This window comes from Glycine soja, chromosome 11 (assembly GCF_004193775.1).
Source record: "Glycine soja cultivar W05 chromosome 11, ASM419377v2, whole genome shotgun sequence".
NCBI classification, from domain to species: Eukaryota; Viridiplantae; Streptophyta; class Magnoliopsida; order Fabales; family Fabaceae; genus Glycine; species Glycine soja.
This window is the reverse complement of record NC_041012.1, coordinates 44,984,676-45,257,108: the sequence shown is the minus strand read 5'-3', so window position 1 is coordinate 45,257,108 and position 272,433 is coordinate 44,984,676. Positions and strand designations below refer to the sequence as shown.

The following is a 272,433-nucleotide window of genomic DNA, read 5'->3' as shown; positions in this document are numbered from 1 at the left end:
TTTTCTGCAAATCATCTTTAATCCATACATTTTTTAATATTATGTTTTTTTTATTTTCTTTTAATATACTTTATGCTTTAACGACTTGAATTCAATATGATTTTGTTTATCAATTATTTTTGGATTTGTACATTACGTATACAAAATTTTATAAATTTCTTTTTTTAGTTAGTATTTCACTAGGTTTTAAAATAATTAATTAATCAAAGACGTCTTTAAGCAGGCTTTTAAATAAGCTCGTGGGCCAAGCCAGACTTTTATATAAGTCGAGCCGAACCTTAAAAAAAAGTCTATGACAGGTAATGAGTCAAACTCAAACCTTACGTATTCAACTCAGGCCGAGCTCAAACCTAATAAAGCTTAGTTTGGTTTGACTTATTTCCACCCCTAATCTCAAAGACTCAAACTCTTATAAGTGCAATTAATGTCACAGTTTAATATAAGTGTTTATTACATTTTATCACTCTAGTAAAATCAGTATTGACTTAAATGTCGAATGTTAAAGTGTTTGATATAGGTACTCATCACATATCTATAGTATTTTAAGCACATTGAACTACATCGTTATTCATACACATTAAAGTTTAATTCTCAATCAACAAGAAACATATCACTCGCAACAGTCAAGGATTTGATCAAAGTTAGAAGTCCTAGAATTTGACACCTTAAAGGGATTTGAAGTTAGTTTTAAAATGTCTTAGTTAAATAAATTAAAGTGTAGTGGTAAAATAATTAAGCATTTAGGTAATATATCAATAACAAAAATATTATAAAAAATAATAAATAATTTTTTCGTCTTAATGTGACAAATACTTTAAAATTAATCGAGTAATATGTTAAAAAATATATTGTCAATGAAAAGGAAAATAATAAGGCGCTACAATTATACATCTATTTATTTAATAATATGTATTATGTATCTAAATAATATAAAATCTATTTAACAATTATACTTTTCTTATTTTCTCAATTAAAAATAAGAAGAAAAAATCTTCATTTAAATAATAAAACAAAACTAATTTCGTTTTTTTATTTGTTTTTCCTGCATCCGAACAATATATTGATAACAAAAATGCATCCTTTTGTTTCATTAATCGTTATATCTTTTCTCTCATTTAAAAATTTCATGGCATGTTTGCAAGTATGTGTAAGAAGAAGTGTAGACTAGAATATTGTTTATTGACTATTGTTAGACGTCGTAACACCATTCTTCTATTTTTAGTATTATTTGAAAAAGTTACTAAATAATAGTATAAAATTATTAGTTGAATTATTAAATAGAAAGTCATGTTTATATAAATTTTTTGTTTTTGATTAATTTAATTTAGTCAATAGTTAATGATATATTTATAAGAGTGTATTAAAAAGTGTGGTGTTAATATTGTTTTAGAATACTATATTTTTCATAAAAAATTATTTTGAAACTATTATATATTTAAATTTTATCATTTATATTTAATTTCAGTTCTTAAAAATGTTAAAGTGCATGTGGTAATATTCATATGTTAGAAAAAAAAAACTGCTGCTATTGTTATTAAATTTTACAGTCCTGTCACCTGTCTACCAAAAAAAAAAAATTACAGTCCTTTTTTTTAGCAAATTTTTTACAGTCCTATACGCACTCGTACCTAACACAAATTTAAAGGACTAGTTAGGTTATATATGTTTAAAAAATTTAGAAAAAATATTTTACCAAATTTAAAAAGACAATACTAAAAAGATTATACGACTACACCTACGTAAATAGTATTTTAGTTGTCTTTTCCATTTTTTTTAAAGGAAACCTGACTTTGAATATTTGATAGCTTGGCAGTGGAAGTTAAATACTTTAGAACAAGAAGATTTGAAGTTGAAAATCGAAAAAGACAAGTGGAAGTTATAAACATATACACCTTTCAATTATTTCAGTTTAATATCTTTCTTAGAGGAGCTAAATATAAAAATTAAAATATAGGTTTATTTACATTTTGAATCTCAAATTAGGGGGGTCTAATTTTTTTAGTTCTCAAAATAAAATCTTGCATTTCTTATTCCCTTATATTCGAAAAATGATTTTTTAGTACGTCTTTCTGCTAGAATTCGAGGGACCAAAAAATATATTTTTTAACTTGAGGGAGGAATTAAAAAGAACATCTTTTTGAATTTGTGGTACTAAAAAAATTAAATTTTATTTGGAGAACTAAAAAAATAGACCTTGAGAGACTAAAAAATAATTAGGCATAAAATATGTATTTAAAATTTAATATCTCAAATACAACCAATATGTAACTAAGAGATTTATAATGATTTTTTGTTTTTACATGCTCATGTCTAAAAGAAAAACTTTTTTTTATTTGTTTGTCTATTTAAAATTTTAAATATTATTATTATTATTTTAATTTTGTCTTTAACTATCACTACCTAATTTTTAAATAGTTTAAATATTTATCGTTTCAAACTGAACAAAGACAAGTTCAATCCATGAAAGATTATTTACTTTAACTGAAAATGCTAGTTGAAGACCCTTGATGACAATTGGGTTGAAGTCCATGACAAGACCTAGTTACAATGTGAATTTGATACCCCTAATTAATTAGTGCATTCGAACATATACTTCAATGGGAGTAAATTAATAATATGTTACCCTCAAATAGGTAAAAAAAAAATCAACGAGGAGCTTTGGGCCATGCACAATCCACTTTAGTTCATCTTAGAATATCCTTATAAATTCCTGTAAAAAAAATCCTTAAAAATAAGTCATCTTAGCATGTCAACTACACATTTATGACATTTATTGTCATACTACTGACTAATTAAAATAGAACACTACTAAAAATTTTACTAACTTGAGGGTTGTAGTATTTTTCTTGGTAGTCTAAATTTTAACTATTGATCTCAAATTTGATGGAAAGAAAAATCTCTCACCCGAGTATCTCAAAAGCTCAATTAAAACTATTAATTATATTTTCGCCATCTTATTAAACTTTTAATATATCAGAAATTGATAATAACAAAAAAAAATTATTAAAGATTCAAAACAAAAGTCAAATATAATCAAGTACCTCAAAATTTTAAGCCTAAAAAAAATTCAAATGAAAGATAAAAACAAAAGAAAAACAAAAAACTGAAAATTTTCATTTTGATTTCTTAATTTTTTTACTTTTAAAATTTTAACCAAATATAAATTGAATTCTAAAGTTGTTCTTGACCTCATCCTAGCACGTGTGTGCAAAGGGGTAAAGCTAGCCCTTTTCTTTGGAATGAATAAAATATAAAGATGAAAATATACATTTAAAAATAATATATTAAATAAAGCAATAAGTAAGAAATAAAAAAACTGATTTATATTGAATATAAATTATAGAATAAAGCATTTCATTGTAAGTCATAGTGTGCTATAGCACCATTTTAGAACTGAGATAGTCTTTTTTTAATTTATTTTTTAATCAAGTGACATTTTTATTTAAAAAAATAAGAGGATATAAAAATTATATGTGTTTACTTAGGGAAAAGTAAATAAATAATCATAAAAAATTATTTTCTATCCAAATATTTATCTAAATACTCATTTTTTAAGATAGAAATTAGCTTTAATTTAGAACATGATTTTTCAACGCATTTATTTTTATTAAGAAGGGAAATTGGTAATGTTTAATATAAATAATTAATTGTGTTTTTTACTTAAATAATTAATTAGTTTATGGTTTAAAACATGTTGGAATTAGGGTTTTTAGTTAAAATGATGCATTTTCCATGTAAAAAGTGATGAAAATGTATTATATCTATATAAAATATTATACGAATGCACTAAGTGTTATAGCATTATACAGAATTTGTCATGATATGGCTCATTGGCTCTCATTTCAACACCATCAAAATAAGAAAGCAATAGTAAGGACTGATCAATACATTGCTAGTTTCCTTTTTAGTAATAGAATTTCACTTAATGTTGCTTGATAAAAAAAAGTATCAACTTGATGATTGAGGTGTTTCGAAACTATGGTCCTCATTTAAGTTGAAAAGATAATTAAGTACTCTTACAAAGATAAAAAAGATAAGTAGTTTGAGATGGTATTAAGAGATTTTTTTTTTTTTTTGCCAGTTCTATGAGTAATATGTGAAATACACATCAAAAGAAAAGAAAGGGAGAGATAAAATATTAAGGTATGTTTAGAACAATTGTGAAAATTATACTATTTTAATAATCGATTATTCTTATAATCAATTATAATTATAACAAATTTTTGTTTGGAAAATTTTGTTGAAAAGTGTTTGAAAATAAATAATTTTTTTTGGATGCAACAAAAAATCATTTTTTACATAATAAAATAGTATAAAAACAGCTGAAACAAAAAATAGGCTCTTAGAAAATAATCATAAGTTACAAATTTTCAGTTTCATAAAAAACAATTTTTTTTCTAAATTTACGTTAAGATTCCAAACATCAAGCTTATTTTCTAAATAATCAGCTGAAATTTTAGATTATAAATTATCCCTAACATGATCTAATCGAGATAGTACAAAGAGTGGAAGTCTCACTTTCTAAGTTGAGTGTTATAATTTATAATATCGAGGTATATTTTATTGATATAAATCGAAGTATTAAATTAAACTGCAATTTAATTTGATTATTTGAATAGATATTTAATTTATTTCAATTCAAAGTAACTTACATTAGATCAAATATTTATTGTTTTCAAATATATTATTGATGCATAAAATATTTTTAAATAGCACGATTTTATCTAATTTTTTTAATTTTATCTTTATTCTAATTATGTTACATATTTTTCTTAATAAATAGATAATTTATTTAGCAATTAGTTTATTTCTATATTAATTAAATAAACAAATAAAAAATTATAAAGAGCTGAATTTGCTTATTTAACTTAAGAGCATACTGCACTCACTCCTAAACTTTTTTCGAATTATATAATATATTTTTTGTTCATACAATGATCTCTGTATGTTTGGAAACATTATAATGATACCTCTTGTATGTTATATTAGCATCCCTTGAATATTATATTGATATTTCTTTATGTGTTACATTAACATCTCCTATAAGGAAGATTATTATAATGATTAAAAAAATAAGAAAAAATAGTATAATTTATTCTTTAAGGTACTCATAAGATTTGATCTTTCTATATTTAAACCAATTAAAGGCTTTATGCATTTTTATTAGTATTGCAATTACATTGCTTCTTAGTTCTTATAGCTAGATAGTTTCATTAATTATCTCATAAAATAATGTAAAAGGATGAAGAGTTAGAACTTTTAACCTATTATTTTAGAAATAGTTAGAAATGACTTAGTCTATCCAGATCCTACGGACATCCACTAAAATATCTTTTTAAGAGAAAAAATATTTACTTACATGGGTGTGTATACACATTTCTTTTTCTCCAAATCTTGGAGAATACAAGCTAATTAGTTTTATTATATATTTTTTTTAATAAATCTTGGAGAGCATTATCATCACATATCCAAATTTAATTAGTATTTTTGTTAAACGATTATAACATTAATTTTAAGAATTATTATGTTAGATAATTATTTTTGTAAAATTATTTATTTATAACTTGAATTTAGACGAAACAATATTTATTTGTTTCTGATATTATATATGAATATTTTTAATATTATATTATCTAAATTTAAGAATGTATTTTGAATTTTTGGTAATTATTTTAATTAATTTTTATTGATTTATTAACTTTATATATAAATAAAATATGGGCCATAAATATGAATATGAGTATACAAGTATTCAATAGATATAAGAATAAAAATTAAAATTATTATTCACACGGATAAGAAATCGGATACAAATATTTTTTTTAAATGTGGATACAAATACGATATTATTCTAGTCAATCCTACCCATTTTTATCCTAGGATAGCCTCACTTGTATTCCCATGGTGGCTTTGTGCGGTAGATGCATTCATTATTCTAAGTTTCCAAACACAACTTAATGATTATTATTCTAATGCCCAATGCAAAGGATAATCACGACAAGTTTGGCAATGCCAGAGAATCTTTACTGGTCAAAAGTGAAAGGGGTGGACTCTGATACTTGAATTCGGATTAATATATATTTTTATGAGCATATGATAGTGTTTATGTCAGCTCTTAAGGACGAGAGCTTATTTAAGTGATTATTTTTACAGTTTTGTTGTACGGCTGAAACTGAAAAAAGGGTCTGTCACCGAAGTGGCTGCTTCTTCCATCTTGTGTACATTGACAAACTTAACCAATCTTCCTAACTAAGGCAAATGCTATCCTTAGACCTTAGTCGCGGATCGCTGGATTGCATTCTTTAATTTATTATTCCTTCCCAAGTAGCTATATTAGAAATATTAAGCCTTATCATGGGGACCAATGAATTTACTGTATAAAATTGTTTCATTTTAATCGATATTTTTTGAGTGTGAATTTCAAATACACAATTATATAAATGTGTCAAAGAACACAAGATTTCCTAATTCATTAAATTACAAATAAACCCTGTTTGTGATACATGATTATCTCTGACCCCCAAAAAAGCATTTTATTACTCAGTAATTTTATTCAATTTAAATAAGATAGTTTTTCGTAAAAATATCTATGATCTCCCTAAAAAAATATAAATACCTGTCTAACGTTGTTTGGCCGCACTTGGGTAACCAAAGAATTATTATAGCTGAAAATAATCTGAAATATCATGATATCAATGTCTATCAAAACTTTCTGTCTAAAGAAATCTTTTGCCATCAATGTTGTCAAGGAATCCTTTGATGTCATGTACACTATAATATTCAGATAAAGGTTGGAATCTTTTATTCTCTTGCATCAACACTGAATGAAAAAAAAAACTTAATTATGAATGCTTATAATTTTTCTTTGTGGAGGAAGGAAATCATATGGTCATCTCGACTCAAGATCATCACATATCATATCTTCAAAATATTTTTTTAGTAATATTGTTAGGCTTTTATTATTATGAAATATTAATTGTTAGATTATTAATTTTTGTTAACGGAACGAATGAAACATGTAACATTTCTCTTTTTTAGTTTTTTTAAACTTCAGTCAATCTTATATCTTCACTAATGCTGTTAGATTTTTTTTTGTTGAATTATATTATTAGGTTAATTTGAATGAAAATGTATTTGAACGATTTCTTAAATAACATTTTGAATTTAAATTTTGTGAATAAAAAATATAACCAAAAGGAGAGATTTTATTTTTAGTGAAGATTAAACATTAAAAATCAGTGAATACTCCAACTTATGAAATGATTAAAAAAATTATAACCAACTTGTAAATAAATATTTATTTATAGAAATTAAATTCGAGATTTTTTTAATAATGTTGGATTTTATGAGTTAAATTAATCATCATTACTAATGCTTATGGCTTAGAACCTTGTTACAAAACCAATTACCACCTGATTTTATTTCTATCCAAAGAAAACAGTTATAATGCAAGTATCAATACATGCATGAGCATGTTGTTCCCGAATAACCCATAACCCATTAAATTACAATGACTAAGAGGACTCGTAATTTATTATATCATTTTTTTAGAAGTTAGTTGATTTTGGTGATGTTTAATGTATATTTGAATTGATTTAATTTTGAAAAAAAAATATTTTACAGCTTCATAGGATTTTTTCTGAAAAAAAGAATATTCTCATAATTAATCTTCTCAGGCATGTTCCAAATATCACCTGACCTTCGTTGTCTATATTTTAGGTCTTGTTTGGTTGTTGAGGAAAGAAATAAAAATATATGAAAAGTTTTAAAATTTTGACATAAATTCCACATCTTTTTATATTATTTTAATTTCATTTTTTTCTTTTCTTTATGTTCTATCAAACGTACATGCTATTTTTCTGCCCACAATGTCGGCATAGTGTTTTCAATCTCCAGTTCATAAAAAAGAGTAGACGTGCTAACATACTTTAAAAATATTGAAAAAACATATATTAAAAGTTTAATTACATTGAAATCAGGTGAAAATATATTAATCATTTTAATATATTTTTTATTTTTTATTCTTTAATTAAGAGTAACTGTTTTTTTTTTGTGTGTGTAGACCCATGTTGTATTTATATTTGGAGAAACTATCTATTTATATTCAATGAAAAAAATTCTTAAACCAACGCCAATCATCAAATGAAATTAATCTACAACCAAAATAAGTTAGGAAATATTATAATCTTTGTTTGACCTAGGGAAAAAAGTTAATTTATCTGATGTTAAATATTTATTAATTTTGTTGATAAGTATTTTTTTGCCAAAAAATCTAGTTGACCATTTTAATAGAAAAATTTCTTCAATTATATTTAAAAAACTTAAATCCAAAATCCTATTTAAGAGTATTCAACTCTTACATACAAAATCTAAAATGTTATTTAAAAGAATTCAACTCCTAATTACATACAAAATGTCTTCAAGTAAATACTTTCTGAGACACAAACGAAAACATTAGATCCCCATTTACATATATACTTGAAAACCACAACAGTATACCAATCATATCTTGAAATTAATGAGTATTGTTGAAGACAACTTGAAGAGCAATATAGTAATTTCATATTGGTCATGGTCAAAAGCCGAAAGCAAAGAAAGGGTTGGGCCAAAAAGTCATTGAGATGCAACACGAGGCAAAGAGCAAAGCAGGCATTATTTTATTTTGTGTGGTGCAAGTGTGAGTGGGAGATTAAGCTGTCAGCACACGTGCCATGGCAGTGAGTCGGTGCATCGTTTCTCATTAACAACAACGTAGCGCACGAATTGCGGGGTTTCACCACCCATCCCCACCACGCGCTCCAGTTTCACGTTCCAGAGATGGAGCCACGTGGACAATCCTGCAGGGTTTCTGAAACTCGCACTCGTTTACACTGGGTGATTATTACACGCGCCTTGCCCTCGCGCGTGACTCTGAGAAATAGTCATAATTTATATTATACTTTGCTTCAATCGATCAGTCTCTCCTATGTTCACTCTTTTTATTTTATTTAATAGTGTTGCTTAAGATATTTACATTTTGAAACAAAACAAATTGTTCTTTGACAGGAATAGGATATTTTATAAAATAAATCACCAGTCTCAGTTTCGAGATTCTGATGTGAGCAAAGTGAGTATGAGCCAAAGTTTAATGTATAATATTCCTGAACTAAATCTTCTCGGATTTTCATTTATATCTTGTCTTTAAGTTAGCTTCTATATGGGACAAAATCAGCAACTCATGCATAAGCATTAACTATGCATTAGCTCACAACATCAATTTCGCTAAATCTTTCTTTTTGTGTGTTTTAAGTCTAGTCAAAATTCTTGAATTTCGCGGTTGGCTCAAAATTCAAATAGTGGATTAAGTGGATTATATGTCCGGTTTGTCCTTTCCAAAGTTTCAGACTAGAAAGAAAAAAACTACAGTACTGTAGTACAATTTATGTTTAAATTGTAATTTAAATTTTCGTGAGAAATTAAAGATGCTATCAAATTAAAAAACTACTTTTAATTTTTATACTTTGTCAATGTAAAAAATTTACATTCTCTATCAATTAAAAATCATGATAAATATAATTTTTAAAATAATTATTGTTAAAGTGAAAAGAAAGTGATTAAACGACTTTAGTTTAGAAAACTTTTACAATGTCATGATATAAATTATTTACTCAAATAAAAATATTGACAGAAATGTATTTATTGACTTAAACAACTGCATTGAGTTAAATAATTAGATCAACCAGAGTTAGTTGTACCAAAAAAACAAAAGTTAATAATAAATTGTTAAGTTCGAAATTTGATTTTGAAATTTTATCAATACGTTACATAAATATTGCTGTAAAGTTATTATTAAGACTTAATTATTGTGTGCATTGATTTTAAATTAGATAGTCCTTTATCACTTAAAATTTTTTTTTATCAAGAGAGTTTAATTAAACATAACACAGAAATTGTTATAAATTTTTTAATATTATATTCGATTCCCACTCATCAAAAGATAAATGAGATACATCGTCGTTGTTTTTTAATAGACAAACTCTTTGCTCCGATATAAATTTTAAACTATTCCTAAATATTATCGGTCCTTTAAGTTGAGATTTTTTAACTTTTATAAAATGCATAAAAAATACCCATATCCTGCTTAAGAGTGTGTTTTTTAACTGTTTTAGTATATTCCAAAAAAAAAAAGACCAATATCTTTCTTTTGTAGTGTTAGACACCGTTTTTGTGTTTTAATTTATGATATTAGTATATTATATTAATTTGAACTAAAAAAACTAATATAAGCTTTGTTTTAACAAAATAGTGTGATATATATAATGATAGTAAATAAAAAAAATATTTAATTGAATGCAGTGATAACCTAAATTGTTTTACACTAATCTAGTATAGCGAGATTGTTATCTTCTTTTTAATAATATTTTGAAATTTATATCTACGATAAATTTTAATTATAATTTTTTAAAAAGTGTGGAGGAGAAATTTCACCGTCCAAGGAAATCCAAGAGAATGCTTTTGGTAGGAATTAAGCTAGAGAACTTGTTTTGGAATATAGTGTATGCCTGACTTAAAAAGTAATTGATGAGAGATCAGTACCTCTCTCTGAGAAGCTTTATTTAATTGTTGCTTTGAAAAGCCAATTCTTAGGTAAGGAAAGGATGGAAATGGTTAAAATTTAATCAATCTGCATGGAAACGCTGTGTCGGCAGCACTAGCTACCTAGCTATGGCAACTATACATATTCATGTAATTATGGCCCTGATAATAATTGCATTCCTAATTATGCTTGGAATAATCTTTTACTACTGTTTTTAGGGAGACATTAATGAGCCAATTGCCGCATAAATAGACCCTTTGTAATGTTACTTTCTCTTCATAAATTGTCCATGTTAAATAGTTCCGACTTCTTGACTTTTCCAATATTCTTTAAATCAAATTTTGATTAACTGTTTTAACGTAAAAAATAAAACCTTGTAAAAAATAAACGTAAAAAACAAAACACTCAAATAAAGAATAATGTTTTAGAGTTGAGTTTTTCATCCGATAATTTACACTATTTTTTTTCATTTCCTTTACAAGTGTTTTATAAGTTGCTTAAAATTAAGTAATATTGTTTAACAAATTTTTATTATTGGAATAGATAACTTCACAGCAAATTACTTGAGTTATTTATATAAATAATTATTACTTAATTAATTTTTATTAATTAAAAAATCATTTTTCAATTAAAAAATTTAATGTGACTCAAGTTAAATATTTATTCTAACAATTTTAGTATTTGAGTTAATTTTTTTGTAAAATTTTCAAATCTATATAGTATTATAGGATTCAAAATTTTTAGATAAATAATTAATTTAAAGAATCATGCATTATAGATGTTATTAATTAACTATCAAATTATTAATTACCTCAATTTTCGTCACTCCTCTCATTCTCCTTCTCTCTATTTGTTCATTTTATTGTATAATTTATTGTACGAATAACATTTTTCATTCTTTAATATTATATTAAAGGTTATTATAACCTAATCCTAAATGGCACATAAAGATTTTTATTTAATGTAAGAACAAAAATAATACCAAAAAGATTTATAATAACTAGTGCACATTATTCAATCAACCTAAGTCATATTATATATATATATATATATATATATATATATATATATATATATATATATATATAAATGTAAGTAACAGTAACACACCTATTTCCGATATATTTTTTTATTTATTAAAATTTATCAAAAATTATAAAGTTATGTGAATTTCACTTTTTATTTAATAAATTCATTTGTAATTTTTTAATTTTAAATATTTTTTATTAATATAAAGAATGTGTTAAGTATTCCTCAATATTTTATACATAATTGTAAGGAGTATATGATTAGCATTTGATACCGTAATAATGTAGTAAAATTATATATAAAGACCAACTGAGGTTGACGACTTGTAGTAAGGGTTCTTGTCCCCTTAAAAAGAGATTGGGACTTGGGAGTTAATTGATTTTATGTTATTGTGAACCTAATTCAAAATATTTTTAGAGTATTACGCTAGCTTGTGAAAGCCAAAAAAAAAAAAAAAAAGTATATACTTCTTCCTCCGTCCCATAATAAGTCGTAAAATATTTATTATTTTAAATTTTCAATATAAAATTATTTATTTATTTTTATTTATACTCTTTATAATATCAATGATAAGGGTAACTTTGTCAAATTATTATTTTTATCTATTTATTAGTTTTCTTTGTTCTATGTACGTAAAAACTTATGACGAAAAATACGGGCTGGAAAAAGTATATAAAGTGTAAATATAAAAAAAAAAACAAATCTATAAACATATATAAATATGCATAATATTATTTAAATTTTTATTATAACTTGCTTATACTCTATATCTTCGAAATAGAGTATTAAGGTAGGTTTATTAGAACAATTTAAAATAAATGAAGAGATAAAAAAATATTCAACCTCACAAAGCTTAAAAAATTAATATTTATTTTAATTTGAACTTAATACTTTATTTAGGAACTTAAAACACTTAATAACGAAGAAGATTGTAAAAAAAAAAAACTCAAATTAAAGTTAGTGCTAATCCAAAAATGAATATACTTGCTACAAGTGGGATTTGACTCTTTGACTTGCTTAATCGCCTAAGTTTTGCATTTCAACGTACTTCCATTTTGGGTTGAAGCGGAAAGAATAAAAGTTGGCTCATCCGTGTTGTCGAGCTTCGATTTCCTAATAATGCATTACCACTAAAAATTGACTGACAATTTCAATGCTTAAATAATGCCACTTTATTGCACGAGTACAACGCACGCCTAGCACGTTATTAAATGTTTAATTGTTTTTACATAAAAAAAAAAAAAATTGGTCCAAAGTTGTCTTTATATACTATTTAAATTTGAACTACTCAATAAAGAAACACAAACACAAATAACTATTTATTGTTTTTACCTAATAAGTACACTATAGTTGGCTTTTTTACATTAAAATTCGTGGAGCTAATTTTCCATCTATACTTGCATTTTTTTAATGAAAATAGAAAAGTAAATAAACTTAATCATTGAAAAAATAAAATTACGTTTAGGATGTGAAAGTTATCCGTCTGTTCCTAAACACGTTTAAAGACACATTGGATGTGATTTTTCTCATTTTCACTAAAGCAAATAGTTATTGTTTCCAGATTTTGAGCTCTTGAACATTCGTGATAAATTAAACCATGTTACCAAATCATTTCTTAACACATTATGTAATTATTAATTTTTTAAAATCTCATTCAAGATGAGGAACTAAACACCGTATATTAGTGTGTTGCTTGTGCGTTGAAGAAAGCTAATACAACCTAGCTGCTTGCTTCTACATCTTTTTTTTTTTAATGGATTTGACATGAAAAATGACCAAAACGTGGGTTCTTAAATCGAAACCAAACACATTGTATTATATTATTATGTTACTTGTTACGAAAATGGTTCTCCTCTACCTAAAGAGCTAATACATAATTGGTCAAACTTTTGACTAAAAACAATTTATATATTTTCTAGGTCAATACTATAGTGAAGATACTTTGTCTGAGACCAGTGCATGTGAATCACAAAATTCTCATCTACCTCGTGAAACCTAGCTAGCTAGAGAGATCAGTGAATTCTTTTTCTCTAATTGCTAGCATAAAGCATTCCTCTAACTGTTTTACGTACCCAATTCGGTATGTGATAACTTTCGTATTTTCTTGACCAAAAAAAATATGTCCTCATTAACATTTTTTATAGCAGGGTTTTTTATTTTATTTTAATTTAACCTTTTTCTTGACCAATTATAGTCCCGTCAATAAGCGACTGGAGTCTGGAATATGGAATTTCCGGTAAGTGGGCTTTACCAAAAACCAGACTCATCCGACCCTCACTACTAATAATAAAGAGACTCATATACCCTCACTTTATTATGTTACGTAGATAAATGGAACAGTTTGTTTAAGCTATAATAGGCGCCAATCATGTGAATATTATATTTTACGTAGAAAAATAATTTGTATGTTTCTACTAATATTACATGTATTTATATTTTTAACATTTTATATATTTATTACATATTAAAAAGATTATAACGTATTTTAATAATTATATAAAAATAAACATGTATCTTATATAACTATAGATCGACATGATAAAATACTAGAGATAAAATAAAACACAAGAACTAATTGAAACTATTCAAAATAAATTTCGTGATGAATATATTTAGAATGACGTGGGTATGGAGTGATATTAACCAAATTTCAAATGTTGTTAGCCGAAAGAAAGTCAAATTAATTTAGGATAGCAATTCAAAGTCCAACCAAATTTGAACTATTCATTCATTAATCAACATATATACCCTATTTTCCACACCGAATACAGATATGAATTTTCTTTCTTCACGCATGCATGCCAGCCAGAGATTGTGCTGTTTATATATGCATGCATGGTTGTGATAAGGTATGCAACCAGCTTGAATGCATGCTTGATGACCATATTGAACCAACACACTGTTTGATAATCATTTAAATCTGGAATCGGTTATGATTTTATTCTTGGGTGAAAACGTGCATGAGAACTGATTGCTGAATTATTGATGCAAAACTTTTACACCCTTCTTCGTGTGTATATGAGACTTATTTTTAGTCGAGAGGATGCATGCATGTATACAAGAGTCCAACAGGAACACCACTCTATAGAGTGTAACACGGTCACCATATTCCATGAGAACGTGTCGCAAACTCGCAATGGATTTTATTACACACAAAACTAGTGGTTTCGAATTTTTGTCAAGTGTGAGAGTCTGAAATTTATATTTCAGTATGTAAAAAGAAGTAAAAATATTTTCATAGACCAATCGCTCACTAATGAGTACAATATCTTCAAAATTAAAGTAGCATATTTCCATGGCATAATAAGCTATTAATATGTTTTTTTTCCCAAAAAGTGAGTTTTTCACCAACTATAATAGTATAATCCCCTAAAATTTGTCCCTTTTTTATGCATTTACCTCGGTGAACTCGAGTAACCCCATTTCTATGTGTTTTTTTTTTTTTAGAACTTTCAAATATAAATAGGGAATTGAAACACAAAATATTCACTTCCTCTAGTTGTTATGGGAAAAATTTAGGGGTGTTTGGAGGGTGGTTTGAATCGGTTTTGATCAAATTTAAGATCCAACTCAATCAAATTTGATCGGTTTGGTTTGGTTTGGTTTGATTTTCACAATTTTTTTTAATCCAAATCAACCCAATCCATTTATGAACGATTTGATTCGATTCGGTCCAATGGATTACCCATTTAAATTTGATCTTTTTTTTTTCTTAGAACTACTACTTTATATCATGATTCTTCCAAATATCCAATACTATTAGCACAATATCATCATATGTCTAAAAGTAGTAAAATTGATTCATTTAGTACCATTAACATAATATTCTTAAATAGACTAATACAAATTAAAATAGAATATTCTTCAACGAGATTTATTGTAATAGTTTGAAATACAATTATTTTCTACAAACTAATTTCTTGCAACCAGATTTGCTACAACCACATTTGTTGTAACTAGATTTGTTGAAATGAATGAACAAAATATGATCCATTAATATTATAAACATGGTAGAAAATATAAATATGAAAAAATGTGAAACAAATAATAATGTACCTAAAAGTAATACCTTAAGAAGTTGCAACACTAGTAGTCCCAATATTCGTAGTATTTAAAGTCAAACCAAACAACTTTAAAAATTTAAGCAAAACCCTATTAGCACAAAAATTAATTGACATTTTATATAAATATAAAAAATAAAATAAGAAATTACACACCTGATTCAATCTTTTTCGCTTCATTTATTTCAACTTGCAAGTCATTAACATTTTGCTTAATAGATCTAAGCCAATTTTTGGCACAAATGAGAGTTTCAACAGTAGTAGAACTCAAGGAACTACGAAATGAATTTAGAATTCTACCTCATGTACTAAATGTAGACTCAGATGACACAGTAGATACATGAATAACCAATATATTTATAGTCATACATGAAAAAAATATAATATCTGAATGCTATCAATTTTCACTAATTCAAAATGTCAAACTCAGCGTGATCATCTTCAACATCATCCTCCAAATACCTATCTAATTCATTTTTTTGCACCTCGCCCTGTTTTTTCTTCATTTTCATTCTTAATTCATCATCCCAGTCATCAATCTTATCTTCAACATCATCCTCCAAATACCTATCTAATTCATTTTTTTGCACCTCGCCCTGTTTTTTCTTCATTTTCATTCTTAATTCATCATCCCAGTCATCAACCTTATCACCTTTGTCATCATTATGTTGTGAGGCCATGTTTGAAGTCAATGTACTAGAATTGACTGAATTACTACTAGAATAAGAAATGTGATGCTCTATTACACATTGTTAAATTAGTTTATGAATGCGATCTTTCAATTTTTTCATCATGTCCATGTTGTTCTCAACACCAAACATACAATTAAAACAAAAATTGAATGTACTTACATTTATAACGAGGATTGAGAAAAACAACAAGAAGCAAAAGGTAGTTAATTCCATCACTTTCCCAATATTTGTTAAACTTTAACTGCATATTTGTTGTCATCCTTTGTATCACTAAGTCATCATTATGCCTCCACTCATTTAGTGATGTTTGAATACTAACCCGCTTCTTAAAAAAAGTGTTAGCAGTAACATGCAATGACCCAGAAAAAGAAAGAGTTGCATCATAGAAAGTCTACAAAAAGCTAACAAAAACACAAACACATTGCCAATCAATCTCTTTGGGACATCCTTCCCCTTCACTAAATATGAGATTTAACTCATATGCAGCCTCAACATACTCATAGCGATAAAATGCATGCTCATATTTTTCAGCAATATCTAACATCAAATAAGTAGATTTTCACTTAGTTGGTACATCAAGTATTAACATGACCTTAATGGATATACTTACTTCTTTAGCACACATCTTAAAACTTGAAAATCTACTTGAAGAAGACTTCACAAACTTACATGCAACTCTTATTTCTCTAATGGATAGGTCAATTTCTTTCAATCCATCACTAACAATTAAATTCAAAATATGAGCAGAACATCGCATATGCATGCACTCTTCATTCAACAAAGTATGCCCATTCCAAACACTCAATGCTCTAGCTAAATATGAAATAGCCAAGATATTAGCATTTGCATTATCCATTGTTACACAACAAACTTTTGAAATTCCTCATTCTTTTAAATAATTTTCTAGGGTTATCCCTATGGTTTCACCTTTATGGTCAGAAATAAAACAAAATTTCAATTTTTTTTATTCAACTCTCACCCTTCATCAATGTAATGAGCTGCCAGACACATGTGATTCATATTTTGAATTGGCGTCCAAGTATCTGTAGTAAGTGAAGCCATTTGTTTATTTGCAAACAACATATGCTTCAACTTATCCTTTTCATCATTAAACACATGCATGCAATATCTAGCAATAATGACACGATAAAGAATTTTAAATTTAGGTTGAGCATCTTCCATGAACTTTCTAAACCCTTCATTTTCAACAAACTTAAAGGCAAGTTCATAAATAATTATCATCTTTGAAAGTGCTATTAGAGTTTGCTCTTGATTAAAATCAACAAATTTTATACTAACTTTATTAGGGTCACTCTCACTATCACTTCCAAAAACAATTGTCTTTTGCTTTTTATCAACCTGCATGTGTGAATTTTTCTTACATTGTTGAAACACATGTCTTCTCAAGTTAGAGGTTTCATAGATAGAACTAGCTGCTACATATGATGCATTACAGTACTTACAATAAGCTATACCATCTTCCATCTTAATAAAATGTTCCCAAACACTAGAAGTTGTCTAGTAGTTTTTTTTTTCTTACCTCTACTTGTGCAGATTTAGGTTGTTGTCCTTGCCCTTGTTGTGGTGGAGTTTTATGTCCTTATGGTTGTAAAAGAGCTTTTATCCCTTGTTATGATGGACTTTGAGTATGACATGGAGATGGAGTGCTAATTGGTGGAATTGGAGATGAATCATTAACACTCCATGTACCACTTTTTTTTTTTCAATTGTCTCATTTGAAAATTCTAAAAAACTTTACATAATAAAAAAATAGAAGTGAAAGTAACATGAACCTGTGGTGGTATTAGGAAGAAAATGAATAGCAAAAGCAACATAAATTAACAACTCTTGACATGCACTTGAAATATTGATTATATTACTTTGTTATTTCAAAAAATTAAAAATGTAATATTGTAGTTTACAAAATTGTAGTAAATTTTCAATAGAGTAATCAAAAGATAAAAGACTCAATTACCTAGTACTTATTTTCTAAAAATTATTAGCAAATGATATAACTGAGCTGAGTATATACCTTTGTGAGGGATCGTATAAAATGTTTCCTATCTTTTTGAGAGTATATACCTTTGTAAAAAATTAACTTTACTATGCATACAACAAGTTAATAATCTATTAATTTTGCATCTATCAATCAAAAAGTTGTGTTATTTATAAAAATAACTCGTTTACCATTATGTTTCCCTAAAAAAAATCATTCACCACTTTATATATTTATCTCTTTTCATTGCATCATTTATTTTATATCATATGCTTCTTCTTTTTTTCTCTTGATTGTATAACTTATTGTATGAGTTATCAATAACATTTCTATTTATTAAATGGTGGGAAATGATCTTTAGTTTAAAAACATGTTAAATTATGTCAAGTTAAGAAAAAAAAAGGACAACAAAAATGTTTGCTTGCTAATGAAAGAGAAGTCAAAAATCAAAGTTGAAGTAAAGGCACATTAGCTAAACTAGAGTTCCAACTTATAAATGTATGCTATCAATGCCAAGTTGACAATATATATATGTGTGTGTGTGTGCGCAATTGTATTATATGCCATTAAAAAATATGAATAACACTATATAATAGAAGCTACAATTGTAGTATATGCCATTAAAAAATGAGCATTGTTACATGAATGTGTTCCATGGGTTCTAATTTAGTTCAGATCAAGATGGGAAGGTATTAACAACTTCACGAACAACAACTTGTTTTGCTCCTCCATCACCTCCTCATCCTTGCCTGCACTCCCTTGTTTTACTCCCCCATCGCCTCAAACAATGGCTTCACAAACAGCACATGGTCCCCATCATCAAGAACAATTGCTTCAAATACTACGCGATGAGGACACCATAGTGTCATAGTAGGCTTCACGGACGACGGAGTCAGCATCCTTGAGGCAGCGAATGATGATCTTAGTGAGATGGGCCATCGCGGTGACAAAGTGCGTGACGCAGAGGCAAAGTGCGTCCCACTTGATGGCATGCTTGGGATCGATGGCAGCTTCAGAGTGTGCGGTGAGGAGGAGAGCACGTTCCACTTGACAATGGGCTTGGGGTTAGTTGCGACATCATAAAGACATTGAGAATTATTAGCAAATGATATTGATATAACTGAGCAAATTATATACCTCTATTCGTGGATCTACGAAAATGCAGACTTAGGGCGACGAGGTTGTGTAGTGGCGCGGTGGCATGATATCGCTCTATCAAGACCACGCGGCTACCGACAAGTATGAAAGGGAAACTTTGTAACCCTAGAATAAAAGGACAGAAGAGGAAGAAAGGAAGCAACGCGTTCTTGGCTTCTTGCGGTGACGAGGTGAATTTATCCCCTAACTTATTAAATTGTTACTATTTTATTAAAAACACTAAAGGAAATAATGCATTACCACACCTTCTTTGATTGTCAAATTATTTTTTTAGTTTTTAATATATATAATTTATATTTTAATTACGAGTTCACAAATCGGTTAAACGGGTTAATGAATCTATAAATCTAAACTCGTGATTCAATTCGTACATGAACGATTTTGATTGATTTGGTTCAGTTTTAATCCAAATACATAAATAATCAAACCCAAATTGTTCAGATCAGTTTGGATCAGTTCGGATTTGTGAGTGACCTGTACCCGTGAATACCCCTAAAAAAATTATAAAAGTAAATCATGATTCTTATAAAGTTATTTTAATAAATCATTTGGAAAAAATTATTAAAACGAATTTTTTAAACTTATTTCAATAAATGTTATAGTTAAACTTATGATATTAATTCTTGTGATAAAATTTATTAAATAAACATTTGATTAAATTATTTATTTAATGATGTTATTAAAATATATAATAATATTTTATTTGTTTAGTCACCCTAATTTAAATAGTCTAAGCCTTTAAGTTCATCTTTGAATAAAATTTTCTATATATATTTATAAGAGAAGAGAATAAAAAAATAAATAAATAAAATTTCTCTTATGAGCTAAAATCAATTTATGTAATTAAATTATTATAGAAATTATCTCATTTACATAAGTTAATTTTAACTTAGGAGAAAATTATATTTTATTTTAATTTCTTGTTTTAATCTTCCACAAACACTTCTAGACAAATTTATCCACATATCCAACTCTACCACTACTATACACGTTGGTGGCTTCCACTTAAAATTTGTCCTTCTATTCACTTATATAAAAGCCCTTGTTTTTTCAAAAAACATATTAATTTAATCTATGAACCTATCAAAATTATCGTAGATATTATATCATTTGGCTAGTTGATAATTACAAATTGTGGACCATGCTCGTAAGGCATCCTATGCGGCCTTAAAGCTGGTCCATGTTTCACCTTTCAGCAAATGCAAAGATTTATTGAAATATTTTTGGTCAGTAAAGATATTGATATATCTTTTTTTTTTTTAAAGATTTTTGGTCCTGAATTGAAGACATCCTGTCTTTACTATTCAGGAGCATCTTTATTCTTCATATCCAGTTAATGGACCTTGGAGCCCGGCCTAATTATTGATGTATCACCAAACCAAGCAATCCCCTGTGGACCAAGAAAAAACAAAAACAAGCAATCCTCCAAAATAAGAGGGCTTTACTAGGTGCACTACCCATATTCTTTGTGCACTCAACATTAAAACAAATTTTTAAAAATATCCTTAAGTGTTTTTTATTTTTATGAATTATGTAATTCGTATTACTGATACGAATCACGTAATCCATATGATACGGATTAAATGATCCATAAGTGTTTTTTTAATTTATTAATAAATGAATTTTTGATAGTAAATATTTTTTTATTTATAAAAAAATATACAGATTAAATAAATATATTTTGTAGTTTTTGTTTTTGGGCTTTTGGAATGTTTTTTTAGAATCCAAATGTGTCCATAAAAAAAAGACTAGAAAATGTTGATGTCGTTTTCTATAGACAGCTGGACAAATAATCATAATGATGTATATGATTTCTTGCAGCTGTGTTAAAATAATGTTAAATTGTTACTAGACGTGATCTTTTTTACTTCAAAAAAAAAAAAAAGAAGACATGATTTTTTTCAGTTGTTGTTTTGTACATAGGCAATAGGGATTTGAAAAAAGCAATGAAATTTAAAAATAAAGTTTGCAATTCCTTTTTATATCACGTAAAAGGTGTAACAACTGGGTACGAAAATCTGTCAAAAAAAAAAAAACTGGGTAGGAAAAGAAAAATGTGTAACTCCTTATATCAATTACAACTTATTCCTATTGGCACCTGATTCAAAATTCTTGTTATATTAGGTGTAGTAAACGCCGTTACCACAGAGAAAGTAATTTCCAAACCACAGAAATTTACCAACACTAGCGAATGCCATATGAGATAATAATTTGATCTTTTATGAAGCACAAAGAGTTAAGGAATGTCACGTAATAGTAAGATCAACATAATAATTGTAGCTATCTCAGAGATGACTATTTTTTTTTTAAGGAATAAAATGAAAACCTATTCCTTTTACACATACTAAAAGCATACTTAAACCAATAATATTTTATAAGAAGAAAACATGGCGCAGTAGAGATTAAATATAACAGAAAGAGCTAGTCTTTGGTAATTAGTGAATCAACATTCAAATTATCATTGGGAGATATTTTCACGTTTGGTATCCAACAATAGACTAGGTGAGATTTTTATATTTTCTATCCAATTGTACTTCACACAAGATAGAAGATACATACCTATTTGAAAAAAAAAATAAAAAAAAATATTGGAAAACATGTTTCTATAAGTGAAATTGTGTATGTTATGTGTGTATTAATTCACTTTAGAACCAAGTCATATACGAAATCAATTTTAAATAAAGCAAATTTATATATTTTTTACTTCAAACTTGACCACTTGAATCTTTTAATATTTCTATTACTAAATAAATCCCTAAATTTACTCTTACAAAAAAATGGTGACTAAATTAATCTATAAAACCAAATTTACAGTGCCATAACTATTTATCTATTTTTGTAAAAATAAAAACTATTTATCTATCTATTTTATATTTATATGCTGATGCAAAAAAAATCTATTTATATAAGTAAGGTTGAGCTCTAGTTTAAGCCTCTATTCTTCCTAAACATTGACAATTATATACAAATTAATCAGAATCCAATCACACACACACACAAAAGAAGAGATACTATATGATAGACATCGGAATGTCCATGTGAGGTGGTGGAGTGTGTGTGAGAGGTGAGTAGGTTGATGAAAACACCATTGATGGGTGAGGGAATCTACTCTACTTCTACTTATATCATTCTACAATTAAAAGAGATAAATGCAACAATTCTGATAATTTATTCCTCACTCAATGCAATTACAAGGATATGTATAAGCAGAACACCTACATTGCTAACAGAATTCTAACAATAATTAATATTCTAGAATCTACTTTGATATTTATTCTAACAACCAAAGGGGTCTATTTGCAAACAACATAATGTTCCATTTTTCTTATTTCTTAGCTACTGAAGTGATCCTCTTGGCATATGGGATGGATTGTAACAATACTGTCCCACCGAAAAGAAGTAATATTGATGGATGTTACTATTTGCACCTCCATTATCTACTTCTGCACCCCCTTCATCTCTTCTTTTCTAAAATTACCCTTGCTGGAAATTTAATGCTGGACTTTAGTTTCCAAGCAAAATATGTTTCCTTTATCTTTACCTTTTCCTTCTTCGCACGCCTCCTTTAATCTATCATGAAAAAACACCAACAAGTAACACCATGAGGTCATAGCACCATCGAACCAAATTGTCTTTGGCTATGCCTTCATTGACTTTGCATTTGATCCCTTTCTCTCGTACTCTCTATTCCTCTACCAACTTGAATCTCTGAGACATTGACCATCTCCCTCGAATCCCCAACCTCTATCTCACCCCCCCTCCCCCCAACACACTTTCTTGCAAGTCCCTTGGCATCACCATCGTAGCCACTAATTTGCTTGGTTCTTCCTTCAAGTTTACTTAGCAAACCACCTTCACCACCTATGACTCAACGCCAACAATGCATGCCCTTTGTTGGTATTTGCTTCTCCTTTAACACTACGGGATGCATCACACACTAGAATTGTAAGGAGATAATTGAAGAATCATATTCTGATGATTCCAAGGGAGGTGAATAGTTCAAGATGCGATTGAAATCTCCATCATCATCACACTATGCTAGGACCAAAGGACCCCATCATTAGGGTTGAATTGGATGAAGGGTTTTGGTGAATAAGGGCCTAACAATGCTATAAGAGGGTATGAGAGGGTGAAGTTTTGAGCTTTGGAACCACTTTGACAAATAGAAAAAGAAGCATGAGATTAAGGAAGGAAAAAAGAATATAAAATGTGCTCAATTGGATGAATCCGAACAAAGGGTAGGAGGAGGGGGTGTGCATGAGTGACTGCCAATCTGCAGGTTTGCAAAAGAGAGTAGAGATGGGTTAAAATATATGAGGGTATTTTTGTAATAAAATAACAACAAAGGGGTGCAAACGTAAAAATGGGGCACATTTAGCAATTTCCTTTATCATTTATGATGTAAAGAAAAATAATTGGGCTGAAAAAGTAAAAAACGCTTGTGGAATGGACACCATTATGTGCACTGAGTCAAATTACTGGTACATCCAGCGATTTCACAATTTTTCCATTTTGTCCTTTCATGAAAAGATACGGATCAACTAATCCGTAAGCCTCATACGGATTTATGAGATCCACGGATTAGCCCAATCCATAAGTTTTATTTTATTTTATTTTTAAAAAATGTGTTAAAAATTAATGATTTAAGCAGGAATTAAATCTGTGACTTTTAGGTTATCAGCACAACGTTCTAACCCATTGGACTAATAGGATAATTATGTCATAAAATAAATAATGTTGTTATATATAACACTAAATTTTTTTATGTATATTTAATGTGCATGTAAATTTAAATAATAAATTTTATGACAATTAATTTTGATATAACTCATACGAATTATTTAATTCGTCTATTTTTTATAAATAAAAAATATTTACTATTAAAAAAATAATTTATTAACATATTAAAAAATATATTTTTGATTTTTTAAAAAAAAAACTTACGAATCACGTAATCCATACAAATTAACTTATATGAATTATGTGATCCGTATGAATCATACAAATTAATTCATATGGATTATATAATCCGTATGAGTCATACGGATTATATAATCCATATGAATTAATTCGTATGGTTCATAGGATCACGTAATTTGTAAGTATTTTTTTTTATAATTTTTTTCAAAAATATGTTGCTGGATCGCTGGGTGCACCCAGCAGTGCTCTCGCGGAATTGGATGGATTTGGTCCAACAAGGAAGTGTGATATATTAGAACTTGATTGGATGAGGCCTAAGGTAGTGGGTGGTAGCTGGCACAAATATTTGGAGTAGACACGTGTTTTGTTGTGATGGGTGCTAGGCTTTTTGCAATAAAAAAATTTGGACGGTGTAGATTGAAACTGAAGTGGTTTTGCAAACCCTTAAACTGTCACTAACCCGAATCGTATTCATTTCACGGGTCACGAAGTTTGAATCTAATTCGAATGCCACATTCTGCTGTTGCCAAATCTCGATGTGGGTGTTGCGGTTTCGCTTTCCTTTTTTTTTTTTAATTTCTCTGCGAACGAAATCTCAGTGTCATTCGCGCATTCCATTTTGTTGTAGAGTCAATTTTGCATCCTAACTTCCACCTAACAATTATTGCACTGCTCCACCGAGCTCTCACATGCTTTGCTTTCAGTCCACAGCTTCACTGCATCGTGCCTCTTTTTTTCAATTGTTGTTTATTAAGCTTTGATTTGTTGATTCATTCGTTTAGAATTTGAGTTGAGGCTGAATTGGGGTTGTGCAATTGTGTATAAAGTTTTTTTTTTTATTTGATTAATTCGCTTTGATGCTTACAAATTAAAGTTGCTGTTTTGAAATATGATATTTTTGAATGTGGAAGTTTGGTTTTGATTTTATTTTAATTGGTGGAATTTGGAGAATGTGGGGAGATTTGAGATTTGTGATTTTCACTATTTACATCTCTGAGTTGTGCTCTTTGGTTTTTCAGGTGCATGTGGTTTAGTCTGTGTATGAGGCTTTGAGTACTTGCTGCTGAGAGAATGGCTGATGTGGCAGGTCTAGTTGAGGCCTCAGGATCGAGATTCAGTTCATTGGAGCTTATTGGACAGGGATCATTCGGAGATGTCTATAAAGCGTAGGTGTTAGTTTTAGGACTGGTTTATTGAGCCTTGCAGAGTCAAACTAACTTTGCACATTGAGTTTAAATCATAGCAGTAATTGTATATGCACATTGCTTGTTCATTGGGTTAATGAATAGTTCTATTGTAGGGCTTTCTTTCCTGTTGTTTCTGCAGGTGGAATAATGTTGAGGATTGTTTTGTTAATAAAAATTCTTAAACTTGTTTTTTAGATGCTCATTTGATATCATATGATTCTAAAATGCGTGAAATTTGTGATTTGATGCTAGTGTGAATAAAAAACTTCGTATCCCATTGCCCAGAGGCTCTTCGCTATGCGAAGGTATGGGGGAGGGATATTGTACGCAGCCTTACCCTTGCATATGCAAAGAGACTGTTTCCGGATTCGAACCCATGACCAACAAGTCACCAAGGCACAACTTTACCGCTGCACCAGAGCTCGCCCTCTGATGCTAGTGTGAATAAAGAGCCATTAATGTATGCAAACATTTGACAAACATCACTATAGAATGGACTGGATGGAATTTTTGGATAATAGTTTATATTGAAAAAAAAATGTATACAATGGTATCTTATCAAGGATAGTTTAAATTCTTTCTCCAGAATTTGGGAAATAAGCATAAAGATTAGCCATAGTAGAGGGACCGAAAGTAAAATTTAGCCTCTTTTTTAAGAGCAAGTGTCTAATTGCATTTGTTTGTTACTTAAAAAGAAGTAGATCATGTGCATCTTTGTTTTTTGATAATTGATAAATGGTGTTAAATATTACTATAAACACAGCAACAATGACCTAAGTTTTTACTATTAGATGAGGTTGGCTACATGAATCAGACAATGCCATTGTGCTCTGTATAAAACTAATTCTTTACTCGGGCTATTTAATCTTAGATACTTTTTAATTGTTTCACTTCGAGTCTTTCTTTGTCTATCTTTACCCTATTAATTGGGCTATCCTCCATTTGATTAACTCTTATAATTGAAGATTTTATTAATCTTCTGGTAATATGTCCAAACCATGTTACACTCTAACATACATTTTTACCAACTTTTCCTCTATATTGCCATTTCAAATTTCTCCATAATACGTGATTTCCTGATTTTTTTTCTTTCTATATAATATTAAATCCAACACAGCATTTTCATCTATTCTACTATTATGCTCTTGTTGGCATTTTATCATCGAACATATAGTATCATAAAGTATTGCTTGTCTTATGGCTATACGGTAAAGCTTTCCTTTTAGCTTAAGCGGCATGTGTCTACAACAAGTAAATCTTGAAGCATTCATCTGTTTCAATGTCTCTATTGCTTTGTATGATAGATGTAGGACACCTAAACTGTATTACTTGTGATATGGTATGATTCCCAAAGTTCACCTCCAAGCCTATGCTAGAGCACGTCTTGCTGAATTTTCATTTCATGTACTTCGTTTTTGTTTCTACTTAAATGGAAACTTTGTGATTTTTCTCTATAACTCTAGTTTACTATTTATTTCCTCTCTTGACTCTTCCGCCTGAACTATATCATGTGCAAAAAAACATGTATTTGGGGCACTGGATCCTGGATATGTTGGGTATGAATGTCTAAACCAGGAAGATCCAAGGGTTCAAAGTTGACCCTTGGTGTAAACTTATAGAACACACTCATAGATGGTCTATCCATGTAATGTTACAAATATTGGACAAAGCTTAATGATGGCTATCTATTGCCTACCACTATTCTCTTCTTTGATCTAGGCCTGTCTCTGTCTATGTAAAAATTTGCAACAAAGCACAAAATAGACTTATAGTTTAAAGAGAAGGATGTATGTCCTTTTCAGATCAGTTTCACTTCTTAACTTTTCCATTATAATAGCAATTCTTATATTGGATTTTCATTTTCATTTTCTTTTTGTGTTTGTTTGTGTTTGTTTAGAATTTGAAGTTGTATGTATAATCTAGAGCATGTCACACTGTGCATGAAATATATAATTAGAAAATTCATAGCTGGCTTCCTAAAATGACGAGTCTAGTTCCAAGAGAGCTACACCTTGCTGGCAGATATAGGTGGTCAAGCATGTATGTGTGCGTGCTTTTGTTCTTATTGGTAGGTAGTAGTTAATAGTTGTGTTTAACTAACTATTTTTTTAATGGACATGACCAGGTTATTGAAACTAAAATTCATAGTCTGAAGATGATCATTGAAAATTCTTATGTGTTATTTATTTGAGCTCTATTTGAGCTCTTTGTATAGCGAAGAGCCTCCGGGCAATGGGATACGAAGTTTTTTATTTGGTTTGGTTACAATCTGTGAGAATAGAATTTTACTGTCAAGGATCGAAGAAAATTTCTACTTTAGCAAGTTTGTGGATATTGTTCATATAATCAAGAGAAAAAAATAATAATAAACGAATACATCTGAGGAACTTCCACAAGATTATTTGTTTTTGGTTGTCAGTTATCATTGTAACATAAAATAAAATTATAAATTGACATGGTCTAAAAAACTAGTTATTGTTCTCTGAACGTCTTTTATTTACTGTCCTAAGTTAGACACTCAGACATGAACAATGAGTTGTTTGTTTCTTTGTTGTACTATCTTATTTCCAGATTTGACAGGGAGCTCAACAAACTAGTCGCCATCAAAGTAATTGACTTAGAAGAATCGTAAGTCTGTTGTCCCCCTTCTGTTATTTCCTAGAATGCTTTAATTCTTGGAACTACTGTATTGGACATATTAGGGCTGCTAACCAATTTTATAGCAATGAGAATCCTAAAATATGTTGAAAAGCACATTTCATTACATCATAAAAGATTGCCTGTCTATTAGAATTTTGGGACATAACACTGTAAAAATATCATTTTCTCCTTTTTCTTTCAATCCTTGATAAGCTCTTTGTACTAGGGGAGGGCGAAGTCTGAAGTCAGGTTGACCATTCCAGTTCACTTAATTCTGTTGAAGATTTTGGTAGAAATAATACTAATAGAGGAATATTTGGTAGATGAGTTTTCTCTCCCGCCATATTTCTGACAATTGAATATGGATAGGACCCAGGACAAAAGAATGAAAAGTGTGGAGACAAAGCAGGTGGTTTGTGTTAGGTGGTTAAGAGTAGTTAGTTACATAATTGTTCAAGTGATTAGGTTAAATGGACGGACAAGAGTGGAAGGAGATTTCATTCTCAACAATAGTTAGTATTAAGAAAACTGAGCATTAGCTCAACTGTAGAATGGGAAACCCCTGGATGCAGTATTAACATCATATTTTTGCTGTGTTGTGCTCTTAATCTATATGCATTTATTCCTCAATACTTCCTAATTGGTCTTTCCTTTCTTTTTGTCACTTCACAGAGAGGATGAAATTGACGATATCCAGAAGGTATAATCCTGTAGATTACTTGTACTTGATATTTGCTGTACCCAACTTTTTAATTTTGATTTTGTTTAATATTTTCAGGAAATTTCTGTTCTGTCCCAATGTCGATGTCCATACATTACTGAATATTATGGTTCCTATCTCAATCAAACTAAACTTTGGATAATAATGGAATACATGGCTGGTGGTTCGGTTGCTGATCTAGTAGGTTACTTCTGTTTGCTTGCTTCTATATGTTAAGTGCTCGAAAATTGAAATGGATGTTTGTCAGAAATCATCCTTTAGCGAGACTTACCCTGCTTATCCTTGAACTGTCTGATATATTTTTGACTTTCTTATAATTATTTTTTTATCAAGACAAAGAAGATTACAAAGAGCTAGGAGGATAAGAGACCATCCTTTTAAAAAAATGCTAAAAAAAGAGAATGAAATGCTTGTTAGAGAGCAGCCAAGAGAAAAAATAGTTACTTGAATTCTTGGTGTGTAATTTCTGATAAGAGAAAATAGTTACAAGCATTTTTAAAGTATAAACATTCAGCTTATCGCAGAGTGTCCTAGGGGAAATGCTAATGGTTGAGTACTCAATACTCCATCTTTAGACTCCAATCGACCAAAGAACTGATATGCATAAAACTGGATTATAATATTGTATTAGTTATAATTCTTGTATGTTTATAATATAACCCTTGTTATAATAGGAGAAACAGAGGAATAATTGACTGAAAACTGTGTGCTTGAATCAAAGATTATGTGCCTATAAACTGCTATTATTAATAAATCAGAACATTATATTTTGATTTTGAGGGCGAGCCCTGGTGCAGCGGTAAAGTTGTGCCTTGGTGACTTGTTGGTCATGGGTTCGAATCCGGAAACAGCCTCTTTGCATATGCAAGGGTAAGGCTGCGTACAATATCCCTCCCCCATACCTTCGCATAGCGAAGAGCCTCTGGGCAATGGGGTACGAAGTTTTATTATATTTTGATTTTCAACAACCTTGTTATCGTCTATGGCAACAGAATTTGTGGATTAATGCTGGTTGATTTAGTTGTATGACTTTAGATGCTTATAATTTTTTTCTTATATCTTCCTTCTCTTTTGTTATTTTTTTTCCATTGGTTGTTCTAGGAAGATTTTTTATCCTTCTTTGTACTTTCCCTGTTATTAATTTTCTATCATTATATTTTGAATGGCCAGTTTTTGTGTGCCACTATTTATCATATTTATGTCTGTTAACATTTCCAATATGGTTGTATGCCTTGTTTGTTGTATCTTTTTCTATGGTGTTAATTCTGGTTTTGCTTCTGTAGATCCAATCGGGTCCTCCCCTTGATGAAATGTCAATTGCTTGCATTCTACGTGACTTGCTGCATGCTGTTGATTATCTACATAGTGAAGGAAAAATTCATAGAGACATTAAAGGTATCAGAAGCAACCCCATTGCCATTGAATTTTTCGTACTTTGAAACTTCTTTTCTCTTGTCTATATGTAGTTTTGTAGTCATGGAATTTTCTTTTTTGTTTTTACATTAGCTTTGTAATTGACAGCATTTACATGTTAATTATACAGCTGCAAACATTTTATTGTCTGAGAATGGTGATGTAAAGGTATGTTATATTCTGACAGGTTATATCCAATTTGTTTATTTTATGATTTCATTGAAAAATGATGCATGTAATAATTTGAGATGCGGACTTGCATACATGTGGAATGTCACCAGGTTGCAGATTTTGGTGTTTCTGCTCAATTGACAAGGACTATATCAAGGAGAAAGGTAAACATATTTCATTGAAGTTAATTGAAAGTGGATGGGTTATTGATATAGTATTTTTTTTCATTACATTTAGAGTAAAAGTTATGTCTGTTATTTTATGATTGATCATCTCAATCGTAAGTTCTTAACCTCCTTTCAAGAGAACAAAATTGTTCTTTTTTTCAGTTAGACTCCCAAAGTGAAGGAAACATGGTGCAGAATATTTTGTGTCTACTCCTGATGTAATATGAGTTGGGCAAACTGAATCTTGAATTTCTGTTTTTTTCTTGTATAGGCTGTAATTTTCTGTGGTAGTCCTTACCGCATTTAATACTTTGTGCAATTAAAAAATCACTTGGAGTTCTAAATTAGTACTCTACAGCTCTTCATCTTTGACTGGATACATATTTTTTTTTTTATATCATAACAGACATTTGTAGGAACACCATTCTGGATGGCACCTGAGGTTATTCAGAATACTGATGGATATAATGAGAAGGTTGTAATATATTTAGTCTAAATCTCTTTTGTTATGTTTCTCTTTGGTTCTGTTTTTTCACCTTTATTTTTAGTTTGTTAGTCATTGTTTTTCTTAGAATCATCACTGGAGTAATCTGTTTTTGCAGGCAGATATCTGGTCTCTGGGAATCACTGCAATTGAGATGGCAAAGGGGGAGCCTCCACTTGCTGATCTTCACCCAATGAGAGTGCTTTTCATTATACCCCGAGAGAATCCTCCACAGGTTGAGTTCTTCAGTATCAAACAAGTCAATCTTTCAAGTTTTGAACCATTTTATGTAAATTGAGTTTTTCAAAGTTCAAACAGAGATATTATTTTTTCCAGCATAACGTAGTTAACATTTAATCTCATTTTCTTCAGCTAGATGATCATTTTTCTCGTCCATTGAAAGAATTTGTTTCTTTGTGCTTAAAGAAGGTTCCTGCTGAGGCAAGTGTCTATGCTTTTCATACACTTATTATTATTTCATTTTCTTTAGTTCTCTTGGCATAGTTGCAGTTCTTATATATTGTTAATGAAAAGGTTCTGCTTTATGATTCAAATAGAGTCAAATGCTCACTTTATGGATTGTATGAGAATCCGTGCGGTATTCCTTTTTACACTTAATATGCTTTTCTAGAACATTTATTTTTTAGCGGGAAAAGGTAATAATAAGAAATATTGGACGTAGGATATGCTAATTTGCATCCTAATTTAGTAATAATTGGGATAACAGAATTATTTGTTTATTTCCTGTTGAAATTTGTAGCTGTCAACTTGATATGATATATTATTTAGTTTTCCCTAATTAGAAGCTTTTTAGACTAGCTTGGAGTGGAACTGGTGAAGTTGATCTCTCTGTCAGGCTCTTAATTCCCCTCCTTTTAATGGATTCAATTCCAGAGGCCAAGTGCTAAGGAACTTCTCAAGGACCGTTTTATTCGGAATGCTAGGAAGAGTTCAAAGCTTTCAGAAAGAATAAGGTGTGAATCATTGATAAAGGTCTTGCTATATTTTATATATGTAATTCTACCTATTTTTGCTTTTGGCTATTAATTCCCCCCCCCTCTTGTTCTTCCATTTCATTCTTTCTCAAAAAATTTACTTCTGAAACCCTTTTGCTGGGCAACTTTAGCCATCAGAAAATTGAAAATTACAAGTATTATTCCCCAGCTTGTGGTTGACATGATCATGCCTTGTGGCTTCATTATAGGGAGCGTCCAAAGTACCAAATAAAGGAAGATGAGGAGACACCCAGAAATGGTCCAAGTGGGATGGGGGAGGCATCAGGTACTGTAAAGGTGGCAAGAGATTCAAGAGGTGAAGAAAATAATCGACCCAGGTAGGTTATGATTGTTGGCTACTATTTTTATTTTATATATATTGAATTTTTTATGGACAGTTTCTAATTTGCAGTGATCAGGGTAAAACCCTGAAAAGTGCTGGATGGGACTTCAGCATTGGTGGATCACAGGGTACTGGAACCTTCCGTAATGTTTCTCGACCACCGCAGTTTAGAGATAAGAAAACTGAAGTTTCACATAATCAGCTTACCCAACGAAAAGCTCCAGAGAGGGGCTATCAAGGGGTATCTGTCAATAGAAGTGCACTTAATGAGTCACTTGAAAGTTCCTTTGGAAGAGATCTTAGAGTTCCCCACCATGATGAGCATCTGGATAATCATCTTGAAGATGTAATTGATTCTGTGTTTCCGTCTTTGTCAAAGAAGTTAACTAAATCAGTTGAATTATATATTTTGCAGCCACATCTCCAAAAAGGATCCTTTGAATGTTTTTGGTATTTATAAAACATTGGATATATGATTAAGAGAAAAAGGGTTATACACTGTTTTACAATATCATCCAATCACAACCTACCATGTATGGTAAGATTGTTGACTTTTATGGTAATTATTTTAAAAGTCATATCAACAGTGATTTATGATTAGATGACGGTGTAAAATTAAGTGCATGACCATTAAACTCTGTGATTAATGCTTAACCATTTTACTCTAAATAATTACCCGCTGAGCTTTTAGATACTTTGAGCTGAAACTGATTTCTGTACAGCTGATGTTGCTACCCATTTAGCATACACAAACAACAATTATATAGTCTCTACTCTCAAGTGGTGTAATTATTTAGAGAGCTCACCTCATTAATCTTATTTGAAAAAATTGTCAACTATGAAGTAAAGATGGAATTACTATGAACTTATTGAATATTCATTTTGAACAACCTGGACTGCCTTGATTTTCTGAAATCATCAATTTGCAGGATGAATTATCTGGGAATGGATCAGGAACTGTTGTTATTCGATCTCCAAAAGGATCAAGGTCATCTGCATTTCGTGACCAGAGCTCTCTGGTATTGTTCAAGCTGTGTTACTTTGATAAGAAACTTATTAGTTCTTACAGCTGTTCTGTAAAGTCACAAACTGAGAATTTTGATTAACTGTAGTCTAGCAGCAGCTATGCTTCTTTTGAAGATGCTTCTTCAAGTGGAACTGTTGTCTTACGTGGCCAGCATGATGAGTCTGATTCTCCACAGACACCAAGGTCTCGATTGGGACTTAATGACAGAAATTCAAATGCCTCAATGGAAGATAGTGCAGCAAATCTTGCTGAGGTACCATTTCTCTGGGGTATAACTTGTAAATTTCTCTTGCATGTTGATCAATTTAGCACAAGATGAGCATCCCCCCTTCTTGTGTATAGATTTGGTTCCATGATGCTGTTGATTTATTTGTAGAAGTGTAGAACAGTATTTTATGATTTTCCCTTGCTATATTCTTAAACCATTTCCTAAGTACCCGTGTCGAAAATTTTTCACTTTATGTTCATTTATAATTTATTATTAGATTTGACATGTTTGTGATTACTTCAGATTGATATTGCTTATAAACAGCATTTTCCTGCCTGTTTGTCTCCGTAGGCAAAGGCTGCTATCCTGAGGAAATCGAATGCTCGAGAGAGACTTGCCCGGGGAAAAATCAACAATGATAGACAGGAAAGCAAAAGAGATCAAAAGGCTAGTAGCTCTGATTCTTCAAGGTACATTCATAGCAAAGAGCTGGTAATTTTTTTGTTGCTGAAGTAAAGATGTGAACCTACATTCTTTGGGAATTTTTTTTTTCAGACCGCATGGTGAATATGATGCACACAAGAGCATGTTAAGATCACATCATGCTAGTGATGGCGAAGAAAGTGCTAAAATAATGTCATCGTCGGTGCCGTTATCTGTTTTACTTATTCCTTCATTAAAAGAGGTAAATTCTTACATATATTTTATCCATAATATTTCTAAGCAGCGTGTTAGTGTAAAATTATATTATGACTTCCTTTCATTCTAAATAGAGAGCTCCTCTAGATTCCATAATTTAAATTGTTTCATATGTTTATTATTCAGTTTTGAGTATGACTCACGAGCTATACTGACTATTTATTGAAAATTATTATTAGGTTTAATTATGTTTTAAGTCCCTGAATTTTACAGTAAATCAATTTTTGGTTCCTCAAATTGAAAAAAAAAATCATTTCTCTTAAATTTCAAAAAACACATTTTTAGTCATTGGAGCCAAATGACGTTAATGGAAGTGCTGAAAAGTAGTTTTGTGACGTGTCCACTTCCGAGCACATGCCACCACTTCTGTTAACTTCGTCCAGCTCCAGGAACTAAAAATGTATTTTTGGGAATTTGAGGGACTAAAATGATTTGTTTTTAGGAGACCAAAAAGGGATTTACCCCAAATTTCAATGACTAAAAACATAATTAAGCCTTATTACTATTAATCACCTACATTATAAAAACAGAATGAAGTTAAAAAAGAATATATGTGAAGAAACTTCTATGGTATTTTATTTTCTTTGGGGGGGACTGGGGTGGCGGAAAAGTGAGGATGATTGGACACTATGAAAACTCTGTTTGATAAGATGGAAGTTTTGCATGCTTTTGGCAACTTACCGCGTGAATAGATTTTTTTGTTCTTCTTGGTTTTTGTTATGTTTTGTGTTTGTTATGTAGGCCATTGCTGATGATCCAGAACTCATGAGGGCAGTTATCAATTCTTTAATAAACATGGAGGGTACAAAACCTAAATCCTGTGATGTTTTTGTCAAAAAGTTGCTTCAGCGATTGGCAAGGTTTGCCTTCCACTCAAGTTCTTTAGAAAAACCAAAAATGGAAAATATATGTATCTCATTCTCTTGTATGTGCAGTTCAAAGGAAGATTCATTGAAGGACATGCAGGGACTGGCAGGCCAACTATTCAGCAAGAACAAGTCAGCTGAAGAAACCCAAAATGCGGAGGCTGATAACAGGAAGAAACAACAAAACAAGGAACATAATTCAAATAGCAATTTAAGCCCACTAGCAAGATTTCTTCTCTCAAGGTTTATGGAAGTTATCATTTTCCCAGTGAATAACTTTATTCAAAGTAGTAGTGTAGTACTAGTTATGAATGGTGCACTTTTTCCTAGCCTTGCTAGTGAAATAAAGAGCATGACTCTCTCATTCCCTCCTTTTATTCACATTTTATGGCAATTGAATATGCTTGTGAATAATCTCTGGTTCTTTGTTTAACAGATGGCAGGGCCAAACCTCACGGGATCTAAACCCATCTTGAGCAGAGTTTGAAGTTACAAGATACCAATTTGTGTGTTGTCTCTATTTATGCCTTTTTTTTTCTCTCAATTAATTGTACATATATTATTGTAAGAAATTGTTTTTCTATGTTCTATTATTATTATTATTATTATTATTATTATTATTATTATTATTATTATTATTATTATTATTATTAAATTTACTTTTTCTTTTAATTATTTTTTTCTCATAGTGATGGCGACAGTAATGCTGTATGAGGGTTTTCTCAGTTACATGCAATTTGTAACAAAATCTACATTGATTTGTATTTTCTGATAGTTCTCTCTGCAAAGTGGGATAATAAGCCAATTTACGAATTATCTTTTTCTTGCATTGTTTATCATTTTATGTCTTGTGATTTGTGAAAGTTCAATTTTGAATGGTATTTTATTTACTCCACCGCTTCATTGTAGCAGCAATTTCACCTATTGGAAAGACTTGCAAATTATCTAAATACAGTCAAACAAATGAGAACTCAGTCATTTAAAGAAGAAAACCTCAACGTACTAGTAAAACATTTGTGATCACTTTCAATCCAGCTTATTTAGACCATCATAGTTTTTTTTTTCTTCTGAAATTAGAAAAATATTCCTATTTGCAAACGGATGCTAACTATTATTTTGCACTTCAACCCTCAGGATATCCTTTAATCCTTCTAGAGTAATTAAGTAATTTTAGAGGACAAAACAGTAAGTACGAAATCATAACAACTGTATTGATTAAAGAATTCCAAGTTGTCATAATCTATTTTCTAAGTACATATTTTTTTTTTGAAGTACATAAATTTAATTACAACTTGTCATAATCTATTTTATAAGTACATAAATTTATGAGAATCTCAATTATTTTTTTAGTATAATTATAATTACACCATAACCACATCCAAATTCGATCAGGACAAAAAAAATTAATAACACTTGACCTATCACATAGAAATTGGTCAAGTTTATGGACTAGATGGTGGTTCGAACAACCTAATAATTTCTATTCGACAAGATGGTGGTAAAATATAGTACACAGTAGAAAATACAATTCCAGCATGTGACATGTTATGTAGAATAAACGGTCCCAGCAACACAGATGAAAGATTCTACTTGGATGGTGTGAATAAAACGTTTGACTTAACACTTTTCAAATCACTGTGACTTCACTTGTGTTGTGGCAATTCCCATACACTGGCAACCATAACTTTGCTACAACAAATTTCTTTTATTTTCTCCATCTCTGTGTGTTTAACTTGAAGGTGCGGTGCTCGCTATTCATTATCATGTCTATTCAGCATCATCTCAGGAAGATATGGAGGTTATAAAAGCTAGGAAGAGTTCAACTTTTGAAATGGCTGACTTTGGGTAGGTTAATGTCTATGTTGAAGAACCAAAGAGAAAGCTGGAAGTTGTTCTGCAACGACCCTACGTAGACTTGTTACTTGTTAGAGACTTAGAGTTCTTGTCTTATGCATGCAACCACATTAAATATTCGTTCTGAGAGAGAGAGAGAGCTTTGCCATTATAATGATCCTAAACTATTTGAGTAAGATTGTTTTTCACAGAATATACCTGTGCCAATAAAAAAGAGAGTTGTTGTGCAATCTAAGTTAAAAGGCAATATTGTTTCATCTTTTTTTCCCTTTATACTTATTCCATGAGAATATGATTTCATCAGAATTCGTGAGGGTTGTTCTGAAAATTATTTTTTAAGAAAGTATAAATAATTTATGTATTCCACCTGAAAATTTGTTCTTCAACAATATTAGAAGTACTTTGATTCATTCAAAACATCTTTTCTTCATGTTAGATATTTCATTTTAGTTAAATAGCAGTGTTATTACTGTTATTCATGTATTATAAATTTATGCTTAACAAGTTTGATGTGTGGTTCTGCGTGTCTCGGACGTGGGGGAGGGAAAATCAGCACTCATGATTTGAGTTAAAAGAAGTGGTGAGACTACCTTGGTTGGTTGCTTTTAGACAGATTCAACTTGTGATGAATTTATGTTAAGACACTTCACCTAAGAATATCTGTGGACAGATTCAATTTGTCAAAACCCATAACACTAGAAAAAAATTTCAGTTTTTCATATATAAAGCTCAAGTAGTCTTGGCAGGTCTGCACTAAGTCACTTGAACAAAACAGTTCAATATTTCAATGACTGTCAAATTAACAAGTACATTATGCTTAATCAATTCTTAGTAGCAGAAAAACACTTTCTGCATCAGGCTTGTTTAACATATGCAAACACTGACATAAACCCTTGACCAACTTGATGCACCAAGAAGAGCAATGAAGAAAAGGATAGATGAAATGAGACGAAATGCAGCATCATAATTTCAAATATTTAGTATCTACCATAGCTTGCCAAATCAAATCCAAAAGAAACAATCATAATTTAATAACCGCCCTTATCAAAAATAGATCACTAGTGAACAAAAGGATAAAGGGATAGAGCAAGGGACACTAGTGCATCTGTTGTCATCTAAAATGAATTTGTGTGCTGTAAGTTTTGGAGAGTATATTACTACAGCAATGGTTCTTTGACTTATTTACGAGGCTTGAATGAAACCTCCTCTCCTCCTTGTTTAATTCAAACTAATGATTAAAAGTATGTTCCCTTTCACACATTTTACGTTTGATTCATATCTAGAAGGCATCTAAGATGAAGATTGAACAATGGACTTCTCTACTTACTAGAAACCTGGGCCAATATTGCTGTTGCAGATAGATAACTTATTGGAAAATAAATATATGCAGTGAACACAACTGAAACACGTGGAAACATGCGTGAAAAATCAAAGTCAAGTGGTTCTGGCACAAAGCAGTGTGAAGAGTCTTTATTATTATTATATCAATACAACAACGTGAACCAGTTCAGGGACATTTATCTGCTACGTAAATTTTGTGTAGCAGGAAAAACCTGTTGCTTCACTTTAGGACTTGTTCAGTGTTCACACTTAAAATACATAAAGCAAATACAAAGAGAACTCCTAGGAACATGACACATAAATATAAGAAAGTTGTTCCCGGCCTGTAATTTGATGACTTTGTAGGTTCACTCAGCATAAGGAACAGGTATTCTCTGCGTGTCAGGGCCAGCTACCATATCATCCCAAAGCAAATCCGAAAGTAACATTGTTAATTCTCCAACCCTTCCTGCCAAACATATATAATTGAATAAATAAAAAAGAACAAAGTGGGAAAAAGAGAGACTCGACCATAATATATATACACGAACATGTATAGGAGATGTATCTAGTGAGTGTAAGAGGTGAGAAGAATAAATTTTGGCCATATAATCATACATATACAGTCAAGATTATTTTAATTGATTTTAATATTAACCATTCATTTTAGTTATATGGTTGAAATTTACTCCTCTCGTGCTCTCATCTGATACATTGCAATATGTGTGTAATGTGTGTGTTTTGTTTGAGAGTAAGATGAGTAAATCCTTATTACTATAAATAGTTAAGATTAAAACAAAAAAGTCTTATAATTTTCTTGAAGTAGTCCCATAAGGCTTTAATTAGTCTTTAGTATTGATGATTCATGTATTGATTTGCTCTTCTCATTCTCATACAACATGAATTATGACAAAACCGCCTATCGTAAATGTTCATATGCATCAATAATGAGAACAAAGTAAGCAAGGTTAAGGCTTCAGCCTACATACCATACAAAAGCAGATTGATATCAGATCACTACTGTTAGTCTGTTATTAACTTACCATTACCAATGGGTTGATCATCCCACACGATGATAGGCAGCAGAGGAAGCGTGCTTCCTACATACAACATTTCTGCAGCAGCTTTAGCTTCTTCCACAGTTAGTTTTTTAGTTGCCACACCTTTCAGAAGCCCTTGATCAACCAACTTGGATGCCAATTCAAGGAGCCTTTTTGCAGTGCAACCATGTAGGATGTTATCAAAAGGAGGCATGACAAGTTCCTTGTCTTGAGTTATGAAAGCAACATTCACATTTGGACCTTCAGCAATATAACCTTCCTCATCAACCCATATGGAAGAAGATGCTCCTTTTTCTTCAGCTTCCATTACTGAAAGGACATTTGGAAGATAATTCACATTTTTGGCTGTGGCAAATAGAGGAGGCTTCATTGGTATGCTGGAAGTAATGACTTTAACTCCCTCTTTGCATTGGGAAAGTTCTTGGTCAATGACTACTGCATAGAATGCAGATGTTGGACATCCTGTTGATGATAGCAAGAAATCTCCAGGACCTGCACTCGGCCAGTATCTTAGAGTTCCCTTCTTGCATTTTGATGCTGCCGTTAGTTGTATTAGAATGCTGCGAAGCGCTGACCGAGAAAAGGGAGACGATATCTTTGCTTTGGAGGCTGAACTTAGGAATCTGTCAAGGTGAACATCCAACTCATAGAGGTATCTGGAGAGGACAAACAATATAAGCACCAAAATCAGAGAAAAATGGGTTCAAACGCAAAAAAAAAAAAAAAAAAAGAGAGAAGAAGAAGAAAAATTTAGAAAATTCAAAGTAAGAGGACTATTAGCAGCATACTCTCTATGGCACTCTGTCCTATTGGTTAAAATTTATAGAAAATTACAAAATTATGAGAGAGACTCGTTAAAAAAAATGAGACTTACAAAATTTTGTGATTTTCAATAAATTTTAACCAATAAAAGAGAATGTGTTCAAAAGGATGTGTTCCATAGTGCCTTGCTAGTTGCTAGCATTTCTCTTCAAAGTAAAGCCCAATGCTTTGTTACATACATGCATATCAAAGTATAGAGTTGTACAGAGTAAACCAAAAAATTGGCATTACCTACCCATCTAGAATGTGACACCCTCTATCCTTACAATTATAACTAACTAATTAAATAAATTATAAAAAAATTTAATTAAAAGATTATAAACACATAATAATAAAAGAAGGAAAAAAAACATGCAAATTTAATTAATAATTTTTCTTTTTAAACACATTTAATTTAATCAATTCAAAAGGATAAAGGTTCACATCCACTTAGTGAAAACATAATAGAATATTATTTTTTTTAATAAAAGATAAGATTATCCCGGCTCAAAACAAGGCCGTCCACTCTAAATAAATAATAAAAAGAAACTAAAGTAGAAAAGTATAACACAATTATATCATTCAGTAAATCATAATCTCTATCACAGACTAAGTCTCTCCATCTCTAGCATGTGACTCATCATATGAAGGCTCACCTGAAACAAAGTGGCAATCAGCCCAAACACAAACACACACCGGGAGTGAGTTATCACATTCGTATATAATAAAACATTAGAACATGTGAAACATATAATACTTAAAGCTGAATTTATATAAATAACATTACTGCACAAAATTGCACACATTATTCACACCCATTCAAGTTTACACACTCCATAAAATAACATCAACCACAATTGTTAACTCAATGAAATTCAAACACAAGCGTTATGCAACAATTATACTAAGACTCAAGCCTATATGCAATGTGGTACCATGTCAGTGAAAAAATAACACTAGGGCGTTTAGGAGTACATGACAAAGCACACCACACAATGGGTATACTCGGTCACTCTCACTAAGTAACATCATAAGGTGACCAGTCAGGGTTACTCTGTTTTGCGAGAATGCCCCAACCACATGGGATCAACATGGGCTTAAAGGAGCACTCAAACCGAGTATCTTTACCCCCAAGGCCTAGACTCCGAAGAATCCGTTTGGGTCTCACCTTCCTGATTCAGGTCCAACCCCTAAAATATTTTTTTTTATTTGCACGCAAACACTGTTTATGAGTTATATAATACCCACGACCTTACTCTTATATTTCAAACATATTTAACAAATTGCGCTATAGTTTAACCCTTCAGGATCCTAACTAGGAATCCTACAATTTTCTTTAACACTGCGCATAAAAGTTCTCTCAAGGTACACACTGGTCGGGTTACTGTATAACTCATAACTCACATGACAAGTAATATCACTACAAATATCAATCACACACTCATTCACAACCATGTTTCATGTCTACAGTTTAACATTTCACACTCTAACTAATTACAAAATATACTCAACAATTAAATAACAATGTATCATAATAATAATAACATACAATATTTAACTTCAAGGCTTATAAACAAGTAACTATAAAATACACATAATATATATATATATATATATATATATATATATATATATATATATATATATAAGTATATTATATTCGAAATATATATTAACGTAAACGTAAACGTACATATTATATATAACATATAAAAAGTATTAAATATATATTAATATAAAGTAATCACAATAATATCAAATATATTATTAAGTAAATACAAATTATATATAACAATAAAATATATACTCATTGATTTCTATGAACAACATGTATACCTATATTTTAAATATATTTTAACTAAGTTGTCAACATCAAGAAAATGCCTAATTACAATGTGAATACAACTTTAGTTAATTTCTTTAAATGATTTTAGCCAATTCAATTATTCAACAATCCCTACACCTATGAATTTCATGACAAGAAATCACGCACGTGAAATAAAATATACAGTTTGTAAAAAAAAATAGTATCAATATAGATGTACACGTATACACTGCGGTGTAAAAATAATTATCTGGACACAATATACATTAGCACAGGAACAAGATTGAAAGGCCAACATATCTGGTATAAACAAAATCACCACCACACAATTTTTATGCTAATTATAAAGAATTCTAATTCCTAAGGTACACACCTAACACAGAAACGCATCAATCCTACAACAAACTCGCAACAGAACACATCAATTCTACAACAAACTCGCAACAGAACACCATTTGGTTCATCAAACACACTCAATCCGCGATTAAACATGAAAACATAATTAAATTCATAAACACCCCAAAATAACCCAAAAAATAATCCTCTAGGGATCCCTACACATGTTCATTCTAATCTCCAAGCGTGAGTAACTCATCCCTTACCTCGAGGTAGTCGCTTAAATGTTCTCTGTTAGCAATGGTGACGTCTCTGGTGCTCTCTAGAGCTCCTCCTCTGATTGCCCTGTTAGGGTTTTTGTGCGACAGAAAAGAAAAAAGGAACAGAATGTGTTTTCCAAAAAACTGCTCTAGGTTAACATTTGGCTTATATAGTGGGAATTTATGACCTAATATTTTTTATTTTATTTTTTCTTATTTATTTATGTATTAATTTATTATTTTCTTATTTACTTATTAAAGTTACGGTTGTTACATAGAACAATAGCTGTATCAAACACACCATGCCCTCTATGCACCATGTGATCATCGATGGGGATTATGGATCACGTATGATACCTCCATAAATACTAGAATACATAGCTGGGTATGGTGGTTTCTCCACTGAACTCCATTTTTCATGAAGCTTTTCAAGCAACTGAACAATGCAACCCGAGTGAAAATTGCAAAGCTTAGTGGATAATACAAAACTTTATGAAATTAATGATGCCAAGCCAAAAAGTAGACAGTATCCAAATATATTTTCAGCTCTCTCTCTCTCTCTCTCTTTACTCTCAATCATCCAAAGCATGTTCAATTATTATGCAAATCCTTGTGGATTGAAAAAGAAAATTCAGAAAAATCTTTGCTCCTTCTCTCTTTCTTACTAATCTGGCTTGCCAATTCCAATTGTGAAATAATAAGCTTTGGTTTGTTTCACAATTCACACACAGAGATTACGAACAATTTAATTCTGATAATCTATTAATTTGTGGAGTTACTTGAAGAAATTAAGATGATATATAAATAAAGAGAGGCTTAAAAATTTCACCTCGGATGATGAAGAGAACACATGAACTATAAATTCACCATCATTTTCAGCCTCTGGGATACCCCAAGAAATAAAAATAAGTAAAAAATCAAAGAGAAGAAATAACAGCATTACATTACATATTAATTCAATTGAAAGCTAAATTGCTGAAGCACCAATAAAGTTTTAATATTTCAATGGGATCACATAAACTGAAGGTAACCCAGAACTGAAACTCACCAGGGGACTTCTGAGTGGGGTTCCCCATGTTGAAAGAAGAAAGTCAAAAAATAGTAATTAAGGAGCGTGTAGGAAACTAACAAGTATATATTTGAAATTGAAGCAGTGGAAGGAATGGTGGAGATGATATTAATAATTATTAATTAATAATAACAAGAACACAACAACATCAGATAGAGAAATTTTTACTGTTTGTTTGTTTGTTTGTTTTCTTGTTCTTTTGTTTGAGACGGATTGAACTCTTTGTTGTGTCTGCTTCTTCAGTTATTCCAGTGAAGTGTTTGTGTAATTAAAGTAGTGATGATGGACGTGACATCTATGTGAAACCTTCATCCAGTAGTGGGGTTCCCCATGTTGAGAGAAGAAAGTCAAAAAATAGTAATTAAGGAGTGTGTAGGAAACTAACAAGTATATATTTGGAATTGAAGCAGTGGAAGGAATGGTGGAGATGATATTAATAATTATTAATTAATAATAACAAGAACACAACAACATCAGATAGAGAAATTTTTACTGTTTGTTTGTTTTCTAGTTCTTTTGTTTGAGACGGATTGAACTCTTTGTTGTGTCTGCTTCTTCAGTTGCTCCAGTGAAGTGTTTATGTAATTAAAGTAGTGATGGACGTGGCATCTATGTGAAACCATCATCCAGTAGTGGATGTTGTTAATGTTTTGTGGAGAAAAAAATATATCTTTCACAAGAAAGAATCTCTCCAATAGCAAACTTACCTAATATTTCCTGCTCATCAGTCATCACCATCTTCTTTATTGATTTTTTTTTTGTTCTTACTTTTAATTTCTTTCAAACTAATAATTAAATCAGTTCTTGAAAAATATAATATTAACAATAAAATCCTATTTTAATTCTTGAAAAATGTATTTTTTATTTACTTAATCTTAGAAGATTTTTTTTAATTAATTGAATTCTTAAAAAATTCTTATTATCCTTCCATCTATTTATGTTTTGGAAAATGCAAGACTTAGTAATTAGACATTAACCTAGCAAAATCAAGAGAGTTTTTCTTCTATGTCTAACTTAAACTGGATATTAAATGGTGATGAAAAAAAATAATTAAAAAAGATATCATAGCAAAATTTAACATCGAAAACTTTTTAATGTAACAAGAAAAAAATTTGCAGAACTTAATCTAGAAAATAATCTCCATTACATAGTAAGACAGTACAAAATTAACTTTCAAATAATACTTATGATCGAGTTATTTTTTTTTAAATCATGTTTCATTGTCTCAATTAGCTTGTTGATTCTTAATTTAAGATTATATATCTTCTTCCCTAGGTCTCCATATGCAAAAATGTGGTTTTGACATAAAATTATTTAATCTTCATTCCAAATCTGTTCTTGGATTTCTTTTTATTTATAATTATTAGGAAATAAATAAATTTTCTTAGATAAGAATCGTTCTTAAGCCAACACTTGAACTGTTCAAGACAAAGATAAAGGGGTTGAAATTATTTTAAGATGAATATTATATAAAAACTGTCTTAGAAGAGGTACATTCTAAGACGATTGTTATATAAAAATCGTCTTAGAATGTGTCTATTTTAAGACGGTTCTTATATAACAACCATCTTAGAATATGTCTCTTTTTAATCATTCTAAGATAATTCTTATCTAAGAATTATCTTAAAAGAGACATATTTTAAAACGATTTTTATATAACAATCGTCTTAAAAGATACATATTTTTAAAGACGGTTTTTTCAATAATCGTCATAGTACATAAATTACTTTTATCGTTGTTGGCGTCAAAAATGGTTTCATGATCGTCTTTAAATGTACATTAGAACCATCGTTAAAATTCGATTTTCTAGTAGTGAGATATACTTGGGAACACTCTAATAAAGGACATCTTCACTTTTTTAATACTTGTTTAGATTGTCATTTCGGTAACTCCAACTTTCGTTTGCAAAAGCAAACCTTTCATGACTGCCATGGAGGTGCATTGAGCTTTGTTTTGTCATAATTCAAATGGCAATGCAAATATGCTCCTTTCTTGTAGTTTAATTATATCACCATGATTCTAATTCTATTACCAAGACTTCAAGTTGCCTTCAAACTTCAATGTATATACCTATTTTTTAAGGGTCATCTTTCTTAAGTAAGTAGCTCTTTCATATCATATGTTTGACTCTTATGTAAAAAAGTTATTTTTTCTTCTATGGCTCTAATGAATTCATTTTTTTTTTTGTCTTTTTAACTTCTTTTCTGGTAAAAAGAAGAAGATTTGTACATAAAACTTTGAGGTTCACCATTATTTACTGGGTAGAGTTACATAATATTCTAAAAATCATCTAATAAATGGCGGTCCAAGTGTTAAAGAGTTAAAGATCATCTCAACTCATCAAGTTGTGTTTATTATTCCAAGGCATTGTTTAATTGTCCATTTAATGAGAAATATGAGGTGTGGTCTAAGTTTTTGTCTAAGAAGAAGCATTATGGCTTAGCAAATTTTCTCTCCCTGAATTAAAGTCTAGAATAGGATTTGGAAAGTTTTTATAATAAAATTTTAAAATTATTTAATATACTTCATTAAAATATAAATAAATTTACCTGGAAAAAAAAAAGCCAATTTCTCTAACTTTTTCCATTATTATTGAAATAATATCAGAATATTTAATAGTTAAATTATTAAAGTTTAAATAAGGAATTTACTTAAAAAATATAAGGACTTATTGAATGTTTAAAAAAAACTCTAAAAATTACTTATAAAATAACTCAAATTCTCCCCTTTTATATAGAAAGACGACACAGTGACACACACATCAGACATTCTATCTTTTACAAGTGGCACTGCTTAGCTGTCTACCTTTCTTCCGTTGCCGGCCAGTGTCCAAACTCCAAAACCTTATTGCCCCTTTTCTTAAATTATTGTGCCAATCATTTCGTTTGGTGAACAACTATTGTCTTACTATAAATTTTACATTTTACCATATTTCAATTGAAAAATAGAAAGGTTGAGATACATCTAATTTTAATTTTTTGTTTGTATAAATAATTATAAAATGTTATCTTTATTTTCACTGCGTTTTATGTTTTCAAGTAAAAATGAAAATAAAATAATAATTCTGTAATTATTTAAAGAAAGTAAAATATTTTCTTATATCAAACAAGAATTTATTTATTTTCTTTTTCTATAAAATGGTAAATTAATAAATTTAAACAAATTACTTCAGTTAGTTTTTTTTTTCGTATGTGCTAAACCCATTTCGTGTTGTGTACTGAATACAATTATGATTTTCTATTTCAGACTCATCTTGGGATATTGATGAATGTTAGTACATAACAATACAACAAAAATAGAAAAATGTTAAATTATATATACATGCCAAAAAACATTGGTGTCATCTTAAACAAGTTTAGAAATATTTTAGCGTTTAATTTTAGCTGTTGTATTATAACCAACACGTTTATTTTTATATTATTATATAATTATAAGTGTGAGTTTTGATATATTAAAAAAAACAAACTTTTAATGACGTAATAATACCTTGTTTAATTTATACTATAAAATGGCAATCATATTCCAGTGGAAATCATCTAAAAGATGGTGTAATTTAAACTTAAAAATTTGTTTGGAGATCAAGTATGTATCACTTCAACCAAACATTAAAAATATGTTTTTTAAATAGATTAATATAAGAAAATTTTTACAAATTAATTTATGCATAACATAATTTTAACTTATAAAAAAATAATTTTATATTATTTTATTCTCCTATAAATGTTCATGAAAAACAATATCCACACATACTCAAAAAATTTATCCAAACATATCATAATAAGGATAAACATAAAAATAAGCATGTTCTAAACATAAGCAATAGATTTGTGTGTGACCATATCTTTAGTGTGTCAATAGATTGACATGTAAATTCTGTACTTTTCAACTTATATCTTATACCTCTTATTTTATTTGTGTGAATAAAAATATCTCAAAATGACTTATGACTTAGAACCTCTCTTTCCCACTATGGAACTTCCTTCTCCATCATGGATAACCTGCATCGACCAACAACTCCCTTTATCACCACTGTGCCTCCCTCAATCATCGCACCACTACGCCTCCACCAACACATTTATATATTTGATTTCATAACGTAAACCTAAAGGGAACGTGAAACACTCATTTTTATTTCAGAATAATTTTGGGGTTTTATTCATCTTTTTTTAGTCCCTTGAAATAATAAATTGACACTTGATGGTTTTTAATTGTCATAAATTAATTTTTATCTGGTTAAAATATATTTTTCATTCTCATAAATATAAAAATGTTTGAAATTTATTCTTATAAAAAATTTAATATGTTTTTTGTCCTCACAAAATTAAAATGTATAATTTTTTGTCCAAACATAAGTTTGGATAAATTCGAACCTAAGATAATGACTTTTTACATTGGTTATACAAATAACCAATGTAAATGTGATGTTTTTTATATTGATTATACATATAATTGATGTAAAATGTGATTTTTTTACGTTAGTTGTGCATATAATTGATGTAAAAAACCATGCACATAGTTTCAATGTTTGAACCTTACTCTGAGTCAAAAACAACATATTTAATTTTTTGAAAATGAAAAATATACTAAAAATTTTACAAAGATGAATTCTGAATATTTTTATATTTATGAAGATAAAAAATATATTTTAATATTTTTATTTTTTAGCTGCTTGAATTTGTATTTTAAAACTATTACAAAGTGCTAAAAACAGTCACAAAGTGTTAATTTATAATGTCAAGGACTAAAAATAATATGTCAACATTTCTGGACTAGAAAAAAAATTTAAAATTTTAGGAACTAAAAAAGCGTATCTCTAAATTTAGAGACTAAACTAGTAATTAAGCTTATTTTTGGATCACTCTATTCTGGAAGGTAATTTTTACCTTCCAGAATAGCTTGTCTAGAATTATTTTGGAACAATTATTTTTTTTACCTTTCCAAATGAGAATTCCTTATGAAATGGCTATTTTTATCCATACATAAAATGGGAGGTGAAGCCCGTAAATTACTGTGTCACAGAAGACCTGACTCAAACCCAATTTTCATCCTGCAACCCGTAAATCAAAGCCCGGCCCATATAACATTATGACCTGTCATCACAGTCCACACACATCTCAAAAGAACTAGATACTGCATCAACTGGGACCTCACCACATTGCTATTTGTCCCGGCCACTAACCAAGACTCTTAGTACCCCACCATTTATCACTCTAAGATCTGGATGATTATAGTTTTAAGAGGTGTATAAAATTCATTGACATTAATTTTGTTTGTTTTCCTTTGGATCAATTTTAATTGAGTGAAATTATGACATATAGAAATATTAAAATTCAAATTAGGTGCAGTGGTAAGTAGTAAGTACTTTTAAAGGAAATATATTGAAATCTGAGAAAAGATATTTTGTTAAGGTACGTACTAGTGTTTTGATACAGAAATTTAAATTTGACATTCAATTGTTTTAGTCTTTTTTTTTTGTCAAACTATTTTATTTGGATAAATCAATTTACTTAAAATCGCATTAATCAATATTTTAAATGTAATTATAAATAATCAAACATGAATTTAAACACGTAATTCATTGGATGTCACTTATAAGACGTTCAAAACACAATTTTTTAGTCACTTGATTTTTGAAAAATAATTTTAAGTTGTGCTTTTGATAACAATTTCAAAAACAGAAAAATAAAAAGAAAACCTAATTAACAATTCCTTACCAACATTTTTTTTTCTTTCTAAAACTGTCTAATTTATACACGAAAGACAAGATCATCCCATCACAGGGGCTAGGGGTAGTACTACTTTTATTTATATAATATAACTAACTATAACTACTAAAATCCCGTTTCATAGTTCACCACAAGGGTAAAAAATGGTGGGGGAGAAAAAAAAAAGATTGAACTATAGTACATCAATAAAGTAAAAATCTCAAAGAAATTATGTGTCAAGTTAAGGAGGAGGAAACAAAGCCAAACAATATAAGAATAAAAAATGGACCAGAGGCCAAGTACCAAGTACAAAGCCACCTCTGTTTTTGAAGGTCATGATTCCCTTGTGTTTGTATAAGTTCCAAACCCAAGCTTTTGGCGTTTGGCCTTTAGCACATGCATGTTATTCTTCCTTGCCTTATATTTCAGAGCCATCACAAGGTGGAGACTAAAACATTGGAAAGCAGTGAGAGAGAGAGAGAGAGACTATGAGACCTCAAATAATTGTGAAGAAAGTGTCCAAAAAACCGAAAACCAAAAGGATTATTATATTATAGTATTATTGTTGTGTACTAAGCTACTGAAGTAGGGTACACCGCGTGCCATGCCATTTCCATGCACACGCAGCTGGCGTAACACTTTCTTTGTCCATAACCGACTCTAACAACAACAACAAACAAACAAACCCCATAACTGGTGAAAAATATATACTCATTGCATTCCTCACCAATCATGCACAGGATCACACACACCATACATACCCCCATTTCAATTTTCAACCTTAATGTACCTCAAAGTCCAATTTCATCATCACCATCATTATGATGATCATCCTCCTATTCCCTTGGCTAGCCCTATAAGTGCATAGGCATCATCATGATTATTGTTGGTTGGTGGTGCCATTGCTGCACCGATGGTTAGAAACTGATGAGAACCATGTTTGATTCGTTGTTGGGAAATAAGAAGCCACTGCCTCAGTTTTGAAAGCTACGCAACGTAAAAACAAAAATAGCCCTTCATTAATTGATCTTCCAAGGAGGAGAAAAAATGTTAAAATGGAATGTAATATAAGTTGTGTTCTGTTTAGAGTACTTCTAAAATATGAATTAATAGAATAAGTGGCTGTTTAGTTTCACTTAGATTTTTCATAATCACGTTGAAATATTAATTAGCGTAATTTTAGATAAATTTTCTCATATTTTATTTCATGCCAATAAATTAATTTTAAATTAAAATAATTTTAGATAAGTTTTATGTCAGATAAAAAAATTATATTAAATTTTATTATTAACTTATTTTACAATAAAATATTCAAACATAAATCACAATATTATAACTCATAACTTTAAAATCAACTTTAATAAAAAATTACACCAATAATCATCAATGTTCGCTACAATTCTCTGCTTAGCATCTACCCGATTCAGTCTTTTAAGGTACAATTAATCATTGTTAATTATTTTAATAATTCATGATATTATTAACTATTTGTGGGACATGTTAAAAGTAGTTAAATATCATGAGATTACTAAATATCAGTTAATTTTGTGTTGAAGTTATTAAGCTGTGGATATTGCGAGGAGAATTCCAAACAGTACGGCATTTCGTACTCTGAATCAATATGACAGCAAAATGTGTTTCTTGTGAGATGTTATCCACTTAGCCAGTTGGGTAGGCGAACGAGAAAAGATAAAAATATACAAACAAAATGGACTTCATCATCTTCACTTTGAATTAAAAAGCAATTTTGACCTCTTAAATACTTTTTCACTTTTAACTACTTTTACTACCTGATTACTAACAATCACGCAGTTAGAGACAACATAAGTTATGGCAATGACATATATACCTTGTTCCCAACAACATTAATTGAATATTGATTTGCCATGCTAATGCCACACGCCCCATTTTTTCAATGTGCCTTTTTATGTAACTTTCCATTTTCATGCTATTTGGCTGGCATCATCTGCTTCACCCACACACACTTGCAATAATTTTAGATGTTACAATCTTCACAATAGGACAATGGAGAGGGGGCCAGGGTAAACTTTCATGTTTGAATGGATGGAGGATTATGTATGAAGAGGCTTCAAGATATTGTTAGCTATGATCTCAAGGGTCCCCCCTTCACTACCTTGCCAAATAAATATATAAATAAATTTAATTTTAAAAAATAAAATTAAAGTTACAATGCTAATTAGAGGTGCATTAAATTTGTCCCTCCCACAAGTAGGACGTGTATAGCTATAGACTATATAGTACTCACCAAGTCCAAAATTAGACTCAGAACCCCCACGTGAAAATGAATACACTCCTCACGCCATCCCTGTGTACCTCACCCTCTACAACTACCTATTAAATGTAACAAAAACACAAAATAACGATAAAACATTTCTCCTTGGAAAAAGCAAGCTAATGAGAAAGGGAGGAATATAATTTTTCAAAACTCATAAAAGATAATGGATCTTTTTGTTTAAACTTTTTTTTACAAAAAAATAAACATAGGTATTTTTAAAAAAATGTTTTTTTCTAATAAACAAATAAAATTTATTTCTCAAAATAAGTAAAAAGTAATTTTTTTAAACAAAAACAATCTAGACAAACACACTAAAAGAATATTAAAAAATTACTTATTTTATTAAAATAAATATTTTTAAAAAATTAAACAAACCCATCCCACATTATATTTCCAGATTCATATTCTCATAGTGAGTTTTTAATCCATGAAACATACACGTTTAAAAAAAATACAAATTTAAAAACTTATCGGAATCAAAGTAAAAGTAAAACTGAGGGGCATTGTAGTTTAGCATGAGTGTATAGTAAGTGGTGGTAATTTCTGAAGAAGGTCCACCGTATACCATTTTATTCCGTTACAATAAATAATCTGAATTTGTGTTCCGGGACTTACGTGAAAAACAATCATCAATGTCGGTTCATCATTGCACATCATAAGAGTTGTTGGCATGTATGGAAAACCAACAGCCAGCCATAGCAACTTCTGGGATTGTCTCGGCTTCAACATACATAACGCACGTTTTATGAAATGAAAAAGTATTCCATTACGTCACAAAAAACTACACGATTCTATATATATAATTTGGCACTTATGAGATTATATTGTCTTATTTACGCTTTATCAATGAAAGTGAAAAGCAGTGCAATGCAATGAAAGATTAAAAAAAAAATAAGTATGTATGCTTGTAAGGGCTGAAAGAAATTAAGATTATTTTTGTATAAAAAATAACCGAATTAATATTTTTTTTGGATAAAATGACAATTTTATTATTGATTAAATTATTTTTCTCACTTTTCTAACTACTCTAGTTCTAATATTTCATCTTATACACTCTTTCATCTTAACAAATTATCCTTATTTTCTACTCTTTTTCACCTGGATTTTTCCATTTATTTTTATTCCTCATACTTTTATTTATTTCTTTACCTCTCTGTCAAACACAATGTTAAGGGAAGTGATATTTTGCCTTTAAAAAAAATAAAGTACTATTTTCAATTCAATTTCATAAATTGAGATTATCAACTTTTTCCAAAATTACTTGGGTGATTATCAGTTCGGAATAATCTTAGAGTGTGTTTAAATGAGAAAATTTAAAATTTTAAAAAATTTTAAATACTTCAATTGAAATTCTTTTATTTTTAAAATTGTGTTTGGATAAAAAAAATTAAAATTGTGAAGGTGAAAGAAAATGAATACAAAGAGAAGAGAATATATGGCTGGTGTGATTCCAACGAGAAGAATATTGATGCAGCATGAAAAATCGCAAGAGAACCGTGACACAACGGCGTACACCACCACACCCAATCACAACATTCAGTCAACGGCGCAAGGCATGACTCAGGCCCTCAGCGCCAGCAAGCACCTCCGCCGCGTGATGGATAGCGACGACTGCTCCCGTGACTGGTGGGCGTAGTTTTACTTGTCTCCTTACACCCACACTCGATCAATGCTCTATGAGCTTAAAGGTGATGTTTCTTGAAGAAAAGAATCATCAGCATGAGGGAAGAGTAGCGAGTTAAAGGAAATACATGAACGTTTTAGAAGACTCTTCTATCAAGAAGAAAATTTTAATTTTTCACATTTTAGAAAAAAATTAAAATTCCACATTTTTAATTATTTAAAATTCTAAAAATTTAAATTTTTCATAAAAAATTCAAACAATGAATTTTAAATTACAAAAATTTTAAATTCTAAAATGTATATTTTACAAAACGCATATAACACTTGAAATTCCCACTTAAAGTTGACATAAATAAATGGGACCTTGGCATCATAGGACGAACTCGCGTTTCTTGTTAATGGTTGATCGGAAATGGAATCTTGGCAAGAAATTGCTTTAATGGAATCTTGTGTGAAATCTGAGTTTAATTAGGACTGTAATAATTTTTTTTATGTACCGCGTTTGTTGAAGGTGCATTTATATTTTTTATGCGCATTCAGATTAATTTATTTTATTGTCCTTTTCACTTAAAATTGACTTGAGTTTAATTTTCGTGTTAAGTATAAATTTTATATTATAAATCAATTAAAAATTATCATAATATACTTTTAAACTAATTACTATAAAAGTTAATAATTTTACTATAAGACCCTCTATATATAATTGGATAATAGTGTAAGAGGATTATCTATAGTTAGTCTATTTAAATTTATTTTTTATTTATTATATTCACGAAAATATGAATGATACACATGCGGGAAACATATACATAATTTTTTTTATAAAAAAAAAATCTTTCTTGGCATTTTTAGCACAATATCGTGTAGTAATGATTTAGAAGGAAAATTACTAAAGATGACTTGGATATAACTATACGTACTAACTAGATGGTGATCACAGACACTATCCTTTCCCATTATTTACAAGGTATCGTACACTAAAATATACACATCATTAAATGTACTTAAAAAATAAGTTATTTGGCCATTATTATATAGTAATAAAATACGAAGCACGTGTGGTGAAGTGCATATAGAGTCAATAACAAGTCAATGTCCGGATGAATTTAACTGTTTCCTCGGTAGCAATCAATCAAATTATTGTTATCAACAATGGCTGGTCGATTGAGTTATATCAATACAGAGATTATCTAGTACTATTAGTTAAATTATTGAGTGTGGGGTACATCATGTTACGCAGGGACAGGGATGCCGTATAAGCCAAAAGATCTTTAACCAACACAATTCCTTCAATAACTATGCTTATTATCAATGAAATAAGGCGTAGTAAGTTTATTCTTGATAATGAAAATTTTAATTGTTGGTGGTTTTAGTAAATGCTGAACAAAATTCTCACCTATAGTCGTTCACAAATTAAACTCAACCATTTTGCCCTCTGGATAAAGCAACTAGATCATTGATTACATTTCTTCCAGGTTCTTATCCTGACAATTTGTCATCATTGATGTAAGGCTTCTTTATCTTTTTTGTTTCGTTTTTACATTTAATCCTATTCAAAACATTGTAAAAAGCTGAATATAGACACCTTAAATTTTAAACCATTGTCTGCCACTTTGTATGGACCTTTTTTTTTGTCATTCTAATGAGCGAGTTTCAACATCAAGATTTACAATTAGATTTCTTTAACATAGATCGATTTCATCAATAGACAGGTCTTGTTTCCTTAATTTCTTTTATTTGCAAATATTAATTATAATATTGTTAGTTTTATTAGTGAGAGATTTAAATTCATAATCTTTTTTCTTTCTCATTCTCATTTTACTATTAAATCAATTTTATATCTCTCATTATCTCATTAAATGTCTCTTTTTTTTTAAAGTTTTTATGTATTGATTTTACAAATAAAAATCTTTATAAAGTATATGAAGAACACATTCTCTGACACATGATTGTCTTTTATTGGTTGAAAACTAATTAAAAATAAGTAAAAATATTATTAAATAACACGTGAGATCCTTAATATTTTTTGTAACTTTCAAATAATTTCAACTAACTAATGTTTCTGTCCTTGATAATATTTTAATAATGTTTTAAGAATATTTTTATGCACAATATTTCACAATTCTTTTTATCATTTTCAACATATTAAATTTCAACCGGAATGGACCACTCAGAAAAAACAAGAATTGGCCAAAGAATAGATTAATTAGTTATATGGGGGTTTGCTGAACTCCAAGATCGATGTTTTGGATTTTAATAAGATATTTCATACGTTTTTTTTAATTGTTTGGCTTAAAATATTTTATCTGGTTACAAAAAACACTTTATATTTCAACCAGTAATTGGCTCGCTTATATACCATGCTCATTTTATTTGTTATTGCAAAACTTATTGAAGATATAATAATTCTCTTTTTCCCCAAGTGGCTAATTTCTTTGATCCATGTCCTTCCAAATTTCAATTTACAACTCAAGTGACTGTGTGCACTGTGCTATATGCTTTTATTGTAAAATTTCAATTTCAGATTCAACCTGATTTAAAAAGAAGGACTACCACTTTTTTGGAACTTTCACTTAGAAAAAGAAATCTCCGGATTGTCATTGGGATGTGAACCCACAAGTTAGATAACCCATGTCATCCAGAAAAGTTCCTAAAGAATAAAAACAACTCATTTCTCACATGGTCAAATCATTATGTTTAAAATTTTATTCAATAATAACTAAATCAATCTGATGTCTGAAAATTAGTTTTGGAGTTTCATACATGTCCTGAGAATACTGAGGTAAGATATTTAAAAGTGTTCTCTGAATAAAATTAACGTGTGTAATGTTTAGATATCTTAAAGTGTAATGTTGTTCTCTGATTAAAATATTAAAATTTAACTTCAAGAAACTGAATATTAATACCTAAGTACGTTATCGTATTTTTAGGAATTATACTACATTTTTAATACATCTCTATCATTCTTGTGTTATTTGTGAGCTTTTCCTATGCATATAAAAAAACCACTATACTTCTTAATATTTTTCCAATTTTTGATTTTGCTTTTGACGAGTTTCAAGTACATAAAACCAAAACTACTTGTAATCCACGAGGATCTAAAATCTATAACAACGTTGGAATCGTATCTAGCTCTATCGAACAAGATCCTGCACTAGTACCCTGTCAATATCTAAGCATTTAGTTTAAGAGCCACCACGTCTGAAAACGGAAACATTTGCAAAGACATAAATCCTAACGGTCCATAGTTGAAAGCTCTAACACATAAAAAAGCAAAGATTTCTGTAGACATAACAGACCATAAATGAAATACATACATACATAGCTCAAACACGACAACCCCACAGGATCTGATACTCTTAAATATTGAGCATTTACTTTGAAGATCCACACGTCAGACATTGCAAACACTTCCAAAGACATAAATTCTAAGTGTACCATAGCTCAAACACAATACCAAAACTAACCTTACATCAAACTAACCCTAGACGGCTAGTAATAAAAAACAAAAAACAACCAAAGTAGATTGTTCAACCCTCATACAAGGCCATTAAGGAAAACATCACACATAATCAACAGCAGCACACAAACCAAGTACTAGTACTATAGTACAAGCCACATTAGGCAATAAAGAAAACATAACACATAACACATAACAAAATGTGACATAATCAAAGTCTAAAAGTCTAATCCAAGTAGTCAACTCTGGACAAAATCAACAAAAGCTGAATTAGTAGCTCCACATGCAATCAAGCTCCGACACTCCCAGTGGCATGTTGGAAACACCATCTATCAGCCTCTGCTCCTCCGGCACCGGCCAACTGAGAAAGTCGCCGGAACCGCCGCCGGAGAAGGGCGGTGCAGCCGTGGAAAAGACGAAAGGGAACTGAAGGTTGTCTTGTAGTGACCTCAAACTTGGAAAAGCAGAAAAATCAACGTTCCTCTGAAACCTGGCAAAAGGGTCGGTTGCAAGAGGCTGAGAAGGTGAAAGGTCAAAGCCTGCATTGTTGAAGTTGTTGGGGGAGACAACAGCAGTTGTTGCTGCAGCTATTGTGGAGAAACAGGACACGTGCTCCTTTTTGGTGATGCTGTCATAGGAACCATTGTGACGGTCGGTGAAGTTAGCTGTGTTGGTGTAGGGTGAAGTGTCTAGAAGAGGTGGAAGGAAAACTGAGGAGGGTGAACTTGGTTCATGGATAAGAGAGGTGGTGCTGTTCATTCTTGTCTTCTTGGAGTTACTAGAAGCAGACATGACGGAGCCTCCATTGTTGGTGGCGGTGTTACTCTTCTGAAACACACGTGATATGACCCACTCATCCTTCATTTAATCACAACCATTTTTTATGTTAGTGAAAGTGTACCATATCAACGACTATAATAATAAGCATTATAAGTCATAACTGCTTGTACCAATCAATTTTTTTCCCTAACAAGAAAGATGTGTTAGAATCTTGTAAACCTATATAATCACGATGTGATTAACTTTTGGTTGTGGTCCCTCATCATGCAAACATGTATTAAAAAAACCACAAAAAATTAAGAAACGTTTATGAGCCTCTGGGTATTGACCGGTGGTCTAAGTTAGCAAAAAGACACTTGTTGAGAGGAGATTGAGCTAAAACGAACAAGGGGAAGATTACTTATGGAAGGGGAACAAAATCTTAATCGAGAAACAGGTTATTGAAAGGGGAAAATCATCTCGACATTGGCAAACGCAACCTACTTATAGAAGGCTAAAGGGGAAAGCAGATTCCACCTAACTTTATTTCACTGCAAATTTGGAGGGTGTAAAAAAAACGGCTCTTAATGGGTTAAAAAGTTCACATGGTTCAATGCTATGTGAGAGTAGAGAAAAAAGTAAGGAAACATAGAAAGAAGATAGCAAGATGAATTAATGAAGGAACCAAATGAAAATGATAGTACTAACTTTGGAGTTGCGAGAAAGGTAGTGGTAAGCAAATTTGCCTTCAAGGCGATACTCATGCATGACCCAGTTGCTTTTCTCTCCCTTTGGAGCTCTACCACGGTAGAAAACTAAGGTTTTCTTCATCCCCACCAAAGAACAAGTTTTTGAGCTATAAATCTCTCTATCTTTCCCAGTCGCTTTCCAGTAACCAGCTTCAGTAGCCCTATTGGTTCTTAACCCAGTTGGGTACTTCCTGTCACGTAAGCTGAAGAAGTACCACTCTTTCTCTCCCATCTTAGCTTTCTCTGCCAAAAACAAACAACCACAAAGGTTACGTTAGGTGGAAAATCCAAACTTCTTTGTACTACCACTATAGCAAGTAATGAATGAAATATTAATAGCCAAAGATAAGAAAGAAAAAAAGAAAGGGCGTTGAAAGTGCTTAATTTTACCAGGAAGCTCCCATGGCTCACTCTTGTTGAGGTCAACTTCAGCTATGGCTCTACCAGTGAAGGTGCTGTCAAGAACCTTCTTGAGAAGGTAGTAAGTTATGAGCTCCTCATCTGTAGGGTGGAACCGAAAACCAGGTGGCAAGTGAGCTTCAGTGTGGTCCAAGTGGTGGTAGGAAGAGTTGTCCATTGGAGAGAAAAAAATAAGGAACACTTACAAAAGAGAGAGATGAAAAGTGAGGGAGAATTTAATTTAAGTAGAAGGAGAATATTGGATACTAATAACACTACTTCATGGCTTTTATATAGGAGGAAATGAGAGGCATGGCATGGGGAAGGGGTTCATAGAAGCAAAATAGTGAAAGAAGGTTTTAAGTGGTTAAAGATTTGGTTAGGGATTGTCACTTTCAATTTTTTTTTCTTCACCTTGGTGGGTTAAAGATTTTGTTAGGGATTGGGGATGAGGGTGTGTGGTTTATAAGGGGTGTTCTCATGGGGATTTGATGAATCGGGTGGCAGAAAGAAAAAGGTGAAATAATAAGGTATGATATGGCTGGAAAAATCTGTGTTTTCTCTGCACTATCCTCTTCTGATAGCTCTCTCTACTCTCTGACAGGTTACTCATCATGATCCACATAGCTAGAGGGAGAAAGCAGGAAAGAGAAAGAGAGAGAGGGTGATGTACGAGGGAGTGGCGATTGAGTATGCGTGCGTGCGTGAGGAAATGTGCAGGTATTCCTTTGTCAGTGAAGAAATTGTAAGAAAGGGAACAGAAAGTGTGTTCATGAGAGATAATAGTAGTATTGCAACTAGCAAGAAAATAATAAAAAGATGAAAAAAAAGGGGAAAACTTTGAAACAGAAAAATGAATAGAGATAGGAAAAAAGGGGAAAACAAGTATTTTTTTGTTAAAAAAAAAAGGAATAGCAAAATAGAATGCGAGATTTTTCACCATGTTATATGTATCGATAAAGCTGTTGCATATCTTCTCTGTCAGCACAGTACTAAAATTGTACAATCAGAAGCACCAACCATGTTTATTACACGCCAACTTCCTCACTTTTTATTTATGTATTACTTGGTACTCTCTTGCTTCACCACTCTCAATTTCACCCACTCTATTAAAATTTATTATATTCTTTTTACGGTTGTGATCACTGATTATTAGTATTTTTTGTTCACGCCTAATTTCGTTTGTTATTGCATTTGGTTTCTAACAACTCACAGGAGAATTCTATAATTTTAGTTATGCTTTCACGAAATCCACTCTCTGGTAATAATGTTTGCAAGGTATTTTTGGTCCCAGATAATTTTATTATAAATATTAAGATATATTTTTTAACATTATTTTATATGGGAAGTTACAGGCTTACAGCCACCTTTGCTGATGATGTACTGTGACATACAGTTAGTGACATATACAAGACAAATAATAAATAAAAAATAAATAAATCTCCTCTTAAGCTAGGAAAAACTGAGACTACACAATAAATTGTTTTTTCCTTTTAGCCGTAGGGGTGTCATGGGATTTTCCTGCTTCGTTTTCCCATCATATTATAGGCATCTCCTAACCTTTATTGGTATCCGTTGTGAAAATTAATTTTTAGGTTTAAAAAGGTTTTTTTTCTCTCAGCTTTTTCTGATCATACTTCTTTTCTTTGGTGAAAAAAAAATCATTTTTCACTGTAAAATCTAGAATCATGTGGGTTGGAGATTCATATTCCAAAAGAGAAATGCTCAGTAACTCTGATTTACCATGATAGTTAGCAGGATTTTGCATGACATATCAATGGGGGGTGATTGATACATTTAACTGTTCTATCATAATCATAGCTAGCGGAAAATTTATTTGCTTGAAAGAAAATACCTACTTCTTTTTACCAGAGTACACATAATTTTCAATAACCATCATTTATACATGACATATCAAAAATAGAAAAGAGAAAAGGAAGCAAAACTGAGAGAACAGAGAGAGTCTTGTACAATTGAGAATACAACCAAAACTAGAGAATTATTACTGTTATATACTACAATCTAATCACAAGAGGGTATCAATATCATGACATGTCAAAGCAACAGCTTTTAATACCATAACACATTTGGCGACCTGATGACCATTCACAGAACAAAACAAATGTTACTGAATGTGGGTATTGTGCAACTGATAGAGGAAAAAGCGAGGCAGAAAGCAAGGGCATAAATAGCTGAAGATCGGTTCATTGATTTTACACCCACAGGGGCCAATCACCAAAGACATTGGATATAATGTCTCACTTTTTGAGACGCCCTTTTCTTTTTCTTTCCTCCACAAATATTAGCCCAAGCAAAAATAATGTTTGTGGGGAACAAACTGAGACATAGATTGTAAAGCTGAAAATGGTGATGGATTGTATTGATTTTGCCCTCTTACACAACAAGCTGAAAGAATCCATGAAAAGTGAAAAAGGAGCAAAAGAGTGTTATCATGCTATGATATGTTTCATACTTTCTTTAATGTTCACGTTTTCTAAACTTTTATTGAACTAATCATATGGGTTAATTAGCAACCTTTGATTAAATCTAAAAACATTGTGTGATTTTGAATTAAGGAAATGATTAATTGAAAACATGAATGACCCCACTCAGCCATCACATCCATCCATCCAATCTAATCCATCACTATCAAAGCAACAAGGGAGGGGAAGGTGATGCTAGGTGGGTGTGAGCGATTGATGCCATGGGAATTTGACACATCATGCTCGGATTTTGAGAACACAGCGCCAACTTCACAGGCTTTACATCAAATCAAATCATCTCTTCAATCTGCATGCTGAGGTCTTTCTCTCCACCCCAACCCACCCCTTCTCTCTCACACACAATTTCCATCATTGGGCCATTTCTGCACTACCCAACTTCCCAATGTTACAACCATGCCTTTTTTACATTTAATTTCATTATTATATTAAAAAAAAAAACCACTTGCAAAATGTATACAACTAATGAACTAAAGCACCCACCATGAAACCACTTTCTTCTAATAATAATAGTTCCAAAAAAAGGCATAAAATCCCCCCCACAATTTACTCTCAGGTCTCACCAACCTTCCAAGTGGCAACCTTTATGGCTTGCAACATACGGTTCCTCATGTTAAGTCCCTCTCCTGTTACCTTCGAAATCAGGACCGGATCCGGGTCCACTCCACCCAACTCCAGAACCCGAAAAAACTATATTTTTTATGTTTAATAAAGCTCCAAGCCTTTTAATTGAATAAACATGTTCGTATTGGGTGGAAAATAAAAATAAAAACCTTGAGATGAAAAACTTGACAGTGAAAGGTGGCAAGACAACACAGAAACTCATTGCAGATGGAGACACACTCCTTGTTTGTGATTGATATTGATTTTGATGGATATGGACATGGACTGAACCGGCCGGTCCAAGTCCAACAAAGCAGTGAACCCGGGTGTGATGTCTGCTTCAGATGTAGACAAACGGTGCCGGTTGACTTTTTATAAGGTGAAAATATAAAAGGTAAGGTTAAAAAGGGGTCTCATAAGTGTTGCTGTTCATGTTGCTGTGTTGTGTTCTTTTTTATTATTATTTTCTTAAAAAAAGAAGAGAAAAGAGAGTGAAAGAAGACAACATGGCGCGTGAACCGAGAGAGATTGCAGATCGCGCGTGACGACAAAGCTTAGGTCATCCCCGCCGCCCTCCGGCTACGGCGTCAGGGTGCAGGGCTCATTCTTTATTTGTTTTTCTGTTTATGGCTACCAATAATAGTGAGAAGTAGTAATAGTAGTATTAAATATTAAATATTAATCGAATTTATTGGTGTTAAAATTTATAAAAAAAAATGAACCTTTTAAGAATTAGAGCTGTCATTAGAAAAAATAGTATTATTTTTTTCAAAAGTTAAAATAGGCCAATTCTTTAAATATTTTGTGAGAAAAAAATTATATACTCGTAATGGTAAAAATATTAACATATATATCTAATCATAATTTATAATATATGATAAATTTATTAATTTTTAAAAATTATCTTTAATTGATTCAAGATAATTTATTATTAGATTAAATGATAGTATAAAATAATCTTATATTATTAATATATAGACGTTAAACTCATAATTTAAAAAGAATAATAATTTTTTATTTTATTATCTTATGCATGTTGTAATGGGGTTTCAAAAAATGTGAATAATAATTAATTTAAATTATATTCAATAAAATTAATTAAAAATTAGCTGTAGTTAAAACTTGAAAATTAATTTATTAAATTATAAATGTTTAATAAATCTAGTTCTAACTGAAAAATATAAAATAACATGAATAATAATTTAAAAAGTTAATAAAATATTAAATAAATATTTTAAAGGATAAAAAAGAAATAAAATATAAAAAAACAAAATTTTAAAGTCAACAATTCAAAAAGCACTAAATACAATTTAAAAAACTTATTTACAGACTCACTAAATACTTTTTTTAGCTAATAAAAAATATTTAAAACTAGTTAAAATAATTTGTGAAGCCTAACCTTAATATTTTAACTTGCGTTTAATTAATGGTCTCCAATTTAAATATTTTAGAGTTTAATAAACATAAAGTGAATAAACTTAATACATTAAGTGTATGAATTAATTTGTATAAATTTGTTTCGGTTTAATTAATAATATTTAGTTTGAGTTACGAGTATATAACTTTTTTAAATAGTTGTTATTTGTTTGACTTTGGATTTTTTATATGATTTTTCGTGTTAAAGTTGTGGCTGTTAGTTCTAATTTCTGCATCAAAGGCTCTTTGAACGTGAAAGTTTTGAGTAGGGGACATGGTTTCAAACACAATGTTAGAAGTAGAATTTGAGTCCGCGGGTTACTTAAAATAAATTTTGAGTTTGAGTTTTATTAATAAAAAAATAATTAAAAGCAATTAGCTAGGTTTTTTTAAACAAAGATTCAAGCAAATCTCTTCAAATAAAAAGTAGTACTACTCATTGTCTCTATTAAAAAATTAAAAAATGGTTAAATATGTCAGTTTGTGTTTTGAATCGCTTTATATTGATGTTACATGTAGTTTTAGTCCCTTTTTTTTTTAACTAAACTTGCATTAAAATTTAATAAAAAAAAGTATCATGTGATATGTAATAATTTCACTATATATGAACCGAATTAGTGTGATCTTTAATTAATGTAATTTCAGGTGGCGTAGTAAGATAAATAAAGAGAGTAACACGAGCATTTTTAATAAAAAAAAATTAAATGAATTTCCTAAATTATTTTTTTATGATTTCCACATGGTCATATTACTATTAAAAAAAGCATATATAATTTTACTATAATATAAAAAACTTTTAAAAAAATCTCATATTTTTATGTATTTTTTTCACTTATTTATAGTATTTAATTATAGTAGTATTTAGTGTTATTACGGGACAAATAAATATTATTTTATATTAATAAAAAAAACAATTTTTTACAAAAAATATAAATTTTATTTTTAAGAAATTTTATCCTTTACATAAATTTACTCTAATACAAAGAAAATAAAAGAAATAATTTCTTTACGAAATTTCCGATTAGAGATGCTTTAAAAATAATAATGTGGAAGTGTTAGATTGGATGGGATTGGTAATTGGTATGTGGCCATTTTGCGCCGTTTGATTAATTGATTGGGTGGCTAACGTGTACGGAGTAGCAGCATCAACTTCTCGTGTGTCGGTCGACCATGACTCACTCTGTTCCTACAACACACTGCACTGTTTCTTTGTGTCAAAACTCATTATTATATTACTAAAGAGTTTGCTTAAATTTTTAATAAGTAATTTTAAAACAATTATTATTTAATAAATAAATAGAATTTATTTATCAAAATAATTAGAAAATTATTTTTTAAGTAAAAATAGTTTAAACAAACAAATAAAATAATATATAATTGGTTATTTTATTAAAATAAATAATTTTTTTAACAAATGGGTCATTTTTCTTGTTTAAGGTATAATATAGAACATCTTAACTTTTAATACTAAGTTCTATTGTCTATATTTCGTCTTTCTTACCATTTTAAATATTCTGTTATTCTACATGTTGAAAATATTTCAAAGATTAAAATGAGGTTTTAGAAAACTACTTAAGATTAAAAAAAAAACATATTTTAAACCCTACAACATGTCAAGTAATAATTATTTTAAACCCTAAAAGTAGTAAAGTACAGTCCCTTCCAACATGTACTGTGCAAAATAAAATTGTACTTTAGAAAATATAAATCTAAAACACCTCAAGTAATAATATATATATATATATATATATTATGTTTAATGATTATCACGGGAATTGAACGGTATTGTCATATACAATCTTGCTTCAACAAGTACTGTACAAAGTAAATTGTACTTTAAAAATAAAGTTTCACCAATCAGCATAATAACAGAGAAAAAATTAATTGATACTATTCTATAAAGTTTCAACATAATACTGACAACAGTTGATGACATTTTTCATCTTGTCTCCTGACTTTTAAAACCCTACTTTTTATTAAATATTTTGCAGATAAAATTTTTCATCTTTTCATCTTTTTTTAATAAAATCTATTTTTTTAAGTAGCTGTAAAATTGTGTTGCAAAATTCTTATAGGTCTAAAGGTGTCAAAATTGGCTAGGTTGGCCAACGATCCAAATCCATCCGATAAATTGAATTTGAACTTTATTGGATGAATTCATTATAATTTATAACCTATGTAGGCCTTTTTATCATCTGGTTTAATCACTGATTTGTTTCTATATTTTTTTTATTTGTACAGTCCTTATAATTTTAAAATAATTTTTTAATTTTTTATAATTTACATTTTAATTTTTTTTAATTCCTGTAATTTGAATAATTTTTTTAATTTTTATAATTTATATTTTAATTTTTTTTAATCCTTATAGTTTAAAAGTAATTTTTTTAGTTCTTATATTTTATATTTTAATTTTATTTAAATTTTTATCATCAAAATATAAGTAATATTATCAATTACAATTAACTATAAAAATATTAGTAAATAATTCATAACTAATTTATCGTAAGATAATTTATAATAAAAAATAGTTGATAATTTATAATGTAGTTAATTATATATATATATATATATATATATATATATATATATATAAAAGCTAAAAAAATCACTTTCAAACAATAGAAACTAAAAGAGAATTAAAATACAAATTATAAGAATTAAAAAAATTATTTTAATCTATAAAAACTAAAATAAAATTTTTAAATCTAAATTATAAGAATTAAAAAATTATTTTCAAATTGTAAAAACTAAAATATATAAATCATAAAATTATAAAATTATAAGAACCAAAATAAATAATTTAACCTTATAACTGGATTAATCATGTACTCGTACTAATATGATAGGAGATGCGTTTAAGGCTAATATTGGTTGAAATGGCGATAATAATTTTTGTACGGACGAAAATGAGCTCTCATTATTTGTTATATGATTGACAGCATAATTAACTTTGTATTAGGTTGGGACCATTTTATATGATTGCAACTAAATAAATAAATAAAAAGTCATGACTGCCCATACATTTCTCTCTCATTCACATGATTGGATATAAACACTTAAAAGGTATAATGGTACTTTTATAATATTATTTTTATTTTATTTCTCAAATATTTTTCTTAAATCAAACAATAAAACATATTATTTGATTTTTATTTTATTTTTTATTTTAAAATAATTTTTATCTACTTTATTTCTCTCTTCTAACTTAAACATAACATGATTAATTAACTAGTGGAAAGGGGTATTCTCAACCTGATGATAGTCAAATAGTCTAATTTTACTTTCATCCTTTTACCAAAAATTGCCTGAATAAATATTATGTGTACAAGGTCCGAATACACCTCAAATGCCAAGCAATCAAGATGCTGAACGAGTGGTTCTCGACATCATCTTAAGGGCAAATAAAATCTATATATTTAATTGCTATATATTTTAATTATATAAAAAAGAAACATATATCTTATATAATACACAGATTAAATATTATTTTATGTAAATTAATCTTGAAACTGTATTATTAAGGATATATATTTAAAACTTAACAAGGAAATAATTTTTAGAATTTGGAACAGTAATAAGGGTTATACCCCTTTCCCGATAAAAAAAAGAAAGACGCAGTAAGGCATAAATATACAAATTTAGTATAATAATAAAATTTAAAAGATTACTAAAGAATTGTAGAAAATTAGGAAAAATATATTTTAAATAGACTTTCATTTTTTCATCTTTCATTACCAATATAGTATAAAAAAAATATATTATCATCTATTCATAATTATTATATATGAAAATTTTAACTTTTAGAATAATTATTTTAAAATTTATATTGGTTTTTTTTATAAATTTGTATTGGTTTTTTTATATCGGTTATACATATAACCAATGTAAAAAATACAACATTTTACATTTGTTATATGCATAACCCATTAAACATAATAAAAAAGCATTATATATATATAACCAATATAAAAAATAATTAATAAAGGTTTGGATTTATCCTAACCTACATTTGTGCTAAAAAATTATATATTTCACATTTGTGAGGACAAAAAATATACTAAAAATTTTGTAGAGATAAATTTTGAACATTTTCATGAAAACCAAAAACATATTTTAACAAAAAAAAAACAAATATTGGTTGGGTATCCATTTAAATTTGGTATTTCTCATTTGGACCTCCTATTTTTGCTAAGTACACTTGTATACCCCCTTTCTACCTCTTACTTGGGTTTGGGTATACTTAGTAAAACTGGGGGTTGTAAGTAGCAAGTGCCTTTAAATTTTGAATAGGCCTCCAACCAAGTATTTCGTCACTCACAAGATTCCTCGTTGTAATGGAATCAAACAAAGTATTCCGTATGTACAGCCCATATTTATGTTTCAAAAGTTTCTGGACTGGGCCTCTTTACTTTAAAAAAAAAATCAGCACCTTTTTAATAAGACTAGTAATTTTGTAAAGTTAGTATTTTTCTTATTATGTTATACTACGAAATTCATCAATTTTAAATAAACTTTTTTGTTTATAAAAAGTTATATTAATTAGTTATATTTAAGAAGATATTTCATTTATAAGAGCTGAAAGAAATTCATATTCAATTTTCACCCTATATAAAATTTTCTTAGCCAATGACAGTGTGTAAGCGATATTAATATGTAAATCAATCAATTGAAAGACATGTAATTTCTAACCTAAGATCAACAAAATTTGATATTTTATTTTAATAATTTCTTTTATATAATTGAAAATAGCATAGCCTAAATTCACTCCAACTAATGTTGATTCTTTTGATCAAGCACATCATATTCATTTATTCCATTATTTTATACATCAAGAATAATTAATAAATAAATAAAATAAATAAAATTAATCTTATTTTTAACATTACATTAAAAATTAACACAACACTTGTTTTGAAACTATCTTATTTTAAATACCGTATTTATTTTAGAAAAGAGGAGTATTTTCCTAACATGTCTTTATTAATAACAAGAAAAAATAAGCCTAGGACATGCTTCCTGTATTGTGTAAAACTTAATTCATACAAATTTATTTTCTATTTTTATTTTAAAATTTTTAAAATACGTATCAATAAGAAAATACTTTCAGGTGCTACAGTACTTTTATTTTTCAGAAAAAAATAAAAACATTGATTTTTGTTTTTAGTTTTGAGCTTGTTTTGTAAAATATTTTTTAAATTTTAAGTTATTTTTATTTTCTATTTTCTTTTTGAAAATGAAAATTAAAAGAAAAAAACTCATATCTAGCGTTATCATTTTTAATTTGATTTTAAATGAAATGGGATGAGTATATTCCAGTAAAAAAAAATCTCACTTTGGAATCTAAGCAAATCTGTTATATGTTAATAATAAAGACTGTGTTAGCACTGAGGAGTGAAAATTTTGATCCTTGCCCCGTGTTTACCTTTACCTTTCGGAGAGAAATGGCGACAGCAACAGGATTGTTTTTCCAGGGTTGAGTGTCTCGGCTGTTTTATCACTGTAGGTTTCTTTTGCAAACTATTTATCGGGTCTGTTTCTATTTGCATTGTGCCAAAGGTAGGGGCACAATTCAACGGGTAGATGACATGTGGCATTGAGATGTTGTGCCAACAATTTTGCGCAATGGATTGTTACACTTGCAATGATGCAATCACTTTTGATCAGACTTTTGACAGCGTGTGTACTTAACCAGCTTTGCGTAATGGGTTGTTACACTTGCAGTTGTTGGTGTTTCTGCGTTAAATGTGACAAATTCGTTATTATCATGTGAAAATAATATAACTATCAATGAATCAAAAGTTCAAAAATTTGCAACAAATTTAGATGAAGATTCTGACGATGATGTTTATATGATATCTAATTCATATGAAGAAGGTATATTTAATCATCAATATCTTCCTCCTCATCCAACGAGTCCTCAACATATGAATTGGATATCATATAATCATCATCGTCAGAATCTTCATCTAAATTTGTTGTAAATCTTTGAATTTTTTATTCATTGACAGTTATATTATTCCCATGTGATAATAGCGAATTTGTCACATTCAATGCAGAAGCACCGACACTCCAAGTGTAGCGACCCATTGTGCAAAGCTGGTTAAGTATACACACTGTCAAAAGTGGTTGCACCAGTGCAAGTGTAGCAACCCATTGTGCACAAAGCTGTTGGCGCAACAGTTCAATGTCACATGTCATCTTCTCATTGAATTGCGCTCCTGCCTTTGGTTCAATGCAAATAAAAACAGACCCCCTAATAAATAATTTGAAAACAGTCTCCTTTTAGTAAATAGTTTACAAAAGAAGCCTACAGTGGTGCTTGCCTGAGTGTTTCTGGTGGTAAAAGAAATTCACTCTTCAACTTCAATCACACCCCTTTTTCTTCCACTCTTCTTCCCTCAAATTTCAGTTCCTTCTCCTCTTTCTCACCCAATGGTGTTTTCTCCAGAACTAATGTAAATGTAAACATCCATAAACCCTTTTGATCATTAGCTTAGCATCAAACTGAAATGGTGGGGATGATTGATTATGTATATAGGTTGCTTGTCAACGACACGTGCTCCTGTTGTTTGTGTATGGCCCAAAGAAAGGCTTCAAGAAGCAGCAGTAAGGAAAAGGTAGCTACTAGATTGCCTAGCACCCCCATTTCTACAGAGTTCAATTTTTATGTGTGTGATTGGATCAATTGCCATTCATACATGTTATTGCTACCTATTGCTGCATTTTTATTTATTTACCCATTGTTTTTCCCTTTCTTCAATACCATACCAGAAAGAACTTCTTAGTAGTGAATTTGTCATGCCCTATGTGTGTGTTTGGATGAGTATTTGTAAGATTGATTTTGATTAAAATAGATTTTGAAATGAAGTGATGTGCTTGAATGTTTTTATCTGGAACACTTAGGGTGAAGTTTTCAACTTATAGCAAAAGTTACTTTTTTTTTTATCTGTAAGAACTGAACACATTGCTGAACTGAGTTAATCCCAAATCCCCTCGGTATAGCAAAAGTTACTTTATATCACTTTTAGTCAAACTGAGATTTAGAGGAAAAATCAAGTTTACTCATAATAGCTAAATATCTATCTATTAGCATGTTTGGTTCCACATCTTGGATGAGATTTTCCACATCTCGAATGTAATTTTAAGAAGCTAATAGTTATACAGTGTGTCTCGATACTTGATAAAGTGCGTATATCAGAAAAATTGCATCAGACTGACAAAAAGGATGCAGAAGTGTAAAATCTTAACAAAATGAGAATCCAAACATGCAGAGAGCTTCCACATCTCAAATGTGATTTCTTCCTTTCCAACGGGTTTCTAAACACTTATATCTTAACTAACTAAAATCAAGTTTGACAGAAGACAATCAATTCTGATATTTCCCATCATAAAAAATCAAACACCCATGGTTTTTCTTCAATTTTATTTTATTTTCACATTTTGTTTCTTCACTAATTGTTTGTGTTGATCTGGATAACAAAGTTAGATTATTGTTGTTGCCATAGAATAAGATCATCAGGGTTGTCTCAACGGCTGGGACTGGATTCTTTTATGCCATGAGGAAAAGCAGGAAGATGGACAAGCTTGAGCTGAAGAAATATGATCCAAAGGTAAAGCGCCATGTTGTGTTCAGAGAATCCAAATAAATTAAGTATTCTTTGATGAATCAGGTTTAGACTATCAGCTGCTCCAGTTGTAATATCATCGCTGATTCATTGATTTTATTTCTAAACAAGAATATATAAATATTGATAGTCAATTTAATCTCGTTATGTTATTCACTTCAATTCATTTGAGCTTCTTTCTGCCTCTTAGTTGCTATCATTGTGTGTGTATGCAGTGTCTTTGTGTTGGAGTGTCTATATTGTTTCAACTTTCGAGTGTTTGTGTTAGAGTGTGTGCTTTATATATTATAACTATCCAAATTTAAAAATTCTAAAATTAAACCAATTATATGTGGTTCCAACTTCCAACGAAACTCAAGCTGCTAAGCTGAACTACATAGTTGAAGGAAACATTGTCAATCTGTTTTCCAATTGGACCAACATTGTAAGACCTCAAAGATTAGTTGTCTCCTCTTAGATTTTTCCTAGTTTTGGTGCTCTCTCCCTTCAACTCAATGCTCATGGAATTTACAAGTTTCTCCATCCTGAGCTCTCTGACACCATTCACTTTTTCAAAGCGATCATGAATCATGATGGTATATAAAGCCTGTATGGTCCAAATATGGATGGAGACATGTAATATCAATTAAGTTTTTTGTTTCAAAAGCAATCCAAATTAAACAACTCTGGTCACCTCTACCATGTCCCTCCCTTTATTAGTGGTGATATTAAAAATTTGTGGTTATAAGTAATCTTGATTATGATATTGGCATATTTGTGTTTGCAAATTATGATATTGCATAACTGTTTTGCCCAGAAATATTAATTGTTCTCTATAGATATTGTTTCGGGTATAAATATAATCGCATTAAATGGGTAATTTAGTGCTATGATGCTACTCTCTTACTCTTTTCTTTTACAAAGTTTTGTGGGAAATAAGTGGACTAATCTAAAATGATTTCATTTTCAAAATGGAATCAACTCAATGTAAATCTCATTGTTTAAGTGGATTAACTTTTTATTATCGATTCACATCAGACTAAAATTACTCTTACTCGTGTCTATGCATGTTCTTTTAGAAATGAAAGAGAATTGTACTTCACCGCTACATGTAGGCTAAAATAGACCCAGCAACTACATTACCTAGGCATAAGTGGCATGTGTTTGGACCACTGTTTTTAATGCGCATATATTGATAGAGAGATAGAAAGGAGAGAAAAGAAAAACTTAAATTATTTTGAATAATGTTCAAAATGAGCAAATCAATTTTTACATGAATACATTGAGTCTTATATAGTTAAACTTGTAACTAATTTGTAACTAACTAAACTAATAATCAACTAAACTAATTTATATCTCTAATATCCTCTGCAAGCTGGAAGGTGTTGAAAACCTTTCAACTTGGAGAAGATAATATATCAACATCAAAGGAAATAAAAAAAAAAGTTTGAAAACTTGGAATATAGTCAAACATGCTGAAAATACATTGGCTAAAACAGAAACTTCTAGAAATCTTTGACCCACTTCAGCTTTCTCAATCTTCTTCCAAGAGTCCAAAGCAAGCATCAAAACTTAATCATAAAGCGAAATCAACAACAAGACCATTTGGCAGAAGTTCAAACCATTAATCCATGAAACTATCAAAGTTTAACCACCAAGCAGAAACTATACCTCAGAGTTTAACCACTTGGCAAAAGCAACGAAAGTTTACCATCAAGAGTAGAAGCAAAACAACAATTCAATGCTTAACCATCCATGGCAAAAACTTAAACAATTATTAATCACCATGGACAGAAGCTTACATCAACAAAATAGAAGAATCATAAAATTTGTCTTCAATGAGAACTTTTCACAAACACTTTGTGAACCAACAACAACCAAGGTTTAACCATTCATGACAAAAGCTAAAAGAATACTTAACCACTATGGATAGAAGCTCAAAATCATCAAATCAAGCCTAAAAGGCTAAAAACAATAAGTCAAAGTCTTCAAAATCTCCAAAAACATTTAATCAAACAATTTGTAGGCAAACTGAAAGAATCCGTATCTGATCCATTCCACGACATATTTTCAAATTCAAGGTCATCATCTTCCTTATTACCAGTGGGTGCTTCAATCACGCTAAGAGCATACCTTTGTACCTTTGTAGCTTCACTATGGATAGAAGCTCAAAATCATCAAATCAAGCCTAAAAGGCTAAAAACAATAAGTCAAAGTCTTCAAAATCTCCAAAAACATTTAATCAAACAATTTGTAGGCAAACTGAAAGAATCCGTATCTGATCCATTCCACGACATATTTTCAAATTCAAGGTCATCATCTTCCTTATTACTAGTGGGTGCTTCAATCACGCTAAGAGCATACCTTTGTAGCTTCACTTCAATACCATTTGTAAGAACCAGCCAATGCTATCCACCTAGCATTTTCCAATTCTCCAACAAAGCCATGAAAGAATTCAGCACAAAGTACATTAACAAGCTGAATTGATCTTCGAGCCCAACAAGGAAGTAGAAGACTAGACTGGAAGAAATGGAGATGAGAAAAAGAAATGGGATGTTGAACAAGTGTTGTGCAAGTAAAAAAAAAAAAACTAATTGTGCCCCTCACTTATATATTCTAAATTGACTTTATATGTGACTTGAGTTTTTTTCTAACATATACCCTAAAATTTTCATGTCCAATTCGAGAATAACGCATAAAGCTATGGAAAGTAATTTTAAATGGATCAAATGTTTTGACTTTTAAGACATGTAACCAAATATGCATAATATATCTAATTTACTCAGATGACTTTTGGGATCATAACTATCAAACTTCGTAAGGATAAATTAGTCAATAGGTCCTTGGGCTATTTGTGAATTTTTAAATAGGTCTCTAAATTAATTTTTTTTAATTAGATCCTTGATCGTGGAAAAAATTAATTGAATTTCTAATATATGATTTAATTAAATTATTATAAATTTAATAATTTTTATATACATGACAATTTATAATTAGGTAATAACATAAAATAAATATTTACATTACCATTGTATTCTAGTTAAATTCTAAAATCTTTATCTCATCTTCTGGAGTCGCATAATTGATAGTAAATATTTTAAATTAATTATTAATGATATCAAGAATCAAGTAAGAGATCTTCAAAAAGAAGAAATCGACTGAGAGAAAGAAATACCCTGGCTAAGTTAGTTAACATTACAATAAGTTAAAGCATATTTAAGAGAGGAGATTTACTCATTTGTTTTACTTATCATAACATAGATATATACTTATCATACGTGACATTGGTTTTTAAAATTAGAAATAGAGAAGGAGTAATTTACTCATTCAAATAATACCAACTTTATTTTGTACAATTAGCATTTAAAATATGGAAGATTTGCTAATGCGTTGGGATAAGGAGTAAAGGATCCGAAATAATCTCATTTTAAGCAATTGGGAGTAGAACTTTGTAACTTAAACTTGTAGAGTAATTCTCTAAGTAGACATTCACTAAAAGTATCATCAGCATGTGATTGGCATCATATATTTGGTAGTGTTGGAGATGCTTCCTTAATCTCTCTCTCTCTTTTCTTTTCTTTTTCTCTCCAAGAAATATATCAAAGGTTTAATCTCCTGCTAAACGAGTTATCTTCTAGCTAGCCTTAATTAAGTGGTTACACATATGTTGTAGATAAATGTAGCCGTTTATCAATTATTATTTGATTAATAAATGGTAAAATCGTGTGAAGGTATGTTAACGGGGGACGCACAAATCATGACAATTTATGAGAAAATGATTTCGTGCATTTAGTATGACTAACTAAAAAACAAGTTACAATAAATCCATGACAATAATCTAATTCCTAATTGTTTCAAAATATAGAACTTATGTTGTAGCTACGCCGATAAGATCATTCTCCCGATGCCGGAAACGTTGTCTAAATAAATGAAATAAGCCGATCTAAATATCATTATCGTCTTAAATTCGGAGGTTCTTTGTCACATCGACCGTTAAAATTGGATTTAGAAACAAAATAAATATAATTATTATTCTTTTAAAATTAATACATATGGGTTACTCATCACGACTCTTCCCATTAATAATATTTGGATTTGGGTTACTCACAACTCTTGCTGCTAAATTTAGCAACATATCAATTTCAATTATTTATATTTGATTACGTAGATTGCAATCTAGTTAATTATAACTACACAAAATAGACCCAGAAGACTGAGACCGATAGCAACTCTCTCTATTTAAGGAAGAATTAGAAGAAATCAGAATTTCTATATAAATCGCTATCCATTTTCACTTCTAGATATAAGTTCAATTGAAAGTTTTTATATAAATTTCGATCCATGCAACACTACTTTGCTCTAGGCTTAGATGACAAATAAACTTAGCTTTTTTCTGAACTTACTATTCATATGTTTCTCAACATTGTCTATCGAGTTTTGGTTTGTGACAATTTTAATTTTTCAGCATTGTCTATCCATTCAACAAGTTTGTGAAGGACGGAATTTTGTAAAAATTATGGAAAATGTCTGGAATGCATGGATTATATGTGAATTCAAGAAAGAAAAAAAAAGCACACCATTTGATCTTATTAGAGTATGCTTAGCTTTTTTTTTAGGGTTAATATTTTATCTTTAAACTTCAAATTTATGAATAGTAAAAGTTGATGAACTTTTTTTCAATTACCAATTTTATATATTCTATTGTCATATAACAAATATTAATTGATGAAATAACAATTGATTGTTAGTGGTGACAGATCTTCTTTTTCTCTCGCAACCATGACCTAATTTGTTTGTGTTAGATGAGATGTCTTTTAATAAGATCAAATAAAAATATGAGATATATCTAAAATTACCTCTTTTTATTTAGTTCAAACTCAATACCACTAATCACAATATTATACTTTACTGTATTAATAAAATATGAAATTCTACATAATTACGGACGAAAAAAAAACCCTTAAGTAGCTATCTATTTTATTGATGTCATTCACATCTTATTATTACAATGTGAAATTAAAATAAAAAAAATCATAAATAATACCACCAAAGTGAAAATTATGAACAACAATATAGGAATTTAAAATGGGATAAGAATTCTTCAAAATTCTAAAATAATATAGGAATTAAAAATGAGATAAGAGTTCCTTTAAGAATCTAAAATAATATAGGTATTAAAGATAGGATAAGAATTCTTTAAGATTCTAAGATAACGTAGGGATTAAAATGGGATAAGAGTTCATTAAGATTCTAAAATAAGAATAATATATTCTTTTGATTTTAAATGTTTTAATTTTTTTAATTAAAATAATAATTGCAAATATTTTTGAATTTGATATTTAAATATTTTATAAAATTTTAATAATTTTTTTAAAAAATTATGACATTAAATACTAATAAAATAATAAATATATTTTTTAAAAAAATTATTAAATAATAATTGGTTGGAGGTTAATTATATATTTAAATAATTATGAAAAAAACTCAGTCATCTTTTAATCAAATCCTAGATTCATCTACGACTATACTCCTTCAAATTGCCTCACAAGATAGTCACATGTAACTTTTAAGAGTAAAGTGTGTTATTTCTCATTTATTTAGATCAAGTGATATCATATTATTAAAAGCATAGTTATGAGCTTTCTGTTTCTAAACAGATAAACATTTTTAGTTATTTGACCCTTTTTATTTAATTAACACATTTTAATTAGTTTTAATTTTTAATATTTTACCATTATTTTCCTAACGTTAACATGTTATTTACACCAATTTTACCTACAGTGTTATTTTCAAATTGAGTCAGAGACAACATTTTTTCACTTCTTCTCTTTTGTTACTTTTTTTTCCCCTAGATTTAGTTTTTAAACTTGTTAGGTTTGTTGTCACACTTTGACAGATAAAATTTTGTTGTATTTTACGCTATGAGGCTTGCATGGGATACATAAATTATTTAGGGTAATCCATGTGCATTCCTTGGGAAAAAATGTGTTTAGGTTATCGGCTTCACTCAACGTCTATGACTTACTCTCTATGTTTCTAAACTCTTGTTTTATAGCTATTTTAAAAAATTTAAATAAAATAAAATTTCAAAAATTACAAAAAACTCATTTTATTATAATAATAATTATTAAATAAACAAAAAAAATTAATATAATTTTTATCTTTTTATTTTATATTTGGAAGAAGTAAGAGCACAAGTGGTTGGTCCAACCACATGCATACACACTTTTTCTTTTTGTTGCACTACTGTGTTAACCTTTACCTTGTCCCAATGACAACTTTCTCTACAACTCTTAGCATTTGTATACCTCAAAGTTTTTTCAAAGTAACTTTTAAAGTATAGCATTTATTCTCTTAATTATCAATTAAAATTTGTTATTTATAATATTTTTTAATTTAATATTTATATCTTTAATTATTTAATTTATAGTTTCTATAACTATTTATTGTTCTCTATGTTTATTTGTTTATTTACACTGTATAATTTATACTCTATTTCATATAAATATTTTCCCTTTTCAATAAAATATATAACTTAATTATATACTGGTAAATGGAAATCACAAACTTAATATGTAAAATCATGGGTTAGTTTGCTTAAATTTATTTTTTAAAATAAATATTTTTTAATAAAATAAGTATATATGTTTATTTAAAACTGTTTTCACTTAAAAATAAATAGTTTTTTATTTTGTAAGAAGTAAATTTTGAGCTAGTTTGTTTTGGTTTGTTTAAATTTAAAAACAACAGCTTTAAAATACACACTTCTTAAAAAATTGTTTTTTAATAAGCAAATATAATTTGTTTCTTAAAATAAATAGAAAATAATTTTTTAAAAAATTTACCCCTAACATACCAAGAAAATAAAAAACTATGTGTTTTATTAAAATAAATATTTTTTTAAAAAAATAAATTTAAACAACGCACCCGTATCTAAAAAAAACTTAATCAAATAGATCAATCATCGTCAATAAACTATACTCACGTTAAGCTATTAAATTTCGAAATTTTACAAACTATTAACATTAAACTATAATTTTACTTTTACATAACTATCAATTTTTTAAAAAAAATCCTCTATAGTCTATAATTTATAGTTTTCAACCTACGAGTATTCGCATTCTTTTGACCATGTCAGGTCCACTAGATGTTACTCTTGCCCAAAGTCATGGCACTTTCATGGTTTTCTGGTCTCTTTCCATGAAACTATTAATTAATGAAAACATTATAGGACATTGTAGAATAAATTTATAGATATAATAATGAGTTATATACATACATACATAATCAATTTAAATTTAATTAATTGTTAGTATAACAAAATTTAATATTTTGATATCAAATAATATTATGTTATTTTATTTAAAATATTTAATATTATATATAATTTAAATTTATTAAATGATATGATTTTATAATGATACAAAATAACAAAGACTTACTGATAATATATTAAAATGAAATTTAGAAATAATTATATATTTCATTTATATTATTGTGTTATTTGAAAATCAAATGAATATACTAAAATAAAGTGTTTTTAAAATTGAACTTGTTTAAAAACCATCACATTTCAACTGAAATTCGAAACCCGTGTGAAAAATAATAAATAAGTGATAAGTTATACTAACAAGTAACAACACATACTTCTTCATATTGATTTTATAAGTAAACAATAAAATAATATAATAATAATATTATCTTAAAATTGGTTTTTAACAAAATTTCTAGCTTTTCTTCGCTTGAAATAACCATATATATTTATACTTTCTACTCATGAAAAGAACGAAAGGAAGGGGAAAAAATAGTATAATAATAGTAATATTATATTATATAATAATTAATAGTATCTGTGGTGGAAGGAAAAAGAAGGACGGCAGTACATGATGATCTTTTTGGATGGTGCCGTGTCTCCCGCCAGGGATCCAAGGCACCACGTGTCACCATTTCAGGCATTTTTTTCTCAGCCGTCCGATCAGATCTGACGGATTCAAACACGTTCGTTGTTCACGCGTCGAGCATGCCGACAAATGTCTCCGTAACAATCGTCACACTCTCAACCTCAACCACTGAGTAACGCCGTTACTTAACTTGACCGTTCCGTTAAAGCGAGACAGGGACAGGGAAACGTCGTTAGTGGGGGGAAAACAAAACGCCGCCTCTTCGGTAGTTGTTTTGTCAGGTCCACGTGTCAAGGCGTGGAGACAGCAACGTGGCCCCCTCGCAATTTTAATGTTTATGGTGGGCCCCGCCACCACGCTCGCTCTCTAATCGCGGCTGGGGCGGCGCGGCGCTTTATAGAAGAGTGGGTGCACCACGTAACACAGTGCAGTCAACCAACCTCGTTGACCGCGCCAAAAATGTTTTCCCAAGGTGGTTCTTTTTTTTTTTTTGTTCCACCACCACCCACGTGTGGGGAGCGTTCGAACACGCGCTTCTTCTGATAGTACTAGAGTGTGTGGACCACTTTTTTGCTACACATGTAACCGCTTTTCATTTTTTATGTTTTTTCCCTGTCTCGGTTTAGCTCTCGCTGTCATATTTTAATGGAGGACCTCTTATCTCTGCCACTTTTTCTCCTTATGAATTTGTTATTGAAAATTCATAAAAAATGGAAATTTCTGTTAATTCATTTCATTCTGCAAAAATTTCAGATAAGTACGTGTCGATTATTTTTACTTATTTAGGATTTTGGTGTGTAGTAATAATTAATGAAAATCTGTTCTTTATTTAAAGTATTTTAACAGATCAATGTTTCTTTGATTTTCATTCTTCAAATTTATAAAATCATTGTTTTAGTATCTTTTGTCCTATACAGTATTTGTTAACTGTTTAATAAAAAGTCAAGAAAATATTTCTCTTAATATCCATCTAGTGTTTGAATATCATGTTAGACTGTTAGTATACGATACTTTCATCAATTTTTTTTTGTCAATTCTTAAAATAAATACTGCATATAAAAAAAATATTATGAAGGAAGAGAAATTTTTAAAAATTATTAGAATAAAAAAATCCACTTATTTTATATATAATAATAGTAATTTGAATTTTATAGAGAAAAATAAGTAATAAATAAAAGCTAAAGTCAAAATTTCCTCATTTTATACTACTACAGAAGAAAATCAAGGTAAGTAAAGAAGAAGAAAAAAACAATCTTGGCAAGTAATGCAAAAGAAAACAATAAAGACGCAAGGTTCGTGTAAGGGAAGCCACATTGAGTGGGAAACACGCGCGTGAGGAGCGTAACATTAAAGACGCACGCCCACGGTGTGGTTTCTCTCTCTCTCCATAGAGGGCTATAAAACCAGTCCAACACGCTTGTTCCCCCTCAGACATTGTCTCAATCCCACACGCTTCTTACTCCTCTCATAACTTTTCTGCTCCCCGTTGAGAAAGATTTGAATCCAAAGGAAAAATAACGCTAATGGCTCCAAGAGACAGCCGAGCCACCGCGCTCATTGGGCCCGGCCCAAGCCTATCACCGGCCCACAAAGAGATCCGCTACAGAGGCGTCAGGAAACGCCCCTGGGGCCGCTACGCCGCCGAGATCCGCGATCCCGGCAAGAAAACCCGCGTCTGGCTCGGCACTTTCGACACCGCCGAGGAAGCCGCGCGCGCCTACGACACCGCCGCGCGTGAGTTTCGTGGCGCCAAGGCCAAGACCAATTTCCCGACACCCTCGGAACTCATCCTTAACAACAACAACATAAACGCTCGTAGTCCCAGCCAGACCAGCACCCTCGACTCATCCTCTCCCCCGCCACCGCCACCGCTAGACCTTACCCTCACCCCTCTCTCCTCCGCTGTCTTCCCGGTGGCGCGTCCTGTTCTATTCTTCGACGCATTCGCGCGTGCGGACACCATGGTCGCCGTCTCGCGCCGCGAGACCTGCGGCTTCGAACGCCCCGCCGCCGATTTCCGCCGCGGCGACTCCGACTCTGATTATAACCGCCGCATACTCCTGGATCTTGACCTGAACGTGCCTCCTCTCCCGGAGGTTGCCTGATTCATGCAGGGAGTTCTGTTTTTTCGCAATTATTGTTTTTTTGGTTTTTTAAGCATCTGGGAGGTACTACTACGCATTTTTTTGACGAAAGTGCCCTCGAGGGAGCAGCAAAGTGAGTAGTGGATGACATGATGCTCGGATTTGTTGACCATTTTGTGATGATGAAGATATATAACCGGCACGTTATGTAAATACACGTTATAACCGAAAGCAAACGTGCTTTTGCTTGGTTGCTTTTTTTTTTTGCAACTGAGGACTCTTATTCAGAGTATCTCATGGTTGTTTCTGCAATTTCTCAAAATATATAAATATTCCAATTTCCATCATGTGTTATTATTAATCTTTAGGTTTCTCATTTTCTCTCTATCTTTTAGCTTCTATTTGTTTGTGTTAGGTTTTGCGCGCAAGAAACATCGGTATCCCTAACGTTATCCATTTAGAGTTTTGCCATATTTGTGCGTTTTCCGATTAATCTAACCGCTGTTGGATTTGGTTGGTTGAGATCTGACAGACATGTCGCCGGCATTGTTGCGCGTTTGATTAGGTTTTTGTGGTGGGGCCTCTTCCTCTCTCCACATATTACTTGATTGGTTTGTTCTTTATCCCTATGCTAGACATTTGGCTAGGCAAGCGTTGCTATTAACCCTATACTGAAATTAAAATACTTTCACCTAAAAAATTAAAATGACAAAAGGAAACAACTTTGTATTGTTTCGTGGTGTCACCGTGGGCCCCACTTGGTTGCAATTTTTTAATAACTGAAAGCAAAACTGAACTAGTGAGAGTTAAGTCAGGTTTAAGTGGTTTTACGTTGCAATTGAATTACGAATAAACTAGACAATGTTTTAAAGATAGGGTCGATTCTAAATTTTTACTCTGTGTAACCAGTGAATCTGATTCGATTTATTAAAGCATTATTTGAGAGAGAGAGAAAAGGGGTTTTTCAGGTTGATGATGAGTAGCGTGGGTACTAGATAAGATGAGAGGGTGTCCTCGTGATTCGCGTTGCGGCGCGGATCTCAATGGCTATGAGTGCGAGTGGAAGGGACGCATTCATTCGTTTGTTATTTTGGTTCACTATTCTTGTGCTTCGTGGAGGGTAATATTTATTTATTTATTGTAATCAAGTTTGGGATTTAATTAACTAATATTTTATTGCAGCGCAGGCGGCACCGACGGCGAAAACGCTGCGTAGAAAGGGAGAGCGAATCAGAAGCGGGGGAGTGGGGCCCACGTGGGGCATTCTGTGTTGACTATGTGGCTGTCGGAGTTCATGTTGTCTTCACGTGATGTTTCTGCGCCCCCATCTTTCTTGTGTCTCCACCTTTTCCCACTCTTTCTTTCTTCTTCGCCTTTTCCAACTCTGTGATGCCTCATTTTTTTAACAACTTTTTTAAATTATAAAAATCAATCCCCATTGGTTCAATAATGAAAGAATAACATCTTGCCAACGGAGTAACAATCAATCAATTTTTTATTTGCAAATATGATTTTGCTGGCTGCCTAAAATTTGTCCAGGTGCATTCTTTTAAATAATACTCCCCCGTTTTTTTTTTTATTTATTTATAGAAATACTCCCCCATTGTTCTTTATAAGACATTAAAAATATATTTTACATTAGTTGTGATTTTAGAAAACAAATAAAACATTAACTATATTTTGTTATGGAGTGTCCTTAACAGGAGTAGTTGTCATTGTATAATAATAATAATAAATCTAATTAATTAAAAAAATAAAAGACATATTAAAAAATCATAATATTTTTTATGAAATTTAAAATATTAATTGTATTTGTTAATACTTGTATCAAAATCTTAAACTATCTTATAAAATTGAATAGAGAGAGTATACTACTCCAAACTTAAATTTAATTAAAATTAATCAATTTTTATGTTAATTAAACAAATCGGTTTATATCGTTAATTTTACTATTTGCATTTAAGAAATTTTTTTCTTCTAAATTAGTAACTTTCATTAAAATCTGATTTTAATAATAAAAAAAATGACACATTAAAAATAGAATCTCAAATAATAAAACAATATTTTTTTAGATAATATTATTAAAAACAATGAAAGTATATAATTTTAGTCATACAAATCAAACACAAACAAATATAAGGAGATATAAAATGATAATTCACCTAATTGCTCAACTAAACAACTAGTTAAACTCGTTGGTTAAGAAGTCTATATTTTATTTTTTCTTTAAATGATTAAAATAAGATTCAACTAAGTTTTTTCTTTACAATTTTTGTTCGAGCTCTATTTTGAAAATATAAACCCTGATTTTTTTGTCCAAAGTCCAAACCTCAAATTGGTATGTATTTTATCTTTCATTTTGATGAATTGAGCTCTAGATTTAACATACTCCATTAAGCTACCATAAAAAACATTTTAATTAATTAAAAAAATATTAAAAACGTTTATTAAACATTAGATTAAAATAAAAAAATTAAAATAGAAAAACCGAAATCCTACATCAGAAATTAAAGAAAATAAAATTACAATTTAGTGCTCTATACTTCAAAAAGCCCTATTGAATGAAGAAGCTAAACGTTTATGCATTTACTAATTCCTAATGCATCACGCGTTGATGTTGTAACAGGAATAATAGACAATTCAATTCATTGATAAATTTTCACATACTTTTTTAATACATACTCTTTAATAGAATAAAATTATTGTAATTCTCATTCGTGATGTGTAACAGTGAGAGACAAGAAAAAACGTAAGGCAAAATATTAATAATGATGTTTTTCTTATTCGATTGAAATAGAAATAAAAGACAGAGAGAAAATTTTATTTTAAAAACAACAATTTAAATATGGCTCTCCTGTTTTTTATTTTTCAATTTAATTTTTATCTCTATTTCTTCAGTTCCTTTCCTATAAACTAAGAACGTTGATATTTGGTACGAATTATTTACATTTTACACATAAAATGAGAAGAAAGCTTAATGGGGAATGTTTATCCTTTGTTTTCATTATTGTCAAATATTGATTTAAAAATAAAAAATATAATTTGAATAAAATCATCATTCGGGTAAAAATGACGAAAAGTGTTTTTATACTGAACAATATTTCTCTTAAACTAAATAGACAGTAAAGGAGGTGGATTTTATTCTTATTTCATGACAATCACCGACAAAAATGATATACAGAATATAAAAAATATTAAATATGTATTTTAAAACAATCATTACAAAACTCAACAAAACTTATCAGTTTTTTTTTTAAAGAGGGAATCATACATGAGAATATATTGAATGACATATAAATGAATTTAAATTATTGAAAAGAATGTGAGCATGGAATTGAATGACATAAAAGAAAAAATAAATATTGAAATTATTTTTTGAGGCTAACCTTTTCAAATGGAGTCTCATAATCTCTTCGCAATATTCTTGGGAAATACACACACATATATAAAAGCGATAGAAGCATTGTTGTTCATATGTTATTGGGTATCTTAACTACTTGGTTGTCGATAAAAGTCGATTTAATGAAATTGTCAGAATTTTAAAAAAGAGCATATGCTATTCAACTAATCAAGTATGAATGAACGGATATCAGTTATCTATTTAATTAATTGTCACAAAATATAGGTACAATATTTTAAGTGTTCTTTTTATTAAAATTAAAATTTTAGTTGCAGAAACTTGTACAATGAAAGTCAACATTAAAATTTAATATAAGTTCTTAAAGTTAAAGTTCAGTTTTAATTAAATAAGCAGCACAACAAAATAAATACCAAAACTAATCTTACTGAGTATATGTTTGGTTTTTATTTTCAAAAAAAAAATTGTTTTTTAAAAATACAATTAAACAGGGTGTTCAGACAACGGGTAGACAGTGGTGTAAGCCTACAAGTTACAAAGAAAAATTAAATTAATAGATTTTAAATGAACATTTGATCGCTGAATAGTATAAAATTTTGTATAAAACAAATTAATTTTAAAATAAAGAACTGATGAAAGAACGAAACATGTCCTTTTTTCCCCATAAATTAACAAGATAAAGAGACTATAAGATCCTTTGACATTGTTTAACAGGTTTATAATTTATATCCATTTATCACTAATCGTTATAGAGGAGGACCCATTTCTAAGAATATAATGACAATGTAACTCGTGTTGTGTTCTTAACGGCTTAACCTTTGAGATGTAATTATTTAATTAGACTATACAATTAAATTGTGTCGTGTCCTTAACCCATTTCATGTATCAGTTAAACAAATAATACCAATCGTACAAGCGATTCAACATTGTGCACAAACTTATGCTCAAATCTATAATTAGACTCAACTATATTTACTTGAACACCATTTTAAATAATATTTAATTAATAATTTATTTTAAGTTCCATTAATTATTTTTCCTACACTTATTTACACTTTGCATTTAAGACTTCATATCTAATTTTTATATTTTACTCCATACATAAATTTTTTTTATGCTCTAGTCATTAAATCTATTTAATTTGCAATGCTTCTATGCTGCAAGTCTCTTTACATCTTCTTTATTTTTTATTTATTTTCACTCATTCATTATATTTACAATCAAGGAAGGAGAGTAAACACTAGAGAGATTTATACTTATGGGTCATGAGTAATCATATAAGTGAACTTGACATCATATTTTAATCCAAAACCTTAAGTTCAATTTTATGGATTTTGTCTTTACTTATATGATGCTCAATATTCTCATTCTTACACAATATCAAACTTCACCTCACACTTGTATTCTAACAATCTCTCCCTCAAGTCTGAGTCTCATTCACATGGTAGTCCGAGACACCTCACCTGGACCCATCACAAAGAAGACTTTCGATACAAAGGATCTCCAGACCTAGGATCCACCGTCGTTATCTTACCCTCTGAACCGGTCACTAAGTCAAACCATCGTCTCTAATATCAAATGTTGTGCAACCGAGGGGGTAAACACTTAAAATATTTACACTTAAAAGATTTACACCAATGAGCCTCGAGCAACTACATAAGTGAACTTGACAGTACAATCTAACTGAAAACCTTAAGACTCAGATTTATGGGTCTATTGTCTTTACTTATACGGTGCTCAACATTTTCATTCCTACACGATATGCGACTTCACTTCACACTTATATTCCAAGAATCTCCCCCGCAAGTGTGAGTAGAGGTGTCAATTTGGACGCGTAAACAAGGATCCCCACAGGGACTATCTTGTATGGGACCCTACAGACGGGGATTTTTCCCCTATGGGGACAGGGATAAATATTCTTTCAAGGGCATGGCGGGGATGAGGATCACCCCCCCTCCCTCATCGTAGGGTCCTGCCCTGAGGAAATTACATAATTCCCTTATATTAATTGTTATTTTATATTTTAAATATTGTAGGATTGTTGAAAATATTGCAAAAAAATATTTGTAGTTTTAACTATTTGTATTGTTATTGAACATTATGCTTGTATTATTTCAAATTAAACTTGTTGTCCATGTTTGTTTATTTGAGTTTAACAATATATGGATTATTTGAGTTTGAGTATTATGTTGTGAGGCTTTTTAAGTCTTTTTTAAATTTACTTGTATTAGAATTTAAAATTAATATTTTTTTTTATAAAATTTCAAGGTCCACGAGAACGGGGATAGTGGAAAAAAAATCCCCCATGATAGAAATCGAGGATGGGGATGAGGGGTTACTTGGGGGGCGAGGGAGTACTCCCCGCCCCACCCCATTGACATCCCTAAGTATGAGTTTCATCTATATGGTAGCTTTCTCCTCAAGTGGAAGTCATTATCATTTACGAGTATTTTCATGGTGACCATTAGTCTACGTGCTCTAGATACTTGCACCGACGAGACACGCCACTCCATCAATGGGACATGCCGCTTGGACCCACTATTAGGAAAACTTTCGACACAAGGAATCTCCAGGCCTAGAATCCACCACCGTCATCTTACTCATCCGAGTCGATCACCAAGTCAAACAATAAACTCTTATATCAATTGTTTTGCAACGGAAGAGGTAAACAATGAAGAGATTTGCACCAATGGGTATTGTGAAACCACATAAGTGAATCAAACACCACACTTTAATCTAAAATTTTGAAACTCAAGTTTGTGAGTGTTGCCTTCACTTGCTCAACATTTTCATTCATATACGATGTAAGATTTCACCTCACACTTGTATTCCAACACAATCACTCCTTTTTTTTTCTCGTTACCAAATAGGAGTATAATTTTTCCTCCTAATCACATTTTTTTAGCTACAAAATTTAAATATGAAACCTTAAAAAATTAGTATCTAACTCCACTAATGCCAACATGTTGGTCCATACATGATTTACTATTTAATGATATTGTGTAAGACTACTATTAATAAAAATATTATTTATTCTTTAGAGGCTTAAAACTTAAATGTATTGTTGTTGTTAAAACATTTTTTACTATTAAAGAGTCATCATCTGAAATCAGCTAAGCAACTTCATCTCAGCATACTCTGCATGTGGTGTCACTACCAACCTCATCTTCTTGTCATTCAAAATATTCTCTAGCTGCTTGCTAAACATAATGCAATGCATGAAGACTCTTTCTTTGTTTGGAATGTTTACCTACTACAATTAGAGCCTTTTTTTTACCAACAAAATGAGTTTGACTCATTAGGATCTAGTTTCTTCTTTCTATTTTGTCTTTTCTTTTTCTTCTATATATAAAAAACTATTAAAGACTCATTTTTGTTCTTGTGGAAATGTAACAAGTTTGATTCTTAAATCAATTGCATAAAATACTCGTTTAATTTAACTATGTAGTTAAATATAAGCAACTCATCAAAAAATTCTTTTTGACAATGAAAAGCAAAGTATGCCAATATATAAATTTTTAATTCAAAATAAGTTAGCCATGAAGTGTCCTTTCAAACAAAGATGCTTTATATATAGGACAAAATGTATGCAATAGTTCACCATAGTTAAATATTTATTTTTCCCCATAAAGATAAAACCTTATTGTTCCCCGAATAACCTATTGCCCACTGCCACTAATCAGCCTGCGCTCCTAATTTATGTTGGTAGTGATGCTGGGAATTCCCCACTTCTTAATCTGCCAATTAGCCTTTCAAACTATACAAAAAATAAAATAAAATAAAGTTTTGCAATATTATTATTTGCACCTTAAAGCAGCAGAGGTTATTTAAAAAATTGAACCACATTGGTGACCTTTCAAAAATAAAATCAGAAAAATTGGATATTAGTATATTACTTTAGTATTATATGGCATCCTATGCAGCCGGCATATTCACGCCGCCTAAAGCAATAACCAGTAGTATACTTAGTTACAGAACAAATCCCAAATTCTTCGAATCTAAACATGTTTAAATAAATAGTTAAATTTATATATAAAAACATTTATACAAATGAAAAGTACGAGATGAAGATTATAAAGAGGAAAAAACACACAAGTCTAAAGTGAGTAAACAGTAACAGGAATATTTATTAGATTAGGTTGCTGTGATGCATTCAATAATCTAACTTAAATTAATTGAAGTTACGTGGGTTGGATTGTTACATTAATTTATTTTACTTGTCTTTTAAAACAATCAAGATTAATATTCATTTTGATTCCTAAGACGATGACAAAATAATCAAGATAAAAAATATTAAATTTAATCATTAATGTTTAAAAAATACAATTGATTTTGATTCTATGAGCCAATCAAACTCACCCAAACATCCTAAAAAAAAAATCATACTAAATCTATGTGATTTAATGCATGAATTTGATTATTACACTCGCATTCGTTGAATCAGTTTTAACAATCAAATCAAACTCATCCTTAACGAGAGGAAATGAATTTATTTTACTATTACTTTGGTGTTTAGATCTTAATTCTTCAATAAAAGTTATTAATATTTATTTTTAAAAAATAAACGGTAAAAAGAAAGAAAGAAAAAAAAAACAGAAAAAGATCTGGAAGAGTCGAAGAAGGGCCAATCCGGCCCCACCAGTCCACCACAACTAAAGTAAATTTATGTAATTAATATTGAAATAAAATGGTTTTGTCGGGGTTTGAAAGAAAGAAAGAATTGAGGGGTCCAGGTGTCACGTGGGAAACGCTCTGGTGGATGGAGGCGCGGCGGCCGCTGTAGGTGTGGGTCCCAGAGATTCCTGTATCTAATCACGCACGCAGAGGCAGTCACAAACCATATAATCTCACTCTCACTAACGATGATTTATTATAAATATTAATAAATTTGAAATTTCAATTTAACGAAAATTAAAATATTTATGTTGTCTCCTTTTTTTCTCTTTCATATAAATAAATAGATAGGTTATAGTATTTTTTTTCTCAAAAAGCATTTAAAAATTCCAAACCGAGTTTTCTATGAATTGCATATATTTTAAAGTTATTATATTTACCTTACTAGCTTCTCAGTTTTGTTATCTTTCTCACCATTTCCATAATTTCTTTTCATTATTCTTTTAGAATTTGGATAGAGGATTCTAACTGAGGAAAGTAATTTATCAGAGAATTTGAATTTTTCTAATTTAGAATTCATTGTTTGGATATTTTTTATGAAAAATTTAAAATTTTGAATTTTTAAAACAGAATTTTAAACAATTAAAAATCTGAAATTTTAATTTTCTTCTAAAAAGTGAAAAATTGAAATTCTCTTCTTACAGTCTTCTTCAAGAAACACAGCTCCTAAAATATCGATCGGGCGTGAGCATAGAGAAACACATATAATTAACACACCAACCATATTTTTTCTTTTTCTTAGGCATGACAACGGGGCCCGAACCCGTGGGGCCCGCCCCAGACCCGCCCCGATTTTGACGGGGAAAATCCGAGTTGACCGGGGTCGGGGTCAGGGTCGGGTTTTCCCCGATAGCCAAATTCGGGTTCGGGGTCGAGGATGAGATTCTCAATACCCGCCCCGAACTTGTATCCGAACCCGCCCCGCTAATTATTAATATATATAACACATTGAAATATGAAATTATTAGATTAAATTTTATGTTAGTGTTGAATTGAATTTTATGTTTTATTTAAAAACATATTTTTTATTTTATGAAAAATTATATTTTTTAATAAAATTTTATAAAAATGTCGGAGGCGACGCGGGGCGGGAAAAACCCGACCCCGATCGGGGACAAGGATGGGGTGTAAATACACACCCCCGTCGATTTTGGGGGCGGGGGTGGGGAGGGAAATGGGGAGTCGGGGGCGGGGGTGGGGTAAACAAAACCCGACCCCGACCCGCCCCGTTGCCATGCCTACTTTTTCTCATCCTCATAATTTTAATTTTTTTTATCCAAACACAATTTTTTTTAAAATAAAAGAATTTCAATTAAAATATTTAAAATTATTAAAATTTTCCTTTTACCTATATACTTGGATTCTAATTCTAGATTTAACTTTTGCCTATATTGTGAACATTTTAATGATTGTGTTAAAAATATATGTGGGTATTTTGGAATGAGAAGGACAAGGGCGAATGATTAGGAGACGCGTGGAGGGGAATCACATGGGAATGTGGTGCTAGACTAGAGAGACAGGAAGACGTGGTTGACGAGGGCAAAGAGAAGGGTGGCATGGCATGGCACGTGGTGTCGGATAAATCCATTTAGATTAAGAGGTTGTTAGGGTGGCATGGCATGACATGTCTGACCACTGTGGGCTGTCATGTGACTCCAAACCCAACTTGAACCAAACTGCACAACCCAAAAATTCTTACTCCACCGGGATCCACCCCCATCATCAACTCAAGCTTATTATGTCTTCATAATAATATAAGGAGAACGTCAATTAGTGTTTTCAAAATTTCTTTTAGTTTAAAGTATAATTATTTTTTTTGTTGGGAGGTGAAAATTGTGGTGTACATAATAATATAATATCGATTAAAGGTATGTTTGAATTTTAGACATCAAAGTTGTAAAAATACATTTGAGAGAGTAAAATAAATTTGAAATCATGTTTAATTACCTTTGAAAATATAATTGAGAATAATTTTTGCCTGAAAAAATAATTTGATAAAATTAAAACTTAATATATATATATTTTTGTAAATTCAGTTTACAAATTTAAGTTTTATTCAAAATTAAAATTAAGTTTGTTAATTTGAATCCAAACATATATTAATAAATGAATCTTCCTATAGTTTGTAGTTTTTTTTTTTAAAGTCCTATCATTTATAGTTGTAAATGTATGTAATAGTTATAGTTATGTAGGAATGATGTGGACAGGGTTTAATTGATATGCAAATATGCAATGGAGGTAGAAAAAGTAGAAGGTTCTAGCTAATGGGTTGTCAAATTCAAATTGAGGAACACAAAAAAAGCTTGGGAAGCATCACCCAACGGGACAAGTTAGGGAGGGACCAAGATGGATGCTATTACTATGCCATCACTTTCACAAGTTTGGTTCATTTTCTTTGGAACACGCCTTTGTTGTAAAACTACGATTTAATTTTTTCAAGTGTACCATACCACTAGTAACAATTCACGGGACAGAATTTAATTTATAGTGGGCATCGTCTTATATGCCATAAGTATTGTGATTAGTAGAAGACAGAAGCAACGTTGAGCTATCTTTTTCACGTGTTGTGTAGTAGGTTGAGGGAAGAGAATAATAAGCACGCAATGCAAGAAAGTGTTAATTGATGGATTTGTTCAGAGATAGTAAGATGTTTTTGGAGTTTGTGGGCGCCGACTGTGCCACCTGGGAACAAACTCTTGCACAATAATTTAAAACTTTACGAAAACCTAAAAGTATTTTGTAGAATAAAATGGAGTGAATGAATTGAAATGAAAACTTGAAAAGAGTAATAATTAATGACCTAACTAAATATATCCCTTGAGGAACACGAGAAGCCTTTATATATATATATATATAACTAATAAAACTGTACAAGAGCAAGCGTGGCTGCTGCATACTGCGATATTGCATAAACAAAGGGAATAATAGTATTCGAACGTAAAAGAAGAAAAATAATATGGATTCTATGGGCGCAGGGCATAATTAATTATTGTTTTTAAAATTCTTATTTTTAATTAAAACATACTTATGTGTTTATTCTTTATCTGTTTTTTTTATAAAAAATATATACTAAATATTTAGAACAAAAAACAAACATGTATTTGTTATCTTTGTTTTTAATTTCTGATTTATTTTATGGAATTTATACTCTTCAAATTATCACCATATTATAATTTTCCGTCCACTCAATTGTCAATTTTTATAGGTAAATAAAAAACACAAATTTAGTACCTATAAGCGAGCTATTATTTACGTCTTTGGTGAATCAAAGTAAACAAAAATTCAAAATTAATATTTTTTAAAGAAAAACTAATCAGAAAATTAGAACAAGATAAACTGCCAAATTGGAAAGTTTCAGTTAGTTCAAGATAGAAGTCATTTTTGGTATAAAAAAATGTTTTTCAAGTTTTTGAGCCTTAGAGAAACCCACTACACAACCAACAACACATTGTTTTCCCTTAAACATTGGTTTGCTATTTCCACCCAGTTTTTGCCGATTGAACTACATATCTGTTGTACAATATACACAACAAAAATGCATTTAAGTTTTTATAATTATTTTTTTTCATATTTATTATCCCTTTTACGTAATTGTTTTTTTAATTTCTGTATTAAATCATACTAATATTTTCATAATTTCTTGTCCATTTTTTAAAATTATTTTAACTTGAAATATAATTAAATAATTATAAATATCATTAAAATAATTTTTAAAAAGTAAAATATTAATAATATTTTTTTGAATTAAAAATTTCGCATAATTATATTTTAATTTTCGGTATTTTAAAAGTTTCAGTCAAATATTTAACATATATTTATAAAATTTTCATATAATACATGACATTTGGCGAATTTGAAACTTCATGAACAGGTATTTAATCTGACCTGACCTGAACCTCATTTAATTTTATTGTTTCAAATTATTGGCAACCCAAAGATTTTGATGAGACAATAACTACACAATTTATTATATACAACTACTTTTTGTTCAAATTTAATTCTTTTTCATCTTTGAATTTATACAAAAAAAAAAATTGTTGATACTATGGATAGAAAATAACAATTGTTAGTTTAATACTAATAAAATGAATTTCAATAATTTTATAATTGACTATTACAACTATTACAATCTTAACAATTGCTAAATCTCAATATATTTTATTTATCAGAAAAAAAAGAAATCCAAAACCATGATGCAAACACGATACACCTCAATCGACGGCCAATAAACCTTATCCGTTTATCCCTTTGCTTCAATTCAAAGAATTAATGAGTCATCGGCTACTTCCAATAAACAAATATATCATCATCGTTAGTAAAACACTGCTACAAAGTTAATAGACGTAAGACGAGTGTCCTAACCAAAATAATTATTAACACTAATCATGATCATAAAAAATTATGACTATTATTTTTTTTTTTTTACTAAGATAACTTTGATTTGAGTCAATTCTAACTAAATCTAGTAGTATCATTGGATCGTATGAATGAGATAATATGTTATTTTTGGGTTGTAGCAAAGATATAGATTAATTTCTTTCGAAGTGTAAAAATCACCAAAGTATGTTTTACTCTCTCTGTCAATATGCTTTTGATTCGATTTTAACTAACACCCATCATGGTGGAAGCTATGCGTAAATCCAAAAAAATGGGACAATTTTACATAAACTCATGTATATAACATGTCATAAAAAACACAGAAATCCAACTATCTATCAACTCTCAAACTTGTTGGATGAGGTTATATTCTAACATGAGTTCATCCTTGCACACCAAAAAATAAATTATGACCTATTATTTAATTTAGTACCATGAATTAATATTATATATTTTTGTTAAAATAAGAATTTCTGGGAGCAGGAACACCAACACGTGTCTGTTTGAACAGCTAGTGTCCATTGACAGTGCCATTGCTATTGTTGTTTCTCTTTCCATCTACCGCTATGAGCAACTCAACAAAGAGACTGTGGTTACATCAAAACAAAGCAAAGCAAAGAAAGAAGAAAGAAAATGGGGAGAATCTTTGTGGTGGAGCTTGAGGGCAGGTCTTATAGATGCAAGTTCTGCAGAACTCACTTGGCCCTTGCAGATGATCTCATCTCCAGGGTAGGTACCTTACTTATGTATGCTTTTGTTCTGTCAAGGCTTTTTTGTTTTTGTACATTGTTGTTGGAGGAAATGTTTGTGAATGGAGAATAGGACTCTTTTGGACATTAGTTTTCTGTTTTGAGAAAACAATTCATCATTTTATGGACATTTTCATAGGTTGAAATATGAACAGTTGAACACCACTTGCCACATTCAACGGTAGCCATAGGTTTTGCCTTGGCTAAAGATGGAACCAAGGATCGTAATTGAGTTGAAGTTGTTGTTAATATGACAAATTTGTGTTGGTAGTTTTGTTAGTTAAATTAGAGAACTCATGCAATTTTGAAACCAATCAATGGCAACAATGTATTTGGACTTTGGAGTTGTTGGATGGTTATTTCCTTATTGGATTTTTTTCTGTCTAGTGTACTTTCCTTATTATATTGTGTTTCTTACTCGACCTGCTTGCTAAGTGTGTACAACTTTCAGAACTCAGGATTTCTAGTAGCTCTACAGTAATTTTGGATCTTAGTTATCCTTTATGAGCACTCTTCGCTATTCTCTTTCCACCATGTAAGCATTCCCATTTGCATCCCGTACGTCCACTGAAGAATTGAAAAAGAATGTCAAACTTATACTAGCTTATTGATAGCAATACCAACATCACCTACCAGGCCCATAAGGACACATAGCAAGCCCACTTACTTGGCAGATTTCACATAGAAGATTCAAGAACCAAGCACGTGCGAAATTCATTCGTTAGGAGATATTTCAATTCTGTTAATTGTGCTATTGCTCTGTATCTTTCTGCTATGATAGCTAACCAATTCTGTTATGGAGTTGCACTAGGATAGCCTTTAAATACCATTTAGTAATAAGAATAATACACACAGCAATTTTTCAGTCATTTCTTATCTTGAGGAGTTTTCCTTGTTCTCGAATACAAAGCACATTACTGCTTCTTTTCCTTATCACCTTCAGGGACCTTAACACTCATCTGATGAATAAGAAAGCCTTTGGATTGAGTTGGGATAGCATACTTGCTTATCTATTCTTACTATAAAAGAATTTTCATTGGCTACATTGACAACAAATCTTAATGGAATATGTGGTTGGTTGCATCAGTCCTTGATATTATTCACTTCAGTCCAATTCAGCGATATATTGGGGATCAAATTTTGTAATGGGAAGATAATTGGACTGTGATAATGCGTATGTAGTTCTTCCATCAATGATGTACTTTGTAAGGTAGTCTTAAGTAAGGGGGCCTACTCTGTCCGCGTGATGGGTTTAAAAATTCATTATCCTTCAGCTAGTATGCTGCATCAAACTATAACCAAAGGAATATATGCTAGAGGTTCATGTTAGGTTTCAGTATGAACTTACAACATGTCGTTTTGCCTCTTGACTGCTTTCTTGCATGATTGCTTTTAATACCTTGTATCCATCTTATTCTGTGGTGGTGTCTTTCCATGACATTCATAACTTCATATTTCTATAGAGTAAATATATAGCTGACATATAGTGCATGAGGTGGGTCTAAAGATGAAAGGAAAGATGTATTACTTATAAATATTTGCATAATGTCTGTATATTGATTTTGCTTGCTTTTTGCCAATACAATGCTCCAAGTCTCCTACTGCTTTTCTGGACTGTTAAATTACTTCTCATATTAATCTTCTATTACCCTTCTTTCAGGCCTTTCATTGCCGGAGGGGGAAAGCATACCTATTCAATAATGCGTGAGTCCATTTCTGTTTTTTTGGATAATCCATTAGTGACTAAGAAATTAAAGTTCATGATAGTGTTGTATCATGTATGATGAGATGCATACCTGAGGCTCATGTTTTTAATGTATTCATGTTTCTAGATGAAAGTTGGATGTAACATATTTTGCTACTACCAACAAACTGGAAAATATGATGATCATGTTCTGCAACAGTAAAACCTCTATGAAAATTGCCTTCTGTTATACACCAAGAGCACTGAATTGTTTTTGTAGTCTTTTTTTTTTTTACTAAAATGAATCCTTCACCATCTTTTCATAGCACTAGCTGAATTAAAGTGGAATGGATTTGCATCTTTTCATAGCAATTTAATATTGAGGCTTTTTGGCAGAAACTAAAATCAGGATAGTATTCGACTATAAGAAATGGAGCTCAGCTTCTTATAGAAGAGAGAATTTCTCTGAAATCAACAGTAGAAACAATCGATGACCTCAAAATGTGCTGAAACCAGTCACAGAGGAATGGAGAAAACTGACAAAATGAGAAGAGGAGCAAGAAAAAAATAGACACTAAGGCCTAATGCATATTCTTCCTGGCCATAGCCATCCCGGCATCCCCTCTATGATATCCCCCATCATTAAACTTATGCTTTGACATTTATAAACCTTCTTGTTGTTTGCACATTAAGTAAATAAAAGTTAGGGAATTGTTTGGTTTGCCATTATTAGTCGAAAATATCACTAGACCTGAATAATCTATACTGTTGTGTGCCTGTGATCCAGCGTGAACTTCACAATTGGAACACCAGAAGAAAGGATGATGCTTTCAGGATTACATACTGTCGCAGATATTTTTTGCTGTTGCTGCGGTCAAATAATTGGCTGGAAATATGTTAGCCTTCTCTCTTACCCTCTGGATTTCATGTAATCAGGAATCAATGTTACAGATGAAATCTCTTAGATTGTTTTATGCTGGACTAGTGATCCAGAATTGTTTAAAATATGTATTCCGTATCAACCCTCATTCTTTAGTTCAAGTTAGTTAACTTTCCACACAAATTTTTGATATTTACTATTCTTTCTCAGGAATCTGCACACGAGAAGAGCCAAAAGTATAAAGAAGGGAAGTTTGTTCTTGAAAGGTATTATGTATTTTCCTATTGGCTATTGTGTATTGGTTAAGGAAATTTAGTTGCATTTTTTCCATCAGTGTTTATACTAATTATGTATATCCTTTGTGTCAATACAATAGAGGAAGGATTGTTGATGAAGTTGATTTCTCCACTGAGTTCTACATCGATAGTCATGCCAGCATGAGTGATGCTGAAGAACCTTAAAACATGCGGGCTGGCCTTGTTGGATCATGAGAAAGAATGCACTGCTTCTGTATACGAACAATAATAATGGTGACCCATGAAAATGTTCAGAATTAATAGTTTATTTTGGTTTTGTTTTATTAGTATTATATATATATATATATATATATATATATATATATATTATATGTGGTATATGAAAATGAGAGTTGCCAATAGTGTGTATATTGTGGGGAAAGATAGAGATGAAACGGTAGTCTCAGATTTGCTGCAAAACATATGGAAAGAACTTGGCTGTTAACTTGGTGTCTAATTGTCTATATAGGACCTCTTCAACGCTGGAGGCAGCAATCATGTTTGAACGTTTAGAACACCTTATCTTGTGCTTGGATTAGAAGTAAAACAGAAAATAAAAAAGAAGGATGAAAGTAAAAGAGAAATACATAAAATATGTTCTAGAAATGAGATGCCCATAATTCATAAATGATTTTTCTTTAAAAAAAAAATCTATATAACCTTTTAGGTTTTGCATCTCTTCCATGAAGACATGGGAGTTGATGAGTCATGGCAGCCATTGTGATTGCTAGATTGTAACTTAATAGCTAAAAACACTTTATGAATAATCTAGTAGTGATTTTGTTATCAAAACTTAGAAATATTTCTTGAACTCTTCAATAGCTTTAGTGTTTGATTAAGTTAAAAAGATTGATAACATTTTAAAAATGTATTATTAAAAAGTATTTTGCTAGCATATTTTTCTTGATGATAATAACATAAAAGTTTAATTACAATTTTAGTACCCCTGTTATACATAACTTACAATTTTGGTCTTTGAATTATATCCATTCAAATTTATGTCCTATTTTTTTTATTGTTGCAATCAAATCCTTTCCTCATTTTTTCTTTATTTAAAACTCTTAAATTTTCAAATGTATTAAAAATCTCTACAACTAAACCATTTAAAACTCTCTTTCGATTAAAGACAAATGTTATGGTGCAAATAACTTGGATGAAACAGTGCTCAAATATGAGTGCATAATTTCTATTCAATTTCATAATTACTCAAGCCTAATTGAGGTCCATAAGTCTATCTCATCTAAGCTAATAAGAGTCAATGTCATTCCCACCTCAACATTTGTTACCCCCAACCAACCGAGGTACTTACGAAGTATGTATTTGGTTTAGAGTAAACATAATTTTAAATGCATTCAAAAAAAAAATGTCTCTTGTTACTTTGAGTTAAAAGGACGCTGTAAGGGGCCTAAGATAATCTAATCATCTTAGGTTTATCCACACCCTTCTTCCTCCCAAAATAGATATGAATAATTTTAGGTAGGAATGAAGAGACCGACAGAGACATTAATAGTTGTCTCATGTAGCTTTTCCACCTAATCCTCACCACCCATGCTTACATACACTTGAAAAGAACTCTCTTTTCACATGTTTGTTCTCTCACATACATTATAACTCTATTGGACCATTTACTTGGGAAAAAATGTAAATTATATTAAACCCAAAATGATACAATAATAAACAGAGTATACCCCGCAGTTAAAGAAAATAAAAAATCTCCCTAATACAAGAAGACTTATATCAAGATGCTAAAGCAAATGCAACATATGCACTTGTCTAGGGCCTCAAAGTGCTTGTAAAGTTGATAATCATCGTTCATGCTTAATTTTAAACATTTTCACTATCACCTGACTGCAAGTAAGCTCTTATACCGGCATCCACTTGCTCAACATCCTAGAATTTGTGTGAAACAACTTGTTATAATATTAATTTGAATCGAATATTGATCAAGTTCACAAGTTAAATCAAATGTTTACTCCTAAAAAGGTCTATGTATGAAGAAGATAAAAAAAGAAGAAAATAATTCCAAATGAAAGATGTCAACTATAGTTATATAAAAACTATCAAACTACCATTTTAACATTGATAACATTTTATACAACACGAACTCACTTTTTTTTCCCTCTCTCTTGTTTGTGCTTTGCACTTAGCACAAGTAATGTTCTAGTCAACAGTCAGATAAAATCTATCCTGCCATTGATACGTGTCGGCCAAATAATTTTTAATTTTTTTTATTCATTGAATTTTTTTTTTCTTCTCTGTTTCCCCTTAAAAAATCGTGCATTTGCTTGGGGACCAATGCTAGTGTTCTATACTTTTATAAAAATTATCTGACCACAATTTTAACATTAATAGGTGTCAACATTTATACAATATGGATCCACTATTTTTTTCCTCTATTATGCACATGTACTGTTCTAGTTTTTTCTTTTTCTTTTTATTATAAAAGAATAACGAAACTGTCATAATATGAATTGTATGAGAAGTAGTCATGAAAAATTTATGTGTGGCAATTAGTATATGCTAAAATTTAGGTTTATTGCGGTCACATGAATTTAACTTTACCTTAAATAAATAAAAAAACAATAACTTCACCAAAAAAAATTAAGCTTAAGATGTACGTGAAACTCAAAACTTAATTAAATTAAATATGGAAATTAATCCTATCCAAAGCTATGCTCCGCAATTTAAAAATGAAAATTAATCCTATCCAAAGCTATGCACCGCAATTTTTGTAATTTTTTTAAAAAAACTGCAAAGCAGTTGATATTTTTTTATCATTAAAGTAGTTGTTGTTTGATAATACTGCTCAATACTCAATTTTCTTAACTGAAAGGATTGACGTTCGCTATATTTATAAGAGTAAGAATAATTTATTTAGTAAAAAACTTTATATTTAATTAATCACCGTGTGTAAAAAAAATTTGAACTGATGACCGCAAACACACTACAAAGGTATCGGGGATCTCTGAACTAAAAAAAATTACTCAATTTCCTTAACTTTTACATCATTAAAAAAAAAAGATTTAAATGATATAACGATGAAGATTCCCATAAAAAAAGATAAATACGATGAAGATGAATCTTCCCACATAAAGCGAGAAAAACCATTTGGCGCAAGAGTTGGTTAACCTCAAAGGGGCGTAAATTGGCCGTGTTGTTGCCATTGAGAAAAAGAGAGATTGGCCAATTGCGTTTGTTCGTTAGAAAAAAGCATACATTTTTCTCACACCCTTTTGCTTTTTCTACATTTCCCTTTCGTAAATTCGTCTTCTACTACTCACACCTCTCTTTTCTCTCCCACTTTTTCTTCCTCCTCAATTTCTCCGTTTTTTTTTCTTTTTCTTTGAAGGTTTCGTTTTGCAGGTCGCTTAATGGAGAAATCCTCCTCTTCGCTCAAGAAGAAACGTTCTAAGAAATTATCAAAGGTATTCTCATCTTTCTTCTTCTTCTTCTTCTTATTATTATTTGAATTTTAGGGTATTTAATTTTTAGTTTCAGATTTTTTCTAAGGCAATCTCATTAATTTTGATTTTAGGAAAAATAAACAAATGTTATGTTTTAGTTATTGCTTGTGTTTGTGAACTGAAATTTGCCATTTTTTGTGTGTGAATCATGTACCTAAACTGACTAGGATGCTTTTTTTTTTTGTGGGGTCCTAGGTTTTTTTTCCTTTTTCATTGTAAATGTGATGATTATTTATATACAATTTGGGTTTTTGAGTTTTCCAACCGGAGCGTATGTAGTTTGTTGAGTTGATTGATTTAACAGGGTGTGCATTTTCCTGATTTTGTCATCACTAATGTAAAGTCATCTTGATTTTATGTCTAATTTGATGGTTTAGGTCAAGGCAAGCAGTACAATTAAGAAGAGTAGGAAAAGTAAATCCAAGAAGGTTCGCCGCCGGGAGGTCTCTCTTTCGAGTTCTGACTATGAGGATTCAAAAAAATTGGACACATTGGCTTCCTCTAGTTCTGAAGATAGCTACAGAAGAAAAAGGGATAGGTCTCGCACAAGAATAGAAGTGAAAGGTCTTAAGAGGAAGGCTTGGGGACGATCTTACAGCAGTGACAGCAGTGAGGACTCGCATTATGCTAGGAAGAGAAAAAAGGCGAAGAGGCAAAATGAGCGTGATCAGGTGAGGAAGAAATCCTCCCAGAAGAAAAAGATCAAGAGAGACACGCGTGTTGATTTGATGAGGAGCAGCACGTCACGTACCTGCTCAGCATGTCAGGATGGGAGTGCTAGCAGTGATGACTGTCAATATAAGAGCCACAGGGGAAGATCGGAAAGAAAAGAGAAAGACAGAAGAAAGTTGAGAGGAAGCAGTGGAAGTAAGAAGAGTAGTAGATACAGGGCGAGAAGTTGTTCTCCGTGCAGTATTGAAAATAGTTATGAAGTGACCGAGGAGAAATATGCAGGTGAGAACAATTCCAGATGGTTACGATCAGTTATTACTGTTACAAAAGAGGCGGAAGAATATGGGGAATTGTGTAGAAATGAAAATAAGGACGAGATTGATGATGATCATGATTACCCTTGTAGAAGTAGTGACAGTAATGATGGGGGCACAAAGACAGAGTTGGATCATCATACACTTGCATCAGAAGAGAAATTGGGAATTGAGGAAGAGGCGGGAGATATGAACGCTGATCTTAACTTCACAGAGCCCAAATTCAGAGACAGGAGCTACAATGACAGCAGTAACCTTAAAGCTTATAGTGGTGAGACAACTGAATCTATGAAGGAAACAAGTGAGACTTCTGGTGCTAATGTGAATGATGATGACCTGGAGTCAATTCTAAGACAAAGAGCATTGGAAAATCTAAGAAAATTTCGTGAAATTCAGTCTAGTGCAAAAGCTCCTGATCAGAAAAATAAAATTGTTAGCCAGGTGAAGCAACCAATTACAGATAAACATGAACTGGTTCAAGGTAAGTCTGTTGTCAATGATGCAACTGTAGGAAAAAAATTTGATAAGCAAACCCCTGGAGAAGAAACTAATTTGCCTATTGGGAGGAGAAATTTAATTGCTTGTCCAAGAAACAATGAAAGGATTTTAAACATGGATAAAGATGTATCTGGTTCTGCTAAGTGTCATCCGGTCAATGCACCAGAGAAGGGGATTGATTCAGACAATCCTAGCAGAACAATTACTGAATCCACTAATTACAACAATACTATCAATTTAGAATTGATCAAACAAACACAAAAATCTCGGGGTGATTCACTTCAAACATCTACTTCACACGAAGCCGCCAATGCGAAGTTACTGGTGACTGAGGGTGATGTAGAAAGCAATGCAGCTAAGACTCCTCATGCTGCAATCCAGAGTGTTAATAACAATGTCGGAGATGTTGATGTTTCATCAGTAAAGAATAAAACAGGCAAATTGCTAGATGAATCCAACCAGGGCTCCCAGTTTGAGAAGAAAACAATGAATGTGATGCGGGGTGGTGAAATGGTACAGGTGAGTGTGGTAAACTTTCCAATATTCTGAATAATACTCTGACATAATGATGGCCCTAAAATATGGTATTTAGTCCTTTCCTTTACTTGTCCTTTTTTATTACTAGTATTTTGTGAATGTGCAGGTTAGCTACAAGGTCTATATCCCTAATAAAGTCCCTGCTTTGGCTAGAAGGCAACTTAAGCGATGATCTTCTATCTGCTCTTCTGGTGAAGAAAGGGCTTTTTCGACGTTTTGTTCGTCTTTGTTTGACTCTTGAAAATGGTAGAGACATGTGCAAGAAAGTACAGAGATGAAGAGATTATTGGTTGATTCATCCGTGTGTGAACTCTAAGAACTGCGTCAATTTCTCTATTAGCTATATTTTATTTTTAGGTAACATTGTATTCGTAGATTATTTGAATGTGGTCTGTCACAATAATACTAATGCAGCCTTTGCAACATGAAGACGACCTTTATTATTTCTTTTTGGTGGAGCATGAAAGACCTTATCTATGTTTGCTCTGTCAGATGATATATTGTGCGTTTTTAATCATTCTATTTGAAGAAAACAATCACTTCTTTTTTAGAACTCTTGAAATCAGTTTATTTGGAGGAAATAATCACTTATGTTTTGCAACTTTTAAAGCATAAACAATTATTTTCCTCCAAATATGGTACGAGGCTGACTTGGACTTTCCAAACCTCATTTGGGCACAACTAATAGCCCATGTACCCTAGTAACTGAAAGTGGATGCATCAATAATTTCTTAAAATGAATAGATGAATGAATTTAAAAAGTTTGTTTGCAATATTCTAGCATTGACTATTTTCAGCAATAAGAATTTCTCATTTAACAGCAATCTCAAATAATTTGCACATAAAATCCAAACATATTTTTTAGTTTGACAAATACTAACCAGTGCTCTATGGAATTGGTCAGGGAAATACAATGAATTTTTTTTTATTGAAATGCATAAAAAAATATTCATGAGTTTTTTACGTTCTCATTCTCATATTATTGTTTTTTATTTTCTTAACTAAACAATGTCCTTTTTAGCTTTTATTCTATTAATATTATCCTTAAAATGTATTTATGCTATTTATTTGATAATTAAAAAATCTTTATATATTTCTATAAAAAAAATCTGACCGAGAGCATAGGATAGGAAGTTAGGAAGAAAAACTTGGTTGGCGCAGACAAGGAAGAAACCTAAGCGGAAGCCGAAGAGCAAACAAATTTAACAGACACGGCGTGTGTGTCTGTTTTAGGGAACACGGCGATGGTGTTCTCTTCGAACCCCTTATCCCTGAGCGTCCCCGAACCCGCCTTCGAGTCATGGCTCCGCGACACCGGCTTCCTCGAAGTCCTCGACCACCGCACCTCCTCCTCCGCCGCAGCCGCCTCCCCCGCTCCCTCCTCCGCCGCCTCCACCCTCTTCTCCCGCCTCTTGACCTTCCTCTCCCTCTTCACCCTCAACGCCTTCGCCAAGCTCGCCGCCGATGACTTCGCCGCCGACACCCCCTCCTGGTCCCGCTCCTTCTTCGCCTTCTCCGATTCCTACTCCTTCCCTTCCTCCCCCTCACAGGCGCGATTGAGAGTTCAGGAAAACGTGAAACGCTACGCCCGCAACTACGCCTATTTGTTCATTGTTTTCTTCGCCTGCACTCTGTACGCCCTCGCTATTGCCTCTCTATTCTTTGTTAATTTGAAGGTGTTTCGGTTGAATTCGAGAATCTATGCTGTGTTTTAGTCATATAAGGCTCTTGAATTTGGGAATTTTCATCGTGTTTGGATAAACTTCTCTGTAAATAGTTATAGAAAGTAGAATGAGTTGATTGTCTCCCTGAGTTAAATTTAGGTTATACACTTGATTTTCATTTTCGTTCTGTTTGAATGAACTTCTTTATAAACTTATAGGAGAAGAAAATAAAAAATGAAATAAACTTCTGTGATAAGCTCAAATTAGCTTATGTATAAGTTAAAATATTCTTTTGAAGAAACTAATATGAGAGAACTTCTGAAGATTAGCTTATGCATAAGCTAGTTTTGGCTTATCGGAGAAGTTTATTGTTTTGGTTGAATTGGAGAATCTATAATGTGTTTAGTGAAATAAGACTCTTCTATTTGTGAATTTGTTGTGTTTGAATAAATTTCTCTACAACCAGGGGTGTTTAGCTCAATTGGTTGAGCAGGTGCGTGAGTGTTGTAAATCCCCTGCTATCGTTTTTGATTCCTACGGATTAAATACATCAGTTTCTCTAGAAATATGCATAAGCCAATTTTAGTCCATGGGAGTTCATTGTACTTTACCCTTCTTATTTTCTTCTTTTGTAAGTGTTTAGAGAGAAGTTTATCCACACATAGTCTTGATGTGGTTCTTGCTTAATGAATTTATAAGGAATAAATGTGTTTATTGTCGTGCTTTGGTGTAACTGTGTGTTTTGGTTACTATGGTTGCAGGTATAAGATGCCGGTTGCTCTTGTCGGGTTGGTATTGTGTTTGGCATTGTGGGATTTCTTCAAGTTTTGTAGCCACAGATGGGGATTGGAGCAGTATCCCTTGACGCGCCAGATTTTGATTCGTGTTGTGCAATGTGGTGAGCAATTGTTTCCTATAGGAGAGATTTTGTTTTTCTTTCTTTTTAGTACTTAGACCATCAATTGTCTTTTTATTGGGACAAAAGTTACACGCGGTTTCTTAAATGTTTCTGGTGTTGTTTTTCAATCTGAATTGAAGTTCTTAAATATTTTTGGTGCCGTTTTGTAATCAAATTTGAAGTTTTACCTAGGTAATCTACATAATATAGGTTTTTTATTGAGATAGAACTTATATCAGTTATATGTAGTTTCCTAAGTGAGAAGGGAGAAGGAAATCAACCAGGCTCTTCGTTTTTCTTTGTTTTTTAATACTTAGATATCAACTGGTTTTTTATTAGGACAAATGCTTTAAATGCTTTTGGTGTTATTTTTCTATTAGAATTGAACTTTCACCCAGGCAAACTTCATAAATAGGTTTGCATTAAAGATCAGTATAGGTTATTGAGGTAAAACTCCAATTTTGATTGAAAAACATCACCATAAACACTTAAAAAACTGCATCTAAGTTTTATCCTTTTTATTAGATTTACTTAAAAAACAAAATGGTTATTGTTGATTTTGCTATAGTTTTGTTGGGCATTGATAACATCCCACATGCATGTGTTGCCCGGACTTTGCTTAAGCTGCGGATTTACTGAATGCATAATCTTTCATCCCCGCCAATTAAAAAAGAAGAAATTCACTCACCTTCCTGTACATGAATGCAAATTTTTAAATCTGTTATGTATTTGGCTGCATAATTTTACAGAGAGATGTCTTCTACTTAGCTGATGTGGTAGGGGATGTCTTGTTCTTTTATAGCACATTGCTTATGGACGCTGGAAAAACATCTCTTTATTTGATCTTCATAAGGTTAATTGGAACTTTTGTTTCTCAATCTCATCTCTTGCAGCAACTGCGGTTATTCTAATCTTTTCCAATGTTCAAATGGCTCTCTTTTGTGCCATATGCGTCAGCTATGTAGGTAAGTCTTTCTACTTATGTACTTTTATTCTTACCTTGTTGTTTTGCTTCAACGGCGGGTTCTTAGGTTAAAAAATTCTATGTAGGAATGATACTTCATGCTGGATTTCGAAAGTTGACCCCTGTAAAGCAACCTTCAGTGAGCAGAGGTAGGTAGTTGACTAATCAATGAAACTGTGGTGAACGCTTTGTCCAGCACATCTTACTTCGGTGATTCAAGGGCCTTTGTTATAGAAGATTCCTGTGCTTACAATGTAGAGTTTAAGGGACAGGACTTTGGTACAGAAGATTGAGCAATGTACAAAAGGGTGGATTATATACTTGTGGATTAACATTGATCAATTGTTTAGAATAAATTCTTTGAATTGTTACATATATCAATTATTGAGATTATTAATTTATTCATAGCACTTGACTAGTTGATGCAATTGTAATTGAGTTTTTGTTTTGGGTGACTCATAATGGGTTAGGCGCCATCATGTAGTGCTCGTTGAGAGGTTTTTTATCTGATGTGAATATAAAAATGGTTTTCCATCATACAATTTTATCAGGTATGTGTAAACCCCTAATCATCAAGGAGAGGATAGTCATTCTCACATTGCCTATTGTTTCCCTATTTCCTAACTATGATTGAACAAATATGGGCCCTTCTTTGTTGCTCAGGACACAATTTTAATCTTAATTCATGATGCTTACACTGTAGAATATAAGTGACTGGACTTTTGGTACAGAAGCTTGGGCAATGTAAAAAGGTTGAATTATTTATTTGTAAATTAACATTATTACTTACGGAAACTATTAATTTGATCGCAGAACTTCTGTTAGTTGATGCAATTATAATTGAGCTTTTGTTTTAAATGGTTCGTAATGGGTCAGGCGCCATTCGGTAGTGCACATTGAGAGGTTCTTACTGTCATATAATAATGTTACATTTACCGGCATAGTAAATCATGCATATATTAAATATCAACCATTGATTTTGTTCATTAATAATTAAAATTATTTACTTCATTCTTGTTTTTCTTAGAGAAATTAAATTCCACGTATGATGAACTCTTTAAGCTAAAAAGAGAAAATAAATAGTTTATTTATTTATTTTTATTATAAAACTATTAAGTTGTATGTTGGTCCCCCTTACTTTTTATGTTGGGTCTATTCTTGGTAAATAAGATTAATCTTTAACTTAATGAATTAGAATTAGAGGACATTCGCATGAAAAAAAAAATCTACCAAGACAACATCAACACCCTAGAAAAGAATAAATGGGCATTTTGAGCTGGAACGTGTTCACATTGGAAAGCATTTTCATGACACAAGTTGACCAAAGCTTGCACACAACTTAATCATGAATATAAGCTGGAGCAACCTATAAATAATGACAATAGCACAGCAGTAATATACTTGCATGTGGAAAAACCTATAAATAATGACAATGTTACCTGTAGCATTTTAAAAAAATAAATAGTAATTTTTATGTGATTGGATTCAAGGCCAACAGGAAAAGCTATAATACTAAATAGCATGCTTCATCTCAACAATAAATACAAGTTATGGTTGGTGAAGAATAACTACAATATGTAATATCCACCTGTTCAATCGAAACTTCCATTATACTTCCACACATCATCGCATCTTACATTTTTGACCCCATTGAGGGACTGACAATGGTGGATATATTCTTTGGTGTTTACCTTTATTCTCACGAGTCAATGAGTCATCATTATTCTTTGATAGTGCAACCAACAACTATCATGTGGCTGTCATCATTATTCTTTGATAGTGCTAATCTCCATTTAAATTCAATAGAAAAGTCATCTTCAACTTCTGGGAATTCATTCTTGAGGAGCTATAGAAAACTTAATCACATAGTTATTGTCTAGTACATATAAATCCTAGAGCTCTGCTTTACTGAATGAAGCTGCAAATTTCATACAAGACATAACTCATTAGAGAGTAGAATCAGCAATTAAATCACTATGGGAGAAAGTAAGTGTAGGCCACTTGGATTCTTGATAGGGCTACCCTTTGCTGTTCTTTCCTTGGTGTTATCTGTGGTAGGTGCTGTTATTTGGATCATTGGGTAAGTTAAATTAGCCCCTCCATTATATTTCAAGTTATTTAAGTCCTACATTTTTGTTGTACGTATTTGTTAAAAGAGGGTTCGGACTTGGCACTTGTTGAACTGTTAATAATAAGTGTTAAATTGACATGTTGACAGGTCTATGTTGAGCTGCTTGTGCCCTTGTTGCATCTGTTTCTCAGGGCTTGCCAATTGCGCCGTTGGCCTTGTGAAACTTCCAGTGAAAGTCATTCGGTGGTTTACTCATCAGATACCTTGCTGATCAACTGCTAATGGATTTCCAAGTTTTAAAATTGATGTATCATGTAAACACTTTTTTGTATTATTATCAATGAAGTTTGAAATTTCCAACTTTGCAAAAATAAAATAAAATTGTGTACAATGGTTGTATTAATTTTTATTTTTTTTTGAAAGGGTTGTATGAAGATTTGAACATATGACTTTATACGTGATTCTACTCAATCCCTACTACTAGGTTGATCTTAGTAGTTAAAAAAATATTATATTACTTAGATTTTTTTTCTTTTTACCATAATATTAATGCGAAGAGTATTATCTGTTTTTCTGATTATTAATTTTTACTAAAAAAAATCTGGTTAGTTATATCTTTGATGAAATCTCCCTTCATTAATGCTATGTTAGTTTCTTTGATATTTAAAATCAAATATTTTATATATTTTATTATTAAAGCTTGAAAAGAGTTAATTTCAATTATAAAAAATCATGCATAAATTATCAATATTATCTTAATTAATTTTAATCTTAATTACATATTTAAATTATACAGTTAAAATTTGTTTCTAGTGCACTCTCGTCTTTTACTTGATATTAATTTGACACAATATAATATTTCAAACTGATGGAATAAGAAACATTTAAATTTATGTATGTATTACTTTAGGGATAAAGATGAATGGACATCTCATGTTATTAGACATCTTGAAAGAGAAAAAAAATATATAAACGCAAATATGATTTGATAAAGACGAGAACAATAATAATAAAAAATAAAAAAGTGTTCGTATTTAGGATATATGAGTGTTCATATATGATTACTTTACTTAAATTAAGACCCATTCATTAGTTTTGAACTATTGGATGGCCTCAATCGGGTGAAGGAGTTGAAACTTTACGACATTTGCAACACAAATCAAATCATTATCACTCAAGCATAGTATGGCATGCAACATTAGAGCGAGTACGAGGCTTCACCAAGGAATCTTCCAAACGTTCTCCAACAACGTTAAAACCTCAACCCCACGGTTCGTGCATTCGTGTCCAGCCACGTTCATCCAGAACCTTCTCAAGTTCCGAAGAGACAAACCCACAGAACAGTTGTATCGAGCTCTCGACCAGTGCGGGTTCGACCTCAACCACGACCTCGTTCTCGACGTGCTGCGACGACACCGTTCCGATTGGCGACCCGCGCACGTGTTCTTCAACTGGGCCTCCAAGACCACCACCGGGTACCAGCCCAGTTCCGATGTCTGCAACGAGATCGTTGACATCCTTGGCAAAATGCAGCGCTTTCAGGAACTGCACCAAGTGCTCGACGAAATGTCCAAGAGAGAGGAACTCCTCGATGAAGCCGTGTTCGCCACCCTGGTTCGTAGGTTCGTGGGTGCTCATAAAGTGGATGAAGCAATTCAGCTATTCTACAGAAGGAAGGAGTTTGGGTTGGAGTTAAATTCGGAGGCTTTTCGCACTCTCTTGATGTGGCTGTGCAGGTACAAGCACGTGGAAGACGCAGAAGCTTTGTTTCACAATTCGGTGAAGAAGGGTTTGAGGTTTAATCCTGCACACTACAAAAAATTAATGTATTAGTGATTAAATTTAGTGATAAAAGTTGCTTTTTCTGACTGGGTTTAATTAATTATTTGGTCCCTATGCTTGTTGTGTCTACTTTTCATTTTAATCCTGTATTTAAAAACTCAATCTTTTAGCCTCCATACAAGCAACATTTTATGTTTTAATTAATCCTTCTACCTCTATTTTGTGTGAGTCTTATCTTACACCGCCAGAAAACTAACAACAGGATTAACACAAAAAAATTTGCTCGTACAGGTCTAAAATGTAGAGTTTTTAGATATAGGGACTAAACTGAAAAATTGGCACAGATATAAGGACCGAATGATTAATTAAATCTTCTAACTAATATTGAGGTGACAAAAATTTTGCTAATAATTTTTATAAAATTATGTATAAATTGTTTTATCACGAACTTTAATGGTTCTTGTAGGGCTGATATAAAGATGTGGAACGTGATCCTGAATGGTTGGTGTGTTTTGGGGAACTCGCATGAGGCAAAGAGGGTGTGGAGAGACATAGTGGCTTCTCCATGCAAGCCTGATATATTTACCTATGCCACCTTCATCAAGGCATTGACCAAGAAAGGGAAACTTGGGACGGCACTGAAGTTGTTCCGTGGCATGTGGGACAAGGGTGGTAAACCGGATGTTGTGATATGCAACTGCATCATTGATGCTCTTTGTTTCAAGAAGAGGATTCCTGAGGCCTTGGAGATTTTCTGTGATATGAGTGAGCGAGGTTGTGAACCGAATGTTGCTACTTACAATTCACTTATTAAGTACATGTGCAAGATACAGCGGATGGAGAAGGTTTATGAGCTGGTGGATGAGATGGAGAGGAAGAAGGGGAGTTGCTTGCCTAATGCTGTTACATATTGTTACTTGCTCAAGAGCTTGAAGGAGCCGGGGGAGGTTTGCAGGGTTTTGGAGAGGATGGAGAGAAATGGATGTGGCATGAATGATGATGTTTATAACATGGTGTTGAGGTTGTACATGAAATGGGATGATGGGGATGGAGTTAGAAAAACATGGGAAGAAATGGAGAGGAATGGATGGGGACCAGATAGGAGATCATATACCATCATGATTCATGAAAACTTTGAGAAAGGGAGAGTAAAGGATGCCGTGCGTTATTTAGAGGAGATGATATCTAAGGGAATGGTGCCAGAGCCAAGGACGGAGAAGCTAGTAAGTTCCATGAACATTCGGTTGAAGGGGAGGTCAGAAAAACAGGAAGATGTTGAAGGGGGGACAACTAGTCTTTGAGCCTTGAGGTCTTGGAATTTGGTCCAATTGGAATGTTTGGACAATGTGTCCTTAGGCTTTGTAGTTCGGTTTGGTTGTAATCAACTTAGAAGTATGTTCACCTTGGTTGTAAAGCCTTAAACCAAAACCATTATATCAAGTTTTGTAGAATGGTGAGAGGCAGGTTTAGAATCTCTAGTGGAATGCCAATTGGCAGTAGTGTGTCACTCATGTAAATTGGCATTAGCGGGTACCAGTTCTGCAGAGATTTCAGACCTGTTGAGCTTTTGGAAGGAAATATGGTTATGGAAATGAGTAAAAACACTCGCTCCAGCAGAAACTAATGTTACTCAGACAGGATTGTTAATGGTAATTAGTAAACTGCAAGTTAATGTCCTTTTTATGGGTATAGCTAGAACCTCAAGCATAGTTAGCAACTTAGCGTTACTGATATGCATACGTATATATAAACTAAGTAAATACAACAGAGTAACTTTCAAATTTCACTAGTAATTGCTATATTGCTTCTCTATCACAGGTGAAATCCTTGAAGTGATTGATCGAGCTCTTTGTTATAAATAAAATGTTTTTAGTTGTGCAATTAATATCGAAACTATCCAAGGGAATACATACAATGTGACATAGATCACTTTGACATCTAAGGCTTCATTCAAGCTATCAGTTCAGCCAATTTAGCTACATGCTCTACTCAATCAAATGGCTCTAGGATTGAAGACATATCTACTCTAATAATATGTCAAAAGTTGGGCAGATTTTCCTTTTTCTTCTCTGCTAGTCAAGGATGTTAGGCACGTGTTCGATCGACTTTCTAAGCTATAAAGTTAGAGCTGTCAAAACGGGTCAGTTCGGCTCACGTGGGCTGGCCCGCAACGGGTTGAACTAAAAGTGGGCTAGCCCAGCTTGGCCCACTTTTGTGTGTGTTAACAAAATGTCAACCCGGTCCGGCCCACCACGAGTTGGTAGATTATGCGAATTGACCCACTTTTTTGTCTTTTTTTTTTTGTAAAAAAAAAAATTATTCCAAACAACTTAAAATAAAATTCAATATAAAAATCAAACTAAATCAAATACAAACATTCAATATTAAAGTGATTGAAGTCTTCAAAATAAACCTTCAACATTAAGATAATTGAAATTTAAATGTTATCAAAAATAAACTTCTAAACTATTGAAATTAAACATTAGAGTCATGAACTGTGAAATTTAGAATAACTTTCTCTTTTTTCTCAACATCACCATTACAAAAATAAAAAATAAACAATATCATTAATAAGTCAAATAAATAAAACAACACACATTATTGTTATGATTATTTTAAGAATAATTATTGTTATGTTTTTACCCATTACTTCATATTATTATGTGGGTGAAAAATTATATAAATGTGAAATTTACTCATATTATTGTTATGATTATTTTAAGAGCAATTATTATGATTATATGCTATAAAACTATACTCATATCTTTAATGATTTCAAAGTTAAGTTAATTATTTTATATTTTACTCTTTTTACTTATTTAAATATTAGTAAATATGAACTATACAAGTTAGAAGAAAATATATGATAAGTTACTTTAATAAATCATAATATTTGATATATTATATTTTATGATGATAACCCCATGAAAAGATTGATCATCAATGTGTTTAATTTTAAAAGATATTCATAATATTTACAAATTTCATTAATAATGAATTATTTATAATAAATCATAAAAAAATTTATTTTATAAATATTTTATAATGTAAAAATTTAATGAATTTAAATTTAAATAATTATAAATTTATATTTACTATTTTCTTTTTAATTTATACACATAAGAAACAAATCATGAAAATTTTCAATAGACTTAAATATGTTTGAAGATAATACATACTTAATTAATAATAATAATAATAATAAAATAAAAAAATAATTTCTTAACAATTATAAATTTATAATAATAAAAAAATAAAATAATATATTATTTAAATTTGGTGGATTGACGGGCTGGTCCACCAACCCACGAATTGAACCTATTTAACCCATGGATTAAATGGATCGGATTGAAAAATTGTCGGTATTAATTGTTTTTTAAAAAAATGAGTCCGACCCACTTCTAACCCGCAGTAGACCGGACTGACCCATGATCCGAAACTCATTTTTACGACTCTATATAAAGTATAAACCAATGTACAAGCGAAAACTAATGCATGTTAGGAAACTTGTATTGCTGTATTGCATTTTATAAACTAAGCTTCAATATGTTTAACTTCTTAAACTAAACTATTAATTTGATCATTGATAGATTTGTTTGATATTAGTTTAATATTTTAAATATTTATCATATTAAATTCTTGAATCTATGAAAAAGTATAAAACTAATCCTTATTTTATAATAAAATATTACATATTTTATAAATCACTCTACCACACTGAAAAAAAAAAAAGGTAGAATCTTTTAAAAAAGAAAAATAGAAAAAACATGTAATGGTCATAACTCATGACCTCAAAGGACAAAATTATGTGTTTGGCGAACTTGAATTCATTGGCTTGTGTGGCTTTCTCCCTCCAAAAAACTCCCCTCTTTTCCGTCGGAGAATGGCGTCATCTTCACAAAGCCGCTGTGTCAGCGGCAGCGCCGCCTCACGACTGAGGAACGCAGCTTCCACCTTCTGCTCCGACTCACAGCCTCTCCTTGCCGTAACTAATTTTTCACCCTTTCCCTTTTCTTCACTGCTTCCCATTGCTCATCACTCATTTTCTAGGTTTTCTTTTAGGATATCCGAAAAACCGTGCTTATGATGAAGGACATCGCAGTTCAATTGGAGAAAGACAACCTCCCTGACAAGGTTATTATTAAATTTCTTTGTGTTTGATGATATCAAAATGAATTAGAGTGAAAAGTGAAGATGAATATCGTTTCAGGCGAAGGAACTGGAAGATGCGGTTATTGAGTTAGTAGGGCTATCTGAGCTCAGTGTGCAATTTTCATCAGCGGTTCAAGCTTTTGCTAACGCATACCAGCCTAAGGAAGAGGTTTTGCAATGCTAACACCTTTTTTAATTTGTAGGTTTAATACATCAGTAGCTCCTGAACATTTTGTGATTTTTAATCTAAAAAATCTTAGGGTCCTGCTAACCAGTGCCCTCAGGGCATGCATTGGTTATGGAGTTAAAAAGAGAAAATATTTATTGTGGAAATCATAGGAGAATAAGCCATGTGGAGCGCATCTTAGTAAAAACCTTTCTCCTTTTAGTTCTTTAACTAATGTCCTAAAGGCACTGCTTAGCATTTGCCAAAATCTTATAATTGGGTTCTTGATCTTCTATATGTTTTGTAATTGTATTCCTAGACTTAGTTTATGGTGGCTTGAAATTGCTAGAAAAATAATATTTTGCAGTGGCTTTACTGACTCCAGGAATCAAATTACAAAAATTGTAGAAGATCCAGGACCTTACAATGTTTTTAGTTTAATGATCTAATTAAAAATTCCCAAATAGTTTTGAGACCTACTGATGTATTAAACCTTATTTGTATTTTATGTTATCACTCATCATTTGAAAACTAACTATCTTGTTCATGTCCCAATTGCAGTTCACTAATTTTAACACGTTGTTTGAGGATGAGCTTTCCAGGTTTAAGGCCAACCAATCTTCAGATGTTCCTAAAAATCCTGTAGTACGCCAATTTAAGGAAGCTGTGTGGGTATGCTGCTTGATTTTACTATGTTGATGAAATTATCTATTGTGTTTATTTTCTTATTTTTGGTTAGTACTCAGTGAACTTCCCTATTTTTTATAGTATACTATCGTTTCTTGTCAAATGTCTTGTTCAAACTAAGGGTAGTGGTAATTGACTTTTCAAGTAGGCACTGATTTGCGCTTTGCACTATCTAGTAGTATGCATGCCACTTTGTAATATGATGCTTTCTTGATCCTGTTTAAAAGAACAGTTTTTTATGTAACTTCTGTAATAATATCATATTAATGTGTACTGATATTATTTTTATAAGTTCCTTCTGCAAGAGTGTTGTTAACTGGATTCCTGTAACCAATCTAATGTGTTTGCTGTTTATCTGGGACCTTAGAATGTTCATCATGCGGGGCAGCCAATGCCAGGCGAAGAGCAGGAGGATATTGTAATGACCAGTATCCAGTCCAACATTTTGAATATTACCTGTCCATTGAGTGGAAAACCTGTTACTGAGCTTGCAGAACCAGTTCGCAGGTAACATTAATCACTCTTTTTATTTTAGTAGGTTGAGTTATACCTTTTCTGTTTTATTTTTTAATTAAAATTTACATACTTTGATTGAATTATTTTTCCTTCCCAACTTTATTTCTTGGCATATATGTAAATTTGCAACGTATGCATGTCAGCGTGTGTAGTCATTCACTTGCTACGCAGAATAGGTAAATGGAAAAAACAATCCTAGGTATGGGGTGAAAAAATTGATTGCAAAAAGTACCATGTTTGGTAATTCTAGATTTAATATGTATTTTTTATTTTGTTTAGCACCAATTTTTCAGAAAATTCTTGCTGGAATGATAAATTCAAGCATGCCAAGCCAACTTTCTGGGTGGATTATGGGGTGTTAGTGTTATTATAGTCTGTGCTGCTGATTTATCTAGGAGATAAGATACAGCATGATGTTTTAAGGTCCTTCACCTCCCTTCTCTGATGGCAGGGATGTGAATGGGTTGGCTTGGTTGAAGGCTGAAGACACATGCAAATCAATGAGAAAGATGCCTGTATCTGTCTTGTAATCCATTTGGCTGTGTTTTTCTCAGCTGTGGCCTGAGCCAAAATAAATTATTTATATATCATAAAAAGAAAAACAATAATTTATCATTGTTATTTTTGTATTTGTCTGGGTGTAGTGTACTCGTGTAAATGGATGAAATACATGCATCCATACCCATGCCCGAATAACCTGCATCAATGGACCATATGCACTGATACCTGCACTGAACTTGGGTCAATTGGTCAGTTAACAATAGTGGGTCTAAATGAGTAGAGCTACTTGTAAATCATTTGACCTTGACTTGTTAAATGCTCAACCAAATTTGTTTGATTGACTAAGCAAACAAGCTTGAGCTTAAATCTAAACTCAGTTATTCAAATGAGATAAGCTCAGGCTTTATATGTTTGATAAAAGCTCACAAACAACTTGTGTTTGTGTATGTGTATATTCTATACAAAAGATTGTCATTTTAAATGAGAAAATGTATGTATACTAATAATAATAATTTATTTATTGTTATTACTTAGTAAATTGTTATCTTATTGATTTATTACTGTCTACTATTTACGCAACGCTACTTTTCAAAGAGTTTCTTTACTCTCTTCAACTTCTAGCATAAAGATATGTACTCAACTAAATGCTAAATTAATAAACATAGAAAGAATACATTGGAGAAAATTTGAGGTAGGAAAAGAAAATTATTGTTAGAATTTAGAATATGTTGAATAGTAACTGTCATGTTGAATGTTTTAGGACTGAAAGTTAGCAGTTACATATTATTAAATATGCGTAATAGGGGAATAGAGGGATATGTGTGTATTGTTTTCTAGTAATTTGTGCTGAGAATTCATCTCTGTAGGAGTTGAGTCTATGACTATAGGACAGAAAATTCTGTTGTATTTTGTGTGATTTAGTATTACTTTTATCCAATATATCAATTGGTGTTCTATCATCACCACCTGCATTGCTCATTTACAGTTGAGAGCCATGGTAAAAAGCTATGATATCAATTGATAAGAACCTTGGGAGAACTACACCACGAAAGCTAGCTGTTGTAGTTGGAGAGACTGAGAGTCTAAGACCTTATAAACTCCACATTAAATCCTAAGCATCCAATGTGAGACTCAAGTAGTCAAGTTGCATACCTTGCTGTTGGATCCTCACACCTGTCCCACTCAAAACTACCCATTCTTCTCAATATTCTATTTTTCTTTTCCATCTCTTCCAGCCTCCCTTCCTTGTCTGCACACCATAGAAAACTAGTTCTTTACAGTAAGAGTTATGTATTTGCACTAAAATGCATGTTCTTTGGAAGATCTGGTGAGTGGATTCAAGTATTATTGATATATTATGTATGTTACTCATGTTTCTCTTTTATTGATGCAGCATGGAGTGCAGGCACATTTATGAAAAGAAAGTAATAATGCAATATTTGAAGTCAAAGCAACATCAATGCCCAATTTCAGGTAGATCATTGTTGTCTGACAACCTTTACATTAATCCTATGCCACCATTGCGTTTCTCTTTAACCAAATCTTGGTGTCAGGTTGCCCAAAGATATTGCAGGCAGATAAGCTGGTGCAAGATCCGTTGTTAATGATTGAGATTGAGGAAATGCGCAAAATGAATAGAGAAACTGAGGTAGAAGATTATACCATGCTTAATGAAGATTAGTGATTGTTCAAACCAACTGCTGATAGGTTTTATCTGTAAATTCGAGTAGTTTCTTCTGTTACATACTCGTCAATATTTTTGGCTGTCTACGTTTGATTTCAGGACAATTGTAATTTCCCATTAGGCGTGCCAGACTGGTTAGTTAAAGTGGTTTCAATTTGCAAATTTGCGACATTTGCACACATATCAGTGAAGTTTCTATGATGGATGCATGTTCCATAATTTATCTCATTGCTCAATCATGCAGCCTGATGCTCCATGCTTTGCCTGTTATCTTTTGTATATTATTGTGTTCCTACTTCCTATCTTCTGATACTTTGTTAAAAAAGGGGTGACCCAGTGCAGAAGGCTCTCAATAGTGGGGGTTAAGAATTCAATTTGTAACTTCTAAGAAAGCAACCTTGCCATCTTGCTAAAGCTTGTACAAAATAGAGAGAAATTATTACTTCCTCCGTCTCATGATAAATGTTTTCTAAGAAGAAAAAATGAGTCTTAATAATTGTTATTTTAGTTTTTTTAATGTAATATTAACAATAAAGTTAGTTTTATAAAGTTATTATTATTATTTTCTTTCATTTATATATTATTTTTTCTTGATCTTAATAAAAAAATCTAGGAGAAACTTATTATGGGATGTAGAGAGTATTTTTCTTCTATATATATTGATATTTTGACTTTTTTTCTCCCACTAAAACTTTAATATTTTTATAAATTCAATATTATTAATTATTCCTTCGAGTCCTTTTTATAAGAATCCTTTTTATAAGAAGCAAGTGATAATATAAAATATACACCCATTTATTTTTTACAAAAAGGATTGGAGGGGGAGTAATTAATTTTACCTATACCTCTAGTTAAACAATGACTTCAATAGTAATTTATTGAGTAAACTATTGTGAAATTGTTGAAATAAATTTTTGAAATTTAAATTATAGTAGTGCCTCAATTTAGAAAAATGTCAAATAAATTATTGAAGTTGAAATTTGTTAGTTACTTTAGTCTTTAATGTTAGCTTTAAGTTATAAATTTTTTGAAATTGAAATTTGCTACTTGCTTCAGTCTTTAATATTAGCTTTGTTAGTGATTATATACAACTTCTATGTTTATCTCAAAATCTAATTCGATTAGTTATTATGCCTAAAATAAACAAGAACATGAACTGATCACATAATCTTTGACAACAAGATATTATTAGGTCACTAAAATGACAATATCTAGTGTTATGGACCTTATTTCTAGGTGAGACCAAAACCATTGGTTAGTTAACATAAACGGTTATATTTCTTATGAAAACATCTCTAAGGTTGGTTTGCATTCCATGGGGTATGCACGGTTGTGCAGTACAAAGCACAATTGTGTTTCATTTCTGAAATGTTATTCTTGTTTTGAAACAGGGTCGTACATAACTTTGTCTAAAATATTGTTCCAATTTTTCTTATGCATGACCATACTTTACATGTAGCATAGTCATGCTTCTTGAATATTTATAAATCAAATTCTTTATGCATAGTCGTGCCTATGTGAAGTAGGATTGTTCTTACTAAAGGTGCACTACACAAATTCATTATGCATGGTTGTGTTTAGGTTAAGCATGATTGTTCTTAATGATGCATGCCTTTGCTTCATGATGTAGGCACATGCTTTACAGTGTTAGTCCAGAACATTCTAATTCTACAATTGATTTAACTCACTAATTCCTTGCCTATTATCAAGAACATATCAAATAATTAATGTACAACACACTTAGGCAAACAATACCTTTCAATCGCAAGAACCCCAAAAAGGGCAAATCATAAGAACAACCAAACTATCAATTTATCATCTAAAAAAATCAAATACTTCAAGGTATTCACAACCTGTCCAATAGCATCAAACATAAAAATAACTAATTTGGGGTCTAGTGTCAACCCATTTGCCGATGACCAATGTCATAACCACGAGCAAGAGTTTTCACTTATCCTTACCTCAAAATAAGCTTTTCACAATAAGGGATGCGAGCAACATCAACAGTTCCATAATCTTTCTCACTCCTTAGCTCATGACTCCAAAAACAACTCATTTTCTCCCCCATCTCTCTAACTTACATTTGGTAGCACATGAGTGGGTTTGGTCTCTAGTTGGGCCTCAATTGCTCTCTAGAGTTTTATCATCATCAACAACAACAACAAAATAACATTAAATATCACCCAACAACAACGATGCCGATGAGTGGACGGCGATGGTGTATTCAAGATTTTTTAGTGCTTAGTTGTATAAAAAAGACTTACACACACTTTTTCAAGAATCTACAACCAATCAATATATCATTTATATTTACCTTGCATTTTTTTATCACTTTCAATTACCTCTATTGTCTTTTATCTTTGTAAATTTACTTTTGTTTAACCTTCAATACTAAGCACTCTTCGAAATAACTTAGGAGCCTACAACTGAAAAAAGAGATACTCTTTTTAGAGTCAATTTATTAATTCATTTGAAAGTCATTGAGAACAATTAGCTGGCCATTTAGCTAAATTTTTCCATGAGACAACAACTATATAAACTCCTTAATTACAATGATGAAGATTTGTTTCCTTTCGTGTACGTATGGAAAAAATTGGATTAATAATGTTTTTAATTTTAATTTTTTAAAAACTTGGACTTTGTTTCTGACTTGATTTTGATTCCAACATTTTTTAATTACTCAAAATTTGGTCTCTATGTAAAAGAAAAAGTGTTAATTTTTGGAACTAAAGCTAGAATATTTCCAACAAAAAAAATGCAAAATCTGTTATTTTGAAAAGTCAAAAATATTTTTTTTTCGAAGACTAAATAACATCATTAATGAAAAAAATATAAAACATTAATTTACAGTCGAAATTGATATTCAAAATATTATAGTTATAAATAAATTTTGTATATTATTGAGTAATTTTAACTTTAAATAATATCTTAAAAATATAAATTAAATTTCTTTGATAAAAATATTATTAAAATTATAAAAGTATGCATATATAGTTTAAGTAAATTTTAAAAATATAAATAAAAATAAAGAATATTATCTATTATTCATAAAAAAGGAATAAATAAGAAAATAAAATTATTTTCAAGATAAAAGTTATCCAAACATCACACACTCAACTGTAAAATGTTAAGTATAGAAACGTGTTGGTTCTAAGTTTAACTTATTTTGCAAGAATGGATAGCATCCCAATCTCAATTGCCAAACTGTCATTCGTTGGAGGCCAGTGGTCATCTAACTCCTTTTCATCAATTTTAGGTCTATCCAGTGATAAATAAGAGTTTTATGAAGAAAGTTTTGGCTTTTAATTTCTCACCCTCTATAGTGCTAAGTACATACCAAACCCACCACCACCCTCAATTACTTATAATTAGAAATTGATATCAATGTATTACTATTGACAATTATAATCTAAAAACAAAAAAATTACGATAAATACAAAAAAACAGAGAGAAATACTACTCACCAGAGCACAGTAGTCCCCACTTAAAGCATCCAATACCCAAATATTTAAATTTTTAAAGAGCCGTTGTCCTTTCAAAATCTCAACATTTCATGCAACATGCATAACCCCCCGATACCCTCCCAATTTGCTCTTATATTTGGGTCATGCAAACTTTGATATTGGCGGCAACATTGTGTGGGGAAAAAAGAAATTATTAGAAAATTTGGCCAAAATACACCATTGGCACCTATTCCAACTCCTTCATCAAGCGCGTGTATCACACCAGCATTCACTTCGACACAAATCAACGGTTCTAGTTTCTTTCATCCACCCCAACCATCACGTGAATATCACGCAATCCACTCGCGCGTGGACAAAAAGATACAAATATCAGAGCAAAAACCCTCTTATTTTTCACTCTCACACGCCCTAGTATAGCCACTGCACAGTAATCAAATTTCAGAGCGAAAAGCACTGAAAAACGAAGGGTCTCAGGAAACCCCAAAACCCAGAAACCCAATCTTCACTGAAAAATGGAAAACACCCTTTAATCGAACCAAAAACCCAATCGAAGAAGATGCGACACCTATTCGATTTCTAGGGTTTCGGTTTCTCTCCCACCTTGGACCAACCAGGGCAGCGCTGCAACGGCGACGCTTTTCTTCCGAATCAGAGCACATTCGAACACCCAATTGGACGGAGAAGACAATCGGAGAATGCCCATTTGCTAGTTTTTGAGAGGGCCAAAAAAGTTTTTCATTTTTTCTTTTTCAATTTTTGTGCATTTTCACATATTTTTCTCTCTCTATTTTTGTCGTGTGGTGATTCTTCCGCTTTCTGGTCATGCGATCATCGCCGTCTTCATTGGGTTCGTCGTCTCGATCAGGTTCGCGGCTTCGGAAGAAGCACAAGAGGTTGGATGCAATATGTGAGGAAGAGTACAGTCGAAACCATGGTGAGTTGAATGAGGATAATGAGGATAATGGGGATTTGAACCCTGATGCTGGGGTTCGTCGAAGCTCCCGGGTTCGCCGTGCCCCAATGCTGCTCGACGCTTCTCCAGCTCCGCCGAAGAAAAGGAGGAAAGTGGGGAAGGGTGGAATTGGTCGTATTGTGGAGGGTGCTAGGAGATTAGGGCGGGAAAATAAAGGTTCTGGTGGGGCTTGGAGTTCTAGGTTGAGATCAAGAGTTGGCAATGTAGGTGTTAGGGTGAAGGAGGAGAGGGAATCGCCTCGTGGGAAGAGGAAGCTTTTTGAGGGTGTGGTTGGAAGGAGGGGTGTTGAGGAGGTTGGTGGGAAAGAGGAGTTGGGAGGTTTGATGCCGAAAGTGGTTAAGTCGAAGAGACCGGGGAGGATTAAAGCCACAAAGCATGAGGAAGGGCATGAAGAGGATGTGTCTGATGGGAGTTTGGAGGAGAGTAAGAGTCAGGAAGTGGAGATTATGTTGAGCAGTGGTGAGGAGAGTGATTCTGATCCGGAAACCAAATTGTCTGGAGGGGATTGCATGGATGATTCAGATGGAAATGCCTCTCCTGTGATAGGGAATGAGGAGGGGAATCCAATGGATGATTCGGATGGAGATGTCGCTCCTATGATAGGGAATGAGGAGGGGGATCAGATGGATGATTTTGATGGAAATGACCCTCTGATGGTAGGGAACAAGAAGAACTTATGCAACGATTTGCAAATAGATGAATGTGATGGCAACGCTGAATCGTCTCCAATGGAGCATGTAGTTAAAGTGGATGATCAGTTAGAGAGTGTGAAGGAAAGCAAAAATGTAGGTGATGTAGCTGAACAGGTAGATAATGAAGGATCTGTTGGTAAGGAGGTTGACGTCAATGAAAATGTCTTGAAAGATGCAAATGATGGTAAGGAGGATGATGCTGATGAAAATGTCTTGAAAGGTGCAAATGTTGGGAGGTCGGATGAGTTGAAACATGCTTCAATTGACAAGCGTGGTCACCAGCGTATCAAAGAGGGAAGGCGGTGTGGTTTGTGTGGTGGAGGGAGCGATGGTAAGCCTCCGAAAAGGTTAGCTCAGGATAATGGTGAAAGTGAGAATGAAGCTTATAGCGGGTCATCATCTTCAGAGGAGACTAATTATGATATCTGGGATGGTTTTGATGATGAACCTGGTTGGCTTGGGCGTCTCTTGGGTCCTATTAATGATCACTGTGGTATTGCTAGAATATGGGTTCATCTGCACTGTGCTGTATGGAGTCCAGAGGTGCGGTTTTAATTTTGTAGTTTCTGAAACATGGTTTGCATCATGAAACTCTGCATATTGTGAGCTTGAGGTTTATGTATGACTTTAGAGAATAACATTGCAGACTTGTTGATCACACTGACATTTTAATTTTAATACCTACTAAAAGCTCTGTTTGGTAGTAAAAGTCTTGCTCTGGTAATTGTTAATGAAGCAAAATAAGTTCTAAACTGCTAATAACTAATACATCTTAAGTTCTTAAACGTCCCCCTTTTTTTTCCCATTGGAATATAACTTACATAAGGGATAAAAGACAACCATTTGCTTTTACAGTTCTTGACCTTGGATGTAGATTAAACACTTGATGCAAGGTAAGATGCTTTGGTGTGTTTGAAAACCCGTTACAGCTCAGTTGAATGGAGACTTCCCACTTTCCAATGCACAAACTCAGAAGGAAGGGGCTTGTTGGAAACAAACACACACTGAAGATCCATTGTTTCTTTAAACTTAAACTGTTTATAAACTTCTTTTCTTTAATTCTGTGTGCACCATTTCAATTTTTGTCATCTGTCCCAAATTCCAAATGAACATATAGACCTTTTTTTGGACCTGAAAATATAGATGCTATGTTAAGCCTTTTTAGTAAAATATGCATGCTGTATAATTAATATTGTCCATAGTAATCAGCAGACATTGCCAACTCCTGAACCAAAATGGTTGTGTTCCCCCCTGGGCTCTTTGTTAAATTTTATCAACTTAATAGTTTTGTTGCTTAGAGTTGACATTCAAATTGTCTTTCTATTTGTAGCTTAGTCAAATTTTATGTTAAAAGTAAATATTTCTTGTGACAAACTTTTTGCAGGTTTATTTTGCTAACTTTGGATGCTTAAAAAATGCGAGAGCTGCACTTTTCCGAGGAAGAGCATTGAAGTGCACGCGTTGTGGGAGGCGAGGGGCAACCACTGGTTGTCGCGTTGATCGTTGTCCAAGAACTTATCACTTGGTTGGTTATGAGTTTTCTTGTTAAGAATAACATTCACAAATATTTTGAACTCCCTTTATTTTGCTACTGCAAGCAAGAAAAGCATTCTTTTATACCAACCATAACCAAAACTAACACTATCTGGGTTTTGCAGCCTTGTGCAAGAGCAAGTGGTTGCATCTTTGATCATCGCAAATTTCTTATAGCTTGCACAGATCATCGGCATCTCTTCCAACCACGTGGCAATAAATATTTAGCCCGGATAAAGAAGTTGAAGGCTAGGAAAATAATGTGGGAGATAAGGAAGCGATCAAATGAAGCTTGCAGAAAAGATATTGGAGATGAAGAGAGATGGTTGGAAAATTGTGGAGAGGATGAAGAATTTTTGAAACGTGAGAACAAGAGGCTTCATCGTGATTTATTGAGAATAGCCCCAGTGTACATTGGGGGTTCAGATTCTGCCAGTGAAAATTCATTTCAGGGATGGGAATCTGTTGCTGGGCTTAAAGATGTCATCCGTTGTATGAAAGAAGTTGTTATTTTACCTCTCCTATATCCTGACCTCTTTGATAATTTAGGGCTTACACCTCCAAGAGGTGTTCTTTTGCATGGGCATCCTGGAACGGGGAAAACTTTGGTGGTCCGGGCATTGATAGGTGCATGTTCCCGTGGTGATAAGCGGATTGCATATTTTGCCCGTAAAGGTGCAGATTGCTTGGGGAAGTATGTTGGTGATGCTGAGCGTCAACTAAGACTATTATTTCAGGTTGCTGAGAAATGTCAACCTTCTATAATATTCTTTGATGAAATAGATGGGTTGGCACCCCGCCGCACTAGGCAGCAAGATCAGACACACAGTTCTGTTGTGTCAACATTGCTTGCTCTTATGGATGGTTTGAAATCAAGGGGTTCAGTTGTGGTAATAGGTGCAACAAACCGTCCTGAAGCTGTTGACCCAGCACTTAGGCGCCCCGGTAGATTTGATCGAGAAATTTATTTTCCATTACCAACAATTGAGGACAGAGCTTCCATTCTCTCACTTCACACCCAGAAGTGGCCAAAACCAATTACCGGGTCCTTGCTTGAGTGGATTGCAAGAAAAACACCTGGATTTGCTGGTGCTGATCTCCAGGCTCTTTGTACCCAAGCGGCGATGAATGCGTTGAAGAGGAATTTCCCTTTGCAAGAAGTCCTGTCTTTAGCTGCTGAAGAAAAACATTCTGGTTCTAAGCACATTCCTCTTCCATCCTTTGCAGTGGAGGAGAGGGATTGGTTAGAGGCTTTTTTTTCTTCCCCACTACCTTGCTCCCGGAGAGATGCTGGAAATGCTGCTAATGATGCAGTATGCTCCCCTCTTCCCATCCAACTTATTCCTTGTTTATTGCAGCCATTATGCACTCTTCTTGTATCTCTTTATCTTGATGAACGATTATGGTTACCACTTTCCATACTGAAAGCTGCAACAGTGATAAAGGATGTCATGATTTCAGCTCTAGACAAAAAGCAAAAGCCTTCTGATCGCTGGTGGTTGCACATGGATGATTTTCTTCAAGAAACAAACATTGTTTATGAGTTAAAGAGAAAGCTTACTTGTTCTGGCATTTTATCTGCCAACGACGGCAATGCTGGTTCTTGTGAAACTGAGGATGATGCCAATAATAACAGCTTGAAGTTAGAATCCTCCACAAGGAACCATCCTGGCATGCGTAGTGGTTTATTTGCATTGACCAACAAATCAGGATTTCGGATATTAATATCTGGAAATTCACGATCTGGCCCGAGGCATCTTGCTTCTTGCCTTCTTCACTGCTTTATTGGTAATATTGAAATACAGAAGATTGATATGGCAACTATTTTACAAGAAGGGCATGGAGAAGTGGTGCAAGGGATTGGTCAGATACTAAGTATGTCTCTCTTTTCTAGTGTTTGACTGGTAATGCTGATTTTTGTACTTTTGGAATCACTGTTTTGGGTTAACTAAATATGCTAATTAACAAAAACTCTGGAGATCAAATAAGCTGTCACCATTTGTTCATTGTTGCTGAGGTTATACTTATGACTTAGGCTTGCAAAGATAATGCTTTTTTTTCTTCCTAGCCGCTGAAAGGTGCCAAGTGTGAGAGAGGAGTTGAATTTGTTGCTCTATACAAAATATTGATGCTCAACTATTTTCATAATTGTAGCAACTTATAGATATAGATCTGATACTCACTGTTAGTTTCTATGTGGCAGTGAAATGTGCTAGCAGGCAATCTTGCATAGTATTCTTGCCAAGAATTGATTTATGGGCTGTGGAAAAACATTTCCAAATTGCTGAAAGGACTGATTCGTGTTTAATGATGGGCAAGTCGTGTTTCACACGAAACCAAGTTGTTGAGAAGGAAAATGAGATTAGTACTGAGAAAAACTCAACTGAGATGATCAAAGGCCAAGCCAACACAAAGGCTTCCTATGCCTGGATGTCATTTATTGAGCAGGTGGAATCCATTGATGTATCCACATCCTTGATGATTCTGGTATGAATACTTTTTTGCTTTTAATAATTAAGCCTTTATACCATTGGTTCCTAGGTTTTTGCTCCTTTTTTTAAAGTTGAATGTTGATTTATGTTACTTCACTAATTTCTTAATTGCTATTTTAGAATATATTAATACAATTTCATATTCATATTGAGTAATTCTTATGGCTTTTAACATTAAGATACAGTTGTTTGAGCAGCAACATTGTCTGGCAAAATGATACTCCTTGGTCAATTTTTTTTTTAATCTCTCAATTATCCTTGGTTTTTGCAAGAATAGGTCATTCATTGTAGTATTGGCTAGACATTTAATAATATTTTATATTGGTTAGTAGATCCTTATATTTGTTTTTCATTTGTGGCAGGCTACTTCAGAAGTTCCCTATACAGAACTTCCGCACAAAGTAAGGGAATTCTTTAAGAGTTATCAATCTAAAGATGGCCGGTCAACTCCTTTGGAGCAGACAATTCCTCGATTCTCTGTGCAGATTGATGAGAATTTTGATCATGACATGGTGATCAATCTATCCGCACTAGAGCTATTGAGAAATGTAGTTGAGCAGCTGGTTCAATTGATTCATCAGAGATCTCATGTTCATATGGGTTCCCAAAAGGGCAGAAGTTATGAATCAATTGAAGTTTCTAAAGATAAGGTATGTCAAAGAAAAGAAGATGGACCAGCTAATGATAAGAAGAGTGAAATCCAACTTGAATCCTTTACAAAAGTTCCACCAACACCCAACAGCAAGTCACTGAAGGGAAAGTCGACCCTGTTGTTAGCAATATCCACATTTGGCTATCAAATTCTTTTATACCCACATTTTGCTGAACTTTGTTGGGTCACTTCAAAACTCGATGAAGGTCCTTGTGCTGATGTAAGTGGACCTTGGAGGGGCTGGCCTTTCAATTCTTGTATAGTTCGTCCTAATAATTCACAAGACAAGGTGGCAGTATCTTGTAGTTCTGGTGGCACCAAAAGTAGGGAAGCATCTGGTCTAGTCAGAGGCTTGATTGCTGTTGGTTTATCAGCTTACAGAGGTGTTTATAAATCAGTTAGGGAAGTTTCCCTTGATGTAAGGAAGGTTCTCGAGATCTTAATTGAGAAAATCAATACCAAAATTCAAGTGGGGAAAGATAGATATCAATATTTTCGTATTTTGTCACAAGTGGCTTATTTAGAAGACATGGTCAACAACTGGGCTTATTCATTGCTAAGGTATTACCGCTTTTCCTTTAATATGCACAGTTGTTTAATTACTATATATATATATATTTTGTGGACTTGGTCTCTAACAGTAATTCTTTCCATTTTAGTCTGGAGCAGGATTCCCCTGAGCATAAAACAAAGGTTATACCAGAAAGTGGTGGGCCATTAAACAGTCATCTCACGCGGGAAAATCACCAAACTGAAGATGAGGACTGTCATTTAGTTGTTCCTGTGGATGGTAATGATTTGGAGACATTGGAGGGAAGTCACAAGGAAATTCCTTCTGAAACAACTGGATATCTTGCCTCTGATGACAACAATGATAATGTAGAGATTATTGATTGTGATGATGGAAATGCTAGTTCTGAAGGATCTCTACAGAACCATTCCTTTCCAGATAATAAGAATATCAACAACACTACTGCTGCAAGCCAACCACTTTATCCATCCACAAGTCTGGAGAATGGGACATTATTTGGACAATCTGAACCTGTAACTGCTGGAAATAATGAAGAGATGGATGGAGAACTAGAGATTTCAGAAGACTTGAAGAAATCCACGTGCACTCACCCTGTGGTCCCTTTTCAAAATGGACTTCACACTGCTTGTGATCCAGAGACACAGAATGTCGAGATTGGTAACTTAATTACCATCTCTGATCAGCCTTTTAGCTTGTCCGCGGTAGAGACTGCTACTAAATCAAGTGATGGTAAATCTGATAAACAGGAGAATGCTACAGATAACAATGTCTCTTCAAGTAATGGCAGTGGCCCTGCTGAATCTGGGGTTATTTGCTTGTATCAATGTTGCCCTGCATGCCTCCACAGTCTCCATCACTTGACAAAGAAAATACTTGTTGAAAAATGGGGTTTAAACAGTGAGCAGTGGACGGCAGAAGATGTCCATGATGCTGTTGCATCATTATCTGTGGATCTTATTTCAGCAGTTAGAAAATGCTCTATGCCTCAAGATTTCATTGATTCATCAAATAAAATCTCAAGAAATGAAAAGCATGGAACATCTCTCGACTGTTTGAAGCTGAGAACGTGTAATAATGGAAACCAAGGCAAGGATGTTGTGCCAGCTGAATGTTTTTCTCACGCAGCAAGCCAACATGCAACTGCAATGGAAGATATGGCACTGAATGAAGAATCGACGAAGCTTGATCTTAAATTTGTTTTCAGAGATGGTGTACTAGTTCATATGGACCCAGATAAGGATGTCAAAGTTCACTGTAAATTTGAGAATTTGTGCCTTTGTTCTTTAAGAGAGTTGATAGTAATGAAAAAGCGCCCTTTTGATTAGGCTATATTGTTTCATAGCTTGGAGTGCTTAGCAATTTTTTGGTGCTGATGCGGCATTTGTATATAACTTTTTCTGAGATTGAAATATAGTTCTGACCAGGAAAGTCCGAAGTTTCAAGTTTCAAGTGCTTCCATCATCAAAATATATTTTTCTTATAGTAATACTCAAGAAATAAATGCATTAATAGATGTCTAGTTGTATTGCCACTGTACACTGTAGTTAATAATCTATGCAAGGATATTTTAGTCAAATACAATTATTTCATCATAGGAATTAGTACAATCAATTGTTGTTTTTAAGATTTCTGCATTACTTTAAATACAAATAAAATGAAATGAGACAAAGTATTTTTTTTTCTTTCTAAATGACATTGATAACTAGAACCTGTGTTATCATGTATATAATAGGCCTTGAGCCTTGTTTAAAACTTCACTTTTTTTATACTATAAATTGTAAATTAGAATTTCTAATTTGGAAGTCAATTTTTTACTCTTTATTTTCTTAATTAGATACTTTTAATATATTTTTTTAGAGGTGTATTTTACATATGATAGAAAATAGTCAAAAATGTCTCTAAATTATTTTAAACCACCCTTTAAAATTTATTTGTATACTTGATTTTTTTTAATATGCTTATTATTTAGTTCAATTTAAAAATAATCTTACATCAATTTAACTTCTAATTATAAATTTAAAATGATATAATTTATGTATTTAAAATCTATTTATTTATTATAAATTATAATTATAATTATAGTTATATATGAACAAATATTTCTGCTATGCACTAAGCAGATTAAATACCAATTACTAAATTATCATTTATCAATTAATGTCAATCCTGCATGCTATACCGTTTCATTGCATGGTGTTTTTATTCTTTCAAAATGTTTAAAAAGAACATTCTTTCCGATTCAAAGGTTTACGGGAGAGGTGGGGACTGGGGAGATCAGAGATGTTGTTTAAAGATTAAATCCTAAACGCATTCATATTGATAATGTATTTGTCTGCTTTTAGCAAATAAAAAATAAAATGATTATGGGCTGCAAGAATTGTGTAACCTGGGAGTGGCTGGCTAAGTTTCTCCACGTTGTTGGCATAAAGCAGTTATTGATCTCTGACTTCCTAGCAGCTTCTGTTCATTATTATAGAGCACAAAAAGTCTTGTTTCATTGCACTCTATGCAGCCTCTACTTATGGCTATGACAAGGAGGTGGGTGGGAGCCTTTGATGCCAAGTCAGCAACTTTGACAATGTGGAGCATGTATTGATAGTACTAGACTTGCACACATCAACATACACTCACTTTCTTTCTATCTCATTTTTATTTTATCTCTTCTCATATTTTTTCATCAAATCACTTATTGTACTTATCATTTTCTTTTTCTATATTTTTTTCTTTCTTTTTTCTTCATACATCTCTCATTCCTCCACCTCAATCCATCCTATTTTAGATAGGACGATTAACATTTTTTTTATATGGATGAAACAAAGAGCAATGGATATAGAAGAAAATAATATTATATTTTAGAATTTTTTTATCATTTGATGAATTTTAATATAAAGGAAAAGAACAATTTCAGTAGGTCCTACATCAGAAGGTGTTTCTTTCCAAATTGGAAAGAAAAGGAAAAAATGATGGTTCAATACAGTTAAAAGATATAAATACTCTTGTTTATATCACTTCTAGTTGATTATTTAGAATATCAATTTTATTTTACACGCGTTTTTTTTTATTTTTTATTTTTAATTTCTACACAATTAAACAAAACAAAAGAAGAATAAATTATCTCTTTCATTTTACTTTTTACTCTTTTTTCTTCCTTTCAATTTTTTTTTTTTCTAAACTAAACATCTTTAATATATCTCCACACGGGAAGTATGCAAGTAGCTGTACATTATGATAATTTTGAAACAATATATACAGTAATTAATTCAACTTACAAATAACAAATCCTAAGTTTCTAACTAACTTAAGTGATTCTGAAATGTAAACAATTCTTTAACTAATTAAGCTAACAAATTATTTTTAAAGGGGAGGGATCGATAAATAACTTACCAATAACAGATCCTAATGTATCCGATCGACTAGTTGAATCGAGAATTGATCAGATGACTCAAAAAAACCAAAATATCTTAAAATCGATAGAAATCAATCAAATTGATATAAAACCGGTTAAAATTGATGTTGAACCGGTGCAGAGGACCAGAGTTGAACTAGTCTTTTTAATTTTTTTTAAATGATTTAATCTAAAATATTTTTAAAATAAATAAAAATATCTTCTTAAATATTTCATATAAATATCATTTATTTTCTTAACTATTATTAGTTTTTATCTTATAAAACATATAATTTAATCATTTATACTAATTTATAATTTTAAATACTAATCTTTTAATTATATATTATTTTATTACTTAAAATATTATATAATATTAAAAATATAAAACCGATTCAATCACGGTTGAACAATTGAATCTTGAACCAGTAATTTCACCAATTCAATTGCCCGTCTAGTTTTAAAAACATTTTCCATGATACACAGTAATATGAAACTTCAATTCAGTCATTCTCTTCTGCATTGTCAATTGGTTTTCTATTTTTTTTTTTTTAATTTCCCCCTTTCTCTAATGGACATTGGCAATTGATCTTCTTGGTAAGGCATAACCATTTTTCTTTACACATGCGACAAATTGTTGTAGACCTGATGGAATGAAAGGCTTATAATCTTTTCAATTTAAGCTAATGAATCCATTTGTGCAACGTGTCTATTGCTTGTATTTCTGGTTTTCTTCTGTGGAGAAAATGTGTGTCCCTTGAATCTGTTAGAAGGTTAGATATAAAGATTAGAGTGGTTTAGAAATGTCCAAGTGCCTGAGTTGGGTGTTATGTCATGTAGTATAAAGATTTGCGGGGACCAAAATGTAATGCTCCTCTTTGCTGCAAATGAATGAAGATTATCGTTTAAAATGATTGGTATTAACTTACATTAGCATTGACCTATAGGTTCATCTAGTCATCCAGCTAGAAGAAAATTAGTAACTTAGCCAAGAAATCTTCTTCCAAGATTATTCATCTAGTCATCCAGCTAAAATGATTGGTATTAACTTACATTAGCATCTATAGTAAAATCACAATACCAACAAATCTTGCCTTAAAAAAAAATACCAACAGATTTTTTGAAGTAAAGAGTTTTTAGTTTTCAAGAGTTTTTGCTTTAGTATGCTACTTTCATTTTCATTAGTGCATTTTCACTAATTACTATTGACATGTTTGGTTTGGGGTGAATCTTCAAAATCACATCAAAATGAAAAAAAAAATGACAGTAATGACTTGACACGGAAATTTAATGGATTTTCACTTGATGCATTTCCACTCCATACACACATTTTACAAAGATTACATTATTTTTTAAGAATTTACAAAAAAACCAAAATTTTATTCATCATTTTATTTGCGAATCAAACTCAATAATTGAAACTAGCCAATTAATTTAATAGTAATTTTTACCTAATCAGAAGAAACTTACAAATATAGCTAAAATTGGTCGAGATTCTAGAGTTGTTATTCGATAGGTTAACAACATTTACAACAAAATGCCAACAAAAAACAAACATTTACAACAAAATAATTCGGAGTTTTTGGCATCTTCCTTAACTGTACCATCAGCCTAGATTCAATTAAATAATTGGTTTCATTCCTTAACCAAACTGAACTAAATCAATACTTAAATTCAATTTCATCAGTTTGCTTTAATTTTTTAAACGCTCATAATATTTAGACAGCTAAGAACATTGGTGGTGTGAATTGTGATAGTGGAACACAGCAAAAGTCATAAAAACCCTATACACATGAGAAAGGAATGAAGGCATTCTGCAACTGCATGCTAAGAACTACTATAAATATAATTATTCAATTTTGATCATATAATAATTTTAAAAAATATCTATTCTCAAAGAAAATAACATGATAATTAAACCTTCTCACACCATATATAATCAAACTATTTGTTGTAATAGTCAAACAAACTACCAAACACAATGATTAATTTAACTTGTTTTGTGATGTAAAGTGGCTGCATAAACAAAAACCGCATCACATGGGAATGTGCTGGCATGACAAAGCCAATCCCAAAAAAATCGTCCCTGCCTATTATTTTTTTGTTGTGGAGCTTAATTGCCGCATGGCCCCACTTGGCCTCTATGCACTCATCCATCTCATAAGTATTATTTTCACTGCATGAAATGCCTTAGGGAAAATCCATTTCTGTATTAAATAACACTTTGTTTTTCTGGACAGTAAGCTCATTATGGCTAAACAATAATATAAGGACATCTTAAAGAACATGCTGTCATATCTCACATGGCTTATCTAGAAAGCTCAGCTTGAGCATTTTTTAATAGTCAAATCTTTGGCCTATGTGTGTACAACATTCATTTAATTTGTAATCAGAATTCAATGAAAATAGATTCAAAAGCCTCCATATAAATTCAGAACACATGAAGGGGTGACAAAGTTGGAAAAGTGGAAAACTCATGGAGCCTATTGGAAACTCTTATGAGTCTTCTTTTTCCAAAGATGAAAAAGTGGAAGCTGCAGATCTTCTTCTGGAGGAGTGCTGGTTCTTTGATAACTTATTAAAGATAACACCAAGGATGACAAGGTGTCACTCTGAGCCTTACCCTTCTTCCACTGGCCTAATCAGCCCCCCAGATTTTTTGGTGAAGGACTCAAACTCAAACTCATCATCACCAAGTAAACCACTAAACAATGGTGCTATTGTCCATCCTAAGATCCAGAGAGCACCATACATGCCACCATTGAGACTGAGAGAAGAAGAAGAAGACCAAAAAGGAAGCAGTTCTACAAGAAGCAAATTGGTGCACCAACCAACAGATCCTGTTGTGTCTCATGCAGCAAGTAAACCTCATTGTGCACAAATGAAAGGACGTCATAACAGTGATTGCGTTAGAAGGAAAAGCAAACTTCTTAGAACACCATCTTTGCCTCCATCCATAGGGAGAGATGAAAAGTTGCAAGTATATGATACTAGACCTGGCAGATTCCACAAGCAACCATCAACACCTACGCAAATTGACATTCTGCCCCCCAGGCAAACCTCTAAGGTACTTCAATCATCTGATTTTGTAAGATATTTAAGTAATAGACACATGTTTCATTTATATTTTAAATGCATAAGATTCTGTCCCTAGTAAGACTTTATGATTGCTTTTATTGTGGCCGTCGCCCAGAATAGCACCAATTAAAGCATGGCCAAAAACCCAAAAGTTTTTGGCAAAGCAAAATCATATAATTAGAAAAGGACAGGCAGCATTTGCTGCTACAATGATACTTTTTAAGAAAAGCCAATAGCCATTTAGAAAGTAAAGTTTTAAGACATATATATTCTTCCAAATTCAGATTGATTTGAATGTTTTGAAGTTAACTACTCAGTCCTCACATTTTCTCATTTGTGTTATTTTGGCTATGCATGACAGTCTTGTAGCATTCCAAGATGTAGACCAGCCAGAAAGACTGAGGTTGAAAGCTTCAACAAAGAGGGTATTATGGAGATGAGGCGCAGGTACTTGAATCAGAAAACAATGAGAAGAAGCCTAAGTGATCTTGAATTTGAAGAAGTTCAGGGGTTCAAGGATTTGGGGTTCTCATTTGAGAAAGAAACCTTAAGTCCAAGTTTAGCTAGCATACTGCCTGGTTTGCAAGAGAAAAAAAGAGATGAGACAGAGGAAGATAAGGCAGCAAGGAGACCATACTTATCAGAGGCATGGTTGGTACAAAGTTGTGCTCCTGCAATTCCAAATTGGACTTCTCACAAGTCTTCAGGTGACATGAAAGTGCAAATCAAGTTTTGGGCTAGAGCAGTGGCTTCAAACGTACACCTGAAATGCTGAGAAAAAGCCATTGATTGCATTCAAGTGTCATAATCACACTTTACTGATCAATTCTTTGTAAAAATTGTCTAAGAATAGACAAAATAATAATGATAATAATAGTAATTCTTGGTATTTGCTCTGCTATTATAAGTCATTTAATTAATCATCTATGCTCTCTCTGTATAAGCATATACTGATTATCAAAAACAATCTACCCATTTATAATATATAAATCCTGAAGCTCGAGTAACTTTCACAACTAATCACAACTACACTGATCTTTTCTTGTCGCATAAGCATTTTGATTGTTATGTCACAACTGGTTCAATACTTCAATTCCTTATTTTTTTTCTTAACCAGTTTATACCTACATTAATAAAACTTTTTTTTTTAGTTTCTAAAATGAGTAAGATGTCACTGGTCAGTGGTTACCTTCTATAAAATAACTATTAGTTACTCAAAATAATGAGTCATTTTTATATAAAAAATTACCATATTAGCTTGTAAATATTTAGTTAACAATACTGTAGAAAGAAAAATCAAAAGTTGATATGTTACAAGTAACACATCGAAAAATGACCTATGAGGGTATATGGATGGATACAACACAACAAGTCAACAACATAAACAGCAGAGCCTTATCCCACTCGATGGACACAACACAAACTTCTTTAAATTCTAAACCCCTCTCCAAATATAATGTGGTTTGCCTTGTTTTTATTATTTGCTCCTTGGTTTGGAACTTCATAATTTAATGATCTCCTTTTATTTCTTGCCTACTAAAATACATATTAAACAAATTCTTGTGTATATATATTTTCTCTATCATTACTAGACTTAGTATTATTCTGGAAATTCTGTTTTCAAACTAACTGTAGAATTCTTCTGTGAGATTTAAGGTTTTGACATTAGTTTATTTACCCTCGGGAAAACATTAAGCTGAAAGTGATTATACATAATGTATGCATGGTTTAATATGTGATGTATTACTATGCTCAAGTGAGATGAAATATGAGATTTATTTTAAGAATTCAAGATTTTTTTTTCTTAATTGCATATTTTTTCACCCAAATATTTACTGTCCAATTTTTATAACAAAGTGCTTACATGTTCCAAAAATAATATTGGTTTTATTACTAACAAAAAAATATATGAAAATAATAATAATAAAATATGCAAAAATTAAAAACATTATGATAAAAATATGTGAAAAAACTACAGAATGTGCGAAATAATAATAGCTTAGTTTTTTTTTTTATTCTTGTAAAAAACGTTGTTGTTTTTTTCATTTAACACTAAAAATTTCAAAATGTGCGAAATAATACTAGTTTAAGTTTTTTTATTTTTCATTTAACACTAAAAGGGAAAACGAAAAATCGTTTAACTGCGTGATCAATGGATATGGCCATATGGGGAAATTCGCTTTTGACACCAAAAGCCAAACAAACTCGAGAAGGTATCTTAGTCTTAGTGGTAGCATAAACAGCAACAACAGAAGCACCATTATCATCCCTGAAGCTGGGAACAGCACTCCTCAAAATAATCAAATCACTGCCATATACTATATATCAGATGTTGCACTCTCAGTGCCACCACCACCACCTTCTCTTCCCATTCACACTCACACACCACAAAGTTAAACCCCCTCTCTCCATTCTCCCACCTCTTCTTCACCACAAACCCACCATTCTCCACTCTGTTTCGGCTTCAGCCATTCCTCCATGGCTCGCACAACTCGCCGATGCAGCAGCAGACATTGACTTTGAGACAGAAGGAGAGGGCCCTGTTGAACTTCCATTCTCTTCCACTCCTTCCATTTTCGCCACCGCCGACGACCCTTCTCCCATCCAAGTCGCTTCCAGTGTTCTCCTCACCGGCGCCGTCTCCGTCTTCCTCTTCCGCTCCCTCCGCCGCAGGGCTCAACGTGTCAAACAATCAGTAACCACACTCTTCTCTCTTGTTTTTTTCTTCATTCCAAGATTATCTGAAAGAAAAAAATTATACTTTTTGAAGGTTGTTTTGTTATTCATAACATAATTGCCACTTGGGTTTCAATTTGACTTAGGATTATGTGCCATGCTAAGTTTCTGTGTATTTTCGTTTAAAAAAAACTGTAAAAATGTCAATTTTGACTTATAAAGTGGTTACTGGGAAAATTAATAACGTATCATATAGTCTATGATACTATTGTAAAGTGCATTTCAACTAAATTCTAGATGTTGGCGATCTTAGATTGACTAGTGATATGGCCAAAATAGTTTATATAGGTGGGAGGCAATCCTAACTTCACAAGTTAGCTTTTGGGTTGAGTCAAAGCCTAACAGAGTCTATCCTAATTGTTGTTGTTGGGCTATCAGGCCGTTATTGAACCATCCTACAGTTGTTCAATCTTACAAATTTCATATTCAAGAGATGTTTAGTCTTCAGTGTGAGGGAGGTGTTGGAGATCTGATATGACCAAAATAGTGTATACAAGTGGGGGGTAACCCTCACTCCATGAGTTAGTTTTTTGAGTTGATTTGGGCTCAAGCTCAAATTCTAAGACTAGAAAAAAAAAATTAAAGGTTATTTGATTGTGTATAATTGTCACTATTTGTGTTTTGCTGCTTTTGGCATTTTCAATTTGTCTGTAGGATAATGTGTGTAGTTACCCTTTTCTTTATAAATGTTTTGGTGAGAAATGATTTCGAAGAATGGATTTTTGGCTTTAAAAAATGAAATTGGATGTATTGGGTTGATTTTGTTGTTATGCTGTTCACATTAAGTTTTGCTGTGATTTTACTTATTTGTGCTGTTATGATGCAGTCTATGTATTCATTGAAATAGGTTTTGTGGTTTTAGCAATTCAGGTCTTCAGGAGAGAAGTCAATAAAGGAAGAAGCATTGGATAGCTTGAAAGCTATGGGGTCGGGTTCAGTGAAGGCTAAGGAGGATTCAGCTTCACCTGGTTAGGCATTGCTTGGGGGAATATCTGCTGGAGTTATTGCTCTTATTCTCTATAAGTTTGCCACTACCATTGAGGCAGGTCTAAACCGACAGACAATTTCAGATAACTTCTCTGTATGTCTCGTCTCCTGTCCTTCTTTAATCTGTATTTATTCTTTTTTGTTGCACGGCATGTTATTTGGAATTAGAAAATTCCGTTTCTTTTATTAATTTAACCAAATAAAAAGGTCAGAGTTTGAACACTATGTCATTTATATTGTATATTTGAAGTTAGTTTTTCCTTGTCTTAGAATCTCGCGATTCGATACAAATTATGATTCAAGATTCAAAAATGAGCTTTGCCATTCACGATTTGAATCTTGATTTGATATCATTAGTAGGTCGGACAGCTAGGAATAGGAATCTTTGTCAATTAATCTTCTTAACTGTGATGATGGTAAAATTATAATGGAAGTGTGTTTCATCTCTTAATATATTTTTTTCCTGGTTACTAGGCTTAATTATTCTGAACAATTTTTCCTTGGGTGGCTTATCATTCTTTCTTTAGTTAAATTTTAAAATTGAGACTCCAAAACACTTGTTGTAAAAAGATAGAAAAGTAATCATTTCAGATGAAGAAACAAAGAGTAGCTTTGGTAACATGAATCCATCTGTCCAAGGAATGTGCATGTACTTTGATTGGTGTCATTTCCTTCAAGCAGAAGTCTTCAAACATGTGGGGTTGTGTTTCTTTCACAAATTTCTTCCTAGGACATATTTGATTGAAATGATTATCTTAAAACTGCTTATGTTTTACCCTCTAGTATTTTGGTTGAAAAATATGTGTATGTTAAATCATTGCTGCCTGGTGTAGTGACACAGTTTGATTGAAGTTTGCAACATTGTTTAACTTACATGGATATTTAATGATGATTTGTATTACTTCATAGTTATTCTGTATAATTGATGAGCCTACTGAATATACCTCAAGTCATAGCTGCTCCGTGTATTGACAGTTTTATTGAAGTTTTCAGCATTGCTTTCATTTACATGGGTATTTTATGTTGATCTGTATTAGATCATGGTCATATCGAATACTGAACTGTGGTGATCGGAATATTCAATTTTACTGAAGTTTAATCATTGGAGATTAGTAAGGCAATTCATTCCCAGGTTGAAACTAGAGATTGTGCTAAATATGTATGAATCTAGTAGAGAAAATGACAACAGAACAGATGTTCAAGTTCTTGATGCTTTGTAATTGTATGCTTTTCAGGTCCGCCAGATAACCATTACCATAAGGTAGCTTCAATCTCTTTTTTCTATCCGGGCCTTGCTGTTCTTTTTTCAAAGCACCTGACCTGACAACTATATGACAATTTTTCACAGGACAATAGTGAATGGCTTGACCTACCTTGCAACATTTGTTTTTGGCCTGAATTCCCTTGGTTTATTCCTTTATTCTGGCCAGCTTGCCCTCAAATTCATCATGGGAAATTCAACTGAAAAGGAAACTGAAAGTAAAAGCACCGATCAGCCAAATTTATCAAATTCATCCATTGAGAGTTCCACAGATAAGACTGAATTGAGCAGCAGGAAGGAAGAACAAAGTTCAAATGATGCACAATAGTTATTAGGTGTAAATATAGTGAAGTTAAAATGGAGGTCAGTAAATTTTGTCCACATGTAAAATTAACATATCCTTTCTCTTTTGGGAGTAATGTAGGTGGCACATTCAATGCTGTTACTAGTCTTAATAATGAATTTTTTTTTTTTTAAGTTTATGGAAGCTCTATTCTCATGTCCCCTATTTTACCCTTTCCGTTTGGCATAATTTTGTCAGTTTTGTTTTGATAGGGAGAAGCTGAGGACTTGTTTGCAGTTACTCAATCCATTCAATGAAACATCAATTAAGTTTACAAATTCCAATTGCTGCATTTACATTTTTGTGGCCTTCACCAAAAATTTGTGTTTTATTATCATCGGTTATTTGAGACGAAGAGCAAGGTGCATACCCCTAGTCTATCCTTTGCCACTACTGGTATTTTGCCTTATAAGTGTAATGGCGCACTGCATTCTAGCCATTTTGCTGATTCTCCTTTGCCACCAATTCAAGTTACACAAATCCTTCAAATTGGAACCTTAAAACTATCCCCTGCAATGCAGTTTTGCAGTCTTAGATCCTTGGATTTGGGCTTAGCTTGCCTATAAACTAACTCAAAAGCTGAGGGTGTTTCTTACTTCTATACACGCGACAGATCACTGTGTTCGGATCTAAGGCATGTCTTGACCCCCAAGTTGTATGGTAATATCTTAATTAAACTAAGAACTCCATCACCTCTAACTCTACCTTGAACCTCTAGTAAATGGCTACTAAGACCAGCTTGTAGTGAACTTGGAATATCAGCTTTGAGTACATTTAGTTAGAGATGTTTGTGTGTTTGTACATAATTGTACATGCAATAATTAGAGTTAGGTAAGTTCTCAGACACAACTCTGCTGCATGTTAGTAGCTCAACCCACATGGACATAAACATCATATAGCTACGTGGAAACAAGAAATTGAAGAATTTTACTTATTTACTTTTGTGATCGATGTTATTTAGATTAATGACGCCATTGGTAATTGGGACAAAAAAACTCATTCTCTCTTCCTCCAAAAGTAATAAAGAGTACACAAAGAGCTTATATTAATTATTCAATCTTATATAAAGAATCAAAATCATATTCTAGCAAAATATTTTTTTTTAACTATTCATATAATATTCAATAGACAAGATTTATTTCTCAAACTTATATTCTCATTTGATGTACTCTTGTATACTTTTTCTTTCTTCTGAATACTCTTGTATAAGACAAGTATCGAGATTTTCCTAAAGAAAAATATACAAGTTATGTGCCTTTTAAAATTATTAAGTTGTCATTAAATAACTTTTAATGACTCCATTTTTCTACGAAATAAACTGATTATATATTCAACATTTCTACCTTTGACTCTCAAATGAAAATATTGTAGTTCTCTTCGAACATATATTACAAATGGGGCTTTCGCGAGGCCTCCCTTCATTATTGGTTCTGCTATCCATGTGCAAACTATCACTTTGTGGGTGCCAGAATGTCTATCTCCCATTCCCTACACCATTTCCAATCTGTTCAAAAAGTTTACAGCAAAAACACTTTATGATAACAGCTTCCATGGTGTTTTTCTCTGTTCGTCCTTTTTCAACTCAAGATTCCTAATCAGTCCTACCCTTTTTCCAGATAATAAAGCAACTACGATCATGAAACTTTTTAAGCAAGAATCAAACATCTGGTTGTCGATGTCTCAACCGTGGTTTTACACCTCATGCTCCATCTTCACAATTAAGGATTTAAACATGCTTCTGAACACTTCTCATTCATATTAACGCATAAAAATAAATAAATAGTAAAGGTAGCTACATGATTTACTTTTGTTTCGTGCTGTGGGGTTCAACAATTTACTGAAGTTGGCACATGCAAGTATATATGTGTGTGTGAAAACAAAGTTGAAAATTACATCTTGAAACCAACATGGTGTGTAATACTTAGCGTAATACTTAGCAGAATTGTGACATTCTCTATTCTAACATGCATATAAATAAATAAAACATATAAAAATATAGATAAACAAATTTATGGGTAAAAAGTTCACATTCACTTCGCTATTATCAAATAAAACTTATTAAAAGCATATTCGGCTCAGAACAAGGCCGTCAAAGTTTACAAAAAAAATTTTGTTAAAGCATTGCGGTAAAATAAAATAAAATAACATCATGCAATTAAAATAAAAATTTATTCCCAATGTCACATCTTATCAGAGCATTGTGTCACAACGTTCTCTAGCACGAGGTTCTTTAAAGTCATATACTTAGTCATCTGCTCCAACAACACAAGGTTCGAGATAATTACAGAATCCAAACACAAATAGTACACAAGGAGTGAGTTATCACATTTCTAAAAAAGCAAATAAACAAAGATGTAATCAAAATAAATTACGAAAATATTTATAACATAACTCAACTTAATACAATCCACGTCACTTCACCACTTTATCATTTAAAAATCATTTTTCAATCACTAATCACATTACACATGAATCACACACTTGAGTCAAGACGTAATAACACTCATCAATTTCATAATAGACAATTAGCAAGTGTTATGCAACAATTATACTAAGACTCAAGCCTATATGCAATGTGGTAGCATGTCAATGAAAAATTAACTTAGAACGCTTAGGAGTACATAACGAGACACACCACACAATGATATGTCAAATCACTCTCACTAAGTAAAATCATAAACTGACCAGTCAGAGTCACTCTGTTTTGCGAGAATGTTCCAACCATATGGAATCAACATAGGCTTAGAGGAACACTCAATTGAGTATCTTTACCCCCAAGACCTAGACTCCGAGGAATCCATTAGGGCCTCACCTTTCTGATTTAGGTCCAATCCTTAAAATAATTTTTGCACGCAGACACTGCTCATGAACTATACAATACCCACGACCTCACACTCGTGTTTCAAACACGCTTAACACGTTGTGCTACAATTTAACACTTTAGGTTCCTAACTAGGAATCCTACACTTTCCCATTAATACTACGCATAAACATTTTTCTCAAGGTAAACATCTATCGATTATTGTATAATTCAAAATTCACAATACAAGTATTGTCACATCAAATGTTAATCACACACTTATTCACAACCAAATTTCATGTTCACAATTTTAACATATCACAACGTCACAATCTACCATCACATGTTTACATGTATCTCACAAATCAACGCATGTTTAACTTTACACTTATACTCAATCCCAATAACAATGTTATGATTTCAAAGCAGTATGTTATCTCGCAATTCATCACATATTTAATTTATCACTTAGGCACAATTTTAATCTCAATATAACAATTTATCATGCCAATCTAGCAAATATTGTCCAAAATACAAAAAAATTATACAAAAATGCTTCTCACAACATGGGGAGTAAAACCCCTCAAACAATTCCACACAATCATATCAAAATCAATGAATCAAAATCCTAGGTTAAAAACACGAAAACACTAAGAGCACTGAATTTTATCAACCAATTCGTATCAGAAAATTAATTGGTCTGTCAAACACAATAATATTGTATTTATAATCATAAAGGAAAAATTATAATTAAAAAAACATCTCAAAATAAATCTCTATTTGATTTCCTAATGATCTCTACACGTGTTCATTCTAAACCCAATTGCGATAAACTTATCCCTTATCTCTAAGCGGGGCTCACCTATGTAGTCTGAAAGTGATAGCAACGTCTCTAGCATTTTCCTAAGATTCCTCAAGTTTTTCCTCTGTTTGCCCAGTTAGAATTTTCAAGCGTTACTGTCAATGTGCGAGACTAATTTCTCTCTACAAAAATATTATTTCGCAAATCCCAACGGTAAGAATGTGAGAAAATGGGTTACGAAGGTGGTGTATGCGAAAAAGTGAAAGCTTATTGTTTGGAACATTTCTTCCACCACATACACTATCTTGAAAATCCTAACGGTGGGTGTGTGTGAAAATAAATTTCAAACCAAATTTTACAATGATCCAACGGTTAACGAATCTGGGATCGTCGTTTTACTATGACATGCTTGAATGTATGTGAAAAAAAAAAGAGGGTTTTGGGGAGAGGGAAGGGAAAACGAATTTGAGAGAAAGAGAGAGCGTAGAGACGTATAATCAGTTTGGAAACTGACCCACTATGTCTCTATTTATAGCTAGGGTACTCTCAACATATTATTTACTCTATTTTTCTTTATTTTTATTATTTTATAAAATAGAACTCTATTTTATTTCCTATCAAATAAATAAATAAAATATTATTTTTATTTTCCTTCAAACCATTATTTTAATTAATAAAATTATTTCTCCTTATTTATTTAATTATAAAACCCTCATCATTTTTTCTAAAACTCTATTTATTTATAAATAAAAATCATTTTTAATTTATTTAAAAAAATAGGTGTTACACATATCATCATGCGATTTTTCTTTTGTGAATTTGTGGGAAAAACCCACACAACACTAGAAATCCTCCGGGAATGTGACAGCAATTACATTTGTAACATCCCAATTTTTCGTAAATAAATTTAAAAAACTTTTTAGTATAAATAAATAAATAAATAAATATAGAGCAAATAATAGGCTGAGTACCCTAGGTATAAATAGTTATGTTAAGTCAGCTGCCTCCTTTTGGCCTCATTTTCGTTTTTTCCCTTCTCCACTCAAAACCCTTTCTTTTTCCCGCAGCCCACCAAACCAGTCTCAGAAAAACGACGATCTCGAACCCGTTCACCGTTGGATCGTCGTGAAATTTGAGTATCATGTTCGCAACCCAATTACGAACATTCTCACCGTTGGGAATTTCAAAATAATATATGAGCTTAGAGGAAAACCCTTCGCATTGTAGCATTTTAATTTCCCGCATAAACCCAAAAACTGTCTCGGTAAAACTACGATCCCGGTTTCGTTAGCCGTTGGATTTCCATGAAATTCGGATATGTTGTTCGAAATTCAATTCCTCACACTTCCACCGTTGGGATATGTGAAATAATATTCGTGGAGGGAGAAAAATTAATCGCATGAAGACAGTACAAGTGGAGGTTTCAATCTCCTCTCCGTCTCTCTGACGTTTGAGAATTCTATCGGAATAGTCGGAAGAATAATTGAAAGAATTTCAGGGAACCGCTAGAGATGTTGCTATCACTTGCTGAAGACACGTGAGTCCGCTCAGAGGTAAGGGATGAGTTATTCACAATTGGGAACTAGTGAGAACATGTGTAGGGATCCTTAGAGATATCAATTGGAATGGGTTTTTGAGTGTTTTTGCAATTTCATTTTATCCTTATAATTATTACAGTAAATTATATATGTTTGACAGACCAATTGTTGTGAAATTGATATGTTATTATGTTGAGTGTGAACCCTATAAATTGAGTATTTTTTCTAATTAATATGAATTGATAAAATAAAGTAAGAAGAAATTTAGAGAGAGATATTGATTTTGTATTTTCTCTTTTTCTTGCTGTTTAGGTTTTTATATATAAATTAAAAAAAATTAATACCATAATTGAAACTGACCAAAGTGTTCATATAATTATTTAAAATTTGTGCATTGAAAGCTTACTTTGAAATTTGTGATTTAATATGATGTATGATAGTTTATATATATAGAGGTAGTTATTTATATTAATAATTTATGTAAATAATATTGTAGAGTGTTATAGTATGATTCCAAAAATTATTAAGTGTTGGAGTTTGAGAATATTATGGTTAAATTTTATGAACATGTGTATGTTGTACCTTATGAATATCATTGGGCATGTTATGAGACGGTTGATGTGAGGTTATGAGATGTTAAAGTGTGGACATGATATTCGATTGAGAATAAGTGGATGTGTTAACATTTGATGTTACATTAATTATATCGTGAGCTATGAATTATACAATAACCCGACCAGTGTTTATGCGCAGTGTTAAAGAGAAAGTGTAGGTTCCTAGTTAGGAACCAGTGTTAAATTGTAGCGCAATTGTGTTAAACATGTTTGAAACATGAGTATGAGGTCGTGGTATTGTATAATTCATGAGCAGTGCTTATAAATGAAATATGTGATGAATTGTGGAATGATATGTTGCCTTGAGATTATAATATTGTTATTGAGATTGAGTAAAAGTGTAAAGTAGAACAGGTGTTGAATTGTGAGATATGTGAAAACATGTGATGGTGGATTGTGACATTATGAGATGTGAAATTGTGAATGAGTTTTGGTTGTGAATAAGTGTGTGATTAACTCTTGATGTGACATTATTTGTGTTGTAAGCTGTGAATTGTACAATAACCCGATCAGTGTTATCTTGAGAAAAGTGTAAATGCGCAGTGTTAAAGAGAAAGTGTAGGTTTCCTATTTAGGAACCAGTGTTAAAGAGAAAGTGTAGGTTCCTATTTAGGAACCAGTGTTAAATTGTAGCGCAATATGTTGTATGTGCTTAAGACACGAGTGTGAGGTCGTGGGTATTATATAATTCACTAGCAGTGTCTGTGTGCTAAAATGATTTTAGGGGTTGGACCTGAATCAGGAGGGAGAGGCCCTGACGGACTCTTCGGAGTGTAGGCCTTGGGGGTCACCGGGTTTGAGTCTCTTTTAAGCCTATGCTGATCCCATATGGTTGGGACATTCTCGCAAAACATCGTGACCCTGACTGGTCTCCCTATGATCTTACTTAGTGAGAGTGACCTGACAAACCCATTGTGTGGTGTGTCTTGTTATGTACTCCTAAGCGCCCCAGGGTGGTTTTTCACTGACATGGTACCACATTGCATATAGGCTTGAGTCTTAGCATAACTGTCTCATGCGCTTGCTAATTATTTATTATGAAATTAATGTGTTATTATGTCTTGATCAGAGAATGTGATTTTTGTGTAATGTGATTGATGATTGAAAAGTGTGATTGATGGATGAAAAGTGAATTTTGAATGACGAAGTGGTAAAGTTACGTGAGCTATGTTTAAGCAAGTGGTATCTCATTTATATAATATGTATACTTGATTGTCTTGTTTCTCTATTAGTTAGGAATGTGATAACTCACTCCCTGTGTGTGGTTGTGTTTGGATCCAGTGATGATCTTGAACTTGTGTTCGGGGGAGCAGAAAATAGGTGGATGACTATGAAGAATCACATGCTAGAGGACACGGGAACACAACGCTCTGATAGGATGTGACATTAGGATATAAGTTCTATATTAATTGTATGAAGCTTAGACGACCTTGTTGAGTCGAGAATACTTTATTATTTATTTGAACAAATTTGAATATGATGTAAAAGAAAAATGAATGTGAACCTTTTTCCCCTTTGAAAGACTTATAAAAAAAATGTTTTAAAAATACTTTTAATTAATATTTGAATTTTTTATTCCTTATTAGTATATATGAGAGGGGTAGAAGGTGTCACAACATTAGCCAAAACCACATAAAGAATAAAAACATGAATAACATCAAAAACTCTAATCCAATGACCAAGAGTCTGAGCATATTATCTTTTAAGTATGTGGTCAAGAGTTCAAATTTTAGACCAATTTGTATGAAATAAGATTTGATCAGAGAGATACATCCTTTAAATAAATTTCAATATTTCATTAGTATTTCAAGTAAATTAATTGAATATCAACTATCGAACTTAAAACATAGTGAGGTGAAGGAGACGCTGCCTCAAAGACTGTGAATCCAAGGATTAATTAAATGAATGAGCATGATTTGTTTCCTTCTCGGCTTTTCTTTCTTGTCTTTGGCTTTGTCCTTACCTATTGCAAAGAAAGAGGGGAAAAGCTTGCAAGATAATCATACTATAGTTTTTGCTGTCTTGGGAATTGACTATGCTTCGAAGTCTATAATTGATTGACTGAGGAAACGCTTTGAAATTCTGAAAATCTATTGCAAAGGAATGGGAAAACAATGCAATGGGAAAGACAAAACGCTAACTTTACAGCTTATCCTCAGCATAGTTGCTTTCAAGCTCAAGCTGTATCACACATAATTATCTCAAAATCATTCAAGATTATGAGCGCGGACAAATCAAACACGTAACACACTTTAACAAACCAAATGCTTGCTTTGCTAAAAGATCAAAAAGACTCGTTACTAGGATTTTATAAAGTCCATTAATAATGTTTGTCTTTACTAGCATATATTCATAGTAGAAGTCCTATTGTAAAACCATTGATTAAAGAAGTACGCATAAAATAATAATATTCTGTAAGATAAAACCTACACTATTCACTGTTTTTCCAATCGGTTAGATTATGTCTTAATGATTTACGCAGGTTATCTGCGCCAAAATTTTACTTAAAAGAGAAATTGCTGTTCTGAAAATTTTCACATTTTTTATATAGTATAATGAGAATCAATATTAAATCCTCGTGCATATAACCCAACCTCACCACTAAATCAACAAAATATGGATAACAATTTATTTGAAATTGTTTTCACTTAATCAAAAGTCTCAAATTTATGTTTAGGATATATCATTGTGTTAAATATTAAAAAAAAAAACTTTACTCCACGTAACTATCTTATCCAGAACAAAATTACCCCAACAGAGTAATAACAAAAACAAAAAAAAAAATCCCACCACTAGCTTATTATGAATCAGAAATTTTCTACATGATTCATAAGCTTCACTCTTTTCCATATTGGTTCACGTTGCCTTTTAACCATTAAATACAACTTCAATCAAGAAGTAGTCCAACTACTGTTTTTTTTTTTACCCTCAACCTTGATATACATATTTATATAATAAAATATATAGAAATATAAAATTTCATAAATTATTTTTTTATAATAAACATAAATAAGCTCATGTAGATAAAATATTCATATTCACATTAATCACAAAATTAAAAACTTATTAAATAAGAGTATAAAAACATTTTTGGCCTAAAACAAGATCTTTCAATTTTTTACAAAAGAAAATAAGTTAAGCAACGTAATAATATAAGGTAACATGTTCAAAACATTATGTAAATAATATAAAAATTTATATCCCAATGCCTCATCTTATCAAAGCATTGTGTTCCAGTATCCTTTAACATGATGTTCTCCATAACCATCCACCTAACAATCTGCTCTCACGAACTTAAAGTTCAAGATCATTATAGGATCCAAACATAAACAACATACAAGAAGTGAGTTATCACATTCTTAACTAATAGAGAGAAACAAAATAACATAGATATGTATATCATATAAATGAAATACAACGTACTTCAACACAACTCACGTCATTCAACCGCTTATCGCGTAACATCACATCTCAACACTACACGTCTCACACATTTTCACATCATTCACATACTCAAGGATTAAAACACAATATCACTCAACCAATCAATTTTGATCAATACACAAGCATTATGCAACAAATATACTAAGACTCAATCTTATATGCAATGTGGTACCATGTTAGTGAAAAACCTTGTCAGGTGCCCAGAGTACATGACAAGACAAACCACGTACTGGTAAGTCAAGTCAAGTCACTCTCACTAGATAAAATCATAGAGAGACCAGTCAGGGTGACTCTGTTTTGTGAGAATACTCCAATCATATGGGATCAATATAGACTTCAAGGAATATTCAAACCAAGTGTATTTACCCTCAAGACTTATACTTCGAAGAATCCGTCAAGGTCTCTCCCTCTTGATTCAGGTTTAATCCAAAAAATATTTTAACATGTAGACTCTATCTATGAACTGTACAAAACACACGACTCTTCAATTGTTCTCAAAATAATTTTAACTTGTCGCACCTCAAAGTAATTAAACTCGTCGGATTCCCACAATGGATGTCATCATAATACTTGTCGCGCATTAACTCATTGTCCTTAAAGGGTCTTACAATTCATAACTTAGAACTCAAAACACACAACATCTTAATACACACGTGTGATCTCAATTTAATACATACTTAACTTGTCACTTACACATAGTTCATCACACTTCCATAATCTCAAGATAACATGTTATCACACCTCATGTATTATATACATGTCACACAATAATAATATTAATATGTTATGTTCATATGATTAAATTTCTCAAACAATTTCACATAATCATATTAAAATCAAAAGAAATCAAAATCATAAGTAAAAAATATGAAAATATCAAGAACACTCAATTTTATTATAAAGGAAGAATTATAATTCAATAAATATCTCAAAATAAACCTCAATCTAATCCTCTAAAGATCTCTACACATATTCATTCTAACCTCAATTGCAATAAATTCATCTCTTACCTCAAACTCACGTGTATAGTCCATAGCATCATCTCTAACAATTTTCTAAGATTCTTAAGTTTTTCCTCTAATTGTTCTAGTATAATTTCTCAGCATTAGAGAAAAGACAAGAAAAGAAAAATTAGAGCCTCAATTTTACCATTTATGTACAAAAAACATTTCTTCCTCCACAGACATTATTTCACAAATCCCAACGATAAGAATATGCGAAAATTAATTTCAAATCTGATGTTCAAATTTCACGATAGTCCAACAATTATCAAGCCCAAATTCATAAAGATGTATCATAAAATCTAATATATTTTTATTTATAATTAAGACACTCTCAACATATTATTTATTCTTTTTTTTATAAAAATAAATTTTATTATACTCCATATCTAATAAATAAATAAAATATTTTCTTATTTTATAAGAACATATACTTATTTTATTTACCTTAAAACTATTATTTTAATTAATAAAATTATTTCTTATTTATTTAATTATAAAAACCTTATTATTTTTCTAAAAGTCTATTTATTTTTAAATATATTTTTTAAAAATTTATTTTACGAAAAGAAAAAAAAAATGAGGTGTTACATGTTTTATTGGTTTCCTAAGTTTCAATTCTCAACCTATGTTTCAATTCCTCATTGCCCTTTACGCATACTTTCCTCCGGCTTCTAACCACCAAACTGTAACCGCTCATGAAGACTTTATAATGACTATAACACAACTGAATAACAGAGCAGTTATTTAAAACGATGAACGACCATTGACCAAATTCCACAAGAATTCCAACCTAATTATGGCATCAGACAACCAAACACAACAACCTTAACAAAATGCCCCACTAACTTTTATTTATATACCCTTCAGAAATCACGCCTATACTTCAAGCCTCCAACCACTACGAATTCAACCCAAACGGCAAGTAGGGACTTCCATTATCTCCTACATAATAGGACCCCAACTAAGAAATATACCAACCATTACAAGAGTAAATACCACTACATTCACTAATGGTGTAAAAATCATAGTACCAAATTAGCTAATAATGCAGAAATTAAACTCTTATTATAAATTCACTAACGAGTAATAATGGAGCCCAAAACAAATAGCATCACTAAAACTATTTATACAAAGGATTACATTCTAATAACAGCAAAATAGTATACTCAATAAGCCTAACTTACCAAAGCTGCCCAAAGTTTAGCGATAATAATCTACACATAATACATAACAACAATTGATTATTCTGTCAATTAATTAAAGAAAATAAGGAAAATTTGAGATTTCGAGAAAAGGAAAGAAAAAAATCAAAATCAGAACCCAATACCAGCCGGCGCGCCGACTCCAAGCTGAGCCGCGGGTGGGTGCGGCTCGAGCTTCCTGTTGTTCCAGAAACAAGCCTCCGGCGCGAGCTTAGCCGAGGACCGCATCGGCTCTGACTTGCAGCGCGTGAGCACAAACGGCTCGTACCCGTTACCCGATTTGGACCCCATCAGCTTCTGCTCAATCATCGCCGCCATCGACACCCCGGCGCCGCCTCTCGCCGCCGGGAACGAGCACGACGACCGCGGTGGCTGCATCATCGGCTTCGGTTTTGGCTTGGACTTTGCAAGCGTTTCTGCGGCGACCCTGTTGCCGCCGCCTGCGGCGGTTCTCTCCGGCAGCCACCGTATGAAGTCGGTGCTGCACACCCACGTTTCCTTAGACACCTCCATCGACAGCTTCGGCTCGCACATCATCAGCAACAAACACTCCGGCAACGCTTCTCTGTCTCTCTCTTCGCGCTTTGACCCGTTTTCTCGCTCCATTGACTCCGGATCCGAGTTTGGTTCTCGGGTCGGGCCTGGTTGCTGAGGTTGTTCCTTCGGTTCGATCACTTTCTCTTCTTCCTCCTCCGTTGACCCTTCTGAAGTTTCCACCGTTACTGGTTCTGTTTCTGCCTCTGCTCCGTCGTTTTCTTTTTCTGAAGCTGCGAAGGTTTCTGGGGTGGAAGAAAGTTCCGAGCTTTCGTTGTTTTCTCTCTCTTCTTTACCCTCTTCGAGATTAGCCTCTTTTTCTTCGGTTTTGAGGTTCTCTAGATCTGAATAAGCTTCTGGGTGAGTTAAAGTTTCACCTTCTTCAATGGCATTTCCTCCATTTGCTGCTTCTTCTTCATCAACCTTTTCTTCCTCTTTTACTACTTCAGTAAATACTTGGCTTTCTAGATTTTCTCTGCTTACAATTTCATAGCTTTCTTTCCCATCTTGTTCTTCTTCATCATTTTCAGTGGCTACAACAGCAGTTTCTGTTTCTCTCTCACAAATGCTATCTTCTATGGCTTCTCTTTCAACTTGCTCTAGTGCTTCTTCTTGTTGTTCATCTTTCATTTTGTGGTGTTGCTCTTTGTCATCCTCTTGCTCTTCCTCCTCATCTCCACTTTCTTCTTCATCATCTTGTTGTTCTTCTTGACATTTGTCTTTGTGAACAGGAGATTCCCAAAACCGGTTAGCCAAAGCAGCCATTTTGACCGGATCAGATCTGCACCTCATCAACAAAAGAGCATTCTTGGGAGGAATACATATGCTAACTCTAGCCTGCTCTTCCTCCTCTCCAACCAACTCCTCATGCTTCTTCTCTTGCTCCTCTCCCACCACCAAATCAACATCAATGTCCTCAAACACATGCCTCCTCTGACTATGACTCCTCACACTCCTCTCTCTCCCACTCACCTCCATCTCCTCCTCCATCACAAGCTCAATCCCCCTCCCCTTCCCATCCCCATCTTGCAAAGCCACCAACCACCTTCCAACATTATTATTATTATTGTTATTATTATTATTATTATTCCCACATGAACCCTCTCTCATCATCATCCCATGTCCTCCTCCTTCCACTCCACCACCTTTCTCCTCCTTTTCAGTTGACATGCAAGAAGACCTACAAGGAAAAAAACAACTAAACTCCCTCAACGCCTCACATATAGTCAAAGGAAGATGCACCCATCTTTGGTTATTCCTATGCTTCAAACAGTTCTGGTGATGCTGAAACCCTTGGCTGTTCTGTCTAGTGAGATCTGGATTCAGATTTGCACTAGCAATATTAGCATTAGCATTAACACCAACTTGTTGTTCACCCTTCCTGAAGCTAGCTTCACCTCGTCTCTTGGACCTTGCCCTCATCTTCTTCCCTTGCTTCTTGGTCTTCACCCTCACCTGGCCAATGCAAGTGACTTTGGGAGAAGAAGGTTCAGGATTCTCAAAGCCACACCCTCTTCTCTTGCCACCACCACCGGTTGGGAACATTGGAGAGGCTTGACCACCTCCACCACCCTTGATGCTGCCATTGCTCTTGAGCCTCCTGCTGAGGGAGGAAGAGAGGGAAATCTGAGGAGGGTCTCTGCTGCGGCTTGGGCTGAGAATGGACTTGGATGAGAGCTTCATGGATGAAGAGGACAAACGGGAAGTGAAGCAAACAAACAACTCGCTTGTGCTGCGATGGGGTCTCTCTCTATCTGTTTCCATTTTTTGAGAGTTGCTGCCAAGTCATGGCATGGCCATTGAGTGACACAAGAGGTAGTGTTGTTCTAAGCAAAGCACACAGTCAATAAATGAAAGAGCTAAGCTAATAGTATGTGTACTTACTATCTTTGCTTGGTTGTGAGGTGTGGTGAACTATTATCCTCTACTACTATGTGTGAGAGAGAGATGATAAGAAACAAAGTGTTTAATGGAAGATGACGAAATGCTGTTTGTCTTTATCAAAATGTAACCCAGTGTGGCTGGATTGTAGGGTAGGCTCTTGTTGCCAACTCGTGCCTTTTTTTTCTTTAGGCAAAATTATAAATTTGATTTTAGTTTTGAATTTGATTCTTCGGTAATTTAGTTTATAAATTTGATTTTTTTATTTTAAAAAATCGTGTAATATTAATTTTTTGGGTCATAATTAGACGTTAACTGTCAATAAGTGATGTTTAGCGTCACATGTTATATAATAATGACTGTCACATGTCATGTTTTTTATTGATCAATGAAAATAAAAATTCATTTCATCTTTTATAGAATTGACATCTAATCAGAATCAAAACATATGACCATCATCATTCAATAAGAATGTTACATGTGACACTAAACCTCACTTTATACCCTAGGGATCAACATTGTACGATTTTAAAAAATAGAGGGACCAAATTTATAAATTAAATTATTGGGAAACCAAATTTAAAACTGAAAATAAATTAGGGAACCAAAAATACAATTTTACATTTATTTCTCATATATTAAACTACGTAAATAAAGATTAATTCAATAGCTGATAGGAAAATCTGATTGATAAATGATTTTTATAAACACTCATTGTTATGGATTATTACTGTACATTTATATATTTTAAGTTTTGAAATAACTTGTCTAAATATTCAATTTATAAAAAAGAATTAACAATATTAAAATTTGTCATGTAAAACTATCAACACTGATTATTACTTTCATTTGTAATACAAATGTTATCACATTATCACGGAACTAAACCTAAGCCATATTGTGGGACAGTGTTTGGATAACACATAATATTAATTCTACCATACAAAATTATGATAATACCATAAAAAAGTAAAAATGACTATTTGTTACTTTACTTTTTTATTATGAAAGATTTATTTTTCTCACTACGAAGCCATTTCAAGCACATCATAAGTCCCTCCTCATTGGTTTACTAGTGATTTTTTCTTAGATGACAATAATATTTTTCTTTCGATGAGGAGAATCTTAGAAGCACTTGATATTATTGGAGAATTGAGATAGTGTGATATGAATCATGGTATTTGGTCAAGCGGGGTTGGGGGGGCTGGATCTTGGATGATACTTGTTATTAGTTAAGTACTCAAGTCTCAAGGTTCGTCTCCGTGTTCAGCATAAAAGGGAAAAAAAATCATCTGCGTGCACGAGACATTTGGCAGATCAACAACTTTGGTAAAGACAGAAAGTAGTGAGGAAAGAATAGAAAAAGAAAGGTGGTGTGAGTGGAAAAGAAATTTGATAGGGAAATAAATAAATAAAAAATAAATAAGGTGTTATATTCTTGAAAAACACCAATAAAGGTGATTTTGGGCGTATATCATGAACATTGAATTGAAAACTATTAGACATTTAAGTAAAATCAATACTATTATTTTAGATAATGATAGTTGAGATTTCTAAAATTATATAGCTTTTTGGCTTGATAAAAATCTATGTCAAAACACTAGTGGACTACCAAATAATGGTACGAAAATCTTAACCAACAACTAGCAACCATAACAACTAATAAAACTTGCAAAACAAAACCTACCCAACGGCTATTTAAGAGGGAAAAAAAAAAAAAAGGCCACCTAACGGTACTATATTTGTCAAGATCAGCAGCATTCTTAGCCACATTGAATTTGATGGAAATCTCTCAAATAATTTGATTAGCTTGTTGCTTGTATTCTTAATTCGCAATTAATGCTTACAGACTAAAAGTGTGATGAGTGATAGAATAAAATAATTGAATATTTTTTGGGAAAATGTTCCGAGAGAAAAGAAAAAAAAAATACTACTATAAAAAAATATAATAAAAATTTCGTACCCCATTGTCCAGAAGTTCTTCGCTATGCGAAGGTATGAGGGAGGGGTATGAAGGAGGGATGTTGTTCGCAGCCTTACCCTTGCATATGCAAAGAGGCTGTTTTCGGATTTGAACCCATGACCAACAAGTCACCAAGGCACAAGTTTATATAAAAAAATATAATGTGATAAAAAAAAATTGCCAATTGCACAAACGCCCTATTGGGGTGTCTAAAAAGTATTATTCTATTTTTTATGGTTTTCTTTAATACAAAACTATTGAATATCAAGTGCTTAACATGCAATCTTATTTCTCATGTAATGTGTATTCTACAATAATGGACTTTATTCTAATTCTAGATAATAATATATAATGTTGTTTGTCGCAGGTGGCCTCATGGGAAATGGTTGGAATCAAGGACAACACCAAGATGAACATATACATAGACACGTATAATATGCATATGTGATCCAATTTGAGATGTAAAAATCTGAAAAAAGATGTATTCTAATAGGTAGCAGGCAGTAAAATATATATTATATAGTGTGTGTGCAGGAACGTGGCCAGATCATAGCTAGAATAAGGGAAAATGAGGGACAAAGTTATATGGTCCTGGGAATATCAAATGCTCATCATGCCACTTCCACAGAATTCATGTGTCCATCCGTGTGGTGTGAAATGAGAAGTGCAGTATTACCATTTGTAACTTTTTAAGTGTAAAATATAATAATAATAACCAACGGTGTACGTACTGTGTATGTGTACTACAGTGACTGTCTGTAACAAATGCTTGCTTTTTCGGCTTTCCCCACCCACCTCTCTGCTCTCAGTTTTCACAGTACTTCTCACCACACTCTATTATCATTCTTTGTTCTTTTCTTGGCTGATGAAATATATCTAATGAATAGTTTTACATAAAACCTTTTTCTTTTAATGAGATGATAGGGAAAAAAAATACCCTTACATTATCAAACTGAATGTTTATAACATATTCAAAAGATTCTTATGTAAATCAAAATTGCAAATAATTTTATCTTGTTACCATTACTCAATTGTTCCTTTGACGTGAAAGTATTTCTTCTTCAAGAAGAGTTACTAAACAAGATCTTATGCATGTTTGGATTGTTGCTTTAGCAACTTCAAACTCTGTTCTAAAAAAGATGTAATCCTTGGTTATTTCTGCGGTAGGGGTGCATCAGGATTTTGTGCTATCACAATTCAAACATGCATATGCTCTTGGTAGTGTCATGGATAATCAAATTTCCACTATAAAAAAATTACTTTGGATCCTTATCTAATATTTGATGAATATTAGTACATAGAACTATATTTGAAACCAATCCACAATCGTCTCAAAATGGTAAAATGTATATGAAACGGTATTATATTTCAGATATTATTAACTTTGTTGTTAATTATGATGTTTTACAATGTGAAAGGTAAATAAAAAAAAAAAGAGTAAGTTATTAAGGGGATCCAAGAACAGAACATGCTAAAAATAGTTTTGAAATTAAAAAAAAAATGATGGTTGGGAGTGGCAGTTAGGAAATAAAAAGGGAAAAGAAGGGTGGTTGTGAAAGACATCACATGGGAAGGGGGAAGAGAGGAATAGGATAGGGACGAGGTGAAAAGAACAAAGAAGAAGGTGCAGCGCACGTGACTACACTCTCAAAGCTTCGCAATTTCATGCCTCCAATCATCGTGGTTGCTACCCAATCATACTCAACATTTACTTTCCTTTCACCACACGCGCCTTACTATGCTATTTTACTACTACAAAATATAAATCTACAATTCTTTCATGTTATACCAATGAGATATACTTTGATTTGATTGAGCAAAATACTTACGTGAATGTTTCTAATTTTTACGAATAAAAAAAATATAATTTTTTCGTGTTAATGTATATCTCCTAATTTTACCATTCTGCACACTAACTGATGGGAGATTAATCTAATCTAATTAAATATTTCAAATTTATATCATAATATAATCCTCATTTTTCTGATCGCGACTCTCCCTAAACTAACATGGCATTGACACTGACGAGATAAGAAAAAAAAGAAACACATATCGAATTGAATTCTCCTATTGCTTTTTAATTTTTCAATTTCTCACTGAAATTTGAACAGTGACTCTTACCAAATTGCCTATGAGAATGGAAGACATGTGATTAGCACCATCAAAATGATGAATGAATCAGCCACAAATTTTCAAATGTTTTGCATGGGGTGGGGTGGGGGTGGTGTTTGCAAAGAAATTGTTAATATTTATATATATTTGTTAGTGATTGAAGCTATGCAGATAAAATATGAAAGTAAGATAAGTTGTATTAATGCTAAATTATAAAAGTTTAATTTTTATATACTTTTAATATAGATTTATATACTATCAACAGATAAAAAATTACATTATATATTATTTTTAAATTAATTACTTTAAAAGTCAATAATTTTAACATGCATTATAATTTATTATTAGATGAAAATACAGAAAAAAAAACCGTAATCAATGTATAAGGACTTACCAATTGATGTAACCAGTTTTGTAAAATAATTAATATTTTTCATTTCATAAACAAGAATAATAAAAAAATGTTATTCGTTTCGAAATATTCATTGAACAAAATAATTTGAACATCACCATGTTTTGATTGGAATAAAGAAATATGGACCTAAGAATTTAAAGGTATAGTTGGCCAAGAAAAAAAGATATAAACGTATGAGAAAGAGAAGTGTGCAGGCGCACGCGCATGAAAAGGAGAGTAGAAGCAGGATTCTGAAACAAGCATAGGGACCCATTTGCGAAGGACTGTGCCGTTTACTATGCTTCCCACGGAAATCATAGAAATCTGCGCACATGTAACGCGTGGCAGAGAAAAGGATTGATTGCCTTTGTCAAAATATATTATCAAAACTAGTCTTAGGTTTATTTGAGATAATAAAAAAGATTGGTATAAAATATTTTTATAGTAGTATTAAATATCTTAAAACCATTAAGTATTTTTTAATGATTAAGAATATTTAAAAATATATGAAATGTTTTATTTCACATTATCATAACCCCAAAGTAAAAAAAAATAAAAAATCTTAAACATAATAAGGCGCGGTAAGGTATCACCAAGCTAATAGAATTATGTTAATCATTTGCTTTCCACATAATGCACACAAACTAGCACAACTAGACCCAAATTAATTTGAAAATGAGAAATGTTAAAAAATACAGTAATTTTTTATAAGATTTTAAAAAATAATTAAAATATATTTTTCGTCTATATAAATAGTAAAATATTTAAAATTTATTCTGTAATATATTTTTCATTCTTACATATGAATTTTTATACCTATTATACATATAACCAATATAATATGATTTTTTTATATCAATTATATATATTGTGGTATTTTTTTTATATCATTGTATATATAACTAATGTAAAAAAAATCATAAACATGAGTTTGGATGTTGGAACCTTATCCCGAACTAAAAAAATAACATTTTAATTTTATGAGAACAAAAAATTTATAAAAAAAATTAAAATAAAGAATTTCAAAAGAAGAAAATCATATTTTAACATTAAAACATCATACGTTATACTTTGATAGTAGTAATTATTATTTTTTAATCGATACTGTTATGACATTCATTAGTTGGACCCTTGATTAAATTTTAGTGTGAAGTCATATTGCTGAACACTCTTTAAACATCTCAACTCAAGTCACATGCAATAAGAGAAAGCATTTAATACGAATAGGTTTAGAGGTGTGGTCCAGCTACATGGAAACCCACTCAAAGAGAGAAGCACGCACAACACACTTCGTATGATCCTAACTTCAAAGTTGAATAATAACCAAATTAATAAGTGGGTCAAGGTTACTTCAAAAGAAGGAGTTTGACCACACATTTACACATCTTGACAAAACTGATAGTACTAAGAACGCATTATGGAAAGGCGTCTATGAAAAGCAGATAGTGCAATAATAAGTATATTTTTATGGACTTACATTGTTGAGCACTTTAACTTTGTCTGGCATTTTGGGTTTTTCTGCGTGAGGCCCTGTTGAGGTAAAGCCAATGCCGTAAAGCGATCAATGAGGCTTTTTAAGGTACCTTTACATTTTTTTTTTCTAAACGATGATAACTACTGAGTTGATTAGTGGAATACAATACAAGAAAAACAAGAAAAGGGATGGAGATCTAATTTAATGCTACAAAGTACAAAATAATTGTTTTTCCTTCCATCCTTTTCTTTCCACCCAGCTGGTTTGGTGACCACTGCTAGGGCTTGTCAAAGTGTCTATGCAGTCCATGTTAGATTGTGTCCCACCAGACCGTAAATAATTGAATAGTTGTATCCAAGTGAGGTTACAAGTTTTAATTTATTAACATATGAATCATGTATGCCACACGTGATCAAGAACGAAAGATAGTGTTTTCGTAACAGTTCAAATAATTAAAAAGTAAGCAGACAAATGGCGCCCGATAATGTTCCTAAGATCTGGCCATTTCAACAACAAATGATGCCTACCTCTCAGCTCCCAAGTAGCACAATAGGTTAATACAATGAACAAGCTTTCTGCTAATAATTCAGCAATGTTCTCTTTTGATGTCACAATTCAAGAGAACATGAATTGGCTATTGATAGTGAGTACAATTGACACATGGGGGTTATGAAGGTATAACGTCAATATCATCACCTTCCACTACACAAGTGGACATGACTAAAACTAGAACAGTTGTAAAGGTAAAGAAAGGACATGTGTCACACAAACTTCTCAATCAATTTACAGATTTTTATGACCGGATGTTCTTATTCTGAATCAAGATTTACAACAAGTTCCACTTTCTATAGAGTGAAAACCCAGAAAAAGCACCTATCAATCTCTCAGTAAAATGTGGAATAATCCATTGCAAAAAGAACTCAAGAATTGAAAAAAAAAAAAAAAACTAGTTTAACCAACTATGTGATCAGCTTCAGGCGTCAATCAATTTCCAGTACTACTTTACCTGGAATGAGCTTCTTGTCTTTTGCCTCGTGAGCTTCTTTTACTTGTGCTATGGGAAACGTTTTATACACAGGTATCTTCATCTTCCCAGCTTCACATAGTTTTCGAATCTCAGTTAAACCCTCTAAGTCATCCCTCATGTATGTCCATGAGTATTCTGTATCACAAGAAAAGAAGGGGATTTGGCTTCACATTCTTGTAAAAACTTTCACAGGGCATTTGCCAGCATGGGTTAAAACAAGAAGCAAGTAAACACCACCCTCGGTTTCTAACTTATGAAGGAACCAAGGTACAAAATTATAATTATGATCAACAGGGAATGCCATGCACAGAAGTAATTATAAAGAAAGATTGAGTGAGCAACTGTTAAATCATCAAATAAATGTGTTTTTAACTTTTTCTACAAGGAAGCTGGGGATGCGACACAGGATTTGATTTCAGCATATCTTCAATCTTGCTCCATTTAATTAACAAGCAGCAAAAAGCTTGATATCAATCTCACAGGCGACAATTGACTATCTTCTCATAGATCCCTATTTTTGCCAAAAAAAATGCAAAGATATCATTTATGAATACCTGATATCTGGAAACACCTGAAGCTAAAAGGTTTCACAAAGGCTTAATCTGGTTATCCCATATACATTATAATTCAGATGCATCTTTAAGTTGTATGATACACAGTTGGAGTAATTCAGATGCATCTTTAAGGCTTAGTTGGGTTATGTCTATCAGTTACCAATCTTGTTTCTTTGCTGAAAGTTTAATTCTAAGATGTGTAATTGTACAACGCTGAAGATTATTGCAGCTTGCGTAGTATAGGCTTTTGCCTAAACAGGAATACTAGAATCAGAGTATGAAGAAATCACAGCAGAACCCATTTTCACAATTTTTCTAATTCTTTCATTCAGTTGGGTTCAGCTCCAAATTTTATCAATGCTTTAGAAATTTAGAGTTCTACTTAAAAACTTTTCCTCCAAGGTGAGATAGGGGGCAGGAGAAAATTTCCTGTGACACTTTCTTAGATTAAACACAAGCATTATGTCAATCAGCACAGCAGAACCCATTATTTCTAACTGTTACAATACCAGTTCTATCAATGTCAAACAGAAGATAGAATTTACAAAGGAATTAAGTGACATACTTGAAGGTGTCAAAGAAAAATAACATGTGATAGTCTGGAAATTTCTACCTATTCCATGAGAAAATCGGTATAGAAGCTGCTTTTTCAATAAAACAGCTGTAGCTGCTGGAAGCCCAATAATCAGTCCATATCTATCAGACAATGATGCTGCCTCACCCTTCAATGAAATAGAAAAAATAGAAGATTGAAGCAAAGATGTTGTTTTTTAAAGAAAAACATCTAAAAGGTCATTCTGGCAATGAACTGAGTACATCTGCAAGTGTGATAAAGATGAAAAGTTGATAAACTTTCATATCCTACCTGAAGTGTCATGTAGTGTCCACCCCGTTTTAGAAAATTAATGCCCATCCGTTCTGTCTCTGGCATACCAATAGTGTCCAAAACAGCATCAAACTTTCCCTTTATAGCCAATTCAACATCCTGTCAATCCAGAATGAAGTTACAAGACAGGTCAGATCTTATGCAAGATGCACTAGAATAAAGCATAAGCTTAAAGACCAATTGTCTTTGAATTTCAGTAAATTTTTATTCAGGGGATGATTGTACTATTCCATCAACTTACTGGATGATTATAATATAGGGTTATTAGCTTTGGTACTATATTATTTCTAATTTTATATTGAGTTAGAAGTATTCCACTAATTTTCGTATATCTAGGTCTTGGGTTGCACGTGGGATTGGGGTTTATGTTAATCAGGTCTTATTGGCTCATATTTTAATCCTTAAATTTTACTTATTGGTAGTATTAGGGAGTCTCAATCCTTGTGGGATTAGGATTTATTTTCATTTCTTGGAGAATAAGTTAAATTAGGATAATGACTTAGTTGTTATTGCTGTTCTATATAAATGTAATTGAACAATTAAAACTAAATAGATAAATTTATTTAGATTATTAAACCCCAATTGCCATTCCCATGTCCTCACTTATCTGCATATTATAATTATTTTCATTATCTTCCCAATTACTATAAATTTTATTTTAAGAAAAAAATAATTCATTTTACCAATGAACACACATTTGCCACATTCATCAAAAGCCAACTATCAACTCTTTTAAAATGTCTGTTTTATCAAAGGCTAACCAGTATGTTATGCATAGTTGTTTGAAAAACATCAATAGCAATGTTCGTCATAATTGAAATATTTGAACAATTGACAGGAAAAGTGACACAAAGAAGATTCCACACCACCTCAGCAATATAATCAACAGCCTGCTCTGCACCAGCAGCTAACAATCTGTCTACGCTTTGACTTCCACAAGTAGTTACAACAGAGCAACCAGCAGCTACTGCAAACTGAACTGCAGACAACCCTACTGCTCCTCCACCTCCTACTACTAATATCCTTTGTCTGTTTGAGATAAGCTAAAGTATATAAGTGAGTGGAACGAGAGCTTTTAGCAAGCTGAACATATAGTGGGAGACAAAAATACAAAAAATGAAAATTCTAAATGAACAGAAAATATATATGCAAAAATCAATTTTCACCAATAGAAAGCATAATCTCATCAATATAAACATACCCCTCGCTTATTCTAGCAGTACTTTTTAGAGCACGCCAAGCTGTCAATGCAGCAAAAGGAATGGCACTTGCTTCCTACAAGATTAAAAGGAAAAAAGAAAAAAAAAAGTTAAAAGAATGGCTCAAATAAGTAAACAGGGGGAAAAAATATGGTCGATTGTAGATGTAGAAACCACTAATTATTTTGAAACAAGTAAATTATAAGTGTGATGGTAAAATCAATGAATGTATTGGACATAAACAGGCAAAGATTATTGTTATACCTAAATAATTTTTCACATATATGTAGTAATCCAAAATATTGCATGATCTATAGTAAGGTTCATCCCACCTAATGCACACTTCTAAACATTTCCATCTAGCAACAGATCTCAAAATAATGATGTTCCTCCAAGTACTGGCAGATACATAATGAAAATCTAATTACTGCTATGAATTAATCACTGTAAATTAAATCCCTCACTATTGCAGAACCTGTGCATCATATTGACTGCAACAATACAGCTCTGTACTCCAACATATTTCACTTCTGTATTGACCATTGGTTGCTCTTCTTTAATCAATGAGAGTTTCATTTCCCTAGTCTACCCAGTCCCAAGATAATGGCACAAGAAAGGTACATATACAATCATCACAAAGAGAGCAAGATCCTACACTGCAACTCATTCAAAGCACATTTTCATGGTTTGGTGTCATTTACTTAGACTAATCCTGACAACAGATTTATTCATCAAATCAAGAAGTTAGAAACAGCTGGCCTAAAAAGGATGAAGAAAATATAGAGCACACACAGAACTGAAATGGAACAGAAACATCATGTTCCATCCTGCTCTCCATGGTTCCACCATTATAATTAGAACCAACATATACTACTTTGTATATCACCATGTCTAGTTCTGTTCTATTTTCAAAATGCGCAATGCAAACATATAATAAAATTTGAATCCAAGTCTTGTGTGCCATTTTAACAAGTCTACTACATGCAATCACGCACTCAAAGTTACGCATACACCAAGGATCATCAGAGCAACAAATATGAAATTCAATAGACCTAATTAATGAGTAACCACGAAACTACAACATACCACATGAGTAAGTGAATCTGGTTTCGGAGTAACCTCCTCTTCGGAGAGAATCGCGTAATCTGCGTAAGTGCCTCTCACGGCAGTGGGATGCAGAGCCCCGAAAACCTGCTCTCCCACACTCACCAACCTCACCTTATCTCCGACCGCCGCAACCTCGCCGCTGACGTCACGCCCCAAAATGATAGGCAACAGCCGCTCGAAAATGGAACGCCCGTAGCCAGCACGCATCTGAAACAAGCAAACAATCAGCTCAAGAAAATTTCAAAACGGTTAACCGAATTCTCGAAAAAGTTCACGAAATTTTCAAAAGAGGTCAAGGAATTATCGAAACGGTTCAAGAAAAGCAATGCAACAGTTCAAGAAATTTTCAAAAACAACTAACTTACTCGGGTGTCCAAGGGGTTGACGGAGACGGCGCGCGCACGAACGAGGACATCGTGCGACTTGAGCGGAGGGACTGGCACGTGCGAGCGAAGCTGGAGGAGGTGAGGCCCGCCGAAAGAGGGGAGAAGAACGGCTCTGCAATCGGACACGTAGGATTTGAGACGGTGGTAAGTGAAAGCAGAGGGCGTGATTCGTGTGAAGTCGCGATTGCTTGGGATTCTCATCTTTTTCAACTTTAGGTGAATGCGATTTTCAGAGTATTAGGGTTTAGGGTTTGTTGGAGAGTGGAATTTGACGAGTGTGCTTGCATGAGAAAGAAGGGGGAAGTGGAACGTGTCTGTGTTTTGGCCCGCAGAGATGATGGCTGTGTTTCGTTGCGTTTAGACAACGTTACTGTTAATGACACCCACGCTTACGGGTGGAAATAGATCAAAGTCTAATCTACTACGAATTTTTGAAGCCTGGTTTTGTCTATAGTGTATTAAAGACTTCTATTTTAACTCGACCTGACCTTTTTAAGAGTCGTCTGACCTGATAGTCTTCTTAAAAACATTCTTCACAATAAATATTTAATATTTCATAGAATAAGAATGTAGTAGGAAAGTTAAAGAAAAATGAAAGTTGATAAAAATAATGAGGAATATAAAACAACACATGACTCACACCTTAAAGTCTTACTTGATTATAGGAATAACATAAATGTGTAATCAAAGTCTTATAATTTAAAAAAAAAATAATTGTATCCAAAAAATAATATATATATATATATATATATATATATATATATATATATATATATGTTAGTCTATCAGGCTTATAAGGTTTTTTATAAGTCTAAGCCTGATTTATTTAATTTAATAGGCTTTTAAAAAAGTCTGAACCTAACCTTTTAATTAAATATGTCCGTTCAGGTAAGGCTTTATGTAGGCCAGGTCGTAGGTCCCTGTCGGCCGGCCTGACCTATTTCCATCCCCACGCTAAATACTTGGAGAAATGATGTGTTGCAATAACTGTTAAGACAATTATTTCACTCTTCTCTAAAAAAAAAAAAGACAATTATTTCACCTCTATTAATTCAGTTATTACTGTTTTTGGTAGGTTTAATAATTAAGTTAGTTATACCTGATAAAAAAAATCAAGTTAGTTATAGTTTAATGGCTTCTTCAACTTATTTATAACTCTCTCTAGATATTTATTATTTTTTTATGGATAAGAATAAAAAAGATAAATATTAGAAGATTTATAATAATCCTCTCTAACTACGCATTAGTGGCCATTGTATCTTATTGTTAAAAGAATGTTAAGTATAAAAAAAAATATCCTTGAAAAATTCGTAAGAAACACATTAGTCTTACAATTAAACTACAAATAAGTTGTAGGGTTTAGGGTTTGTTGGAGAGTGGAATTTGACGAGTGTGCTTGCATGGGAAAGAAGGGGGAAGTGGAACGTGTCTGTGTTTTGGTCTGCAGAGATGATGGTTACGTTTCGTTGCGTTTAGATGATGTTATTGTTAATGGTACCCACGCTTAGGGGTGGGAATAGGCCAGGTTAGGCTTTGAAAGGTCTGAGCCTAGCCTACGATGAATTTTTGAGGCCTGAGTCTCGCCTATAGCCTATCAAAGACTTTTATTTTGGCTTGGCCTGACCTTTTTAAAAATCTGACCTGACCTGATAGTTTTCTTAAAAGCATTCTTCACAATAAATATTTAATATTTCATGGAGTAAGAACGTAATAGAAAGGTTAAAGAAAAACGAAAGTCAATAAAAATAATGGGGAATATAAAAGAGCACATAACTCACACCTAAATTATAATTAAAATCTTACTTGATTATAGGAATAACATAAATGTGGAATCAAAGTCTTATAATTTAAAAAAAAAATTAATTGTATCCAAAAAATAATATATATATATATAGGTCAGCCTATCAGGGTTATAAGACTTTTTGATAAGTCTAAGTCTGTTCTATTTAATTTAATAGGCTTTTAAAAAAGCCTCCGCCTAACCTTTTAATTAAATAGGTCAGTTCAGGTCAGACTTTATGTAGGTCAGGTCGTAAGCCGACCTGACGTATTTTCATGCCCACACTAAATACTTAGAGAAATGATGTGTTGCAATAACGTTGTTAAAAAATAAATTAACTTAACTGTTAAGACAATTATTTCACTCTTCTGTGAAAAAAAAAGGACAATTATTTCACCTCTATTAATTTCAGTTATTACTGTTTTTGGTAGGTTTAATAAGTAAGTTAGTTATATCTGATAAAAAAAATCAAGTTAGTTATAGTTTAATGGCTTCTTCAACTTATTTATAACTCTCTCTATATATTCATTATTTTTTTTTATCGATAAGAATTAAAAAGATAAATATTAGAAGATTTATAATAATCCACTCTAACTACGCATTAGTGACTATTGTATCTTATTGTTACAAGAATGTTAAGTATAAAAAAAAAGTATCCTTGAAAAATTCGTAAGAAACGCATTAGTCTTACAATTAAACTACAAAAAATTTCAAATATAGAAACTAAGCAAAGTATGAAAAAAATTGGCATTCCTCGTTCAATTTATGGAAGTTCTTCGAAAGCAGAAATTTATCATCAAGTAGTATTTTTCTAGTGTAAACAGGCAGAAAATAATTTATGTAGAAGCTTCTGACGTTAAAATGGAAAAGTATGCATTCTGCTCCTTTTGTGATTCGGTGTAGTAGACTGGTAGTGACCCTCATACCATGATGTTCCATCATCCATGGTTAACTAATCTTACTTTGTTGGGAGCAAATGATAAGTATTTTATACAATGGAACATAAAATGGGAGGATCATATTAAATTAAATACCTTTATCCGAGTTGAGAATGAAAGTACCATTTCAATTTTGAAGTATCTAACGCAAATGATGTCTAGGTAGTCGTTTACAAAACATTTTAGAAGTGTCTACTCTTCTATATGCTTAATAAACAGTTGGTTAGTTGTAAACTACATAAACTTTGTTTTGAGATTTGCCAAAAAGGTGCATGTGAGATCTTTGAAAACATGAAGGAACTTATAAAATTTTTACAGTAAGGCTATTTAAATGCAACTACCGCATTAGTTTGAGTAGACATTTTTAAAATTGATTTTGAAAGCAATTAATTTTAATTAAAATTGATTTAAAAGTTAAGTTATGTTTGGAAATTTTTATTCTGAAATCAGGTTAATAATCAAATTCAATGAAGTTACCTAATTCTAAATATGCCTTTTAACTCAGTGCCAAGATGTGTTTTAAATGAAATTTTCACATTAAATGTATGAAAAACGCAGGTCTATTTTATGGCTTCTACTTGACCTAAATTAAATGACATTTTATATCAAATCAAAACATGCATTCAATCAGTTTTAAATTTAGAATCAATTCCATAACATTAAACCAAGCATGTTTTATTTGTATCAAAAATCACATTGCCTGATATTTCCAAGTTATTTTAGATAATCCAATGAAAATCCTAACTTAATCGATTGGATAGAAGCATCTCGATAGAAAATAAATTATGAGTCACGATAAAAACTTCTCTAACCCCGAACCTGTTCTCTAAAACAAGAAATAATGATGCATACACTCTTCATTTAATTTGAAGTGAATATCCTTTACTCACTAAAACTGAAAATCCTACTTGGAGAGAAAGAGCAAACCAGAACAAGAGTGTGTGAGCTACCGCAAAAATATTGATCTTATGACAGAAAAAACTGTTTCTTTTACTTGCATTTCGAATTCTAATTTAAGCAATGCAATAACCATTGTAGGAGAGGTTCCCTGATCAAATTTCAACATGGTTGGCATTTGAAACGTCTTCATTCTTCTGTTTCTTTTTTTGCTTTGATTTCCTTTGCTTCTGTTTCAACCGAAATTGATCTTTTATGTTCTTCTCCCATTCTTTTCTATTTCTTTGGTAAAGCAGCATTGCAGCACGAGCATCTTCTACCTGAAACAATATGGATATGTTAGACTTCTGATACTATGTTTTACAGATTCAGCTATAAGAATGGCAACTTCAAGTTCTTCAAGCTAGTGCATTTTTTAGACTACAAAAGACAATTTCCATTTACCCAACACACTAATAGTTTTATTAGCCAAGTGATCAAATAAAAGAAAACGAGGGAGACCAAAAAGGTAGATAGACTAACTGGACAGTGCTCTCCTGTTTGGATGTTAACACCAAGATGTTCGGCAGCAAGATGCCGCAGTGCTCTCCTGCTACTTGACCGGCTTAAACCCAAAGGCAAATTTATTAGACCGAATTACAGGAACATTTGGAATGTAAAATTAAAAAACAAATAGGTAGAAGAAGCAGTAAGGTGACAGCACTTTAAAAATGGTCGGTATTCGGAGGTATCCCGTATATCCTTTCTGGGATGACTTAATAATAATGCCTGCAAAAGTACAGTCTAATTCTTAGTTTTAAACACCAAAGGCTGATAAGAAAAATAAACACGCAGATCAAGAAAATGAAAGAAAACAACCACTCAAATGCAGACCTTAAGATCATTGGACAAGGCATGACCAACAAGGATCCTTCCATTGATCAACTCTGCCACTTTCTTCTGAGCAGCCCAAAAATCCTTTGCTATAAATTTTATCATCGTGTTGAAATGTATTAGTTTATTAGCACAAGAATCACAATGGTAATTAGTGATTATAGAAATGGTTAGGAAAAATCCTGATCCTCATAGTTATAATAAGCTATTACGGCTGCTGTTAATAATTGAGAGTTGAGACATGCTAATAGTTGAGCACCTGAACCTTAACTACCAATACTAGCATAGACATAACTCCTTTAGAACTGCTTATTAAATTAAACTATACATCAAATATTTGAATTATGTTTAGATTGAGCATAATGGACTATTCAATGCTATGACTGGAGCATTTTCCACACTCTAAATCTTACCAGATAAGCTAGATCACTACTAGTTTAAGGTATACGGGACAGCTCTCGAAAGTTTTGTGCTAGCGGCATCATTAGAACCAAGTAAAACACTAAACACATGCTTTGGCAAAGACACTGAAGAACTTCAATCAAAGATAAAGAAAAAAGAAAAATCAAGAGGCTCTTGAAAAATGTCCAAACTTATCAGTAAAAGTAAGATGACATGCAAAAATTTGAAACTCAAAGCTACAATTGTCCATAGAAGTCAATTTATATTTCATAGCTAACAATCCCCCCTGACTAACAATATAAAAGCCAAAACATTCTCTCATACTCCATGATGCATGCAAGAGTTCAATAAATTGTGACTGCTAGAAATTTTAAACTTTCAAGGAATACAACGAAAATAGTGTTTCAACACAAAAGCTGAAATATGATATAACTCATTCTAAAATTAATTTTGGAATTTTTAGGTTCCAATGCTTTCAATTATAATTTAGAATTGTACACAAAAGAATATCAAAGAACCTTTTCTAAGATCTCGAGGTCTTATGCCGCTAATTTTAGTCCGGAAGTCAACAACTCGCTCAATTGGCCGGACAAACTCGTCATAAATAACATTTCCCCACTTATTGACCTGTCATCAACTGAACCAATATTAGAAATAAAAGATTTAACAAGGCAAGGAGATGAAGATATTAATGATAATTATAACAATTATTTATGCCAAAGAAATTTGGAAATCAACGTGAAAATATAATTCTACTATTTAGAACTAGGACCACTTGAGTCAAAGTTATGATTTCTTACACTAATAGAGTTAGGACTGATTTTCTTCACATATATACAGGATGTTCTAGGGGCTTATTTATGATGTAGGAAAAATAGTCCCACAAAAAAATCAGATTTTTATAATGTTATCAAGCATGGGTTCTGCATTGCTTGGATAAATTTACAGTAGTACCATAGTTGTTAATAGTGCACTTTCATAGAGTCAAATAACGCTTATCGAACACTTGCACATAAACATGTTCATATAAGGTGATAAAATACAAGAAACAAGTTCTTAAGAGCATTTTTAGTGGAAGAACCCATTTGGGTTCTTGGATCACTTTTTGTGGGTCTCATGATACCACATAGGATGCAAGAATTTTTTGCTCTAGTGGTAGAACCCAATTTGAGTTCTTGAATTTTACTTGGTCAGCCAAAAAAAAAAAAAAGAAACAAAACCTCTTTTTTATCTCAAATGGCATTAAAAAAACAATATTTTTAGAAAAAAGTGGAGTACTTGAGAGTTCTTTCCCTTGGAACCCAACCTCCTGCATAGAGAACTCTTGAACAAGAATAGTAGTAGATCTGGTGGATAGGGGTTCTTGAGCTCTCAAGAACCCAGCTCAAGAACCCCTATTAAAGATGCTCTTATGGTCTATCTCCAAACAATATTTAATCTTTTTTTTTCTTTTGGGTTTCTCACAAGGTGCCCCCACACCCTTTGGGTGTGTGAATTAATATCCACTTAAGAGTCTGATACCATAGCCCTGACTGTTTGGTACGTGGGATTTCAAAATCTAGCACTGCAGGTGATGTCCACTCATTTGAAGCATACACCAATTCAGGAACACCTCATGATTAAACAACACACAATCAACTGATCAAGTATATTGGGACTGAAGAACTGGAATGCAATACTATTCCAGGCCACAGGCAATAAAAATTAAACCAGATTAGGACGAGAAGGAAAAAGAGTGTAAATGATCAGTTAATATCCGCCAATCAGACATTCTTTGTCGTGATATGAACTCATCAATGTAGTAACAAGGGGAAAAAAGTTTCTAAAGATAATAATCACAAGATGGAGAGGATCAAATTAATACCAGTGTTACTCTTCCAAGAGCACTTTTGTTCCCTTGACCTACGCCTACCATTTCACAATCCATGGCCACTGCATCTGTCAAACTGCCAAATGGTTAATAAGTTAAAGGATAGTGAACTACAAAAAGAATAGAAAGCTTCAAAATAACATAACATTCCTAGATAAAATGAATACATACAATCCAAGAAAAAACATGTTCTAGCTCAAAACGATATTAAAGTATTAAACCAGCAATAGCAGTGTAAACTCTTATTCAGTTATTCCTGTAGATGCAGTACAAATTCACACAACACAAAACAATAGTATAAGACAAGCCTTCATCCCTAAACTACATAGTAACACAAAAAAATCACTGAAGCCACCTTGAATCGTCATTTATAGGAGCAAGAGGATTAATCTGACAATCGTTGGGTTCATCATCTGGTCTCTCTTTACGTTTCCCTGTCAAAAAAAAAAAAGGTCACACACAGCTGCATTATTTCAAGGCTTCACCACTTACATCCACCACATAAAACAACGCACCCCCAGAAGAAAAAAAATCAAATTTTTTACCCAATATTGATTCTGGGGTGTCTTCATCAGAATTTTTGAAGGTCCTTGAAGCCTTGGAGCCATTCGGCTTCAGCTTCTGCACAATACCAAACACAAATAAATAGATGTAGAAACATGAGGTTTGGAAAACAAGGAAGAAGAAGAAGAATAGAGAAGGCACTTCTTGAAGTTGAACCCAATTGGGGCTCAACAGAGTTGGCTTCGGTTTCTTCATGTGTTCGCCGCAAGTGTGTATTCTGCGCGCTTCTTCACAATCAGGGCTCCAGTGTTCCAAGTTTCTTGTTGAAAAGAAGAGCACACAACGACGTCGTTGCTTCTTTTTAGAACTTAGAAGGAGTTTTGAAAAGTAATAAAATATAAAATCTATGTATTTATCTTCAATAAATTACTTTTATTTTTAATTCGATATTTATGGGGATGTTCAGGAAATAAAAATAAAATGGTGTTTAAAATATTTAAAAATACTTTTTATTTTTCATATTCATCGCTCTAAGATTAGTTTTTACATTTGATATTAAGTATTAAAAAAATCATTTTAATTTAACTTTTACAGGAAACATTTAATTTGATTATTATCCTTACAATTACTTCCAACTTTATTCTTATTATTCATTCACGATCATATTTATACAATTTTTTGTTTTAAATAATTACAGACAAAATTAAAATATGTTTTAATATTTTAATTATATTTTTTTAAATTTTTTTTTCTAAATTAAAAAATATCTTAATACATTTTTCTGTTTTTATTAGATAAATTTATCATATAACATTATATTATTATTTAAAAAACAGTTTATCATTTTGTATTTTTATTGTTGTTTATAAAATATTAAATTTGAACTTTATCTACTCATATATTAGCAAGGTGTAATGCTTTTTAATATACAAATTGGCATGTTCTTATCCAAAGATTTTCATCTTATTGTTATTTTCTTACTTACCAGAAAAAAATGAATTTATAAACAATATATTCACTATATAAACATTAATTTCTTTAAATATTGATTTTCTTAATAACAATAAATTTAATAAATTAAATATGTATATTATTTATTTGCTTATAAAACATACAAAAGCAGTCGAGCACGGGTGTTGTGCTACTTAATATTACCATTTAAGTTTTGAAATGATGCATAAAATAAATATTTTTTTTTCGAAAAGCAGGATAGTTAAAAGGAAATGGGAGATGGTATAATTTGTTTCAATTTGATTTTGTAGAAGAATCAACTTCAAGCATTCAATTATTTAATTAAAAAATGAATTAGAAACTACATCAACAAATATTCTAGTTAAAGGCCAAAATGTGACACCACTACCGGTATCATTCTAGATATTTATCAAATAAACTAATTATCTGGTTTTGAAGACTATTTTTTTTTTCTATATAGTTTAAAGGCTTGAATATAACCAAAATTCTAACGGAATACACGGTCATTAATAGATACTAAACCAAAGAAAACTATATCATGGTAGAACGAATGAATTTCCCACACACATAACAACGAAAGAATCATGGAGAGCAATATTGAAATCAATCTATTAGTTGGTTGAGTTCATATTCCATTTACTTGGTTCTTGCAACTTATTGGGTACGTGATAGGCCAAAATCTCCTAACTTGGAGTTAAAATCTACTAGTACATATTCATATCTAAACAAACACACAAGATCACAGTGGTGAGAATTATTCACATTCCAAATAGAGCTATAGCAACTAAAATTCATAATTGTAAATATGTAAGTGAAATGCTAGAAAGACATTCATTTGAATATATATTTTTTTCATTTGTTTAAATTTATTAAAAACGATAAAATTTGATGAATGTCACACAATGATGAATCCAAAAACCTTATAAAGGGAATTGGAAAAAAATATTCATTTATCATTGTTTAAATATTTAACTTTTAATAAATGATAATTTTTAAAAATTATTACTTTTACACACAAAATTAAAACTATTTTTTATATTAAATGATAATAACAACAAACATGACTACTTTTATATATTTTTACATTAGTTATCACTTTAAACATTACAATAAAACAACACTACAACTAATTTTATATAATTTACACTAATTAATCTTAACTATTATTATAATAACAATATACAAAATTAATTTTATACTAATTAATTTAATATATATATATATATATATATATATATATATATATATATATATATATATATATATATATATATATATATATATATATGAAAAGTTTAAGTGAGAGGGGATCCGGATCCCTGCCACTTTAGATTTATCTTTGGTCTCTCATGATATTTAATGACTTTCTCTCATAATTTTATATTTTTCAATCAATTTTAACTAATTAAAAAAATGTGTTTAAACAAATGTATTTCTACCGTTCCACAACATTATAATTATTAAGTTTATGTAGATACTATAACCAATACAATGTCCATGTGTCAATTAATATAAATACAAGTATGATGAGTTTGATATTTCTGAATTTATTTAAAATGTAAAATTCAAGTTGAAAAACATAATCATGTTGAAGATAAACTAAAGTAAATGTTTATCTATTTAGTTTTACGGTGAAAATTTAATTGAGTTAAAATAGTTTAAATAACTTTAATATTACATAAAATTATACTAAACTTAAAATTTTATTGTTAGCTTACTTTTAGAATAAAAATATCTAAAATTTTAAGATAGGCTTATAAAAAATCACACATACTCATGCGCATGTACGCACGCATACAAATAAATATAAATAAACACACACACACATATATATATATATATATATATATATATATATATATATATATATATATATATATATATATATAACACAAGGCAATCATACATATCGAAATGGTAAATGGAAAATAGCTGATGATATCATCGCCTGAAGTTATTTCACCAAACATAATGCAGGTTTATAGATACAAGTTATGGTGCTAACAACAAATGAGTTGGGTAGTATGACGTCTATATATGTGCAAGTACATGTACAAAATTCATAAGAATTTTGTTCATAAATAAATTAGGTAGGAGGAGACACAGAAGTTGATTTCAAAGCTTCAGATTTGCATATGGGGCAAACATTTTTTACCACCAACCATGTTCTTAAGCAATCTGCATGATATTCATGCTCACATTGAAGAACTCCAATCTTCTCTTGGTTCTTGAATTCATCCTGTGGAATCAAATATAAATAGTCCAATTAATATGAGTAATTAGTTAGTACATGAAGTAGAGCACAAAGTTAGACCACGCAACGTCAATGTTAAAATAACTTCAAGTTTTGAATGAAATTTGTTGCTAATACTTCATACCTGACATATTATACAAGAAAATGTTCCCTGATCATCACAAACTTCCTCCTCCATATTAATACTAGTAGCACCCGTTAAATAAGTTTTTGTCTTCAATTGAGTTGTAATTGTTTCCTCCGATAAACCTGTGTTTACATTGCCAATTCTCTCACCCAAAGCAATGAGATCCTGTAGTGAATTTCAAGTGTAAATTATTTGCATTTTCTACGATCCATTAACTTAGTAACCTGGACTTCACACGTGTTTGCATTGGAAGGAACATACAATATCAATCTTTGTGTAATTACCTCATAAGACATATCCTCTATGTCCAAGCGCATATCTCTGTGATTGTCAACCAAATTTCCCACTTCATCAATTAAAGCAACATCCTACACAAATATTAATTGATAAGAAAATTAATATATTTATAATATAAATCAAGTATTATTCTTTCTACACAAGAACAACATTAGGAATAAAATAAATTATTATTGAAAGGGAAACATTACATTAACTCGAAGGAAGCCCATGGGAGGAAGACTTCGATGTCTGAGAGTTGTCTCAGGCACAACCCCTCTATGAGGTCGGTAAATTCGGAGGCTAGATGATGGTGCAGGGCCAACATGTCTAGGACCCATCTCAAAACTAGCTTGTGTTGGGATTGCAACATTACGCAAAGGATTTGTTGGAACCCTAAATGAATTTGTAGTTACTGTAGGGTGGAAGTTGAGACTATGATCTCTTACTCCTTGCATGGGCAGTGTTGAGTGATGATAACTATGGTGTTGTTGGTTGACAGGAACATGATAAGGAAACCTAAGGCCATTTCGATTTCCAACTGGATCATGATATCTCTGCAATCCCATACTTACACTCTCTAATGAACTTCCGTTTATAGCGGGTGCTGGAAAAGCATATGAAGAGATAGTCAGACAAACTAAACTCATAACCAACAAACAAATTTTAAGAAAAAAATTGAGCACTTTGTCTGACACTTAATTAACAACATTAGAGGCAAATCATACATAGAAAAAAAAAAAGACCAATGCATTTAATCTAATCCTATATCCAAACTGAGTGTTATTAAATTAAGACTTCTCATAAATTTATTGCTTGGTTGAAAAAACCACATAACAATTTTCATGAGAAAAACTAAAAGAGTTTCTTATATGTTATCACAAATTATCACTAACAAAACATCCAAGTAATCAACTAATGATAATAAATCTCTTAAAGAAGAATTACTAAACATACAAAGAGGAAAAAATTACCTTGCACACAAGGCATTGGAAGAGATTGATTCCAGGGTGTAGCATGGCCATCATTATTGTTACTATTCAACTGTTGGAACAACCATGGAGGAGCTATTGGCGGAAAGTGTTGCCCTAAATAATTTCCATGGATCAAATGATTATGATCATGCACCATAATAGACTCATTTGGCCGGCTCCATTCACTACCGTGTGGTCCTACCTCCACAAGTGAACGGATATGAAATTGTGTATTATCCATTATAGCAACATCATTGGCATGTCTTGCATTAGGGGGAGCAGTTGAAGAGCTAGACGACGAAGCATTAAAATCTTGTGAATTTCCTCTTATTCCTTTAGGAATTTTCCTTTTATGTGGACCTCTAGCATCATTCATGAAACTAGAACTTCTTCCAAAATTATTTGAAGAACCTCCAGCAACTTCAAATGTGTTTGAACCCGGCAATTGTTCAATGGCTCTATGACTTTGAGGCGGATGAAAAACACCAGTACTGGAAGGAGGATTAATGCTAGAATAATATAAGTTAGTTGCAACTGGTACACCCGTATCAAGATTATGTGGAGGCTGAATACCATTATATTGTGGAACCCCATACACCCTAGCATTGTCATAAGCATCTGGCAGAAAGTGAGAATCAGCATTAGTTGTGTTCTCAGATTCTCCCACCATTGCATGGTTATTATTAGGCTGCGAGATGCTAGTGGTTCCTCTCGAAAGGATATCGGGTTCAGAATGTTGATAATCTTCTATCTGTTGATCCATTTCTGAATCCACCATTTCATCCATAATGTAGAGATTAGCCAATGCAAATTAATCCTAGTATTCCAAGCAAATAGAATAAAAACTGTCAGACACATAAGGGAATAAAAGATTAAACCAATTTTATTAGTAATAAAGCAAATATTATGCACAAGATAAAACTTATTTACAAATTTCAAATTCTAATATTTCATATCAACATTGGAGAAATGTTTTCAACATTTTGTGTTACATACTACTTCCTTAAATGCAGAATACTCACCTTTACATGATTATTTTTTTTTCTAATTTAATTTTCTTAATAAGAAAAAATTACCTATCAAATAAAGCTAGTGTGTGTTTGGACACACGTTTGATAAACATATATGTTAATATAATCATGACAAGTTTCTTCAATTTCACAAAAAGTTGTATATTGTTGCTTATGTAACATACAAGAATGACGCAAAAACAGACACCCTACTAATCGCAAGCAAATATGTATTAGGAAAGTATCAAAATTTACTTCAAAATTCGTTAGTAGCTAATGAATCCCTTCGACAAATATGTGAAAGAATTAATGAAACATTCAATGGACATGTAAGATACAACCTCGTTTTTTAAGAGATATCAAATAGGTATATAAACATTGCAAGTCCAAACACAAAATACCAACAAAAATATTCTTCTTAGTTAAAAACTAGTCACACCGAGTAGAATTCTTTCTTGCGTGATAAAAATGACCATATAAATTAATTAAAATATGTGAAGTTCAGAAACCCTATAATCAAATATATGAAGTTCAGAGTAATGAATTTCAGGCCCTGTGAATTATAAGAATCATAAAATACATACATAAACAAATAGAAAATCATTAGACCAAAAAAGCAAAAAAATTCTTTAACCATTTTAAAGGGTCACAACCAAATAATAAAATAGTTAACCCATATCATACTCCAAAATTCACCACCTACTGGACAACAAAAAACGCATAACAAATTGTGCCTTATTATCATCAAAACAAGAGCTTGCAGCTTCTTAATGTTGGAGATCCATATAACTTATGAAGAACACCCCAAAATCATCCGTCTTGAAAATTCACAAAAAGATATTTTTAAATTTTCTTTAAAAAATAAAAAATGGAAAAGATGAGAAATTGAAATCGGGTGAATGTTATCACAACCCAAAATGCAAGTTCATTTCTTTCACCAGAGAATAAAAATGACATGTAACTCTAGATATCAGGGAAAAGGCATAAACATGGGATGCAGAAATTGAAAATTTTATTTTAAGAAAATTGAATTACCAGAATGAGAAACAGAGAGGATCTACGAGTGATTAGAATTGGTGATTGAAAGATTGAAAAAAGGGAGAAGGAAGGAGAGAGAAAAAACACAGGAGGTGAAGAGAGAGATAGAGAATGAATATGGACGAGAGGATCGTGACTTTCATTGGAGAGAAAATTTCATAATCTTTTTTTGTAATAACAAAAGGAAAAAACTTCATGGCATTTTTCTTTTATCTTTATTATATAGCCATTTTGTAAGGGGGAAAATCAGGATCTAATTAAGGACACTTCCAATAAACTTTTTACTAAATTTACACTCAACATAAAAAGTTCATACATCGCATGAGTAAAAAAGAGTAGCATAATTAATATAAAAGATAAAGAATATAATTACATTCCTTAATTGTTGTACAAAATCTTTAAACACGAAACAAAATCAAACAGAGACAATACATGATTAGTCTTTACGGGTAGTGAACTTACACTGAAGCTCAATCTTGATGACATCGATGATATTAATTAGATGAAAGTGCTCTTAAACAATGTCAGGTAGTACTACAGAGTTGAACAGGACACAGACCTAATATTAGGGGCGGATAAAGATTTAAGACTACTTAGAAATTAACCCGTTTTCAATTCAAGCGCTATTATCTATCCACCTTTTTCAATTTTATATACTTATTGTGGTTTGTCATTAAAATTTATATCCATTCTTCCATTTTTAAAGGTAAATTCTTCCTTTTTATAAAGTTGATAATTTGCCAAGCAATGAGCATATGAATTCCTACAAATAACAGAGTGAATAAAGTTGAAACCATAGAAGTCGTCCAAATTAATATCAAGAATGTAAGCACATAAAGATGAGTGATTAATATCTGAGTAATAAATGTCATTATTATGTTATGTGTGTAAATTTCTTTTGTATTTTTTTATAAAATCCAAATGAATTTCCCCTGTGCTCATCCAAGAACAATAGCAACTCCTTATCATTTTCTTGTTCTAAATGAGAATAAGCCTTCGCAACATAGCTGAATTCCCGTCCATACATGTACGATGCACATGCCGCTTTGTATGTGAGTAACTGCAAATCACCTGATCCATATATAATTTAGGAAAACAAATTAGCATGACTAAAAATAAAACAATAATAGTGAGTGAGCATGTTGCAATATTTCTAGTAACGTTGATATAAATCATGTTACCCACATCATTAAAAGAGTTTGACCTATAATAGTGAGTCCTAGATAAGTGTTACCATAAACTTTTCATGATTGGATAATACTAATAGTGTAAATTTTACATTTATAATAGATCAAATTAAACACTAAAAAATATATACCAGCTTCAATCTCTGATTCAAGCTTGCTATTGCTGAAATGTCTTGTTAACCACCACCTACAGCGAAGCCTCCAAGATTTTCCTGATATACCATCCGTAAATATTTTAGGGGTTTTGTTAAGGGAAAAGTGTTGCTTATGTCCATCTTCATTTTGAACGGGGCATGAAGACATGCAGTCTTCTTCGTAGGAAGACAGTCTCAAGAAACATGAAGAGAACACCTTCCACGTATTGTACTCTGCATGTGTAGCATCTAAATGTAAAGCAATCATTTCCAACAGAGATTCAAGACTATAGTCTCCTGCAAAATATCAGAAGAAACCAATTAACGATAGAGGCATAACGTATCATTAAGCATATAAAGGTTTTGCTTTGTATGTAGCAGAAGAATAGCTATAAATTATTCAAATCATGTAAGAGACATTTCAGAATGGAAGTACCATTTTGGTGCATCTTGATAAGTTTTGCTAAGGCATCACTACATGTTGGATCCTTCTTCAATATATCCTCGAAACAGCTAAGAAGCAGGGGAGAGTTGTTTCGATCAAAACGCTCCAAGAGAGCAGCCCTTACTCTGCAAGTGTGTACATTAGTAAATTTACTAAACATAACAAAAAAGCATTGAGTAAAATATAGCAGCTTACTTATCTCAGAAATTGTTGGTTTAATAAGTACATCACTGGTAATCATAAAAAAAGGGATATATACCTTATTGGGAGTACAGAGGCTGAATTACAGCATTGCTTCTCAAGCATATTTAGAGCCTCATCAACTTGACCTCCAATCAGCAACAGCTGGCAACAAAAAATAAAGTGAAGCCATTGTTGATATCTCAAGCATTATGCTATGCAGAAAACAATTTTCATATAATATAATGTCTATAGCAGATGCAAAATATAGATGTGCATGTGCATCCACAAAGAAACAGAAACATGCTGTGAGAATGCAGAACATAGTCAGTTGCTTTGTGCAAGTAAAGATGGATAATTGATTTCATATAATCCAAGCTACTGATATTTCCATATGTGTGTAAAACTATAAATACAATAAGCATGTGGAAGAACTGAAGAAGTAAGGGCCAATTAGTAATAGCATGCACAAAGGACCAAGTATTTAAGAACTCAGATGCAAGAAGTAAGGGCCAATTAGTAATAGCATGCACAATGGTTGTTGACAACATGGGTTTATTACAGTGCCAGTTCATATAATTTTCAATAACTATGGAATGATAATAAATGAATGCATTGCACTGACCAAAACTATAATAAGAGTTTCATATTTTGGGCAACTTCTAGGGAATTTTACCATACTCCAAAAACCGGACAATTAGGTATAGACATAGAGCAGAATTAGTTCTTAATTAAGCTTGTTGTGTGATAATCCCTAGAAAATTGAAAGTTTAATTCTTTAATCTAATCCGATTTGAAGTTCATACAAAATCCAGTAAACAGTTGGTTTTTATCCAATAAGTTTTAATTTGAACCAAAACTTTCCTTATTTCTCTCCTTTCCACTTTCAAAATTATTTGAAATTTAAAAAATGGATCACTGGATCATAATTGATAATAAATTAGTTCAAAACTACAGGTAATACAAAGTTAATTATTTTGAAATGACTTCAAATTTATCTTGATTCACATAAACCAAAATGGTGTTTAATTTTGTTAATCATTTGATGACAGATGATTGGATGTCCGATGATAGAGTGATTTACATTAACAGCAGATCAAAGTTAAACTTTTTAGGAGGTTATGTAACAAATTTAACTACAGTTCTGAACCTGATTTTTAGTTTACCAAACAACTCCTTAAATGAAATACAAAATGAAGTTTAGTTGTTCCAAACAAAGTTAATTGAAATGTATGATCCATACCTGTATCAATGGAAGTAATGCTGCTGAAGCGGAAGGTTCTGAGTCAAGAGCCAGTTGCAAATATTTCACTGCATTTTTGTAAAAGTCATTAGGCTGATTTCCTTGCCAATACATGAACTCCTCAAAACTGTGGTCATCAGAAAAACGCAAGGGCAGCAACCACGAATCAAGTCCCCCTAAGTAAATGCACAAAAAGACTGTTAAAGTTACAAGTGAACCAGAGAGTAATCACTATTTAAACCTAGAAATGATGAGTAATAAGCTCTGATATCAGTTTGATAAAACTGGTATCAGAATATAACAATAATAAAAGAAAGAATGATAGAATAGGAAAGACAAGAGACCGTTTACTGACTCACTGAATAATGAAAGAATTACAGAAAACAGAATGCCCAAGTATTTCAAGGAATCTGGTCCCTCCTAACCAATGTGCAAATATCCTCCCCCTCCCTATCCTTTATATACCATGACTACAAATGTTCTCCTGCAAAACTAACTCTAACTTACTGACAAACTGTCACTTAGTTAGTTATATATGATACCCTTAATGCTTTCTCTTATTGCTGATAAACCACACTAATAGGGGGAGGTGCTCTATCAAAATTAATCAGAGGTTGCTACAAACCAGTAATCATAGGCAAGAGAAAAACTAAAATCTAGCCTTATCAGAGTAGTAAGAAAGACATAATTAATATTTTCAGTTTAAGAAAAAAATTATTGGGTAGGAAAATCCATATACAATTATATATGTGCATAGACATTCTCATACAGGTGTGAATCCACAAAAAATAGATTTTTCTCCTGTTCAGCAAATAAATAACTTACCAAGACCATACAAGATATCCTGTGTAAGACCTCCATTGTTAGAAAAAGGATCTCCAAATCCTTTATGCTCTTCAGAATTTAAGTAAAAACCTTCTGGCTGAACGTTTTGATATGGTTTTTCTCTTTTATTAGCATCAACCTCCATGTCTTCATTGAAGACAACATCCCCAGATATCTTCATATCATTCATGACAGAAGCATCTGAATCACGTTGGGACTGGGAGTCAGCCATGTGGGATTCAACTGAATTATACATCTCTGACTGTACAGTTTCATTGTTGAATGAGGTTCCCTCCATATCTGAGTTCTCTTGCGAGTCAAACTGGTCTGAATTTCTCCACTGGAATTCTTTGGGGATAGAAGAATACCACAACTCATAGAATGTCAAACCCATCATCATCTTTGACATAGGACCAATATCACCTTTTTCTTGCCCAAGGCTATAGGAGAAACCAAAAGACAAAAATGAAAAAGGATAGAAAGAGCAAGGTAATATGAATGAGAAAAGAAATTAGAGACTGGTAACCCCCTTATAACATTATTTCTCAAACACTGAGATGTATTTTACTATTTTTGAAGTGAAAATCCAACACTAATGGAGGAGAAACAATACTTTATCAATGGAAAGTTCATATTTGAAGCCATTTTATTTACACACAAGGTAAAAAAAAACACATAAATGGTCTTTCAGTCATATTTGAATCAAGTTGCATTTATTTGAGAGCATGTAGCTAGCACTTAACTATACCAGTAGGGTGGTTACTTGCAAACCTATATATATATTGATAGTTATGGTAGATAATCAATGAAATAACCACATTTGTGATCATCAGAGTATTGAAACTGTGTTCCTTCCATGTATTGCTTGGGTTAAATTTTTTACAGGTGAGAACACAAACATTGGGAATATTCGGCAGCAGACAATTGTCAGTATCTTTAAAGTCACTGTCTGTACTAATTTATCCCAAATTTCCAGGGTGTGATCTATCTGAGTTCATCCTCTTCAGCATTGGGGCGGTGTCACTCAATCATTTGGAATATTGAATTTATGAAATTATGTTTGTGCATTTTTTTTGTGATAAAAACTTGTCTACTCTAAATGCTAGTGGTTTATCCCATGAATATATACAATGGCAATATTAAGAATCATAATTAGTTTTTTTTTTCATAACAAGTAGCCAAGTACCATAGTCCATACTTTGGAACTAAGGTATTATTCCTAAATATCTGGAGGAAATAAATACCAATATCAACCATTATAAGCAATTTTAAGTTTTATTGAAAAATATACAACCCACAATAAAAATATAATAATAATGACAGACAACCAGCTCACCACATTATATAGTAATGACAAGTTATGAAACAATTCATTCCTTGGCATCATGATGCAACACATTAAAAATTAAATTACATACCATAGTGCAAGCTGGTATGCATCCTCAGCATTGCCTTGCAAAAGACAGAAAAGCATGAACTCCATATGGACTGCATATCTGCTCTGCTCGACAAGTAAAATTCTACATTAAGAACCAAAAGCCTAAACAATCAAACAGACAACTGAAATCAATAATTGATGTTTCAGTGTTCCTGCTACAAAATAGCTGTACTATTTTCTATGAAATATCCAATTCAGTCTTTAATTACTTTCAAGCTGATGGGCTTGTATTGAGTTGGTTGTCTCCAAGCATTATTATTGTTTTGATAGAGATTTTTTTAAAGAAGTCCAATCATTGTTATCAAACACTATTCTCTTTCTTAATGAAATTCAAAGCAAATGAAGGCAAAATTGTTTGTTCTTGCTTAAGCTTAGTTATATTCTTGTTACAAGTCAGAAATAGTTACTACTTGACAGAGGAATTTTATGAACATTTAACGTAAAGGTAACAATTATAAAGCATTAGGGGGTTCTGAAACATACCTCAACTGGCCAGGTCTTCATTGATCCAATTTTCTTCGACCAAATATCATAGAGGTTCTTGATTCGTGTTGGATTAATAGAATGGTTTTCCACACGCTTAAGAAGCTCCAGTAAAACCTACACATATAATACCGGCATACATGCTACTGTTCAGAAACTAACTCAGCATATCAACAATAAAAGAAATTACAGCAACAAGGCATAAAGTTTTAGAAGGAGTGATGAAAGGGAAGAAAAGTAAGGGTGAGGCACAAGAATCATTTAAAAAAACTTCATGTAATTTTGATAGCATGTAGGTTTCGGAATATTTAGATTATGGGAAATCATTTTGGTTTCAAAAGATCTCCAACAAATCCTCAAACAGAAGTGTCATTTTTTCTAAAGTAAAAAAAAAATACCAAATTCGGAGTTATGAATCAATATACCCTTTCCATCTATCTAACTTCATATTTCTATAATAGACAGGGATAAACTGATAATCAAACAAGACCAATATGTCAAAATTTTGGAAGCAAATGAGACTTGACACCAGACCACACCACATTCTCAAAACCCCAAAAAGAAAAGTTAACAAAAAAAGCACAGACACAAATAATGAAGGGGTACCCAAAACTTAAGACGGTTGGTGTAGGGAGAGGCGTCATCAAGTGTTCCCTTCAAGTAGGCACTGAGAACACCACTGGCTGCAACCCAATGGTGCTGGTTAACGAGCCTCCGGAGCAAGTAGCGCAACCTCGCACGGTGCTCCACCCTAAGAGGTTTGGGACCCAATCCCAAAACATAGGAAGGTCTCGTCAGAGACAACAAGATTCTTTTTGCCAGCTTCTCTCGCTCCCCCACCTGCCCATCCTTGTCCACCAAGTAATCCTTCCTCTTTCGCCGCTGCTTTAATTTCTTTGCGGTGGAACCGCCACTGTTGTTCCCGTCTTCCATTGTTAACAAACTAGAGATTCTTTGTTCTCTCCCTCCAGAAGCTTTTGCTGGAAGAGACAGAATGTTAGTTAAGTGCCTTTTGTAGATATTAGTATTACTACGATTGATGCATTAAACCGCAGAGTGTTGCTGTGCACAAACTACAAAACATTCAACGTAACAACAAGTTCAAATTCTCGTCAACGGTGACCTAGCGAGACCGTCCGATCCGAACCTGATCTCGCGAAGCTCCGCTGCACAACCACGACACTCCTGGCCGGTGCCACCCGCCGCCGGCGCCGCAAGTTCTAAACTTGCCGCCAACTTCGTCCTTCCCTCGCTCAGCTCTAGCGTCTTGAAGTAAGGGGCGATTGAATTGGGTTTTAAAAAAAAAATAGAATTAGTTCCCTGGGCCAAAAAGAGGTGCAGAAAGCAACATGGAGTGCAGGAAAAAACAGACTAAGTTGAGCCAGTCCAACAAAAATAGAGAAAAAAATAAAAGCAAGGTAATTGCTTTGTGCACCCAATGTTTTTTCTTGTACACCTAACATTTTCTGTTATTTCCAAAATTACCCCTGAAAAATTTACGGATTCACAATTTGTATGGATCCATGACTTTCAGGATATTAACACAATGCTCTAACTAAATGAGCTAATAAGTCAATTATATTATAAAATAATTAATGTCACTATATATAACACTAAAATTTATAACGTATATTTAATGTACATGTAAATTTACATAATAAATTTCTAATGTATATTTATTATGTAAATTTATATATGCATTAAATATACATTAAAAAATTTAGTTTTATATATTACAATATTAATTATTTTATAATATAATTGACATATTAGTTCAATTGATTAATGTGTCGTATTAATAATGTGAAAGTCATAGGGGTAATTTTGGAAAAATGAAAAGTGCTGGGTGCACAAACAAATTGCTTAGTGTGCAAAGCAATTTCCAGACAACAAACATATTTTCTGGGCTACCCAGCAGCCCAAAGTGCTAATGGGAGAAGTAAAAGGCTTTTATTTCCTGCATTATATGATCAAGAAAAAAACTAAATGGCAACTTAATAAAAGGAGGGAGGTGTAGATGAGAAAAAAAAAACAAAAAGTTATTATTTTGTTCCTTAATCCTTATTCAAGTTCGTTAATTAGGAAAATAATTATTTTTTATTTTAAGTTTTAAGAGTTTAAGATAATATTAATTATATTCTTACAACATCTCTAATACTGTCAATGTAAGATAATTATTTTCATGGTTGGTATCGTAATAGTTTAAAACAATTTAAGTAATCTCTATTATGTTACCTCACATTTAAGTAACTTATAAGAATACTCATATTAAGTGTGTTCCAGGTCTTTCATCAAAAATTAATCATCACTTTTAATAAAAGTTATTTCTTATCAATATTATAATTAATAGAAAAAATATAAGAAACATTGTCAACCATGAATGATGTATATGTGTTTTGTAAAACTACTCATTTTAATTCTTATACAAGTAAATTATTTTATGTTTTGATCCTTAACACTTGTCTTCTTTTTTTTTCCTCTTACTTATCCACTCTCCTATTTTTTTTTTCCCTCATCAACACCTCCCACCTTCTTTATCCTTATAATTTAGTCTAATCCAATAACTGAGATTGATTGTCAGTTATAATCACGTAACTTGTCAATCAATTTGGCCTTGTTACTTTTCTTTCTTTCTCTGTTAGTCTGTTGGAAGCTATCACCTGAAATCCTGTATAGCAATATATACAGAAAATATTTACCACTTCAAACAAAGAAAAAATGGTAGGTAAAGACTCCCGAACATCACGTACGTAAAAACATTAATCCTTTCCTTTTCCGATGCCTAGGACTAGGGCTACGCTAATTGTTGACACTATTTATAACACACGAAAAAAAAAAAAATACCTCACTGTCTTCACATGAGAATCCCACGCGTCTCTCCTTGATTTATGCCACAAAGTTTGCCAAGAATGGAAAGCTACCTAATGCACAATCCTCAAAGTCTTGTATTAGTATAACTTCAAGCCTCAAATAATACAAGTACGGCACAACACAGCACAAATTTGAGAGCCTTCAACCAATCAATCACGTAGTGTGATGCAACATTTAGCATATGATTAAGTCTGATAAAGTAAGATTTTAGATTTAAGTTTTATAAATAAAAAAAATATGATGGAGAGAAAACATCATACTAAAATGATCAATTAAATTTTTAACAAAGATTAAATTCAATAAAATTAATAAATAATGAATATTTTACATAAATATCAGTGACTAAAAAAAGTTTTATTAAGATAAATCATTTATTTTAATGATCTCGACACTTTTTGGAAAGATTATTTTTTCATTAAGGATATCTTTCAATTGATAGTAAAAAATTAATTAATTTCTTTTGAGGCATAGAGAACATTAGAATCAATTTTATCTCTACCGACAAATTTTCTTGTTTCAGAGAAATTGAAACTAATGTATCATGCTTTTAACTTTTCAAAGTTATGTAAAGAAAAGATTCAACTAATCTTTTTAATTCTCTTTCAATCAAGCATGACAAACCCAACCGTTTTACTTCTCTGCTCATCTTAGATAGAAAGATATTTTGTTATTGTTAAGCAACATTTTGTTATATAAGCATTGGGATAAAAAAAAAAACTATTTACTGTGAGAATTCATAAAAACTTTAAAAAAAAAACTTAGTTAACACAATTTCATTGAACATGCTGTAAGGATTATAAACTAATATTTTAAAACAAAACCCGTAATTAATATTTGGTGAGGCTTGTGAATAATTGTTAAATTGATTCAACTAATTAAATTTATGCTTGAAGTATAATGTTCGGATAAAAAAATACAATTAATTTACAGTTTCAACTATTCAATCAATCCAATTTTCAAAATATTACTGCAAATGAAACTTAAATATATATGACACAATGTGCACATAATTTCTTGACATATCGTATCTTAAACCCCAAAATACGTATGTTGTAGATTAAAATAACAAGGCAAAACCATGTTTTTAAGATTTGTCTGCTGTTGCTTGCTACAGGCGGCATGAAGTGGAGCCTTGTACGTACCATATGTAGACGACATGATGTAATGTTTGTTACTCCTGATTAAGATTGAAATGGGAGCTATATTTTTTTGCGTACAAAAATGTGAGTATATATATTTTTATTTTGAATACAACTTTTTTTATACTCTTTTTCAATAGTCATTAATTAATGAAAAGTTCATAACTATTGCCGCGTGGGAGTGTAGTTTTGAAAAATGGACATGGACCGTCTAGTATCTAGAATTAGAATTGACTTTGAGAAAATATGGTTAAAGAACTGGAAAAAAAAACTTGTCAAAACCAATAAAATTAGCTAAATTTGTTGAGTTAGTAAAAAATGTCGTTCTGATATTTCTCAAAATATTTAATATATTTGTTATTTTGTTTTTTATTCTCCGTGAGCTTCTTATTGTTAATGATTAAATATACTTGTTTATCATTGAAACTCAAACTTAAATATAATTATATATTTGATATGAACTTTAACTTGTATGTATTTTAAATGTTAAAAAGTTTTGAAATGATGTTTTATTTTTAGCTTTTAGTATTAACTGTATTATAAAGTTATGATGTTATATATATTTTTAAACAAGGCTGTATTATTGGATTATGGTTTTAAAATAATATTTTAGCATAAAAAAGTCATTTGAATTTTAAAGATTACGTACAAATATTATGACTTATTAGATCTTTACAAGACTTTTATGATAATTTAAATTTTTATAGTTTGAATTTATATTTTTGTGTATTTTAATGATAGTTTGAATTTATATCATAAAAAATATTTTAAAATTCCTTTTAATCTTAATCCAACATACCTCATAAGATTGAAACTTATGACTTTTTTCTTCAAAAAATAAAATATCTTCAAACTCAATAGTCAAGAGATTACTCTTCTAAAACTTATTATCACTAAAGTAAGTTTTATTATCTTTATGAGGATAGTATTTTATAAGCATGTTTAAAAAAGTGAATACTTGTTATATAGCTAAGAAACAAAGGAGGTGTATAGGATTAGGATTTTAAAGAATTTTTAAAAAATTATAATTTTTTTGTGGTATTCAATTAGAATTTTTAAATAATATAAATAAGTCTTGTGATATTTAATTAAGACTTTTAAGAATTTTTAAGTAAGACAGCAAAATCTAATGGTATTTAATTAATATTTTTTATAATTTATAAAAAGTCTTTTGGTATTAAAAAATGTATAAATTTCAATGGATTTTTAAAGAATGATTTTGATGAATTTCACAAAATATTTTAATATAAAACATTTATCAAACAATCTCAATCAATCGAAATCAAAAAATTTTGCTAAAATCATTCTTTAATACCAAAAGAAATCTTTTAAATTTTTATGATATAAATTCATTAAAATTCAATTATAATAAAAGTATTGTTAATAAATTTCATAAGTCATAGCATTTCTTTATAATTTTTAAAAAATAATCTTTTAAAATCTTAATCCAATATATCCCCTGAACATAATCATGAGAAAAAGAAAGCCTATATATTTCCATATTCATATTTACATATACGGACTGAACAGGGAACAGCAAAATTCAACTTCCACCCAAAATACACAAATGCGTATGGAAACTTTACTAAATGGTCCCCCCATCAAACTTTCTTCTTTTATTAATGTGTTTTTGCGCGTCCACTGTGTTGGCGCTTTCAATTATTTATCATCTCACCAAATTACATGCTATGCTTGGTGCTTATGTGCATCAAATGTACGAGTTGATGGGATTAGGCCGTTAATGTATATGGATGTTAAAATATAATTAAATGATAAAGATTAGATAAATGCAAAATAATACCATGCTATGCATATACTATTATTTAATTCAAAATTTAAAACTAAAAGAAAAAAAAAAAAGACAGGCAGGCAAGACTTGTTGTTGTTGGTCGTCCCACGTGCAATTATGCTTCTTCTTATTCATTAGTTATTACGATTACGTACGCCCTTTTCTTCTTAAATCGTATGTACGGTACCCTAAGAATTCTAGGGATCACAAAATTGAAGTTAATTTCAGACGCGATAAGTTATTTTACACCGGAAAAAGTGATCCTATTTTTTAGTGGATGAGGTGAAAAGGAGAGAGATAAAAAAAAAAACAAAAATGAAAGGAAAAGTTATTCTAATCTTTACTTTAACCGTTAAAATGTTCTGTATATATTTTTTATATTGATAACTTTTTATGCCTTTGTTTTTTTCTTTCAAGTATTACGACTTTTCACTGATATGATTTTATTATATATATATTTTAAATTTGATCTATTTTAAGTTAATAATCACAATTATAGTCTGCTAAGATATTTAATTTACATTACTATCATGGCCTAATTTTGTATCATAATCCAAAATCATATTGTAATATGGTATTCTAGCTAGTTTCAAAACTAACTTGTGTATTTGTTACTAAATACTATCTATAAATTAAATACAATAATATAATTAAAATGCAACGAAATTTTAATTTTATAACATTGGATTTGCATATAATTATATGTTTAATTTAAAAAAACTGTTAAAATTTAAAATGTATTAAATATAATAGTAGTAAAAATTAATTAGTAAGTTGGTTAAGAAAATTTCTTATTTAATGAATTTCACTCATGATTTTTTTTTACTTTTTTATAATTTTAAGTAACAATAAAGAATGTGTTAAAAAATATGTTGATAGTTGTTATTCAGTAGTCACTAGTACCAGTCTAATGATAAGGAGTTTAGATAATTTGCATGAGGTCTCAAATCTAAACCTCATTGCCGTTATTTATTATACAAAAAAAGTGTGATGTTTTTACTTCTTTTATTAATTAGGATACACAGCTTTAAAAGTATGATTCTTACTCTCCTCTCCTCACTCTCGTAATTATACATTTTCTCTCTTCTCTTCTTAGTAATGCATTTTACACTAGCTAAAAATTTTATCTCCCAATTAGTAATCTCAAAATATTGTACTTTTATTGATGTGTATACTTGATCTTCTTAACTATTTATCCCATTCAATCTACATCTTTTTATGAATTTTATCTCTAACTTAAATTTTATTATTTTTTAAAATATTATCAATAGTTAAAAATAATCTTATATCATAATTAAAATTATTAATTATAATTTTTTAATATAATTTATATATTCAATTTTTTGTAATTAATTCTAATTATATAAAAGTAAATTATTCATCTTGTATATTTCACATACTAAAGTAGTAGTGTTTATATATATAGTCGTAACCAAGTCATGGAGTGCACATGCAAACCCTTTAATTATTGTTAATTCATTAATAATGTATCTATCAGAACTTAGTTGGTTAACTTACTTTAGTACGTTCCGTAGGCAAGCCAAACACTAATTAGTTCCTTAATGAAAAAAAAAGTAAAATGTTTTGTTATTATAAACATATATATAAAACTATTTAATAATTATTTTTAAAATAATTAAAAATGTTTAACAAAATATATTTAGTATTTTTTAGTTAATCAATATTTTAGGACGTTAATTAACAAGACTATAACAATAAAATCACGACTGGAATAAAATAACATTAAGTTTCTAATTTATGTTTCGATTAATTAATTACGCTGAGAATATTTGAATGTTTAGTGGAATTATGTTCATTGACCATGGAGATCGAGGACAGCTAACCACTATGAGTTCAAATATATATGGCCATAGTTATCTCAAGGGAATATGTTAGTAATCACAATGATGAGTTTCTAAAGAATTAATTTAATGATTTCATGAGGAATCTAAATTTCTTTTTCCCCCTCATGAAGAATCGAATTTACAAACATATATTTAATCAAATAATTAGAACATCCTCAAAAGTGGGTGGCGTTAAGTGATAAATACAAAGACAAAGCTATTAAACAATAGGCATTAGTTAACATGCATTATTCCATCTGTTCCCCTAATCATTATTAGTGCATCCTAAGTACATTCACTTTAAAAAGTAAATATATAACATAAGTGCCAGCATGAAATGATGGAGCTACCCAGAATTTCAGTGGAGAAGGCAAGGAACAGGAACAGAAATCTTCCCATGTGAGTCTGATTTGGGGATATTTAAAGCAAAGAAAGCTGAGTTATTACAAAGAGTTTCACATGGGGGAGATGGAGGACATGATTCTTACAGAACCCTTTTCTCTTCACAGCTCATCCATCCTTAACCAAAGTCCCTGTATATATCTTGTCAATAGTTTTTTTTTTTTTTTTCAATCACCTGGTATAAAATATTTACTAATTTTTTTATAATTAATTTTTATAAAAAATCTGATAGATTATCTTTAATGAAATATTATCTTATATTAAATATTTTTTTATTTTTAAGATTTGAATTAAATACCTTACTCAAAGAAACTGAATTTAATTTGATTTGAATCCACTTGTTATATATCTTCTCAATACATACCACTATCCCATAGTTTAATTAAATCTGCCCCAAGATCTCCCATGTAACTGTACCAAGGAAAAAAATAATGATCCACATTGCATGCCTTTTTTAGTTGTCAAATAAACCCCCCATAACCACAAACTTGCCAAAATACTCAATTGAATTATCAAAACCCAATTGCACACTCTTCGATTAAACATATAAAAAGGAACCAAAATCTGATCCAAACCAAAGTACAAATACCGGGTGCCAGCCGTGTCCATTAATCCGATCCAAAAATGGTAATAAAACACATAAAGAAAAGATGATTATGCATAGAATAATCAATTGAACGGTTTTGATGGCACACTGACCATGTGAAAACCAGAAGGCCAAGCATTGATTGTGGTCCCATTATCCCAGTGTAATTAAAGTGCTGTATGGATAGGACACAACACAAGAGGAACTGCCACACTCTCTAGACCAAGCTTTATAGGCAAAGAAAGGGGTAAAAAAATTAAAAATAAAAACTACCCAGGTTAAGTTCTATAGGGATGAAATGAAATTTTTATAATATGGCGGTATACAGTATCATGACATGAGCCAATGGATGCCAAGTGAAGGGGTCACATCTGCACGTGGTTGCTGATTCCTATAGTTATTAAACAACACTCCAATTTTCCCACTAAAACCGTTGAGTCTTTCACCAGCTAGCTGTTGCTAGCTGTCTCTAATCCCCTCCCATGTGACCCACCTCTCCTTCATTCTCATTCTCTCTCTCTCTCTTACAAAAACAAACATTACATTAACACGTACCAAAATCTAATAAAAGGGAGGGAAAAAAAGGAGCTATAAAGAAAGAAAGAAAATAAAAAAGAGAAAAACTTTATGGCAAATGAATAAAAACACCATTATGAGGCTTTACATGGCACAATGGCATTGCCTCTCATCATCTCTTTAATACTATCTCTCTCCCGCTGGTTTTAGAAACCCAAGAACAAGATTTTGAACTAAGATTTGCGGTTGTTTGTGTGTTGGTTAGGTTGTTGGGATCTCTGTTGTTCCTTTTCTCTTTCTCTCTCTATTTTCTCAGACACACACTCTTAGATACACAAAGGCCATTATACGCAGTAGACACAAAATTTCGGTATCTCTCTATATTTGGGGTCACACGTACATACATAGGTAATGGCACAATTACCTCCTAAAATACCAACCATACCCCAGAATTGGCCATCTTTCCCTCACCAAAGGGTACCCTCAATGGCCAACTTCAACCCCACAACCTCAACTACCACCGCCACTACGACTCCCCCGCCGCCTTCATGGGTCGACGAGTTTCTCGACTTCTCGTCGGCCCGGCGGGGGGCCCACCGGCGATCCGCCAGCGACTCCATCACATTCCTCGAGGCGCCTTTTCTCGAGGAATGTCGAGCCGGATTCGACCGGCTCGACGAGGACCAGCTGATTTCCATGTTCTCCGACGACATTGCTGCGGCGTCGCTGCCGCCGCCGCCGCCGCTGTCGTCGGCGTCCAACCCCTCCTCGCCGGCCTCCGACCAAAACAGCAGCGAGGAGAAGCCGATGGAAATGGCGCTGGACGTGAAGCCGAAGGCGGAAACCCTTGAAGAGGAAAGCTCGTACAAGGATGAGGAGGCGGCGCCGCAACCCTCCGCCATCGCCACCTGCACTGAAACCGTTGTTGATCCCAAGAGGGTCAAAAGGTACTCCTAATCACACCAAATATTAATTATTGTTATTGCTGTATAATGCATTACTATTTTATACTGTATTTTATAGTACTTTAATTTCCCACCTCCCATGCACGTACAATTAATGAAAATGATTTTATTTTTTAGATAAACTACTTGTTAGTACTTAGTAGAATTCAGGTGTATATTAATTACTAATTTATTTTATCAGTAGAATAAAAAAAATTAAGATATTTATAATACTTTACCTATTTTATTCAATCGAGTTAAAACTCTTCACATATTAACTAACAAATTTATTTTTTGAATTTAATTACTTTCACTAATAAAAAATTACATATGTATGATTTTTAAGATTTTTAATGTAAAAGTGAATAAATTTATTATAGATAATAATTTATTATTAAATAATAATATTGAAATTATCTTAATACATAAATTATGTACTCTAATTTAATTTAACACTTTGAATAAAAAATATTCATAAATTTTACTAAAAAGTTTGTTAAGTTAAAAGTACATAATTTACTTTCATGAGTTTAAATAATTGGTTTTAATCGTCAAAAAATTACTGAGTGATCTATATATACAATGTCTTACACATTAAATTTTAGTATGGAGTTTTTTTAATATTAAATATGAATAATAACTTGTTTAGTAGCAAGTGGCTTGCTGTGTATGCTACATAATTTTTTGATCAAAGACTCCGTTTTTTAATAATAAAGAATAAAGAAATACATTATCAAATTATCATTTTGATGAGTACACTTTAAAATGAAATGCATTATAAAAAAAACGAATATTGTGGTATTTATAATTAACTATATCTAGCTATAGTTTTCCGGGAGAATAATTTTTTATATATTTGGATTAAAAGCCAATTAAATGAGTTTTGATAGTTATATATTTGGATCTAACAAAATTAATTTTATAAAACCAATTAAATGAGTTGGTTGAGTGCAGAAGTTAATTATGTTCGTCCAATTATATCTCATGTACCCGTTTTCCTTTCAAGCTACTTTGACTTAACCTTATAAATTAATTAAGTGATTGATTTTATATACGTACAAGAATTAAACTTGTGTAGATATACCAAACTAAATATAATTTTTTATTGTTATGATTTGTTTGCAAACCAGAATTTTGGCTAACAGGCAATCAGCTCAGAGGTCAAGGGTAAGAAAGCTGCAATACATTTCTGAGCTTGAAAGGAGCGTAACAACTTTGCAGGTGAATAAGTTTAATTTAATTTTCATAATATATATACACATGCTGCACCAAGAACATAAATGTTAAGTAGTACTAGTAGTAGTATATAAGACTTGTGCTAATTATGAGAAATGTTAAAATTAATGAAGACGGAGGTATCAGCATTGTCACCTCGAGTTGCATTCCTGGACCATCAACGTTTGATTCTTAATGTCGACAATAGTGCCTTGAAGCAACGCATTGCTGCTTTGGCCCAAGACAAGATTTTCAAAGACGGTATAATGCTTTGTTCTTTTTCCTTTTTCAAATATTTTCTCTTCCATCTTTTTTTTTTTTCATTTTCTTTTCTATCGGACTCAAACTTATTCTCTTATGACCACTATTTTACAACAATTATCATAAGAACCAAGACTGTCATCTTTAATTTATTTAATGCAATCCACATGTATATTTCGAGATTTTCTTTTTCATATTATAATATAATATTATTGTGAAAAGATTATTCCTTCTGTTACAAGTGTGAATAATAGTATATAATACGTGCGTGACCTAACCAACCAGACGTAAGTCATATATATCCTAAGATTCTTGATCTTCATATATATGTTGATGTTGATATCTAGGTTTGAAATCTTCCAGAGGGAAATTGCCTAGGCAAAAGCATATATATATTTTTTAGAAAAATGAGAATTACAGTATTCTTTCATTCCATCTTTTGTGGATTATATACTGACCTTTGGAACTTCCAAAAGCACACCATGATCATGATTATTGAGATAGGTATATATTTTTTTTACTCTCAGCTCACCAAGAAGCATTAAAGAAGGAAATAGAGAGACTAAGGCAAATCTATCACCAACAGAACCTACAAAAGATGAACAACAATCTTCAACAAACCACACCAACATCACAGCCACAACAACAACCAATGCAACTTCATCATCATCAGCAGCCGATAGCAGTGTCTCAACCATTGGGATGCAAGGACAACAAGGAGCAGCTCCTCAGTTGAGGGGGAAGAGACAAGGAATAGTGCTGTAGATGGATGAATGAATGAATGTCCCTTCATGCTAACTAGAAAACTTTCACGTGATGTGTTCCCCATCAATGTTGTTGGTGTGGGGGCACCCTGACACAGTGATGGGGGTTGGAGGGTAGGAACTTCACAAGTGGATTAATGCTTGAAAATAGGTTGGAGATTTTTTTTTTTTATGCTTTCAAGGTGAAGAAAATTGGTTATATCTTGGGGGTTGGATTGGGATTTTGGGATTTGATGATTTCTTCAGATTACACTTTTTTTTTAACATAAAAATTATTCTCAATGATTTTTTATTTTGTTGGGTGGAATAAGGGGACAAAGCATCGTGGTTTTGTATTGGGTATGCATGGGAGCTGTCAGAGAATTATTTTTCTCCTTTTTTTTTTTGTTTGGAGAGGAAGGGGGTGTCTGATCGTAGTAGTTTAATTTCTTGTTTTTCTTCGTTTTGGAACTAATTGTTTGCTATTTTGTATTTTATTTGGATGAATTGTACAAAATTTTAATTAAGCCAGCTATAACATTTATTCTTCTACACATGGGGGTTGTCTTCTATGTAATAGTAGATTTTTAACATAAAATTTCTCGATCTCAATCATCGTTCGAGCTTGTGGCAGCATATATTAATCACTTATATTAATTTAAGAAAAAGATCAAACTCGAATAATACTCAAATAATTTAATCTTAACTTTAATATATTAATCACTTATATTCAATCACTTGGTTATAATATTTATTTAAATTTGATTGATGTATTTTTATTAATTATAGTATTCTTTTATGTATCCATTTTATATTTTATATTTATAGTTTCTAGTAATATCCATGTATTAGTCCGGCATGTTTACTGTATCAAGAAGTGTATATATAATATCCCTGTATTAGTCCATTAATTGGCAATGAAATTAAGAAATTCAAATATGCCAAGTTTCTTAAATGATTTGACTGTTCTTCAACAAGGATACGATGAACTGAAAATGAAGGAGCTTTAAATTAACAACAAAGGAACACGTTACAAAACAAATCATAAATTGGATCAACATGCTCTTAGCATCATCATGCAACAATGGATTATGAAAAGTTTTAGAAAATTTCTAATGTCTTTCAAAAAAAAAAAATCTAGTGTAATTAACAATTGTAAAACAAGCTCGATAGATTCTTCTAGAAATTTGAATACTTACACATGAAGAAACTTGAAGCCAAATTGGAAGTAAATGATATTCTCAGTTAGATTGATAAAGATATAAATTATATTTGTAGTATGCTAAGGAATCTAAATCAAGTGAGTTTTTTTTTTTAAAAAAAAAATTGTTTTGAGTGTTTAAGTGTTTGTCTCCTCTTTCTACTTCGCTTATTTACTTCAAAATGATTTTAAGAGCTTGGTTATTTTGAAAATATTTAATTCAATCGATTTAATTTCCAAACTCATAAAAGGCAACTTGATTCTCAAGATGTATGAGAAATTAATACTAGAAAAAGAAAATGATGAACCGAAATAAAAAATTCCAGTTAACGCCAAGAACTTTAAATGATTTTCTGTTAAGGCTTAAATATCAATGCCCCAAAGCCAGTGCTTATAGGGTGGTTTTGGATAAAGACATGTTCAATCCATATAAAGGAAGAGATAAGGATTTCTTTCTTTCTTTTCTGTTTTTTCAGTAAGAGAGACAACGATTTTTAAGTGCAGATAAATGCCGCTAATGTATACTTTTTAACTTAATGGAAATAGACAGTTGACTTTTAAGGTCAAATACACTTTAATTCCTTATAGTTTTGACCACCATATATAGTTTTTATTCGACTATGACATGATGCTATCTCATTAGTCATCAGAGAGTGGGTTCAAGGAGAAAAACAAAAATGCAGCAAGCACTCATCCTTTTTACCTTTTTCAGGTACTTGGATCATTCTCACTGGTACTACTCTGAGAGTTTCAGCTTTGTACTAATTTTTCAAAGACAAAAGTTAGGGTCATAGAAATAATGATTGTTTGAACTTATGCAGCCAGCAATAAATCATTCATTACGGAAGATAATGATTGTGGAACTTGGAAATAAAGCAGAACAATCATGATGGCTTATCTAATTTTAGAATTTTGGAAAGTTTAATTTTAAGAGCTGAACACAAAATTATATTTGCTTTGTTTGGTTTAGTAGGAAAGATAAATCCATCGACCCCCCTCGTTTTTGGCTTTGGCTTGGACTACCAAACAATCATATTACTAAACCAATACTACAGTTTGTAGGAAAGATTATCTTATTATCCTAATTAAACTTCAAATTATTATTATAAGAACTTTAAGGGACATTGATATTTACAACACTATTTTTTTTCATATAGTTTAACCAAACATACTAACTAATGCATTGCTTAGCAAATCTATCAAATTAAGTTATTTAGCAATAAGGTGTTAGGACCACTTTCCACTCCTATACCAATTGTAACCTGCTACATGTTTAAACTTGAGTTGGAGTAGCATGTGTGGTTGGAGAGGTCATAGGACTTTCTGTAACATCACTAACTTTTCTTGAGATTCGCCTCTTTGCATGGCCACATTGTTCAATGATCATCATTGGTAGTCTCCATATTGTTCTCTCTTCATGGTTTGCATAACTTCTGCGAAAAACATAAACCAAGAGAGCAATAGTTGATGTGCCTGTTGTCAATATGAAGAGGACCCAGAAGCTGTTGGGGCTAAGACTTCCAGCTTCTCCATCTAGTTCTGTGTCTTCACATTGCTCTGATGCAAGCATTTTGTTCTCTAACTCACGTACCCTGCCAGTTTCAAATAAATCCAGAAGGGCTTTGTTTACACTTGGAAGAAATGGAGACCCCCTTGGAAATGCCTAACACAAAGGCACAAAGCAACACAAAAAAGTTAACTTCTAACTGAAGGAGACTTAGCTGGTTAACCACACACTTTTTAACACAGTCTTTCTAACACACTCTATAATTGATTAAAATTTATTAAAAATTATAAAATTATAAGCGAAACTAATTTAATAAAAAGTGAAATTTACAAAATTTGTGATTTCTAATTAATTTTAGTTGATCAATAATAAAGTGTATTAAATAAAGTACGTTGGAGAGTTTGTTACTAGTATTTCTAAGGAGTAGCAATGTAAGAATAGATAGAAGTTGTAAGAATTGTTGCATCATACAAATCCAAATCCTCCAATTTTATACAAAGGCCCGGCTTGAATAAACTCTTTACAGTACTTCGCAAGGAAAATTTTGGCTGCAGGAACTTCAAGAAAGGCAGCTCCTATTTCTTTCCTTCTGAGAGCTTCAGCATACTCTTCAAGTGCTCCAAAGTGCCTCATGTTTGCAGGGTGGAACTGTAACACTTTCTGCACATAATTTTTCAAAAAGGATCCTGTACCATATCCAACCTTGATGTTGCTATTCCGTAGCTGATCGATATCATCTATGGTAGGTTCAAGCCGTTCAGCAGTTAGCATGCTGGCAAGGTTAGCTGTGTAAGTCTGTGTTATGATGAGTACCACAAACAACCAAACCACCATAGCCATCTTTGATAAATTGCTGTGTAACCTGTCCCCTATGTTCAGTCAAATGAACTAAATCAGAATTAGCTTATTAATATAAAAATGAAATGATAGCAGGCAAGTATTTGGTCATGTTTGGATAAGTTTTTTCATAAGCAGTAGTAGTACAGAAAATAAGGAAAAATCAAATAAACTTGTCTTGTAAACTAAAATTAACTAATAAGTTAAAATCAACTTTTCGAAAAAACTAAATGATTTTAGCTTTTTCAAAAAGTTAAATTTAACTTAAAACTAATTTTAACTTATGTAAAAAACTTATTTCAATTACTTAGGGAGAAACTTATCTAAACAGGACCGAAGTCTCAAATTACCATCTAACTTGATTAGAGGGGTCAATGCCAACCAAGCCATGCTCCCAGTTTGATTCAACATGGAACCTCTAATTTCAGGATTGTGGCGTCTTTCCAACATCCATAGAATAAAGCCATTGTAGATAATCATGGCCAATATTAGAGCCCACATAGTCTTTGTATAAGGTTTCATAAATAACCAAGTTCTATGTGCTAATTTTGATTTAAGTGGGACTACCATCACCACTCCCGGATCAGTGTATGGCTGAGTGAATTCTGCGTACTGATATCGATATGAGATTATTGTCACATCAATTACTGCATCGAAATTCTGCTTCATGCATAGACAAGATGTAGAAACAAGTATCATGAGCCAGCATTATTAGAAAAGATTGGTACATGCTAACCAAGAAGACTATACATACAGATTATAATTGATAATTCTTACCTTCAAATAGACTTGCTTCACCAAATTATCATATGTGTCATTGAAAGGGTAGAATTTGTATGGCAAATGATAGGGCAACAACTCCATAGTTGATCTAAAAAGATCAATAGTGAATCCTTGGAAGGTGCTAGTATTTTCAGTTTGGTCTTGAATCACATTTATAAATTGTTTCAATGTGGCCAAAACGGGGACACCAATTCTTAGTGGTTTATCACTTGTTGGCGGGGTCCATCCTCTTGGATTTCCCCAAGGTCTTCCTGGCCATAAAACTTGTCCTAGTTCTTTCATTGAAGAATTGAAAGTAGTAGCATTTTGGCCTATATTATTTGAGAAACCTAGTCCATCTGACCAGAATCCCACTTCCTTGTAACCTTTCCCTATCACATTGGTGATCTGAAAAGTATTCGAAGGATCTAACTTCTGGTCAGTGAACTGAATTTTTCCACTTAAGCCAGTAAAGTTGTTAAGCAGAATGTTGTCTAGCAAAATTTGACCACCTTTATTGTCGGTTTGGGTCATGGCTAGAGCAAGAGTCCATGCAGCATCATAAGCACGTGCTGCAAATATCCCAGGCTCATTGTTAAATTCTTGAGGGTTCTCTGAGCTAAACTTTCGGCGAAATCTAAGGTAGAAATCTTCATATTGAACCCCTATTTCTGGGAAGTAGCTCTTAACTCCAATTATCCCTTGCATGGAGGATATAGTGGATGCTTTCAAGGAATGGACAAGACTTGTAAAAGGATCAGTGATGATCCACACATAGCCTTTCTCCATCATGTTCAATTTTTTTGCAGTTTCAAACAGGTTTATGGCCAAAGAAAGGGACAAATTAACAACAAAGACTTTGCAATGACCTTCTCTAAGCTTCTCAAGTTCTTGGGACAATGAAGAGGAAATTAATGGGATGGGCAAAAGATTGCTTATTTGCACACATGCTTTGCTTAGAGCTCTATAGAGATGAGATAACATTCTTGTGGATGAAGAATCCCTATCATCATAAACTATGTTAACATCGTACCATCCAAAGGAATGAACAATAGCTGCTACTGCTTTCATCTGCTTAAAGTGATTAGGTGAGGCTTGCACAAGGAATGGCCACTTCAAAGTTGACCAGTTTGGAGTTGCATCAGCTAGAGATAGAACCGGTGTCATGTTTTGGCTGCAAATGTCAGCCACCAAAGTTGTCTCTTCCCATGTTTGGGGTCCTATTATTGCTTCCACGTGCTTTGTATCAATAAGATCTCTAGCTGCAAAACAAAGGTGGAAATTTATAAAAGTAGCTTCTTAAAAAAGTTTGGATCAAGTACAAGAAAATCCCAGTACTACAATACAATCCTATCCTTCTGTAACCAATCTATATATTACTGCTGCTGACACATGAAAAGGGCCATTTTCCCTGCCTAAATTATTTACACTTCGGTGAGAGATTAGCCAGGGAATCAGATGCCTTTGCGATTCCGTCTCTAATCAGCGAGGGATTATAGACGGAAAATTTTCCTCCCTAATACGCGAATTTCTTCTAGTAAACAGAAAACTTCTGATACTCAAAACTTTCATTGTTTTTATCAATAATCAAATGATGATATTTTGTAAACTAATTATTCTAAAATAAATTGTGCTAATGTCTGTATGACTGTATAGGACTGATGTAAGAGTTGTTCGGAAATTTTTTAGCCACTAAAACCCATGTTGACTTTTAATTAGAGGTGGATGAAAGCAAGCGTGGCTGGCCCTCCCTCCTAAACAAAATTCTTTACATTTTGTATTGTATGTATGGATTATAACTTTTATATGATGACAAACAATTTAATTTATAATATAGTATAATTTATTAATTTAATTATTAATTACTATATTTTAAATTTGAATATTTAATTTTTACTTTTAAGATAGAAAAATTCTCTTAATGCATTCCATTTCTCTATGTATTTCATGATTTATAGTAAGTATCTTCTATTTTATCATTTATTACTTTTTTCTTAAATATTATTGATTAAATTTTATCAATCCTAATCTATCGTTTTAATATTAAAATTTAAATCTATAAATTTACAGTTTATTAATATGAATTTTAATATATCATAACTAATTAATTATTGATTTACACAGTTTATTTTTATAATTATTCTGTATTTTCAATTGTTTATTAGTTTAATTTTGCAAAGTATAATAAAATATTTATTCTTGACAACGAGGCAACGAGAATATTTCTTACTATATTTCATTCTTCTTTAAATAATTAATAATGGTATTTTGGTTATATATTTTCTTATTAATTTCAATTTATCCTTCTAATTAATGCACAAAAAACTTATTCATGTATATTAAAATTTATTTAATCTTTTATTTCTACGTTCTTTAATTAAATTTCTGTGTCTGTGGGTTGTCTTCCTTCATGAGGGGCTAAAACATTTTTTTCTTCTAATTATAGTAATTAAAGAGATTAATTTTAAATTTTAAAGACAAAAAATAAATTAGTTTATCTCAAATTTAAAGAACTAAAGTATATTAAAGTTATTTTATATTATAAATATATAGTTATCAAACTTAAATGTATATTATATTATTTTCTGCACAAGATTTTAATGTAAAGGAATAGTAATTCTATTAGAAGTACAGAATTAAAAGTCTGATGTGCATACGATATAAAAAAAGATGAGTAATTTTCTTAAAAAAAATAAACGAGTGATGAGTTCAATTATTGGTTCTTACATATGAAGAAATATGGCAGAAGATGTCAATCCCGAATGAGTACTTAGTTAAAAAAAAAAAAAAACACTGAGGATTGTAAACCTGCAAGAGCAGCCTGAAGGGGATCCCCATGTGAGTTCCTTATCTGAAGATCTAGACCAAAGTTTTGATTGCTATATTGATAGAAATCCTCCAATGCCATCTTAATTGCCACTATCTCCTCTTTACCGTTGCGAGATTTGTTGTCTGTAATAACTCCTATTGTGTTTGTGCCCATCACATGCGTGCCATCATCAGCTGCTACATTTCTTAATGCAAATTTTAGCATGCTCATAAAACATAGGAGAGGAACAAACATATGCATGCTGCCCATAATAGCAAAATACAATGACTATAGCTAGTTGCTCACCATCCATACCATATATAGGCACAAGAATTCTAACATAATTAAAAATTACAAGTCAACGTACGGCTAATTGGACGTCTTTTACCCTCTATTGGTTTCGAGTCAAATTCCAAACTTCTAGACTGAAAGAAGTTTGACGGTAACGAGTGAAAACATTACCTTGATTTTTAAAATCCTCATACAATAATAGTTGTTGATGGCAATGGTTGACACTCAAAAACTTCCTTTTTAAAGAATTAAGGGATAATTAAGAAAGCTGCCTCTTAAGGTTAGTGAATTACCGTTATATTCTCAAAAAAATACTTAGGTTGAAGTTATCCTAGGTTAAGATAACATTATTGTAAAGACAGAAGAAGCTAAAAGAATACTTGTTATAAAAAATTTGTTTGGTGAAAATTCTTCAGGTTGAAAGATTATATATATGTAGTTTTTGGTTATGACAAGTGAACTAATATAAACCTATATATGGGTGTTATCAGTTTTCCCTATTCCTTTATCCTTCATTTGTTTTGTGGATGATTCTATACGAAGTGCTTTTAAACGTAACAAAAATCATTATTTGTAAAAGGTTTTCAAAAATACACAATATTCACAATTCAAACCCTTCATTCTTGTGTGCTCTTTGTTATTTCAACTTATGCCATTATACTAACTTAAGGTGCCATTGTTGTAGGTCAAGTCATTAAGGTCCAATTCAACGTGCATTATAGCAATCTTAAAGCAAGGCTCAAACTGGCTAGCACCACACTCTAGGTTTGAGGACTCAGGGGCCTATTTCGTTAACAAGCCTACACCATATGTCTTCCATACCATTCTTCATCATGCGCCTAAATCCAATAACCCTTGGCACTAATTAATTCTCTTACGAAAAAGGTTCTGAAAGATTCAACTAATTAAAAGACCTACATTTTGCAGAAATTACTTTCATGACGTGTGCGCAGATGCCATGACAATTACTTATATATTCACAACTAAGTCCTACATATATATATCGCACCTACCTATAATTATCGATAAACACAATTATCATATAATGTTACTTTGCTAGGTCACACATTAATAAGATATTGGAGAATCTTTATATGTTCCCATCACCTTCCTTTACTCTGAATTGACCTCTTCATCATCACTGACTTGAAGAGTATCTATTGGGATAAAAATCCTAGAAACTTAACTTGATTATAAATAATAAATTTAATTCATGTTTCTTTTATATATATGCCAAAAAATATACTAATAACATTTGTAGTAGTAGTTATAAAAATATTGAAAAGAAACATCAAACAAATATGCTTTTTTATTATCGTAATAAATATATAATTGTTACACTCTAATTTAACTTTCCGAGACTAGTTTTACCAACAGAAAAATTATGTTAAACACACACTAGCCACTACCCACGGACGAACAAATCTACCACAGACGCTCACCAAAAGAAGAAAAAGAAATCTACCACAGACAAAGCCTTTCACTGAGTACGTAGTTTTCCGCGCTTTGTTTGACTCTAAGAATATCGCTACTTAGAAATTTCCATGCATCGTTGTCATAGCAAAATTTTGTCTCACAAAAAATATATAAAAATAGTCTATATATGTACTATATACAATTTTTTTACAAATTATTATAAAACTTATTTATTTTTATATGAATTATCTTTAAAATCGCACTAATACTGATTTTTAATTAATTAATAGTTCAAAATCTCTTATATTAAAATGTATAAAGATTAAACTCCAAAGGAATTGTTTAGGATTTTTTTATTGAATTTAAATTTGCATGTTCCATCGATCAGTAAAAAAAATACACTTTCAATTAATAAAAAAAAATATGTTAGCTAGACTCTTAAAATAATTATTATAAAAACCAATAGATTTATTATTTATCACAATTTGTAATTAAATAATAGTATATAAATTTATATTATCACGTATTTAAATTAATTGCTTATTCAATATAAGGTGTCATTAACAATTTTAGTATATAAGATTCCTCCTTCCATATAGGAACTTTCTGCATGCTGAATTTTCCTACTGAAACTTCTAAGAATCATATGGATCGACCAATAAAAGTATTTTGTATGATGTCACTTACTAAAGAAATATACCAGTTGCCAACAAATTGGTATTAAAGTCGTCTCAAATGCGAATATGACCACTTTAAATAAAACAAACTACTATCAAGTGGCTGATATAAGGCTTTCCCTTGAAAAGAATTTCAAGTTTCAATATTAGAGTCAGAAGACTTTCCCATGAAAAGGTATTTGCCAGAAAAAGAAAGAGATAATAATTTAATGCAAAGAACCTGGAAATTGCACAAAGAATTGTTCTAAATTCTATACTTTCTACTCCTACTATACATGTTGATACATAGCTCGGTCTAAAATATGGAAATAATGTCATGTGTGGTCTTTTGAACAAGTCAGTTAAGCTGAAATGTAATACTTTTCGATTAGTTTGATCATTTGATCTCCATTTACTCGTTTCTTTTATAATTGTTCCATTTACGCGTTCTTAACAACCTTACAATATATGAAAAATAAGATACCATCACGATCTTTAAATATTCTGACTACCGTAAGACTTTGATCTTTGTTACGTTCTTCTAGTCATACATAATTTGCTGACAATGCTTGATTGGTATCTATATGGTAGTTAATTAGAATATTAGATTATTAAATTATTGATAATTCGTAAGAAGAGCTAACATTTACGTTTTTTATGCATGATTAGAGCTAACTTTTACTTCTGAAGGGATTAGTTTGATAGAATGCATGAATTGCTGTAGATCTTTCAATAAATTCAAATTTATTAGTCTATCAAGCATTCAACAAGATTCCTAAACCAACTTTTTTCCCTCAAACTTTTTTTAATTTTCGCATTTGTCTTTACATTATTCAATTGAATCATCATAATCTACTTAATTTATTATTAATTATCCAAATATCACATAAGTCTTTGTAAAGATGATATTTTATTTATCACTTTATTACTTGAGTGATTTGATATTCTTGCCAAAATCCCAATAATAATTTCTCATGAAATCTTTATAACAGGCCTATAACTACTCAAGTTTTTACTTGATTGAATATTTAATTTTTAAAATAAAATAATCCAACATTTGATTAAACAGTATATTTAAATTGTCATTGTAAATCTCTTTATACATAAATTCAGTTTTTACAAATAAAAAAAATTCACGATTTTTATCAATGTGGTATCCAAGCGGATGGGCTCAATAACTCAAATGAATGGGTCTATTATTGTTTGATAAAGAAATACTATTATCATATTTTTCAAATGTACTCTTTATTATGGATGATTTTTTTTTTTTTGAAAATTACAAAAAAAATAAATATAGGTCTCATTTCTTATCCAATGAGCTCGACTCATGATTTTATAATGTTGAATCAAGTGTGTTACTAACTCCTCTGGCGTAATCCATACTCTTGACTTTTCCTTGCATTCAGTGTACATCTAAATTCGTTTTCCATCAAGGCATCAACGACCCCATTAGAATCATCAACGGCCACACAAGATTCAACATAGTCCACATCCATAGTTTGTTATACCCACCAGGTCATTAAACATAATTGAGAACATCTTTGAGGACAAAGACCAAAAGCAATGCTATTAGGTACATGAGGTATGCAGGGAAAGATGTCCAAAGAGGAAACGTGGGTCGAAAACTAGCAGTAAGGCCCATTACAGCACAAACTATTGCCACAACTAGCACATCAGCTGAGAATTCCCAAGTGATCTCACGCATATATATAAGTATAGAGATCACCACAAAGCCAAGAATGTTGTTCATGAACACTGCTCCATAAATCTGCATTGACCCAAATCGTAATATAAGTATATATAGCTAGCATAGATATGAAGCTTGAATACTTTAATTTGTTTCATTTATCCGTATCTGATACGTATTTGACATCAATACTCTTAGATACTTTACCGATACGTATATGTGAAGCATCAAAATCTTTAAAATAAGTTATGCAAATCTAACATAGCTACATGACGCATTGAAGATTGTCCTTTAATGAACTAAAAGTGGAAATTGTCCTCTTTATGGATGATTCAAGGAAGGAATGAGATTGATATACTTTTCTTATTGGTAGACTAAAGGAACATGATTTATGAATTTTTATACAAATGTAGATATATATCATGCATGTATCACATTTTATATATTTTTAGAATAATCATGCTGTCGTATCTATGTGTATCACATCTACATGTATGATGTATCGTATTTGTGCATCATAGTAGCACAGTGAAGAAGTGAAACTGGCACAGGAAGATGATGACTAACCTCATACATTGTCTGAGAAGTATTGCTGCTCTTTTTATGGCTAGCTTCTTTGATTGCTGAGGTTGCTTCTCTAAAATTTGTAGCCAGGGGGACTAAAATGAATGAGATGAAAAATGATGAAATTCCTGCTTCTTCAGAGAATTTTTGGACACTTGCTATTAAGGGTTCTGCAAGAAGAGCCAGTATAGTAACTCCCAACACCACATATGCTATAGCTGTCAACCATGCAGATGCTCCTTTGGTTTGATTCTCTTCCATCACCTTTTCAACATCTTCCCAGGTCTAACACACAATCATTTCAGTGTAAATTTACATTATTATTCATCAAGTGTTTGGCCTAAAAGAATTTTTTTAGTAAAGGAAGAATGAAAAATACTTGATGAATTTCGTGAGACGAAGATTTTGAGTTAGCAGCTTGGCTGGAATTCGAGTCCATCCATTTTGTAAAACCTTCAACAAATTCGGTCTCGCTAATTTCATTGTCTCTGTTGAGATCAAGATCTTGAACAAGTTTTGTAACTGCCTCCTCAGTTTCTACGACCTTGCCAAAATGTATGTCCTTGACTATTTTTTCCAATTCAGATCTTGAAATGTGGTTATCCCTGTTGACATCAATTTCCTCAAACAACCTGTTGCATCACACAGTGTCCACCAGAACAGTCAAAAACATATGCCATTAATAGAAAACTAAATCTTATTAACTTCAGATTTTGAACATTTATATCTATGATTATGATATTTGGTTCTTGCCACATAGCTCTGGTGACATCTAATTAATTTAATTGTACTATTTAATAGTAGATATAACAAACAAAATCAATATGTGGACCTTCTGATAGCAGTTTTGTCAGGTCTGCCATCATCTTGGCGCAGCCTGCCAACCATATCATTCTGAGCATGCTTCAAGACTTCAGATATAAGATGTCCCTTCAATTCGCGTTGTTTTCTCACGTGTTCAATCCATGGCTTGATAAAAGTCTGGTCAGAATACAAACAATAAGGATGTGCTCAGTTAGCAGGGTAAAAATTACTGGGATGAAAGGAAAGGAACAAAATCTCATTGCAAACAATGTCAAAAAAGTACTAAAAAATCCTGCACTTAATAAAGAGAAACTTTATTTGTATAACATATTTTACAACTAAGGGAGAAAAGAGAGAGAAGTATAAGATTTAATAAATGATGCCATGGAAAGAGATAGAAAATGTTGTATAAATTGTTGCTTGTATAAATAACATGTCTCTTAAATAAATATCAATACATTTTACTAGGAAACTATCATTTATTCGTTAAGTATGAAATATAATTGTGAAACTTTATATAGTCTTGCACAATAGTTCTTAAAATTGCATATTGCCTTGCGACTCTTTTAGAATTTCTGGATCCCAATGAATTGCCTACAATAACTTAGAAATAGCTGTATATAATATTAATCATGAAACACTATGACAGTTATAAAATTTAGAACAGTCCTGTTGTATTTTTTTCTTACCTGAAAACATTAAGGATTTAAAGCTCTCATGATAAAACTTTTTGATTTCTGCCATGGTGAACATAAGTTATATTTCCTATATATATAAAATAAATATATTTCATATAGATATCATATTATTATTATTATTATTATGTATCATTGTTATAGGATTTGATGACTTTCAATTATTAGTATATAGAATGACTTTTATTTTAGATTGTGAGACCATATTAATGTGAGTTTTATTTATTGTTATTGTGTATAAGGGAATCTAATTCAAGTAGTTGAAAAGAAAGAAATTCAGCCCCCTTCAATAGACTTCTGGATAATGTATGGCAATCAAGCGACCTGGTGCATTACATTACATTACATTACATACCTGATACATTTTGTTGAGAGATTCTTTGGGGAGGTATTGTCTATCCAGAGCATGCTTTGATTGGTTAATGTATTCTGTTAAGCCAGTGACAAACTCTTCCTTGGTTATAATTTGGTCACCATTTCGGTCAAAAACTTTTAACATGTCAGTTATTTGTTCCTCTTTGATATTTGTGTCATTTAATTTGTTCCCAAACAACAGCTCTTTCACTTCAGAAGCTAACAAATCCTTGCCCCCACTTTGACTAATTTCATGATACAACCTGCTTGTTAAGTATTTATCGGTTATGAACACAATAACTGCTTAGAAAACTAAGCAAATAAAATAACCATTTAATCTGTTGAGAAATGTTTCATGAAACCTCACTCACTCACCCACTTATTGCAGCTACATTGGGAGTCCCATCGTCGGTGAGGATCTTTTGCAGAGTTTGTTTTTCAACACGTTGAAAAATTCTTAATATTAAGTCATCATGTTTAATATACTCCAGTCTTGTTTTCTCTATCTGAGGTTTAAAGACCTGCAGATTCATTGGTGAAAAATGAGAATGCAATTTGGCATTGGAAAAAATCAAATAAGAGAAGCATAGAAGTCTACAAATTAGAGAAATTGATTGTAGTATGCTCACCCTTTCCTTTATATACTTCCCAATTCAAAATTATCAGTGTGTAATTATTTAGTGCCTTTTTATTTAACAATACAATGTGATTTTAAGGATCAAACTCAAAGCAAATAGGAAATGTTGGATGGATGAGAAACCTGGTAAATGAAGTATGAGATAAGAAAAGCAACAGCAACTGTAAGAGAAACCATCAAGGTCACATTGCGTGGTGTAGAAGAGAAGTTGAACAAATTGGGAATCTGCATTATGAGGAGTGGTATAACTGAGAAAACCATGATTCTTGCCATCTTTCTAGTCTCTACATCCATAGTGATACCATAACCTATAAATTCATCAAAAGGAGACTATAAATGAAGGGAATGAGCTCCACATTAAACATCAAAATCGAACAAAAATAAAGGAGTTAAGGTAATGTTAACAAAGAATTTGAAACTTCAAAAACCAAGTATCAACTGAAAAGGTTTGTTTTAAATGGAGGGAATGTTCATTTGTTTGTATTACAAACATGTACTTCTTTTAATTAGAAAAAAAGATTTTTTTTTCCCACGAGTATTCTCCTTTAAAAGCAATCTTATTTGAGACACGGTGATACTAAATATGAAGACCTCTCCCGGCAGTGATTCAAGTCTTGATTCAGCACGTTGTGGAAAACTAACTCTTTTCGCTAGACTCAACTCCCGTTAGTAAAAAAAATAGTTTTCAACTTGATGAATTTGAAAGTAATATAAGTGGCTCAAATACAGAGAAAGAATCAAAAGCAGACCAGTTAGTGATTCTTTTATTCCTCCATTTGACGAATTTGTGCCAAAAGAGTCAGGGTCATTTTTCAACTTTTGCTTGCCAATGATAACACAAGTTCCCCACACTACTGTCAGAAGCATAATGGATGATCCAGCCAACAAACCAACGCCAGTGGAAGCATACTCTTGTGCACTCTCCTTATCGCTGGAAAGTCCAGTAACTGATAAACAAACAAAAGCCACAAAAATAATTAGGATATGGTATGCTTATATTAAGTACTATCTATAAAGATATCTAATAATAGAACCTTAGCCAAATAACTAAATATCTAAGCAATTTAAAACAGTTACAGGTAAATCTTCTGACAGGTTTAAAAAGCTATAAAAGTAGAAGATAGAAATTAGAGTAGAAGCATACCAACAAGAATTAATGACTCAGGAAGAGCACCAAGAATATCAAAGGCACTAGCACCAAAAACACCAGGGCCAAGAATCTTGAAGATTTGCTCACCCCCAGCAGCCAAATATGATTCTCCATGGAACAACAAGTACTCATAAACCAAAATGAGGAAGAGATGGCCAAGTATGTTATTGGAACATGGCAAGAACCCGTACATTTGCTTACAGAAATGCTCATCATCATCAGAAGAAGACTCAACAACAACCCTTTGGTCTTTATTGAGTTGTAGATAAGACTCTTGAGGTTGAATTGCATCAACTCCATCAGAAACACTAGGCCGAAGAGAACGGCATTCAACATGAAGTGCTGCTACAACTACAAAAGCAAAGAAAATGAAGCATGCTGATGATACCTTTGACATTGTTCTTCTCATTTCATTTCAGATTTCACATATGCTGAAGTACTGAACTAAACTAGTAGCTAGAGAAATTGAAGTTGAGCAAAAGAAATGCCTTAAAAGGCTTAAGTCCTTTCACTATGCTTGCATGGTCAATTTTCTGCAAGGTCATATGTGGGTTGAGGAGGCACAATCGTACTAGTGTATCACGTGAATTATTTTTAATTCTAATGATAACGGGGACCGTTAAAATTATTAATTTTGCATGGTGGTTTATTATTTAATAATCGATATCAAAATACAGCTTAATTTATTCCAAGATGATCGGTGTCCATCCAAATATATAGAACATATTCCTGTCGAGTGTCAATTACACTTTGTTGTATCTGTCAGCATATATCCCGATCCCAGGATGAAGATAAACTACCTAGGACTTTTTTTTTATGGTTGTTCAACATTTTAATTTGATTAATGATAATTTTACTAGGAAAGAAAGAGACGTAATGTGTGCAATTAATTACGTGCCTCTCCATAAAAATAAAAATAAAAGAGAAACAATGAAATTAAATACGAGTGTACGATTATTTTGAAATTATATTTTATATGTAATTAGTGGGTTATTTTCTTTTATAGGAAAAAAAAGACTATATGTGTCGAGTGTAAAATAAGTTTATATTGTAATTACCGACAAACCAAGGATTGAAAAATAGGGAACCAATAATAACAAATTTTCTAAAAAAATATTTTTATTTGTCACTAATAACCGTTCATAGCATAATTTAAATTAAAATAATTCAGTAAAAAATAGAAATTCAAATAATTAAATTATGGATACAAATATTCAAATTAATTTCATTTTTTACCCATACAATACAAATTAACACATGAAAATAAACAAAAAAGATTTTATTTTATGAGATAAGAAACAAACAAAACTATCATGATTGTTAATACTACAATATGAAAAAAAGAAATATGCATTATCAACTAATTTTATATAATCATATAATCACGCATTATTGTCTATCGTAAATTTATTGACTTTTATAACAATTAACTTAAAAATTATATAAATAATATTTGTAATTAAATTATATCATAAAATTATTTTATGATATCAATACATAAATAATCGTTAAACTATGTATTTTAATATGATATCTTCTATTAGTAAAAGAATTTATTAAGATATGTTCTACATTTCTACTAATTTAAAAATTTCAAAAGAATTAAAATTGAATAACTTTTCTAATTTTATTCTATATTTTTTAAGAATATTTATTTATTGGAGCCACACAAAAAATCCACAAGACATGTACAATGTTCAAAAAAACCTTTAAAAATAGAGTAAAATCTTATCTAATAATTAAAAACTAATAAAATAAAAATTTATAATCAAATATTAATTAGGAAACTTTGTTAAAAAAAATGAGGGGAGAGTCATGGCCTCCTTAAACAACAAATAGGTCCGTCCCTAAATACAATCACAAATCAATATGTTAAATTTATTGATTTTTACAATAATAATCTTAGAATTCATATCTAAATGCAAATCAGACAAAAAACAAACCAAAGCCTAAATGAAAAATGAGATAAACCAAAAAAAAAAAAAAAAGGAAACTGATACTGTACGTTGCTCGTTCGGTCTGCAACTGCCAACCGGTTTGATTTTTTGAATGATGGTTGGTTGTGGTGTTATGAATAGAATAGTGGTTTTGGGTGGCATGTTGTTTAGTCAGGATTATTATATATATTACTATTTGACAAATGATAATCTCCTTTTAATTGTTTTTATCAATATCCTAAGGATAGGAATCAGCAAAATCATTATTATTATTATTATTATTATTATTATTATTATTATTATAACCTCTGTGACTTGTGTAGTTGATGATGTAAAACAAAAATAAAAATTAAAAATAGTTGAATGATTTTATTAAATACAAATTAACCCCGTCTGAAATTGGAATAGAAGATTAGTAATCCTCACATAAGTTATGACGGGGTATGTCATATCATATCATCAAATATACATATTAATTAAAAAAAACAAAAAAAAAATCATATTATGTAAAAAAAACAAAAAAAAAATCATATTATGTAAAAAAATCAACGAGAGCCTCTCCCACCCTATCCTGAAGGCAAACTTGCCACTTTGGTGGAGTATGGTCCTACTCATGTATTTGTCATTGTTCACAGCGCAATTCTGTTGATAAGAGAAACGATTTCTTCATTCAATTGGCATTCATATTTTGAAAATAATTAATTTTTCAGTTGTCTCCTTCTCGTTGGAATAAGAACAAAAAGACATGTATTAATTGATTTATGTAGAAAATTTATGTCACAGACTTTATTTGTTGTGTTTGGAATCTTTTTAAAAAATAAATTATATATTTAAACTCGTTGTAAGAAAAAAATGATCTGTATATAAAACAAATCCTATGTATGATTTTTTTTTTTAAATAGTTTATTTTATTTTATTAAATACGCTGTTCAGTAAGGGTAAAATACAGTCCTACCAATTGTAAACAAAATACATACATACATGTATATATATATATATACACACACACACACAAAACCTACCTACTGGATTTGATAAGATTTGTAAAATAAAAACAAGAAATCATGATTTCTAAAAAAAAATCTAATTATTCTCTCTATTTTGACATTTCAAACCCAAGATATGATATGACTAAAGCTATAGTTAATTTAAATGGACATTAATTAATCATACCCCATTTTTAAAGATTTTGGACATCGATGCGAGAGGTTTTGAAACTTCCAAATGATGTGACTAAAGCTATAGTTAATTTAAATGGACATTAATTAATCATATCAATTCTCTGATGGTTAAATAAGTGGTCAAAGATTTATTATAAAACAAAAATGATTAATTGATGAATGTGTAAGGGTAAAATACAGTCCTACCAATTGTAAACAAAATACATACATACATGTGTATATATATATATACACACACACACAAAACCTACCTACTGGATTTGATAAGATTTGTAAAATAAAAACAAGAAATCATGATTTCTAAAAAAAAATCAAATTATTCTCTCTATTTTGACATTTCAAACCCAAGATATGATATGACTAAAGCTATAGTTAATTTAAATGGACATTAATTAATCATACCCCATTTTTAAAGATTTTGGACATCGATGCGAGAGGTTTTGAAACTTCCAAATGATGTGACTAAAGCTATAGTTAATCTAAATGGACATTAATTAATCATATCAATTTTCTGATGGTTAAATAAGTGGTCAAAGATTTATTATAAAACAAAAATGATTAATTGATGAATGTGTAATTTACCATTTAGGAATACGATGGTTGGCCCTTTACTATTTTTAATATAATTTCAAAATGCATATCTTAAATTTATTTTTGTTATTACTAAAACTTCTTCGTTTTTTGACAAGATTACTAAAACTTCTTTTTTTTTACAGTATTACTAAAACTTCCAATTAATGATCACGTAATGTATACATACTTAAATCAATTGAATTTATTTTGTAATCAACATGAGTACTCAATGATCAATAATATATATGTACTTGAGATATTGTGAAACACATATATAAAAAAAAAAAATTGTGGACCACAAAATGTGACAGCTTTTCCAGCAAATAATCACTTAAAGATGACAAATGATACGCCATAGAACACTCGGACCATTCGAAACCTTAAAAGTAGAAGGTTAAATTATGTCATTTTTCCTTAATTTATTTATTAGATTAGATTCATTTAGTTTTTCTTTGAAAATTTTAATTAGACTTTTTACTTCTTTAAAATGAATTCAATTTGGTTCCATAGAAAAAAAATCAAATTGAATCCATTTTAAAAAAAAATAAGAGACTTTAATTAATATTTTAAAAATAAAAGAACCCAATTATACCAATTAAATAAATTAAGGAAAAAAATTAACCTAAGAGGAATTAATTTTTATAGATTTAATATAATTTTTATTTTTGTGTAAATATAATAAATTTTAGGTTAGCATTTTGTAAAATAATTTTATAGATTTTAAATTTTTTTATCGCAATTTATTGATGACAAGATATATTTTTAAACAAATAAAATATATATTTAAAATAAATAAAATATATGTTATTTCAGAACAATAATTGACAAAACATATCTAGATAATTTTATGTTACCATTAAATGGTAATAAGAATTATTCTAAAAAACATAAATTTATGAATTAAAAATGTAAAGACGAGTTAAGATTTGCCATATTTGTAAAAATTTAAGGTTAAATTATAATTTTTGTAATTTTAGTTTTTTAAATTTATAATTTTGGTTCTTCTAATTTTTAATTGTAATATTTGATTCCCTTAATTTTATAAATTTATAATTTTTATTCCCCAATATATTATTAATTTAACTGATTATTAGAAATATTAAATTAATTATAAATTAAATAAAAATTATTAATTATTAAAAATTTAATAAAAAAATTGTTAATTTTAATCTGATATTGGTATTGAAAAATTAGGATTAATAATTTTTTATAAGATTAGGGAATCAAATATTATAATTAAAATTGAAGAATTTTTTTTTTGAGAAATTTAGAAAACTAAAATTATAAAATTTTTAAATATACCTAAGCTCCTGGTATTATATTATACATATTTTTTAAAATAAAAAAATAGAATTTTTGAGCATGCACAAAGAACATGACAATTAACATATCTGTCGAAACCCAAAGCATTTCAGTCCAATGCTTCTCTCTCTCTCTCTCTCTCTCTCTCTCCTGTTTGACAACTGACAGCCTCCAATAATTTCAGAAAAAATCTTACACGTTATTTTCTCACTTTTCTCACGTTTATATTAAAACCCAATTACACATTTTAATTGTTCCCACATCTATCGCGTTTACTACGTGGCATTATTGACCACAGAAAAAAAAAATATAGTCAACTACAAGATAAAACTCACTATAATAGGACTTCACAATAACCATTTTATAACATTTAATATGGTCCAATAAAAAAATGTAACGGTATAAGTGTGTGTTTTATATTATTATAGATACGGAAAATACAAACAACACTCCATGAATTTTCTCTTTTTAATCTAGTTTTTGCTATGAAGTAAAATCTCATATAACTCCATCAAATAATCCCCACCATTTTTCAGTAACGAAATCAACACAAACTTGAGCCTCTCTTAGTCTCTTTAATAAAAAAAATTTAACACAAACTTGTATTTTTAAATAATGAAAAGCACGCTGAAGAAGGAAATTTCAAGCAAAGTGCGGATTATTACTTCGTAGACGTGCTGCTAACTGCTAAGAACTCGTTTTGGAAGTCAGGCCCGTTCTTATTATGCCTTCAAGTAAAAGCCCATTCTTTAAAACGGATGCAAGCACAGTTTTGAAGTGGGCTTTGTAGCTAGGCCCAAGTCAGAAGCAGCTGTTATTTTTGTTCTCTCTCTCTCTCTCTTCCCTTCCAAACTCAACCCAGTGGGTGAAGCTTTCTCTCTCTTGTTCCTCCATGGCCAAAAGTGAAGCTTTCTTCTACCCTTCGTAAATGGATTCCTTCTGCTCCTTCTTTGCGCTTCATCACATAGCCTCTCACCACAAAGCACTTCATCACAATGCAAATCACCAAAACTTCGTGCTTTTTTCTTTTTTCCTATTGTCATGAATTTCTCTAGGTACCGTTTGAAACTGACAGAATGCAATTACATGCGAATCACTTGTCACTTGTCAGCACTCACATCATATTTGATCAAAGAACATATTTAATTCTTTACACGCCTACAATTTAATCAAACCACGTGCTTTTGTGAACATTTCTTAGTTTTTAGTTTCCTACACTTTCTTGTTTTCTCATTTGATCTAGCAATAGATACAATCACACACATGTAGGGCTATAAATACCAGGATCTCTAATTCCATATTTTTGCTGATGATGTTCTATGTGCCAATTGGAATTGATATTGTTAGGTGGCACTTTCTTAATGTGATGGAATCTGAAGCTCGTTTCTCATTGCTCACGTTTAGTTTAGATTGAGTTATGAAAGAAATATTTCCATTAATGTTTTTTCTTCTTTTGGCTGAAGCTCTTGTAGTTAGTTGATTAATTGGATATAAAATCCATTTAGTTTTATGTATTTTACTTGAGTTGGCCGATGGGTAAATACTAAATACACTTAAGATTGAACATATACTAATACTATAAGTGATATCAGTAAGACTGTCATAAAGAATTGGCAACAAAAGAAACATGGTACATAGTTGGGGCCTCTGGCAAAGCACATACTTCTGCTCATTATTTGTCAGAAACTCAGTATATCTTTGTTACTCTTTCTTCACCTGTTTTATTTTTCTTTCTTGTGTGTGTGTTCTTACATTTTGTTAATTAGAATTTTAAATGGGTAGCAGTTAGGGGTGGTGCTACTAGCCCTTTCTACTAGTCATTCTTTTGTGAGTGCTCCCGAGTTTGTTGTGTGGGTTTTAAGTTCCTTGCTTATAATCAACACAACAACAACAAAGCCTTAGGAATTATAAGGTTAGCTTGATGGTTGGGGGGGGGGGGGGGGGGGGAGGGAGAGGTAATCTCTTCCACTAATAAATTAATAACTAACACTTGTCGATAAAAAAAAACAGCAGCAAAGCCTTATTCTCACCATGTAAATTCTAGCATGTCACAGTATTGATTCTGGAAGGTAGGTTTTGGTTTTAGCATTTAGAAGTATTGTTTTTCCCTTTAGCAGTCTGATGGTCAAGCTACCCAGTGTCTTTTATCAAATAGTGAATCTGAATCCTGATTCTATTAGGTGCTTTGTTATTGATGTTGTCTTTACCAAAATTCAAGACAGTTATTCAGTGAAGTACACTGAACTATTGTTTGTCATTTAATGGTTCACAAAAATATTGCCATTCAGCCTTAGCCTTCTGTCTTTTGATCGTTATGCTACTGTTTTCCCCCTGTTGGCATGTTCGATACTTCAATGTTATTACTTATTAGCCTCTTATAGTTCTCACAATTGGCATAGGCTTGAGTACTGCTTGATGTGCTGTCCTCTTTTCTGTAAGTTTGATGGTTTTGTTGGGCATGTTCTGGTACTATTTTCCATAACTTTTCGATACAAGATGTGTTATCATGATGATTCTGTTAGGGTATGTGTTACATTTTATATTCTTGTAGATATGTTGTAACATCTATGTATTCTTTGATTTTTTTTTATGCTGTTTATAATATTTGTTGTAGCATTTATGTAGTTGTATGCAAAAGGGGGTTAGTGTTTACGAAAAATTGCATTTAGACAGGTTTTCCTGTTTTAGGATTTGAAATTTCCCTCAAAATCTTTTTAAACCCATGAATACTGAGAATTATTCCTAACAAACAGAGAAAACCAAGATGAACTAGTAGATGGAGATCTTAGATGAAATTTTAAAGCTAGTTACATGAAATCTACACTAATGTTCTTCCCTCCAATGTAAGTTGCATTTTTTTTCCTTTTTACTTCAATCATATTTTGGATTGAAGAAATAAGCAATAGCCATACATTCATTCAAGTTATAAATATTCTTTCTAGACTCATTACATTTTAACTGATCAAAATATTATTAGGGACGAGTATGTGGGTAAACCAGCTACTATGGAAGTTTTGTATGCTTAAAATGTTGGACCTGTTTTTGCAGCGTTTGAATGTCTACAGCATTTTACTGCTTGACACAAGTGATGGTCCCCAAGATCATAATTGTTTGGCATAATGCTTTTTGAGGCTGAAACTATTTTTGGTGCTTCCCTTCATTTACGCCAACCAGGATAATGTTTTGTATGCCATTTCAATTTCGGTTAAGGGGATTGGTTTCTCATGGTTTTTAATGATAACATCTTGGCCCTGAACTCTGGTCTCACAGTTCTTTCAAAAACATTGGATCTGAAAATCTGATAAGCTTGCTTGTCATTCCCCTCACCTTGATGATTTGTCCCTTTTGACCAATATAATTTATCTTTGGCTTTCAATTATTGAACAGAGGTGTGGGCATTCGGCGCCAAGTATGGCCACCCAAAGATGTTAAATCTCATGGTACAGCATCCCTGGATCGGGTTTTAGGTGTTTTTCTTTTCCCTTTGCTCATGCCTTGGAGAACAGAACAACGCTCCTTCACTTGGTGCTTCTTACTCTAGTGCACTCTTTGCAAGCCGGACACAACAGGTTTCAAGCCTCAGGATTCACCCCACTAGTCATATCTTATCCTATCCTATATACTATTACTGTAATATCACCTAAACGATCTAATTGGACTTCATTATTATTACTTGCAGTAACGAGCAGTACCTAACACTATTATGACAATACCAATAAAGGAAAAGACAAGAGTCTGAAGTAAATAGTAATGAGATGAAAAAGACTAAAGAAAAAAGGAAACCTTGGAGTTAATAACGTTCATTATTTTGTTGTACTATTCGCTTTATAATGGCGCATCCAATTGAGCTAGGCAAACACTTTCCTTGGATTTTTCTTTAACAGTTTTACTAACTCTAATTAAAGGGATCAACCGTTTCTTTTCAGGAGCAATCTTTTTTTTTTTTCCACTGTTCAATTTTGTATACATTCACTTTGCTCTTTTTTTTTTCCATCTCTTTTCTTTTATCATTGTTTCACAACATATATTTATCACCTTATTTTCTCTCTCATGTATAAACTCATCGCCATGGAAAAAATCACTTTTTCTTTCTGAAATAAATGAGATGACAAGAGTATCTTTGATCTTTGGTTTTTTCTGTGGAAACTGATGCTGCTTCAAGACAAAAGAATACCCTAGATTACCGCGAAAAAGAGAGAGAGAGAGAGAAAAACAAGTAAACATAAAAATGGTCAGGTCAAAGCCAATAGATGTGAATGGGAAATGGCGATAGGGGCAATATTGGCAGGTAGCACCACATCAGCAAGCTAAATGCAAAACACCAAATCCAAATCTTAATTAATGTTCTATTACCAACAGTAACAATGAACCAAGACCGTGTTAACAATGTCATAGTAAAAATCACTGTAACTCACTGGCATAAGGAGCGTCACGCTCACTCCCTTTTCTCGTGCCCCTCTTCTAATTCTTCTCTCAAAAGGACTGAACGAAAAAACCTTAGGGTTCCTCTGTTCTTCTTCGCCCCCAAAAAAATTTTCTGGCTCAGAGAAATTCAACCGTTCTCGCCATTGCCGAAGCTCCAACTCCTCGCATTTCCAACTCTTCACCCAAAACCCTTTTTGTTGGAACAGAGTTTCACAGAGACCCTTCACAACATGGCAAAAACGAGGCCAGGCAGAAAAGACTTGGATTCCTACACCATCAGAGGCACCAACAAGATCGTAAGAGGTAATCGCAAGAAACCCTTTTGCCTTTTCAGCTATCCAGTTGCGTAAACGGCCTCAAAATCGTTTCTTTTGCTGAGGGAAGGGGAGGGAATGGTTTGAAGCCATGTGGGTGTTGCGATGATTAGTGAAAGGTGTGTTCTTTTTTTTGTGTTCTGCAGCTGGGGACTGTGTGCTGATGCGCCCCTCTGATACGAGCAAGCCACCGTACGTGGCGCGCGTGGAGAAGATCGAACAGGATAGTAGGAACAACGTGAAGGTGCGTGTGAGGTGGTATTATAGGCCTGAAGAGTCTATTGGAGGACGCAGGCAGTTCCATGGAGCAAAGGAACTGTTTTTGTCTGACCATTATGATGTTCAGAGTGCTCACACAATTGAAGGGAAGTGTATTGTGCACTCTTTCAAGAATTATACCAAGCTTGAGAATGTAGGTGCTGAGGATTACTATTGTAGGTTTGAGTACAAAGCTGCCACTGGGGCTTTCACGCCTGACCGTGTTGCTGTGTAAGTTTTTTTATTTCTGTTTTTACTGAGATAATGGTGTTGTTTGTGTTTTAAGTGTTTGAAATGGTGGGTTTTGTTTTGTTGATTTAGTTTGGTTTTGTGTTTTGAAGGTATTGCAAGTGCGAGATGCCTTATAACCCAGATGACCTCATGGTGCAGTGTGAGGGGTGCAAGGATTGGTAAAACCAGTATATTCTGCTTTTTTTTGTTTACTGTTATTACATTTGTGAGTGGTTTTTGGTTGTCTGGTTCTCTAATTTTAGCATTAGATGCGTTGTTTGCTTGGATGAAGGAATTTTGTGCTCCTGCAGAGCCAGCTAAAAGGCTGCTGACCCTAAACAAAAGGAAGAATGATAAAGATAGCAAAAAGACTTCAAGGAGCCTTAGGAAAATGTTTTCCCAAGTCCAACAGTTTTAATGCACTCATGACTTTCGTTGTTATTCAAGCTCTGTCTTGGTCTATGCACATGTTTTGCATGTCGCTCTTTACAAGGCTTTCAGCTTGTTCCGTCAAAGGAAAAACAATTGAGAACAATGCAGGAAATGGAGAACATATAAAACATTTTTCGTTTACAAAGGAGCTACATGTAATAAAAGAAATAGCAGGATGAATTTTATGGAGTTTAAACTTTTGATGTGTCTACATCAACAGTATTTTGTCAGCCTATAATATCTTGATTCTGGATTTCTTTGTTTCTATTTACCAATATGTGTCAGCCAATCCAAATTGAATGATGCAGGGGCTGATTTCTTGTGCTCTGATAAGCTTTGACCTAATTTGGCTACAAGAATTCATCCATTGTAAAAGATTGTTAAATTTAAGGAGTATCTGAGAAGTAGTGCTACTTTTTTTTTCTGTTTGTGACCCTATAGATTTTATGAAAGAAACACTGTTCAATTTTGGTAGGTTTTTTGTAGGTACCATCCTGCTTGCGTGGGCATGACTATTGAAGAAGCAAAGAAATTGGAACATTTTGTTTGTTCAGAATGTTCATCTGATGATGACATGAAGAAACCCCATGCTACATTTTCTGTATCACCAGGATCTGATGTCAAGGTGAGACTACCTGCATCCAGTCACGAACAATTTGAGTTGAGATGCACTTCTACTTATGTTCCTTTTCAGTTTCCCTGATCATACTAGAGAGGCATTATTATTCCTAGGCTAAAGGGGGAATGGGAACCCATCCGTTGTAGTATTTGAAGATTGGTGTAAAAAAGAAAGTTATTCCATGAAAAGGAAGTACCCTTGAACATCTAATTAGATTTGTATTATCATGTAAACAAACTTGCTTAGTTGAAAACTTTTTCCCGTGGTTTTCTTTAATCTGAAAGATTTAGGCATTTTTTTAACATTAATTTTCTGCAAAGTGTGATTAGTTAAAGATTCAAGGATGTCAGATGGTTATAAATAGAATCATAGATATTATGACATAGACACTCTTCAGAGTTTTAAATATGTTTTTAATATTTCCAGAGTTCTTTTATGTAATCCTATCTGGCAGCCTTGGTTTATGTTTTCTTTTAATTTGTATGTGGGTGTATTTATGGCTGAAATTATTGATTGTGGTATAAATGATATTTATTGTGTGCATTCACCTTGACATTTCTTGTCCTTGTGCTCAACATGTTCACTTTGTTTGAGTGGTTCTTTCACTAAGTTGATTTGTGTACTTTATTCTGATTTCCATCTTTTGAATTTCGTCTGTGCTCATTCCTAAATTGGGAACTCTATAAACTGTGACCCGATCATTCTTTTGTTAACTATATTGATTGATTATTACATCGGAGAACTGGTTCTTTGTTTTTTTTTTTAGTGTGGGGGAGGGGTAGAGTAGATGTAGTTATTTTATATTTTTTCAAGACCATGCTACATCAGTGAGGCTGAGTTGATAACCATGGTATGCTTATTTTTTTTCCATACAGTGTTTAATAAGTAAACAGGAGGTCTTTGAAGACAATCATGACTGATGCTTAAATGAGGACTATGCATATAAAAGTTTATTATCGGTCTATCTGTGTGTCTGTGTGAAAAAAGAAAATATAGTTCTGATTGTAGTCACAGGTGTCTTCATTTTCTTGTTGAAGTCTTTAAGCTTGACCTGTCAATTCCAGTCCTTTGTTATTCTTTTGAATGTTTGATGCATCTTCTGCATGTAGCACCACTCATTGAGGAAATAATTGAATCAAGTGAGAGATTATGGTAAAGCATTTTGTTCTTTAAAAGTCACAATCTCTACTTACCAATTTTGTGAGAGTTTGAATTTCTCTTTTATTTTTTGTTTTGTTTTGAACAGTATAGAGGCTTTTAAAAATTTCTTGAGATGTCCAATGTGTGGTATTGTTAGAACATGATTTGACTTGGATTGTCCTTTTGGTTAATGTATTCTGCAAGATGTTGTTTGGTAGCGTTTTCATCTCATGTTGGCAGATAGTGATGGGATCTTTGAAAGGACTATGTTTTAGTGCTGCTGTCTGTTTACCCAGTGGCATTACTTACTGGCAATGACCTTTGTGACCATTTTAGAACTATGCTTTGTAAATGATAATTATAATCATGACATAGAACTGGAAAATCTTATTGTGAGTATATAGCTCGTATTAAGCATAGAGAGAGCTGTCTCGTTGCCAACATCATCTTTCACGTTGGGTCTTTCATTCATCGTGTAATGTTATACGTATGATGAACAAGTCATGAATTTGAATTTGCAGGTTGAGCCAAAGCGGCGGAAGAGATGACCATCACGAAGAATTAACTCATCTTGCGAATGCAACTCTTGCTGAATTTCGCGGGCTATGTGGTAGCTGTTGTGTGTGTATTGTACAGCTTCTACCAGAGGCTATAAAAACATCATTTTATGTATTTGACTCAGGCTATGTATGTATTGGTCTTAGATTTATGACAGACATTGATCTGTTTCCCTTGTGTCCAGATAGAGTAACTCCTGTCAGTGTTAATGTTTGAACATCAGGCCTTGAATACTGGAGTAAAAAGAAATGATCAATTTTCTGAAATTTGGATTCCTGTTTGTTTGCTCGTCAGCTATAGTGCATTATGCTATTAATGATTTTTTTTTCTCGTTACAAGGGTAGAAATGCCAGGTTCTGAACGGAACAGTGTCGTTTTTTATGTTATATATTTTCTCGCATGACACGCTCAGGACTAGGAGCTTAATGTTTCCTTTTTTTTAAAGAAAAAAAAAAAAAGCTTGGCATTGTTTGGCAACCGGGTGGCTCACGAACTTTAATGATTTTAGTGTGAAACAGCTATTATTTGATGCGGCCGTGATTGTGTTTCTTGCTTTCAAATGTCGTGTGCAATTGTTAGTGTTTCAATTTTTCATTGGTTTTTTTTTTATCCGAAGAAATCAAAGAAAAAAAAATAAAAGATTTACAATAACTTAAGTATTTTGTTTAACCCAGTTAAATTTCATCGGTCAATTTTTCATTGGTGTGGCTATAATAAGATAATTGATTTGCATTCAATTTTATTTCAAATGTCAATCCAGTATATTCTCATTAAGGTGAAGAGTTTAACAAAATAAAATAAAAATTGTCGGAAATGAAGGAAAATAATTTGGCTTGTGTCAAGTGTGTGGTTGGAAAAATGGTAGCATAAACACTGACTAACAGATAAGTTAATAGTAAAATTTTATAAATTTTATACAAATGTACTTTTTACTTGGAGAAATTTATATAGTAACTGTTAAATGGGTTCTTCGTTAACGTGCTTCTTGTATTTTAGGTTCGAGAAGGCTAGGGCTAGGTAGCATGCATGCACACTGACGTACGATGTCTATATTGACATAAAGACAACATATGTGCTTACATATAATGATCATATGGAATCAAAGGTTAGCTTCAAAACCCTTTGTAGAAAGCTTGGAAAATAAAATATTGCTTCGCTAATTGGTTGTGTATGCGGTAGTATAAACATTAGCAAGTTACTGTATTAGTTTTCACTTTCCATTAAAACGTGCTTCAAAGTAACGATCGATATATCAATTCAATAACTTGGTCTTCGTGTGCGCTAGGGATTAATGGTTTCCCATGAATAAAAGGTTACTGAGTGATTCTGATGCCCCTCTTATCACGTGTATTACGATACTAGGAACGTTTAATCACACGTCCACGATGCATAGATTCGTTTGACTTTTACGCAACGATATTTAATTTGAACGAAAAAGTTTCTACAAAAATCTCATGGATCAAAATTTGTTTCTAGTCTTTTTTGTTGTGATATGCATTGTCCTTGGACAATGAATAGACCCACGAGATACATAAGCATAGCTTTCTTTTTCTTGCGTGCATGAAGCCTCAAGGCACATGCAAGTTAAGCACGCTAGCTATATCATTCTACATAAGACTGAGTTGAGAGGTACCCCTCCTCTGGAATGTAGAGGAAGAAAGAAACGCTATATATTGGTATCCAATGATGAAAAATAGTGAGTTTGAATTCTAGGGTTAATTATATGTGAACATGATATTAAGAAGAAAAAAAAATGATAAATGGAGTGGAAATGTGCAGAAATATCCAGGTGAAAGAGTCAACCCTTAGTATCAGTTTTGTGTAAATATAATAGTAGTACTATCAAAATATATGCATCACTTATCTGATTCTCATCCTATATAAATTCGTATCTGCTAATTAAGTGCTAAACAATTGAAAAGACATTCTACGTAGTACTGTTAATAGTAGTATCAGAAAGCTGGGACTGAACCAATAGCTGTGTACTACCCTAATGACTAATGCTCCAGTGAATGTTTATTTTTACACATAATGTCATCGATGCAGTTGGACTGACAATGGCTTGTATTAACTACTAATTAATTTCCATAAAGACTTTTATGGGTTGGCGTGTGTGATTTTGTAACAGTAATTCATAATTAATTTATGTGCCTTGTCAGCCTTAAGAATCATTATAACACAAGTACTAGTATGTGGTTGGTCTTCGTGTGGCATTAACTGCTGCTATGCTAACGTTGCGTTACTTTCTTTTTCCGTAATGAGCGTGTGGGCCAACTTGTCGAATCACAAGTCGTAGAATGCAGCATGAGTGTTCAGAACCGAATTCAAAAAATTGTAAATAGCAGATAAATCAAAAGATATTAATTTGATTTGATTTTTGTTTTTTTAGATGGATTTGATTTAATTTTCGATTTGACATATATAAATCGAAACAAACCCATCCAAATCATATTTATTAGTTTAAGTTTAATTTTTACCGGACTCAATACTCGTGTATACGACTTATTAATATATTTTACGTTATAGTTAACACGTGATTTTGTTTCTCTAATGAATGTAGATATAAAAAACAATACGAAGACAACGAAAAACACAATAAAAAAAAAATTATTAAACGTGAAAACGAAGAATAGGAATATTGTGTGGTTGTGAATTTTAAGTTTTGAAAATTTTAAAGAATATAATGAGTTTTTAGTTTCATTATTTTTTTTTAATTCAAAACTTTATAGTTTTAAGTTTTCAAATTTGAATACTAGATAAGAAATCAAATTACTTTGAAACTTGCTTTGTAACGGAAAAAAAAAACAAGCTTATATAGACACGAAGATGATAATGCTAGAGGAGATGGACATGAGAGTAACAGTTGATTTGTAACAATGAAGTTGTAGTGGTGAAGATGATGACAATAACATTCACGTAATGATGTTTATTGTGGTGTAGAACTGTCAAAATTCAAGCTTATATAGTGATGTTTATTGTAGTACAGAGCACAGTTAAAATTGGGCCGGCCCAACAATTAGGACTAGAGGTACGGGTGGAATATGGTTCAGTAAGTTCCGTTTAAGAGTCGACCTGTAAAATTCGTGTTTTAAACGAGCTGGATAAGTCCAGTTGGCAAAACAAATAGTCTTTTTTCTAAGGTTTGTATTTTTCCTGCAAAAATCTGTAGATAATCTGGTCCACGAATCCAAATAATAATTTGGAAAAAAATATTTCTTTTTTATGGTAAAAATATATATTTTTAAAAAGATGAAAAATGTATAAAATTAGAAGAAAAATAAATTAACTTTACTTTTATAAACTAAAATCTATCACATAAAATATATCAACATTTTAAACATAACAAATTAACAATAATAATTTAAATTAAAAATCAAAATCTCAATATAACAAATTAATAATATTTGCACATTACGCTTAGGGATTACGTATATAGCTTGGGGATAAAGTCCACTAGGTTTGTGGACTTTAACACGTTGGACTAAATTTTTTTATTATAGTTATGCAAATTTTTACAAAAAGCGATTTGTTAGTTGCAAGATTGGCATACTTAATGAGCCAAGGATCTAAGAATGTATATCCACCCCTAACTAGAAGTGGACTATTTAAATTTGGCTTGGCTTGACAAAATAGACCCTACTATTCAAACTTGAAAAATGTTGGCCCAAAAACTATTGTGCCTACTTGGCCATGAACTTTTATCTTTTAAATTATTTTCTTCATAAATACATATAATTAGTGCTAATAAAAATGGCCTAGATTCATCTAACTTGACTCGATGGGGACAAATAGGTTAGGCCTAGCTAGTAAATTTGCCGCCCATATGAAATTGGGTTAGGCTGGCCTAACTAACCTTCACATCTTGGTCTCATAGGTTGAGTACTTGAGTTGGATTGTTTATTTTCACAAACTCTATTGTTTATTTTCACAAACTCTATTTGTGGTGGTAAACTAGTAATAATAATAATGGTCATGATGACAATAATACATTGTAAAGATTAAAAATTAAAAGAGTTGAATTAAGTTCAACTTAACTTGATAAATATTGATTATGCTCAAAATTTAAATTGAGATTGATATAATTATTTTTTGTTCATACTCAACTAAATTCAAGTTTATGGGTAACTAGATATGCTTATTTACTTGATTGAAAATTAATTATTTTACATATATTTTTACCTCAGTCAATAAAAAAATGCACTTAGATCAAAACTTTGTTATTGCTATAGGTCAAAGTCGACCTTCCTCACCTGCATAACAATAGTTAAACTTTAAATTAATTTTGTTGATGTTAACAACACTCATATATATTTCTTAGGAAACAAAATTATTCTGATGGCTGAGATGTAAATAGTGTTTTAAAAATCAAATCAAATCAGTTATTGTATTATTGTAAAGGTGTTGATTTTTTATTTATTCATCCAATTGTAATTAAACTGGTGATAATTAATTACATATGTAGTATTTATTAATAGCAAATAAACATAAGAAATAGTAGTTTTTTTAGATAATAAGAAATAGAGTTAGAAGACTGAAGACTCGCATACAATTCTACAAAATTTTGGACATGGAAGAATCTTTCCTCGTTTACGAGAGACTTTTCTTTAAACTGTGGAGCAAGTAAACCCATTGCATGACTTTCAATTACTTGTTTTGTTTTAGTCAACTAGACGTTTATATAATTTATCCTTATAGTCTAAAGCTCTAAAAAAATCGCTTTGAGGATTCTGTGCATCCTATTATTGTTCCTTTGCTCAATTTTCAGAAAGAAAAAATGATCAGAAACGTTTCCAAAACTCCATACTTTATCTTTCTCCTTGTATTAGTAACAGTTGAGGTTCAAGGTCGCTATCTGCCAGAGCGTGCCACCGAACTAGTTTCAGATGGGGTTCATAATAACCTTCAACACAACGAAACTTCTTACTTAGTTCTCAAAGGAATTGATGATGAATCCTTTGAGGAACCCTGCAAGCAAATGTACGGCTTCTTGCCATGCACAAACAATATTTTTGGCCATCTCTTTCTTATTTTGGTGTATGAATATTTGTTGTTCCATGGAGAATCATATTTGGCTAAAGGGGGTGAGCAAATTTTCAAGATTCTTGGTCCTGGTATCTTTGGTGCTAGTGCTTTTCAGATCCTTGGTGCCCTTCCAGAATCCTTAATTCTACTTGGTATGTTACTCTTATATATCCTTGAAAAAAACATATATTGTTATGCTTCTGTGTGCAACCATCTGAACTGAGTACATGTGTATCTTGCATAACTTAATTTGAATTCAAACCCACTAGACCTATAATACATCAAATTTGCCTCTCGACTACAAGTAAAATTGAATTTAATTAGTCATTAAAATTTATAAATTATCATTTTAATACTTAAAATTGTCAAATAATAATTACTATAAAATTCTTATTGTTATTAAATGATTGTTATTTTAATTTAGTTTTTAAAATTAAACAATTGAAATCAAATTGGCTTCTATTTAGTAGTTTCATGAATTAAAATGTTATTTTTGTATTTTCATCAATTAAATTAATCAATATTTATAATTTTGGAGATTAATTTAGTGCATTCCTCAAAATATTCCCTCTTTTGTATTTTTTAAGCTTTTGATCCATGCCCACGTATTGTTTCGTGTCGTATGCATAAAACTTGCAAAACTGGAAAATGGTATAAAACATGTATGAAATTGTTTTCCTTTTTTAACTAATGAAAATGAAAATGTTTAAAATTAATATTAGTCATAATATATGAAATTTTCTTGTGATTTCTGAATTCTATATGTATAATGCCAAGTCTTCTTTGTACGTTTACCTGGACTTTTATTAGATACCATCTTAATTAATATGTCACATCAGTTTGCGTGTCAGGGGACAGCACTTGCCACTTGTGACTTTATGACCTGTGAATTTGTGATAAGGGATAACAATCTAAACCTCACTTATCAACTAGTACATATTAGTATGTCTATTATAATATCAATATTAATTTGCAAAAAAAAAACACATAAATGAAAACTATATTTAAATTAATCATAATACGAATAATGAAATTGAGTATGAGTATATGCATATTTAATCAGTAAAAATTTGAATGTTAAAAGTTGTTATACACACATGTGAGCGTTTAGGTTCGGCTATTATTTTAAAAATGCAAATACAGATACCTAAACCTATCCATTACCATTCTAGGTAATATATCCATTACCTAAACCTATCCATTATGAAAAAACTTAAAACTTTGTATAAAAAACCATTTTTTTTTCTTGAAAACTCACCCAAAAGTATTTTTAAATTGGGTAAAAAAAACTATTTCAGTCCCAATAATTTGCCAAACATATTTTGTTTCAAAAGTTATATTTCCTAACCAAAAATCAAAAACTGATAATCATCCCAAATTTATATATGATCAAACATATATACAAATATGTGAGCGTTTAAACATAAGGTTGGACCAATAGTTAGTGTCACTTTATGATCAAACTTAAAATTTTATTATTTAACATTTTTTTGTGAATTTATGATTCAACATGCTAAAAAGAAAAGCAGGCTATATATTCTAACAATTTAAAATTAATTCTAAAACTAGTGTAAAAAAGAAAGAAATGTGCGCTAAGAGATGTTGTCCCATTCTCATCTACTATTTTTGTGGTTCTAAATGAAGGGTCAGTCGATCATCTCAAGTGATGCTACATATTTGTGAGACCTAGACTTAGTACAAATATCTATTTTCTTTGTTTTTTTTTTATAACTAAAACCAGTTTTAAAAAAATAAAAACCAAACCCTCACTATACATGTCACGTGGAGATAATATTACTGAAACTATAATACGTCTTGGATTACCTAATTTTTTCCAAATAAATGGAGAGAATATGACACTGAAGAAAAGAAAGAGGTGATATCATTACTCGTGCTTCATATGGTCTAGGGTGTATATGTGTGAGACTATATTTGGTCTACAGATACTTATTTATCATTCTTGTTTTAATTTCGATCATCATCAGTTTCTGGACTTGTCAGCAATAGGGAGATAGCACAAGAATATGCCTTCAGCGGGGTTGGCTTATTGGCTGGATCATCCATCTTGCTTCTCACTGTAGTTTGGGGAAGCTGTGTCATTGCTGGCAGCCAAGAATTTGAGCATGATTCTCCCACTTCTAACTCTGCGCATACAAGTCTTAAAGCTTTATTGACTGGTCTGTTCCATCTTCCAACTCTCTTTTATTCAACTCTTATATTCTAATGTATAATGCCATCATGAATTGAAGAAAAACTGCATGTTGAGTTATTCCCTCCAATATTATTTGTCTTTGTTGTACGCATCTTAAAAATATTAGAATAAATTACACATACTTTCTTATGTTTGCTTTTATTGCATTTTATAATCTCTTTTTTTATTGAGTCCTCTTAAGGGAGTTCGGAGTAACATTTTTTAGGCGAGGGGGTTAAGTTTGGTGTAACTATTTACACTTAAGAGTGAAGTCAGTGTAAAGAAAGCTCAAAAATTAGGAAGTTCTTTTTAAGATTTAAAAATGAAGGGATATTTCATATAACAAGAATAAACTTTAGAGGATCCCTATAATTTCCTCAAAATATATATTACTTCCGGTGATATATATTTAAGAAATAACTATCTTATTTATCAAGACTAATAAAAATAATTAGATTGATTAATTTGTTATAAGTTTTATTTTATTTCAAGACTATTCATGACATCAAATAATTTAAAAGGTGATTATTTTTTTTAATTTTTTTTAATCAATATGTATCTCTTGTTTTGTTAATAATTTAATAAATGCACTTACATGGGGTCGTGACTACTAAAAGTTGTTTGCAAATTATATAAATATAATATTTTCATTTAAAGGAACTATTATCGCATTTTCATAAGTTCTAATGTATTCCTAACTTTGATTTTTAGTAAAAACTTTTCATCTATTCATTATGTAACATGGACATTGGCAAAAAAAATTATTTTAAACCCTGCAATATGAATTGTCCAATTAGGTTTAAGATGAATTCTAAATCCTAATATAATAATTAGCAATTTATAATGCTTACATAGTAGAAGCATTAGATATTTTATTTAGATGTCTAAAAAGTGGAATTTTGTTGACATGGTATATCAAACATTTATAACGAGTATAATTGCTAGGAAAAATATACCAATTGTTCAATATTTGTTATTTCCGTCCTTGAAAATGTATCGATGTCAGGTTGTGGCATTACTACGGATTTGGAAACCAGTTATACTGCAAGAATCATGGTTTGCTCAGTAATACCACTTGCAATCATGCAAATCCCAAATTTATTCCAATTCTCTTCTGGGCTTAGAAGCGTGACCTTAGTAATTGCCCTCCTTATTACCTCCATTTTTCTGTTCCTGTACTTCGTTTACCAGGTTTGTCCATATATTTTCCATTTAAATTTTGAGAATTTTAAATGTTTTAATTTAAATTCCATTATTTTTTAAATTTTGTGATTGGATAAAAAATTTCCTCTTAAAGATAGAATTTTGCTGAATCTGCTGAAAGAGATTTAAGAATCTGCTAAATATCACGGTTGAGCGAAATCTGCTTGAAGAGAGAAGATTTGAGATCCTCCAATAGGTTCGGAGTGTGTGGTTCCACGCGATTAAGAGTGACTGCTGCTGTTGATATAAGAGGTTAATGGCGCGCAATTTTGATTCCTTCATTTGATCGGTGATGGAATCGAATTCTGGAGCGTGAAGCTCACGCGACGGAAGCACGAAGAGAGATCTTCGACTGGAAATGCGGCGGGGGGGGGGGGGGGGGGGGGGAGGGGACGAAGGCTTGCGGTGGTTGTTGTCGACGAGGTTGGGGTGGTCATCTTCCTCGTCGGAGGAAGAGTCCATTTGCAGTGGTTTGTGGTTGACCACGGCGGCAAGTGAGTTAGGGATGAATTTGAGTCAGTAACTCATTCGAGTGAGTTAGGAGATACCAACAGAGGAAACAAAGATGAGGGGTAGTTGAAAATGCTAAAGCGGACAATTCAAATTCAGTCTCTTAAATATAGAATTTGAAATTTTATTTTTTTAACTAACTAAAATTTTAAATTTTTAAAATTTTGAATTTTTTTTATTAAAATATCCAAACAGTTATTTTTAATAAAAAAAAGAATTTAATTCCCTATAAAACATACATTACTTAATTAAATTATCTTATCCAAACACACTCTTACGTAATTAAATATTAATAAATTAATATTCACACAATAACCAAGGACTCAAACATAAAATAATTATACTTTTTTTTTTCTGACTATAATTGTAAACTCTAAATACATAATACAACCCTCAAAAGAATATAGTATACCTTTTATTCTTTATTTCCTTAATTAGTAAATGTCCTTTATTATTACAGCACTCCTTAGTAAGACCTTCTATTATTATCAAAGCCAGCTATTGAAGTCACTTTAATGTTTCAGAATCAAGAACACATTGTTACGGTATCAGACAAATTAAGAGTTTTTATATAGTTGTCTTTTGAGTTAATAATTGGATGTGTTAGGACACATTAAGGGAGAATAAGAGAAAATTACTTAATCACAATGCCACAATCCTTAAATTTTGGAAGACACCATAATTTTCTCATGTTATATGTTATAAACCTTTGTGATACCTAAACGTCTCGTTACATCTCTAATATCAAGCCTGTCAATTGAATTATCGGTGCTTTAGCACAAACTATGTCATCCACTATCATAAGGTGCTATCAATCCATCATATTGCGTATTAATAACTTATTTTGTAATACTCACAATTCCTCACGAGTAATTAATTGTCTTCATGGCTATTTAACCTACAGATTTTTGAACCTTGGGTACAGAAAAGAAGACTAGAATATGTGAAACATGATCATTTAATATTGAAGATATTGCAACATGTTCAAAAGAACACCCTGCAAAGGATCTTCACCAAGAATGGGACTCCAAATGTGAGTGCCATAAGGTAAAATTTCAAAGAGCTGCTACTTTGACCTGTGAACAAGGGTATATTGGTTAGATATTTAGAAGCACTACACTTTGCAGGCGATTATATAGGGAAATAGATCAAGATGGGAGCAGTGGTATATCAGCTTCTGAAGTGAAAGACCTTCTGCTAAAAAACAAAGTAACTGAAACAAATTTTGATGAGGAGAAAGAAATAAAAGAGGTGTTAAAAGTTTTTGACCTGGATGGTGACAAGAAAATAAACAAGGAGGAATTTGTCAGTGGCTTCACAAAATGGCTTGATCAAACAAAGCATGCTTTAAAGAAACAGTATTTTTCAAGGAAATCACTCAAAGACATTTATCAGGTATATAATAATACACCCTGTTTCTTGAATCTATTTCAATCAAGATAAATGTTAGCAATACTTTTTCCAATAGATCCTATTTAATAATTTTGCATTATTTTTTAATAAATTTTATCTATTACTAATTAAGAGTATGTTAGAAGTGTGTTGGTAAATTCAACTTTTTTTCTTCTCCTTTTCTATACTCCATATTTGAATCTTCCAACTATTTTTTCTTTTAAAAGTTGTTTGGTGATAATAAATTTGGGAGGAACAGAAAGGCAATTTTCACTCCTTGCGTCCCTTTACAAAACAAGTCTTCACAATATTTAGTGAAATTGTGAAGAAAATGAAAGAATACCTAGCAGGAACTTCATTCTGACAATCAATTGAAAACATTGACAGGCTTTTGGACCATGGATTGAAAACAAAAGAAAAGAACGTGAAGGAAAGAAACAGCTTATATTTGAAATCTTAAGGCATGTTCAGAGTGATGTGGTTGGTAGCCTTCTCACAGAAGATGGCAAACCTGATCAACATGCTATCAGAGGGTCGGTATTAAGTTAATTGAACTGTTTTTCTTCCCTGTGCATAAGTACAATGCATTTTAATTAGATGTTAAATCCATTTCAAAACCATTTACTACTATTACTAGTTCAAGTCCATTTCAAAATCATCTACTAATGTTACTAGTTCCAAATGTAAATACAACATCACCTATTACTAGCCTCAGATTATATTGAAAGTGTCTAACTTCATGAAAATCCTAAAATAGTTGCAGTGACTATACATTGTCTAACTAAGAGCACAACAAATTCATAAAAATTCTTCTATACTTTATCCACTTCCTAGTTCTGACTTGTCATAGCCACTGTGATGACCAGGCTGTTTGAGAAAATTGATCGCAATAGAGATAACTTCATTTCCCAGTCTGAGTTGAAAGAACTAATCATGAATATCAAATTTGTTAAAGCATCAATGGAAGTGGAAGAAGCAGTTGCTTTAGTCATTGAAGAACTTGACATTGACAAAGACCGCACAATTAATGAGAAGGAATTTGTTGCTGGGTTTGAGAAATGGCTTAGCTCAACTTCAGCTCCTGCTCCTGTGTCAGATTCTGAGTCTCAAGAAGATATGTTTCAGGTAAGTATATGCTCAGTTTTCATCTTTCAAAAATTTAAAATTATTGATTCTGTCTTTATTCTCAAGTGACTCTGAGCATTTGTTTGGCACAAAGTTAAGGGATCATTCTAGGTGATACTTATTAGTGTACATGCCAAGTGGTATCATGTCAGCATATGATATCTTCAAAAAATATTTTAGATTTAAAAAATAATAGTATTATTTTAGAAACTAAAAGTGATAATTTCATTTTTTGGAAAGGATGGAAATTAAAGAATTTTTTAGAGATCAAACCAAAATTCACATATTTTACGAGGATGACGATTTCAGAATTTAGAAAAATGAAAGCCAGAGAAAAAAAAATCAAAACCCACTCATCTTATAAGAAGTAAAATCATATTTAATTCGATCAAAAAATTATCTAACTTCATTGTTCTGCTTCATCTTTTATTTGTCCAAAGTGAGCAATGCCAACTTTACCACTCTTTCATTTGTGCATATATGTAAGACCTGGGAAGAGGCTGACATCGTAGTGGAAGAGAGGCAAAGCAATGCAGTAGTTGATAAATCAATATGGGCATGGATTAAGGCCATAACATATGTTATGCTAGGAATTGCTATGCTATCAATTTTGGCAGAGCCACTGACAGAAAGTGTCCACAACTTCTCTAACAGTGCAGGATTCCATCCATTCTTCATGTCATTTATTCTAGCTCCCTTGGCCACAAATGCTAGAGAAGCAACTTCAGCAATCAAAGAAGCCAGCCATAAGAAGCCTAGAACTACCTCTCTTGCCATTTCTGAGGTTATTCATCTCTTCTCCCTTCACCAACTCGGTTCCACAAACTCAATCAATATATAAAAAAATATCAGAAACACATTCTTTGAGTATTCTTTTGAACACAGTTTGTTTTTTAAGGGTTTAAATTTATTTGAAATCATACGATTTTGTCTGCCACACATGGTATTTAATGAACCTCTCTCATTAATTTATAATTTTTAATAAATTTTGACCAAGAAAATGTGTTAAAAATAATGTTAAAGAATGTGCACTAATGCAGTCATCTCAATATATATAAAACATTTTCTCATGATATAAAAAATTTGGGCCATTGCAGATTTATGGAGGGGTGTTCATGAATAACATTCTCGGTTTCTTTGCAATCTCGGTTCTGATCTTTGTGCGAGAAGTCACTTGGCAATTCTCAGCTGAATTGCTGGTTGTTGCAATTGTTTGTGCAATAACGGGCATTACTGCAAGTTTTCACTCCATTTTCCCTATATGGTCATCCTTCATTGCAATTCTCTTATACCCATTGTCTTTGGTTCTGGTTTTTATACTTGACCATGTTCTCAATTATAATTAACAACCCTAGAGTGTTGTGACCAATTGAAAAAATATATTTATTTATTTATTTTGAGAAATGAGAATTTCATTTTAGTTCAATTTTTAGCATGAATTTTTTAAATGATATGTATGTTTGGACGAGAATTTATAAAATTAATTTAAATTAAAATTAATTTTGAAGTCATCAATTTATGTTAGATATTGTGATTCTGAAAGTAAGTTAATAAAAAGAAATATAACTTATTTTATTTAAAATTTCTTCTATTTAAAATCAATTTTAAACATAAAAAAAAACATTGACTTTTTTAATGGAAGTAATCATTTATCTAAAATCATATTAATTAATATTTTAACAAAATGTTGGATAATCCAATGAGATTCCAAATAATCAAAATTAAAGTTGCTGGTTAAACCAGTAGTTGGTCTAATGCTTGTCTATAAGGATTTAAAGATTGATTTCCTCCTTCACTCTTTGAAAAGAAAAAAATATGATATAAATAATATAATTAAAAATAGACATTGACCAAGTTATTAACTTATTCTCAAATTGATTTTAGGGCATTTGGAAGAATTTATCTATACTTTATTTGGTTTTATCTTATGTTATAAACATTTATATAGATATTGACAGGAACTTATTTCATGACATAATAAGTACTTATTTCATAAACCTTTAATTAAATTATTTACCGAATTTAACTTTATCACGTTTCCGTGTCCCATCATCATCTGGGGTATGGTTATAATGTTAGAATCCTCTTTAAAGTGCCTAGCACATGGTGGCTGTTTTATCGGGTGCAATTTTTTTCACTTTTTTTTTTTCAATGGAAGTAGTTTTTAAATTATTTTTTTAGAAAGGTTTCCTAACAAGTGATACATTTTGAAGCAGAAGTCGTAATTATGATTTTAATTTTTTTTAACTGAAATTGTAAATAATTTTATAATTTTAATGTAATATTTTTTACAACTTTATAGTGGTAAGATTTTTTCTCAGGACTTCAAAGTTGTAATTTTTTTTTACGTTATTTTTTTGTTTATATTTTATTTTTTTCAATTTTTTGAAAATTGTAAACAATTTTATTTATTTAATTATTAAATAAATATTTAAAATTTTACTTGTTATTAGTTTTATTTAATATGTTGTATATTTTTTAATGTTTTTTATTTAAAATATATTATATATTTTTAATATTATTTTATTTAATATATTTTATATATTTAAAATTTAGATAATCTTTTAATAATGTTATTAATTTTTTTTAAAATGAAATGTAAAAGTAACTTAATGGCATTTAATATATTTTTTTCATATTTTTTTATTTTAAATACTTAAATTTTAAAAATTAAATTTTATCATTTGATAAGATGTTAATAAGAATAATTTTCAACTTAGTTTTACAATTATTGAGAGCGAGACCAAAGAAGTTTCATAATCTTTTAACAGTTGCAAAATTTTTAAATATTTGATTTCAAATTTTAGTTTTCAAAATTTAAGTATTTAAAATAAAATAAATATAAAAAAATATTAAATATCATTAAGTTACTTTTACATTTCATTTAAAAAATAAATTTCAACAACATTATTAAGAGATTATCTAAAATTTAAATATATAAAATACATTAAATAAAACAATATTAAAAAAATATAATATATTTTAAATAAATTAACATTAAAAATATATATAACATATTAAATAAAATCATAAAAAATATACAACATATCAAATAAAACTAATAACAAGTAAAATTAAAAATATTTATTTAATAATTAAATAAATAAAATTGTTTACAATCTTTAAAAAATTGAAAACAAAATAAAATATATAAAAATTAACGTGAAAAAAAAATTACGAATTTAAAGTCGTAATCCATTAAAAAAAATCTTACGATGTAAAAGAAAAAAAATTTACAACTTTAAAATTGTAAAAGAAAATTACACTGAAATCATAAAATTATTTATGACTTTCAATTTGAAAAATTAAAGTCGTAATATTACAACTTCTAACTCATAAGTGGTGACTTCTATCTAATAAGTCATACCACTTATTCCTTTTAAATAATTTAAAAACTACTTTCATTTGGGAAAAAAAAAATTACAACCATTTAATAAAAAAACCAGCACATGACACCTCTTCCTCAATCAAAAAGTAAAGCTTTTCCTTTCGTAATTAATAATATTTTGTCTCCGAGGTCTAAACAGAGTATATTTCTTAATCGAGAAGATTAAACTAGAGTAAGTTAAGTTCAATGGTGTATTTTTGCGGTTACCTTAAGTAAGACACGCACACATGGAGATATTATTCTCTCTGAAACAAAACAATTTCAATTAGAAAAAAGTAAATTCATCTATTCTTTATACTTTTTATTACAAAAATTGATATTCTAAAATTCGGTATTAAAGCTAACCTTATAAGAATCGAACAAAAGCTATTTGACTGTACTTTTTACTTTTGGCTGTTTTATTAGCTTAAAAAAAATGTCTTATATATCCATGTGACAAGTTTCAAAAAATATATTCGTCTATTGTAAATAAGATTATCTAATTTGGAGACTAAAGTTCTAACTCTTCTTTTCCTCTCACCTAAAGATGCTCAACGTTCTGTTTCTTCTTTATTAGAAAAGTAAATTTCAGACATTATTCTGACATCTAGCCAAATAATATCTCACCCAATCATGTCAAACTACAGTAGAATGCCAAAAACTTTCGTTCAATGTGATTTAAATGGGTTTTCAAACACAGTTGCTTATTTTAATTTTAAAATGATTTTATAGTACAATTCAAATTATTTATTATAAATAAAAAAACATATAATGCATATATTTAAAGGAATTTGCCGATATACACCTACTTTTTTTTAAAAAGAAATATATTAACAAGTTATAACAATTTTCTTAAAATACACCGAAAGTATATCTTACTAATACATTCTAAAATTAAACAAATGGGTATACGTAACAAATGTTTATAGGATTTTGTAAGGTGGCCCACTTCTTTTTTGAGAAATAATATATTAACAAGTTATAATTACAATTTTTTTATAAAAAAAAGTACACATAAGATCTAACTGCTAATGTATTCTTTTGAAAATCAAATAGTTGTATGCTAGTAAATCTCATATTTAAAATATTTAAAAAAATTATAAATTTAAAATAACTACTTATTATGAATTATAATTATAATTATATAAAAGTAAATATTTATCTGGTGTAATATATAAGCTAAAATGCTAGCTAGTTTATAATAAATGAATAATTATTTTTTTTATCATTCCTTATTAGTTTACACTTATCAGGTATTTAACATATAATTTTAGAAAAAAAAATAGTCTATACTCTATATAAAATTTATATTGTACTCTAATCATAATTTATTATATATTTATTAATTTTTATAATAATTATCTTAAAAATTATAAATAAAATAATTTTTAATTAATGATAATATAATTCTTTTACACTATACATTAGTAATTTTATGAAATATTTTCAATTAAATTAATTATTTTTTTTAGGTATAGTTAAATTAAATCAATTAAATTTATCTACTTTTAACTAATTTAAAGTTTACATCTCCTTCAAACCGAAACTTAACAAAAATGGCCACGGTTGCTACGTGTTTCGGAACGCGGATTTGCCGACTTCAAAGCAAACACGCGAATTGCAGGCTAAATACTTGTTGTCTCTGTCATTCAATTCAATCTCCTTTCCATCAATCAGTTTTTGTTATTCTTTTTTCAATATATTTTAAGTAAAATTATATTTTTATTCTCTAATTTATTTTTCATTTTGAATTTAATTCTCTAATAATTTAATTTATAAATTTGATTTCTTTATTTTATAAAATTATGTAATATTAATTTCTTAAATCACAATTGAACTGTCAACAAGAGATTTTAATGATCATGTGTCACGTATTATGTTATTAATGAAAATAATAATTCATCTAATTTTTTTCATGGAGTTAATATTCAATCAGAACATAATACATCATCCAATAACACGACAATTAATATTACTTGATAATAATAAACGTAAAACTTAAGGAATACAATTTTATAAAATAGAGAGACTAAATTTGTGGATTAAATTAATGAAACACTAAATCTAAAATTGAAAATAAACTAAAGAACCAAATTTACAATTTTACCTATATTTTAATCAACTTTCATACTGGGATTCTTTGACGGTTTACCATTAAAAATATATTTTATTTAATATTTCTCCGGCCGTTTTACTTTTTTATTATTATTTATAACATTATTTAAACAGTTTTTAACTTTACTTTTCTGAACTTAGTAGGCATATAATATATTAACATACAACGATTATACAAATATTTTTTCAGACGAGTATACCAATAATAAAAAAAAAAAAAGATACAGACGAATATACGGTATTCACTATTCAGACTGTTATCTATTTTCAATTTTTCATCCCTATTTAAAACCGTTATCTCTTGCTTTATTTATAGAAATATTCTCTCTTATCTAAAATTTCACGAATCCCCATTCCTCAATATCATGTTTGACAGATTGTTCATATCCCTTGTAATAAACAGTAAATATCTTACGCGATATTATGTTTCATTTTCTTTCTGTTTTCTATTTTAAGCTCTTTATAATTTTTTAACACGTTGTAATTTTAAGATAAATTTATTGATATCAATTAAATTAATTGTTTGTTTAATCATTAGTTAAATAGATCTTATATACAGGAATATAGAAAATAATAATTTTGTAAAACTGATCTTATTAAATAAATGAAGGAGAATAATATTAATATTAAAATTAAAAAACTAAAGAAATATTTTATTAGGGATAGTTGTAAAAAAATAATGAATATTATATTAAAAGTGAAATAAACATTTTTTTGACATAATATTTTTCTAGGATAATTATTTTAAGATAGAGAGGAATTATTAATTAAAACATAGATATGTTTAACACTAATTTGAGGACGAAAGGAGTAATTAAAATCTGAGTGCCCCTTTAGATTGGATCATTGGATTATGATGATCCCTATGGCACATGAGGCTGGACCATTAAATTGCGATATCTTACCTTCAACGCCCAATCTCTCACGTACACACCCCAAATGTACCCTTCCGTATTAACTACTCATATATTTCTCATTCCAAAACTACAATCAGATTTTTATAAATTTCAATTAAGCTTCGCGTTCCTTACGTGTTTGTTAGAAACACAAAATTAAATACTGTTAATAGGTTGCCACGTGTTATAAGTGTCTATTTTTTAAAAATAGTATATTTTCTTGTGCGGACCCATATATATTTTTTACAAAATTTTATTTAAGTTGAATAAAAATATCATAAACGCCAAATATATTTTTTTATCTGAGATCTAAATCTTGTCTAAATGATTTTTACGTAAATTTTATGTGACAAAAAATAAAATAAAATAAACTTATACCAATAACACAACGCAGTAAGAATAATGCGATCAAAAAACATGATTGTGAATTTGACTTCACGGTAGCAGCAGCAGCACTGACACGTATAAATGTAGGTCTCAGTGGTTGATCATTAGCCACGCTACTCGGCAACGATCATGGCTTCCTCTCTCACTTTCCATTGGTTCCTCTTCCTCATCCTCTGGATCCTGGTCCTCTGCTCCCACGCTCACGCGCGCTTTTTCACCGTCGATCCAGTCTCCGACGGCTTCGCCGCCGCCTCGGGCTCCAAGTGGCAGAGCATCCTCCGCCTCCCAACGGCGCTGACGGGCGAGTCGGTCTGCGAGCAGACCTACGGCTTCCTACCGTGCACCACCACCGTCCTCGGAAATTTGTTCCTCATCATCGTCTATGGCTTCCTCATGTTCAAGGCCGCCACCTTCCTCTCCGGCGGCAGCGAGCTCCTTCTCGAGATCTTGGGCCCCGGCATTGTTGGTGGCCTCTTCCTCCCCATCCTCGGCGCACTCCCCGACGCCATGCTCATTCTCGGTAACCAACTCTCACTCACAAATCTCACTTTTATTTTTTAATTTCATCAAAATTCAGTTTTACGAGCTTTTTGAACATGCTCTTCTTTTGCTACCAAGTATTCACCGGCTTAACTACGTCTTTTTCGTCCACGAGACGCCAACCTGATAGCTTATATTTAAGGGATCCGGGTCTAGTTTCACTCTAACCAACTCCAACCCATTCATACGATGCTGGAATGAGATGAGACTTGAGCGACTGTGGATTGAATTGTAATTTTAGAGGTGAAGTATTGAGGGATGTTGTGGTGCGGTGTGGTGTGTTTGGTTAGGCCTTGTTTGGATGATGATTTGGGTTTTTTTTTTTTCTGATTCTCTTTGTCTAATTGGATTGTTGTTTGATGAAGTGATTCGCGTCACTATCTTGAATGTACCTACCTTACATGTTTAAGGTTTGTCCGCTACTCTGAGGAAGAATCGGAAATTCAGAACCTTATTCTTGGTCCTAAAATATCTTCTGCTTTTTTTTAACTGTTTTCTGTTTTGAGGTGTTTTTTTTTTTTTTTTACTCGGTGGAGAGAATATATGTTGAATTTTACTGTTTTTTAGTGATTAATTCAGTTGAATTCTTTGTTGCAGTTTTTTCTGTGTCTCCTTCCTACGTTGTTTTGTTTGGCCTTTGCTCTGTGTGATACTTTCGCTTTAGATTCTTTTTGTTGTGTTGAATTTTCAGCCCCCTTTGTTCTGTTTTTGCTTTCCTTTTATTCTTCTTTTGCTTTTGGTGCTTAGTTTTCGTGGTATGAACCCCACTGGATGGAATAGCGCTTTTGCAGAGCTTCTGTCTCTGTTGCTGCCTTTTTTCTTCCCATCTCACTATAATTTCAATTTCTTTTTATGGCGGTTGGTGGAAGAGGGAAAGGTGGTTTCGAGTCTGGGTGGCCCATGAAAGAGATGTATAATAAAGTGTAAAAAAGTCCCATGAGTGTTTCAGAATCTGGGAGGAGTTAATCTTGACCATATAACCATAATACATAGATGGTCATTGGTCAATATTGTTTTATTTAAATCTAATTTTTTACCATTCATTTTGATTATATAGTTAAGATTAACTCCTCTCACACTCCCATTTCTTAGTATGAAAATAAGCTGATACGGGACATGTTATTGTAGAAATTCTAAATTTATTGTTCAATTCTCAACTGCCAAATAGAGGCCAAAATTGGGGAACTTAGCTGATTCAGGTTTATCTGACTAGTAGCAATTGCTTTGAGACATCTCTTATGCTTCATAACAATAGAAAATTCACTGTTCTTAAATCTTGTAAATTCATATTTGCTTTGGATTTTTTTCCACCTCTTTTAGAATTTCTTTGTCTATCGCCAACTAGCATTTATGCTTGTGTAGTGCTGTTATTTGTCCATTTCCCCCGCTAATCTGTATTTCTTGTTTATTTTCCCCTAGTGTCTGGGCTTTCAGGTAGTAAAGAAGTTGCTCAAAGTCAGGTATCTGTTGGAATGGGACTGCTAGCTGGGTCAACAACACTGCTTCTGACTATAATATGGGGGACTTGTGTAATTGTTGGCAAGTGTGACATCGAGGGTTCAATTGCAATAGATTCACGAGACACTAGGGGATTTAGTTTAACTGGTATGCCATTTGAGATTGTTTAATTTGTAATCCTTGCCCAAAGCATTAAGATTCTAGTGTTTCCTCTCCTTTCTTGTCATTCAAGCAATCAACCTTCTTGTGGAGTTTCTCTGTAAAACATTCATTATATTTTATGTGTCAATATAAGCTTAATATTGATTTGTTGATTGATTTATATTTTTTTACAAGTGTCATGAGCTAACTATCCCAAAAGCTTTGGTTTTAACATGTCTAATATCTTTTAACTCATCTCATACAAGATCCCTTTAGGCTTGAACAGTGAATAACCCACATGCCCAACTACATTGTGCTTAATTTCAACATTCTTTTTGAAGAATGGGTGTTGCAAGGATCAATTGTTGATCGCTTGGTCATAAAGGATCTGATACAGTATCATAACCCAACTATCTGAAAGCTTAAGTTGTTAAGTGAAGCCAGATGATTGGTTTTATACTTTTATAACACCTCTAACAAGAAGTAATAATTGGGAGATAGTTTACTTAGCAATAGCTGCAAGTATATTTCTTCAACCACAATTGTGGATCAAGGATTATATAATGCATTCAAACCACTGAATGTGTGCATTGATCATTATTGTTGTCTTGGTTATAGATTAGATTAGTTTTGGACTTTGAGAAGAGGGCTAGGTAAAGATATATAGTGATTCACCATTTTCTTATACTTATTTCTAAACCATGATATTTGTATATGTGCAGTTGGGCTGTACAGTTTAAATGTCTAGAATGTTTGATTCATTTGGATTCTTAGTCTACTAAAATCTCCATGTGCAGGTTCTGGTGTTAGTACTGATATTTGGACAAGTTATGCTGCAAGGATTATGGTTATATCTGTCCTTCCATTTGTGATCGTTCAATTACCACAAATTCTCAATTCAACTTCAGGAAGGCACTTGGCTGTTTTGATTGCTCTCATTGTGTCTCTCGGTTTATTGATTGCTTATTGTCTTTACCAGGTAATTTTCTTTTACAGTGCACTTGTGTTTCCTGTTCATTACTATAGGTGTTTCTCTTTTTTCATCAGCCTGCACCATTGTTATTTAACTCTGATGATACACATTTTTTGTTGTTGGATGTGATCTGATAGTTAGCATTAGCACTTTCAGTAACTATATACTGGATAAATTTGTGATCTGTTTTAAACCTGGACATTGTCTTTACACCTTATAGAAATTAAGAAAAAGAGAAAATGGTGCAGATTTTCCAGCCCTGGATACAAAGGAGGAAACTTGAATTTATCAAACACAAGCATGTTATCTTAGGACTTTTGACACATTTGAAGAAGCGTGCATTGGGAAGGCTTCTGAAAGAAAATGGTGAACCTGACAAAGAAGTCATTAGAAAGTAAGGCTATCTCTCCTTTTTGCTTTGACTTAAAGCATTATACTTTTAAAGAAGTTTGTTGCATATTTTCATATTCTCATCCTTTCAGCTGTCACTGACTTCTTAATGGAATATATAGATTGTTTCAAACCATTGACGAAAATCAAGATGACAATCTTACTCATAATGAATTGAGAGCACTGGTTATTGGAATTCAGTTTGAGGAGATTGACCTGGATCATGATGATGCTGTAAAAAGAATCATGGACGACTTTGATACTTCTGGTAATGAACGTGTTGATCGAGAAGAATTTGTTAATGGTGTCAGTAGATGGCTTCAAAGGGCCCAGCGTGCTCGAGTTGCATCTGGTGATGCTGGTCCACACACAATGAAGTTTTTAAGTGATTTTCACACGGTAAGTTGTGCAATGCTAGTTAATGAACTTTTTTTTTTACTTATGTTCTTATGACTGATATGGATTTTGTGCACAGGAAACAAAGAGGGAACATGATCTGCTGGATGTGGGAGGTCAGGTTAATGAAGAGGCTGAGGGCATTGAGAATGCTAAATGGATTTCCATCAAAGCAGTTCTGCTTCTGCTATTGGGTACTATTATTGCTGCTGCGTTTGCTGATCCTCTGGTTGATGCAGTGGATAACTTTTCTGAGGCTACAAGTATTCCTGCTTTCTTCATTTCCTTCATTTTTCTGCCCTTAGCAACCAATTCAAGTGAAGCAGTGTCAGCTATAATTTTTGCTAGTCGTGATAAGAGGCAAACTGCCTCATTAACTTTCTCTGAGGTTTGTTTTCTGGTTTTTACTCTGTCTCTTTAGGGCATTAGCATGCAAGAATTGATTATGACCTATAAACTATTAAGCTTTTGAAATCAACTCTTTCACTCAAATTATGTTGCATGATCTATTCATTCAGAACTTAGCTAAATAACATGGGTGAATTGACTATGATTTATTCAGGATGATGTTTATAGTTAATTCAGTTATTATTTAACGTGATGTACATGACTAAGGCTGGCTTATTTTATAAGCTTTGCAGTTTTTTTTATAAGCCTTTCAACACATGCACATGTATAATTAGTGTAATTTTTTCCCCTCCTTAAGTCATTTAAAAATGATTTCTATTGTTTTTGCAGCTATATGGAGCAGTGACAATGAATAATGTGCTTTGCCTATCAGTTTTCTTGGCCCTTGTCTATGCGAGGGGATTGACATGGGACTTCTCTTCAGAAGTGTTGGTAATTCTCGTCGTTTGCATTGTCGTTGGCGTCTTTGCCAGCTTCCGCACTGTCTTCCCTCTATGGACAGCTATTCTGGCCATCCTACTCTATCCCTTCTCTTTGGCATTGGTGTACGTTCTTGATTATGTATTTGGTTGGTCGTAGACCAAAAAATGATTCAGATATTCGTGCTGTATGGCTCTTACCCTTGTTGGGGTGTATGGTTTTTGTTTGTAGTCTTTGTGTGAGACTATGTTGTTGGTGACTTAAATTTATGGTGGAATTGACATCGATTGAGAACGTTTCAGGGGTTACAGTTTTGAGTCTTTTGACTATTCCGCTCATTGTGAGCGGCACCGATTAAAACTATGTTGCGAAGCTGGTGATTACACCACCGTATGTGATTGTTTTCTCATCATTCAGAAATCAGAAACATGTTATTCCATTTTATAAGTTCCCTTACAATGATTTTATCGCACTATTTTGAAATTCCAATCAAAATCAATGCTCAAATTTTAGGTTAAAATATGAATCATGGATTCCTGATTTAGCTTTCCAGCAGGTGAGCTTCATGATCTATCTTATCCTTTTGTTATATATGCACATGGTGAAGGGATAGAGAAAGAGATTGAGGGTGTTGTTTTTCGAGGAGCCGTACTTATTTCTTGGTTTTTTACAACGCACTCAGAATTTAGTATATCCATGCTGCTCGGCTTCATCTGCATGTATCTTATGATTATTGATTATTATCTTTCTATACAGAAACAAAATAGAATGTTCTTGGGGCATTTATCTAATCTAAAGAGTCATGCAGTGCCTTCCAATCTCTTTTACTAATAAATTAATAATTAATATTTACTGATAAAAAAAAGTACAGGGGCCTTGCGTGTAATATCACTAATATGGAATGTTCTTGTAGTCAACAACATAAACACTAAGGGCCTTTCTTGAGGTTTTGCCTGGTTTGATCCCCAGTGAGAAATGTTTCTCGATATCAAACAGGAATCTTCATTGTAACTTTGCACATAATCAAATAGGCGGTTGGTCTCCATTAAATTTTAATACGTATATGAATATAAAGCCTTGGTTAAACCATTTGACAAATTTGAATTTAATAGAATTAATTATAAGATAGTAACTGATTGGTGTTTGGGTGATATTTTGAGCTGAAAAAAAAATCAGTTGATACAAACATAGTATAAAATCTGAGTTTTACCGACAAAAGAGGTATATATATATATATATATATATATATATATATATATATATATATATATACTAGAATCAATTCTATCCTCCCCAAAATTAAATTAGAATTGATTCACAAACCTAAGTCAAACACCCTTAGTTCTTGTTGGAAACAAATTTAGTCGCCTGTTCTGAAACCTTTATAATGAGAGTGTGAAAACAATTCATACACGATAACTTATAATTATTTAGAATATATGTTGTACAATGTGCAAGTTTAAAATTGAATTAATTTTAATTATAATAAATACTTTTAAAAAAATCTAAAAAAAACATTTTCCACAAAAAAAAATATAAAACAATATTTTTAAAATCAATTAAACTAAATACCAATTCATTCTCTCAATTTAAAAATGGTAACACACTTATCTCCATACTCTTCTCTTCTAACTTATGCTCTTTCTTAAACAGTTTAGTAAGATTTATGAGGTGAAATGTGCTAATCGCTACGTGCATGAAATACAAAACTATGTTGGCAATTTTTGTATAAAAATACGCAAGTCATGTTATTTTTAAAACAGTCATGTGATAATTAGTTGACTTTCATTTCTTTTAAAATCTTGGCCATTAGAAAGCATATGACAATCTTAATTCACTCTTCGTTTTTCACAGACAATTTTCTTACCAGATTATTCATAAAATCTAATGATACATTTACACAAAAGCAATACAGTAAGTCATAATTGACACACGTGCTACTGGATGTTGGGGGGCCTACTGTTCTGTTATTTTAGAACCATACTGGAGGCTTGATTTTGGGACCAGATGGAAACAAAAGAGAAAACAATGCACAATTAGATGCCTCCACAACCCACATGTGAGAGAAAAAAACAAACAAATCCATAACCTCAATCCCAAAGGCAAAGCCACTAGAGTTTGGCTTTTCATTAAAGCACATAGGCATTGCTACTCAAAACAAACAAATCAACATCTCTCCTTTCATTTTCCACTCCTACCTCTCACATGGCCAAGATTTTTAGTCCTTTTCATACTCAACCAACACTACATGTGCACATTTAGGAATATCTACCACTAGTAAAAATAAAAATAAAAATAAAAAGATGACTATGCAAGTTTCATAGTGAGAAACAACTAGCCTAGAAGTTATATTCATAGTTTCAAGTTAAGATCAACACTTTCTCCCACTTCATGACCATTCTGAATCCTGGCTGCTGTTTCTCCAATTTGTTCCTCCTTTGGTTCTGGAAGGAAGAAGCCATAAAATGGTTGCTTTTGTTGATTGAACAGCCTGAACACTGGTGGGGCGGCAGGGATTTGATCTTCTACATTTCCCTTTAGAAAATGAAATATAAGTAAAGAATGAATAGTGAAAATAGCAAAATGAAAAAAAAAAGGCTAATTGCCCAAACCTAACAAGATAAAGATTCAAATTCAAGACATACTTGGTTGTGAAATGCCTGGAAAGTTAAAGACAATTTGGACTTTGAAGGTGGATATGAAGTAGGAGAGGGAGGAGCCAACGTGAGAAAATCTCCATTGAAATTCTCATTCTCTTCTCTTCTTTTCTTTGACTTTGGCTCAGAGTTGGAAGCTAAACAGGATGATGATACTTCTCTGCAGATGGTGCAATGACTCATGGTATGAGCACACAAGAGTTACAACTACAACATAAGGGTCAAAAAAATAAAATGAAATTACCTGGAAGTTGAATTGCCAAAGTTAAATCCGCTTCCATTACCGCACAGAGTTTTTGCATTAGTTCCTACTTCAGCAAAGGGGGACGATATACAATTGAAAGCAGGGACATGAGGAAAATCCGGGGAGAAAGGGTATGGCGTTTGCCTTTTCATACCAACCATCTGCATTATGTTTCAAATAACTATATTAAATTTCATAAACTTAATAACTCTGAGGAAAATCTCTTCTATCAAAATGTACCAGTTCAAAATCTGACTGAATTTGTTGAGACAACACATGATTATGTGACTATTCAACAAAACAAGCTGAGACATTTAGCCATATAGAAGAGGAAATTGGTACTAGAAGTAGCATTATAAAGGGTAATAATTACATTCATACAGTTACTTATCACTTTTTTCTCTTCCACCATTTCCATCCAATTTTTCTTCCTATCTCTGTCTTCTTTTCCCATCCAATTGCATCTTTCACTTTCTCCCTCTTTTTTTCTATTTTTCTTTATTTCTCTCTTCCCTACACCATTTCACCCCAAATTTGGGGTGCACATTCAACATTTTCCTATTATAAAACACAATCTTTAAATTAAACAACTGAATTATGACCCAATGAGTCTGCATATAATACAACCCGATAAAGGTCCAATCTATTCGAATACCCTTAGCAGCTGAGTTATAACCCTAATGATCTTGTCTCTAGCACACTCATATAGAATTCAACAACCACAACAACTCTGTTAGGAATGCCATCTTTCTCACCACAATTTCAGGAACTGCTACCATACTGACAGAAACGGGCACTTTGCATCTATGCAGAAGTAGTAAGGCATTACAAGCTTCCAGTTGATGATATATGCTAATCCAGCCTCACCTGATCCATGTCACTGATGCCTATAAATAGCGTAACCCACCCGGCCACCCCCATTAATGTGTCCTTTCAGGAGGCCACCACCGCCACACCATCCATTAGCAACCACAACAGAATATACCACATTCAACTAATGACTTTCACAATGCATTTCAAGCATCTCATCCATAACATATAGTACAAACCATGCTGAAATATGCACATAAATTAATTTAAGAGCACAAATTGCACATACCTTCTCCATTGACTTCACAGGCACACTGCTGCAATTGTTGTTTTGGTTTGAAGGGGGCTCTATTGTGAAATGAGGCATATATGTTGATAAAGTTCCTGATGAGACACTTGCCTACATGTTCAATATACCAATCCTTTTTCATTACATGGGAAGAGAATGTGATTAATAGATGGCAAATGAAAACCCCATCATATAAATTGAAAAGAGAGACATTCACCTACATGCCCAATAAACCAATTCCATGGGAAGAGAATGTGATAAATAGGTCATAGATGGCAACGAAAATCCCATCGTACAAATTAAAAAGAGATCACACCAAAAAGAAAATGTCTTACCATTGGTGAAGAAGTTTGATGCTGATGCTGATACTGTGGTGTTCTCTGCACCAAATTAGGCAGAGGCCAAATGGGGCTGGATTCAAAAGGCACACTCGGCAGAATCGGCGATCCCAGCTCCACTCCAAAGTTGTTCTTCTCAGAATCAAACTGGAAGGAGCTCCACCACTTGGGAACATTCCCATGTCCAGGAACAACAGGCCAGCCAGCCTCAAAATCACCACTGTTTGCCAATGGAACAGTGCTTGGAACTTTAACATCCATGTGTTGTTGTTGGTGGTGTTGTTGTTGCAGAGACAAAGGGGACCTAAATTCAGACGGTGGCTCACAAGGTAAAAGAGGTGTAGAAGGGGATACGTTGGAGTCATGAAAATTCTTAACTGGGAGAGGCAGATGGGATGGTGTGGTTGATGATAAAGTACTAGGAGATGGTAAAATTGCAGCAACATCTCTCTTTTGTTGTTCTTCTAGTCTTATCTTTTCAAGCTGTGCCACACCAAGTCCCCTCTGTGGCACCTTTTTCAGCTTTGACTTCTTAGAAGATCTTCCAAGAACCCCAATGCCTCTAGTTCCATCACAATTTCCTTGATCATCTTGAGGCATTGTTGTATCATCTTCCATTTAATCCAAAGATAACTGATCTAAGTATACGACAAAAACCAGTATCTCCTGTGGTTTCAAATTTCAATCTGGCATTACCTCTGTTTTCAAGACTAAATCTTTAAGACAAACCTAGATACCCAACATCGATATTTATTTAAGAGAGAGAGAGGAGAAAAATGTGGGATATCTAAACCCAAGTACTGTAATCTCAAAGCAAAATCTTCTGAAGTAGTGGAAGAAGATTACCTATAAATCTCTGATGGTGGAACAAACCCAACAGGCCAACCAAATATTCAACAAAGACTGATGATAAGAGAGAATCTGAAAGATCACGGATTTTTCTCAATTCAGTCTGAGATTTATAAGAAACACCTGAATCCCAGAAGGAAAAAAGGCTATATTTTTTCTCAAAATTTAAGCCATACAAATCTAGAGTAACCATGAATGACAATACTCACTTACTTATTGCCAAATCTTCGCTCAACACTCCTTGTTTTGTTCCTACTTCCTAGACCGACTCTCACGATGAATTGTAGAGTCTCTCTCAACCCAAGTTGTACTTGTAGTCATAGATGCTGTTTCTCTCTCTCCATATATATAAGCTTAAATTACATATTTCATTCTTACATTTTCATCATATTTTTATATTTTTTATTTCTATAAAAATGAGTTTTTTATTTTATAGTTTTGAGAATAGTTTTTTAGTCTTTGTAATTTTTATTTTAATTTTCTTTAATTCTTATATTTTGAAAATAATTTTTTTAGTTCCTATATTTTATATTTTAATTTCATTCTAATTTTTAACATTAAAATATAAATAATATTATCAATTACAATTAACTACAAAAATATTAATAAGTAATTCGTAACTGATTTATCATAAGATAATTTATAATAAAAAAATTGATTATTTAAATTAATTTGTAACTAATTTTTTTATAGTAAGAACTAAAAGTAAAATACAACTTATACAAATTAAAAATATCACTTTCAAACTATAAAGATTAAAAAAGAATTAAAATACAACTATACAAATTAAAAAAAATACTTTTAAATTACAGGGATTAAAATATAAATTATAAAAATTAAAAAAACCACTTTCAAATTATCAAAAATTAAAAAAATAAAATTATAAAAAATGAATGAGTAATTTAACCTATTAATTATATATATATATATATATATATTTGTGTTCTAAAAGTGGAAGAGACGGTTTTTTTGGTAGATTAAGAGACACTTTTGGTAGAAAGTGTCATCTTAGGTTGTTTGTTTGTTTAATTTGATTTCGGGGAGTGGACCCCCTAGACCTTGGTTGGCTTTTGTTGAGCCCCACTTAGGTTAGTTTATCTTCTTTTCTTATTTTATTTTATTTTTCCTCTACAAACCACTTATCACTTGCCACAACTCATGCATAAGCATAAGAGGGCCATCTTTTACCATTCTCTAAATTCTGCTAATAATATATTTCTATTAATCTTCTTATTTTCTTTGTATAATAACATGTATTTATATTTCTTTAGACATTATGTGTGTCTTCAAAATATAAAAAGACATTAACTACATTTATTTCTTCAGTCAACAAAAAGATTTGGAAGATAATTTATAGAAAGATATGATATTACTTTTCTAAAATGGAACAAATGAATTATTTTAAATCTTCCTACTAATCTTTCTACATTTTTTATTTGACCAGTATTGAATGTATTTCATATTACAAAGATTATATATATATATATATATATATTTAATCACTAATATAAGGATTTGTAAGAAGATATAGCATAAAGAAATCGGATGATCAACCCATAAATGGGGATACCTATCGTTATTGAACATGAGCAATTGAATATTGATTATGTGGGCCGAAGAGCTTTAATGCTGCTTGCTTCAGTCAATTTAATTTTTGTGTAGGTAATGCATTCACACACAGAGGTAATTCTGCTTTTAAAAAAATGGATGGAACTTTCAAATGGTGGAGTGTACTAGCTATAGGGGAAGAGAAAAAAAAAGGCAAAATTTTCAGTAAATCTTCTATCCTTTAATTGCTTTTAAAATAAAGAAAAAAGATAAAATTGTTAAAGCTACTTTAAAAATATGTGGCACTTAAATAGGATCTGTTATATCCATCTTAGTTGAAAATTTTTATTTCATGATATATCTTTAGAAGGCAGATTGTAAAATATTGCACTCTGTGTGCACTTTTAGAAGCAAATTTTTAGGGGGAGAAAAAGCATACATTTAGTGGAGTCATATATATGCCACTTGCATTTTATCGAGGGATGAGATCAACAGGATTCTTAATTTGGTGAAACACACCTAAGGCATGTGCATGTTGAGTCTTGTAATGCTTTCGGTCGAGCTAATCATGCATGGAGAAAATGACTATAAGCAAAGATACCACAATTATCACTGGATCATTACTTAAAACAAAACAATTCTAGATGGTTAGATTTCTTCACAAATCATAAACATCTGTTTTATCTCTCACACTTACAGCTCACATACAATTGTAATATATACCAAATTTTTCTCCAAGTTCTTTATTTTGCGTTTGAGTCATTATTAATTTATAAAGATTATGGCATGCATGGCAAAAAAATTCTTGGCGTGATTATTAATGACAATAATTTTTTCAATAAAATGTTCAATAATGTAAATTTAAATAAATGAAAATGACTGGAAAAAAAATACTAAAATGTAATTTTCGTCCCCTATTTTTTTAAATAAGTATTTTTATTCTTCTCATTTTTTAATTGAGACATTTCATTTTCTCTTTTAAAAAATTTACGCTTTTAGTTTTCCATTTTTTGATGGAGACACTTTGTCTCTCCCTTTTAAAAAATTAACAATTTTAGTTCTTGTGATCAATTTTAAACGTTGATTCATATACTATGTAAACGTTAACGGACAACAATTTGTTTATTATATACGGTGAAAAATGTTTTTTTAATTATTTAATTGTTAACAAAATTAATTTATTAAAAAAATTAAAAAATAATAGTCAACAAATCTAAAATTGACAAAAGGAATTAAAATCGCAAAATTTTTAAAAGTAGGGAACAAAATATCTCAATTATAAAATAGGAAGACTAAAATTATAAATTTTTTAAAAGTGGATAACAAAATGTTTCAATTAAAAAATAGAAGGATATATTTGATAATTGCTATTCAGGAGTATAAAATGTATCAAAAAGTAGATGAAAAATAGCAATGTGCCTCTAATTTTATGGTTTCTTGTGTGAGATTTGGAAATAATTGATTTTTGTGTGAGTTTTACACAGTGGAGACTATATTCTGATGATTGATATTGTTATCATTTGATTTTTCAGGTTTAAGAAAGGAAGATTTGGAAATGCATATTGAAAAGTTTGCTTAGCGAGAGTAACCTGCTTAGCGAGGAAGTCAGCTCGCTCAGTACAAGAAAAACCTTAGAGAATGTAAAGTCAAAGGGCAGCGTGCAGCCAGCTCGCCCAGCAAAGCCTTTGTCACTTCTCGCACTTAATGCGCCAACATCCGCTAAGTGTCTAGTCACTAACTCTCACTTAGCGAGACATGCTCGCTGAGCGCGCATTCGTAATCTGAGAAGTCCAAAAGTCTTTAAAGTTAGAAGAGAGGTGGAAGCCAAACAACACATCCAGCGTGGGTGAGAAAAAAAACAGGGCATCAAGGCTGAAGGAAGACAAGCAAGCTGCTTTCTCCATATCTTTACTTCACCACTCCATTTCTATCTTGTTTTTAGCCTTGTATTAAGCTCCATGCTAATGGAGGACTAAACACTTCATTGTTGGAGAGTTTTTCCACTAAGCACTCTTGATGTAAAAACTCTAACTATCTATTTAATATTATTTGCTAGTGTTTTCTGCTTCTATCTGTGGTTATTTTTCATATTTGTGGCTTGATCATCCATTTATATGCTTTGTTAGGATTTAAGTGTTGGAAAATGTTTTTAGTCCTTAGAACTTGGTAGAATAGCTAGAAGTCTTCATTTTTACGGATAGTATGAAGTAATCTAGTATTGTTTGCATTTAATTTGTAATGCGGCCAGCTTAGACTGAATTTGTTGAGGAATCAAGAATGAAACTAGGAGGGTTAGGCTCTTTCATGTGAGAGATCACAGTTAGAATAAATTTGAAGGTGCAAAGAACATTAGGATAATGTTAAATAAAAAAAATTATTAATCACGTCAAGAGAGAGTTCAGTAGAATACTCCTCGACAGATTCAACTTGGTATTTGTTTTGTCTCCAAACTCAACATTTATTTCTAACATTTGTTCTTAAGTTAAGAAAAATTGTTATAGTTTACTTGATGACATGAATGAGCTGCTTAATTTCACTTTACTTTAATTATAAATTGTTTACAAACTAAATATACGTCATTGGAGTACAATAAATCCCCAGTGGATACGATATTCATTTTTATCATTTTAATTACTACTTGAACGAATTGGTACACTTGCTAACGAGTTAAAAATATTAATTAAAATCACAAATTTTTAAAAAATAAAAGGACAAAAATTATATTTTAAAAAGCATAAAAGACATAAGAGAGATAAAAACGGAAAAGTATATAAATATGATAAGCTTTTATCCAATTCCATATTTGATGCTTAACAAATAACTAAGTCACATTTAAAGTAACCAGCAACAATGAATATCGAATCCCAATCAAAATATGGAAAAAAAGAAAATTAGGTACTTGGGTCATTCAAATGGGTGCCCCTGGCCATGTACTTTAGATAAGGTAACCAATCAGTTGTCTTAATTTCTTAATTTTGGAAAACTTTAGATCGCATGCATGGGAAAGAAAGCGAAAGTTGTGCAGAAAACAAATTAAGAAGAGAGGTGAGGAGTCAATATAATTACATGTGTATATAATACATCATATACGGTAGTTTCAAAATCTGCTTATATCTCCATGTCATGCTGATGAGGAAAGCTATCTCAACCTTTCTCTTGGGGACCCACTCTTTTGCTCAGATTCAGGCACAACAAACTCCACATTAATTTCAAGAGTAGGGTCAGAAAAAGAAAAAAGAAAAAAAAGAAGAAATAAAATTCATATATAAAGGATATGAAAATAGTGGCATAAGATTCCGCCGCATTAATACGTCAAAAGTGATATTTAACAGAAAAATATGTTATGTTTGATTTTTTTTCATGGATAAAATTTTCTTGAGTTAATGATAATCATAGATGGTAAGTGAAATTAATCTCTAACTTTTTGTATGAGTTAAAAAAACACTTATGATGTTTGAACAGGACAAAATAAAATATCTCAAGGATTTGAGGCTATCCATTACTTCAAACCAGGTAAGATTGCGGAAGAGATTCTGTCATCAACAAAGACACGCCCACCACCGTCTATGAGGAACGAGGGAAGTGGAGATTGCTACCAATATATGAGCATGACACCATCATTTTGTCTGTTATGTGAGTAACTTAAGATTTTGTTAGATACAAAAGATATATGAGTTTCATCGAGCCATCTATGATAAGATCCTTCGTTACCTTAATGTTCACGTACAGGGCCAAGTTTGGTTGATTTTTTCACCTTATTGGAACTAGATATTTGATGTAATGTTTAGGTGTGAAGTTTTACAGTAATGCACTCATTATTGTAGATATATGATACGGTAGAAATTAAAGCAGAAATGTTCTACGCGTAAAGCAAAAATTGCAAGCCAAGTGTTTGCTCTAGACCTTATTCCAGTTATATTAAAAGGTCGATTGAAAAAGATAAAAGTTGTACAAGTTTTTTCTTTTTCAGGCAATGTACAAGTTGTTAGAAAACCTGGCCTGTTTTAGCATATAGAATAAACTATATATAAAGATCGAGTAACTATGAAAACTCAGTTTTAACGAGAGTGCGATTGAGGAATATTCTTTTCAAATTATCTCAATTTTACAATTAATAGGATTACCATCTGATTCCTTTGATTAATTATACACAGTTCCCTCTTAAAAAAAAAAACATAAAACTGCCAACTCATCCAATTATATTTTTACTTTCTTCTTCTTTTCCTTATTTTCGGAAACTCCTGTGCTTGTGTCAGGATATATGATAAATTTGACTTTTACAATAGCATAAAATTAAATAATAGTATTGTAAAATCATATATTTCAGTGCACAACCATTAATTTCTCTCCATATATAAAATGAGAATTGAGAGTGGTACACGTGGTACGTATACTCTCATGTAAACTTAAACACCCGTAAAAAATTTGTGTAGGTGTACATACAGATACTTGAATTGACATGCTACTTATTTTACATCTCTCATAAACCAAAATTATAGTTATTAATTGATATGTAAGCAAAAACTATAATGCTAATTAATCACAAATGCCACATCCTTATAGAGTAAGAGTTATGTTTTTTAAAGTTAACTGATAAGCTAGCTAAAAGTTTATATAATTTATAAGTTAAGAATTAAAAATTTGAAAGTTAACTAGAATTGTTTGGTAAAATTAGTTGATAAATAATGTTTGGTAAAAAATTTGAAGAACTTATAAATTACTTTGATTAGCTTATGAAAATAAGTTATAAGCTACTAAGATATAAGATCGTGTATCAAATAAGATTATTTTGGTGAAAGTATCTTATAAATAAGGAGAGATCCATAAGTTTATTAAAGGGGTTGATTTTTTTCTTCCTTTATAATTTTTTAAATGTCTAACTTCTAACAAATAATATTTTTTTAAAATATGGTTAAATTAATTTTTTAGTCCTTTAATTTATTTTTTAGATTTAATTGATCCTATAGTTTTTTTTTGTTCAAATTGGTTTTCTAATTTTTAAAATCAATTCATTTTAGTCATTTGGTCTAAATGGTAAGAAAATCACGCTTTGTGATTGTTCAAAATCATCATTGAATGATTTTAAACAACAACAAAATAAATATTTATAAAAAATATATCAATTTTAAAAATTAGATGATTAAATTGAACAAAAAAAACTAAAAGACCAAATTGAATTGATTTTAAAAAATTAGAAGACCATATTGAACTCAAAAAAATTAGAGATCAAATTGAACCTAAATAATAAATTAAATATCCAAAAAATTAATTTAACCTAAAAATATTTACTATTTTTACACAAAATTAAAACTATTTTTTGTTTTAAATGATAATTATTTAAACCGTTATCATAATCACAACAACAGACACATATAATCTTATACAATTTTACATTAGTTATCATCTTAATCATTATCATAATAACAACAAATAAAACTATTTTTTCACAATTTTACATTATCTAACCTTAAACATCATTATTTTATATCATAAAATTAATTTTGCACTAACCAACTTAAAATTACATATGCATATACACACAAAAAAACCTAGAGAGAAGGGGTGTTTGCCTCCACTAGATCCGTCACTAATAAGCTAGTCATATGAGCAAGCATATTTTTTTTTTTTGGTTTTGCCCTATGTAAAATGAAAGAAATACTGCATAAGTTATTTATTTTAAAAATTGTTTTTTAAATATCACTCCAAGCACATTGATTAATACAACATTGTTTCAGCTTAATCAATAACTTTGAATTTAAGGATTGTGTTAAATATTATTAGTGAGAGTTTTTCCGTCCACATTATATAGTTCTAATAAAAAATATATTTGTTCTTGAAAAAAAAATACTCTATTTAAATCTTAGGCTCATTTAAAATATCAGAATGTTTATGGAATCAAATATCCAATTAGTTTTAAAAAGTTAAGCATATTATAGAACAATCTTATACATGCTGATTATGTGAGAGGCCTAAAACTCATGCACGATAAATCATATTACAAGAAAATGACTGTTGCTTCCTGCACTTGTTTTTTTACAATTCAGAAAGATTAATCTAAAATATTAAACTACGTTCTGGATAAGTCACACCTTTTATGGGATTAGCCTTTCCGAATTGTAAAAAAGGAGTAAGAAGCAATTCATGGGGGTGCAGAAAGCAACTGCCAAAATCGTATCACATGAGATTCCTTCAAAAAAATCTATAGCATGAGTTTAGACATTAGAGAGAAAAAAAAGAAGGTAATTTTAACACAGAGTAGATTGTAGACATTAAAGCTAATGGAATTGGGTAGGAATGTAGGATAATTGGTTAGGGGGTTGGTCTTATGAAGGGAAGGGCACACCTAGCTTCCCCAAGACCGAACTTAATTAAAATTCATTAGAGCTTCATTCAATTTGTTTCAATGATTTAATTATGGTATTTCATTTTCAGAAACACAACAACTGGACATGATGACTACTACCTTCCCTCCTCACCTTTCTCTAGACTCCTAAACTTCCAAAGAGAGATCAAACATCTTATTCAGCGTGGTTGGGTTGTCACACACTATTATAGAACTTCTCTCTCTCTTTTTATGTGTTGTATTCCAATGTACCACGTCTCTTATCATTACCACCCACCACTCTCAATCCTCTCCAAGCAAAATCCTTGTGTTTTCTTCTCTCATCCTGGTATGTGTCCCTTCCCATTTCCATTCTTTGTCACCGTACTTTCAGGTTCTTGCTTTGTTGATGAAAATCGTGAGGCTTATTGGGTTTGGTTGTCTGTTGGCTTGACATTGTAATGATTTTGTTGTTTGTTGTGTCACATGCTTTCCGTCAAAGTATATAATATTACAATGATGTCCATGCATAGTTAATTTTGGGGTATCTGATTTCAGTAAGTTCTGGCTTTTGTTTTGAAAGAGATCAAACCCGTATGCCATGGATTGACAATTATGATTTGGATATGTTGTATGATATAGTACTATTATACAGTACTTCGTATTTAGAAGAGGCACGTTGTGTGAATTATAAGATGGTATAATAGTTTATTCTACTCATTTTATATTTGAATTTTTCATGAAAACTAGCTTGACTGTAATATGTTTAATGTTAAAATAATTTCATAAATTCTCAATCTTTCGGAAAATTGGATAATTTACATCGGATTATTGATGCATAATGGAGCACAATTTAGCTAATATTCTTCAACTTGTATATGATTATTTTGGCTTATTTGTTGCATTTGTTTTGATTGGAAGAATATCGCCTAATGTTACAATAACATGAGAAGAGAAATTATATTTTCTCATAAATTTTATACCGATATTCATATAGAGAAGAGTGAGATAGGAACACAAGAGAGAACAAGATTAAGTTCTTAATATTATAGAGGGATAGGAAAAAAATATATTGCAGAAAATGTTGTGATTTTAATGCATAAATAATAAATTCATAGAGAAATTATCCTGTTGTTATAGGAAATTTGATTGGTATTCCTCTATTTAATGAAATCTATGATTTTTTATGCACTCCAATCATTTGTGTATTATGTTTCAAGCTAAGATAAGTTGTATTATTGGGAATTAAATTTTTATCACTAAGGTTTAGGTGACTTAAATGTAAAAGTGAAATGTTGCATTTTACTAGATGAACCTTAATTGAATAGATGTATTGAAAGTTGTTTTTGTTTCAATTTCCAAGAAAATTTATTTATTATAGTTGGTGGTCATATTCACTATAAATAGAGAAAATAATTAATGGATAAACACAACACATATAGGGAGAGTGTGTGAGAAGAGAGATTGTGAAATAAAGTTACTTTGTTGAGAGAAAAGTGTTTTTGTGTGAAAATATTATCATTTCTTATAAACATTGAATAAGGTATTCGAGTTTATAAAGTGATACCCTATTCGAGGTAAGTTATAATATTGTAATCATTTTTGTGATAGTGAAATATTTTTTGAGACGGTCTCGTGGATGTAACGTTAAATTCTTGTGTTTGTTATTATTTTTTCTACGATGTAATTTTTGTTGTGTTCTTACAATCCTTATGGGTATGAGTAATTTTATTTGAGTGTTGATTAGCCGACAATTTATGCATGAAATTTATCATAAATTGTTCCAATATTACTTGTCATGCAGGTTTGCTGCTGGCTGCTTTCTATTCTTACCTCAAGAGAAATAAGAGAATGGGTGCAAAGAAATGGTTTAAGATAATAGTCAAATTGAAGAAATCGAAGAAAGATAAATCCAAAGAAGAAAAGGTTATTTCTTTTGTTCCTCTTTTCAGACCTTGCATTTCAATTTTAAAGTTTGCAAGCATAATGATAATTTGGAGAGTATTTCTCTACTCATTAGATATTTTGTCTGGATTAGTTTTACTAAGGTGGATTTGAATCTTTGTTAGATTTACTTGTTTTTCTTATTCTCTTGACTTTTTTCTATTTTATTTGCTTTGAGTTAAATGTATAATTTTAAGCAAATTGTTGAAGTTGAGGAAAAAATCAGAGCTGTTAATTTGATATGCAATCCACTACTGGTGTTTGTTCTATCACCCCTCTTTTGAAATAGGAACAGATCACTGATGAAAATTCAAACGAATACTCCAACGGGAAGCAGAGTACTCGTGAAGAGTCAAGTAGCATTCCCAATGAAGGTTTAATGATGGACAGGACAGTTCCTTCAAAGTTGATGGATGATATTGCAGCTACTCGGATTCAAAATGCATTTCGTTCATTTATGGTACAATATCTATATCGTCCTTATTCTGTCGCAGTTTTCATTGTATATAGTAAGAGGAGAGATTTTAGTAATTTGCCACATAAAGCAAGTAACTCAAAGAAAAAAAGAAGTCAATTCATAATCTATCTCACTGATATGATATTCTTGTGTTTAGACATTTCATCACATTAATCTGACCTTGTTCTTATCCTTGCTCGACTGAATCAAAAAATATTTTCTTGAAGTGGTGCCTTCTAAATTTCCTTGAAATCATAGATACGCTTTTTTTTTCTGAACATATCAAAATGATATTGGGTATAATTTTTTATTCACTGACAGTGTAACATGTTATGCATTATCAATGAAGCTTATGGTGTGTCTTTTCTTTAACTGAAAGTGAAAAATATTCAAACTTAATGACATGATATTGAAAATTTTATATTTCTGTCGGTTATAATTTATTTGAGTAATGTTCTATTTAAACTTAATGGACATGATATCAAGATACAGTATTATATTACCCATATCTTTTATTTATCTCTTCTCACTTGGCTACGGAAAAGAATCAAATGAACGCTCAGAGCCTGCTCCGAACCTGGAAGGAGAGTTATGTCCTAGGGATATGATGACATTTTTATCTGCTACTGCAGCCTTACCCCTTTTTCAACCGTACTTGGAAAGCCATTTACTTCTTTGAGTCAACGATTGGTGTCATGAGGCCTTTTTATTTTCTCTCATCTGTTATTTATACCTAGCTACTTATCAACAAATCCTGTATTAAGGATTTATTTTTTCATTGACTGTGAGCTTAGTTATAGATACCCCAAAATCGTAGCAAACTTTATGCTATAAATCTATTTAGATATTGATTTGAGACTTTTTCTTCAAATCTTATGCACAATTTATTATGGACATAAAGACAAGAGTGAACTTCCTCCCTACCCTCTGTACCCACGCAGGCAAGAAGAACATTACACCATCTAAGGGGTGCAGAGAAATTCGAAGCTTTGATTCAAGACCACCTGGCCAGGGAGCAAACAGCAACTGCACTAAGCTATATACATTCATGGAGCAGAATACAAGAACAAATTAGAGTTCGAAGAATCTGTATGATAACAGAAGCCAGGATTAAGCAAAAGAAATTGGAAACCCAGTTAAAAATTGAGGCCAAGATTCATGAGCTCGAGGTAGTGTCGCTATAATCTCCCCGAGAGTGCTTGATTTCAACCGTTTTGGAAGTGTTATTATCATTATACCGGTCAATTTCTGTTATTTTTCGCAATTTGAGGCAATTTTGAGTATCCTTTCAATATGAACATAACATGCCTTTTGGTATATGTCAGGTGGAGTGGTGCAATGGTTCTGAAACCATGGAAGAAATAATTTCGAGGTTACATCAGCGAGAGGAAGCAGCAATTAAGCGAGAGCGAGCCATGGCGTATGCCTTCTCTCATCAGGTACAAAACTTGTTTTGCTCGCTATATCAATACCAAAAAAATCAAAATTTGACCACTTATGTGAATGTGATACTGCAGTGGAGACCAAACTGTAGCCAGTATTTTGGTCAGGCTTCTTATAGCCTTGGTAAAGAAAGTTGGGGTTGGAGCTGGACGGAGCGTTGGGTTGCGGCACGTCCCTGGGAAGTCCGGGTTCGAGTTCAGACCACCAAAACAAAGAATCTCAATGGCCAGGTGCAAAAAACCAAATTGGACAAGATGAACCACAACGAAAGCAAAGTAGCCTTGGCTAAACCTACCCTATCAAACGGGAAGGAAACTGGGAAAGGAAAGGAAAACGGTACTTCAGGGCTGTCAAAGAACAATGTATCCAAATAGCCCATTCTAATTTGATGGTTTAGGGTTTCTTCTTGCTCTTCTTTTGGAGTTTATTTTCCATATTTGGCTTCGTGAGAATCTACCATTTGGTGTGTACGTTACACTAGGAGACTTCACTTATTGTCTGCTTTTGCATGGTGTATATGATTATGAACATGAATCTCCTAGTTTTGGTTGAGACATGAGAGATGAGAATGGTATTTTATCATCCCTTTCATTCCAGGGGCAGTTAATCTTTACCGCAAGAAATTTTTATGCTTTACATATATTGGAAGTGCAAAAAAGCAAGGAAATTAAATGAAATATCCTCTCCTGTAAATGAGTGATTTCAAATAGACAAAGAGTGACAGAGGATGGTCGGGTTCTTTATGGTTAACACCGTCATTAATTATTGCCACATTTTGCAAATATGGCAGCGGAGAGTTGTGTGCTGCTTAATGACCAATTCAACTTTTTGAAGTAATGTTATTTATCAACCGACTAGCAGAGCACCAACAACCAAAAAACAATTACTACGATCTCAATAGAAGCCGATGGTTTTTTCTGTTTCCCTTATTTTCATTATCCCCTTAAGTCTTGACAAACAAAGATTTCCAGCGGGACACTAGAAAATGTTTTTTTTAAGGCACTGAGTTTCACGGGGGTAGGGTAGGGGACCAAGAACAGATGGGCAAGAACCACACTTTGGTGGCACTTATGTGTGAATTCTCCCATAATTGAGCTTCGTTGTGCTCATCCCTGTAGATATCCTCTTCTCTCCCCACTTGCTCTACCTACTAGGATCTATCTATCTACCCAACTCATTGGTTATGGAGTATTTATGGACTGTGACCTACAGATTCCCCCACTACTCAATCTCATCTTAAGGTTGAGAACTTTAATAAATAAACATGATACTTTGGTTCCAAAGGGGTAGAACAGACTGAAACCCATGGTAAAACTAAACCACTGTACCAGAAGCTGAAGCTTCCCATTGGAGTATAATTAGAAGATGAATTGGGTTGCTTCCCTTCCTTTTTACTACCACACAACCAACCCTTGAGTCACTATCATGAATCCTCACATAGTTACACAGGCGAAAGAGGGACTAGAAATAAGACATGGGAAAGGAAAAGCAGAAAACCATACTGAATTTAGGAAAATTGCCCTTTTAACAAGCTGGGGAATCAACTCACACGCAACTCTTTTCTTTTGTAAAAACAGTTTCTACTGTTGATAGACAACGACTTATCAGCCAAATGCTCCCAAAATTCAAGCACGAAAGAGATAGATCATTGATATAATAAAACAGCGGGAATGAATCATCTTTCAATTCTTTTGGCAGGATGAGGAAGCTACAGAAGGATGGACGGTCGCACTAGAAAGCAGTAAAAAAGTAACAAAACAATCATTTCTCACACCCACAAAGAGAACCAAAAACCCTCTTTCATCCATCTCTTTGACATCCCATTGGCGAATTGGGCATTTTTTCCAAACGAGAAGAAAATACCCGTCTCTTTCCCTCCATCGAAACAAGACAGTAACAATAACGAGTTAACAACCAACTCAAACCTTTAGCACACACTACCAATTATTCATACATTGGCCTATTTGGAATTTTCCCTGTTTTGCAATGGAGATAAAGCCTCACCCTGAATCTGGCTCTGCACTAAGTTGGAAATACAAAGATAAATCGACCAACTAGGCCGTGAATAATAAGTGATATAGTAGTATCTACGTGCATGTCTTCAAACCAAAACTAAGAAACTAGATACCCAAGTACAAATACATCCACTAGTACAAATTGTAACAAACATCATCAAACAGACAATCCAACACAACAGTACTCAAACTTGAAAGTCTCCCTAATGAAACATGAAAAACATAAAATAAATTAACATAACAGACTGGAGAATTCAAAAACCTGGATATTCAACCCCAGATTTTCTTCATTCCACAAGCATAATAGTCCACTGAACCGAACCGAACCATTCCAAGTCCAACTTCGTCTCCTCCATCCCTGCAAAAAACAGATCACACACATACCCAATTGATTCCAAGGAGACAGAAATCGGCTGACGATCTCGACGGTTCAACGGCGAGAATCGGAGGAAGCAGAGGACGGCTTATCGGACATGCCGCCGTCGTGCTCCTCCTCACCCTGAATTCGTGCCGGCACGCGGAATCCCGAGAAGCCACCGGGCGCCGCCGTAAATGCCGCCGTGGAAGGAGCAGACTGATACACCAACGCCGCTGCCGCTGCCGCGGGAGACAGATAGTGATGATGCCGATGATCGGCGGCAGCAGCGACGAACGATGGCGCGTCAATCCACGCACGAACGGAAGGGCTGTTACTGGACTGAAGGGGTCCCCTCTGAGAAAAATACTGGCCTTGACCATAACCATGACCAAACACCACCGTCGGCGACGCCACCGTCGCCGGCCCCGGCAAAGTCGAAGGAGCGTTAAACACAAACCCTCCTCCTCCTCCTCCTCCTCCTCCACCACCACCACCACCACCACCACCACCACAAGTATCATTAGAAGCAGTATTATTATTATTATTATTATTATTATTATTATTATTATGATTATTATTATTATGATTATTATTACTATTATTATTCCACGCTACCATGTTATCAAAGGCGGTTCCAGCGAAAAGCACGTGCTCGTTGTTGTTGTGGTTGTGGTGAAGTAAAATAGGGTCTTGCAAGGACTGAAGCGAGAGACGCAGGTCCTGGCTACTGGTTCTGGAGAGCAAATCCGGTGGGTAGCTCTGGAATTGAACCAACGAGGAAGTCGTCGTGGGGAAGAACGACCTTATCGCGTCGTTATCCATAGGAAGATAACTGGAACCAGCTCCAGCTCCATCGTCGTGGTCGAACTGGTTGAGAATTTGGGCATCAGGGCTATGGTTGGGGTTGGGGTTGGGGTTGGGGTTGGGGTTAGGGTTAGGGTTAGGGTTAGGGTTGTCTGAATGGTCGTCGTTTAGATGAGGTGGTGCGGGTGAGGGGAGAGTGGGTTTCCAGGGAGGGAGGTGGGCGAGTTGGTCGATGGAGGACTTGGCCTTGTTGATGAGCCAGTCGACGGCCTTGCTGGGGCGGTCGTAGCCCAAGCGGTCCTGGACGTCGTAGAATTGGATGGCGGTGTGGGCCGATAACCTCACCCGTCGGTCACGAGGGCCTTTGGCGGTGCACACTTTGCTGTGACGGTCCTTCCGCCCTGTGGAGCGCACAATGTGACCGCCTTCAACTTGAACTATCTCCCCTCCGCTTCCTCTCACCATCCCCTGGCTGGACGACGTCGTTCCTGCATGCTCCACCGTAGCCGCAAAAGCCCGTTTCCGTTGAGGATCCAGACTCAGACACTTGATGTTGTTGTTTTTCCTCTTAAGACTTGCTTATTAGACTTGATGCTTGCCATGGCAGCAAGTAGTAACTAGAGACAGAATGAATATTTTCTTTTCAACTTTCACCACACCCTCTTTTTTTTACTTTACTTGCTAGGGAGAGTGTTTGTGTCCTCCTCCCTCTTTTGCTTTCGAAAGTGACACCCTTCACAGCCTTTTTATCTATCTTTATTGCTTCGCTTAAAACAAACAAATATCCTCCCCAACCCCAACCCCAACCCCAACCCCAACCCACTCTTTTTTCTTTATTTTTTATCTTTCTGGGTTGTGACTGTTACTGTACCTGCCATCTCAAGGGGCCTCCTTTTTCGAACAACATTGTTTCTCTGCGTTTTTCCATGCTTGTCCTTTTCCCCGATTAAAACCACAACCCAAATTACTTCCCTGCCCTTTCTAACAACATTTTTTTTCCTTCTTTAATTAATTTACTTGTTAAATATTTCAGTCCTCCAGATGAGTCAATTCGAACCAAATAAAACCACTGGGGCAAATGCTAATTTGTTACAAGTATCTACGGGAGATTCGAACTTACATCCCACTTACAAATAGCAATTAGTATACATATGACTCAAACCAGGGAGTTACTATTGAATTGAATAAATAGATATATTAGGTTGGAATTAAATGTTTTTATAAATTTTTAAAAAATTAAATGATAAAAGAAAATAATAATGTAAGAGAAAAAGCTATCGTTGCATTGAAAATAACTTCTAGGATTTTATAGAAATGCAATATGCCCATATCTTATCTTATCATAAGAATACGAATAAAACAACACATGAAAATATTAATTTTTTCAAAAAAATAATAATGCAAATAACATTGCCTCAAAAAATGTGAAATAACATCTGTTCCGCTACCTGTAAAAAAAACATTTGTTCCGCTAAATTTATGTGGCAAATAAACATGTAATTTTTTTAACTTAACCTTTTTAAATGACTTTATAACACAGCCTAAATAAGGTTAAATTCAAGAATCTACAAAACTTCTCCGTTGTTAAAAATTTATTCATGCAAACATATAGCTACAAGAAGGATAATTTTATGTTGAACGAAGATTAATTATAAAGCCAAAATTTTGAGAAAACTTGACAACAAAAGTTTCAAATTTTCAATTTTTTTGAAGATTTATTTTAAAATATAATACATAGGAATTTTCATATTAAAAAATAAATGATTATTCAACCATTTTAATTAAAAAATAAATTTTAAGACTCAGCCTAAGGTGTTTTAATTTTTCATGATTCAAAATAAATAATTATTTCAGAGTAAAAAAATTGTAACTTTTATTTAGAAAATCATAAGTGAGAGGAATTAAAATGTAAGAAGTTATCAAGAGAAAATTATATACAACAGTTTTAATTTATTCAACAAATACAACAAATATTCTTTTGATGTATATTCCCTTCATGCTTAATTATAAAAAAAAATTTAACCAATTCACGTGTTTTAAAAAAAATAGTTATCATATTAAATTTAACAATTATTTATCTCATTCCAGAAATATCCTTTTATTTTTTCTCTATTTACTTGTTTCTTTAATATTTAAAGAAATAATAATTAAGTAAGAATATATAAGAAAAAAATAATTAATACATTTAAAAAATTAGAAGAAAAAAAATCTTTTAAAAAGAAAAAAATAATTTTTTGAAAAAAAAATCTTATAATTAAAAATGGTGGGGTTATATTTTTTTTAAGAACTGTATTGTCGAAAATGGCCCTAACAAAAAACAAGAAGATTCATCGATTTTGTGTATAAGAATTTTAGAACCTTTTAAAAAGGAAAAATTCTTGGATTGTAGCTTTAGATATCGTTCGTCCTTGTGAAACGTGTAGTCCATTTCTAATTTCAAGACCATATGATCTGGAGATACGAATTCAGATTCGCAGGGATTGTAAAAACAGAAAAATGAAGAAAAAAATGGTATTTAAACAGTATTAAAGAAAAGAAAAAAACAATGTAGGATTATTAAATTATCTATAGATTAATATATGTTTTTTTTATAAAGAAAAAAGAAACAACAAAACAAGCAGACTACAATACAAATAAGGAGCCTTAAGGCATCCTTCAACAAAAGATAAAATAGTGTTTGATTTGTGATTGAGTGACAGAAAAGGTTAGTTAATTTCAAAGTTTCTTCTCATATACTTTTCTGTTCAATGGTCTTGGAACGCGTGTTTGCTAACAAACCAAACACACACCGGGAGATTCTTAGACAACCATTAGCCTGTCATCAGATTATGGTTTTATGCTTAAAATCGCATAGGAAATTTGTAATAAAACTCATGAGCTTTGGGTCCAGGTTTTAAAGGTAAAGTAGTATAGCAATGAGGAGAAGGCTATTCCTACATTAAGGAACTCGAGAACAATGTCAAATTACTGGAAAGGGATCACAAGTGTTTGGAAGGCTTTTCAAGATTCACTTTTATTGAAACTGTGGTAGGGGAAACAAAATAATATGCATAATAGTGGTGCAATGATGGCAAAGATGGACAAGACAATTGTGGTGTAAACCTAGGACAAAGAGGGAGAAGCCAATCATGTTCAAAAAGCCCGATAATGATAGCCCAGAAGTGCGACGACTACAATGGAGTGTAGAGGAAAAAGGAGAATGGGAGAGATGACTCAAACTCGATAATTTATTTCAGCCGAATTCAAGTAAACGCAAGTGCATTAGTTACATTTTAGTTCTAATTAATGCACTCTATGATTTGAATTAGCTTGTAAATAAGTTTCGGCTCTAGCCCATACCATGCTATCTTGAAGCTAATTAGAAACGATCAAATAAGTTAATATCATTAATTACCATCAAGTGTTGGCTATATTGTCATTAGCATCAGATTTTTTTATTTATAAAAATTAAATATAATAATATTAAAGAATTTATAATAATTCACACATTCTATTCAACCAATTAAATTAAATCCGCTTGACACTATCAGCTTTGATGGACACAAAAGCCATTCTAATTCAAAATTACCATAGTTTTAATAAGTCAATGCTAAAGAGTTTCATTTAAAAAAAATAGTATTTGGGTATAAGATTTACATTGGCTTAATTGATGCCAGTAATGTCAATATCAAGATCGACACTAATGCGTGTTTATCGGGATGTAAGTAAAATGATTTTTTGTGTAAGGATATAAATTAAAATCGAATATTAATCTAAACAGTGTTTTTAGAGAAAAATAATAATAACTTAAATGTTACATTCCCCCCCCCCCCCCCCCCAAAACCAAGTCAACAGGACAAATAAAAATATAAACCACAATTTTAAAATAATTAACAAACTTAATGAAAAAGATTTTAATCGCTTAAAATATCTAACCAATAATACAGCATAGTTAATGATTGAGAGAAAGAGTTATACTTTCATTCGATCAAAAATCAGTATGAAGGGAGCATGGGGAAAGCGACATTATATATCAGCTATTTAGAATCTACATTGCTTGTCCCAACTAACGAATGACTAAACAATTTTTATAACAGAATCTGATTCTTTTAATGTAAATTTGTAATACATCTATATATGGGTAGTCAAGTAAACAGCTTAAAAAAAAGGCTGTGGAATGATTTGAAGAACTCCTTCTTCGTGAGGAAATGTGTATTATATTTAAGTCCGTACAGATTGGATAACTTTTGGTGATAAAAATATATACTTGAGTCTACTCTTTTTAATTCGCAAACGCGCAACAAGACCTAGATCAATAGATGCATT

General features: G+C 31.6%; 25 protein-coding genes, 2 long non-coding RNA genes and 2 pseudogenes across 45 annotated transcripts; 17 read left to right on the top strand and 12 right to left on the bottom strand.

Annotated features, from left to right (window-relative positions):
• The first annotated feature begins 24,850 nt into the window (after nucleotides 1-24,850).
• LOC114376454 (germinal center kinase 1-like) lies at nucleotides 24,851-36,169 on the top strand. 3 transcript variants are annotated; one of them, XM_028334572.1, is made up of 22 exons: nucleotides 24,902-24,970; nucleotides 25,061-25,174; nucleotides 25,452-25,598; nucleotides 28,191-28,247; nucleotides 28,932-28,959; nucleotides 29,038-29,160; nucleotides 30,264-30,375; nucleotides 30,524-30,561; nucleotides 30,675-30,728; nucleotides 31,138-31,206; nucleotides 31,334-31,450; nucleotides 31,588-31,656; nucleotides 32,110-32,189; nucleotides 32,420-32,548; nucleotides 32,623-32,899; nucleotides 33,483-33,572; nucleotides 33,666-33,833; nucleotides 34,140-34,258; nucleotides 34,344-34,473; nucleotides 35,229-35,347; nucleotides 35,423-35,596; nucleotides 35,790-35,988. In XM_028334572.1, the coding sequence occupies exons 3-22, from the start codon at nucleotides 25,504-25,506 to the stop codon at nucleotides 35,827-35,829; spliced, it is 2,088 nt and encodes a 695-aa protein (XP_028190373.1). In that variant the 5' UTR covers nucleotides 24,902-24,970; nucleotides 25,061-25,174; nucleotides 25,452-25,503; the 3' UTR covers nucleotides 35,830-35,988. The 3 variants fall into 3 exon arrangements, with proteins under 3 accessions (XP_028190372.1, XP_028190373.1, XP_028190374.1); XM_028334571.1 differs by lacking the exon at nucleotides 25,061-25,174 and having other exon boundaries at nucleotides 24,851-24,970; nucleotides 35,790-36,169; XM_028334573.1 differs by lacking the exons at nucleotides 24,902-24,970; nucleotides 25,061-25,174; nucleotides 25,452-25,598; nucleotides 28,191-28,247; nucleotides 28,932-28,959 and having other exon boundaries at nucleotides 29,055-29,164.
• Nucleotides 36,170-38,649: 2,480 nt separating this feature from the next.
• Nucleotides 38,650-43,920, bottom strand: LOC114373342 (annotated as a pseudogene).
• Nucleotides 43,921-56,849: 12,929 nt separating this feature from the next.
• Nucleotides 56,850-59,640, bottom strand: LOC114375694 (protein CUP-SHAPED COTYLEDON 2-like). Its single transcript, XM_028333545.1, has 3 exons — nucleotides 58,862-59,640; nucleotides 58,431-58,714; nucleotides 56,850-57,821 (listed from the first exon to the last, which is right to left on the bottom strand). Exons 1-3 carry the CDS (start codon nucleotides 59,046-59,048, stop codon nucleotides 57,234-57,236), a joined length of 1,059 nt encoding a protein of 352 aa, XP_028189346.1. The 5' UTR covers nucleotides 59,049-59,640; the 3' UTR covers nucleotides 56,850-57,233.
• Nucleotides 59,641-69,666: 10,026 nt separating this feature from the next.
• Nucleotides 69,667-71,177, top strand: LOC114373467. The gene is made up of 2 exons (XR_003658406.1): nucleotides 69,667-70,007; nucleotides 70,896-71,177. It is a non-coding gene; the product is annotated as an uncharacterized LOC114373467 (long non-coding RNA).
• A 1,032-nt stretch (nucleotides 71,178-72,209) lies between these two features.
• LOC114374082 lies at nucleotides 72,210-73,553 on the bottom strand. The gene is made up of 2 exons (XR_003658519.1): nucleotides 73,359-73,553; nucleotides 72,210-73,127 (listed from the first exon to the last, which is right to left on the bottom strand). It is a non-coding gene; the product is annotated as an uncharacterized LOC114374082 (long non-coding RNA).
• A 6,760-nt stretch (nucleotides 73,554-80,313) lies between these two features.
• On the top strand, nucleotides 80,314-81,332 carry LOC114377626 (ethylene-responsive transcription factor 4-like). The gene has a single exon (XM_028336235.1). The coding sequence runs from the start codon at nucleotides 80,419-80,421 to the stop codon at nucleotides 80,998-81,000; it is 582 nt and encodes a 193-aa protein (XP_028192036.1). The 5' UTR covers nucleotides 80,314-80,418; the 3' UTR covers nucleotides 81,001-81,332.
• Nucleotides 81,333-93,943: 12,611 nt separating this feature from the next.
• On the top strand, nucleotides 93,944-97,454 carry LOC114375172 (protein yippee-like At5g53940). Its single transcript, XM_028332930.1, has 5 exons — nucleotides 93,944-94,117; nucleotides 95,798-95,841; nucleotides 96,609-96,717; nucleotides 96,912-96,967; nucleotides 97,078-97,454. The coding sequence occupies exons 1-5, from the start codon at nucleotides 94,022-94,024 to the stop codon at nucleotides 97,160-97,162; spliced, it is 390 nt and encodes a 129-aa protein (XP_028188731.1). The 5' UTR covers nucleotides 93,944-94,021; the 3' UTR covers nucleotides 97,163-97,454.
• Nucleotides 97,455-100,060: 2,606 nt separating this feature from the next.
• LOC114373942 (pre-mRNA-splicing factor CWC22 homolog) lies at nucleotides 100,061-103,021 on the top strand. Its single transcript, XM_028331520.1, has 3 exons — nucleotides 100,061-100,422; nucleotides 100,839-102,464; nucleotides 102,589-103,021. The coding sequence occupies exons 1-3, from the start codon at nucleotides 100,369-100,371 to the stop codon at nucleotides 102,652-102,654; spliced, it is 1,746 nt and encodes a 581-aa protein (XP_028187321.1). The 5' UTR covers nucleotides 100,061-100,368; the 3' UTR covers nucleotides 102,655-103,021.
• A 571-nt stretch (nucleotides 103,022-103,592) lies between these two features.
• Nucleotides 103,593-106,463, top strand: LOC114373943 (PRA1 family protein H). Its single transcript, XM_028331521.1, has 4 exons — nucleotides 103,593-104,115; nucleotides 104,908-105,044; nucleotides 105,938-106,009; nucleotides 106,095-106,463. The coding sequence occupies exons 1-4, from the start codon at nucleotides 103,727-103,729 to the stop codon at nucleotides 106,163-106,165; spliced, it is 669 nt and encodes a 222-aa protein (XP_028187322.1). The 5' UTR covers nucleotides 103,593-103,726; the 3' UTR covers nucleotides 106,166-106,463.
• A 1,344-nt stretch (nucleotides 106,464-107,807) lies between these two features.
• LOC114377669 (signaling peptide TAXIMIN 2-like) lies at nucleotides 107,808-108,525 on the top strand. The gene is made up of 2 exons (XM_028336297.1): nucleotides 107,808-108,088; nucleotides 108,227-108,525. Exons 1-2 carry the CDS (start codon nucleotides 107,985-107,987, stop codon nucleotides 108,348-108,350), a joined length of 228 nt encoding a protein of 75 aa, XP_028192098.1. The 5' UTR covers nucleotides 107,808-107,984; the 3' UTR covers nucleotides 108,351-108,525.
• A 594-nt stretch (nucleotides 108,526-109,119) lies between these two features.
• On the top strand, nucleotides 109,120-111,537 carry LOC114374094 (putative pentatricopeptide repeat-containing protein At3g15200). 2 transcript variants are annotated; one of them, XM_028331692.1, is made up of 2 exons: nucleotides 109,120-109,905; nucleotides 110,328-111,537. In XM_028331692.1, the coding sequence occupies exons 1-2, from the start codon at nucleotides 109,265-109,267 to the stop codon at nucleotides 111,160-111,162; spliced, it is 1,476 nt and encodes a 491-aa protein (XP_028187493.1). In that variant the 5' UTR covers nucleotides 109,120-109,264; the 3' UTR covers nucleotides 111,163-111,537. The 2 variants fall into 2 exon arrangements, with proteins under 2 accessions (XP_028187493.1, XP_028187494.1); XM_028331693.1 differs by having other exon boundaries at nucleotides 109,124-109,875.
• A 2,110-nt stretch (nucleotides 111,538-113,647) lies between these two features.
• Nucleotides 113,648-117,846, top strand: LOC114374595 (E3 SUMO-protein ligase MMS21). Its single transcript, XM_028332256.1, has 8 exons — nucleotides 113,648-113,846; nucleotides 113,924-113,995; nucleotides 114,072-114,182; nucleotides 114,741-114,851; nucleotides 115,234-115,373; nucleotides 117,277-117,356; nucleotides 117,437-117,531; nucleotides 117,667-117,846. Exons 1-8 carry the CDS (start codon nucleotides 113,745-113,747, stop codon nucleotides 117,766-117,768), a joined length of 813 nt encoding a protein of 270 aa, XP_028188057.1. The 5' UTR covers nucleotides 113,648-113,744; the 3' UTR covers nucleotides 117,769-117,846.
• Nucleotides 117,847-121,419: 3,573 nt separating this feature from the next.
• LOC114375052 lies at nucleotides 121,420-129,354 on the top strand. The gene is made up of 6 exons (XM_028332798.1): nucleotides 121,420-123,239; nucleotides 124,081-124,221; nucleotides 124,355-126,104; nucleotides 126,433-126,716; nucleotides 127,084-127,934; nucleotides 128,033-129,354. The coding sequence occupies exons 1-6, from the start codon at nucleotides 121,854-121,856 to the stop codon at nucleotides 129,228-129,230; spliced, it is 5,610 nt and encodes a 1,869-aa protein (XP_028188599.1). The 5' UTR covers nucleotides 121,420-121,853; the 3' UTR covers nucleotides 129,231-129,354.
• Nucleotides 129,355-133,606: 4,252 nt separating this feature from the next.
• On the top strand, nucleotides 133,607-135,288 carry LOC114374985. The gene is made up of 2 exons (XM_028332716.1): nucleotides 133,607-134,357; nucleotides 134,730-135,288. The coding sequence occupies exons 1-2, from the start codon at nucleotides 133,767-133,769 to the stop codon at nucleotides 135,141-135,143; spliced, it is 1,005 nt and encodes a 334-aa protein (XP_028188517.1). The 5' UTR covers nucleotides 133,607-133,766; the 3' UTR covers nucleotides 135,144-135,288.
• Nucleotides 135,289-136,540: 1,252 nt separating this feature from the next.
• On the top strand, nucleotides 136,541-139,845 carry LOC114375250 (annotated as a pseudogene).
• An 11,092-nt stretch (nucleotides 139,846-150,937) lies between these two features.
• LOC114375860 (putative mediator of RNA polymerase II transcription subunit 26) lies at nucleotides 150,938-153,599 on the bottom strand. The gene has a single exon (XM_028333726.1). It carries the CDS (start codon nucleotides 153,395-153,397, stop codon nucleotides 151,211-151,213), a length of 2,187 nt encoding a protein of 728 aa, XP_028189527.1. The 5' UTR covers nucleotides 153,398-153,599; the 3' UTR covers nucleotides 150,938-151,210.
• A 6,472-nt stretch (nucleotides 153,600-160,071) lies between these two features.
• Nucleotides 160,072-165,011, bottom strand: LOC114374086 (reticulon-4-interacting protein 1 homolog, mitochondrial-like). 3 transcript variants are annotated; one of them, XM_028331681.1, is made up of 7 exons: nucleotides 164,596-165,010; nucleotides 164,210-164,437; nucleotides 163,126-163,199; nucleotides 162,791-162,953; nucleotides 161,904-162,023; nucleotides 161,652-161,760; nucleotides 160,072-160,619 (listed from the first exon to the last, which is right to left on the bottom strand). In XM_028331681.1, exons 1-7 carry the CDS (start codon nucleotides 164,815-164,817, stop codon nucleotides 160,438-160,440), a joined length of 1,098 nt encoding a protein of 365 aa, XP_028187482.1. In that variant the 5' UTR covers nucleotides 164,818-165,010; the 3' UTR covers nucleotides 160,072-160,437. The 3 variants fall into 3 exon arrangements, with proteins under 3 accessions (XP_028187482.1, XP_028187483.1, XP_028187484.1); XM_028331682.1 differs by having other exon boundaries at nucleotides 162,794-162,953; nucleotides 164,596-165,008; XM_028331683.1 differs by lacking the exon at nucleotides 160,072-160,619 and adding an exon at nucleotides 160,626-160,995 and having other exon boundaries at nucleotides 164,596-165,011.
• A 3,068-nt stretch (nucleotides 165,012-168,079) lies between these two features.
• On the bottom strand, nucleotides 168,080-172,221 carry LOC114374284 (RNA exonuclease 4-like). 2 transcript variants are annotated; one of them, XM_028331910.1, is made up of 9 exons: nucleotides 172,082-172,221; nucleotides 171,922-171,997; nucleotides 171,732-171,810; nucleotides 171,371-171,452; nucleotides 170,025-170,133; nucleotides 169,105-169,193; nucleotides 168,935-168,999; nucleotides 168,754-168,835; nucleotides 168,080-168,551 (listed from the first exon to the last, which is right to left on the bottom strand). In XM_028331910.1, the coding sequence occupies exons 1-9, from the start codon at nucleotides 172,133-172,135 to the stop codon at nucleotides 168,387-168,389; spliced, it is 801 nt and encodes a 266-aa protein (XP_028187711.1). In that variant the 5' UTR covers nucleotides 172,136-172,221; the 3' UTR covers nucleotides 168,080-168,386. The 2 variants fall into 2 exon arrangements, with proteins under 2 accessions (XP_028187711.1, XP_028187713.1); XM_028331912.1 differs by having other exon boundaries at nucleotides 168,754-168,823.
• A 2,576-nt stretch (nucleotides 172,222-174,797) lies between these two features.
• Nucleotides 174,798-177,270, bottom strand: LOC114373341 (probable E3 ubiquitin-protein ligase ZFP1). Its single transcript, XM_028330823.1, has 5 exons — nucleotides 176,484-177,270; nucleotides 175,722-176,206; nucleotides 175,518-175,601; nucleotides 175,231-175,398; nucleotides 174,798-175,091 (listed from the first exon to the last, which is right to left on the bottom strand). Exons 1-5 carry the CDS (start codon nucleotides 177,268-177,270, stop codon nucleotides 174,939-174,941), a joined length of 1,677 nt encoding a protein of 558 aa, XP_028186624.1. The 3' UTR covers nucleotides 174,798-174,938.
• A 2,043-nt stretch (nucleotides 177,271-179,313) lies between these two features.
• On the bottom strand, nucleotides 179,314-185,734 carry LOC114373515. The gene is made up of 10 exons (XM_028330992.1): nucleotides 185,614-185,734; nucleotides 185,073-185,446; nucleotides 184,467-184,583; nucleotides 183,964-184,046; nucleotides 182,546-182,985; nucleotides 181,721-181,896; nucleotides 180,557-180,642; nucleotides 180,289-180,422; nucleotides 179,850-180,149; nucleotides 179,314-179,602 (listed from the first exon to the last, which is right to left on the bottom strand). The coding sequence occupies exons 2-10, from the start codon at nucleotides 185,397-185,399 to the stop codon at nucleotides 179,406-179,408; spliced, it is 1,860 nt and encodes a 619-aa protein (XP_028186793.1). The 5' UTR covers nucleotides 185,400-185,446; nucleotides 185,614-185,734; the 3' UTR covers nucleotides 179,314-179,405.
• Nucleotides 185,735-193,676: 7,942 nt separating this feature from the next.
• LOC114374366 (basic leucine zipper 61-like) lies at nucleotides 193,677-197,332 on the top strand. The gene is made up of 4 exons (XM_028332004.1): nucleotides 193,677-194,560; nucleotides 195,688-195,778; nucleotides 195,907-196,033; nucleotides 196,561-197,332. Exons 1-4 carry the CDS (start codon nucleotides 194,025-194,027, stop codon nucleotides 196,767-196,769), a joined length of 963 nt encoding a protein of 320 aa, XP_028187805.1. The 5' UTR covers nucleotides 193,677-194,024; the 3' UTR covers nucleotides 196,770-197,332.
• A 1,570-nt stretch (nucleotides 197,333-198,902) lies between these two features.
• Nucleotides 198,903-204,155, bottom strand: LOC114375565 (glutamate receptor 2.8-like). The gene is made up of 5 exons (XM_028333391.1): nucleotides 203,892-204,155; nucleotides 201,099-202,345; nucleotides 200,672-200,981; nucleotides 199,956-200,353; nucleotides 198,903-199,640 (listed from the first exon to the last, which is right to left on the bottom strand). The coding sequence occupies exons 1-5, from the start codon at nucleotides 204,151-204,153 to the stop codon at nucleotides 199,251-199,253; spliced, it is 2,607 nt and encodes an 868-aa protein (XP_028189192.1). The 5' UTR covers nucleotides 204,154-204,155; the 3' UTR covers nucleotides 198,903-199,250.
• Nucleotides 204,156-207,430: 3,275 nt separating this feature from the next.
• LOC114377178 (sodium/calcium exchanger NCL2-like) lies at nucleotides 207,431-212,703 on the bottom strand. The gene is made up of 9 exons (XM_028335587.1): nucleotides 212,141-212,703; nucleotides 211,746-211,943; nucleotides 211,120-211,304; nucleotides 210,735-210,880; nucleotides 210,361-210,622; nucleotides 209,339-209,487; nucleotides 208,886-209,138; nucleotides 208,510-208,791; nucleotides 207,431-208,023 (listed from the first exon to the last, which is right to left on the bottom strand). The coding sequence occupies exons 1-9, from the start codon at nucleotides 212,553-212,555 to the stop codon at nucleotides 207,775-207,777; spliced, it is 2,139 nt and encodes a 712-aa protein (XP_028191388.1). The 5' UTR covers nucleotides 212,556-212,703; the 3' UTR covers nucleotides 207,431-207,774.
• An 8,484-nt stretch (nucleotides 212,704-221,187) lies between these two features.
• LOC114375653 (chromatin remodeling protein EBS-like) lies at nucleotides 221,188-225,392 on the top strand. Its single transcript, XM_028333502.1, has 5 exons — nucleotides 221,188-221,867; nucleotides 222,025-222,367; nucleotides 222,478-222,546; nucleotides 223,286-223,424; nucleotides 225,080-225,392. Exons 1-5 carry the CDS (start codon nucleotides 221,504-221,506, stop codon nucleotides 225,104-225,106), a joined length of 942 nt encoding a protein of 313 aa, XP_028189303.1. The 5' UTR covers nucleotides 221,188-221,503; the 3' UTR covers nucleotides 225,107-225,392.
• Nucleotides 225,393-229,715: 4,323 nt separating this feature from the next.
• Nucleotides 229,716-237,985, top strand: LOC114372940 (sodium/calcium exchanger NCL2-like). Of its 3 annotated transcripts, none has more exons than XR_003658388.1 (9): nucleotides 229,716-230,290; nucleotides 232,124-232,315; nucleotides 233,336-233,520; nucleotides 234,947-235,089; nucleotides 235,170-235,437; nucleotides 235,822-235,967; nucleotides 236,301-236,559; nucleotides 237,214-237,343; nucleotides 237,657-237,913. XR_003658388.1 is itself a non-coding variant. In XM_028330508.1 (9 exons), the coding sequence occupies exons 1-9, from the start codon at nucleotides 229,891-229,893 to the stop codon at nucleotides 237,903-237,905; spliced, it is 2,118 nt and encodes a 705-aa protein (XP_028186309.1). In that variant the 5' UTR covers nucleotides 229,724-229,890; the 3' UTR covers nucleotides 237,906-237,985. The 3 variants fall into 3 exon arrangements, 2 of the variants coding, with proteins under 2 accessions (XP_028186309.1, XP_028186308.1); XM_028330508.1 differs by having other exon boundaries at nucleotides 229,724-230,290; nucleotides 234,968-235,089; nucleotides 237,047-237,343; nucleotides 237,657-237,985; XM_028330507.1 differs by having other exon boundaries at nucleotides 229,725-230,290; nucleotides 237,047-237,343; nucleotides 237,657-237,985.
• Nucleotides 237,986-243,367: 5,382 nt separating this feature from the next.
• On the top strand, nucleotides 243,368-248,497 carry LOC114374483 (sodium/calcium exchanger NCL-like). The gene is made up of 7 exons (XM_028332126.1): nucleotides 243,368-243,844; nucleotides 245,284-245,469; nucleotides 246,261-246,442; nucleotides 246,685-246,830; nucleotides 246,949-247,225; nucleotides 247,302-247,610; nucleotides 247,961-248,497. Exons 1-7 carry the CDS (start codon nucleotides 243,454-243,456, stop codon nucleotides 248,207-248,209), a joined length of 1,740 nt encoding a protein of 579 aa, XP_028187927.1. The 5' UTR covers nucleotides 243,368-243,453; the 3' UTR covers nucleotides 248,210-248,497.
• Nucleotides 248,498-250,060: 1,563 nt separating this feature from the next.
• Nucleotides 250,061-253,542, bottom strand: LOC114374810. Of its 5 annotated transcripts, none has more exons than XM_028332508.1 (7): nucleotides 253,451-253,542; nucleotides 253,235-253,309; nucleotides 252,386-253,054; nucleotides 252,051-252,161; nucleotides 250,952-251,112; nucleotides 250,696-250,867; nucleotides 250,061-250,585 (listed from the first exon to the last, which is right to left on the bottom strand). In XM_028332508.1, exons 3-7 carry the CDS (start codon nucleotides 253,004-253,006, stop codon nucleotides 250,403-250,405), a joined length of 1,248 nt encoding a protein of 415 aa, XP_028188309.1. In that variant the 5' UTR covers nucleotides 253,007-253,054; nucleotides 253,235-253,309; nucleotides 253,451-253,542; the 3' UTR covers nucleotides 250,061-250,402. The 5 variants fall into 5 exon arrangements, with proteins under 5 accessions (XP_028188309.1, XP_028188310.1, XP_028188308.1 ...); XM_028332509.1 differs by having other exon boundaries at nucleotides 253,447-253,529; XM_028332507.1 differs by having other exon boundaries at nucleotides 253,235-253,542.
• A 7,762-nt stretch (nucleotides 253,543-261,304) lies between these two features.
• Nucleotides 261,305-265,564, top strand: LOC114375165 (protein IQ-DOMAIN 1-like). 7 transcript variants are annotated; one of them, XM_028332923.1, is made up of 6 exons: nucleotides 261,305-261,456; nucleotides 262,912-263,033; nucleotides 263,347-263,511; nucleotides 264,450-264,677; nucleotides 264,834-264,947; nucleotides 265,026-265,564. In XM_028332923.1, the coding sequence occupies exons 1-6, from the start codon at nucleotides 261,360-261,362 to the stop codon at nucleotides 265,323-265,325; spliced, it is 1,026 nt and encodes a 341-aa protein (XP_028188724.1). In that variant the 5' UTR covers nucleotides 261,305-261,359; the 3' UTR covers nucleotides 265,326-265,564. The 7 variants fall into 7 exon arrangements, with proteins under 7 accessions (XP_028188724.1, XP_028188722.1, XP_028188723.1 ...); XM_028332921.1 differs by having other exon boundaries at nucleotides 263,341-263,511; XM_028332922.1 differs by having other exon boundaries at nucleotides 261,360-261,501; nucleotides 263,389-263,511.
• A 1,387-nt stretch (nucleotides 265,565-266,951) lies between these two features.
• LOC114375164 (transcription factor TCP4-like) lies at nucleotides 266,952-268,920 on the bottom strand. Its single transcript, XM_028332918.1, has one exon. It carries the CDS (start codon nucleotides 268,591-268,593, stop codon nucleotides 267,397-267,399), a length of 1,197 nt encoding a protein of 398 aa, XP_028188719.1. The 5' UTR covers nucleotides 268,594-268,920; the 3' UTR covers nucleotides 266,952-267,396.
• Nucleotides 268,921-272,433: the final 3,513 nt, after the last annotated feature.

What these genes read in the sequence shown, in the direction of transcription:
- LOC114376454 (XM_028334571.1), top strand. Translation starts at nt 25,504, where the DNA reads ATGGCTGATGTGGCAGGTCTAGTTGAGGCCTCAGGATCGAGATTCAGT. An exon ending in TGGATAATCATCTTGAAGAT is followed by an intron (nt 32,900 to 33,482) that starts GTAATTGATTCT and finishes ATCAATTTGCAG; the next exon opens with GATGAATTATCTGGGAATGG. An exon ending in AGTAGCTCTGATTCTTCAAG is followed by an intron (nt 34,259 to 34,343) that starts GTACATTCATAG and finishes TTTTTTTTTCAG; the next exon opens with ACCGCATGGTGAATATGATG.
- LOC114375694 (XM_028333545.1), bottom strand. Translation starts at nt 59,048, where the DNA reads ATGGACAACTCTTCCTACCACCACTTGGACCACACTGAAGCTCACTTG. An exon ending in TGAGCCATGGGAGCTTCCTG is followed by an intron (nt 58,715 to 58,861) that starts GTAAAATTAAGC and finishes TGTTTTTGGCAG; the next exon opens with AGAAAGCTAAGATGGGAGAG. An exon ending in ACCTTTCTCGCAACTCCAAA is followed by an intron (nt 57,822 to 58,430) that starts GTTAGTACTATC and finishes GATTAAATGAAG; the next exon opens with GATGAGTGGGTCATATCACG.
- LOC114377626 (XM_028336235.1), top strand. Translation starts at nt 80,419, where the DNA reads ATGGCTCCAAGAGACAGCCGAGCCACCGCGCTCATTGGGCCCGGCCCA.
- LOC114375172 (XM_028332930.1), top strand. Translation starts at nt 94,022, where the DNA reads ATGGGGAGAATCTTTGTGGTGGAGCTTGAGGGCAGGTCTTATAGATGC. An exon ending in CAGATGATCTCATCTCCAGG is followed by an intron (nt 94,118 to 95,797) that starts GTAGGTACCTTA and finishes CCCTTCTTTCAG; the next exon opens with GCCTTTCATTGCCGGAGGGG. An exon ending in GGGAAGTTTGTTCTTGAAAG is followed by an intron (nt 96,968 to 97,077) that starts GTATTATGTATT and finishes TCAATACAATAG; the next exon opens with AGGAAGGATTGTTGATGAAG.
- LOC114373942 (XM_028331520.1), top strand. Translation starts at nt 100,369, where the DNA reads ATGGAGAAATCCTCCTCTTCGCTCAAGAAGAAACGTTCTAAGAAATTA. An exon ending in GTTCTAAGAAATTATCAAAG is followed by an intron (nt 100,423 to 100,838) that starts GTATTCTCATCT and finishes TTGATGGTTTAG; the next exon opens with GTCAAGGCAAGCAGTACAAT. An exon ending in GGGGTGGTGAAATGGTACAG is followed by an intron (nt 102,465 to 102,588) that starts GTGAGTGTGGTA and finishes GTGAATGTGCAG; the next exon opens with GTTAGCTACAAGGTCTATAT.
- LOC114373943 (XM_028331521.1), top strand. Translation starts at nt 103,727, where the DNA reads ATGGTGTTCTCTTCGAACCCCTTATCCCTGAGCGTCCCCGAACCCGCC. An exon ending in GTTTTCTTCGCCTGCACTCT is followed by an intron (nt 104,116 to 104,907) that starts GTACGCCCTCGC and finishes CTATGGTTGCAG; the next exon opens with GTATAAGATGCCGGTTGCTC. An exon ending in CATATGCGTCAGCTATGTAG is followed by an intron (nt 106,010 to 106,094) that starts GTAAGTCTTTCT and finishes AATTCTATGTAG; the next exon opens with GAATGATACTTCATGCTGGA.
- LOC114377669 (XM_028336297.1), top strand. Translation starts at nt 107,985, where the DNA reads ATGGGAGAAAGTAAGTGTAGGCCACTTGGATTCTTGATAGGGCTACCC. An exon ending in GCTGTTATTTGGATCATTGG is followed by an intron (nt 108,089 to 108,226) that starts GTAAGTTAAATT and finishes ACATGTTGACAG; the next exon opens with GTCTATGTTGAGCTGCTTGT.
- LOC114374094 (XM_028331692.1), top strand. Translation starts at nt 109,265, where the DNA reads ATGGCATGCAACATTAGAGCGAGTACGAGGCTTCACCAAGGAATCTTC. An exon ending in GCACACTACAAAAAATTAAT is followed by an intron (nt 109,906 to 110,327) that starts GTATTAGTGATT and finishes TGGTTCTTGTAG; the next exon opens with GGCTGATATAAAGATGTGGA.
- LOC114374595 (XM_028332256.1), top strand. Translation starts at nt 113,745, where the DNA reads ATGGCGTCATCTTCACAAAGCCGCTGTGTCAGCGGCAGCGCCGCCTCA. An exon ending in ACTCACAGCCTCTCCTTGCC is followed by an intron (nt 113,847 to 113,923) that starts GTAACTAATTTT and finishes GTTTTCTTTTAG; the next exon opens with GATATCCGAAAAACCGTGCT. An exon ending in AATTTAAGGAAGCTGTGTGG is followed by an intron (nt 114,852 to 115,233) that starts GTATGCTGCTTG and finishes CTGGGACCTTAG; the next exon opens with AATGTTCATCATGCGGGGCA.
- LOC114375052 (XM_028332798.1), top strand. Translation starts at nt 121,854, where the DNA reads ATGCGATCATCGCCGTCTTCATTGGGTTCGTCGTCTCGATCAGGTTCG. An exon ending in GTGCTGTATGGAGTCCAGAG is followed by an intron (nt 123,240 to 124,080) that starts GTGCGGTTTTAA and finishes AACTTTTTGCAG; the next exon opens with GTTTATTTTGCTAACTTTGG. An exon ending in GTCCAAGAACTTATCACTTG is followed by an intron (nt 124,222 to 124,354) that starts GTTGGTTATGAG and finishes TGGGTTTTGCAG; the next exon opens with CCTTGTGCAAGAGCAAGTGG.
- LOC114374985 (XM_028332716.1), top strand. Translation starts at nt 133,767, where the DNA reads ATGGAGCCTATTGGAAACTCTTATGAGTCTTCTTTTTCCAAAGATGAA. An exon ending in CCCCCAGGCAAACCTCTAAG is followed by an intron (nt 134,358 to 134,729) that starts GTACTTCAATCA and finishes TATGCATGACAG; the next exon opens with TCTTGTAGCATTCCAAGATG.
- LOC114375860 (XM_028333726.1), bottom strand. Translation starts at nt 153,397, where the DNA reads ATGGAAACAGATAGAGAGAGACCCCATCGCAGCACAAGCGAGTTGTTT.
- LOC114374086 (XM_028331681.1), bottom strand. Translation starts at nt 164,817, where the DNA reads ATGAGAATCCCAAGCAATCGCGACTTCACACGAATCACGCCCTCTGCT. An exon ending in TCAACCCCTTGGACACCCGA is followed by an intron (nt 164,438 to 164,595) that starts GTAAGTTAGTTG and finishes TGCTTGTTTCAG; the next exon opens with ATGCGTGCTGGCTACGGGCG. An exon ending in TTGATTATATTGCTGAGGTG is followed by an intron (nt 162,024 to 162,790) that starts GTGTGGAATCTT and finishes CTGGATTGACAG; the next exon opens with GATGTTGAATTGGCTATAAA.
- LOC114374284 (XM_028331910.1), bottom strand. Translation starts at nt 172,135, where the DNA reads ATGAAGAAACCGAAGCCAACTCTGTTGAGCCCCAATTGGGTTCAACTT. An exon ending in CTCTTGGAAGAGTAACACTG is followed by an intron (nt 170,134 to 171,370) that starts GTATTAATTTGA and finishes AGTTGATGACAG; the next exon opens with GTCAATAAGTGGGGAAATGT. An exon ending in CCTTGTCCAATGATCTTAAG is followed by an intron (nt 169,000 to 169,104) that starts GTCTGCATTTGA and finishes GTACTTTTGCAG; the next exon opens with GCATTATTATTAAGTCATCC.
- LOC114373341 (XM_028330823.1), bottom strand. Translation starts at nt 177,270, where the DNA reads ATGGATGAAATGGTGGATTCAGAAATGGATCAACAGATAGAAGATTAT. An exon ending in TAGAGGATATGTCTTATGAG is followed by an intron (nt 175,399 to 175,517) that starts GTAATTACACAA and finishes AATTCACTACAG; the next exon opens with GATCTCATTGCTTTGGGTGA. An exon ending in TTTCTTGTATAATATGTCAG is followed by an intron (nt 175,092 to 175,230) that starts GTATGAAGTATT and finishes TTGATTCCACAG; the next exon opens with GATGAATTCAAGAACCAAGA.
- LOC114373515 (XM_028330992.1), bottom strand. Translation starts at nt 185,399, where the DNA reads ATGGAAGACGGGAACAACAGTGGCGGTTCCACCGCAAAGAAATTAAAG. An exon ending in GGATATCTTGTATGGTCTTG is followed by an intron (nt 181,897 to 182,545) that starts GTAAGTTATTTA and finishes GCATTTACTTAG; the next exon opens with GGGGACTTGATTCGTGGTTG. An exon ending in GCCTCTGTACTCCCAATAAG is followed by an intron (nt 180,423 to 180,556) that starts GTATATATCCCT and finishes ACACACTTGCAG; the next exon opens with AGTAAGGGCTGCTCTCTTGG.
- LOC114374366 (XM_028332004.1), top strand. Translation starts at nt 194,025, where the DNA reads ATGGCACAATTACCTCCTAAAATACCAACCATACCCCAGAATTGGCCA. An exon ending in GATCCCAAGAGGGTCAAAAG is followed by an intron (nt 194,561 to 195,687) that starts GTACTCCTAATC and finishes TTTGCAAACCAG; the next exon opens with AATTTTGGCTAACAGGCAAT. An exon ending in GGAGCGTAACAACTTTGCAG is followed by an intron (nt 195,779 to 195,906) that starts GTGAATAAGTTT and finishes AAATTAATGAAG; the next exon opens with ACGGAGGTATCAGCATTGTC.
- LOC114375565 (XM_028333391.1), bottom strand. Translation starts at nt 204,153, where the DNA reads ATGCATATGTTTGTTCCTCTCCTATGTTTTATGAGCATGCTAAAATTT. An exon ending in CCTTCAGGCTGCTCTTGCAG is followed by an intron (nt 202,346 to 203,891) that starts GTTTACAATCCT and finishes TTTGTTTTGCAG; the next exon opens with CTAGAGATCTTATTGATACA. An exon ending in TGAAGCAAGTCTATTTGAAG is followed by an intron (nt 200,982 to 201,098) that starts GTAAGAATTATC and finishes TGCATGAAGCAG; the next exon opens with AATTTCGATGCAGTAATTGA.
- LOC114377178 (XM_028335587.1), bottom strand. Translation starts at nt 212,555, where the DNA reads ATGAGAAGAACAATGTCAAAGGTATCATCAGCATGCTTCATTTTCTTT. An exon ending in AATAAAAGAATCACTAACTG is followed by an intron (nt 211,305 to 211,745) that starts GTCTGCTTTTGA and finishes ATGAATTTATAG; the next exon opens with GTTATGGTATCACTATGGAT. An exon ending in TCTCATACTTCATTTACCAG is followed by an intron (nt 210,881 to 211,119) that starts GTTTCTCATCCA and finishes ATGAATCTGCAG; the next exon opens with GTCTTTAAACCTCAGATAGA.
- LOC114375653 (XM_028333502.1), top strand. Translation starts at nt 221,504, where the DNA reads ATGAACCAAGACCGTGTTAACAATGTCATAGTAAAAATCACTGTAACT. An exon ending in CACCAACAAGATCGTAAGAG is followed by an intron (nt 221,868 to 222,024) that starts GTAATCGCAAGA and finishes TGTGTTCTGCAG; the next exon opens with CTGGGGACTGTGTGCTGATG. An exon ending in TGTGAGGGGTGCAAGGATTG is followed by an intron (nt 222,547 to 223,285) that starts GTAAAACCAGTA and finishes GGTTTTTTGTAG; the next exon opens with GTACCATCCTGCTTGCGTGG.
- LOC114372940 (XM_028330507.1), top strand. Translation starts at nt 229,891, where the DNA reads ATGATCAGAAACGTTTCCAAAACTCCATACTTTATCTTTCTCCTTGTA. An exon ending in GATCAACATGCTATCAGAGG is followed by an intron (nt 235,968 to 236,300) that starts GTCGGTATTAAG and finishes TGTGATGACCAG; the next exon opens with GCTGTTTGAGAAAATTGATC. An exon ending in CCTCTCTTGCCATTTCTGAG is followed by an intron (nt 237,344 to 237,656) that starts GTTATTCATCTC and finishes GGGCCATTGCAG; the next exon opens with ATTTATGGAGGGGTGTTCAT.
- LOC114374483 (XM_028332126.1), top strand. Translation starts at nt 243,454, where the DNA reads ATGGCTTCCTCTCTCACTTTCCATTGGTTCCTCTTCCTCATCCTCTGG. An exon ending in TTTTAAGTGATTTTCACACG is followed by an intron (nt 247,226 to 247,301) that starts GTAAGTTGTGCA and finishes TTTTGTGCACAG; the next exon opens with GAAACAAAGAGGGAACATGA. An exon ending in CCTCATTAACTTTCTCTGAG is followed by an intron (nt 247,611 to 247,960) that starts GTTTGTTTTCTG and finishes TTGTTTTTGCAG; the next exon opens with CTATATGGAGCAGTGACAAT.
- LOC114374810 (XM_028332507.1), bottom strand. Translation starts at nt 253,006, where the DNA reads ATGGAAGATGATACAACAATGCCTCAAGATGATCAAGGAAATTGTGAT. An exon ending in ATCAAACTTCTTCACCAATG is followed by an intron (nt 252,162 to 252,385) that starts GTAAGACATTTT and finishes TTGAACATGTAG; the next exon opens with GCAAGTGTCTCATCAGGAAC. An exon ending in TTTGGCAATTCAACTTCCAG is followed by an intron (nt 250,868 to 250,951) that starts GTAATTTCATTT and finishes CACCATCTGCAG; the next exon opens with AGAAGTATCATCATCCTGTT.
- LOC114375165 (XM_028332919.1), top strand. Translation starts at nt 261,360, where the DNA reads ATGTGTTGTATTCCAATGTACCACGTCTCTTATCATTACCACCCACCA. An exon ending in ATAAATCCAAAGAAGAAAAG is followed by an intron (nt 263,034 to 263,340) that starts GTTATTTCTTTT and finishes CTTTTGAAATAG; the next exon opens with GAACAGATCACTGATGAAAA. An exon ending in ATGCATTTCGTTCATTTATG is followed by an intron (nt 263,512 to 264,449) that starts GTACAATATCTA and finishes GTACCCACGCAG; the next exon opens with GCAAGAAGAACATTACACCA.
- LOC114375164 (XM_028332918.1), bottom strand. Translation starts at nt 268,593, where the DNA reads ATGGTGAGAGGAAGCGGAGGGGAGATAGTTCAAGTTGAAGGCGGTCAC.